Source organism: Vidua chalybeata, chromosome 1 (genome assembly GCF_026979565.1).
Source record: "Vidua chalybeata isolate OUT-0048 chromosome 1, bVidCha1 merged haplotype, whole genome shotgun sequence".
NCBI lineage: Eukaryota > Metazoa > Chordata > Aves > Passeriformes > Viduidae > Vidua > Vidua chalybeata.
The window spans coordinates 29371935-29660292 of record NC_071530.1 but is presented as its reverse complement, the minus strand read 5'-3'; the positions used below and the strand labels follow the sequence as shown (position 1 = coordinate 29660292).

At 38.7% G+C, this 288358-nt stretch overlaps 7 protein-coding genes and 4 long non-coding RNA genes across 23 annotated transcripts; 6 read left to right on the top strand and 5 right to left on the bottom strand.

The window, feature by feature from the left end:
• Positions 1–76606: 76606 nt before the first annotated feature.
• Positions 76607–86490, top strand: AGR3 (anterior gradient 3, protein disulphide isomerase family member). The gene is made up of 8 exons (XM_053951814.1): positions 76607–76692; positions 78390–78519; positions 80801–80864; positions 82131–82183; positions 82821–82897; positions 83155–83218; positions 84199–84282; positions 85016–86490. The coding sequence occupies exons 2-8, from the start codon at positions 78414–78416 to the stop codon at positions 85063–85065; spliced, it is 498 nt and encodes a 165-aa protein (XP_053807789.1). The 5' UTR covers positions 76607–76692; positions 78390–78413; the 3' UTR covers positions 85066–86490.
• Positions 86491–95817: 9327 nt separating this feature from the next.
• On the bottom strand, positions 95818–100287 carry LOC128797904 (uncharacterized). The gene is made up of 3 exons (XR_008434275.1): positions 100164–100287; positions 96193–96281; positions 95818–96114 (listed from the first exon to the last, which is right to left on the bottom strand). It is a non-coding gene; the product is annotated as an uncharacterized LOC128797904 (long non-coding RNA).
• Positions 100288–110339: 10052 nt separating this feature from the next.
• AGR2 (anterior gradient 2, protein disulphide isomerase family member) lies at positions 110340–115902 on the top strand. Its single transcript, XM_053946744.1, has 8 exons — positions 110340–110385; positions 112028–112165; positions 112479–112542; positions 112616–112668; positions 113593–113666; positions 114047–114110; positions 114533–114616; positions 115213–115902. The coding sequence occupies exons 2-8, from the start codon at positions 112036–112038 to the stop codon at positions 115260–115262; spliced, it is 519 nt and encodes a 172-aa protein (XP_053802719.1). The 5' UTR covers positions 110340–110385; positions 112028–112035; the 3' UTR covers positions 115263–115902.
• A 4461-nt stretch (positions 115903–120363) lies between these two features.
• TSPAN13 (tetraspanin 13) lies at positions 120364–136294 on the bottom strand. Its single transcript, XM_053946735.1, has 6 exons — positions 136165–136294; positions 124504–124671; positions 123378–123458; positions 122431–122544; positions 121996–122106; positions 120364–120825 (listed from the first exon to the last, which is right to left on the bottom strand). Exons 1-6 carry the CDS (start codon positions 136225–136227, stop codon positions 120751–120753), a joined length of 612 nt encoding a protein of 203 aa, XP_053802710.1. The 5' UTR covers positions 136228–136294; the 3' UTR covers positions 120364–120750.
• On the bottom strand, positions 128290–129659 carry LOC128790201 (uncharacterized). Its single transcript, XR_008431658.1, has 2 exons — positions 128585–129659; positions 128290–128486 (listed from the first exon to the last, which is right to left on the bottom strand). It is a non-coding gene; the product is annotated as an uncharacterized LOC128790201 (long non-coding RNA).
• A 254-nt stretch (positions 136295–136548) lies between the features above and the next one.
• Positions 136549–149450, top strand: LOC128798174 (uncharacterized). Of its 4 annotated transcripts, none has more exons than XR_008434348.1 (5): positions 136549–136753; positions 138298–138363; positions 144496–144557; positions 148937–149024; positions 149252–149450. It is a non-coding gene; the product is annotated as an uncharacterized LOC128798174 (long non-coding RNA). The 4 variants fall into 4 exon arrangements; XR_008434347.1 differs by having other exon boundaries at positions 149208–149450; XR_008434345.1 differs by having other exon boundaries at positions 148937–149128.
• Positions 149451–153826: 4376 nt separating this feature from the next.
• BZW2 (basic leucine zipper and W2 domains 2) lies at positions 153827–210104 on the bottom strand. 3 transcript variants are annotated; one of them, XM_053961353.1, is made up of 12 exons: positions 210021–210104; positions 189703–189767; positions 183395–183571; positions 182194–182297; positions 179067–179132; positions 173031–173166; positions 168954–169063; positions 166966–167136; positions 166439–166585; positions 162159–162297; positions 155935–156057; positions 153827–154283 (listed from the first exon to the last, which is right to left on the bottom strand). In XM_053961353.1, the coding sequence occupies exons 2-12, from the start codon at positions 189758–189760 to the stop codon at positions 154255–154257; spliced, it is 1260 nt and encodes a 419-aa protein (XP_053817328.1). In that variant the 5' UTR covers positions 189761–189767; positions 210021–210104; the 3' UTR covers positions 153827–154254. The 3 variants fall into 3 exon arrangements, with proteins under 3 accessions (XP_053817328.1, XP_053817338.1, XP_053817347.1); XM_053961363.1 differs by lacking the exon at positions 210021–210104 and adding an exon at positions 209565–209671; XM_053961372.1 differs by lacking the exon at positions 210021–210104 and adding an exon at positions 209233–209323.
• On the top strand, positions 210023–233543 carry ANKMY2 (ankyrin repeat and MYND domain containing 2). Of its 4 annotated transcripts, XM_053961344.1 has the most exons (11): positions 210023–210104; positions 213257–213321; positions 221007–221145; positions 222947–223045; positions 225103–225263; positions 226386–226600; positions 227423–227558; positions 229281–229409; positions 229788–229929; positions 230576–230619; positions 230719–231977. In XM_053961344.1, the coding sequence occupies exons 1-10, from the start codon at positions 210038–210040 to the stop codon at positions 230581–230583; spliced, it is 1161 nt and encodes a 386-aa protein (XP_053817319.1). In that variant the 5' UTR covers positions 210023–210037; the 3' UTR covers positions 230584–230619; positions 230719–231977. The 4 variants fall into 4 exon arrangements, with proteins under 4 accessions (XP_053817319.1, XP_053817295.1, XP_053817309.1 ...); XM_053961320.1 differs by lacking the exons at positions 230576–230619; positions 230719–231977 and adding an exon at positions 232026–233543; XM_053961334.1 differs by having other exon boundaries at positions 230576–231977.
• Positions 233544–234141: 598 nt separating this feature from the next.
• LRRC72 (leucine rich repeat containing 72) lies at positions 234142–253023 on the bottom strand. Of its 4 annotated transcripts, none has more exons than XM_053961386.1 (9): positions 252862–253023; positions 250672–250745; positions 247181–247250; positions 245029–245110; positions 243689–243802; positions 239436–239525; positions 237401–237565; positions 236138–236165; positions 234142–234635 (listed from the first exon to the last, which is right to left on the bottom strand). In XM_053961386.1, the coding sequence occupies exons 1-9, from the start codon at positions 252892–252894 to the stop codon at positions 234470–234472; spliced, it is 822 nt and encodes a 273-aa protein (XP_053817361.1). In that variant the 5' UTR covers positions 252895–253023; the 3' UTR covers positions 234142–234469. The 4 variants fall into 4 exon arrangements, with proteins under 4 accessions (XP_053817361.1, XP_053817377.1, XP_053817369.1 ...); XM_053961402.1 differs by having other exon boundaries at positions 237401–237562; XM_053961394.1 differs by lacking the exon at positions 252862–253023 and adding an exon at positions 252297–252404.
• Positions 252414–262203, top strand: LOC128798171 (uncharacterized). Of its 2 annotated transcripts, XR_008434343.1 has the most exons (3): positions 252414–252766; positions 258304–258431; positions 260892–262203. It is a non-coding gene; the product is annotated as an uncharacterized LOC128798171 (long non-coding RNA). The 2 variants fall into 2 exon arrangements; XR_008434341.1 differs by lacking the exon at positions 260892–262203 and having other exon boundaries at positions 258304–258514.
• Positions 262204–281902: 19699 nt separating this feature from the next.
• SOSTDC1 (sclerostin domain containing 1) lies at positions 281903–285778 on the top strand. The gene is made up of 2 exons (XM_053961425.1): positions 281903–282239; positions 284472–285778. The coding sequence occupies exons 1-2, from the start codon at positions 281924–281926 to the stop codon at positions 284885–284887; spliced, it is 732 nt and encodes a 243-aa protein (XP_053817400.1). The 5' UTR covers positions 281903–281923; the 3' UTR covers positions 284888–285778.
• Positions 285779–288358: the final 2580 nt, after the last annotated feature.

Here is a 288358-nt window from a genome sequence, read left to right as displayed (position 1 = left end):
GGAAAGAGACATTTTGATTCTTCTGATAAGATCATTTCTTCTTCCATTTTCACAGACTGTGTTGTGTTTAAAACAAAGCCAGCCGAGAGGTCTTCCATAAAGTGTTCCTGCTAGAAAATGCCATTTCTCCTAAATCAGCTCCTTTTATGAGAATGAGCAAGCTTCAACTTGACACTAGGCTCTTGGCTATACTATTCTTGAAGGCATTTCATGTTTTATTAATAGTAATTCATACAGACTGGAGAGAGAGCACTGATTGGAGCAATTGCCTTATATTCACCTCCCTGATCTGCTGCTGTCAGCACTGAGGTGAATGCTCTGACTGGCAATACCGGGAAGGGCTCCCTCCATCTCTGCTGCGGAATAAACATCCTCTCGCTGTTTTTCTAAAAATCTTTGAAAAGTCTTGTTGATAGCCCAAAGTCTGTATGCCTCTCATTCTAGTTAGAGTCTATCTCAGATGAAAACCAAAACATTCTTTCCATGCCACCTGTGCTTTCCCTTGCTGTCAGTCTGCTGTCTATAGTACATTCTGCAAGATTTGCTCCTATCCCTTCAAGTTCCCATTGCTTTCAATATGTGAAGTTGCCTCATTTTTATCTTTTGAAACTCTCTGAGTGATGCTTCCACTCCAAATCCTGCTCTGAAAATATACATTTTCAGATGAGTTATTTAACATACAAATAAATGACAGTACATAAAACATACTTAATAATCTGAACCAATGATTAAATGTGTATTTTTTGTCTTTCAGTCACTACCATGCTAACACAGTATTCTGGCTGACCAAGCACTTTGATTTGCCATCACACCCAGTGCAATTTAAGCATAAGTCAAGAGCTGACTATGGGATAGAAATTCAAAAGGTTCCTCCCTAAACCATCGAAAAACCCCTTCATTTTTAGTATGATAAAACTAAAAAAAAAAATTTTAGGGACAAAATTAATACACTAAAAGTTAATATACTCAAGCTGAAATTCTCATGGCACTTCCTCAGTTGTTTTCTTATACATGCCAAGATTCTGCACCTGTTGAATGGCTTCCAGTCTAAGTATAAACTAGGAAAAATAATTACAGGTTTTAACAAGAATTGTTAGCCCTCTGCACTCTCTTCATCTTGCTGTTGAACAAAGGTCTCAGCTTCCTCTGAGTGCAGCGGGCATGTAATGTAAAAAACCTGGTTCATGTCAGTTCAATTTCTATTCAGTTTTTATTCAGTCCTTTTTTCCCATCAAAAGATATAGGCAGGGTATTTGAAACTCTTCTGATAGCACCAGGTCATCTGTCTGGGTCGCATCAATGATTTTAGATTTTATGTAGAAGTTTTCATTCATTTATTCTATTTGTAATACTACAAAGACTAGATGGTGTTTTATGGCTTAGAACATATAGCACAGTAGCTCTTTTTTTTTTTTTTTTTTTTTTTTTGGACTGTATGATCTTTTTCACACTTTTTGAACTAGCTATAAGAGCAAGAAATTATAGAGTTCAGGAAAAATGGCTTTAAAAACTTTGCACCAAACGGCTCCTGCTTTATTCTAGTATTTCCTCCCCATTCATACATTTATGTCCTCTTAATCTATGGACACTCAAGAAAATGGTTTTTGTGAAAAAGATTTCCTAGCAGTGACTATGGCTACACAAAAAGAGCCTTTTTTGAACTGTCTTGAGGTGGAGAAAAGTAAGAGAAGCATATGTTATTTTGCATGATTACACATAATAAAATCAAGTAATTTGAAGGTAGGGCAATGTGGATTTTGACTCTTTGATTGTTACATATATGTAAATAGGTCTTTATATTTCTTGCTGACTGCTAAATATAATCTAAATGCACAGGTATTTCTCTTTTCCTCTTTGTTATTTTTTTTCATTCTTAAGAGAAATGAAGAGGCCAAACCTTGACAAAATGTCCAAAACCCCAGTAGAGAGGCCAGTTCTCCAGAAACAGTAATTACAGAGCAGATAGCAAAATATGCAACTAATTCTGGAAATTTCAGCCACTCACTCACCTAAGGGGCCACTCCAGGAGGAATCAGCAGCTCTTCGAACTGCAGACAAGGCTTTGCTACAGGGGTAACAGGGGTTAGTAACTTCTGATTGACCTCGGTAAATGACCTCATCATCCCCTGTTTTCTTATTCAGGATTTCTTCCCTTTTTTTAAATTACATGATAGCTATCTGGTTGTACATCATAACAGCCTTAAGCAAGTGCTGCTTATAAATCAGAAATATAACAAATAAAAATGAAATCTTGGTTCTGCAGTTAGTTTTTGGTAAGCAATTCAGAAGTCTTCTGCATGAAAGAAAGCCATTATTTCCTCCTCTTGTCCTCTCCCCCAACTTTTGTTCTAGCCACAAAAGATTTTTAGATGTCAAGTGGCCTCATTTCTTTTATAACATCTATCTGGAGCCCAGGCAGCCAGAGTCTGGAGGCTGCAAAGTTACCATGAGACTGAGCTGGGATAGAGAGGCTCCAGAACATTTTTGGATTAGATGTGAGGAGTGGAATTTCACCTATCAGTTCTGAAGTAGGAATAAAGCTGAAATTGAATACCAGAAGAATACCAAGGAGACATCCAACACAATGGAGGGTGGTGTCACCATCTTTAGCCTGGAAGCCAGGCCAGCAGGCTAATCTGTGAACATTGTTGTATCCTCCATCAGTGATAGAGCTTTCCTTGGGATGAGCTGTTAATAGCCAGGCCTGTGGCATAGCAGCCTGTATGTCATTTTCTGGTAAAGGGAAAGAGAAGTTGTCTGTGCAACTACAGGCTGCAATGTTACCTTTAGAACAGTTATGCCATTGTCTTATTGAGTTGGTGGCTATTGTGAATAACAGGAAGTCTAAATGATCAGTGTGTGAAACACCAGCCTTTGAGAAACTTTGTCATAGATCCTCTGTGTGGAGAACTGAGATTCCAACTCATGGTTCCAGCTTATCATTGTCTGCTCAGGAACATGAGGAAGGTGAAACATTGCCAGCCATCTCAATAGCATTTGTATGCATTTAACTGCAGAAAAGCTTGTCCCTTCCCCCTTGTCCTATAGCCCTGGCCTCTGCAGGAGGGACAGTTATAAGGAAAGGCTGCCTCATACCTGCAGCCTAACTTTAGGACTAGTATTAAAACTAATATCAATTTTTGGTAAGAAATAACTATCTAGCCATTTTTATTGAGAAATCAACCAGTAAAGCAGTCTGCCTGATCCTGAAAGATGCATATTGACCCCACTTCCTTCCTCCTATCTATTCTTTATTCTTCTCAAAGCCACTGTCATGTTATATTTTCCAGGTACCTGTCCCAGATTACAGGTATGCTTCAATGACTCTGGACTAGCCTACAAGACCTGGCAGTGCTGTATAAAACCAGTTCCCCCCTGGTTACTCACCAGCTCTCTGCAGCCTCTCTGATCGCCAGCCAGCAGCCTCAAGACATTTGGCCATGCAGCCAGGCTAAGCCAAAAGCGTGCTCCCATGTTCCTACCTGCTGAAAACTTAAAGCTTGGCTGTAGGCATCCACAACTGTAGGAAGATTTCTTCTGTCATAATATTTAGACAACAGTAATAACAACAAAATAGGGACCCATCAGACACCAGGCAGAGTCTGCCCACTCTGACAACTGCAGATCAAGGTCGCTGCTAAATGAAGCGTGGTCTGTGTTTCAAACGCAGTGCAGATCTAGCCAAGGAGGCAGGAAAAGCCACGGAGAGAAAACAAAGCCTTGTTGAATTAACTCAAATCAAAACGGAAAGCCAGACTGTGAGGTCTGTGTCTTTCTCATTGCTCCCTAATATACAACATCATAATGGATAGAAAGGAAATACCAAATTGAATATGTTAAGAGAAGGAGACTAAATTGTAAAATGGTCATTGCACAGCCTATTCAAAGCAAGGAGGTCATGCTTTTTTACCTCCTCTAAAGTATACAGAATTCCAAGAGGTAAATTGAGCTAAGCTGGCTCAAAGCAGAGTAGAAAACAGGTTTTAGTCTCTTTTTTCCTGATTCTATGACATCATTTTTTCTCTGTGTTTTTTTCTTTTGTGTTTATTGGTTGGAAAGGGGAAATTGACAGATAAAGAAGCTGTGAAGTCTTTGTGTTTTAATTTTTCAGAGTTTCCAATACAAATAAAACCCCATAATGTCATTTCAGGAAAGGCATTTGCTGTGAATTTCCATAACTTAATTTTATACTGCTGTATACTTTTGTGTATCTGATTTTTCTATAGCAAAAAAAAAAAAAAAAAAAAAAAGGGTTTGGGTCCCTGAGTGAATTCCAAGGGAAAGGGTTCCATTTATCTGCTACATGCTATACTGATAAATGCAAACCTGAGTGGTTTTCAAAAAACAACTCTCTCTTCTCAATTCCATTGAAAACTCCAACTTATGATTTCTTTCATTTTGAAAGGAAAAAAATATAACTTTTGTTACTGCCTATTGTTGGTTTGGACTGGACTATTATTGGTTTAGCTGGATCTTATAAGCCAATAGGACAGGAACTGAGCAAACTGAGCAGAGCTGACATTTTTTTCCTATCCTTTTTCTATAGGTATGAGGTTGTCAAGAATTACAATGTTAATGACTTCACTTTCCCAACACTCTATGGACTATAAGTGTCTCTTTAAATTATGAAATAGGAAACTGGATTTTAAAGGTATCACATTAATTTTTGAGCCAAATTAACACACAACATGATTTTTAAAATTACTGACAAAGGTTGTTTGGGTTAGCGAGTAGCACTGATAATCTATTCTATGTTGTTTCAAGGGTGTACTCAGAATTAATATACATATTTAAAAGCTGAGACCATTTGGGCTACATTCTGTAAGTACTTTGGCCTGTCTGTCAGACTTGTGCTATAACTGTAGTACCTTCACTTGTTTTTTTTATTTCAAATGCATATTGCTAATACACAGTTTCCAGACACCTCACTCCAAAACAGTGTAACAAATACTGACCTAATTTTACTTACAAACATTAATTGTGTGTGACAGCTGCAAAGAAAAGAGACAGTCCTGAAGAAGCTACAGTTGCTTAACTATGGCTGCTTCAGCTCTTTTTTCTCCCTAATCCAGTCTTCCCTCTTTAAAGTTGGAAAAAGGGCTGCATGAACATGGTAAAAGTACCTGTAAAATTGATTTCTGACAATGAAGGAGAGTGACTATAGTGATAACAGAAAGACACTTTAAGAGTTTCCAATCTTTGATACTTTTTTTCCTGCTTTTAGATTTTTATTCAAAGCCTATATGCTCAGAGTAGCCCAGCTGGCTTTTCAACCTGAAGAATGGTAAAGAAGGTTCAGATGCCTATATGACATCAGCTGTTCAGTACTTTTGAAGTCTCTAATACAGTGTATCATTCCTCAGATTGCCACCTGCATGACTCGGTGGATCTAAATGGTGGCAAGTGATTATAAAAGCAAAATTCACAAGCTGCAGCAGCAGCAGGTTGGGCAGCCCTTGGCATCATCAGCCTGCTCTTGGGAAATATGATATATATGCTGCTCTTTGACCTCTGAACAGATCCAGGGCAAAAAGCACCCCTCCCCAGAATCAGTGTTTGCTCTGGTCTTGTCTGGGTGTCCAGGTTTGGTCCAGGGTGGGAGCCTGCACTGGGAGGTGCATGCACCGGGGGCTCACAGTGGAGAGTCTCAGTAGATCAATACCAAACCAGTGCTTGCTCACAGCAAGTCAGGATCACCCCAAATATCTCACTCTGCCAGTGCAGGCTGCACAGTGCGTGCCATCCTCAGGAGGGGTCTGGCGGAGCATTTTATGCTGCGCTCGTCACGTCCCCGCAGCGCCCGGTGCCGACAGCGGCTCCAGCTCTGCGGCAGCCGGCGCTGCAGGAGCCGCCCGAATGGAGGTGAGCAGATAACGTGAGGAACGCAGCCAGATGTCTGCAGAGCAAGAGGGGAGACTATTTCAGCTCGGTAGCAGGAGGCAATTATGTCTATGAAATGTTACATGAATTGAGAGAGTGTTAAGACGTGACTAGAATAAAATGACTGTGCTTTAGCATTCTTTGATTGATCTATTACAGTGGGGATAATGATAATAACAATTTAATGGAATTGCTAGAGTTTTGCTTTTTTGTTAACATTTTAATAAAGGCTCAAAAACATTAAAATACACAAATTACTTGGAAGAAAAGTAGCATGCTAAATTTATACTTTCCATAATCTTCTGCCTTAAATAAAGGGAAAAAAAAAAACTATAAAGGAGTATGTGGATGAAAACAGATTGAGGACAATGCCACCAAAAGTAGACCAAAGGAACACCTCCAACACAAAAACTACACCTGCTAATCCAAATTTCCCCCCTTGCTCCCACTTTCTATTTTGTCTTGCTGCACTCTGAAGCCCTGTGAGGCAGCTGTGTCCTGAAGATAGATGCCTCAGCACATCCACAGTAGGTTTAGAGTCTCCCAGGCTTTTCTTGTTCTGTAGCTGTGTGAATTTCTATCTATGTTTGGAGGATGTGTAAACCATTCAGAAACACTGTCCAGCTGAGCTGAAAACTAAGCAGAGTGTGGACATTCCTGCCTAATAAAATCCTTGAAGTTTTGAGTATTTTCTTTGCAACTATTTATTTGGACCTACCATGTCTGACTTCCCAAAGTCAAAGTTTCATGAGCCATTAAGATTTGGACTGCTGAACAACCCAACATGTGTCTGCTGCACCATTCAAAGAAATAAAATATTCAAATATATTCATTCTGGTAAGTATAATTATTAACGATCTCCTTACAATGACAAAAGAGAAGGGATAGGAATTGTCCCAAAGTTTGATGATAAATATGAGATTAAATATTTTTTAATCTAGTGACAGTTATGAAAGGACAACATAGTCCAGGTGAATGAGGAGCAGGCAAAATGTCTCCTCATTTCAGATATGTTTCTACAAGTTCTTTTTCTTTTTTTAATTCGTGCTGACAAGCATATACTGAACCTAGCAGATAAATATTTTACTCAGATTTTATGCTGTCACTGACATGTTTGCACAGCAAGAATCAAGTCTGCTCCTCATTTTCAGGGGCATGCCAAAGCAAGTGCCAGCCTACACAGCTCTACTCTACAGAGGGCAGAATTTTCTCTGATGGCTATCCCTGAAGTGGAGCAATGCTTCAGCAAATAGCAAACAACATCAATTCTGTAGTCCAACAAGTCAAAGGCATGCAGTACAAAGGGGCAGCTTCCTATATGATAGCAATATTTTGGTATTCAACAGTGGCAAAATGGCTTTGGCTACAGGAGCTGGGAAAATGGGTTCCTCCTTTCAGAGTCATTCCTGTGTTAGCAGGGCTAACACTAGTCAGCGCTGGCTCTGGTTCACAGGGGTTTTTACCAATCTTGTTATTAATCATTGCTGCATTTTATCAAGCCCAAAAATGGATTTGCATTAGTTATCACTCAATGCTGAATTATTTTCTCAATCAATCAAGAAATGTCAAGGTTTGATATCCCAGTTGCTAGCTACTAGGTAACATTATAAAACATGTACTAGGCTGTTATTCAGATGAGATTTTATAGCTATTTGATTTGGAAATGTAATACTGCAAGTTTAATACCAAATATGGAAATAGGAAGCTATGGTACAGGAACTCCTCAGTTATGTAATGTTACTCTTTCCCATTTTAGTATTGTGAGATATAAATTGGTAATCTGCAGTGGTTTTATTCATATGACTAGCTAATTCAACAACAGTAGTAAAAGTCATTTTGTAAGCACTAGTGGGCATTGCTGACTTTTGTGTTTTTCTCTTTAGAATAGCAGCACCTTCAGCTGTTAGTGCCAGGTGTTTTTTATCCTCTTATTTGCTGTTCTCACTTCTCCTCATCTTTCACACACTCTTGGAAACTGAACACAAGGAGTGTGGTTCCCAAGAGACCAGTGGCACAATAATAATCAGCTCTTTAATAAGATGAAACAAAGGTAGTAGATGTAGTCAGTTACTGGCTCTGAGCTGTTAGTACAAAGCACTGCTAAACCACATCTGCTTAATCCAGAGAGCTTCCAGTCAAACAAAAAACAGGTTCATAAGCTGATGATGAAAAGAGAGATGAATCACAAACTTTGCTGGCAAGTTTTCCTTTATCTTGGCATGACCCAAGAAATGTCCAAATTGTGAAATATTTGGAAGCTAATTTTCTTTGAAGAAAAGAAAATAACCAGGGAAAGTGTGCTGGAGAATGGAAAGAAACATCGTGCTGTGCTTCAGGTGTTACATGCAGCCAGTGCTGCACTTTCCTTGGAGCTCTGGAGAGTGACAAACTGACCAGGCAATCATGAGCAGGACAGTAGCCTCTGGTATGCTGAGAGGATGGGACCAGTGCAAAGGCTCCTCTGCAGTGGGTGTGGGGAACACTGCAGTAATGTCAGGAATGCACTGCCCAGTCCATTGATACTCCACTGTCAGTTAACTGGGACACCAAGCCCTACACAGGATTAACATACACAGTATAAACCAGCTTTGCAAAGGCACAGATAAACATGACTATAGCTGAACTGCCTTGCAATGGTAATGCTCTTTTTTTCTACTTTCAATGATCTGCTTCCTCAAATTTGTTTTGATTTTAGCTTGACATTTGGATCTTTCAAATCATTCTTTTAGACCCTTGGTATAGGAGGGTTTTTCAAAGGATTCTGCATTTAAAGCTTTAAATCAATGAGAAACAAATGTTTGTGATGCCACCCAGACTCACATTCAAATACTTTAATATAGTGCTACAAATTCCAAAGAGCAGCTGCATTTTGTCAAAGCATTTTGAGGTTTTTTTTTAAACCGATTTTGAAGAATAAACTCTGCCACTTTCAACATCTATACATTTGTTGATGTTTTCCATGAAGAAATGCTTTTTTTTTTTTAACTCAAACTGCCAGCTAGATATCATACAGTTGTATGCATTTCTAACATTGACATTTAAAAATTATGTGTATGCACTTATATACAAATTTACATTTATGTGGGCAAAGAGCTACATTAAAATGGCAGTCACAAGCAGAATAGTAGACACTTTGGCAATGTCTATGAGCCATTCTGGCATATTGAGGAAATTGTTCAAAAGATGTAATTATAGCCTAATAAGACAAAAGACAAATTCTGTCATGATCAATATGTGTACAAATATATTTAACATGTGATTTTTTTTCTGGTTTGTATTTTCATGACACATCTTCTCCCTTCTCTTTGGAATTATCATTTTCCCAATTCAGGATCCTAAGTAGCTCTCCCTAAGCAGCAAAAATAATTCCTAAAATAGAATTTTACTTACCTTACTTACATTATATAACAGCTCCTGCAAAATTTTAAGGAACATATTTATCTGTGAATTGCTCAATAAACTGTGTCCAAATACAAAATCTCTCCTTTGATTCCTTTCATTGTGCATGTGTTTCAAACACAATGATAACAGGAGCTATGGAGGATACAATGAACCGATGTTTCAGGGAGCTCAGGAAGATGCAGTGGTAATGGGTAAAGTAAATTAATGAAAAGGCAGCCCTTGGTGACATTTCCAATCCATTCATTCTCATTTCGGCCAGAATAGCAGGAGCTGTCTTCCTGTTTAAGAATTGTTTCTCGCCTTGTTTGGCCAGGGAGACACCATTAGCAACTGATATCAGAGGCCCCTGAAGCTCCCTTCTTGAGCTCAGTAACCCCTGGCAGGCTCTCATGATGCAGCTCTAGTAAACTCAGCTCTAGAAAGTACTCAGGTGTAAAGACCTGACTCATTATGTGCCAATTTTCAGTTAAAATGCTTAACAAAGGTAGCACTTTTCCAATATAAGTATTTCATTCTGCAAAAGGTTGAGGATCAACTAAACCTTTAATAACTCTAAAGAAAGCTAAATTCTGGAGCTGACATGAAAATGTGTTTCCAGTATGCTCACATTTTCATGTTAGCTGTTGATTTGAAGGCATGAGGGGAAACATTCTATGCAGTGAAACATTTCAGATGTGGTTTTCTTCCTCGTTCTTTTAGACTTAGACAGAACACGCATCTCTTTGCAGCAGAACTTAATTCCTTTCCACAATGCAGAGACTTTCAGGAACTCTTTATGAGATCAGGTTGCTGATAAAAGCATGTCAATACCACAGCCCCCAGGGCTGTGCAAGGGTGCAGTCTACTCTCTCACTGTCATACTCACCTACGCCTAACAGGTGCTGAGGAGATATGGAGAAAGTGAGTCAAGTTTTCAGAGGGACCTAGATTGTTCTAACATCAAAGTCTCAGTAATGTAGGATAGGATGAAGACAATAATAAGTGAATTCAGTAGCTTTAGTCTCTGAACATGGCCTGGATGCAAATCTCAATGCAGATAATCTTCCTTCATGGTTTTATTCCAGCTGTTTTTCTTACTGTTAATTGTATAATAGCCATATTGGCCATAGAGTCACAGTGATCCCTTACCAGTCATAATTCTTTCCCTTGTCTTCTGAAGAAAATCTTGACATTTAACCTCTCTACTCCCAAATTTTATCTGCAATAATGCTTTGCTCATTGGTGGTTCAGTCTCCATATTATGACCTCCAGCCAACCTCCAAAGATCAGCATCAGAGAGAGCCACCAGAACAACAAACTACAGAAAAAATTGTGTAGTCCTTTTTTGGTGGCTTGACTCCCTCCACACACCAAGGGAATTAAAGAAAAGGACATTACCACACAGTTCTGTCAGCTATAGTAAGAGAATAAAAGCTAGTCCTTCCCTCCTCATTGAAAATAAAATTCAGCAATCTGAACAAAAAACCACTAAACAGTCAAAAAGACAAATACAAAAAAACAAAATTTGGAATTTTAAGCCACGTGTCCAGTGTGATAAAGCATAAGAGACTATTTCAACATGTATCAGATATTGCTGGTGTTCTGAAGAGATGATCCTCATGGTGCCGTACAGTACTTAACTGTACTATTCCTTTATTCATCTCTCTGTCTTAATTACCCCTGCAAGAGAAGACCAGTTTTTCTTTGTGAGATTGTTTATGCCAGCTACTAGGGACAGCTGGAATCTCCCCAGAGCAGTTATGATTTCTCCTTTATATCACCTGTAGCAGTAAGGTATATGGGTATAATTCAGCAGAGGATCTCAGGCCCTGATCCAGCCAGGCTTTCAATATTAAAGAAAACTTTGACTTCTACCAGGGAAGTTAAACAATTACTGGATTTCAGTGAGTGAAAATTCCTCCATGAGTCTTTATCAAAAACACACTAACTTCAGAACATCAAAAATGGAAACATTTCTGCCTTATCAGTTGTGCCAAGATGTTTCAAAACAGCTGTGCAGTAAACTGCCACAACAACAACAGGAAACGAAAGCCTGCTGCCTACCCTTCACTGAATTCTTAAGACTCCAACATATCTGTGATGAAGCAAAGTGGTCACTCAATCCTCTTTGCCAGATACCTCAAACACAAAACATTTTCAAATGCATACAGAATTTAGTTTATTGGCACAAGAATTGTGAGATTATCTAATGTGGGACTTCACACTGCCAGCATGAAACAAGTTGTAAAAAAGCACAATGAATCGTGCCCAGATTGTAATTAAAACAACAGCTTTGGTTGTTTTCAGTAAAGCTGTGAAGACTATTTATTCCTTTTTTTTTTTGTTATCCTGTAATGCAAGCTGCCATAGCACTGCACCTTTGATTTTCCTTCTTCTGCTGTCAGAAAGTGTTATGCACAATAGGTGGCCACGTTGTGATCCATCAGCCTTGGAGGTGACTAGTAACTCCACTTAATCCAATATCTCTCAAATCAGATCTTTAATGAACAAACGCAGCAGAGACATGGCTTAGAGACCTGAAATAATTGTATAAAATATACCATGGAAGCACTTTTTTCTTTCTTTTCTTTTGTTTGGGCAGAGGCTGACATGTGTGCCAACAGCCCCTTTCTGTGCAAAAGCCCCCAAGATGATCTGGCCACAAGCTAACAACGCAGTTGCAAGGGAAAGTTTTAGATTCCTCTTTTGACTAAATGGAAAGGCTGCACACATTTTCCACCATGGTTTGTTTATTATGTAAATGATGGCTTAAGCGTTGCTCTTCATTGAAAACAGTCCAGCTGCCCATAATCTGGCATTGATTTTCAGTTCATATTTTGCAGTTTTAAAATTCATTCTTGGCAGGAAAGTTAGAAATTTTAGCCTCTGATATTAAAATCTGCAACTGGACTTGAGTGTGGAAACATTTTTCCACATCTTCAGTCTGCTCCATTTTAGGAAGGTCCATTTAGGTCCTGGATGCACGAGTTTTGTTGCCTTTGAACCATCAGCATGTGTAAAGTGCACATGGATTTAGCAGCATTATTCTTCTGAAGTCATCTCAGAATGTCAGGAGAGCCTGTGGCTTGCTCTGACAATATGTGCCTTTGTGATTGCTCTCCCAGTTTATGAGCAATTATCACATCATGCAGTTTGGAATTCTGTATGATTCCTTGTTTATACATCATAAATATTTTCAATTCTTAACATATTTAAACCTCAATTTCATGATTCAGTGCAATTTCTTCATACTTTTGCTTAATCAATAAAATTGAAACACAAAAGCAAAAAGAAAATTACTTCTCTAATGGTGATGATGACAAAAGTTGCTAATACTCTGAATGTAAGTGTACAATTTAGAATCCTCTGAAATACAACCATTAAGATTTGAAGTGGCAGATTTATCTCCTCACCGATGTTGAAGTTAATATGTATTTCAGACATTCAGTGTAAATTATGACTTTTTGAAGCAGTATTTTTCATTTATAGCTGTGAACAATAAAGTTCCAGACACATGCACACCACTACACCAAATTACACTTCTGTGAGGAAAATATACTAAAAATATATCTGGAAATCATTGTGCTATAATACTATCCCATTTCCCTCCCTCAAGACACTCCCTCAATTCCCCATAATGCCAGGCTGAATTGGAGTAAAATGAATTTGTTTACACAAAGTTTGGATGTAACATAGTTCAAAGATCCAGCAACAGAGTCCTGAAAAATCTCAAAGATATTATGTTTCTGTTTTAAACACAATGGTGGTATGATGTGTCAGTCTTCTCATAAAATACTCTGTGTATATCTTATTGAAAATCCACAACATTGCCACACCAAAGAGTAGCTATTAAAACTGGAGTCTGTATGAGTGCTGTATGGCAGTTATGATGGAAATAATCATTAATTTCTGGCCCAATATGTGTACTATAATTAAACGTTTTTATCACCAAATAAAGTAGCTGCTAAAGGCAGCCTGCCCTGACAGCAGTGAAAGGGGAAGAGGCAAGATTTACCCATCACTACATCATTATTTTGGATTTTTCTTGAGTCTGTAAATAAACACATGGGTAATTTTCTGAACCAGAGTTGATTGATGCTTACTGAAATTTCCATTTGCTACATTAAGCTCTACATTTAGCCCTTAAGACAGAGCAAGTTTTGCCAGAAGTTGAAAACCTTGTTGGGTTTTTTTCTCCTCTCTCTTGCTCACTCTCTAAGGCCATCTCTGCAGCAGCTGACTGAAACAGACTGAAAATCTGAGTTCAGTTTCTAGTTGATGCAATTTTTGGTTTGGTGTCTTGGTTTGGAAAGACAGGTGTTTGCTAAGGAAGGCAGGAGCCTCCCCTGAAATTGGAAAAATGTAGACCCCCCCCCCCCCCTCCAAATTGTTATAAATTTGAAATTAGCGGGGGGCTCTCAGGCAAAAATATGGGAGCAGGAATAACAGTTCTTTATTAGGGAAGAAAATAAGAAGATAAAATAAACAATGCAGTGAACCAAAACAACACTGACAGAGTCAGAATACAACCTGACACCCTGTTAGTCGGGGTGTTGGCAGCAGTCCAATTGGGAATTATGGCTTTAGTCCTCCTGGAGTGGCAGGTTAGGTTCTCTTGCAACAGTGATTCTGTAGAAAAAGGGTGTAGTCTTCCTGCAGTAGAAGAGGCAGCTGTTCCTCTGGGAAATCCAGTGCAGAAAAAGACATGCTGGCGTTGCAGAAACTCAAGATTATATCCAGGTAGAAATGCTTGGCTCCTCCTTCTGGGCAGAGCATCTCACAATGGGATGTTACAGCTCTTATCAGTCTTGCAGTGACATTCAATGGCCCATTATCAGCAAATGTCTCCCTGAAGGGAGAATTGGTTGTGGAAGAGATAAGGAAAACTGCCCACTTAACAGAACTGCCATATAGATGTCAAATAGAATACATCTTGCCTTTCAATCTAGGACATTTGGGTAGATTTCCACCAAGAGAAGACTTTGTCCCACTACCCCATTTAACAATAGTTTTGACACAGTATTGCCTGCTTCAATCTCATAAAGTGCAAAAGACTTTGTTCAGTAAATGTAAACAGGGTGAAGAATAAATTTCAATACCTGCTGGCATCAAAGCAGAGCAGGTCTCAGACTCAGGTTGTCTGCTCATAAGCACTACCTGCATGTTGACTCACCCACTGGAATGGACCTGGGGTGCGGCAGCTGGTCTGCGAGGCAATGGGCTCAGACGTGGGAAAACTCAGGAGCCCACACTCATCTCCTGCTCTCACAGACATTGAGGCAGCCTGGGCAGCCTGGCCATGGGGTTCTGCCCCCACGCTTGGGCACTGTTGCCAAAAAAGTGTTTCACCATTCAAAGGACTGACATTTGTGCTGGATGGGTGATTCTGATAATGCAGGCTTCTCCACCACACGCTAATGTCAAGAAATACCTCACCCTTAAAAAGAGATGACCTCAAAAGATTCTAGCTTGCTTTTACTTCCATCATAATATGGACTGGAAATTTAGTTTATGAAATGTTCAAGATGTAAAATAAGTTTTCAGACTGGGTTAGCCACATAATGGGAAAACAAGGATAATTTAGCATTTTCAAAAAAGCTTTTCAAGTTTTGTTTGCTTCTACCAATATCAGCCAGGGAAGTTTGAGGCTTGCTTGCATGCAGAGCCTGGAGAGAAAGTAGAATGGAAAAGTTCCACATTTGGCCACTCTTTCTCACCATGCAGAAAATCATGCAGTAAAGGATCATTCAATTCCCTTCACTTTGAAACCATTTTACTCTGTCAGGTAGATATACTATACTAGTGAAAGTACCAAGAAATACAATAAGAACCCTATGGGATAATACATATTCCATGATCTTCTTGAGTGCTTTCCCATAAATACCAGATTGAAAGTTGAATTCTATGCTGATTGTGTGCATTTGTTTTAACTTTTAACTCCCCCCTACTTCACTCCATTCTAGTCCTGCTCCTGTTACTCTCCAAAGTCTGTCTGATGACTTCTGTTCCACCTCTGCTTTTCTTCTCCACACTTTTTGAGCATAATTGGATTACTGTTTTTTCAAGCATTTGAGTATTTTTGCTGATCTGTTTTCTCATCATGTAATAATTCCCTAGATTTGATTTCATTCTCATAGTTCATCAGCATTTGATTTCTTAGTTGGCATTTTTCCTTGCATCTCTCTCTGTTTCTTCTCATCATCCCACTTATTCAATGCTACACACTCCTCTAAGGGCTAATTCCTCATTCTGGGTTTTAGTCCAATATTTTTCTCCTACACCACCACTCTATCACAGTGTATGAGACACTCAGAAGTTTTAAAGAGGTACCTTTCCTCCAAAATTACATCACATCTGCATTTAAAATCCCACAGAGTGCTACCTCTTCTAATAACAAAAGAAAGAAAAAAAGGATAAAAGTTTATATTTAATGGAAATGATACTATTTTAACTGCACCAGATTCCTTGGAAAGTATAACCAGCTAATATTTGTGAAATGCTTCCAGCATGAAGAAAGCATGCCAAAACTGAAAAGCGTGGGTTGAACATGAACATATTTGGAGATGCCCTATAATAATTACAAAGGCTGACCTGCTTATTGGATAAGATAGATTTGTTCTGTTTATTAGTTGGAAGAAACAGCAAGGACAGGAGAAAATAGGGACAGATAAGTCTCTTTTCTCTTGAAAAGGAAATACAATAAGATAAGAAAATGCCTGGGTAGCAAGGGAGGGTAGAGGCTTTAACAGCAGTAAGTACTCAAATAAGAGAACTATCCTGGGAACAAGACTGAGGCAAAAGAACCCTTCCCTTGGCTGTCTGAAGAAGACAAGGCTGGACTGCCAGCCTGGTTCTGGTCAAGACCCCACTGTTGCTAAAACTTTAGTCAAGCAGTAACCACTGAGTCAAAGCTAAGAGCACATGTCTCACAGGACCAGAGGGTTATTTTGCAGTGACTTTTATGGTTTTCAACTGACACAATTCAAGAGCAAAATCTCATAACTTCAGTTGAATTATTCCTCTGAATATTTCAAATATTCCAAAGTTCCTTGAAATAGTTTTAGCATTGTCTTGAAGCTTTCTTATTAGTGTAGAGTGGCCAGTCTTTCCCACATGAAATTTCCCTTAAACTCAGGCAAAGAATTTCTGTGTTTATGGCAATGTTCCCTCTCCACGGACAGAGCATTAAGACAAAACCAAAAAGAAATCAGCCTTTGGAAAAAAAGACCTCTTGTAAAATTATTGCTAAAGAATAGTTAACAATGTACAGAAAAGCCATGTGAGCATACTCCAGCCAGAATGATGCATATTTTTCAGATTTATAATGCCTTCTCTGATGAACTTTAAAAATCTTGGTTCTCCATTAGTATCAAGCCTTTGAGTCAGCAATCAAGAGGGAATAATTCAGAACTGACATCACAGGCAACTTCACAGTTTAATGTCAACGGATGACAGGGAAAGGAGAGGCTTGCATCAGGTTTTCATCAAACTGTGTTTAGAACTTATCGTGGGTTTCTAAACATAGGTCTGACCAGCCTCACATTTGGCACCAAGTGCAGCCTTTCACAGTCTGCTCTGGAAAAGATTTTAGTGACTTGATTTCTTCCTTGTCAGAGGTTGTAACCATTTTTAGGTAACTAATGAATATTTTTATCTGACCTGCTAATCTCCAAGCGTGTTACATGCCAAAAAAATAAGATAGGGGAGAGAATGTTGCAAAATAGACTATTTCACTGAAAATCAGAATTGCTTGCCAAATTTCACTGTAGATTAAGTAATGCAATATGCCAGAAAGATCAGGTAGACAGGCACCAGTATGATTAATTTTTCTCCTATTGCCTTTTCTCCATCAAATGGACCACCGAGGCCACTAAACTGGCATGTGTAAGCACACACTTTGCATGTGTTAACTGAAGTGTTTGTCAACAAATCACATTCCCTTTTCCATTAGCTGGTGTTTGGTCAGCCATCTTGAGCTACTCTACAAGAATTAGTATCAGATGAATGGTTTGCTTTTGTATTTCCATCCATGCCAAACTGAAATGGGTAAAGAAGATTCAGAGTAGAAAGGGAGTTTTGTTTACCAGATCTAGTGTACAGATTCATTGAATCAAAACTCCCTTGAGTATATCTTGGATCCAGAACCATTTTGAGTACTTCTACATTTTGGATCTATTTTTACCTAGGATCTTACTTGTAGATTATGATTAATGAGAGGCATTCATACCTAGTACCTGCCCTCTGGTATACTGATGTGAATGTCACTGGTGCCAGCTGAAGTTTCATCCAGATTTCAAGGAATGAAGGGTAAGCTCTGTCCATTGAAATCCCTTGGCAATTTAAAGTAACAACATTAAACTGATAGACAGCTCAGATTCAGAATAAAGGTTTGAAGCATATATGAACTGCTTTTTATTCCACAGTACAATGAACATTTTTTTTTTTTCAGAGCAGTAAGTATAATCCTATCTTCTATTTAAAGCATGCAGTTTATTATCCCATTTTTTCACTTACATTTTTCTATAAAGTCTCTTAATCCATTTCACTGAAAAGGGGATTTAGCATGTGTAGCACATATCAGATTTCCTGATAGACAGATGGATCTTCTGGTTTTTTTCTTTCATTAGTGAATGCAAAGCTCTTTCATTTTGAAACCTTTCATAAGTGGAAGCTGAATGAAGAACTTTTCTTTTTTTTTTTTTTTTTTTTTGACTACTGTACAAGAACCTTGTGTCTACAAGTGTATTGGAGAAAGATCAGAGAAATAATCATGTAGTGTCATGCATATGTACAAAATTTCTAATTGATTAATCACACATTCTGCAAACCTGTCAAACACCATGTTAAAATGTATCTCAGAGTTTCAAAAATGATGAATTATTATTAATCCTTCTGAGATTCCCAAAGCAGGTAAAAGATGATTGAATTAATCTTCATGATCATTACATAAAACAGGCTGTATGTCACTTTGAAAGACAAGAATCATTGTTTTCTTCAAGGACTTCTCAGTTACAATCCTCAGTTATAAACCTCTTAATGTGGATTTTTAAGAGGTATCAAGAAGCTACAGACTGCAGGATGTCAGATAGAGAGAGCTGTATAGGTTGTACCTATAGGAAAGGAAAGGAACAGCCTTTGTAACTACCTGAGCAGGCACTCAAAAAAACTGACAGAATTGAAGTATTGACCTAAGTGGGATTTCCAACATCAGGCAAAGACCCTGACACAGTTCAGCTGAGAGGTCTGCCCATCCAACCCCACAACTTAAGCAGGAAAACATCATTTAGACTATCCTACACTATATTCTAGTGCTCAGAAACCTTCATATTGGTCACACCTTCCTTGCAATAGTTTCTTCCAATATTGCAGTATTTTATTGCAAACTACTATTGTTTACCATATAGCTGCATCCCCCTCCTTCTTTACACATGGTCTTAAGATAGTTGCACTGTAACTTCATTACTCAGTCACTCACAGAAAACTTTTCAGATCCATACCCTGAGAAACACCGAAACCTGCTTTCCTTTGGCCTCCAGGTGCTGCCTCTGCACGTGTGAAAGTAGGGAATGGAAACAGCAGTCTCCAGAGGAGTCTTGCCAATCTAATTCTGCCTCCTTTGGCAGTGTCAGCTGTCAGGTTAATAAGGTAGAAGGAAAACAAAAGAAAGTGGAAGAATTTATTTCAACTCTCCTTGAAAATTTCCTGCAATTCAGGGAAGTTGTCTCAGCTACAAATCTAGAGTTCATAAATCCTCAGCCACACTTGCAAGTGACTTCTGTAATTCTGACCACTTCAGAATGGTCAACACACACAGCAGCATGTCTGACAGCTTTGGTAGGAGAAAACAATCCTTCAGTCTTTTCACAAAATTATTTCAGTCATTGAGACTAGACCTAAGTTCTGTACAGAACCACAGCAAATCTGCCATTTGGCCACGGTTGGGAAGCATCTGCACAGGAGATCTCTAACACCAGGATGGCCTGCTGTCCCAGGGCTGCAACTCATAACAAAAATATTCACAAGGCTGAAAGGTGAAAGGCCACGGAGGCATTCTGCATGCCTTAAAAAGCTCAAAATGGGGGAATTCTGGGGGAAATTAATTGGCAAGGAGTGCAAGTGGCTCTCCAGGTGTCCTCGGCAGCTCACTGAGCAAATGTCTGTGTCCCAGCACAGCTAAGGATCTGTGTTTCAGATGCCTTAGGCTTCCTTCCTCCCCACAGCCCTGCTTCCAGAAACACAAGGCAATTCCCATGAGGAACTGTTCAGGAACAGCTCAAATACAACACAAGTTTCAAAAGCTGAAATTTACCTACACCTGCTCTTGTAGGCCATGCACAAAAAGGGGCTTCTGATGATACAAATGGAATGACTGAGTGCAAATGATTTTTTTCTTTCTGCTTCAGGAGGTGTCACATCCTCATCCCCCAGATTGCCCAAGCAAGGGGTCCTCTCCACAAGCAGCTCAAGTTTCCCAACATCTTTCAGGAGAAGGGCTGCTGCACCTCAGGGTGTGGGCAGCTCCCCTGTGTGCTGCTCTCCAGAGGGAGCCTTTCCACCTTCAGCTCCAGTCAGCACAGCAGCTGAGCTGGAAGGGAGCCACACACCTACAGATGTGCAGGGAAAAGATTCAAAAAGCAAAAGAAAAGCCAAAATCAAGTTATAACTCTGATAATATTGTGCTTGTGGAGTGTCTGATTAATGACCTTAGAAGTTTCAGAGCAGACAGAGTTCAGGACGAGCTTAATTTAAATCTAGTTCACAGTTCAGCATAATTAGCAGCAAATAATAAAGAGACTCCTGGTCTGAAATTCAGGGATTTGGACTGCTTTTGCATCACATCACTGAATCACCTGTTTATAATTTGAAGTCTAACAACCTGATGACATTTTGATGTTTCTGTACTTATTTGGGGACTTTTTATAGCTCTAAGGAATTCTACCTAACCTTTTCCTCTAGCTTTCTTTTAGCTCTGCTAGGTTTCTCTAGCAGAAAGATATTCTGCTAGAATATTTTCTTGATCCTCTCCTTCAGCAAAAGCTTTAACACTATCTTTGAAACAAGCCAATACTGAAAAGCTTTGCAGTACAACTGGTACATGATCTTTAGTTGAGCATCAAAACTAATCTTCAGGTGAATTTTCAGATTACTTCAGGTGATACACATTATCCAGTTCTAGTTTACACTAAAAATCTCTAAGCATTTTTTTTTTTTTCCTGGAAGAGAGTTTTCTGCTTGAGAAGAAGAGTTTGGGGTTGTTGAGCTTTTTTTTTTTTTCCTTTTTTTTTTTTTTTTTTCTCTTTGATGACTTGGAGAGCTGCTAACTGGATTTTTTTCCATAGCTTTTGGAGAAAGAAATAGGAAGAAACCCACACTGGATTGGAGCCTGTATGACTCAGGTCTAAATTTTAGCATGCAGCACATGCATTATCAAATTACACATCCCATGAAGCATAGTTTGAGACTGCCAAGTAGTCATAGTTTGAGTCTGCCATGGCAGACTAGAATTTAACAGAATGGGGCAAAGGGAAAGGCTAGTAAAAACCACTGAAGTACAGCTGTATGGGAAACTGGACTGCACAAACTGCTTACACAGTTTGTTTGTTTTAACTCTAGGGTTACTAACTTAGCTTTGGCTTCTAAATAATTAAAACTTATTTCAATTATCCTTATTTACTATACCCTCTAATTTAAAAAATGCCCAGCTTCAAAGATGCTGATCTAATGAGGGTAGAGTGTGATGGACATGTACCACTTTGCTTCCAGGTACCCTGGAGGAATCAATATGTGTTTACACTCATTTTTGCCCAGTTTGGTTCCTATTCCACTTCCTCTGTGGTTGACTTGCTCTGTGCCTGTGACGACAATCAATGATAAAGACAGACTACATACAATTCAGCTGTAGACTTAGAGAGTGAAAAACAGACAGTAGGAATGTACACCATTAAACTGGTTTCTGGGAAGGTAACCTCATCCCTGTCTTATTCTCCTCTCCTCATTTCCCTAGGGAACAATTACATTTAAGAATAATCCCCTGTCTTAGCATATTTGATCAAAGGAAATTAAATTAGCTGCTTCCTTGGCTACAGTTTCTAACAATATTGTGAAATTCTTAATGAAGGCTCCCCAGAATCTCTTCACACATCTTGTTAACTGAAAGTCCATGATTTACAACTGCTAACCACAAGAGCCAAGAGATGCCGATTAGCAAAAATGCCTTATCCAGAGAATATACACAACTGAAATATTAGACACAGATAATTACTACAGTGGCTTATACTAAGATGGAGGCTTCCTATTTTACAGACATACCAACAGGGTAGTATTTCTTCTCATGGCTTTTTGCCTTGGCACAGCTCTAGTTTCTGAGAGAATGGGATGGGTGGACAGAGGCTTACCATTAAGCCAATGGTCTGGACAGCAGAGAATAATGTGATGAAATAACCTTTAGAAAGCCCTGATCCCTACTATACAAAAAGAGACTTCAGGCAAAACAAGAAAAAATCCCTGAAGATTTTAATAAGATGTAGTTTGTGCAAATTTAACATCAGAAAGGCAACGACATTGAAGAACAGATAGAGAAATCCTGTAGGCTAGAAAAATATTTGCATTCTTAGTAGGACTGCTAGGCTGTATGCCAGCATTAAGCCAGGCCATGTCATAAGTAGAAGAAGAAACGGGGACAGACCCAATGCCCCCAGAGTCATGGTCAATATTTTGCAGATTTCAAGGTAATAGGGCTAATGTAAAAATGCCCTTCTTAATAAAATTTTAGTTTTGCTAGCATACCAGCCTTTTACCAACACTTTATCCACCTGTAATGATTTTTTTAGAAACATAAAGCATAAATATATATAAATAAATGTATTGTCAAATATGACACGTTAACAACTACTAAATATGTATATAAATACAAATAAAATTATAAATATTTTGGTCTGTTTAGTCTGAAGGCATTACAGCATGTCTAAGAAGAGTTGCTTGTTGTTTTTTCCCCCAAAATAGCATAAATATGGTACACATAGCAGCAATTTTGATACCTATACAAGACTACAATTCCAGGATCAATAATCTAATATTGCCCACTGGAAGGTGAAGCAAAGCAACCTGGCTCCTAGGTCTCAGTCACGTAAAGTAATGCCTGTGGTCCGGTGCTGGAGTAGCCTAGGAGTGCTCAAGGGTTTCTGTATGCCATGAATGTAGCCTGTTGCTTAAGGGGCTTAAGCATTACCTTAAGTGTTTTAGTATTCAAAATGATCAGGGGAAAAAAGCATAATCAAGGATTTTATTTTTATTCAAATTGTTTATGTGTGCATTTGATTCACCAGTAATTAGATATAAGAAATGTCAAGGTAAGCTAAACAAAAGTAAAATACTATCTGTACTATTCTTCTTGGACTTGCAATCTATATTCACAGACTAGGCTGAAAATCACCTAAATAAACACATCTGTTAAGCTTACATTTTCCAGTGATAGCCGTTTTTATGTTGTGTAATGTGCTTGATGTGTTCATCTTACAAAGACCAGTTTCCATTTTTTTTTAAATGTGTAAACTGACCTTTTTCCTGTTGGCTCTGTGCTGGCCAAGATATATTTCATTTAATATTGGCTAAAGCTAGAGGTAAAATGGTAAAATACTCTAGCAGTTTTATATGTACATTGGAAAGAAAATACTGTGAGTGTTGGATGAAGAAAAGGACCAAAAAATTTAGCCCCATAACATATCTTCTCTACAAGTCACATATGCTGCTATAGGTCACTTTGGTCAATAGGTAGGAAAGACCTGAAATACTGTTTCAGACAAATACAGTTGGCCTTTTAGAGCTCCAAGGGAAGGTTATCAATTACATGAGGTGATAATACAGACTCACGGCCAGAGTCAGCACTGGCACATAATGTAAATCTGTCTGCGATTTACATCTGTAAGCATTTGTGCCTCTATGATTCCTCCATGTAGAGCAATTAAAATATCCAAACATATTCCCTTTGAAATTAATTCCAGACAGTCTCACTTACCATCAAGGTACAATATCAGGTTCCTCAAGATGATAACAGAAACATGGCTGGTGGGGTGACAAGTGATGTTTAACTGCACAAGGGGTGACTAGAGAAGGGAGAAAGTACTCGAATTTCAATCCATCTCTTGCAGTGGCTTTTTTTTGTTGTTTTTCTGGGTGTTCCTATTGGTAGCCACCCAGCAATGTACAGCCCATCATCTGCACAGTTTTACTCTTCCCTCCTAAAATTTGGTGTCCAGTAGCTGGGATCAAATTTCAGAATTGAAACCTTGGCAAAGAGCTGAGAAGACAGACATAGATTTTTTTATACTTCTGCCAAGCACAGAGAGGCTGGCCTGGCAAAGGTCAAACATCCCTTCAAAGGTAAAAATGTGAAGAAATAGTCTTTCATTTTTATTTTTCTTGAGAACACACCACCTGTATTGTGTGAATGAAGAGACTTAAATTATTAGATATCCTCTGTCCAGTCATCATCCCAGTAACTTCCATCTAGTTAGAAACTGGATTGAATGTGCAATTGGCATCTTTGCTGAAGAATTGCACCTTATACGCTATTTGGTTATAGTCATGACAGCTTATTTTTCCCCTTAACCTCTCAAAATTTGACAAGGTTGAAAAGCTTATATTTGCCAGGTTTCCATAAAACACCAATATTTAATTAAGTCAAAAAGAGGTCATATGTGTTGTGATGTGAGTGATGTGCTGTCATTAAGTATCTAAAATTATCTCATAAACTCACCATTCCAGCCATATTAAGATCAGTAACAAAATACACTCATTAGATCACAAAGGATAGACAATAGCCTGAGATTAAAGTGCTTTAATCCTCCTGCAGTACAGCAACAGCAGCACTTAAGTTTAAGGCCATCTGCTTTTATGAGCCTTGATATAATATTTATATAAGTAAATACACCAGAGAATACCATTAATACTGATTATACAGAACATTCAGTGGGATTTTCCATGACAAATGCTGAAATGAAGATATATTCACTTATCCTTGGAACCCATGGGACACATGGACTTGTCCAAAATTCAGCAGAATTCAGCAGGCAAATCACAGAAGCAACTCTGGAGTCATGTTTGACAGTGATGCCAAGAACTTAAGGCTTAAACTCTAACAGGATGTATCAGGATGCCAGATCAGTACAAACTTTAATTGACAGCTGCTCTTCATCTCTGCCCCAGACCTCTCACAAATAATGCTCTGATAAATACTGGAGAGATGCCTTGGTTCTGACACTGGTAGCACTTACAGTGATGTGTAATTTCTCTTAACAAAGCCTAAAATCAGGATGCAGGACAGATCCTGAGGGGCAAGTGTCACCTTGTTTCAATTGTCTTTCAGGTCCCCCACCTGAAATTTTGAGGACTGGAGCAACAGAGATGCTGAGGAGAAAGGGCACAAGAAAAGCAGGAGAGCTGAGAGCTGCAGGTCTTCATCAGAGAGCAAGTAGGAATGGTGATTGTAGGTCAAAGACAGCTAAAATGACAAATGTGCAAGGACTGAGACCAAAACAACAAGAACACAGGAAATAGTAAAGGCAGCAAATATATCAGATGAGGCAAAAGCTGGCTACAGAAAAAGGAACAGGGTGTGAGTCATAAACTTTTTCTCTGAGACCAAAAACTAGATAGGAGGAAGGAGGTAGACACCCAAATGGTGAGAAAACAATTCCAAAAACAAAGAAGGAAGAAATAAAAGGAAATGTATTTTAGATGTGTAACTTGAAAAACATTCCGTTTCTCAAGAAAACAGTTAATTCACTCTTACATGTCAAATCTGCAAACATCGGAAGTGGAGATGCTTTGTGGAAGTGCAAAAACAGCTTTGTGATTGTGCCAGTTTGATAAATTATGTGATTTGCGCATGCTAGACATGAGGGAAATGGGCAACAAAATTTTCCCCAAAAGTCAAAATATTCCATTTCAATAGTTTTATGAGATAAGTACTTTTTTAATGTTCAAAATATCTTTTTTTAAATGTCCCTCTGTTTTTCTAATTTGACCAGGAGCTATTTTTAACCTAGTTTCCTTGAGAAAATTGAGGACTTCTATTTTGGATAATCCTTCATGGGACGGATTTTACTAACTGTAAAAATAGCTCACAATTTCTCCTGCCTATGCTGCCAGAGAGTAGCAGAAACCTGCATTAAACTGCTTTGCTTTCTTCTTTTAACTGCTGGTGAACTAAATGGAGGAAAAATTATCATTCATTCAGTTCTATTTCAGAAAATTTCCAACTGATTCTTTCTCAACAACCCTTTTGGGCTCCCGGTGATTGCGTTTGCTAAGCTCTGGTGAAGGCTCACAGATTATAAACTCTTTCTGACAAGGGATCTCATTCATTTTCCGCTGCCTGGAGTTGCCTTAGGGCTGTACCACGTGATATGGGAGGCCTGAAAGATTGCTAAATCTCCCTTTCCCAGAATTGTCTCTGTTTTGTTAGATAATTTAACATAAACACAGATTCCATAACTTCTGAATGTTTGGGGGAATATTTTTCTTTGTTCAGAGTAATAAAAAGCTTTCTTTATTTGAGTTCTTGGAAACATTTCGGTAGCATAAACGGAGATATTATGAATGTTCCACTTCAAAATTCATTTTTATGATGTTTTTTACTGACGATTAAAATAATAAGCAATTCCTTCATACTGTTGATGGCTGCTTCCAGCTTCTTGCTCCAGGAATATAACCATGCTCTACTGAACTGAGAGCCTCAGGTTCAAAGCCAGAAGCAAGAACTGCTTTAATAGCTCACCTCACAATACATTAGAGCAGGAGCTTTTTCAAAACTGGATTCCTACATTTGGCTCGAATAACCTGACATACTCCAGTCTTGAAGCATGTTAAAAGAAAAAAGCAACAACTCACAAAAAAAGAGGACGAAAGGTTTTTATCCCCCATCTATTGGGGGACGCTATTTGGATTGGGACATTTTTCTTAGGGACTTCTACACTTTGCTCTAAAACATAAAACTGATAAAATTTTATCTGGACTCTGCTCAGCAGCGAATAGCAATTACCAATGCAAGAAGAAAAGCATAAAACAGATGACTGCATTAAGATTCTATAAAATAAAAATTGGTCATCACTTATTTAATGAGATTATTTAATTATGATTAATAGAGCTACAGAGACTTAAATTACAAGAGAAAAATCTTATTTTCATATTCTCTGTGAAAAATTTTCCTTCCAAAATGCTGAATTTGAAAATGACCATACTGAAAACCATGTGTTGAAAATAGGTCGTTTTTAAAAGAAAAACAGTTATGCAGATACAATGGGCTGTTATTTAGTGTTCATAAACTAGTGAACACCTTTCTAGGAAAGCTATTGCTGCTGAAAGGCCTGGCAGCAATATAGGGGGTCTTCTAACTTTTTTCATTTTATCAAAAAATTGTAAAGTACTGCAAAGCAAAAAGTGCCAAATTTTAGACAGAAATAGTAGTTAAATGAAGTTCTATAGGTAACTGCTCACAGCCATTGTAATTCATACTGTAGCAAAAAGTGTCATGTCTCAGGAAAACTCAAAAAGGAAACAGATATTTAGGACCTGATAGTGACATATTTTTTCAGGCTAGTCAGACTTCCAAATATGCTTACATATATTAATGCATATATATATATATGCACATATAAAGATAATTTTACTAGAAGGAAATCTGGCAGCATTGTCCATTGAATGTTTTTTTGTCATATTTAACAATCTGTGATTGCACACAGTATTTCTGACTCACATCTTGGAGCAACAGAGATTTGTTTCCACACATGGTATCACTATTCCATTTTCTGTTCCCTATTCAGAGCAATGAAACCCTATCCATGCCTCATATTTTTACATTTTCTAATTCCTGTACCCAGCAATATGGTTAAGTATACTCTTCTCAGTATCTTTTCAAAACTTTCTTTCACTTTTGTCTCTCATCTTCTCTCATACCATGTATTCTTTTACATTTTCTATCAGTGTTTTCCTCTGAAAGATTAACAGTCTTCACTCAGTTCCTTCTCAACACACATATTTCCTGGGAATGTCAGCATTAATCTCTTGGAGACAGAGATCATTTAATATAATAAATCTGCACAACCTAAGAGATTAGACACCTGTCTGATCATTCCCCACATTTTATTTATATGCCTCACCAGCAATGTTTATCTCACTAAAAATGTGTAATCTAATGGAGTGGCCTTTATGGTTCAAAAGGCACACAGTCAGTACAAATACTCTAAAAAACACAATTTTGGTCTACATTTTAAAAAAGAGTTTGTGATTGTGAGACTCCAAGTGGATGACAGTTTTCAGAACAGGTGGTCCAGCCAGCTCCACACCAACATGGATGCCTAAAATGAAGTAACAGAAAGTTGCTAAGCATTGAAATTTAGGTCAGTGTAACCATAAGACCTGCCATTCAGCACACTGCAAATAAAAAAGGGAAAATACCTCTCTTGACCAATACAAATAATTTCTCCACAGTCTACCAAAGAGCATATTTTAGCTGTAATTGCTGAAGAGTAAAAATACCAAATAAGAAAAAAAATAATAAAAAGAAAGAATATCATCTCATGGCATGTGTAACTACTGTATTTTATTATATCTTATACTTGGACTCACATACTCAAATAAAAACCTTTTTGGAGTGGGTTAGGTTTTTTCAGTAACATTTTGAGACCTAGATTTAACCCTGTATATTATGCTGGAGAATCATTGGGCTACTGCTAATTAAAGAGGCAAAAGGAAAAGCCTGCTATTTTATATGTCTGTACATTAGGGATATGCACATAAAAATAACATAGTTTTCTGCCACAGGCCAATTAGAAACTTTTTCTTTCTTTATTAATTTATAAATAAGTTATCTCCAGTTTATGGAGAGGTAAACATGACCTGCCCATATAAGAGATTTCACCGGATACCCTAAATGAACCCATTTCCTCAAATAATTCCTTTTCAGCTTCACAATAATTTTCCTGGTAAAATCATAGCCAGACATAAGAAGACATTGGGAAGCACTACCAAGTATAACTACTGCAAAGTCAGTGGAAGAGTTGTTATTTGCCTCAATAAATGCTAACCAGTCCCATGATCAAGGGCTCTGTAACTCACCCCCAGTGCTTTGCCACTGCTAAAGCTGCTGGAATTGTTGTGCCACACATCCTTTCACTGTCCATAAAGAAAGCTCATCCAGCAGACCCAGATGATTTACATGCTCAGACATGGCACTCCAAAATAATAAGCTATAAGAGTAATTCATTTAGCACTGTGACAATTCTGTCTGTGAAATTAAACCAAAAAAAATTCAAAAGGTGGTGGTTATTTATAGATCATCTGTAATCCACAGAAGATCAAGGCACTCACCACTTTTTACAAATTGATTTATAAATTGCATGTCTGAAGGATAGATAATATCACTTAGCAGTGAAACCTCTGGAACAGTATTTCATAGAAGAGAAATGCAGAACACGGTATAAGAAGAAATACAAACATTTAACAGCAGTGTCAGTACATGCTGTGCCAACTGGCATTTGCCCAGGACTCCAGAGCTAACTCTTCTAATCTTGTAAGAGTACTAAAGCATCATAAAAACATAATGCCTGATATTTCACCCAAAATATGAGAAAAAGACTAAAAGTGCAGATTATTGAATATCATAGAACATATTTTAAAACTCCTTTTCTTTCTTACTTAGTTAAGTGTCCATTATATCAGAATATTTTCTTTCTCTGTGTACACACTCTCATACTGCCCCCCACCACTCTACCTCAAGGTGGAAGTAGGTTTGTTTACCAAACTGGGATGAGACTAATTCATCAAGTATTAATACCTCTTTAATAATATTTTACAATCAGTGCAATTAATATCACTTATCTCTTGACTTCTGAATCAATAAAATTATACAAATGAAAATCGTATTTTGCAGGAGATGGACTTGAAGATAGAATATGTAATAGCTATTTGTTTATAGCACCAAGTAAAAGAACCAAGAAAAAAATTTCTTTCTTCTTTTTAAAAATATTCTCTTATATCCTGATTTTTAAAATATAGAAACAAAATACCCAGTTTTTAATGGAAAATGTTTCGGTTTTTAGAGCTAAATTCTGGCTCTATGCATTTCACTTTTTTATATAAGAAATTTATCACCTGAAGAAATCTGTAAGGTGTTCAAACCTTCGAATAAACACTTTCTAGCAGTCAAATGTTATATTTCTCCTATAGCATTAAGGGAAGTCCAGGGACTAAGCTGAAAACATCTGCATTGCTCTTTGTGTATGGAAAGTATAACAGCCCATGTGCAGAGCCAATAACAATATAGTGCTTCTTATTTGCCAAGCAATGCTGGCTATCATCAAAAACACACCTTTAATGGAGTAGCTGAAAGGCACAGATCCACAACTGTATTCAAATAAGAATGGGATAAGGAGGTGATTGTGCCTAAATCTGTTCCTCATCATTTTATGTCCCAGATGAGGTGAAAGACAGAAACACTGTACCTCATTCCCAGCTCTTTTTGACTAGGGACATACACTGGTTTACCTCTAGCTCCAGAGCCAGATCTGTCAAAGTCAGTGTTAATGAAGTGTGATCTCTTTCCTTCTTCTTGCCTACACAGCAGTTTGATTAGAAGACTTAGTGAGGAAATAGATCACAAAGGCCAAGTGTGCTCATCTCTATATGTCTGCCATTAACAATATGCTTCAAGCAAGGCTCTAGGGATTTCTTACTGGTGCCAAAGCCCACATAAAGTAGACAAACCAAACAAGCTCTTTTTCATCTACTGTCTAGTACCAACTGCATAAACAAACATTCAGCCACTCAAGTTCTCCACTAATAAAGCTCTTCTCACTGTGATCACCAAAAATGTTCATTCCCCCAGCATCTGGGCACTCCACACTGATAACTTTGCCTTTAAATTCTCCCCAGAAGGAACAAAACACTAGTTAACTCCATGAGTTTCAGAGCTCATTCTTCATTTAATGCCAGGAAGGATGTAGCACAGCAAAGCTGGGACCAGCCTGACTTTCCTCAAAATGAGATCCCTACCATGCAGCTGTGGTTTTTTCCATCCCTCAGGGCTGACACTATCCTGCTGAGGACTGTATCTACAATACCCACAATTTATTTTAAAATGGCATAGTGTGCACTGGCACACAGAAAATAAATTCTCTGGTGAAGGTGGAGGCCAGAAAGTATTGTTTTATTAGCTCAACAGTAACACCACTGGCTGCACACAGACACAATTTAGTACTCACTGCTCACACTAGCCAATCCCACACATATACATGAACAATGCATCTTGTATATGCACCTGTTTTCTTTACAGGCTTGGTCTTCATTTTCACGGAATCACAGAATATTCTGGGTTTGATGGGGCTAAAAAGGAGCATTAGGTCCAGCTCTTAAGTGAATAGACCACACAGGGATCATCAAATCCATGACCTTGGCATTATTGGCACCATGCTCTAACCAACTGAGCTAATCTCTTTAATCTTAGCTTTAATTATCCTTTCTTTTCCTCTTTTAGCTGGGCTAAGATTTCCCTTCTATCCTGTTTTCCTCCCACCTTGCCTTAGGAAACACCCCACTGTATTCCCTCCTAATAATTAGTGACAAAATTAAGCTGAACTTCCAAAACTTGTAACCTTCATATACACTGTCTAGGATTGGATATTTTCACAAGTATCCAAACATTAGCTCTTCATCAGGAAGTTCTGTGTTTTAATCTCCTGTGTCTGCAAAATTGTGTTGGAAATTTTGCAATAGTTGTCTTTCAATTTTAATTTCTTGTACTTCCTTTTTTTTTTTTTTTTTAATAATATGGGGAGAACGCTTCAGCATAATATTTATTTCAGTGTATCAGTATTTTACTTCTGCTTCTGATCAACACTAGAAAATATGTAGTGGCAGAAAAGGATATATAGTAACAGCATAGGTAAGGAAGAGAAGAGTTCAATCAAATTTTTCATGACCTTCAGAGAAGATCTAGTACACATTCTTAAAACTACTGTTAAAATTGATTCTTTTTCCTGTGAGATCTTCCTAATAGATTTGTTTCCAGTGTCTTTTTTTGTTTTGTTTTGTTTTTTGGGTTTTTGGGGTTTTTTTTTTGGTTTGGTTTTTTGTATGGTTTTGTGGTTGGTTTTTTTGGGTTTTTTTTTGTTTGCTTTTTTTGTTGTGTTTTTTTTTTTGTGTAGGCTGTGCGACTGTCCACTACTACTAAACAATTCTTTTGACAAGCAGACAAGCAATCAGCACTTGAGGGTAGCATTCAGAGTTAGAGGGTGGACAGTAAGAACCAGAAGCCAAAACCAAGGCCAAATCTGAGGTGAAACAACTTAGCCATGCCAGGCTAAGTTGGTCTCAGAGAGACATAGCCTATTCCCTTTTGAGCAGCATCCAGTTGAACCACTGGATAAATCTGTTACACAGGACACCTGAGTACCTGCACCCCATTGTTTTTTCCTCTGTGAATTGTGGAAGATCTTTTTCCTCGTCTGTCCCAAGAGAAAAAAAAATTGCAATCAAATGTTTAGCAGCTGTAACTTCACTAAGCAGTGTAAGGTGGGTCTTGTCCTGCATGGTGTGAAATGAACTGGTGTGTCTCAACTATAAGCACCACCTGATGGAAAGGCAGTAGAGGAAACTCAGGCAGCACACCTGAGAGTGGCAACCATTTAGGCCACACATAGTAAATGTTATTTCCATTACTTTTGGGACTGTAAATCTTACCTTCTCAATTAGTGATTACACTGGAAAACCACAAGCAAACCCAGATATAAATTACATGAAATTAAAAGGACCTTCTGCCTTTCTGTTTCAGTAAATGTTTTGGATCAGTAAAGCCAACTAGAAAAAACTTTTCAACAGAAATTTGGGAAAAAATACTTCTTGGAAATGTGGTAGTCCCTGTGATAAACAGAGGTATGCTTAGAAAGGGTGTCCCAGGCATTTCTACTGATGTGCAAATTGGGACATTTGTGTCTTAACAAGAAAAGCAGACAGAATAAAATTGCTGGTTTGTTTATTTAGAGCTAAGTGGAAAGAACAAATTAAAATGAAGGTGAACAGCATCCAGTGATGACAGAAGCAATTTGCCAAGTGTGATAAATATGCCAAAGTTACTAGACACAATGGCAGCACTCCACAAAGCCTGATGACAAACAGCTTCTTCAGAGCTGGTACAGCATTTAAGGCTCCCAGACTGACAGGAAAATGGGGGGGAAATAAATGAAAGAAACTTTCACATTGAGTTTCAGTTAATTTAAAGCAGAAATTTGGGAGAGGAAACAGTCTTACCTTTGGAAATGTCACTTACCCCTCTTTAGATTATATTATGCACAAAGGCTGAATAAATATTCTTTTGGCACTTGGAGCCAAATAATGACTCTGCTCCACAAATAGTCTCAGTGCTGTTATATGTGCCTTAGGAAAAGTTGAATACATGTGTTTTGGTTTTTTTTTTCTCCAGCATCAGCAATGAAAGTAAAACAAAAACATTAAGCATTTGTGGTCTATTCATTCTGGAGAGGAGAAAAAAAAAAGGAAAAAAGAAAAAAGCAGATCACACTTCTGTGATTGTAAGATTGCTAGAAGGAGCTGACTGTAAAAAGGAACCTAAAGATCTGGCAATTTATAAGAAGTGACCACATCCCCTTTAGGGGCTGTCATCATCTTCTGATTTACTGAGACTATATCAGACTAGAAATAAGCCCTGTACAGTAGTTCCTCTCTTTGTTAGAATCACAAGTAACAAAATAGTGATTTTCAGTATCCATTCTAGTAGTCATTTGTAACTCAGTGTTTGTAAATGCTTCATATGCCAGAAATTCCAGGAATTGCCTCAGAATCTATTTGCATTACCCTTTGTATCATACACCATTGTTTCCCCATTTCACCGTCTTAAAAATAACACTGTGCACAGTCCAACAATTTGCTTCTATCATATGAATGCTAATAAAGACTTTATTAGAAAAATAGATTGTGTGTAGTGATTGCTGATTACTGACTCTTAGGGGAAAGTTTGCCTGAAGTTTTAAGAACTTGCCTGTAAATTCTTGGAGGCCCTGATCTAGGAAAACATTCCTGTATTGAAACAATTCCCATAATTTTGATGTGTTAGTTAAGCACTTGCTGCTGAGTTTGTTTTTTTTTTTTTAATTAAGTTTTCCCATCTGCCTAAAAGATTTGCTGTTTTTCGTCCTCTAGAGCACCTTGGTTTAAGAAAATCTGTTGCTTGAGTCTGCCGTGGCACCCAGCTCTGAGATCCAAATGTTCCTCTGAACACACAAACAGCTGTGGCAAGGGCTTTCTAATTCTGGGCTTAGAAAGTGCACTGCCCATGAAGCTGATGTAGATGCTCAAAAAATGTCAGGAAAGCCATCAACGTCTAATAAATAGTTCTAGCTAGAGAAAAACTGCTGTGACTCTCTCCTTTTAGCTTAAAGCCCAGTTTCAGCAGTGGGGACAGAGAATATAATTCTTCTAAAGAAAGGCTTTTCTGGGATGCATAAGTGTAATAGGTTGAAATTCCTCAACTGAAAAATTACTGAATCTCAGGATTTCCCTAAGCCTTACTGTACTGCAGAGTCATATTGCCTGTACTCACCCCACCCTCAAACACACAGGAAGAAAAAAGCAAGGCCAGATGATTCCCTCAAAAACCACGACATGGGGCCCTTAGGTTTGACAGAGAAGCCCCAGCTATGGATCACAACTGGAAAAGTCCTTCTCCCTCCAGCCCAGAGAGAGAGGGAGGCAGGCAAGAGGAAAGGGTTCACAGCTCATTCTTTTCTGCATGGTTTCTCACTGCAGACCATGCCACAGACCCTCCTACAGTGCTGGCTGAGCAGGTCTTGTTAATTAATCACTGTGCTAAGGAGGGAACATCCCTGCTCTCCACTTAGGGGGTGCTGACAGCTGCTGCCTCTCATCATCACATGGGGACAAAGATGGCTCTCGGTGTTAGTTTTTCTCAGGTAACTTTCTTCAGCCTACAAACTCTCTCTTGACAGGGTAACTACCACAGCCTGACTCTGTTCCTGGACATCCTCAATCACTTCCATAATAAGCATGATTTTTTAATTTTTATTTTTTTAATAATGTGAGAGGAACTGCAAAGTCATTAAAAGGTATAGCTTCCTGGCACAAATTTAATTATCAATTCCATCATCTGAGACCACATCTCCTGTGATTGCAGTGTCACAACAGAAATGCTTCTGCACTCACATCTGAGGTCATGCAGAATTTGAAAGACCTTATCTCTCATTTTACTTACTCTAGTTTCACAAAATTCAGACCATCCAATCACTGCCTCAAATGGTTTGTTTTGATCTAACCTTTTTCTGTTATATTCTCTTAACTGTGCCATCCATCTTATTTTTATAGCATACATCTTCTTGACATTTGGGTTTTTTTGTTGTTCTTTCTGAATAAGTCCCATACAGTCTTATTTGATTTTCAAATTAAAGTTGATCTGCCAGCCCTGAAAACTATTACATTTCAATTTAAAATGTGGATTTTAGTTACTGTGATTATCTACATAAAATGTTTTACATGCATGTTTATAAAAAACTGGCAAACAAAGGTATGCTTTTTAGCAATTCTGAAAGTTCAGTATTTTCAGATTTTTTTCTTGCATTATTTTAGTGTCAGAACAGATATTAACTCCCAGCCCAGTATTATGTCATCTCTGGAGGTCAGAAAAAATAGGTGATGCAAACTTAAAAACACACACACACACAAACGCACATGCATTTCATATTCCCATCCCAGAACATTTACATATGATTAATCAAAATAGTCTGTCACTGTGGACAAGTGACAGCAACACCAAGAACACAGTAATATGACTCAAATGTGGACACAAGCAACATAGGGATCTGCCTTAGAATATAGACAGAGAAGGAGATTAAAAATGATTTCATTGTAGTGAATTCAAGTTTTACAAAATTAAAGTTGCTACCCATACTCAATCTGAGCGATTCCTGTGAGGCTGATTCTGCTCTTGGAAAAGTGGAAAGACCCAAGTAATTTCCTTCTTCATGTTGGACTTCTACATTCATTAAGCTCAGGTGTTCTTCCCACAGAGATGAGCATGAAGCCATAGAGGTAAGCACAGCTGTGAAAACACAAACAGACCTGAGAAACATCTGCTCCTGTCGCACTGCGGGGTCATCAGTGTGAGCTCCAGCATGGGGTCTCAGTAACATTTAGAGCTGGTACCCTTCTGCAAGTGGGGGTTTGGATAAAGTGGACCCTTGCTCATGTCCTTGGAAGTCCAAGTGTGTTGCATAAGCAAGTATCTCTGAGAGCAGCAAATTAGAAAAAAAAAAGCGGGGAGTGAGAGTTGTGCATGTGAGCTACCTGGAGCAGTAATTGGAAATAAAGAGCTCGAATGTGGAGTCAGCGGTCTCTTGGTAAGAGGGGAGTCACATCTCAGGCACATATCTCTGCTTCCTACTAAGGACATCTGGATCCAACAAACAGTTTTTTCTCAATTTTTTATTTGTCATTAAAGTGGCCTCATGACACATATGCAGCCCTTTTCACCTCTTCCTGTGCTCATGCTCAAGAAGAGCAGTTTGAAGTCTGTCACAACCTGGAGGAAGCTGATTTTTGTCATTTACGTTGGAAATAAGTACATGCTACATTGCCAGTATTTCTGCTGTGCTTTGTCTAGATATAAATCTGGCCTTGGGAAAGCCTAGAGAACTTCAGAAATATCTCAGATCTCTCTGGAGACCAAACAAAAAAGGACGCGTGATTTATATCTGGTTAATTTGTAGAGCACCTTTCACATTTGGCTGAATTTTCAAAACACATGCTTGTGGTTTTTGCTTGAGGAATCTAGTGAGCCTGGTGTTTCTTCTGCTAACACAAACCAATAGTGAAGACACATGAGCTTACCAGACAGGCTTCATGCTTTTAGAGTTTCCAATTACTCTTTCCTGATCTCTCTGTCCTATAATGGTCTCACTTAGAGAGTAAGGGAGCAGGGAGTAATGATAGCCAGAAGGGAATGAGGTTCACTTGAACTCGACTTGTCTGTCTGAAGGACAGGCATTGAGCTGATATTCTTACCATAGACTGCACTATTTTCTTCTCAAGTGCCTCTCTCCAGCTGTAACAGAGCCCTTCTCTTGCTGACTTCTCCTCTGCCCACTTCCCTGAGCTCCTGTTCCAAGCGAGATTGAAAGAGGAAGTGCAGAAACAGCAGTGCACTTTTCTCACAGTATTTCTGGATGAAGCGGAAGCAGCAAACACTGGAAATCTGTCCTGTTTTGCACTCTATAAACAACTTCTACAGCAACATAGTTGGGACCAGACAAGTTATGAATATGAGCATAAACTTGCACCACGGACTCCATGATTTATACACACATTTTACCTCTGTTTCTCAATTTTATAAACAATATATGTCTTCTGAATGAAAAATATTAAAAGGGAATAAATCACAATCTAAAATCACATCTTTCTTTTTTTTTTTTTTTTAAGGAGGAAAAAGACCTGTCCATTTTTTCCTCCTAAAACATGCTTTGACATCCCTGAACTCAGACCTAAAAATTCTGCACTTTTTTTTTTTTTTAAAGTTTTGGTGCAAATAAGCATAGCTGGGTTCTTGCTGAGGCACAAAGAGCACAGTGTGAAGGGTTACAAACTCCAATCTTTTATTTATATAATGCTCTTATATATGAGTTATGTTTCTTTTCTAGCAGTGCCATATTACTGATCACCAAATCATAAAGTCATAGAATATGCTGAGTTGGAAGGGACCTACAGGGACCATTGAAATTCAGCTCCTGGCGCTGTACAGGAAACGCCAAGAGTCGCACCATGTGCCTGAGAGCATTGTCCAAACAGCTCTTGAGTTCCATCAGGCTGGTGCTGTGACCACTTCCCTGGGGAGTTGGTTCCAGTGCCCAAACACTCCCTGGGTGAAGAAGCTTTCCCATACCCAACCTAAACCTCCCCTGACACAACTTCAGGCCATTCCCCTGGGTCCTGTCCCTGGTCACCAGAAGAAGAGATCAGTGTCTGCCCCTCCTCTTCCCCTCAGGAGGAAGTTGTAGACTGTAATAAGGTCTCCCCTCAGTCTCCTCTTGTCCAGGCTGAACAGACCAAGTGACCTCATCTGCTCCTCATATGGCTACCCCTCAAGGCCCTTCACCATCTTTGTGGCCTTCTTCTCTAATAATTTTATATCTTGCTTACATTGTGGCACCCAAACCAGGAGACATCACTTGAGGTGAGGCCGCCCCAGCTCAGAGCAGAGGGAACAATTCCCTCCCTTGCCCAGCTGGCGATGCTGTGCCTGATGCCCCCCAGGTCACGCTTGGCCCTCCTGGCTGCCAGGGCACTGCTGGCTCATGTTCAACTCACCAGGACCCCCAGGTCCCTTTCCCTGGCACTGCTCTCCTGCTTCTCATTCCCCAGTCTGTCTGTACATCCAGGGTTGCCCCATGCTAGGTGCAGAATCCAGCACTTGTTGTTTGTAAACTTCATATGGATGGTGATTGCCCAGCCTTCTAATTTGTTGGGGTCTCTCTGCAGGACCTCTCTGCCTTTGAGGGAGTCACTGGCTCCTCCCAAATTAGTGTCTTTGGCAAACTTACCTTCCAGTCCCGCATCCAAGTCCTTTATGAAGATGTTGAAGGGCTCTGGGCCTAAAATGGAGCCCTATGGAACACCACTAGTGATCAGTCACCAGTCTGATTTAACCACATTTACTATAACTCTTGGCACCCTACTTGTGAGCTAGTTGCTCATCCATTCCATGATGTATTTTTCCAGCTGCATGCTGGCTCAACATTTTGCCCATGTTTTTGCAGTCTCAGATCTTCAGTATTCCCTGCTTAACTGCCATTGTATGAAAAAATTGCTCATATCAGGCCACATCTTCTTTGACCCTGTGTTATGTTTATCTTCCATGAAACATATTTTTGTGACTGATGTTAATACCTACATGTTCTTCATCCAGTTAGGAAGATAGTTTCCAGCCTTAGCAGTTCTATAGAGTTGTGCCACGCTTTCTTCACAAGCCATGACAGCTTTTGTCTTGCAGTCCAGTATTTATAATACAAACTTAATTGTCTTTATTAGCTATTATATTTTTCTTAACAAATTAACATTTGAAAGGCTTGGTAATTCTATTTACAGGGCCTGTTGTGGGAAAAACAACCTCCAACAAATAACTGAATTCCTCAAGCTCAATGCAATCATAATTGCTTGATACAAGGTACAGATTGCCTTTGTGTTTTCCTAAATGGGATTAATGCTTGGAGGATTCAGTAACTCCTCATTAGCAGGCAAAATGATTGAGTGCAACTGACTTCCAAATAATGGCTTTGGTCAGATTATGAGTGTGCCAGAGAAACATACACCCTAAACGACTGAAATAGTCCTTTCAGATTTCCCTTCTGTGCAGACCATAGATTTGAAGGGATAATAGACTCTCAGCTAGCATAATTGCAGAGTATTTTCTTACCATCTCTGGCTAAGTATCTATGTGGGCTAAGCAGAAAGGCAAAATTTGAATTTCATTTCCTGTCACTGCAGAAGAAAACTGTAATACCGTGGCAATTATCACAAAAGACGGATCCTAGAGGCAGACATGTTTTTGTGGCCCGAGCAGACCTGTTCCCCACATAATAGCAATAGCCTGTAATGTGTTTTAGAATTGCTATGGAAGGAAACAAAACAAAAAAAAAAATCATTTGGCACTTAAGAGGACTCATGCTGCTATTTGTTTCTTACTGCTTGAAGCATTTTATGTTTACATATTGAAGGAAAGCTGAGTTCTATGCTTTGATAAGGCATTATGCACATCCATTATATAAAAATGCGATGGAGCCAAACAAGGATTTGGCACGGCGTCCCTGATCTCTTTTTTTTTCCCCACCAGTGATTAATGATGCTACCAGTGGTCTGATGCCAGGATTTTTTTCAGTTTCAAACCTCTTGCCAACTCTTAGACTCAACAGTTTGAAAGCTTCCAGAAAGGTGACTGTAGAGCTCTTAAGTGAGCCTCTCAGGGCAAATCACCACGGCATTAAGTGCACGATCCAGCTCCCACTGAAGGCAATGAAAGTCCTATCATGGACAGCAAAGGAGGCCAGATAAGGCTGCTGTAATAGGTTTACTTCCATTTCTTAAGCTGTAACAAACATGCCTCCAAACATAACCTCTAAAACAGAAATCTTAACGGCAGTGCAGATGCAAGAAAAATTCACCTATTACAACTTAAAATTAGAATATACATTTAAAACATACTTCCTGGTTTAATAGTGTTGCTCTTATTAAAGTCCTTTATTTACCCTAGAAATGTGCTGCTGAATTTTGCTTTCTTTGCTCAAGATGCCATTGATCTAAAAAATAAAGAGGGTGTGGGCCTGTGGGGGGTGGGTATGTCCTCTGCACACTACACTATATCTAACCAGTACAATGCTGCTAGCACTCTGAGAGGTCCCTACGACCTCAACTGCACCAAGGATATGGAGGAAATACATTTCTTGCTCACACAGATTTATATTTTAAGTACTGCTGTACTGTAATTGAAGTGCTTGTTTTTTATGCTCTGGTGATTTCCAGCTGCAGAATGGAAATAAGTCAGGCACTTCAAGGGGGTGAAATTATTTACTCAGCGTCTTCTTATTAAGACACATCAAAAGATAAGATAACTAAGTGATAATATGCAAGGATATTGCATAAACGGCTTTAAAGCATTTCTTGTGAAAGCACTATGTGGTTGGACTAGATAGTGCATCTGCTTGCAGGCAACTATGTACTCCAAGAAATTTCAATAGGTCAAAAATTAAAGGGCACAAATACAAAGCTATTAAAAAAAGCCTAAGCAAAAACACTTCCTATTTGAATAGATACTTCATCAAAAATCTGTAAGATTCAGATCAGCTGAACAAGCAGAAAAACAGGGAGCTATGTCTGGAGAAAGGAAAATCTGTCTTACAAAAATCAGAAAAAATATCACCCCTTACCTTCACCTCTGAAAAAGATCTCAAATGTCTTACATGATTCAAAAACATTATCTTGATACTATCCATAGACACAAAAGTTAACAGAGTGTAAATCTGTTGCACGCAACTGATTTGTCTCTCATAACAGAGGGGAAAAGGCCTACAACATGTAACTGTTGGGTATTAAATTCTTTCTTGTCACACATGACTTTCAGGTTTTTTTTTCATTTTATACACCATTGTAAAGAGCTAACTGAGGGAGCAGGGAGTATCACTAAACAGCATTACTACAGAGCCAAGGAAAAAAGAACTCAGACATGAAATTTCTCTTTAGTCTCTGCTCCTGGTAGGATGTAGGATTTGTAATTAGCACTCCCCTTTGAAGGGTTAGCTTCCTTCTTCCCTGCTGGGGGATACAGGAAATGTGCATCTCCCCAGAGAGAGTTGCAAGAGTGTACCTAGCACATGGAAGAACAATATAATATAATACTCCGAGAGGTGCAGCACAGACTTCCTTAGGGTTTATGAGGTTAGGCAAAGCAGTTAAATCCTTTGCCTTTGTTTTGAATTGAGAGATGCTTTCATTTACCTGGGAACTTCGTAACTACCTGTGAATTTTAAAATCTGTTTGACATAGTTTCAAATACTATTTAGATCTAAGTTGTTTGGTGGGTTCTCTTAGAAATTTAGAATCAGAGTGAAATTTTCAATTGGACTGTAATTTTTAATCTCCTTTGAAATTATCTACTTTTCTGGTTTCATTCCAAATGCCAGAATAATAGTTCAAGCAGAAAGAGGAGAGGAGAAAACAAAAGGCAAAAGGCAAATAACCAGTTCAGTAGCACAGAAAATTTATCACTGTGTTGGCAACCTGTGAGACTTTTCATCAAAATAATCCAGTCTGTTGCTACACTCTGCCCTGTTTTTCACATGTGCAAAAATCGTCTTTTGAGAGCACTTAAGATAACGAAATTCTCTCTTCTTTGCTTATAAACTTTCTGGAATAATAGGAGATTGCAGTTAAAGAAAAATCTTTTTTTCTCATTCATTATCTTACTAATATTTTACAGTGATAAAATAATTTATTAAATCATGATTGGCAATTAAATTATAACTGCCAATCATAATAATTTGTAAATACGTTGCTCTTTATTTATGCTCAAAGCTAAGGAATATATATCTTAATCACATATGGTGTTATCTGACACAGAATTTTCTGGAATATTTTTAAGTGTGGGTGGTAATGATGATTAATTGTAAAAGACACAAACAGCATTCTCCAAGTTTTTCTCTCATAGATTCAATATTTTCATGTCCAAACATGTCCACGGATGGGAAAACAGCAATTTATGCTGGCTATACCAGACCACAGCTACACAAGTTCTGTAGACTTGTACTTGTTGCCCTAAGCCAGCAACAGTGGGGGAACCACTGGGAATACAAGATGTGAAGAGTGGATATGAATTTCAGTGCCTGCTGCAGAAAGTTGCATTGAAGTAGGTTAAACTGTGAAGTTATCTCTCAGGAAGAGCATGTTGGTCACAGGTAGGGACAAAAGCAGGGCTGGAAAATGCAATTATTGCGCCAGTTATCTGTAAAGTGCCAGAATAGGACTGTTGGGTGAGCAAGCATGGATGGTCTTGTCCTTTGCAGTCCTAATCCCTGTTGCCTCAGGCATGATGCCTGGGTCTGGCCACTGTATCAGAGCTTCTTCCTCAAGGAAACCAAGATGCAGATCAGGAAGGCTGGTGCACTCACCCACACCTGCCACTGTGAATCACACCCAGGTCCCAGACCCTACACAGGGCATAAGAAGAAACCACGCTTTTATAGAACAGAGAAAATTTATTCCCTGTTGTCTTGAGACTGGAGAAGTGAAAAGTGCACTAAAGGTTTACCCATACCTATGCAAAGCATGAGCTTAATGGGAGCTGAAAGCTTTCAACATCTTCCCAGAGGCAAGTATAAAATGCTAGTTTAGAATGCTTGGCAGAATTTGCCCAAATATAAATAAATGTGACAGTGGAGGGAACTCTGTTTGCCAGTTAAGATGGGTTTGTGCCTAGACTAGTCAGGCTAAGCCCTGACCTCTGGGCCATCCAGACCATTAACCTCCTGACCCATACTCTGACAGCTCCTGCTCCCACCTCCGTGCCTACAAACTCCTGTGCAATGCAGAAGTTGAGTTTCCTCCTCAGCAAGGCAGGATGGGGGCTCACCCAGCACATCCAACTCTTGCAGTCTGAACAGCACCGTGACGGTGAACACCTCTCACTATGTGCCAAAGTATGTGGTCACCCTAGGTCTGTTCCCAGAGGGAGCAGGCATGGCTTGGCCCTATAACACAATAGAGGGAGAGTATCCACATGCAGAAACCCAACGATGACTAGCACTGACTAGCATTAGCTGGATTTAGCGCTAGCTAAGCCCACCAGCTTAGGCATCTGCCCAGTAATGATTCATCACTGAGCCAAAGGTTCATCAGGACTAGTTTCTGGAGTCAGGATGAACTGTAGATGTGTATATATGTGAAATGGAACTGGGCTTTGTCAAGAATCAACATCTGGGCTATGCAGTGGGTGTGCAGCAGATTTACATTTTCTGTTTGTTGGGACTGGTAGTGTGCACTGAATTATATAGAAACAATTCTATTTCTCAGATCTTTTCTCATAGTTCCACCAACAATATTGGAGCCCTCAGCTCTTTGTTATTAAAACAATTCACAAAATTGTGGGGATAATGCACTTACTCATCTAATCTGACATATTGTCTAATAAGAAATGAATCAAATTTTACGTAGTTATTAATCTATGGCCACCGCCCATCCAGCTTGACTAAGACAGTCCTGATTTTGGTGGGAAATATCTTCAGGGCAGAGACTAAAGGAACAAATATTTAAATGCTGCAAACATGTAAAACACATGATAGTGAGCACCTCATGTACCCTGGCTCACTACTTAATGAGACATTACTTCAGAGACAATAGACTGAACTTTATGCAGGACCTGTACATTCAAAAAAGGCAAATAAAATCAGATCCAAACTCATAATTTTTGACTGAGCGAGACCAGGGAGAAAGTCACTTGGGATGTTCTGACAAGCATCTGGAGACACCCTTCTCACAAGTGACGACAGAACACTTTTAGGGAATTAAAAATAGTTTCAGTGAAAGTTCATATGCAAGAATCACTGCCTCTATCCACATATTTGAAATCTCGCAGAAAGAATCCACTCTGAACAGTACTCTCCAGCCACAATTCTAAAATCCTGCCCTGTCTTCACTGGCATTAGTACTAATATTTTTTTCCAAAAGAGATTATTATCTTCATCATATTAACCACAGACATCTCTCATGGTACAGACTGGTTTCTGCTTCACCCAAAATCTCATTGCCACTACACCTGATAGCACACTGCCCAAGTGTAATAGTGTATTGTCTGTTTTTAATGCATTTGTCCTTTTACATATTTTTGGACTGTTTTCCGTCCTTGCTTACTAGAGAGACAACCAAAGAACTGATGTAGCAAGGACCAATCTAATAACACAATAAAATATCTTAGTAATTAAAAATTACTAAGTAATTACTTAGTAATTAAAAATATTTTTTATCTCTCAAATATTGATGGTACAGAAATATTTAAGGACATATTCTGAAAATTATTTTGTTACAGAAATACATTGCATATTGTTCAAGATGTAGTACTGAGCAGACTAACCTGATTGCTCCTGCCTTTTCTGAGTTATATAATACAGGAACTTGAAGCACTCATAACCCTGAACTTCAGAAAAATGCTATAATATTTAGCATAGCTTTACATACCAAAATCTTTTGTATTTACTCATTTCATCTGTAATGATCAATAAACTTATATCTTAGTTTAAAGCTGTTAACCTTTAAATCCCCCCAATTTTTTTAAGCTGAATAAAGGTTGAGACTAATCATTTGAAATCTGATTGCTTAGCTATACCCTGTGCAGTAAACCAAATTAAATTTTCTTTCAGTCTTGAGAATTTTGGTCATCAAAGTGTGCTTCAATAATCATGTTAGTTTTACATCAGAACAGATGCTTCTAATTTTAGGAGTAAAGTCCTCAGATGAAGCCTTTATGCCAATTAAGTCTTTATTGAGACAAAATTCCAATTTATTCCTTTAAACACAAGGCAGCATAGTTTGTGAGTGCTCTGAAGGAGGAATCAGAGACTGAGCTAGCATTCTACACTGGAGTTTTTCCTGCTTGTCAATGGATGATATCCACTATCTAAACAGAAGATTCAGTAATGTTTTTTAAATCTTTTTTTAAAAAAAGGTAACAATTTGCAGGGATGGGATTATTTTTTTACTATAAATTCTGAGTAACATGTTAGCATGGAAAACCTGAAGAGTAGTTTCAACTTCTTCCTTGATTGCCACTTTAGTTGCATGGCTCAGAGGTGCAGAGGAAAAAAGTTAAGATTTGGATGGAGATAATCAACAGAAAATAATAAAGATGCCATTCTAGTAAGACAGGTTCTTATTTGCAGAAGGTTAGAACAAATACCACAAACAATGCAATCTTCACCAAATTCTCAGCCTTTCCATGAAAATGTATCACCAAGACAATACTACACAGTTTTTAGCCACTTTTGACTCTTGTTGTTTTGTAAAGTGTTCATATCTGTGGTGCACATCTAGCAAATAATTTGCTCAGTAAATTGCTATTGCACCAACCTCAGTAATAGTTTTCTCTCAATCATAAGAGTCAGTTGTTCAGGCTTATATTTTGACATTACAGGTGAGCTGTACACAGCTGTATATTGTATAGTAAAAGGTAATTTGGGCATAGTTGGAGTTGTCTTGGATGCAGCCTGAGAAAGGACATCTGCTGCCACATCCCAGTGCCCCCTGGCACGTGCACATAGGCACGATCACCTCAAAATATTGCAAATGTAGCAAAGTCAAGTACTAGGAAAAATGGAAAAAATACAGATAACCTTAATCTGTATTTGGGCCCTTCCTATGGAACCACTTAATGACCAATAACATAGAAATCTGACAGAATAAGTAATTTGCTCTTCCATAAAAACATTGCACACTGTAGAGTGACAAAAACTGCTTCATGTGCTGAACAGCAAATGAAATGCTAACAGTGGTCTTCCAAGAGAGGTTCTGTGCATATAACAAGTTGAGAACACTCTGGTGAGGATGAACTCCTGTATGAAAAGCAGTGCATCAGCTAATAGTTAAAATAAATGAAAGCAATTTCCCTCTTTCAATGCTGCTTTATCACGAGTTAGATAGAGTATGATAGTTTCAGAAATCATGTTGGCCAGGATTATTTGCATAACCCATGTCTGCCTCGAAATGAGTCAATTCTATTGAATCAAGGTTGTGCTTGGTTTGATTTTAACTCCACAAGGTACAGTTCTCTTTTCAGGTCTGTCTGTATTTTAACTCCCACACATGACTGTTATGGGATCCACCTATCATGTACCTTTCTTAGATAAAAGTTTTCTGCAGTTAAGTCTTTTTAGTTTTTCCATTCAGGTATGATGGGTCAATACCACAGGATATTGCTTCAAGCAATCACATTAAATGTGAAACCATATGAGAATAATTTTCTGAGAGATCTTTGGAGACGTATATATATACATAGGCCTAAAGAAATCCAGCTTTTGACTTAAAGTGAAAAAGAACTAATTTCCTGAAAACTGTAATGTTCTGTTACAGTCCTTATCTCATCACTCTTGTTCACTTCCAAGAATAGATATTAGACATCGTTTGATGTGATAATGTGTTATGTTTATAAGTCTGATATGAATCATCTTCAAGAAAAGCTGTGGCACCAAAGTGACTGCACCCTGTACATGATCTGGCATACAAATAAGTCTCTGCCATAAATTTGGATTATGTCATAGGAAATACCAAATTTACCCACTTACCCACTTGTAAAACCAAAATACTTATCTGGATTATTTGCCCTGAAGTGATTGAAGCATGACAGGTTTTAATTATGTGTTTTATCCTGGACCCGCTCCACCAAGAAAAGCTAGTAGGCAAGAAAAGGCTCTTTCTGAGGTGCTACATTCTTAAAAAGATTTAGTGCAAGTCAGTTAGAAATGCTTTTTGTCTTGTGCAGAAGTGAAGCAATGCTTGTCACTGTGTGTGCATCAACTGTCACACTTAGGGTTCAACCGATGGCTGATCAACATCTATTGCTAGGACCAAACAGGCAGTGAAAATGCTGGAAAGCCAGCTGAAACACTAAAACAGTGTAGATATCAGAAAAAGCATCAAAGAAAGGTTTCACATTTCATTTGCTAGCAGCAGGTGTCTTCAAAACAGGGAAGAGTCAGAAAGACTCCAAAGGCAGCTTTTTATTACAACACTGTTTGTCACATGAAGTTTTCAACAGATTTTTATTAATAAGGAGCTGGTTATGAGATTATACTGCAGCAAGTTGAGTGCTGTACTCCATGTGAAAATGACTTTTAAAAGAAGATGGGGAAAAAAAAGGCTGGTATCTGGCTCCCAAGACAGTTATTCAACTTACTGGCAAGACCAGTTTGATATCTACTAGCTGTTAAACACTGTACACTTTCACTATGGTGACTGCAGGCACCATAGTTATGTGGTTCACTAGACCATGGCCCAGCTCCAGCTACTGTCATGCAAACCTCCCAACACACAGGCACACAGCAGGCAGTCCCCTCACAAGGGAAGGTAGTTGGAAATTGAGTGAATAAGAAGGTAGGACAGAATGAGCTGGCCAGGGACAGGGGATGGCCAGAAAAGCCAATGACCATCATCCTGCTTGCCTACAACCAGCCTTGATTTTATTTTCCCAGACATTTCTTCCTCTCCAACCTGCCTTTATATCTCTCTTTCCCTTCCCTAAACCTCCCATAGTAAACATTGAATGATCCCAAAGTACTCTTCCCCTGCCTCCTGTAACATGTCCCATACCCCTAGGCAGTGTCTCCAGCAGTCCAAAGAGTGGTCTGGGCACCAGCCATCATCAGTGCTGGGTGTCATCGCTGGTATATGGGGCTGGAGGCCCTGCTGAGACAGCCCTGGGAGAGACCATGTCCCTTTCCCTGACTGGTCTCATGTCCCTGGGTTTCTTCATGCCTGTTGAGATGTGGGTTTTATTACATAACTTGGAAAAGGACCTGTCCATACTTGAATACGATCATTTTTGTGGCTCAGTTTTGTGGCTGAGACATGAGGGGACCCTTTTAATAATTCCTAGGAACTGAGGACAAATACTCGCCTCACTAGTCTATGGCAAGTCCCTGAAGTCAGCCTTTACAAAGCAACTGGAATATTACAGGCAAAAAATTCACCAGTTCAGACTGAATCTTGAAAGGGGCTCTGTCATTGTGAACACAATGAGGAATCAAATATACCACAAGAGACCTGAAACAAAAATGTCCAAGGCCATGTTCTCACACAAGGAGTCCCACAAATTAGAGTAAAAGCAGACAGCAAGATGACATGTGATGTTTGAAAAAAATACAAGAGGCTTCGTAGTTTATATCTCTGTGCCTGAGTTTGCATTACCATTCAGTATGCAAAACTTGGGTAAATACAAAATGCATCAGAGTTGCTAGGTCAGGACAATTACTCCTATAATAAAGAGCAAGATTGCAGTAGGAGATTACTAAACTACTCTTTTGCTCAAAAGCAGAAGGGATTGCATTAGTTTTGGTAGAGATCTGTAGGTCACTGTTGTAAAGACCTGCAAATTTGGATTAAAACACTGGGAATCAAGAAAACCTCACCGCTCCAAAGTCTAAATAGTTCAACCACATGAGCCATTGTAGCTGGTTCCCAGAATATCCCTCTGCTGCCTAGGCCACAGATATAGTAACAACTCTTGGCTCCTCTGAGTCAAGCATCACATGCATCAGATATTACAAACCTCCCACTCCATGCCCTTAACATGGAGGCAAAAGCAGTAAATAGTTTTGGCTGCTTTGTCTCAGGCTATTTGTAAATGCATAGAAAGGTACTTCCTGTTGGTGTCCAATGGCCCTTCCACATCTCCTTGCAATGTCATCCAGAGGCGTTTTTTCCCAGACAGTTCTGGGCTGGGCCACACTGCTCTGGGTCATAGACATCTTGTAAGTATTTGAAATTCCCTTGCATAGAAACATCCACTGCTAGTTAATAATCCTTTTATATTTTTTGAGAGAAAAGAATGTAGGGAGAAGAGTACCTTCTCAGGAGGCTCTGATGCTTGGAGCCACGTGTATGATGCACCTGAGCCTTTGTTATATAGGAACATTCAGACTGTGGAAAATGTGAGGCTACTGCATTCTGCAGTATCCCTCTTCCCCATATCCCTACCCTCCAAAAGGCTCCTCACTTGTCTAGACTGTATGTGACATGCCTTGACACCCCCACAGCCTCTGTCCCCGTGGTTGCACCCCATGGATAAGCAGGGACATCTTGCTGGGGCTGGTGCATGACCAGGTATTGCTGCAGAGTGGGAGAACAGCCAAGGCACATACCTGGGAGGAGCTGAGTCACAGAGAGAGAGACTCCTTGGCTCCAAGGTGCTGCTGAACAGCACATGTTGTGGCCCTAACTACCTTTCAAAATGTCCTCAGCCCTCTTGCACTATAAAGGTAACACACTTGCATTGGTTTCTGCATGCGTCCACCTACCAATCTGTCACAGTGAAAGCAGTGGGGAAGAGCTCTCCACTACTTTGGCCAGTGAGATATATCAGAAGGAAAATTAATATTCCTTCTGTATCCTCTCTCTATTTATGTAGCAACTTTCCATTTGCATAGAGCCTCCTGAGGAAGAAGAGATTCCTCCAAATAGTAATGGAGGAAAAAGGAAGGGATAAAAGGGTTTGTTTTTTTTCTCCAGGAAATATGTAGTTTCAATAAAATTCTTACACAAAATATTTCAGTATCATTAGTGCTAGGAAAAAATGAAATCTTGCCTGTTTTCAAAATAACCTCCAGTTCTGTTATTCTGGGGGGTTTTCGTGTAAATTATTGTAAAATACTGTTGCTGTTGTGAATTCATCTTTCTGGCAGCTCTGGCAGATATCAGCTTGGGGCCACCAGAACTCCTCTGTTTGAAGTGCATTACTCTTCATCTTGCAAAAGGATTTTCCATTATTGTAAGGTACATTTGTGTTGCAGTTAAAGCATTTCTACCCTGAGGTAGTGTCAGAATGGCATTGCCCAGAAATGCAGCCATGACACAGCGATGGTCTTGTTAAATGCTGAATAAAAGATGTTAATATGCTAGAGTGCTGCCTAGGGAAGGGGAAAGAGCTACACCATCTTGTACCCACTGTACAGTGCACTATCAGCAAACCCTCTTCTTGCAGTACTGCTCTGCTCTGTCTTCAGTGGTGCCTTTGTGTGCCCTTAAAATCTTTTAGCCCAAGGTGTAAAAAAGTTCTGTCTGATGATTTAGACTCAATATGATCTTTTGTTTTCAATGGTCAAATGTTCCAGGAGCATTTTCCTAGAGCATCTAAAACTATTTTTAAAAGGTAACTCACAGCACACCATTTCTAGGTTCCCCTTTAGTTAAAATACTAGAAAGTACATCCCAAAGTGCTTCCACTCATGAAACACACATGAAAATAATGTAATAATAATCCAATAAACTGTGCAAGAAATTTTCCATGCCTGTATACCTCTTCTTTGAGCAGAGGAGCTGAAGTGGTCACCAGCTTTACCCACTTTACCCACTTTACCAGCTTTACCCACGCTTTTCACAGATCCCTCAGATCCACAAGTAAGGGTATAAGAATTCCCCAGGAGAGTTTTCTTTCTCGATTGTTGCTTCTTTCTCAAAAATGTATGCCCAGCTTTATTAGTGATCAGTAATCACATATAAGTCACTACAGAAGATTGTCAACTTCATGCCTACAATCCCAGTCCCTTATGCTGACATCAAAAACAAAAACTTCAGCCACATGATCTACAGAGGCATGGATACCGTGAGCCACTGACCAGAGGTAAGGTCTTCTGGACCTGTGAAGTGGAAGAAACAGCGGTGAACACGAGTGTGTGAAAGCCCCAGGGAGTGCTGGCACTCTGCTGCTGACACACAGAAAGACACTGCACTTGCCTTGGGGAGTCCCTGGCCCCAGAGAGCAGTGGTGCTGAACTTCAGCTGCCAGAAAGCAGAGAGAAAGTAAATGCAAGGTTTGCCATTGGCAAAGCCATTGATAAATGCTATCTTTCTGCATAAGAGTAAATCACAGGCAATGTAAAATTCTGTACTGCAAGAGACACATGAGGATTTTCACAGCCTCATTCAGTGACTCTCTTCCCTCTCTCCCAGCTCATGAGCTGCATTACAGAAAGTTTCTGTATTTACACTATGCTTTATCCTCTGGCTAAGCATCCCTGTTAGCCACTTTAGCTGACAAAGTACTGAATCTGTTGATCAGAGGTTTGACTGACTGTTGCTGTTCTTATGATGCCTTCTCACCCAATTTGTATCACTTGCCCAAAAGACAAGGGTCACCTCTCCCTGGCTCTTGCACTTGACAGATTGTCTGCCCCTTGCTAAGTAGTATTAACTGACCTGTCGGTATAGCAGAATTTTGCACTCACATTTTCACAGAGCAAGACACAAAAAATTATAGCAAAGCCTTGTGAAATCAAGCTGACAGTTCCTATAAAATCCCCTCTCAGAAAGCACAGTCTATATCCTGACCCTCAGAAACCCATGACAATAGTATTAAACTAAATATTTTAGCATTACCTCTGTTTAATTTGCTTTTCACAGTTTTCTGTTACAGAACCCATGGTGATGCGTCTATTTGGTGATGAATTCCCAGCACAAGTTTAGCATGTTTCCTGTAGTTTTAAGACTACTCTCAGCTGGCAAAACACATGGCCAAAAGTACCTTTTGGGGAGATGGACTGAAATGCAGAGGCCCATTTCTTTGTATTCATTCATCTAGAATGATGTCTCCCTGCAGACCATCACACTGACTGCAGCCTTACCTCGCCTGGAGCCTTGGGGGAAAGATACACAAAAATCCCTCCAACATCCAGATGGTGCATTGAGAGGCTGGAGTGAAGAAGAGCTCCGGAGTTCCCTGCCTGCATGGAAGCAGCCAGAGCCACTTCCAAAAGCTACACAAAAGAGCCTCTGTCACTGCTGATGAGAGATCCTTTTGAAGCTTAGGAGTCGTGACTGGCAGCATTTCATATCTGGCCATCTTTAGGTTTGGACAAGAATGGGAAAGAAGAAAGAGATGGGAAAGGAGAGAGCAGGGGAGAAAAAAGGTAGGATCAGCTCAGAACAGCTCTGGCTAAGAGCCTGTCACAGCAACATGCATTTTGCATTACCTCATGTATAATATTTTTTTGCTTTCAGGCTTTCTTATCAACATGGAAATTTCCAGTTTACTTCTGACCCTTTCAGCAGAAAGTGGGCAATTTCTCTCAGCTAAGAAGACATGTTGTAATTCACTGTTAAGAAACACAAAACTTTCTCAGTGTAAAGGTACACTGTAAAACATAATAAGCCTAAACCAAGAGCATGCAGTTTCATCTTAAAGAATGTATGCATGCTGCTTTCTGTAGGGGGTTATAGATAAACTGCAAATAAACTGATTATGTTTGATTATGAACATTCCCAGATTTTAAAAAAAATCTAATTCACTTCTTAGCTCCTATTGTGGCATGGTTCCAAAATATTTTTACCTCTCTATATCTTGCTTTTTCTACTTACAAACCATACAGTTGTCTTGTTGAAAACAGTAAAAATGCTGTAACTGATTCTTGTACAGCAGTAAGCATTTGTTCTTTAAAGACAAAAAGTTAAATGTTAACAAATCGGTTCCCTTAAGAAGCTTTCCTTCACGACTCTCAACTTCATTTTTCCATAACATAGAGAACAGAAAACCTTTTTTTCATGTCTCTGATCAACTGTTCTTCTGGGTATTTTTGTTATTCTACCTTATTCAATTAAATGCCTTTTAGTGTGTCTGCAGTGGCATAAAATGACTTGAAAAATAAATTAAGCTTTTATTATTTTAAGCATTCATTAATTTTAAGCTTTCATTAATTAAGCATTCATTATTTTTGAATACAAAAATAATGAACAATTCATTATTTTTAAAATATTTTATGATTATTTATTCTGCTATTTTTCTCTTCCTCTCTTTAAAATGCATAACTTTATTCTTATGAGCTAAGAAAGAATCTTAATATTCTATTTTAGAGGGAAAGTAAGTGCTAAGTGATCAGTTTAAAAAGGATTCAAGGAAATACTCTTCACATCTAAAATAGGGATGGGGCATGATTCACCCAAGCCAAAGCAGGAATGGTAGAGAAAGAAAAAAAGCTCAAGAATTTGTGATTCTGTCACAAGTTTTAAAACTTTTAATCTTGCTTTTTGGAACGTGTCAAACTGTCACTTTCTTGCAAGTATGCTTCCCAATGCTTTCAACACTTGCGCTTTTGTCATAAAGTCATAGGAATTTGAAATCTTATTCATTATTTTACTATTACAGGCCCTCTTATGAAAAGCTGAGCACAGGGACTGCCTGGCCATAGTATCTGATGGTTGCATGCAACTCAAAGGTGATGATATAGGTCCAGCCACAAAGCCCTGCTGCGGTGCTGCTGTGCCTAAATACCCACACAACGAGGTTGTGCAGGGCTCAGCTGCCCTCCATCTCATCCACACCCTTCTGGAGGGGTCCCAGGAGGCCACTGCCACACTCCCCTGGCTATGAGCCACCTTTCTAGGAGCTGCTAGTCCACTTCATCCTCCAAATAGCTGATGCTGGTCTGGCTGTGGAAAAAAAATGGGTGTGAAGGGAGGAACAGTAAGGAATGTTGGCTATTCCTAGATTAGTGCTTTCATTTCACACTAATATATGAACACCTCAAGACAAAGGAAAAAAAAAGAAGTGAGAAAAATATTTCAGCAATTTCCTCTTTCTCCTACAGTTCAACACAGGAAAGTGAAATAAAACCACCTAGTGATTAATTTAATGGGTGAGGATATAGGGATTTTTATTTTACATACTTAAGTAGGTAACAATAAATGCTGACATTTTTCTTTAAGGTCTAAAATCTGCCCTCAAATTGTAAGGAGTAGCTGGGTGAAAGTCTGTATTATGGGAGAGACATAGGAGACTGAATTACCACCCCTCTTAGCCTCAGGAAAAAAATAATAAAATATTTAAAGCCTATGAATATAATTTATTTGTGACTTGCCTACAACTATTGTGCTCACTGATTTCACTTAATGTGCGCTGGCAGAGTACGTCAGCCTGGCAGAAGTGCTGCTGCATTACGGTGCACTGACTGCATTAAAACACTGCACAGCAGCTAAACTGGGGCAGCCCTGCCCTCCTGAAATCCTCAGCTGGCCCCCATGACCCAGGAGAGAAGTCAGCCCCAGAAGAGGGAAAGTGCAGGCAGGCTGCCCTCCTCTGCACACCTGCAGGAGACTCCATTTGTTGAAACAAAGCTGCAGCAGCTCCTCCTGCAAGGGGACTGGCTCTTACCCTGCCAGGGATATTGTGCCCCTGGGAACGGCATCTCTAGCCCTGAGCAGAGCCATTCTGGTTGCACAACCAAATTGTGCTCACACGAACATAACTTCTTGGTTGCATTAGAATGATCAGACAAGTGAACAAGCAAAACACAGCAACCATTGAAAGAAGATTTGACAGGGCTCAAACACACCCACTACCTCTGCCATAATTCTCTTGATGAAGACAGAGAGCCATGACTGAAATCCACCTCATCAGCACCAAGTCAAATATTTGCCATCTTTCCAGGCATATCCCACCTGGCATCTGATCTGGCGCCAGCCAGACTTCTGGATATCAGTGGGTGAGACATCATAAAAACCCAGAAGCAGCAATATCTCATATACAGACAGGTATTTATTAACATCTGCCTGCTGTGTCTGACACAGTGCAACATGTCCTGTATTCTTTCTGAAATAAGTACATTCAGACACCAAGAGCTTTTGTTAAAATTATCATTATTGTTAATAGCTAGGAACATTAGGGCACTTACCACCAGCCAATTGCATCCCACCCAAGAACCTCTGTTGGGAACACAAGGTGGGTGGCTCACCTCTCCTCTTCCTCTAGGACTTTGTTCTTCCTTCTCATGACTATTCAAAAATCACGTCATCATTGCAAAGTTCTATTTTGCTCTTTTTTTTTTTTTCATTTTTACAGTGAGTATTCTTTTTAGTTTTTTGCCTGGACTCCTACGATATACTTGCTAGACTCTGTTACTCTGAATGGTCAGACAGAAATTTCACCCAGACAATTATAGCTCCCAGTTTCTGCTGAAAGTTTAGGAGGCAAAGATAATTAATTTCACTTAAACAGCCCAGGACCTTTCTCTTGGATTCACAACATTCATAAATATTAATAAAATTCATAAAACCACTATTACTTTCTCTCTTCTGTCCTGTATCAAAAATACAACCTAGCTTTTATATAGCCATTTCAGTCACAGCACTTTACATTGCAGGAATTCCTAATCCTATTTTGAGGTGCAGAAAAGCTCAGTGCAGAAAAGCCAAGTGCCATGCCCTGGATAGCCAAGCTGGTGTGACACATACAACAGTGAAACCCAGATCTACAGCACACAGGAGCTTTTCTCTGCAGCACAGCAGAGCTGCAACAGGGTCCCACTCCTGAAGGGCTCCTTTAGGATACATAGAATAAATAAATACAATTTTCCACTAACACTCTAGGCATTTCCTGCTATTAAGCTGTTCTTTGGTTAGCGTAGCAATGTCAAGAGATCAGTTTAAAAAAGTTTGGCACCTAGAGCCACAATTAGGCTCAAAAAGATGCTACCCAGATTGTCAGAGGCAAATAACACATCTTGCTTTCTCTTGGCTTGCCCAACTACCTAGATAAAAGTTACATCCCTAGCAGATGTCACCCAAGTCAAAAAAGATTCTCCTTTACTATAAATTCACATTATTCCTAGCATATGGTATTAAGAGCTGTGATAAAGAGCTTTGAGTCTGACTGTGGGAACCATATTTTTTCTGTCTGATCTGAGCAGCAGCTGACTTCTCTGGACTTCTCTCTTTTTCATCCAAGCACCTAATTGTCTTGGGAAAAACGACCTGTTATCAACTTAAACAAAACAACTGCTGTCCAGAACAGACCAATAAAACAGAATTTATAGGAGGAGCTGTGGGTTTATTGGCTATTGGTTTAAGCTGTTTGTCCTATTTTAGAAGAGTATAATTTTTACTGGGTTTTTTCCCCCTGTTGAAATGACTATTAACTCCATTGTCATAAAGAAGGAGCTGCATTGTTTAATGTGGCCGTTAAAAAGGAGGTTTATAGATCACATGACCACAAGGGTTCACTCGGGTCTCGTAGTAATTAGTAGAAATGGATGTATAGCAGCAGTTCACAACATGCTCTTGTTTGACCCTTTTGCCCTACATTTTCGACCAAGAGATTGTTTCGACTTTGAGATTGTTTCATGTAACGTCTCTAAAAACTGACCTTCATTGCCCTCTGCTGGCTGCTCCATTTTCTCATTGCACAGCTTCTCACAGCGTGCAGAAGAAGAATGTGCCGTGGTTTAACCCCAGCCGAGTAACCGAGTTCACGCAGCCACTCACTCACCCTCTCCCACTCGGTAGGACGGGCAGGAGAATTTAAAAAAACACAAGTAAAAACTCAGGGGTTGAGGTAAGTCCAGTGTAATGACTGAAACAAAGATAGTACAAGAATAGAAACAACATTTAAAATAATAATTATAATAATAGTAATGATAATGATAATGATAATGATAGTAATGATAATGATGATAATGATGATAATGATGATAATGATCATGCAAGAGAGGGAGAGAAATAAAACCCAAGAAAGACAAATTCTGCACAAGAAAATTTTTCACTACCCACTGACCAATGCACAGCTTGTCCCTGAGCAGTGATCAGCTCATCCCAGCCAACTCCTCCCAGTTTATATACTGGGCATGACATTCCATGGCATGAATATCCCTTTGGCCTGTTCAAGCCAGCAGTTCTGGCTACCAGAAGCTGGGAAGAAGCACCCAGCTTCTTGTACACCTGCTCACTGGCAGAGCATGGGAAACTTCAAAGTCCTTGGCTGAGGGTAAACACCATTTAGAAACAACTATAATAATAGCATTATCAACATTTTTTCTCATAACAAACCCAAAAACACAGCACTGTGCCATCTACTAAGAAGAAAATTAATTCAGTCCCAGCTGAAATCAGGACAGATATAGCTGAACAAATTACAGGGCATCTGAAGAGGCTACTAGACATAGGATCTATCTCAGGGACTGCAAGCAACAGAGCTGTGGTCTAGCTTTGCTGTCTACTGCAGCCACAGTACTGAGCTTAATGCACAGTTGCCTATAGGTATATTATAGCAAGCACTCCACCACACAGGGCAGAGATCTTTTCTTAGGAACAGCCAGTAAATATTTTCATAACAAAATAAAGTTGCTTAAAAAACCATGTTACTTCAAACCTGTACAATAGAGCCTTCTCTGATAATCCAACAAAAAGGCAATCACTGTACCTCACCAATAAATGTGAAAAACCTTTCTTAATGCCTGCATTTAAAACAACTGTATTTCAAAATCAGTGTAAAAATAGTCCATTTCTACAATACCATAATGTGCCTGTTGGTGTTTCAAAGGAACTGGTCAGGAAACACTGCAGAATGCTAGCCAGACCTGGGTTACTGACAGGTATTTTGTCTCATGTCAACACTGAATGGTATTTGTTGGTAATAAGGTGATTTATGTGAAAGGTAGCTATGGGGAAATCCAGCCTCTTATACATGCATTTTCATGAATCCAGGGAATTCCATAATTGGGCATTTGGTTCACAGGGAGAGCTAAAGGACCAAAGTAGTAGTGAGCATTGAAGCAGAGCTTGTCTCTTAGCAGTAAAGAGCATTATGGGCACCGGAGGAGTAGGTACCTTTACTTCCTTTGTGGTTATCTTTACTACACATATTTCTTGAGCAAGTACATCTTTGCTGTGCCTCCTCTCATGAGCAGCTAATTCACTAAACACTGAATAAACTCTTCATACAATCTCCATGTGCTTAGCAGGTGGTGATATCACATTCTGTAGGAAGCTGGCTTTGAAAGAATGATGAAAAGCCCCATTCTCACAGAGATAATGTAGCTCATGACTCTCTGGCTCTTTTTTTTTTTTTTAGCCATATCCTTTTCCTAGAAAATAGTTCTAAGATTTTTTTACCAAATAAAAGATCTCATATCTGGCAGAGCACCACGTATGCATTTTTCACGAAGCAGGATGATTATATTACTGAAGTTGAACTCTACAGGTACTTTGTGTAGGAAAAAGATATTAAATTAGGAGAACAGGACATTCTGGGTGCCTTGGATTTTCAGCAATTAAAAGAATATCACAGTGCAGTGAACAGAGACAGCTGTGTAGCAGAGTTTTATTTTTTATATTAGAAAGAAAGGATTACATTAAATAATAAAAATAATAAAGAAAGAAAGAGGGGACAGAAAAGAAAGTTATATGAGTCATGCCTTAGAATGAAGAAGTGGGTATTTCTTTTGTTCTGCCTGAGTTCCCCTTCAAAATTAACAGTGACAGTACCCTGTATTTTTCTTCAATATTGTTTGAAGACACACAAGGCTGCATCCATTTTCCCACAGCTCATCAGTTGATTTTACCAATGCTGTCTATAAATTTCAAGCAAGTTGCTGGAAACTCTTGAGACTCTTCTGGGTCTGACAGGTGAGATAAGATTTTCACATGAGATCTCCAAATTCCTTGTGCACAAGAAATTAAGAAAAGTCCTTCTGTGTAGCTGTCATAGGGTCTTTTAATGCCAGATACACCATTTCCTTTAAAGGAAAGAGAGAGGCAGAGATTCGTCTTCTATTGAATTCACTTTTCAGTAACAAGTTTATACGGTGCCCTGGTTCCTGTCCCTTATTTATCATCGTTGAGACTTAGATCATTCTCGACCCATTCGCGAGTATTATGCCATAAGACAAAAGACAGGCTTTTGGTTGGAGCAATAGATGAGACATGAATGACAGTTTACAGAGAAGGTGCTCAGACTGCAAGGACCTTACAGGCTTCCCAAAGTCTTTTCTGAAGACCTTGTGAATAGATTCCTGGAAAATAATAAAAATCTCTGTTGGCTTCCCAACATGTCTCCAGTCAATGAGCTACAAAATGAAGTCACGAGGTTAAATGTTCATTCATCTGATTCCCTGTAGTCTAATTTGGCTGTTAAACGTACACATCTTGAAGGAGAAAACAGCTGTACTCAGTCCTGAGAGCTGCATGTGCCTAGAAATGTGAAATATTCTCTGCTCTAGTTCAACAGACTCTCAGGTTTATCTGTCTGAGGATGAGTCAGAAGTGAACAGCACAGTGTGGGCAGAGGAAGGCTCTTCAAAATGAGGTAACACTGAAAATGGCTACAGTCAAATTCTTCAGTATCACGATGGTTTCCCACCTATGACTCATCTGTCTGTCTTGCCCTAACCGTGTATCTGCTTCATAGAGTCCCAGAAAGGAACACTTCTCATCACACACCTCCTGGGTTTGAAAATAAACAGGCAACATGACCTAATGCTTCATACCCAGGACAACTTAACCTTAAGAAATTATATCCTTGAAATTATGTGCTCCTGGAGATTGTTATGAAAGGCATGTTAGAAAGCTAAACATCTCTCCAGTTATCTGACATTTTGTCTTTACATATTCAGGATTCTGAACACTGACTGGAGTTTAATGCCAAAATTGAAGTAAGATGCATTAGGGACTTTTCTTAAGAAAACTGAAACATCTTGAAGAGTTGAAAGTAAAGCATTTACACTCCCAGGAGATAAGACAGTGAGACTATAAATTCTTCCCTGTCATTAGAACTGAACATTAGAATATCTCTCCTGTTCAAGAAAACCCACAGAAATGGGAAATGTCATTTATGAATAATTATCCCTTATTCTTGGCTCTTACTCACGTTACCAAGCCATCTGTAAAAATGGCCCCACCCCCATCAGAGCAAAGCAAAAGAAAATTTATTTTTGACAGGATGACAAAATGTCAGGAGGGGTCCTCAGCAGGATCCCAGGAAACTGATTAAAAAGAAGACAGACTTCTTTTTAAAATTGTATGAAATATGATTTTCTACTGATATCCCATGGCTTTTCCTATTCCCCATTAGTCTGGAATGGGAAATGTTCAAAGGATCTTGCCATTAATACGCTTCCTATAGAATAATGAAAATCGCCGCTTCCATCTTGAAAGGAACATGAGCCTGCTATACATTAAAACAGACAACAAATGAAGTTTCCATGTGAGTTCTGGAAAAGGGAAATGTAAGCTCACACGCATCTCTCCCTTGTCCCTTTTAATGTCAATTCATGAAAGAAATGTAGAAAAAAACTGAGAGGAGGATAACGAGTCTGAGGAAAAGTTTCTGAAAATTCTGGCTTCTCTTTAACAAACATCAATTCAACAACACATCATTAGTTCAAAAGAGACCCCATCCAAATCAGTGAAATCAGTGGGAAAGCTCCCAGTTGGCTTCAGCAGGTCTGAGTCAACAAAAATGCAATTAAAATGCTTTTTTGCTTTTTTCAATGAAATCACTTTTTAAATAAAAATTGCTTTTTAATGAAAAATTGCTTTTTACAACAGTGAAATTGTGTTGGGACCCCTTGTTTTCATTTATGTGCTTTTCTTTTTTGGTGGAGCAGGCTAGAAATGAATATATTTCATCTCACTCATCCCCCAAACTTTTTAATTTCACTTCTTTTTTTTTTTACTGGAAAACAAACACATGAAATGACAAGAAGTAGAGGTGGGTGCAGGAAAGTAATGCAGTGATCAGATCAGAGGACCACCTGGAAAGCTGGATGCCTACCAAAAGTAGGGGACAAATGATCCCAGAGGAAGTGAGCTTAGCCAGTTCCCTAACTTTTTTTTCATTGTCCCAGCAAGTAACTCCTCTCACCATTGCTTTTTTTGATGTTGCACATGAGTGGATTACAGAAGTGCATAAACCATCCTACATGGAGCCTAAAAAAACTCAGAGAGACTTCAAATACGTTGGCAGGATTGCTAGATCTGAAACAAATATTACATTTGAGCAGAAGGAGAAAGCATCAGCTGTTCCTTGGTCAGCTACACAAGAACCACACATGGTCACCCATGACAGGCTGAAGAATTCCCATTCATCATTCTTCCCGTGTCTGTGTATTCAATTTTGTGGAAAACATTGAAATACTGGAGGATCACCTTGCTGAGCTCTGTAATTTTGTTCTTCAATGGAAGGCACCACATACACAAAACTGACCCATCTTTATGTGCTTTTAGACATGCTCTTATTTAGAAGGAGAGGATTACCAGTTGGATTGTTTTATTTGGTGTCCACACTGCAGACCATGGAGCACCCAATTCCAAAGTCAGAGGATACTTTTTGAAGGAACAGCAGTCTGTGGTCAGGCCACAGAAAAGTGGATTTATCTGAAGGACTGCAGCCCACAGAAAGGACCAGTGCTGGAGCAATGAGAAAATTGTAAGGAGTAAGAAGCAGCAGAAAGGGGAGCAGCAGAGAGGAAATCTTCTGGACTGTCCACGAATTCTCATCGCCCATCCTCCCTGTACTTCTTGGGGTGAAGAGGAGGTATAGGAAGTAGAAATGAAGGAGTGAAGTAAGTGTGGGGAAAAATGGGCAAGTAGGGGGGAAAATACTGATTTATTTTTTGTTTTTGCTTTTCATTGTATAAATACATTCTCATTGGAAATATATTCATTTTTTTCCAAGTAAGGTCTGTTTTGCCTGGGATGTTAGCTGGATATTAGCTGGAAGTGATATACCTCAACAAGAATTTTAATTCTATTTCTCCCCCTCTACTGTTAAGAAGAGGAAGTGAGTGAGCAGCAGTGAGCGGGAGGGTGTCTGGCTGCTGGCCATGGTCAACCCACCACAACTGAACCTTTTTCTGTTGGTACAGGCTATCAGTTGCACTGCATGGCTGACTCAAAGCTCCAGCTAAAACACGAGCTCCTTTATTCAAGATGTTTCATGCATAAATCTCTTCTCAGTCTTTGCCAGCCACAAGATGTAAGCTAAAGCACTAAGAAGTCATCTCAAAAAATGCATTAATGTCATTATTTTTCACTTTCCTTTCAACTCTTATAAAGTGTTGCATGTTTTTCACACTATTTGGCCATCCCCTAAAGAACAGCCTTCAGCCTTGTGTTTAGCATTATTAAAATCTGGAGTAAAAGTGTTTTTCTTTCTTTCTTTTCCTCCCCTCCAAGTGTGCTTTAATTAGCAAAGTCTTCAAGCCTTGAGAAGAGATTTACTGCATGTCAGCGCATGAATTCATGTTATTTGAGTCCATAACACTGTCACTGTTAATTCATAGCCATAATTTACTACATTCAAGCATCCTATTTGTTTTGCTAACTACTGATACATATTGGCCAAATACATCTGCTGAGATCTCTGTTTAATGACAGGGTTCATGAACAGAGCTGAGAATTGGGAAGCTCTGGTGATGTGCAGCATCTGAAGACATTATACTCACAGAAAGCAGGACAGATCTTCAATGTTTTTATCACACTCAATATGTCTCTGTTCTGAGTTGCGTTTATAAATCCACTTAGCTGAGTAGTTTTCACTGCAAGAGCTAAGAGAGGAGTTAAAGCCTCACAACTTAACCACAGTAAACCAGGTTAGAACTGGCTACCTGGCAATCACTTTGGAAGGTCAGAAGTGACTGTACTTAATGCCAGCTGCACTGCTCCCCTTTGAAGCTATGACCTGCATAAATTATTCTGTCCCCGATGCCTCCTCTTTTGCACTCCTAAACAATCCTTTATTTCATGTGAGAAGAAATAGTTCTCCATCCAAACTGACATGGACTTACTGACTGGCACAAAGTCTTTGTCACTTTTCACGGTAAATCAAGTTTCTGAGCTTAAGACACAGATCTTGAGACTGAATGGGTTGTACAGGTAACGTCCCAGTATATACTGGAAAGTTCTACATTTATTCAACACTGTAGTGTTATGTTTCTTGAATACTGCCATATGTCTTAAAAAAGATGCAAGATGATTATACTTTCTGTGCATAGAGAAGTATATGAAAAAATGTTTGTTTTCCATATGCAAGAACTCTATGAACTGTTTTTCTGTAAATGCCTTCAGAGTTCCATGACCACATGTGAAAATGTTTCCTGTCATCCCTTCATGTTTCCTATAAAATCCAGTATGCTACCACAAATGTCAAGAATGAGGCCATATAGTTTCAATTACTTGTTTCAAGAAGATGCCTTTTCAATCACAACTTAATACTTAAAGGGCAGCTGCTTGGGTCACATTACACGTCAAGAGGCAGACTTCATGATTATTAAAATTTTCTCTGTGTGTAAAGCCTCAGAAGGCAAGGAAAACCAGACTGCCTACATAAAAGAGCATTTCATTGTGAGAATTACTTCAGATACGTAGGCTACCACTGAGAGGATGGAAATCTTGATAAGAATATCCCTGTACTGGACGGTTTCTTTTCATTTGATATGTATCACTATGGCTAGAGCTACATGGATCTGCAGTTACACCATGCCAATGTTCCCAGCTGAGTCAAGGGAGGATTAATAGATATGAATTCTTCATGGCCAAAGGCAGCACCTTCTAAATTCAGTGAAGTCTCAAGGACAAAAAAGAATTTAGGATGAGATTGTTTTTTTCTGTGATTTAGCTAAGAACTTAAAAAAAAATCTAGCAGCAGGCCTCATAGATGGCCATGTACGTGTACTTTTACTTTTTCAGTTTCTTCCGTTTCAATCTAAAAAGCTCATTCTTGGAGTCAGAAGAGTCTGGAGGGCATGCATCACATTAGAAACATGAGACACCAGTGCGGTAGAGCTAGGAATTCTTGCTGAGGTACACCATATACACCAAATCTGCCAGGCAGACATGGATTTGTATTACTTAACCTCTATTAGCTCATTAATAACCTCCTGAAAAACTGGGATAACACAGCCTGGCCTCAGAGCTTGCTGGTGAGGTGGCTACAAAAGAAGGAAGGCTCCTTTTCCTGCCTGTAGTCTCTAACAGAACTGGGGGCATCCATGAACAAAGGCTCTCCTGCTTACTCAAAAGTATATTCCCTGTAGACCCACAGTGGACTTCTCATTAGCTGAATAACCCCACAAGCAGAACTCTTCTTTGCCTGTTTCCAAAATCTCTTTCTCACCCTGCCTAAATGTAAGGTGTTTCTGCAAAGCTGAAATCTGCCCCACAGGAGCAGTACAGACCTCCTTCTGTAGGTTCCCTTAAAACTGCTCATTCGTTCACACAATGACCTAAACCAACAGCAGTACCGGGATCTCCTCCACCTGTGGAAGGATGTGGGAGAACTGAAAGTAACCAATGGCATTAACAAATCAACTCAAACTTTAAATCCTTTTATTAAAAATTAAAATAATCCTTCCTTCTCTCATAATAAGATTTTTTTTTTTGAGCCTTAAAAAATGTTGCTTTTTGCATCAAAATACTGCCATAGTTCTGAAAAGAAGTCCTGTCTAGACATTTTTAGACATACCTGTACTTGATTCATTGCTAAAAAAAAAAAATTAGGGCACCTTGTGGTAAATGCAGTTTGGTTGATACAGGTAGTGGTTTGCAAGACTTCTCTTGCACATCCTGTTCTCTGAACCAAAGAAGAATGAAGCAAAGCTAGCTATAAAAAAACTTCAAATAAGTTAACTTTTTGTAGTAGGAAGTGTACTTCTGTCTGGGGTGAGGCAAAACTGGCTGCACACAGAACTTCCAGGCAACACTCTTTTCCACAGTTTTCTGAAAAATACTTTGCCAGTTAATCTCCATCTTGTTAATTCAAATTATTTCTTTTCTCTTTGTCTTCTCATGTGGTTCCTTACCTGCATTGTATGCTAGAAGCTCATCTTTTTATACAGTTTGTATTTTGACAATTGTTTTTATCACAGCCATTGATCATGAAAATACAAAGCAATCGTTCAGGATGAAGTTTTCACACAATGAGGGACAAATTAAATTAATTAAATTAATTAAACATTTCACATGGAAATCTACTATTACAGTTCATCTGTTATAATAAACAGTAATAGTGAAAATATTACTGATATATTTTTCAACTTTCCAGGAGTTTCCCTGAAACTGAACTACAACATAATGTGCCATAAAAACTCCCATGGACTTTACATCTGTGTCAGAACTGTTCAGTGACAACTCTGATGATCATAACACTGACTGTGAAACAAAATTATAACTGGAACTGATAGATACTATCATCATGACACACAATATTATTAATGTCTTACAATTTCCCAGGGGCATAAACATACCAAAAATACTGTGACATCATAACATATAAATGGGTATTTCCAAAATAATTTATGAAAGTGATAGTTCAAAAGCAGTGGAAAATGCAGTTCCTGAGACTTATCATGAGCATAACCAAAAAGTATCACCACAGAGTCACAGAAACATGGGGAAATTATTCAAACCTATATTACACAACAGAAAATATACCCACAGAAATGATAAAATATTGATTAGTTGGTAAAATGTGACATGAATATTGAAAGATTTAATCAATTCCTTGGAAAGCAAAATATAAAAGTCACAAGGACAGAGATTCAAGAAGTATTTCCAGATGTCAGGGATAAGAAGCATATTAAGAAAACGGTAAATATGATAAGATACCATGAAATATATTAGGCAAGTGAATGAAATAAGAGATTACAAGAAATCTACATAACTTTTTTGGTTTGCCTTTTTTAATTCATAGAAGTTGGTCATAAGTAACCTACCTTGGATCTTTATTTTTAACGTAGAAAAGATGAAGCATTATCAAGATGTTCACTCATTTTAAGATGTTATAGCAAAAATGCAGGAAAAAATTTAATTTTGAAAGTGACATTCTCAATCATTTCTTCACTGATGCAAATTATATAAGAACAGAAAGCAGAGGAGGTAGGCACCTTTCTTCAGTGATAATTATCACAGAAGAGGTTCACATGTCTGCGTTCATGGCTATAAAAGATACCGTCTTATGCAGTAATCCTTTCAGATTGAGAAGAAAAGAAAATATTCTCCCTTCTAGTCCTGCCCAGAGACAAAGGAAATGCAGAGCCTAATCTTCGCCTGTTGTGCAATTGACTGCACCATCCAAGCTTCCCTCAACACACCAGCTTCTCTTGGTCTGGGTTATTCCTACAGTGTCATGTGATGGTGAGCATGCCAGTACTACATGTACTTCATCAATCACCACCTCATGGCCTCCTCCACAGCACAGGTGACCTCATTGGTGCAGGATGAAACTCATACTGAAAGAAAGAGGACATGGGTAGAGACTGGGGAACAGGAACCTGGTGCTGTGTTTTGGTGTTGTGGTATTGCAGGCATTTCAGAGTTGGGAGTGTTGTGCATGAATAATGTGATTGGGAGAGCATAAAGAACACTTGGAACCTTTTTACATTCCAGACTTTTCTTGTGTTCATTTTGGATAGGCCTGGAGAGATGGCTTGAATAACCTGAGTTAGGTTAACCTAAACCATCATTTTTCAAATTAATTACTGCATTTGGGAAAGAAATATTATTATTCATGCCTCCAGGACAGAGAAATTACAGAATCACAGTATAAACTAGGTTGGAAAAGACCTTTGAAATCTTTGAGTCCAACCTGTGACCTAAAATCAACTTACCAACTAAACCATGGCACTGAGTGCCTCATCAAGTCTTTTTTTAAACACCTCCAGGGACAGTGACTTAACCACGTCCCTGGGCAGCCCACTCCACTGCTGAATCACTCTTTCTGTGAAGAATTTTTTTTCTAATATCTAGCCTCATCTGCCCCTGGCACAGCTTGAGGCTGTATCCTCTCGTTCTGCCATTGGTCGCCTGGGAAAAGAGAATGACCCCCACCTGACTCCAGCCTCCTTTCAGACAGTTGCAGAGAGCAATAAGATCCCCCTGAGCCTCCATTCTTCCAGGCTCAGCAGCCCTGGCTCCCTCAACTGCTCTTCATGGGGCAGTTGTGTTATTTCAACACTGTATTTCGGTACTGTGAGTTTGTTTTCTGAATTATTTAGGAGTCTCTGTGACAATCAGGTTATCAGCAGGGTGTTGGCACCCTGGCAGCAAAGCACCCTGCAATCTGAAATCTGGCTGGGGTATTTGATATTTTTGTTCTCTTCAAGACTTTCCATTATTTCTTCTGCTCTTTACCTCGTGCAATAGCTTTGTCCAAATGTTCCCCTGTTTATTTTTCCATTATGTAATTTCTCAGTGGTTTTGAAAATACTCATTATTTGCTGTGTGTAATGATTAAGAAACAGATCAAGTTACATAATTGTCCTGATTTCACAGAGAAATAAATAAAATTCAGACACAAAACTCACCAAAGACATTATTTGCAGTATTTTCATAAAAAGCAAAATCTACTACTAGACAGTAGTGGACTGGATGAAAAAATGATGCCATGGGGAGACCACTATATCTGCAAAAACAGGCCATCTGGGTATTTGCACTAGTCTGAGGTGACTAATTCTACATAAAATTAATTTTTTTTCTTTATAATAGCTACATTTATACATTTGCAATAGCTTTTCTCTCAGTACAGTTAGTTTACTGACTTCCATTATGCCTGCTGAGGGGATTTTTTTCCAGGTTTTTGTGTTCTTTGTCATGTTAAAAATGCTTTTGAGATTTACCTCTGGGACAAATTCTGATAGATACATATATATATACAGTGACTGATTGATTGATTCACAAACTCATTTTCCATATATGAGACATGAGAATATCACAGGTAATTTTAAGAGTTGCTTACAGATTATGCCATGGACAAAACAGAAAAACAGTTTGGTTCTTCTAATTCCCAAGAACTTTTCATACCTTTAGGGCATGGTTGTGAAAAGAGAATGTTTGTGGATGTAATGTTGCCGACTTGAGCTTTAAATCTTTAATTGTGAACTGCTAAATCAAACTGAGAATTTGCCTCCAGGTCCCTGCCTGGTTTTAATTGGATAGTTTTATTCTGTGGTTGTCCTATTCTAACCATTTCTGCTTTTCCACTCAGAACATTTCTGCTGGTTTTTGTGGGGTGAGAAACTAGATATGCTTTGTTCTGAGTCTAATTTAATGTGGTTATATATCTGGAGTTTCATGACATTCAAAAACAAAAAAATGCAAACTGCTGAACCTGAGATGAGCTAACACACTGCAGTGGAGTAGTCTGGATGCTGAGCAGCTTTAATAGCAGCTCTGGAGAAAAAGACTGGGGTCTTGCTTGGCAATTTGCTCTACATGAGCCAGCAGTGTGCTCTGGCAGGAAAAAAAAGGCCAACAGCATCCTGGACTAAATTAATAAGAATCCTACTACTGGTTATTCCACTTTGCATGGCATTTATTAGACAGCATATGTAAACCTGTACCCAGTTTTGTATCACCAGCTAACTACATGAAAGATGAAGATAAACTTTGCCAAGGGTACGTAGAAAGATTCTGCCGAAAGTCAGGAGGTGGAGCAACTGACCCGTAAGGAAAACCAAAAGGATTTGGGCTTGATTAGCTAAGGCAAGAGATGTGTTAGGAAGAACCTAACAGAAATTGTTGAGGGTTTGGAAGAAGGAGACAAGATTTTAATTGGGGGAAGAAAATGTAAACTGGAACAGGGAAGGTTCTGTCTGGATGCAAGGACAAAAGAAAAAGAATCTCTGAAGATAATTTAACATTTAATTAGGTTAGTGAGACAAGTAATGGAAACCCTTTCCTGGAAGGTTTTCAAGACCCAACTGGACAAAGTCCTGAAAAATGTGGTCTGAATTCAGTGTTAAATCTGCCCTGAGCAGGACATTGGACTAAGGACCTCCCAAGGCCATTTCCAAATTGGATGTATCTGTATTTAAACACCACTAACAAAATTGGAGTAAGTTAGGAAACAGGAAATACATTTCTCTTAAATAATTGAAGGAAACATTGATTTCTCCGTTTTAAAAAGCCTGCTTTGGAAAAAGTCAAAATACCATGACTTCACAGCCAAGAAAGAGAGTTTTATAAAGATGAGAGGAAGATAAACAGGCAAGAAATTGCTAGGTTTTAGAGCATCATCCTGTTACCCAAATGCAATCTCAGAACTGTAGTCAGTGTGGTCCCTGTGGAGCGTGTTCTCTATGGTACAGGCACTAACTGATTTTTTCTGTTGCTGTCATGACTGTTATCTTTGCCTCCTTTTTAATTTGGTGGATATTGTCAATCTAAGAGACCTCCCTTCAGTAAGAGCCCAGGGTCAGCTTTCTGTCCTTGAGGATAGGTTCATCTTGGTTGACGGTTGCCTCAGAGGCTCCTCCACCCTGCTCTCTCTCTGTCATCCACAGCAGAAACATGTGGGATAGATTTCCCTGCACAGCTTTAGTACAGATGTCCACAGTGCACACTTCCATAGCTGAGCTGGTCAACCTCCATCAAAGTGCCTCATTATCAATGGAAAAACAAAATCTTGAGATCTCTTTCTTTATTCGAAGGCATCTAATCACAGTGCATTTGCCAGAGGGAAAATCCCCATGACTTTTGCATCGTGCTCATATTGGAACAGGGTTTTTCATCCCACCTGGAATAAAAAAGCATGGTCAGTTGTGCTGTGGCATCCATATAGCACTCCCATGCAATTTGTGGCTACTGGCAAGCTAAGCTAGAATTAAATCTACATGCAAGAGAAGGGGAAAAACATTTGTAAGCCACCAGCCTTCCTTCACATCGTCCACATCCCACTGATGAGATGGGCCCTGCCCATTATTTCTGCAGTAACACTACACTGCAGACCCTGCTCAGCCTTTGTTGTAGTTTGTACTCTTATGACAAACAACAAACATTCTTTTCAACAAGTTTCCAAAAGTTCACTTATTTCCTTTTCATCATGGAAATGCAACGTGGTAGAAGCTGAGCAGAATCCCAGGGTTGTTGCAACCCACACGGCACCACAAACCATGCTTCCTGGCACATTGCACCAAAATCTTTCAGCCAAATACCAGTTACAATATTTTACATATATATGCAACAATAACATATTTTTCATTCAATCAAGGGCAAAAGATGAAGACACTGGAATCTCTAATATCATCCTTTGTGCAGCATCATTATCATAAATAACAAAGAACTGTCAGGTTACACCTGTCTACTGAGACACCTCACTAATTCAAGTAAAAGTTTATCCTTTATTCTGAAAAAAAAAGCATATGTGGGAATGTACCACAACTGGAAGTTATTAGGCAGGCCTTGGAAATGATTGTCAGGAGAATATCAGTTAAACAAGTGTATGGTGATAGCTAGGGCATATAATAGATACATATAAGATTAGCTTCAGTATTGGTAACACAATCTCTTAAGTAGGTTTTGGGTTTGGAGTTTTGTTGGGTTTTTTTTGTTTGTTTTTTTTCTTTTTTTTTTTTGAGATCTAACATTTTGATGTTATTTTGATGTACATGCTAAAGAAGAATGCAGATATAATGAGATCTTCCAAAAATGTGACTGGAAAGATATCTAAAGAAACTAACATCAGCTGATAGGAGCCAATCTCCTAGGGTGTCTTTATCTGGTACCTCCCATCCAGATTCCATCTGGCTTCTCCAGATGGTGACTTAGAGTAGACTTAATCCATATGTTTGTAGTCATCTCTGTTCCTCTCCATTGCCTGAAGAAGTGGCTTTAGGGAGACCAACTGCTTTAGGCTAGGCATGGCCTGAGTGAATATTCTTAGAGAGGAAAATGCAAAATGTTCCAGTTTTCCCCACTGGCCACAAGGCCAGCTCATCTACATCTTATAAAGATTGTACAAGATGGAAAAGGCACTCATATAGAAAATTGTTTTCATAGAGGCTAGTGACAGATATTTCTGCTCAATGTTTCAATCACAGAAATTGGAAACAATTCTGGAAGAAAAAATATGTGGATGTCATAGGATAGATCATATTAAGATTAATCATTAGTAGACAGTACATTAAAAAAAAATCTGTAAAAGAGGCAAATGTGACTCAAGGAGAATTAAGACAACATATTGTCAGAGAGACAGTAGCTGTACAGGCCCATGTGTGGGACCGTATCCGTAACATAATAGCACACCTCTGTTTAGGAATTCTGAACTCCTGATGGAATAGATGCAGAAAAGGGCAACAAGATGTGGTAAATGAAGAACCTCAAAATCCTTTCTTTGTTCCATCCAAAAGAAAACAGATCAAGCTGAGATATGATTTCCCTGCAGACATACTTGAGAGCAAGAGAGACAGAAAGAGAAGCAGCATTTGGGGCAATGCTGGATAAAGAACACTTGACCAGAAGTTGCCAAATGTAAGGTCAGGCTAGTTAAATCAGAGTTTCTCCAAAGGAGTCAGTTTCAAAGGCAGGCTTGAGAAAGAAGTATGGCAAAATTCCTAAGTCATTTTAATGCATATATAAGCAGGATATTATGATGTGGCTGCCTCCAGGAGTGGAGGACAGAACTTGATGACTCAGTTCTATGTTTCTGTCTGTCTCCTATTAATCCTTGGCTTTATAAAAGCAACAGCAAGAAAATACTGTAGCTAGAAGCTAATCTGAAGCTAAATTTTTTTCTGCATGAATTATGTGGGCTATAAATGTAACAACAAAATAGCAAAAGGTTATGCTTGGCCAGGCTAAAAATATATTCCACACTAAAAGCAAACTGTTACTCAGTGGTAACCATACTGTGATAATTACCAGTTTTTAATGGCCATGGAGATAAAGCAAAGCAAGACCTTGGATACCTGCCAGCATTTTGAGATAGTCCCACGTATTTTTACATGTTTGCCATCTCCATCTGTGCCACTCAAAGTGAAATTGGTTTCAGTTAGGTGATGCTAACTTCACCCTGCTTCTCAGATGTGAATTGTTGAAAGAGGAGGCCATGGCAAGCCATAAAATTTTTGTTTGCTTTGGGCTTTATAAACATTATTGTTCAAGTTTTCTGAATATACTAAGTATATAAATAAATATATAATACTGAATATAAAAAAATATCTGTCTGGACTTCAGTGAACAATTTCAGTTCTAGGGGAATGGCTGAGCACCACCAAAGGGGTTAGTGCAGGCACCTCAGGCTGCAGCTCTACAAGCTGCTCAGGTGAACAGTTCTGCATTGAGATGGCCAAAGCTGAAGCCTTTCTGTGGCTACAAGAGTATGGTCTGGTCTGTCAGTGAGGAATGATCTGCTAGAGCCCCTTTTTAGCAACTGGCTGCTGGAGATAAACATTATTGCAGCATGACATGTCCACATCAGAAGAGAAGCTTGTCTGGCTTCTTCAGGAGAAGCCTGCCTGGACACTTGCCAGACACCTCAGTCCCATATTCTCTGATCCAGCAGAGACATGAACATAGCTCAAGAACATGCCTAACTTTAAGCATATGAGTGGCCCTATGGACATCAATGGAGTTGCTAATGTGCCTAAAGTTAAATATGCATCGAGCGCTGTGCTGGAATGGGACCAAGGACTCAGAAACTTGCAGGATCAAGGTTTGGCCACAGAACAGAGAGTACAAAGGGAGACAAAAGCTGAGAGATACTGAGTTGCTTTCATGCCCTCTTGCGTCAGTCCTTCAAGGAAGGAAGTTGTGGAATAAACCCCTTAGCGTAGTAGAAGGAATACCTGTGCAGAAAGCTGAAACACTGAAACTCATTTTTCAGCACACAATGTATTTTGCTTTTTAGATGGCATTACATTTTAAAGCAGATATTGTGATGTCACTGCAGGAAAACATTGCAAAAACATTGCAGCAACAGGATTTCTTTCAACAGAGGCCTGGTTGACTCACTCTCACAGCTGCAGCAAAGTAGTCCAATGTGTTTCTGGAGAGCATTCTTGCTTGTGAAGTCTTTATTGGGACGCTCTGACTGCAGGGAAATGCAGCCGCTTTTCATTTCTTGTGGCAGTCAGAAAGTTTCATTGAATATTTCTGAGCTCTCAATCTCTTCCAAAACACATGCTGAATTTCCTGGCTCTCTTCCTTAAAATCTGGTCTGGGTTTCTACCCCTGTCACCTCTCAAATTACTTGGTGTGCACATATATTAAAAAAATAAAATCAAATAAAAATTATTACTTTTTCAAAATTTATTTTAATTGTGTTTTTTTCAAACTTTGTGAATTTTTATGTACACTCATTTTTACATTTAAATTATCTGTATTCTGAACTTATCACTAGAATACAGCAAAGCTGAAACAGAAAGATTTGTCCTTTTGCTATTAGTAATGCAACACTGCCAACTAGAGGCATTGGTGATGATCAAACTATTGTCGTGTGGACCAAATGGACAAACTTAAATGGATTGCATACCTATAGATATTAAAAGATCATATTTGCACTAGAGGAATCCCACACAAGTCCTTAAACTACAATTGTACTTACATATAATTTCCCTCAGTATGTCATTTATTGAATCCAAGCACCACATCACATCATCCAGAAATTCAAATAAAATCAAGTCAGATAGCAAATTACTTTGGGTTCCTCAAAGAGTTATGGAGCCATTTTAACAGCTTTTGGAAATACATCTCCACAAGACATTGCAAGTATTTAAAAAAATAAAATAAAATTGTAACTTTCACAGCGAACTAAATTCTAGCTATTTTCTCAACTCATGATTTCAATAAGGCTTCATAATTTATTATTTCTAAAGAAATCATAGTCTATTCAGGCGGTCTAAAACACAATTTTTGTATAGGTTTTCAGCTCTGTACGGTGGCATACACTTTGAGGACAGTGTTTGTTCGCAGCTGAAGGAGCAGTATTGAAAATAGAGGAAACATGTCCTTGACCAGAAAGCTCAGCTACTGCCTGTCCCGTGTGGCTCCCTGATGTGTCTGTGGCTGTTCATTCACGGTGTGAGAGGGGCCAGAGCAGAGCTGTGGGTGTTTGTGCTCCAGCACAGAGCAGGGCTGCCCGGGCCCTGCAGTGCTGCCCCTCCTGTTCCCTGGCATGCCCGTGATGGTCAGGCACAGCAGCGCACAGCTGGGCAGTGCACGCAGCAAGAGGGAGCTGGAATGGAGAAGGACAGGGACCTCCTGCAGGTCCTCGTGCCAGCCCAGGTCCAGCAAAGCCTTGGGGAAAGACCCAGGGGCATGTGGTGTGCTGTACCCCTCTTCTGGGCTGGCAGTGTGTGCCCTGGGCTGCACCAGCAGCTTGGGAGGCCAGAGCGGCTTCCCAGGCTTCCTCTGGCATGGCTAGAACCACACTGTAAGAGAAAGATCTGCTGGTAGAAGAGAAAGAAGAGAAACTCCTGCCTGCCAGGGCTCTCACAGCATTAAATAAACAGTCCAGAACAGTTTGTACTTTTGGACTGAAGGAAGGTGCCAACAACATCTAGAACTGGTTTCCTTTTATTTACCAAAACACATTTATTCCGTAAAGCTCAGCAAAATCCATGAAAAATAATAAATTACTTTTTTCCCCTTACAGTCTTCAAAGCTTCATATCTATAAAAAGTTCTGGGAAATCTGAGAAGCCTAGAGGGCAGGAAAATAAGCTTGTTGAGAAGTGGGAGCCAATAGACAGTAGTGACTCACAGAGGCACAGAGCTGCAGAGCAGCTGAGAGGTGTCAATGAAGCCTGGAACCAAGTTTTCCAGGGGCTGTACCACAGGGCAATTTAAGGATGGAGGGGCCAGCTTCCAAAAAATGCAGAGAAAACCTGGAGGGTCTGGAGGTGACAGTACTGGAATAAGTTGAAGGCTTATTGGACATTGGCCTGGAAAGCAGAGAACACTGTTTGCAGCTAGTACAAACCACTACAAAAAGTAATTCAATAAATGCTTTTCCAGTTATATTATTATGCTTATGTTCCATAACAATGTCTTTACAGGAATACAAATCTAAAAAGGTGCAATGGTTGAGTGAAAGCAAACAACTGGTTTGCAGATAACACTGAAGCAATTAGTTCACTTGACCAGTACCTAGAGTTCTGCTTTTAGGGAAGGGAGTAGGGGGAAAGTACATCTGCTGTGAATCAGTTTCTAGTACCAGAAGAACTATTTCCACAATTATGACTATTCTGGAAGACACACACCCAGAAACACACCACCATGTCATATCTAGATTTCTTTAAATTACTTTATTGAAATTACCCAGAAATTGATTTTTGGCTGTCAGTCAAGACATGAGCCCAATCGACATTTGCAGGGTTTTTCCACTTATTCCTTTTACTGTTTGGCAGTGAAAGCTAATGCTCAGCACTCTAAGCCCCAAGAGTAGTTCTCTGCTCTGGTACCATGTGCTGCTTGAATGTGCACTTAGGTCCAGGCTCAGTCCACACCAAATACCTGTGTTAGGAGCCAGAAGTACCTCCCATCCATGAAAATATGTGTTCTGTGAAGTTTTCCTATATTGTTTACTGTAAAACTTGTTTGGGCATTTGTGATGGTGCATCTCCCCACTCCAGGCCACACTATGACCTCTCTTTGAGATCTCCTAATTAATTTTGTATTGATTTGCAGAGGCACATTGAACACATGTAAAAGTCTTTGGCAGAATTGCCAATAGAGGTTGCAGGAATGGTGCCGAATTGCAGCTGTTACAGGAGCTGTGATCTCATCCCTTGCCCCACAGGAGCTAAGACAGGGTTGAACAGAGTAAGAACTTCATCAGCAACCTCATTTATGCAGCATTCTGTAAAGTAAAATGTAAAAGTCAGTCTCACTTCCTGTAAATATGCTACACATATGAATACTTACCTAGATCTGCTGCTGCATGACTCACACAAAAGCAGCAGCTTGAGAGTCCAAGTGCCAGTTATTCTGCAACATCTTTCTCTCTCTAGAAATCAGTCTTTTTCACATACTTTATTGCTGCCTTATTCTGCCCTACTTTTAGATAGCTATTACATCTCCTAATTTTGACTTAGATATAACTATGTGTACACAGTTAACCCATAGTTTTATCTCCAAAACTAATCTTTAGAGTGGAGGAGAAAAATGGAAAGGCTTTCCACCACCATTACCCTGGAGACTAGGCTGGCCGAGTTCAATGAGTGGGAGCACACTGGTTCAATGAGGGAGTGCAGAAGCATGTGCTCTACACTGCAGAGATTGAATTGAATATTTGGCTGGTAACTGCTGCTGCCCAGGTTGGTGGTTTGACTGCCAGGCAGCACAGATTGTGCCTGGGATGGAGCTCTGGCTTCACACTCTGTTCATGTGTGGGTGCTGAACAGAGAAATCAAAGACGGGTAGCTGATCAGATCCACTTAGTAAGCAGTGACTGAAAAGGAGTACTGAAGGCATCCAGCTTGGATTTATAAATCATTACAGTTATTTTCTTTCAGCATTAAACCTTAACAATGTCTTTTTGACCAGAGCTGCCAATATCTCTAGCAAAATTGACAAAGGCTGAAATTCTGACCTTCAAATATAGAAACAAATTGCTGAACATGATCCTGCTAAAGGGAACTCTCGGGTAGCTCAGCACTAATTTCAGTCTATTTGATTGAATGTCTACCCCTTTACACCTTAAAATAATAAACCTGTGCCATGAAAAACACAATACCTGGGAAATTAAGAACACAATATCTCAAAATTATTTCCATAAATTTGGAAAAAATCAATATTTCTGAGAACAGTAACCATACAGCCCATATAAACAAATATATGGGAGAAGAAGCAAAAGAGGATTGCTTCAGATTCCCCTGCAAAATCTATTGAAGGAGGAAGAAAAAGGTGATCCAGTTCATTCCTTCTTTATGCAAAGGTGATGACTAAAGGTGCTTGTATTCATCAAGTTCAGTAAAATTATATCAAGCATCATGTCCAAAAGAACAGATATTTTTAAACTACAACTCCCAGGAGCAATAATCAGGTGGTTTAAACCATATTTTTTAAATAAATAATTTTATTTCCCTCTCAAAAAGAAAAGAGAGTTTGTTTTATTTGTTAATTACACTTCTCTACACAAAGTAACCCTTGTGTCTTCCTATTAGGTTCATTCCTATCTTCAAGCACCAGTGAACTCTGCCATTCTCTGGGAACAAAAGCACCTCCAGTTCCAGCTTTCATTGGTGGTTTCTTTTTTCACTGGACATAAGCCAGACTCAAACTGCTGGGGGGGTGTTACCAGACACACACAAACCACTATTTATTTCCAATCCTCATACAAGACACCTGATACAAGCAAAGATGAAGAGAAATGCAAGGATTCAGTGTATAAGCATGGGAACTTGCAAGAGAGAAAGTTGGAGGCAAGGCAGAAAAGAAAGGGGGAGGGTGGAAACACATTATTTCAGTTTTCAGCTCAAAGGTTCCCTCATTTTTTCCCAGGTGAATGTGCTGTTGCTGCTACACAGAGACCTGGGCAGCTCAGGTGTTCTGTGCTTAAATCACTGATTTTTAACTAACAAATTCCAGGAAAAGTACCTTCAATCAGGAGAACTGGTCGCTGCTGGTGAGCAAGTATTTCTTATTCTTAACTCTCCTTTAGTAAAGCAATGAGGTTTTGTTCACAAATGTTTTACAAGCCTAGTTATACAAAAAGACAAATGATAGATGCATAGAGATTAGCTAGCAAATGTTTGTTCTGGCAGGGAATTGAAGGCAACCTATGTGGTATTGGCTGTCCTACTTTTAAGTGAATCAATTAAATAACATTGGAATATGCAGCATCAAAAATATAGAATATTAAATTTAAACTGCCTACAGTTACAGTTCCAAAGCCCTCTTAATTTTCAATAGGATAATCAATTATTAAGCTTCAGATGATTTTACCTGTGATTTAAAGAGATTAATGCTTTGATCTTTTTATTCATACATTGTGAAAGACTACTTCTTACTACAAAATTACAATTTTTTTTTTCCTAGCTTCTGCATATTTTAATGTACAACTTTTTCTCCAGCCAGCCAAATAGAATTAATTTCTCTAATTGAGATTGCCAGTTATTAGAAATGGAGTTTTAATTTGTTCACAAGAAATTTAACTGCTAACAGTAATTCTGTGATGTAAAAAGAGATTCATTAAAACAGTACTTTACATGCCTCTCGGTCCTAAAAAGCATGAAGTATTTTCTTTTGCCAGTGCTTAGGGTTGCAGTTCCATATGAACATCAAATTTAAATGCAAGTTAGAGATTTTCATTATCAGTACAGGCACAAATGTCTTGGGGGATATTTCTTTTTTTTTTGGTGGGGCATGGGTGGAGGGTCGTTGTTATTTTTGTTCATTTGCTTTGGGTTTTTTTTATTCAAGTCAAAGTAATTTCTCAGTGGGGCATCCTGGTAGCTCCTAAAGCTCAGCCTCTGAAAAGCGGAATCCCCAGTAAGATGACTGAGTGGTATCCTGGTCTGTATTTTTTGACTCAGTTGAAACCATCTGATATCCACCTGAATATCAGATCTTTAATGCCTAGAAGTGATTGTACTGGAAGAAAGTAAACTTACCAATTAAAAACAATTTGGCTTTGTAATGCTTTTCCTCAACTCTTGCTTTTGTTCTCTGACTTTTATCAAGGTAAGAAGTTACTGAATTTCTTATGATGATCTTGGTCAGGAAGAGAATACTGAACTAGCCAGAAACACAGATTAATTGTTTTATTCAGAAGAAGTTGAGCTGAAATTCAGTGTAAAAGATGCAATGAAGAATGGGAAATTTTTTAAGTGGAAACTTAAAAAATTACCGCAATTTCAATGTTTTGGAAGAATATGACAATTTAAAGAGTATTATACTTGTGGCAAATTCTTACTAATCTTCCTGCTTAATTGAGGAGGATATTATGAGACATCTTTTGACAAAAAAGCTCCAACATAAAAAGAAATAAAAATCTCATGCTGTTGCGTTTCACTGAAATTAAAAAACCTGGAGCAGTGTCTTGAAATTGTTGTGATCCAGTATTATAATGCTGTACTAGTTCATGAGAATCACATGAGAACTGTACCCTGAAGCCTCATTTTAACTGCTGAAAGTAGCATTGCACAGTAAAATTAAGCACCTCCAGTTTGCATTTTCCTCACAAAGGCAAGGATTTCTAGGAAAAAAAGAAAAAAAAAAAGTGTCTCTGAGGTACAGATTGTTAGGATGCCACTAACATATTGATCTACACTGCACCAAGTGACAAATCCATGTGACTAAAGCTGTTTCTTTGTTTTCCAGTTTCCTTGCATTGGAAGGGAAATAATGGTCCATCCTACATTGGCCTTGTCCCTCCTGCTAATTGCAGTCAGTTCCAACCTTGCAATGGCAATTAAAAAGGAAAAACGAGCACCTCAGACACTGTCAAGAGGTACTGTATGTTCGCTGAATGTAGTTATCTCCTTACCTCACCATATAGACCAGCAAATATGTTTATTTTGAATGTACATTTACAGAATGTGTATCTATATATATGAGCATACATATAAAACATACATAGAATGCACATATATACTTACTGGGGTGTGTTTTCTTTAGTGTTAAGTGATGCTCTAATTAATATATGTTCTCATTTCACATCATTTGACTCCATCAGTCCATTAAGCATATGACTGAGGGCCTCATGTAACCTGAATATTTTATATAACTCATAGTGATCTAACAGAAGCAAATAACCTAAACTGAGTCTCTCAAATCAAGATGTATATGTAGGACTATCAGTGAAAAAATATTCTTTCATACACCGTTTGAAATATATGTTATTATTGTAACCTGCCATAACATCAGTTGCTATGGAACAAATTTTCTACAGACTCATTTTTGTACACAGAACAGTTTGAACTGGGGTTTCCTGCATGACTTTTTTCTTGCTTTTCATCACATATCCACTGCAAAGCATGACTGTGTGTAATTCACTTCCCTATGGTGCATAATTTTCAACCTGAATGTTAAATAAAGACCCTGTTTTAATTTATTTATATCTATCCTTAGAAATACAAGCAGAAAAATAGCTTAGCTCTTTCCCTCCCCCACCTTTCTCCTCCTCTTGGGACTATTCAGGAAAAAAAAAAAAAACAACCAAAACCAAAAACAAAACAAAACAAAAAAGTCTTCATCTGTCTTCCAAACATCTTCTGCAGGCCATGTAATGCTTGCAGATCCCACTAAGGATCTGAGTTTTCCCTATCCTGGTAAAGTTGCACATCTCTCAGACATTCCACGTGAGCCTAATTGCTCAGAGACCATTTGACAAAATCATGCACCACCTGGACTAGCCTAAGAGAAATTTCAAAAATTTTTGCAAGCAGTGTCCCTGGGGAAAGATTAGTATCAGTCTGGGATGTATTGCCTAGTTTGCCCAGATCAGGATTTATTTTTTCCCAGTAAGCCTAAATGGAAAAAAAAAAGATAACAAAATCTTTTACAATATGTCAGATTTGGAAAAGAAAAGAAAAAGAAAAAAAAAAAAAAAAAAAAAAAAAAAAAAAAAAAAAAAAAAACAAGCAAACTACAAAGTAATCACAGAAAACAGGTGTAACTTTTCGAATTCTGATTTCAGGCCTATTAGGATGCCTTGAGCACTTTATCTGTAATTTTCACAGACCAAGGGGAAATACTTAAATGTGCTGCAAAATGCCCCCAAAATGCTGACTCCTGTGTGCAGTTACCTGCTTCAGGAGCTGACAGCAGCCAGGGCTGGGAAGGCGCTGGTCAGCATGCCAGAGTCCCAGCACCAGCCAGACAGACCTGTGTACTGAAAGAAGACGTGATCCAGAAGCATCACAAGCAATTGTCCTGTGAGAAATCCAACACCAAATCTGGACTGGTCCAAGCACTGTCCAGACAGCAGAGAAGAAACAGAGCTTTAACCCAGTCCAGGTCCAGAAATGGAGAGATGAGAATGAGAATTGTAGAACACTTGTCATGAATGGAGCCACACTGCCATACAGGGATCTGCTATGCAAGGCCTGTCATCCTTGGGAACTGAAGGCACAAAACCAAGTGGACAATTTGATTTTTGAGATCTGCATATTCCCAGCTATGGATGAGCTATGGAGCTGATGTTTGTTAGGATTTTGTTTCAGTGGAGATTTTTATTTAACAGCCATTTCTTTACTGAATTCTTTAATTAAATGAAGGGCTTTGAACTTCAGGGATTGAAGTTACTTTGGAGTTAAGTGTATATTCCAAGACTGTTCTAATGACATTCATATTAAAGCTGATCTTATTTGAGTTGTCATATTTTATTTTTCTCTTGTTATATGCCAGCTTCTCTTTAAGTCCCAGGGTTTACATGAAATACTGAGCAGACAGTATGAAGATAGAAATTACTTGGGTGCTGATTTAGCAACCTTGAGCATTTAGAAAGATAACTAACAAGTCTGTCAAAGGGCTTGAACTGGATATGCAACCAGCTGAGATTTTTGGGGGGTTGGGTTGTTTGGTTCAAGTTTTTTAACCTTTTAGTGTATCTATCAGGAGATGTGAAATTAGCATACCCACAATGTTAGAGAACCTTCGACTAAAAACCCCGAATCTTATTTGCATACAAAAGTTAATACACATAAACAAAAAAGAAAAAAGAGAAAAAAAGGGAATTTGTTCTGAGTTACTTGCCTGACCAGCAGCTAGTCCTTTTGTTTTATTTCTAGGGTGGGGAGACGAAATTACGTGGGTACAAACTTATGAAGAAGGGCTTTATCAAGCAAAGAAAAGGTAAGAGATTAAAAAGTAGTATGAAGATAAAGTTGTTATTCCATCTTGCTGGAATATACAATAATGAGACAGAAGAAAGAAACACCATGACAGCTGATCTGTAGACACACATTAAATAAAATAGACTCTGTCTATAAACAAAAGGACTTCTAGGACTCTTGTGACTGTGAAGTAACATAATGGGCCAATAATGTAATGTTGTCATTTCTTTGCCACAAAGGAGGTATTGTCATTTAAATTATTAATCATAAATAGATACCATAATTTTTAAACTACATCTATTGTGTTTTAATATCATGTACTTCTGATTACTTTCTTGAACTCTGTTACATTTACTCTTGCATAGTGATCTACTGCCTTTAATGTTTCCCCCAACACTTTATTAGTTGGAATATGTTCATGATATATTTTCTCACTGTCTCTATAGAAATGGAAGTTCCAAGCTCAGTCTTCTCTGAGAATCAGCTGCAAATAGATTTGAGAATTCATAACAATACTTATTTAAATATCTTTTACAGCTCATTGTAGATCACAATAGTGTAGCATGAGCTATTGCTAAATTGAAGGCAAATTATTTGTAAAACAAAAGACAATTAATTTCATGTACCCTGTGTGAAAATGGTTAGAAATTAACAATTCCTGTTATTGAAAGCAGACCAAGCATTAATAACTGACCTGCTGAACAGTAAATATAGCTTAAAAAATATAGGAGAAAACACACATTTGTTTATGTTTTGACGTCCAAAATATAAAATTTTAACACTTTACCAAACTATTTACAGAATATAAGTAATATACTATATAGTTGTTCAAGAAAGCTTAAAACACCAGAAAAATTTCATGGAAAGTATTTGATGATAAACCCAATCTTATAAAATCTATTTTATACTAATTAATATATATTATTTTTATTTTCTTAACCCTGGAGAAATTCATACCTAAGTAACATACCTATTTAGTCTGATTATTTACTGCCTGAGACTGAAATTATGGTGGATCTGTTGTTATTTTATTCCAGAATCTCTTACTATAGACAGCCTATTTAGACATAGAAATGCTGTTTCTCCATTTCTTTCTTTTATGAAGTGCTTATGCTCTTTTCCCTTGCTCAGAAATTTCTGTAGTATTTTACAGAATGTCTACATGGTTTTACTCATGGTTAACATCAGATTAAATGCAATTTGCCTTTTTCAGTCTGCTAGTAAAATCACCCATATGAATACATGTCAAATGACCTAACTACATCTTTTATTATTATTAATAAAGTAACAAGCCACTGATGGTAATTCATCATTTGGAAGACTGCCAATACTGCCAAGGTAATTTTGATTTTTTTGTGTGTTAAAATTTTGTGAATATTTTTTATAAGAACCAGAACCTATCTATATATTTACACTGCACTTACTGAAAATTATTCAGAGAAACAGGTAAATGAAAAGTGAAAAATTTATTACCATTATATACAAAAACTCCACTATGAAACTACATAATAAAGAACATGAAAAAATCTCACTGCTGCTGTATTGCTACTCCAAATACAGCACTCAGTTTAAATTAAGAGGCACAGATTGGCTACTGACTCATTGAACAGATTTAATATTGTTTAGCTCTCCTGAAATGGTAACTAAATAAGGAGGCAAGGACAGGGCTGCTGAAATTGATCTAACAAGAATTTTCTGAGAATAATGCACTTTTGTCAAGCCAAGACATGGTATCCATTGAGACAACAGGCTTCATAAATAACAGAAGAGAGCTTCCATTTTCATAGCCAGAGGTTGTACTGCCACAGGCCAAAGAGCCCCCAAAAGCAGCGATAGAGCCCTTAAGTGTCTCCTCAGGAATGTGAATCAGCAGAGGCAGGAACAATGTGACTCAGTCTCTGACCAGTGTGGTGCCCAAGCACAGATGGAAAGGCAGCATTTGAGATGGATTTCAAAGTGATCCTGTCTTTTCTAGCACTGAAGAAAGCTTTTGCAGAAAATGAAGAAATACAGGAAATGGCTCAAAATAACTTCATTATGCTGAATCTCATGGTATGAAGGGTTTGGGGCAATTTGACTGGTGTCGTTTCATCGTCTGTGTTTCTCTTTCTTTGTCTTGTTTTTTCATGTCATTTTAAATAATATAGTTGACATTTTAGTTATTTAAGTAGAGACAATTGTGCATGTGTATTCACACACGAGTAGTACCTATTTGGTTTTATTTTCTGGTGCAAGGTTATTCACAGGTGGTACTATTTCAGCAAAATTTACAGAAATATTTTAACAACTAACCTTAATTTTTATACCAGCATGAAACCACAGATAAAAACCTGTCACCTGATGGACAATACGTGCCTCGAATCATGTTTGTAGGTATGTAAAATATTTATGTATCATCAAAGTTGTTATATCGGAATTATGCCACTGTCCTCCTGTGGGGACATCAAAATTATTCATTTTGCCAAAGGAAAATCTCTCTGCCTCTGTTGTATACTTTGACTCTTGTAAACATCCTCAGATTACAGATATGTCCTGGAGGGCACTTACTTGGGCTTGAGAGCAAGATGTTTAGAAGTCTGTTAATATCCGGATTTGTTGCTCTCCGTGCTTCTTGCTGGTTCTGTTACAAGACAAAGTTTACTGAAAAAATCAAATATCTGACTGAATGTAGATGGCTATAAAGTGGACATTACCACAGAATAAATCAATAGTCAGTGGCATCTAAGGATTTATTCCATTTTAAAGCTGACTTCTGGAATGTACCAAATTAATTATGCCCCAGAGTGCCTGTTCCTTCTCACTCGCTGTACAGGGAGCCTGGAGTGACTGTGATGGCATTCAAAGTTCAGCCCACACTCAGACAGAAAGCAGTGTAGTTACAGCAATCAGTAAATTAATAATAAACTTGGAAGGGTAACTGAGGGAAGAGAATTCACAACAACTTGTTCCCAGTCTGGGAACATTAGGAATCAGAAGATTTTCATTCTCAAGGCTCTAGGTAAGTCATGCTATCTATTGCCATTGAAAGGCATGGCCCCCACTATGTGTGCATCTGGTCAGATTAACCTCTTCTGATGTAAAGTCAGAACCTGTAAAACAGGATATTTTTCTTTAAATATGAATGACATGCATGTGTAACCTAGCACTTAAAAATAACTGTGTACTATAAAAGTGAGCGTTAGCTTTTGTTCAGGATTTCTCCAAGTAAAGAGCAGTTGTTTGGAACAGAGCGTAACGGCCTCGTAATTGCTGCATTGATGAAATCAGAAACAGGGCTGCCAAAGTAATGCCACGCCATCACCCTCAGCTGTTGTGGGAATGGAAGGCAGTGTTTAACCCAAATACTTTTTCAGACCCATCTCTCACCGTAAGAGCTGATATCACAGGAAGATACTCCAACCGGCTTTACACTTACGAACCGCAGGACATGATGTTCCGTAAGTGCCCTTTGCCGTGTTACTTTGTATCTCACGTTGTAAGCAGCCAGATACCCCCCATCCTGATCACTTGTGCTTGAGAATCCATTAGGATCTCAAAGTAAAATAAATACCATGTGAGAGCATTTGCAATAAATTATAATGGTCTAACCTGTTCTAGCAAAACAATCACACACATTGTCCCACTGAATTTATTGGGACTATTCAAGTAAGAAAAATTGAAAGATCATGGGTGAGAACCTTCAGAATCAAGATCTGAGCAGTTTTATGGAGAATGGTGAATGTCACTATGCTCAAAATTATCTGACTGTACAATGTAAATAGCCCGTGGTGGGAGGGAATCAGTAAAGAAATGCAGGTGGTTATGTCCATAGCCCTAGCAGCCATATATCAGAAAGGAATGTGATTTTTCAGGTTGAGCCAGTTCTTACTTTATGCCATCTATTTGACACCAATGCAATATATCTCACCACAAATACACACATCATATCTGATTACCAGCTTGCTGTTGAGAAATGAGGGAGTTGAAAGGATTCTTGTCAAATCCCATAAGTTAAACATTTTGATTCACTAATTTTTTTACTTTCTGTTTTAGTTAACAATCTCTAAAATAAAATGTGACCATAAATCAGTTTCATTGTGAATAATTTACTAAATCAAACTAGGTGAGGTTTTTTTTCAATTGTTCAAATGTATTTCTACTACATTTTCACAGTTCTTATTTTTTTTTCAGTAATAGAGAACATGAAGAAAGCACTACGCCTCATTCAGACAGAACTGTAACCAGTAACAGTCAAATGACCATAACCTCTACGAGGTGAAGCTGCACCTCTCTGACTCTACTTGCAAGTTGAACTTTTACCAAGCAGATTTGGTAGATCAGATTTCATTAAAAATGTATGTGTACAACTTGGAGAACAAAAATAGAAAGACTAAAGAACCCATTTGGAAAACATGAGGAGAAATATATTAAACACTTTGAAATTAATTATCTAAATAACTGAAAATAATGGTTTTAAGTGCATCAAATTCACGCTGTATTTTAGCAATCCAGTTGTGACTTTGTTAGGTTAGCTGTGACTTCTGAAGAGGAGTTATAAACAATCTTTTTGATGTCTATTTGCAATTTATTACATGGGTTAATATCTGCATCTTGCCTCCCCATTTTAACTTTTATTGCAAGAAGCTTATTAATTGTTAGTGTACCCCTGCTTTATACAGTCATTTCTCATTAAAGGAAAGGAAACTTTGCTGTCAAATCAGACTGGAAAGCTCATGCTATAAATTTTGGAATAACTTACATAGTGAAAAAAAAAACAAACAAACCAAACCCACAAAAACAAACAAACAAACAAATAGGAAAAAAGAAAAACAGTGTTCCGGGCTTAGCTTTCCTCTGTATAATCCTTTAACTTTTATTGTGGCAGCTGAAAATGGAAGAGATTGAGCATGCAGTCTCAGTGAGGTGATAATAATCAAAGGTCAGCTACATGTTTTGCTGCAATAAAGATACAGTGAATCAAGAGAGATGGAAGGAGATAGACCCAGAACTCCAAACCTGAAGCTAAGTGATGTTTATAAATTCTGGCATGAGAAAAATGAGGAGGTTTATCCTAGCTCTTTGCATTTAAATGTCATTTCAGTCATGGGAAGCTCATCCCACGTCATTCCCTCTTTTTCTGCAGCATTCCACCATAAAGTTGGCAGTTTATTGAGGAAATCGGGACATACAAAATCTTGGCAAAATTTTCACAGGATTACTGTATGCAAGGGTGGACACTTGCTTTGAGTAAAAAGCTAAAGTCAGTTGAAATGGTTTACTATCCCAGCAATGTGGGTTTTTGTTAGAACAAAATAGTCAGCAATTCACCTGCAGCAGGAGCATGTATGTTATGTTACATGTAAAGCATCTGTGTCATTTGTTTGTGCCACCTGTGTTTGCTTGATGCTGCCTCTGTACATATAATAGATGAGAGAAGGATCTCTGCAGGAAAGCTTTGCTAATTCACAATACCTAGTATTAATATGTCATGAGTGAGTTATATTGTACATATCCACATCTTCATAATTATGTAAAATTTGGATATAAGCATATATTCCAATGGAGTGAAGCTAAATGACCTGTACACTAAGAGAAAAAAAAAATTATTTCAGTAATTAGAAATGTATTGTCTTTACAATCAGTATGATGTTTTTAACCTATGGGAAAAATGCTAGAAGTAAAATTAAACTGCAAATCTCATTCCTTTGATTTCTGCTGAGCTCTACTCATTTATGTCTTTATCTGTTCCAGATTTGGCAAGATTTCCCTGTCTGTGATCATACTCTCTATTGAGCATGGCAGAGATACTCTGGAGAAAGGAATGTAAACTAGCTGCCAGACATGACCCAGGGTAGCCATGGCAGCCATTCATCTTCCTTTTCTCCAAGCTAAACAACCCCAGTACCCCCAGCCACTCCTCGTGAAGCTTTGTGCTCCAGACCCTTCACCAGCTCCACTGCCCTTCTCTGGACACGCACCTGCCTCATTGGCCTTCCCCCAGCTCTTACCCAGAAACACGCAACCCTGCCATCACCATCACCATCACCAGGCTCAAGGCCACCAAAACTCCCTAACATATGGGGCCACCCCACTGCCTCCCCTTCCTTGCCTGTCCCTTTTGAAGAGTCCATAGCCATCCACTGCAGCACTCCAGTTATGCCAGTCAGCCCACCAGCTTTCCATGATGGCAACCTACACCAGTTTTCCTGCTTCACAGTGGCTTCCAGTTCCTTCTGTTTGTTGCCCACGCTGTGTGCATTGTGTAGGTGCACTTCAGCTGGGCTGTTGATCCTGCTACCATTTTGAGGGGAGAAGCCCTAATTCCTACATGACCATTCCCAGGCACTTTGTGGTTTCTAACTTCAATAACCCTTGTGTCTTTGCTGCCACATGGCTCTATCCCCTACTTCCACTGAGAGGGCAGACCAAAAGACCTCCCCAGCACACTGTCCCTCAAACATTTGTGTGACACTACCAGACTTAACTCCAGGGAGCCTGGTTTTATCCCCTTCCCTCTTCAAATCTAGTTTAAAATTCTTTATTCCTTTAGTGGATCCATTCATAAGCAAAGAGGTAGCTGTCAAGAATGCACAAAGCTGGAATCCCAAAAGATTTGTGATACAGGACTACAGTCCAGACCTTGCTTGATCTCAGGAAAGCTTAACTTCATAATCGCACCTCAGTGCTGTAAAAGGAAATAAATGGTAGAATTACCACTTATTGAAATTGTGGAAGAAACAAGTAATTCAAACATTAGTCCTGGAAGGCTACTGTTGTTGTGTTTATTTTTGGCATTTGATATTGAGCCAGCAGACAGGAAACTAACTACGTGAATGAAACAAAATAAATAACCAAATTTTCAGAACAATTGCAATGATCACTGACTTAATTGTCAGACAAAAGCTAGCCTTTAGATTTAAACTGTAGTGAATGTTATTTTAACATTTGAAGAAAATCCAGAGTATTTTCCAAAGGTAGTATTGATAATGATTGCATCTGTAACCTTGAAGAGTATTTCCTGCTGTGGAAGTTTGTAACAGTTTTAACAAGCCACTCATTCAAGCAGAGAGTAGCCAATTTCTAGAGATGTCACAGGCGCATTAATTATTCTGTGTCAGATGAAATCTCTTTGCAAAGTAAAGGGGATTTCATCCTCTTCTTTCCCTTCTCAAATCCCCATAAGTACCATGCTAAAATCTGTTCCCAGCCATAGCCTTCAGAAATGGGATTAAGTCTTTGAAATTCTTAAAAACTCAGATCAAGTCCTTTTGGTGGAGCTAGATATTCAGGTAAAAGACACCCTATATGCACATTTTTTTACTCACAACTTAGTTCAACACTCGTCCCTAATTTTAGAGCTGCTACTACATTTCTGCCTTCTTTTTGAAGACTCTTTTGCCAGGTAATATTTCTGCTGATGGAGCAGAAACTCAGATCTCAGATTAAAGTCTCACTGCTCTTGGATAAAATAGTAAGCCTGTAACTTGTTCAATAACAGACATAACATGATTCTTTCCCCTCTTTTCCTCTGAAACGAATGGCATGATAATCTGCTCCCTCTTTTATTCCTTGCTTTTCTGTTTGCACACCACACAAATTTATTCACAATATTAGTGGGTAGATTTTTATTTATACTCTTTACTTTTCACTTTCTTAAGGAAAGAGTTGGAATCTGTTCTTTTTCTTCCTTGGTTATCTGGAATTGAACCAACCAGGTTAGAGCTGAAGGAAGAGAATGAAAGATTGAAAATGTGAATGTGAGAGCAGAAGTTGTTTTACACAGAATAAATTCATTCACAGTAAAAGGACCAATAGATGAGAAAACCTACCTGTGTAGACTGTGTGATTTTACAGAATTCATAACCTGTATTCTCTAGGTTTAGATGTTAACATTCATATGGGCATAATGTGGCATCAGCTGTAGAAATCCATGTTTTCTACAAAAAGATTTCTCTGAGTTTTGCATTTGGTATGAACACAAGATATTCTGGGAAGCAAAATTACTGCCACCTGTTCACATATCCGTCCCTACTTTACTGTCTGGACTTATCTGGTGTAATCAGACCAAGAGTAGACAAACAAACGTGGACTTAACGTCAGTGAGGTGAGGCTCAGGAATCTGAGAACTGACAGAACAGGATCCTCCCCTGTGTATCCGTCTCAGCGCAGAAAGGCGTTCCCTTTTCCAGGCAGATGGCTGATCTATTGGTCTGTGGAGCTAAAACATTTTCCCATGTGCAAATATTTGTACCTGACCAGAAGAAAAGAAAAGGCACCATACCTTTGTGTACCATGGAGGTGACAGATTGTGGGACACCTCAGCACTTAAAATGCAAAAGTAACTTGATCGTGCAGAATAAGACTGATATAATTAGGCTTGTTTCATGTACTACACGTGTCCTTACCAAAGGCTGACCCAGAGAAATTTCCAAATGCTGAGGTGTCCTCCACAGGATCAACCAAGTGATTGATCTGCTTCCTTTTGTTTTTTCCTTTTTTCAAATGGATATAGAGATCTACAGTACAAGTCAGAAGGAAATTAATAGTCTCCATGGCAATTAAAAAGTCCAAAACCACTGAATAGAAGGGGAAGAATATTTACTTGTTCACCAGAAAACCTACAGAATTTGCAGTCTATCTATTAATTCATTTTCCTTGCTGCTTAAGATGTTCGTGCAATTCATCACTTCCATCTTCGGTTGCTACCATGTATTGTAAATAACTGACCCCCTCATCACTAAAAGTGCATCTATTTCAGCAGACTGTTTTCTTTTATGAGGTATCAGATAGTTGCTGATCCCTTTAGAATCAGAGAAGACACACAATAACTACAGCTTCCCCTATTTTTGCGTAATTAGGTAAAAACCTGAATAAGCAGAATCATCTTTTAGTTCACACTACCATATCAAGAACTGCATTTTGAAATTTCCCTATAATGCCAACTCCAGTAGACATTCATCAAGTCACCCTTTGTACATGTCTAAGTGTGACCTGTGAGAAAGAGAAAAGATACCATACACAATAACTTTTCAAGTTTATAAGACTCAAAGGACAGCACTCCTGATGGAGTGTGTTGGTGCTTAGACTGTGCTATTGTTTTAGGAAAGAGCTTAAAATGGCTTCAGAAAGATCTAGTGTGTCTTCTGCTACCTTTCTGAGGTATCACTCGTTAATCCTTAGCACACCCTGGCTACATGTCCCCAGGTGATTGTTTGTAAAAGGCTGGCACACGAGAACCTGCCCTGCTATTTAGCACTCAGCCAGCTACAGAGAGACAAGTTCACGGATGTATAAAAACCACCAGCCTCATTGCTTATGTTCACATGCAGGGAAGGGAACAGTGACTGCCTGGCGGAGAAGCTACACCCCATAGTGAGGAATATTGCATAGGATGGAGAGAAAAGTAGCCTTGCTCTGCTAAAGGATTTTTTTGCTTCAAGCCTATAAGTAGCTGGGGCTGTGATTTCACACAGCTCTTGAGCATTTTTATCAGAGCATAAGAGCAGAAGAAGAGCACGCATCTTCCAGACCTCTACTGCTTCACATGGAAGACAACTCCACAACCGATATATCAAATTATTATCAAACATTTTCGTATATACATTCCTACTGAGGAGCATTCTTGCCCTAATTGAAAAAATTTTCCCTCATGGCCTCAATGGCTTAGTTCTCAGTAACTCGTATACTCTTGACCTTGGCAATTAAAAAAAAAAAATCCTAAATTCCATAATGAATTCCAAAAGGGAATTCAAAGATTCAGAGAAGCAGTTGCCCTGGACCTGGAGATTAAATCTTTCCTTCCTTGGAAAAACGCCCTTTCTTATTTACCTACCAAACAAATTAATACAGAAGGAATCATAGTCCAGTAAAAATGTATTATGGGCTGTCCTGCATTCTTGGACTAAAGATATGAGATGCAGAACAACTCCATTAAAGAGAAATAAACCTTTAGCATTTGTTTGGTTGTTGTTTATAAAAGCCAAGGAACAGCTCTATGGATATGTCACAGAGAATTTTAAATGAATAAGCATTATTTCATATGCTATTTCTAGAAGGCAACAGTGCAAATGTGAACCTATCTGAAGTGTTTATGAGGCAGTCACTTTATTAATACCATCAAGTACAACCACTGGGGATAACTTCAGGCTGCCTTTCCTGACCAAGTGTGTTGACTGCACAGATGGTGAACTGAGCTTCTACACCCCTAGGTACAGCTACAGGGCATCTCTGGAGCACAAAGGACCAAACACCTTAAGCACTAGGCAAAGCTGTATCCACAGGCAGCTGTGCTGCCTGAAGGTGTCCTACCATATGGAGGCAGCATTAAAGAGACTGACAGCTCCTTTGGTTATTTACCCTGAAGTGAGTTGCAGGAGCTAAGGATGTTTAGCTTTCCATATTTTTATAGAGAAGGAACTAAAACACAAGCAGGTTAAGATCACACGAAAAGCATGTGACAGCTCAAGGAACTGAGGGTGCCTTTAGCTAGCTAATATTAATGGAAAAAAAGCACCAACTAATTACCATCACCTCTTTCTGACTGTGGAATCTGTTCTATCAGTCATTTGAATTCCTGAAATTAAGGGAGAAAAGGCACTGTGCTAAGACAAATGAAAGACAGCATCCACAATTTTGTAACCGACACATAAACCACAAAACTTTTCCTTCCTGCACTGAAACAAATCAAAGGATACGTGTCCTTTGAGAGGATGACTCACCAAGAAAGCTATAGAAAACTCTTCCTGCTATATAGTTTCATAATATGGTCTACTGAACCATAAACCTAGAAGAAACAATGTCTTTGAGAAAGAGTGAATTCCCAAAATATTTTTGTAAACATAATTCCACAGTTCTATCTACAGCGCTAGAGGTTTTTTAGTAGCTACCATGTCACCAGGTGAAGCTGAAATTCATTTAAAGAAGAAATTGTGGTTGCAAGTCTGACAATAGCAAGCATTGCCAGTGCCAGTAAATACTTTGTCATTACACTATATGTATACTTTAGTCATGTAGGCTCAATACGTTTGCGGCAGTATGCTGATAAATCATGGAAATATTCAAACTACATAGGGACTATAGGGGCAAGTTGCCAAAAGTTGCCAAAAAGATGTCAGGCTCATAGCCACATTTTGAAACAGCAAAGTTGAAAAATGTAATAATAAATGTAATTATAATAATTTAAAACCGTGCAGAGAAAAATTAAAATCTTATATATTTGAATACACAGTTTGTGAAGGTATTGTCTATGCTTGCTAAATCAGGAATAAAAAATATACTAGGGGTATTTCACTTATGAAACTGTAGATTGCTTTGCATGCTGATACAGGGGTGGGGGGAGGACAGTGGCAGGATTATGGCTCCCATCCCCTTTTGTGGGTAACCAGAACAACTGAGTGCTTCTCTATACTTCCTGCCCACAGACACACACGGCATGGGGAACAAATGAGAGGAATTAGAAATCTGCATGCAGTTGCTGGGCTTACTAGGACTCTAATGGAAGTGTTCAAGGCCAGCTTGGATGGGGCCCTGAGCAACCTGGTCCAGTGGAAGGTGTCCCTGACCATGGAAGGGGGTTTGGAAATAGATGATTTTTAAGGTCCCTTCCAACCCAAACAATTCTCCAATTCCATGGAGTGAGGACAGAACTCAGTCCCAACAGCAGCACATATTGCTGGCATGAACACATTTTCCCCTTTTGTCCATTATGTCCCTCACATGGTACTTGAGGTGAGTGTTTACTGCACAAGTAAAATGCACTATTCCTACTCAACAATATTGGCTCTGCCTTGATGAAGAGAAGCAATGGTAGCTGTCATCATTGCTCTTCTTGGTTCATTTTTACACATGATTAAAGAATAATCATAATTCCTTGACTGTTATGAGCTTAACTGAAGTTTAATTAGTAGCTAAATGCTAGTTAGCCTTGTACAAATTAAGGGGAGAAACTTATGTTTCAAGGGCACAGTATCCACTACAGCCTAAGGCAGGTGGCAGGAGAAATAAAGGCTTGGCACTGTATCTACCAAATGTGAAGCTAACTTCTATTTGGAGAACAACAATTGCCTCAGAGCAGAGCCTTGGCCTTCAGTATGCAGCTAGTTATCGAGTCCTGAAGTTTCCTTACAAGTTATTTTCTCTCATTTTAGGAATATTACTCCAAAATCAGATGAACTGTTAGCATGAAGTGCTTTGATTTGAACAGATGCCTGAATTCCCTACTGATACTTGAAGAGCAGTGTGCACAATCACTTCCTGTGATTTGCCTACACATCAAGTGCTTTCATGCAATGCTAGTACATATTTGAAACATGTTGTCTCTCCTGTATTGGGTAGTATTTTTAATAGCTGATTTTATTATCTATAAGATGGATATAGACTTACTGTATGAAACATGAAATATATTGCCAGTGTGATTCTACAGTTACATTGTGAGTAGTTATAATCTCTTGTTATAAAAAGCTTGATATAGAAAGGCTGCCTCCTCCTGGCATATGTTCTAATCACTTCTTTATGCACCTCTTCAGGCAACAAAAAACATCTCTAATTATCCTCAAATTTACCAAGGCACTTACTGTGTGACCATTACAGAAAATTTTCAAACTCATCTCCTATATAAGTTAGACTTAGTGAAACCAGAATAGAATGGCAGATAGAAATTAGCTTGTTTAATAGAGAAAGGACAGCTTTTACACAGTTGAAGTGACAATGCTAGGCAAGAGTAGATCCTGAATGAAACACAGATTTCTTTGTTAATTTTAGGTGGCAATTGATGAAATAAGTGATAACTTACATAAGCAACTTATATAAATGTAGCCATTCTACACATTAAACCTGAAAAATGTATTCCCTTTCTATAGCTGTGTCATTTCCTTTTCATGTTGACAAAACCACTTATACCATATGGACCTAAAATTCATCTTTATGCTTCAATTAATTATTTGGATAAGACAGCAAAAGGGACTATAGGTGGGGATGATAATTTAGCAATCCACACTACTAAATCAATTTATTGCAAGACATTGCATACTAGGGAACATAACAGTGATACACTTCTTTCACTTGTTTTTAAAATGTGTACATGCATCTCAATTCTCCTGGTCATTGTTAACTTGTCTGCACAAAATGTTTATCCTCTCTTGATTTAAGAGGAAAAACATGAAAGAAAGTAAAACTGAATTTGGAAGACAGTAGAGAAAGAAAGGATACGCCATTCACTGAAAAATTCCTCTGCACATCATAAATTATATTTTCCTGAACTCGAGCCAGAATTAAGTCAAAAACTAAAGCCTTGAGGCTGTCATTCTCTAGGAAAAAAGCATGAGTCAGCTGTCAGTGGCTGCCTGGGGAAGGGAGGGTCATCACTGACAGGTACTTAAGACAAATATTGTAACATACAGTCTTGTCCTACTCAACAGAAGATGGAGCGACACAGGCTGTAAAGAACAACAGCGCAAAATGTGCCTTTATAGGCTCTTTTCTCCAGAGAAGAAAAAAAAAAATGTATCAAAGAGAAGCTGGTCTGATCTACTTTAAACTGCCATTTCCCAGTATGGATTTCCTAGGGAAGGAGCTCTGGAATCTGGCCTCCCCATTTACAGGGATTACACATTGCTCTCTCTATCTCTCATATCTCCAGGCCATGCAGCTTCCTTGTGTAGGCAGTTTGTGCCTATGTCTTGGTCCTTCCTGGGAGGAAAAAGGAAAGGGATTGTGGGCATGACCAAAGGAAGGCCACCTGGATTAATTGAGCTAGTAAATGAATCAAAAAAGTCAAGAATGTAGCTTCCACAGCAAGGGGTATAAATAAGGAAATACTTCTCCAGTGAATTTCTCTCATAAGTGATTAGAAAATTATTTTATCATCAGGGCACATTATCTAAGTAATATTCATAAATCAAACTAATTTTAACAATCAGAGAAAAACTGTTATAATTAAAATAATTATTTTTCGGTAAATCTATATGTATTATAGGTTTTTTTTTCAACAAAACAGCACTTTGTGCTTTTCTGAAATTGCACAATTAAAATAACGCAGAAATGGGCATGTATCCATGACAGCAAACTTCCAGCTCCTGCATAGAATTTTGATTGTTGCTCAACTTTTCTTTGTCATTGGTTTATTATATCACTGATTCTATTTATCTTAATTTGGAGATCCCTCTTTCTGAAACACCTATGAGAACAGAAGTGTGCCAAGCCCTTCACAATGCAGCTATTCACAGTGGACTCTGCTAAGCAGTCACTCAGGGTTAGTCATGTCAGGAGCGGTTGCAATTGCTCCTACAGGGTTTTGTGGGAGGTTTTGTGGGACAGCATCCCTTCCTACACTACAGGAAGTTCACACCATCAGCACGTGTATCATCGCCCTGACTTCTCATTTCCTCCTCCAGCCCAAAAATGCATCCAGGCAGGAAGAGCTGCCAGTGACACCCTCCCTTTTTGGCACAGAAAGCACAGGGCAGCTTTCTTCCTTTTTCACCACATGATGACTCCTGTGTTTCATCGAGGACCTTGTGCGTGGTGGGAAAGCCAGCCCAAGCTCCTATCCGCTTTCCCCTTGTCTCCAGCATCCACCCAGCTACGCAAACAGGGCAAGGCAGAGCTGTGTTCAGCTGCAGCAGCTGCCAGCCTGCATAGCAATGCCACTCCCTCTGCAGAGGCACAGTTTAAGCTTCATTTCCAGAACACATCTATCCTCCCAGGTTGGTTTGCACAAAGTATTCTGTGTCCCTTCATTCTTTTCCACAGATACAAAACCTTCACTGAATGCACAGCAGGGCCTCAGCCTGAGCAGTGAACTTAATGTGACCAGCTCAGGGATCAAAGGTCTTACTGCACATTTACAACACAAAAAGAGTTGTCAAACAGTATGACAAGAATGATCAAGCATTCAAGAATCGTTCCCTATCACTTTATTTGCTTTCCTATGCTGCCTCAAGACCAGAATATTACAGGGCCAAGAAGGCAGAATATTAATCCTCAATAATCAGGCAAGAAAGAAACAAATAGCCTGGGTCAGAATGACAGCCATGCCCCAGCGTGGGTATATTTAGGGCCTTTGTTGAACAGGCTACCATGTGAAAAACCTCCCAGTAGTCCTCCCAGCACAGCAGTTTAGTGCAGTTGTTTAGTCTCTCATTTCTGAGCTCCTCACCACAGGAGCACAATTAGAGCCAGCACAGAGGCATTCCTCAGGCTGGGCTGGCAGGGCTGACCTCCTGCCCTCCCCTTCGCCAGAGAAGCAGTGATCTCAGAGAGCACCAACCACATCATTGACATCACGCTAGGCACTGTAATGAGACAGCATGTCCTTTGTCAACGGGCAGATTCATCCAACTTGGCAGTCCCCAGTCCCAGACATGGCTTACTGGTTCAGAATAAATTCACACAGAGAGGAGCAGGGTTGCATGATGACCACAATGGAAAGACCCTCTGATGGACTGTCTTGATGTCACTCCTCACAAAAAAAAAAAAAAAAAAAAAAAAAAAAAAAAAACAGATAAGTCCATGAGGTTTTTCAATTTTGCAAGTGAGCAGTGGTCTTAATAGATATCAAATGTTTAAAATGACCACCATGAAAGAAGCTTGTTTCCTGTTCCCAAATATAATTGAAAAAGAGACCTTCTGCATCACTACTCTGGCAAGACCCTTTGTCCTTTCTGCATGTGTATAGCGGTAGATAGGTAGGTAGGTAGGTAGGTAGGTAGGTAGATAGATAGATAGATAGATAGATAGATAGATAGATAGATGTTTTTAAAATGTAGATTTGACAGACAGACATGGCAATTTGAAATCTATGGATCAGATTTTAATGATATATAGAGATTTGCATTTATCAAAACAGTAAACAACAGATATAAAAGTACACAAGATTTGGGACAGGTCTGAGATTTAGGGCAAATTATTTAAGACTAATCAACCTAGAAATAATTGCTTAATACTAAAGGAAGTTCTTTGCAACTTAAATTAGCAGCAGCTTGACAAATTGAAACCATCATGGATAAATATAGCATGGGTATATTTATTCCCTGAAACTCTTCTTGAAAACATCAAGTCAGTCAGGAATAGGTAGGCAGCCACTCAGAAGCTGACACGTTTTCTTTCCATTAGTAAAAGTGATTTGAAAGGGATTTGTACTACGAGAATACTCAACAGATTTGCTATTGCTTAGCACAACATACTGCAAATAGAACATTTGCAGCAGACATTATCTGACCTAGGTCATCTCCTGATTAAACATATATAGATTGGAAGAGATTAGTCATTAAACAAAGTAGAAATACAAGCCAAGCTACTGCTTACACGAAGAAACTATATCCAATTAGCTTTGCAAGTGAGCTAAATGCAGGAATTAAGAGGAAGGTAGTTCCAGGACACTTCCGCCAGCACATCCTGTTCAAGATGCCTGAACACACACCTGCTACACCCCTGCATTATATTGACTTATATTTCCATATTCTGTGCCACAGGCACAGTATTTCAAAGATTATTAAATATTGACATCACTGTAATTGGGAAAAATGAAGGATTAATTTAAAAACTTGAGTCAGTAACAAAAAGTTGTCCCACCACATTGTTTGTGACACAACATACATCATCATGCTCCCAGGTCATCCAGGGAGAGGGCTGAGTTCTCGCTCTAAGCTGGTGCTTCTCTTCAAAGCCAGTCCCCAGGAACTGGACAGGAACCAGGACACAACTGAACACTAATGCATGACACACAAGCTGTACCTCAGACAGCTTAACCTTAAAACTATGTCTGGCAGAAGAGAAACTCTTCATATAGACCTGGCAAAGGAAAGGCTGCTGAACACCATGGCAAAGAAGAGAGGAGAAGTTCTTCAGTGACTTAAAAGGAGTTTAGGAATGAAGGCACTCAGCTAAGCAGTTAACTGATTACCCATAATGGTGAGCCTGGTGCATTTCATCTGTCAAAATGACAGTATGATCACTTCTCTGTCCCAGATAACCCCAGCAGAGCTCAGGCCAACTTTTGTACAGTATTATATCAGATAAGCTAAGATTTACCACTCAGAAGGAGAAGCTTTTCCTAACATTTGTGTGCCTATGCTGTGACCTGCCAATTCCTCCACTGTGTGTACTTATAACAACACACTGCTCCAGTAGCTCTGGCATAGGGGACTCCATCAACCTCACAAGCACCCTGTGCTCTCACATCTCAATTTTTATAATTTCTCTTTTGGTTATTATAATAGTAACAGTTTGCCAACAGAGTTTCACTGACACAGTTCCATAACTGCATTGATCTATGTGAATAATTTTAGAGCTTTATAGTTGGTTATTTGATTTCATCTTTGGAGGCATAAATAGCAGAGTCCCAACAAAAAACTGGATTCAAAGTGCAGATGTCATATTAAAATGTCCCACAAGAACTCTGGAATGACCCAAGTTCATATCCAAAACAAACTCCTTCAGAATGGTAAAAGCTGTAGTCATTGTGCAGTGCTAAACTCCTAAACCATGTTTAACAAAGTGTTTCTAATCAACAAGAACATCAGGGTGACTTAGTAGAAAGTCACAAGTAAATTTAGTAACGGTAGGCACAAAATGCAAATCCGGGTTGTAGATTCAAGTGTAGAGTCCAATATTGTTCAGTTTTCAGTGGCATTGTGTCCTGAAGTTGCAGGTTGAATGAACAGCAATTTCAAAAATTTGAATCTCTTGCTCTAACAATTTTAAAGCCTCTCTATGATTCAAGGAGCAATTAAATTCTCCATTTTACTCTATAAGGCAAAATTCTGCCATCTGATTTTCTACCAGGAGTGGGAGACTCTATGGAAAATTACAAACTTCATGTGTTATGCTACATCTTACCCCACCATCTAATTATGATTAAACTGATTTCATTTTACCAATCTCCCACCAGACTGTTCAACTGGTTAAGTCCTTTCTAAAACATAGACTTTGTAACTGACTCATGCTTTCACTTAGAGAATTATTCACACTGTGGATCTTCACAAGTAGAAACAGCACAAGCAATTCTCTGTGACTGTCTCATTTTGGGAAGTGAAGCCAAAATAATTTTTCTAAATAAATTTTTACTTTAATGAGAAATTTTGCAAAAATTCTTACCTTTCATATCCAAACAGATTTTTCTTTTTTTTTTTTTTTTTTTTTTTTGCAAAATTACAATTTGCAGCAAAAATGCAAGTCTTTGATCAAGCACTTTTTTTTAAAGTTACTTTTTTGTTTAAAATGTTTGGTTGACAGCAAATAACTCCCTGGATCCCAAATCACCCCTTCCAAAAAGCTTGCCTAAATCATAGTTTTCATCCTTCTGCAGAAGCCTGAGAATAAAAGACTTAAAATGAATGAATGAAAAAAGAGTGGTCTGAATCTGACTCCACTTTATTTTGAAGTTGCATGGTGCAGAACCTATGAATAAGCCCAAGGACAGGGGTAGCTTCACCAAAACAAAGAACAAGTGTTACTACTCTAGCCTCCAAATATGTGTTTATTTTCCAAAATATCAACCCTGGCACCTGCAGCAAATGGGCAAAGAGATGTTAGTGGGTCTTTCATTGATATCTTTGCTAAATTCATGACTTAGCATGAACTGGAGAATAACAAAATCTTAAAAACATAAAATAATACAACAAAAACCCCAAAACTGTGGGGTGAAGCTTTTGTTTGCATTTAGTTTTATATCCAATTAATTTCCTGTTAGAAGAATTGCAGCAATATTTTTGGTACAACTTAGCTGCAAGGTATTGTTCAACCAGCAGAGTAAACCCAGCATTAACTTTCATTCCTCTCAGATTTGCTGACTGAGAGCTGCATTCCTGCATTAGGATGCTGTCTACAACACATTCAGAATGCAATACCATCTTGCATAGCACAAAGAGAAAGTAAAAGGGTTTCTTCCTTCATGGATAGAATAAACTCTTTGTCATTTATCTGTGTAACATTTAAACCTCATTATTGTTATACGCTACAGGTAGGTTTACTCTCTCTCTCTCTCTCTCTCTCCCCTCTCTCCACTTCCCTAGTCAAACTAAAGGTAGCAAGTAGGATATTTTGATTATTAATTAAACAAAGCCACTCCCAATTGCTATGGTGCCACAGAGCAGAAAACCAACACCCAGGGCTACTGCTATTAGAGATTCCTGCTCGCCAGCTCTGCGAGTCATCCTGGGTGAGACTCATACACAAGGCAGATTTCAGTGAAACCAAGCAAATTGGAGAGCAGCACTGTTCTGGGGCTGGTTAGAAGGCTTTACAGAATTCAACACAATGTATCTTCCACTTGAACCAAAGCATTTTATCTAGCAAGGTTTCTATATAAAGCAGTTTGCAAGGCGAGCTGAATTTATCATACCAGCTGATGCAGTCAGAAAAAGCAAAGAGTGTTCAGTTTGAGATTCACTTAGGGGTTGACTTAACATTCCTGTAGAAAAATTAAATGATGACCTTTTGACAAGTGGCCAAGAATAGAGGTTGACTTTAAATTTTCTAGAACTAAAAGGAAGACAGACACATATAGAATTTGGAACCTGAAGTGTCTCTACTGAGTGTGAACCAGATCACTGTATGAACTCACAAAAGGTTTGTTTGCTCACCAAACAGGCCACAGGAAAGAAACATGGCAACATGGTGTGCTCTCATAAAGGTAAAGCTCTTAAGACTTTCCTGGGGGGGGGTCTTTGCTAATAGATTTACCTTGCTAATAGAATCAGAGCAAAAGGAGTAATTTTTCTTTAAATGAGCAACATTAGTGACAGGAAGAAAAGTTTATGATTGTACAGTAAGAATAATACCCCTGGAACAATTTTGCTTTTCAATTTAAATTACCTGTAAACACAAAGCACCAGTTTCATTTTCTTCATAGCTTTGTGAATTTAACACTTCTTCTTTTAAATTAACATCTTTATTTTTTTAATCTGACCATAGAAACATAGAATATGCTGAGCTGGACAGGACCCACAAAGGTCATCAAAGTTCAACTCCTCTCCCTGAACAGGACCCCCCCAAGAATCACACCATGTGCCCCTTTAAGCAACTTTAGTCTTCAAGGCATGTGTCAGTTATCTGAAAAAGATTTGTTAAATTAAACTATTTTTCCTCATTTCCCAAATCCAAAGGAACTAAAAAGCCTGTGAGTAATGTAGACCCAAGGTCTGCTAGACAAATGCAAATTCAACAACAAATGGCCCCACTAACTTTGCTGGAGTCCTCACAATGTCAAGGCATCTCCCAGAAACTCTTACAGCCTGCAACTGAAATAGTTAAAAGGTAGAGCTACTTGTATCAGGAGTGTTAAATTCCTACATTTTCAGTATTTAACAGATGAAAATGAGGTGGTTTTATTTCACAACTAATCTGACTGAGTCAAGGAGACAGTTGGAAAATTCTTATTGTTATAGTGCATTCATGCTTAAGTTTCATTGACATAGCAGTGTCAATCACCAAAAGGATGGTCTCAAAGTCCAAGATGCAGCTTGCTACTTCTTACGGTAATTCTTAGGCTTTTATGATGACTGTAGTTTAATTTACCAGCTATAAGAATGTTATTTATTTTTTGGGCTGAGCCAGGACAGTTAAGACCAAAAACTAGGACTGGTTCTGCATAACAGCTACACGAGAAACAAAATCAGCAAGCTAGATGCTGATCTCATGCACACATCAACCAGGAAGTTGGCAAGGAAATACAGGTGTGACAATCTTACTGGTCAATAAAAAGAAGAAATAGAAGAGTAAGGAACACCTCTCTAAACTATGAAGGCATCCTTAGCGGAACCCACCATCTGATAGATTATTCTTCTTCTGTAAGATGATGAAAAAATAAAGATTTTATAGGACATCATGCCAAAGGTCTCAGCTCCTAACTATAGAGAACAGCTCTGCACACACACAATGTGACATTTGCAATATCCAAGTGTCCACATGAAGCTCATCCAAAACTGCAAATAATTTTTAGCTTTTTAGGATCTTTAGTTAGAAAGTACAGTGAGCTAGAACAGATAGTGGAGCTTATAAACTGATTACAGTTTATTATTCAATCCTCATATGAACCAGGTGAAAGTAGTGCCTATCTTACAAGCCTGTAATGAATATAATAGAAATAACTACTGACTCCCATGCCTGTGGTCTTTTGGCAGGTTGCAGCCACATGAATATAGCACTGAATAATTGCTTCTCTCCAAATAACTGACATCATCTACATTACTGCCATCCATTACCTTCAGTTTGCTTTTTAACTTTTTGATAAGATATTTGACATTTAAAACTTAGGATCACTGGAGGGATCAGCACTGGGTCCTGAACTAGCAACTTGGACTCAGCCCTGCTAACCAACCCACCAAAGCAGCAAACAGCAGAGCTCCACAACAGCCAAGCAAAGATGGGCATTTCCTCCATTCTTCCTGTGTTGCTGATTTATATTCCCTCCACTCATTCCAGAAAGGAGGTGGGTGCTACCAGCTGGTCCCCGGTTACTTCTGCCCAGCAACACCTGCAGAATGGAGAGGCTGCTGGTTGCAGGCAGCTCTCCACCAGCTGCCTGTTTGCTCTGCAGCTCCAACAGCTGCATGATACGAAATGGGAGGGCAGGAACTGAAATCCCAGCCTGCTGGTATTTGTAATGACTCAATGCATTCAGCTTTGAAAACCTACCTAGCTACAGCAGGATAGCTACAAGTCTCTCAACACAAAACAAGAAATTACACCTTATTTTTTATTTTCATTCAGACATGTTAAAAGCAGAAATGGCTCCTAACAGGTAATTGACACAGGAGCTCTAATAGATGAGTTTTTATTTATGTATGGCTCCTCATGTAGTGATCTGCTTTCAGATCACACTCACATCTCCATCTTTTTTCACGCAATTTTTTTTGGCACACAGAGATTAGGCTACCTTTGACTTGACTATATGGGAATTCCCTGCCTCCCAGAGAATCTACAAGTGATACAGCTAGATATGGGGAACAGCTGCATGCAAAAAGACCACATTGCTTAAGCTTGCTTCTATTTCAGTCATTGTCAGCTGCTGGAATGACCTTGTGGAGAGGGAGGGCAAATGAGAGACGGTTGCTCTGTCCCAGCTCCTGTGCCTCTGCGCCAAGCATTGCTGAAACATATATTAGCCTTTTGACCAGTATTTCACAAGATTTGGGATAGCATTGCTTATGCCACCTCCCCAAAAAAAAAAAAATTAAAAAGAGCAATTTAAAATGAGCATTTTGCATTTGAATGCTAAGATAGAGCCACGCTATCATCAAGCCATCAGCTGGAGCTGTGCCAGCAGGAGGATGGGAACACCCATCCTCTATCAGCTCCCTGTGACTGATACTGCTTGTTTAGTGTCACCACCTGTGGGGGTGTGCTTGCCATTTCCAGACCATGACGTTTAAACAAAAATTTAAGTACACGTTGCCTAAAGTCACTCCAGTTGGCTTGAAGAGCCAGCTAGCAATCCTGAAAGGGACATTACAACTGTATTTGTACAGTGTATGACCCACACTGTAGTGAAACATGAGCACCTCATGGCTAAAAGTTAATAACCATTCATTACTGTTCCAGCAATAATATTCTAACCTGTAACCACAGTATGGCATTTTTCCATTAATTTAGCTTATTTTGGGCAACAGATCAGGCATAGCTGAGAGTAGGATATATGTGGGTTCAGTTATAAGTTCACCTTTGTACCATTTAACCTTTCTTTTGTACATACTACATATGTAGATTCACCAAATAACAGAATTGATGAATTTGGCAGGCACCTCTGGAGACTGTCTTGTCCAAGTCCCCTGCTTAAAGCAGGGTCACCTACAGCAGGTTGCTCAGGTGAATTTTGAATGTGTCCAAGGATGGGGATTCCACAACTTTTCTGGACAGCCTGTTCCAGTCTTCTATCACCCTCACATTACAAAAGGAAAAAAAATTCTACTTTATATTCGCATGTAATTTCCTAAATTTCAATCGACTCTCATCCTGTCACTTTATGTCAGAGAAGAGTCTGGCTTTTCCTTCTTTACTTAGAGTCAAAGAATCATAAAATAGTTTGGGTTGGAAGGGACCTTAAAAACCTTCTAATTCCAACCCTCCTGATGCAGGCAGGAACACCTTCAAACTGCACCAGGCTGCTTAAAGCCCCATCCAACCTGGCCTTGAACACTTCCAGGGATGAGGCATCTACAGCTTCTCTGGACAATATGTCCCATAGCTTTACCACCCTTTTAAAGGATTTCTTTCTAATATCTAATCTGAATCTACTCTCATTCAGTTTAAGGCCATTACCCTTTGTCCTATTCCTATATGCTCTTGAAAGAAGTCCCTCTCCAGATTTTTTGCAGTCCCCCCCCTTTAGCTACTGGCAGATGCTGCAAGGTCTCCCCAGAGCTTTCTACAGGCTAAAAGCCCAAATCAGTCTCCTGAAGACATGGTCCAGCCTTCTGATCATCTCTATGGCCTTCCTCTGGACAAGGAGGTCCCCACGATCAGGTATTGATACACACAGATGAGATTCCCCTGAGCCATCTCTTCTGCAGCTGAAGAGTCCTAGCTCTCTCAGCCTCTCCTCGAATGGCAGATGTTCCATCTTTTCACCATCTTTGAGCCCTTTTGATGGACTTGTTCTAGTATGTGCATATCTCCTTTACTGGGGAGCTCAAAACTGGACCCAGCACTGTGGATGCACCCTCACTTTCTTTGTCCTGGTAACTGCTGGTAACGCAGTGGTCTTCAACACATCATTAGAATACTGTAAAACAAAAATAATTAAATTATGTCAATATTTGAAGACAAAGACTGTAAGTGAGAAGCTTTCAGAAGTATGTTCAACATTCTGCATTAGGAAGCACCTCACAGCATGAAGCAGCTGGAACGGAGTGCTGTGTTTTTTCAAAGTTCATCTTACAAACAGTTGAAGGTCAGGCAAGATAACAGTATTGTTTCCAACCCCATCTTTAAGTATGACCACTGAATAATGCATTAATAATCAAACAACAAGTTTGTTGAACAACTCTTTGAAACCTGATAGAAGAGTTATCCCACCATTTCTCTGGGTAGCTTGTGGTAAACTATTCCCCTCACAAACATGAAAAAACAATCGCCACACTTCCCCCACAAAAAAAAAAAAAAAATCAAGGGGGAAAAAATTTAAAAAGTAAAATAAGAAGGTGAAAACATAGAGGATTTTATACCTGGTCTACATCTTGAGAGTTAGTTTTACAACTTTGTGGCTGAGACACAGATAAAAAAATAATATTCTCAGAAATGAGACTGCTAAATCCCAGATTTAACCTTGACAAGGCAACTAGAACTGCCCAAGCAAAGACCTCCACCCAGTTCAGACTGAAGCAGAGAGAGAAAAATGGTACCATGGCATGGACACAGTGAGGATGTGGTGGAACATCTAAGACATGGCAGCTGCAAGAGCTGCTGCAGAAAAGACTCAGCTCTGGAGTACACTAAAACTGTGCAGTCTGTGTGGCTGACTAAAACTGCACATTCTGTGATGAATACACAAGCCAAGGCAATGTCAATAACTTGGGAGAAGATGGAGGGTTCTATGGAGCACTTCATGCAGGCCCGACAATGTCAACACCACAGGGGTCTGTATAGCTTGGAGAAAAAGACCAACACTACCAGGAAAGAGAGAAACTCAGCAGAACAAATGCATGCACTTCATTGCAGAGGTCATGCTGATTGGCATATTGGCCCCAAAGCAAATGCAATTTAAAAAAAAAAGACATTAGCACACAAGCAACAGTGGGGCTAAGAAAGCAGTTGTGCCAGTGGCTTCAGCTGGAATTTCACTGAGATGTGTTTACTGCTCATTGAAAAAAAAATTAAAAACCAGGATGGAATCCTTCATCTTTATCTTTGCAAACTTTCAGGTAAGTTAGCAAGAATAAAGAGAATAAAGAGAGTCCCATGCATTACTACTTAAGGACCATGAATTCTGGAGTCAGATCTGGGACATCATGTCACTGATACTCACTAGAAGCCAAAGGTTTCTATCTTTGAGGCAAAGCATTAGGAAAACTAAGAGGATCTGGGTTACAGATAAACAGACATAAATTTGAAATAAGAACAATGAATACAATGGAGACCTACAGAGAGATCACAGCAAGGTGGCAGCGCTGGGAGACTGGCTGAATTATGAACATTGTGGCTCAGTTACTGGCCCATAATAGAGTTTAGCATCCAAGGACCAAGGCAGGTCACAAACAGAATGGGGCTTAATTAATAGAAAGGGGCTATTTTAAAAATGTCCATCTGATACTAAGTACAAAAATAAGCTGTTCAAAACATAAATTTTTCCCCACCATTCTCAAATATTACAGTATAACAAAATAGGAAACTGCTAGCTCACAGATTTCAAGTTATACTGAAAATTGGGTATCAGTTACTCAGACAGGGAAGGAGTCATTGGCTTTAATTTTGCAGTACAGCAGATTTTCTGGTTTTAGATAGAGCTAGTTATTTTAATTTATTAAAATGCATTTACTTCAGTATAAGAATTTCAGACATGAAGCGTTGCTGATCGTAACTGACTTGCCCAGTTAAGATGACCAGATAAAGTCTTTTTCTTAGGCTGTGGTACAGCCCCAGCTTTCCAATCCCTCTCACCACAGAATTCCTCTTCAGGCATTCACTGCTTCCTTGTGTGATGGAAAAAAATATTTCAAAGTTAAATCTAAATCCTACCAGGATCAGGCTTTCTCTTATCAAACACAACGGAGCAATTAAGTTCCACATATACTGAAAACCTGGAAACTCCTTGGTGTAATAGACCATGACAGTTTCCTTATTGTTGTGAAAAGGGCATTGAACAATACAAGAGCAAGTACATTTAATATGGGTCTTCAAATGACTTAGTGATTTTAAAATGTGTCATTCAGCAATGCCTTCCAGACATCTCATCACATCAAGACTCAAAACAAAGTATGGGATAAGAACTGGCTACAAGACAAATCCACATCTTTGTCTAAAAATGTGTAAGGGATGCTACATGCTTTTTATGACAGACTGTATCAAGTGCTGTTGATTTGTATTATAAACATCCACAAGTAAGCAGAAAGAAATGCCTCCAGAGATATCAAAATCCTCACGGATTGCTCTTTTGTTTTGCAAGCAGTAATTAAAGAGTCAGATTATCTTATTTTAAATCCTTAGCATCTCTTCTGCTAGCCAGTTTGAAAAATATTACCAATAAACTGTATGTAGTGCAAGTGAATTGAGTAATTTATTCAACTAAAAAGAGGAAAATGTTGGGCTGACATATTTTGGAAAACCATCATCCTTCAGGACAATCATCAGATTCCTAGCAAAAATTTACCTGAGCTCCAGTTACCAGCTTGAAGTGTTCAGCAATAGAAATCTGCTGAACTTTTGTCTTTCCAGCCATAGATTGAAATGTGGCTTTTAGTGAAAATAAAGTAGACAGGGAATGGTTGAACCATGGCCATCCAACTCTCAAGAGAATGTCTGGACCACTCCTAAGACATCAGCTTCTCCTTTAGTAATGCTTTCCTTTGCAAGTGTTAGCAAATATTTCCTGAGCCCATGTGAGAAAAATCACTTTCTTACCTAACAGATCACAACTGAGCAGGCCTGGGATTCAGTGCCTGCTCCAGCACAAATGCCTATTACACAAATAAACACTCTTGGCATGCGTGACCACGGATATAGATCATCAGGGCATATCCCAATCCAGACAGCACCTACCTGTAATAGTCATGAAAAGGATTTGAACTTTTCTGGGTTCAATATTTCAGGGCAAGAAGGAAACAAAATGGAACCTGCATCTCTTATAGGTGTAAGAGGGTGTCTCAGATCCTAAATTTTGGGGTATAAGGCTTCCTGGAAAATTTTAGTCAAATTTCATCCAAAGAGCTTTCAGGTAATAAAAAACCTGTATGTGGTTAAAGCACTGACAACAGAAATTTTACCAGTTCTCAAATAAATTTTGTTTGCTTTCAACACTATATCTTACAATATACTACAACTTTAAGAGCACTGGAAGATTGATGATTTCCAGATCTGTCTGTCTCTGGCTTTGACTCAGAGCATTGCCAGTCTGGGACTGACTACACATCTCCTTAATTTCCTCCCATGTAAATTTCTGATATTTATTCTAAGCAGTAGATCATAGGACTTGGAAACATGTTTATTATGAAATTAGGAGAAATTACTGAATTATAAAACTTATATATTGCAAAATACAAGCAAAAAACAAAGCACATCAGAGAATGCCTTCAGAACAGATGTAACATCAGCCACCTGAAGCTGTGCAAATTTCTGTATAACATAATGAATACAGTCCCCTCACCTCAGAGCAGGGGAACAAAAAATATATTAAAAATCTGATTATTAGTTTTGTAAAGATGTTAAATATTAACAGTAATAGGGTCTACCAGATCATTATAGAAAAAGAGGAAAAACTTTCTGGGATAGTCCTATTTGGTTTGAAGCTCTCTGGGGCAGTTCCTGCAGGATTTAGGCACTGAGGCAGAGAAAGTAGCCCATTATAAAAGGCCAGAAGAAAACTTGGCAGCTGGGTACTGCTCAGTCCCAGGCCGCAAGCAGGGAGCTGTGGGAAAGACTGAGCTCCCCTCTCTCTTCAATGACAAGGCACAAAGCTGGTTTGGAGACAACTCTAACTATCTGCATCGAGGTCACTGGGTTTGAGCTGGCAGGGAAGCCCCTGTGAGTAGCTGTATTTTAATTACTGAGACTCTTACACGAAACAGTTCTGTCAGAGTAGGAACAAGGCTATGTGGAAAAAGGCTAAGATAAATGCATCCCCTGAAAACAGGAGAAAGCAAAGGTGCAAATGAAATGGAGATACCTCTAGCTAGGAGCAGGTAGGGGCTTAGCTTTGGGGATGCATTTTTAGACAAAACCCAATTTTTTTAATAAGGTGTGTGAGTGAGAACCTGCCTGCTTATTATCTCTTCACAGCACCAGACAGCAATTAGAACTTCTTTTACAGGCTTTAAAACTACCAAATACTCTTATGTGCAACCTGAGAAGAGAGTCAGCAAGTGTGTTAAATTACAATTCTGAATTGTCTAAGCTGAGACCAAAATGGGTACCCAAGGTTAACTTCTACATCTGCACTAAACTGGATTTAGAATGTAACGTAAGCTAGAGTGGCCCCATGTCCAAATATGGACCTTGGAGACTTCTTTTGGTGTATGTTTTGGAAGAAAAGCTGAATGGATGTAGTTTGGATAGACAACATAGGAGCAAAAAAATTACATCTGTAAATCTTCAGGGACAAGTGCTGGAGGAGGAGAAGAAATTTATATGCAAATTCTCTCAGGAAACATAATTATTTCATGAAACATACAGAAAGGGCAGCTAAAATGACTGATATGCCCGGGAGCTTTGGTTTCACCCTCCTAATACATCAAGCAGCTAAGCAAAGCATGGTGGAACTCAATATTTTTTTTTGTTTGAGTTCACCATCTTGCTTCTGCACTTTGTTTTCCTAATTACTATTGATTAAAAAAATCAAAAACCAAAAACAAACCAAATCCACGCTAAGATCCAAAGCTCTTAATTCTCTCAAGCATATTTGTAACAAATGGGTGCTTTTAGCAGCCATCAGACAGCACTATGAATTTCAAACAGGAAAATCCATATCTGATGGATTTAATCTACCCAGCTAAGAAATGTTAAGCATTCACTGCCCATGAACACATGATTTTAATCTCACTGAAATACATGAGGCATGCAGCAAGGAGAACATACCAAAGGTAGTTTCAGCATCCATTGCTGAGGATAGACTTGCACTGACCTCTGTGGAAGGCCTGTGTGCAGTCAGTGCAGCAGTGGGAATGACCATCCAGGTCTCATTTTCCTGAGCATTGCACTGTATTATACATGCATCTGAAACCTAAGATGATTTGGGTTCATGTTGTAGTTTAAAATAAATGCCTACACAACTAATTAATTGTGGAATTTAAATTAAATGTTGGCTTGGATCTCTGCTTATGAACACAGTTTTTTAATATAGCTTCCAAATACATTTTTGTGGAGACCTTTACAAACTTATTTTTAGGTTTGATTACAAATCTATGTGCTGCTATATGTGCATGTGTGCACACATATCTGTACAATGTGCACAGTTATTTATCTAATTAACATCCACAGTTCTGAGTCATTAATATAACTTTTCCTGAGGACTAAGAGAACAGCAACCCATACTGATTTTCCAGCCAATCAAAAAAAGACAAATCATTCTTCAGGCAAATCAGGAGTCTTGATTTAAGCTTACCTGTACTTGGATCTTTGCCAATCTTTTAAAATCACCTTTCAAGAAATATCCCAAAAGTCTACAGAATTGTCTCTGAGCTTTAGATACAGTATCTGACAGGAAATGGTTATGTTATTTAATTACAAAATTAACTCTGAACGTTTTGGTAGGGAAAAACTAAAAAGTTTAGCTCTTTGAAAGTAGTATTCAAATTCAAAGCTTGTGGGTGGAGTTGGAGTGTGAAGGTGCATAAATAGGCAGTAGGAACAGCGGCATTCACACTGAAACCAGGAACACCTTCGCATCCTGGCAGGCATCTGGGAGAGTAAACAAGGTAAGGCATTGCACAGTCCCTGCTTCAGAAGGTACCCAGGGGAGATGTGAGCCCAAGCTAGCTGGGGATGGGGAACCTAATCAGCGGAAAGAAAAGACTGCAGCAAAGCAGGCACAGTCCAGCACAGCTTGTTGTGAAGGAAAATGTCTATAGAAATATTGGCTTTGCAGGTTAAAAGAAAAAAAAAAAAAAAAAAAAAGAAACAGGAGAAGAGGGGTTATTTTGGAAAGCTTTTCAAAAGTGCACATTGTCTTCCAGAGGCAAAGTTTTTAAGGAGCAAGTTTAATGTTCCTCTGTCTTTGCTTTCTGCATGCTGCCTCCACAGCAACCTAGTGTGCCTGATCTTCAATTTCCTGGTTGTCCCTTACTTTTTTATTTTATTATTTTTTTCTTTAAAGAAGCATTACTTCTGCCACACAGCTCTAGCCAACACAATTCTTGAAGCAACCCTGACAATCCAGAGTTTAATTGAACTTCATGCAATTTTCTTCCTTGCCAAAGAGACTTTTCTTGGGGAAGAAATGCAGTCTGCTGCAAAAGTTGTATTTCATACCCTTGAAAAAAGGGACTCTGGATGTTTGAGCTCTGTTGGACATTCCAGTAGCAAAGAGCATTGTATCACTCATGGAAACTCAGCTTATGTCTCCTCCTGCAGTTCCTACCTGGAAAAACACTTCTGTTTTCCTGGACTTTAGTTTTCATTGTCTGAACTTTAAAAACAGCTGGTTGTGGTGGGGGTTGTTTTGTATGCTTGGTTTTTCTTTTTCTTTTTTTTTTTTAATGAATCTTTTCAATGTTCTGTAGTGCTTTTAGAATATCTTAAATTTTCTTTTTGTACCCATTATATTGGTTCTAGTTTCTAGGAGGCAATATAATGAGAAAACATAGGGTCATGTTGCTGAAATGATTTTCCCCTTCAGCTGAAATGCTGATGAGCTTTCCATCAGACCTATCTCATCTCCAAGCCCCAGCCTGGCTCAGGAAAAGCTCTCTGCTTTGGGCTGCTTCCAGCCCCAAACTCCATTTCAGTTTTCACTGGACCACACATCAACTCCTCCCAACTCTTTCTGTTATGCATTCTGCTGGGTTTAAGGATTAGGTGATATTTTTAAGGAAAAAAAAAAAAAAAGGATTGGAAGTTTCAACAAGACCATTAAGCTGTGTTTATGCTAAAGTTCACTGTAAAGCCTAGCTCAAACATTCTGACTTCTCATTTGAGTCGCTCCCACAGCAAAATGGGGGAAGAGCTGAGACAAATTAACTTTTCGGCACCTGCAGCTGGGTTACTGTGGCACTGGGAGCTCAAGGTAGAACTGTGAACATATTAAGACTTTCAGAATTGCTGTAACTCTGTTACTTTACTGAGCATATTCAACATATGTAAAAAAAAGAGAGGGAAATTTACAAGCACAGACATGCTCATCCTAAAAGGGCCATGGCCCAATCCTTCCGGGAGTTTTTTGAGCAAACCTCACCCCGTGCCCCCAGGCTCCTGCCTGGAGCTGCTCCTTCCAGCCCTGCCTCACCCCGCTGCATATTTGTGACCTGACCCGCTGCCTTAGCGATCCTGTCCTTATCTGCTGCGTGCCAGCGCCCATCGGGAGGCACCACAATGACGCGGAGTTTCTCTCACCTGTTCCAGGAGCAGCCATGGAGAAGAGTTACGTGTCCATATTCTTGCTGCTCATTGTCATCTCCTGTGCTCTGGCAAAGGATGCAGGCAAGAAGGATTCAAAGGACACTGCTGCTAAGCCAAAACTGCCTCAGACACTCTCCAGAGGTAAAAAACAAACTGAAAAAAACCTCCACCAAATTTTTTTTAAAGTGCAATCTTGTGAACATTTAATTTCATAGTTCATTTTTAGAACTATGCTGTTCTAAAAAATAAATTTTCTCGCAACTCGTTCTGCAAAACCTTTTCTAGTATTTCCTAGCACCCTCTCCTCCTTCACTCCTGATGTAAAGCCCTCTGGCAGGGGGTTTGTTCCAAGCCCCCCCGGCAGAGGTGGGCAGGGGCAGGACTCGCACCCGGGGTCCCCGGCCCTGCTTGTAAGGCGCTGTCTGAGGGTGTGCGTGTCCCCTTCCCCCCGCAGGCTGGGGAGACCAGCTCATCTGGACGCAGACCTACGAGGAGGCGCTTTTCCGGGCCAAGCACAGGTACCCGCCCTGCCGCGCCCACCCTGAGCCCCCCGTGCCTCCCCCGCTCCTAACGAGGGCTCTTCTTTTCCAGCCAGAAACCCCTGATGATTATCCACCACTTGGAAGACTGCCCACACAGCCAAGGTAATCTTTTTGCACTCGGGAGGAGGAAAAAAAAAAATTGTTTTAATTTTCTGGAAAAACTCTGCTTAAAAAAAAAAAATCAGCCACTGTTTTGCTTCAACCTTAGTGAAGTACCAGCTTGCACAAGCATAGGGAGCATTCTTCAAGTTGCTGTACCACAAAGGTGTTTTCCAATGTGTAGAAATAAAAATGGTAATTGAGTATTGCATGATATCAAATGAGCACAGGTCAGTAGGGTCTGACAAATCTGAATTTGGTTCACAGCATAATCAGCCAAAATCAATAGCAAGACCAGTAGCAAGAAATAACAATTTGTTGGAAAGATCATATTCAGACCATATCATCAGTGATTGAGACAATCCAGCCAGGGACTAAATCAATCCAGGCTGAAACTGAGCTCTTCCAGGATTTCTGGTAACTGGACTCTCTTTTCCCAGTGTCTTTGAATTTATCTGAGGGCCCTCCTTCCTGCAAGTCAGTCCACATGGCAAGATCTTTGCATCCATCCATAGCTCCAGTAACTGCAGAAGGGTCTTTGTACAAGCACTTACACCTTTCCAAAGATTTTAGTCTGAAGCCCTACATGCTGTATTATCAAGTGCCTTAAGATCTGGGGCCAGAAATCACAATAGTAGAACAGGAAGTTTGAAGGGTCAAATGCTCAAATTCAAACCTAGCAAGAGAATTTGAGAGCCAGCTGAACTCTCCAAAGGAAGGTGGGACATTTTGCACTATTGTAATTACGCTTAAATGCAGAATAAAAATGAATGGATCATGTTCCAATGGAATGAACTGAAAATCTTTGCTGCAGTTGTAAACTGGAAATTCTCTTTTTGTTTCATCAGTTTGTTTGAATTTTTTTTGGAGGACAATGTATTTCAAGGGCATCTTTTTGATTTTCTTTCCCATTTGTTTCTACTTTAGCCCTCAAGAAGGTCTTTGCTGAACACAAAGATATACAGAACCTGGCTGAAAAATTCATTCTCCTGAACCTTGTGGTAAGTTTCCTAATTACACTTAATTAAGTGAAAGCGACAAAGTTCTGCTTTTAATTATGGCTTCTCTAACTTGAGTTTAATAGCCAGGGTTGGCTAGGAAAATGGCCACTGCTGAAGCATAACAGATTTCATAGTCTTTTTCATTTGTAGCTATCATAAACTCAGAATGCAAGGGAATGTGAAGTTTAATAATAACATGAACTCTTAGCAATTTGCAATTCCAGCTGTTAAAAAACTAAAAAACTTCATCCCAGACAGAATCTCTTAAACTGCAAAATGTATTATTTGAGCTGTATTTCATAATACAAAGTACAGTGAAGGAAAAAAGTGTTTATGCAACATACCCTCCTTGACTACGAACCTTCTCTATTCTCTTTAAGTATGAAACCACAGACAAGAACCTTGCACCTGATGGCCAGTATGTCCCTCGGGTTTTGTTCATAGGTGAGTACCTCAGTCATCAAAGCTGATATCAGAACGAGCCCCTGCAGCACCATACATCTCAAATCCTCAGGCTGATTAACAGGAATTTATTTCATGACAAATACAAAGGTTCAAGTTGGTTTTGTGGATCAAATATTGACTCAATACCACCCAGCTTCACAGGTCCAGCATTCCTCCCTCAATGGCTGATGCCAGAGTCACTGGAATGGGTAGCTCATCCCATTCCTAATAAACTTGCAAACACAACATTTAAAACTGAAATATCAGTGACCCCTTTTAGAACAATCGCTTAGTCAGCAGGACCAGATATGCCTCACAGAAACATTTAGGAAGCAAGCAGGAGTGCAGAAAGCTTTATTTCCTTTTATTTCCTTCTGCTTGAAGGTTAACCTCTACAAATTCTCTCACCCTTTTTCCCCCAGATCCTTCCCTGACTGTGAGAGCAGATATTACTGGAAGATACTCAAACCGTCTCTATGCATATGAGCCCTCTGACATTTCGTTGTGTAAGTAGAGTCTTCTGACACATTCTGGAAATTTTCTGAAAGCAGTTGCATTTTTCATGCGACAAGGAATAACACCAGGCATTACAGATTCTTGCAGTCAGTACTTGCTGAAAGACATTTAACCAGGATTAAAATGAAACAGGATGCTAGACATAAACTCAGTGAGATGAAGAAAATTATGGCAGAGCCCCGGAGCTTTAAGCATCCATCTGTTTTAAAAGCAAGCATACGTCAGTAGGAACTTGCATAATTCAGCAGCGCTCACTGAAAGCAACGGTGAGAACTCATACGTAAGTCCCAACAAGCCAGGTCAGGAAACCTTATGGGAGCAGGGAAAGATGTTTGCTACAGCCATCCCTCACTGCTGCACAGCTCCAGTCTCTGCCCATGTGTTGGCATTAATGAACGTTCTCACCAGTAAAAATGAAACCCATGACGTTCACAAATTGCTTGGAAGAGTAAGTGCATCTGAATCCCTATAGCAATAGGCATGTGATTAAAAGCTTTAATAATAATGACATTTTCTCTGAAGCATTTTTGGTTGCTGGCAGAGGAAGTTGCAGCAAAAATAACATGCATGAATATTTCATTTCTAGTGTATTCAAATATGCAGAAAGCGCTGAAGCTCCTGAAGACTGAACTGTAAGAGGAAGAAGAAAGCCCTTAAATATTATGAAGTCTTATCTTCCATCTCTTCTCCACACCTTGATACTGGTGAAGAGACTATTTAGAGTGGTATTTAGTGATGTGTAGTGATGGTTTCAATACATAAACACTACAGTTTTACATTAGCACTTTTGTCCTGGGCAGCATTTTTAAAAGTTGGAGGCTTTTATTTTAAGGCGTACAGAAGAATACTGTATGATTCAACTGTAAAAATGATTTTTTTAAAAATAAATTCATTTCAAGTGTTTACATACAAAACATTGCTGTGTTTCCAATTTTTTCCCTTATCTTCATCTACCATTATTAGAAATAGTAAAATCATTGTGCTGCTTGAGCCCACAGCTTGCATTTTACATTCAAACACTTTGGGAAGAAAAAGGCTGCTGTGGGTCAATCCCAACCAGCAGCCCAGCCCCATACAGCTACTTGTTCTCTCACTCCACTCCAGTGAGATGAGAAAGAGAATCAGAAGATTAAAAGTGAGAAAACTCATGGGTTTGGATAAAGACAGTTTAATAGGTAAAGCAAAAGCTGTGGGCACAAGCAGAGCAAAACACAGGATGAATTCACTGCTTCCCACAGGCAGGCAAGTGTTCAACCACCTCCAGGAGAGCAGGGCCCCACCAAATATAATGGTGACATGGGAAGACAAACACCATCACTCCAAATGTACCTCCCTTCCTGCTTCCTCGCCCAGTTTGTATGGTGAGCATGATGTATCCGCTTATTCAGCTGGAGTCGGCTGTCTCAGCTGTCTCACTTCTGCAGATGTACTTGCTTGGCAGGGCAGTGTGAGGGAGCAGCAAAGACCTCGACTCTGTGTCAGCAATCACAGAAAACAACCTTGTGTTATCAGCACTGTTGTAGCTGCAAATCCAAAGCACAGCACCACACAAGCTGCCGTGAAGAGAATCAATTTCACTCAGCCAAACCCAGCAGAGGAAAGCAGCTTTTTATCTCCAGTTTCAGCAGCTAGCTAAGCTCTCTTTTACTCAGCCTACTTTATCTCAAATTATTACTTTATCTCAATATATCTCCACCAGCCTATGTAGAGCTTTCATTATCAGCCCTTTCTTTAAAGCTACCATAGCAAGAAGTGAAAATCTTTCACAGAAAAGTACTTGAGACTAAAGAATGGGATTGTTTGCATACAGAGCTTGTTTTTCTTTTGAACTGGCTGTATTTTGAAGTGCTTTAAGATACAACTGCTTCCCTTAAAGTGTCCCTGCTTCCATCAGATTTCAGTAAAGCTTTGAGATGATTAAGAAAGGGATACCACATTGACTATTGGCTGGTTTCATGATTGCTTATTTATAAGCCCAAAAGGGACAAGTCAGAACTAAAATAAATGCTGCAGATGAACACCATGAGAGTATGCATTACATAAAGACACAAAGAGGAGACTTTCCAGCCCCAAATATCTGCTATCTCTGTACTCAGCAACAGCATCAATGAGAAACACTTAGGTCAGGACCATGCCTTCATTATTTTCTCAGCTCTTTGGCACTAACAGCATGCTTACCACTTCTATTATCATTACTGCCACAACTACAAGAGGAAAACGCTTGGGAAGGCAGGACAGGTGAGAGAAGCAAGCATTTCAGCTCAAGGGAATCTCTCAGCAAAATCAGAAGGGAGGTACTTGCTAAGAGGTCTTTGGCAAGCTGTGTGAACGAACCCTGTCTACCAGAAAACCTCAGGTGGTACCTGGAAAGGGTCCCAGGCATGGAATTCAGCATTCCTTCAGCACTTCAGTAAGATGTTATTTTCTATTGCAGTGGGGGGCAGAAATGGTCTCTAGAATCATTTACCAGTCACAAAAAAATGTGGTCATATCACTTAGCAGAGGGACAACACCAAGGGAGGCCAGAGCAGCTGGTTATCAGAATCATCTTTACTTACTTAACCCAAAGTACTCTTGCTACAGCTATGTGACATTAAACAAGGGTTGCCTGTGCCATCATGCTTTACAAAGCTGTTTCTATAACACTATGGAAGTAGCATAATTCTCTTAAGCAGAGGTACTAATGCTATGTATAACATTCAGTAAATGGATATGAGGCATAACTACAAGAGTCTACTAATGTACATGCCTAGATACAAATTCACAAGTTAGTCCAGCCTGCAAGTATCAAGAAATGCTTTTGAAACTGAAATTCTTCTTTTTTGCACTCAAGGTTATGCTTTTCTCATCTTCTTTTCACCACAACCAAATCTGCAAGAATCTTAATAAATAAATGGTTAACTTAATCCTGCTCTTTTAATCCTTTCCTCTAAATACAGATATTTTTTTGGGCTTACAGAGGCTTCAAGCCAAGCTGAGACACCTAAAAAAGCCTCTTTCAATTTCTTTGGAAAACTTGGGAAATCATTGCTAAAATACATATGACCATTAGATAACCCAAAGTACACCAGATGGATATTGGGGTTTTAAGAATTCCACTAGCATTCAGACAATCTTCTAATTATTTTGGTCTAAAATAATAATGCAAGTTAAGAATACCAACACATTCCTATTCACTTGTCAGCTATACCTTTTAAGGTATGTTTTTACAGATACCACTTCAAGTTATACAAGCCTTCCCTTTTGTAATAGTTACTTTCATGTGAAAGGTGGCAGATACTGTGCAGTAGTATCAGGATGTTAGTAAATATCTGGATTCACTTTCTCACATAGATGGAAAAGAATTAAATTACTTTATAGCCAATTGTTTTTATATTATAAAAATGTGCATGCATTTTGAAAGAAGACATCTTTCTACATTTTTCCAGAATAACCAACTTGAAGAAAGCATTTAAACAAATTAAAGCCAAAAGACATCTAATGCAAATATGGCATCTAAGCAGCAAGAATGCTCCAAGTTAAATCACTCCATTACTTTGGCACTGTGCTGCTGTAAAAAGCTTCTAGAAAACCTGGTTACAAAGTCCAAATCTCAAGCAGTCAAGTGAAAATTAAAATCCATCTCTAGAAAACAACAAAAAATATCTGAGAGCTGAAAATGCTTTTCAAGAAGAGAAAGCAGTGAAGTTCAATGACAAAACCCACCAAGAATAGGTATAAATAACTTTTTTTAAGTGCTCTAGTTTGGCATGTAAGAACAGTATGGCATTTCTTGGATACTCAAATGAGTCAGACTTTCTCTGAGAGGCAACACTCTTTACCTTCCAAAAACAAAGTCAGACTCATTGTGCTTTACTATTCCCTTTCAGAATCAGGTTTGGAAAGCAAATGCACACCTCTAGTAATTTTAATGTTTGTGTACGTGGATGGGTTTGTTTAACCACAATCCCGAAGAGACAATGTATTTTTAATACAATAGAAAAACTTTAATCGTTCCATACAATCCACTGATCCATTGTCTGGCTACTAAAACAAATTCACATTATGAGACACAAGAGTTTCGGAAGTGGTAATATTTTCAGTATTTTTGCATTAGTGCACATTTACACTCCAGTATAATCCACCATATTTATGAAACCAGATCCACCCAAAACTAAGCACTACAAAAACAATCATGAAAAAAGTCAAAATTGAAGCAGCAATGTTGTATTATTTTAAGCCTCATTAACCTTCTCCATATGACAACTGCTTGGATTTATTACTGTAATGCACAAAACACAGAGCCTGTGTAGACCAGGAAAATGAATTGTTCCTAAAGGCAGCCATGAGATCATCACTGTTGTCTTGACACATATTGGGAATGGCTGGAGAGAAACTGAGGGCAACAGAACACCAACTGGGAGAAGAAAACCACTGTGTACATTTTATTAGACTTCAGCAGGCCTGAATGCTCTTAAGGTATTTCAGCACATGAGCGGGCTCTTACCCTGGATCTCCAGGTCTGTGTTTGAGCCAGACACAGCTGCTGGGTAGGCACAGCAGCAGCTCCCAGAGCAGCTCCAGGAGAAGGTGCTAACCATGAATGCTGAAAATTCAGCTACACCTGAAGAGAAGCAGTTCTATAGCAAGTTCTTGACATCCCTCTGCTTTCAGTTTCTGCTCTTCCCCTTCAAAACCTCAAGATAATTCCTTCTTCAGAAGCACTCAGCTCATGAAAGTCTGAAAGTGCTTTGATGGGCATTTGTTTCAACTTCTTTTTGCCTCCTCTGTGTGAGGAGAGTCACCCTGGTAAAGGGTGACTGACTGTATGAGAATCTACTTCTGTCTGCCTCTAGACTTCCATTCCACCTTGCTCAGGTGCTGTATTCCTTAGCAGAGGGCCTTTAATACTCTTCCCCTTTTCTTCCTGTAGACTTGTCTTTCAGGCTACAGCAACTGCCTACCCCGACAGCAGCAGCAACTGAGTGAAGAATGAATGAAGAAAAGGTGCAGTGCAGATCTGCAATCAGTATGATTAGAAACAAATGGGATATTGCGCACCTTGGGTGTTTAGATGTCTGCTGTTTCAGCTGATGCACCACTTCCTTCACAGGCAGCAAGAGGGACCACCCTTTCCTTCAGCTCAGACAACACTTTCTACATGGATAACATACCATTCTAACTTGAATTCTTTGTTTTCAGAAAACAAACTACTGGAAAGCATTTTTTTGTTGCTGTTTTTCTTTTTTTTTTTTTTTACATGTCATTCAATCTCTCGTGAAATCAAGACTGTTATCTGGATGACACAGAAATATACACTGCTGAGTTATTACAACAATGACTTTACACCATCTAAAAAAAACAGCTGTACAACAACTTTCCATCAAGTTTCTTGTATCAGAGATGACAGACATTGATTGTGCAAATACCAAACCTCATTCACTTGTCAAGGGAAAAAAGTTTCAAGTTTATCAGCTACAGATTACATTCTCCTGGTTTTCTTCATTCATTGTTCTCATAATGACAATATTCATTAACATTGTTTTTATTCTCAATAAAATTCTAAAGCTACCAGAAAACCAAAACAAACAGGAAAGGGGAGGGGTGAAGACTACAGTAGTCATTAACATACACTTATGTGCACTATAGAAAATAACATCTCTAGCTTCTATTTTTACCTTAACAGGAAAGTGGGAGACAAAAAAGTTTACTAGAATACCTCTTAAAACCCAAGTAAATCATATCCAACCATCCACCATAAAGTTTTATAATTTTAATGAGAATTCATGTGAATTTTTGTAATCAATGAATACAGCAGAAAATACCTCTAGGGTATTTTTTTTTTACAGCAGATAACCCAGTAGTGCTATAAAACTCATTGTATAGAGTTTGCCATAACAATTAACAAGGTCTTAAACAGCAGTTCAACTCTGCCCAGCTACTGAATGCACCCATCTACTTTAAGATAGAGATTCTTAGAAGAAAAATAGTAGAAATTAAATATGAAAACTACACATTTCTTACAGGACTTGTGTTTTATTTTGAGTACATGTAGAATACCTATTATGGAGAAATACCAAACTATATAGAATCAGTATTTTTAAGTAGAGGGTGCAGAGAGAAGATTTAATCCTTTATAAACTTATCAAATAAATGCACTAGGGTTTGCACGGGGATCCTTTTGGTTCCTGTATCTGTAAGTCAGCCAGACTCCCAGAATCTGAAAATAAAAACCAAAGATATTATTAAGCAGAGGGTCTCCATCCCATCTTCTAGTTTGACAAAATTTGTTTTAAACACAAAATCACGACAAAGAATTTTCAGTTTAGGATACAAGTTTAGGATATTTTACTGTAACTAAAATTGTACAACCACACTCCATTTTTCTTAATTAGAAAAAAAAGAATGCACCCCCTCTCTCTGAATAAAATCATACCCTAGCAACAGAGAGAAAAACAAAACAAAACCCACAAAACTATGAACAACAAAAGCCAAACCCATATTCACAATGCAATAAAAAATTTCCCATTGTTACAACGAAAGTTAAATTATTCTTCTCCCCATCCCAAATGATAAATACTCATAAAGCTGCTTTTAATGTAATGATTAAAAAATCCTCTGAATTTTTTCATTTTACCATTACCACTTAACTATACAGGTATTCTTGTGCATTTTCAAATCTTGTCATTCCCCACAACTACTTTCCCCCTCCCAGCATCTTCACATTTTTAGCTGAGATGGCTGAGATTATCTCTCTTCTTGCTGTCATATGTACAAACCTTCTCAAAACTGCACTAAGCAGCAGGAAGAGGACTTTCACATGCTCTACTCTGGTACTAGAAAAGACCTGCTCTGAGGATTTTTATACTCCAATCAATAAAGCAAGTTATGCATCATCATGGTACTAAAGCAAAGAGCCAACAGACCTTCTTAATTTTAACCTACTGTTTAAAATACAGTTGACTCCTCATGCAACTCTATCTTTGCACTATAGGTGGCACCAAAAAAAAAAAACCTCAAAGACCTTTTGTGCTAGAGTGGGAAATAGGTGGGAAGAAGAGGGAACAAGATAAAGCAACAGCACCCTTTTAGTACTGTTGGAGAATGGTACACTTGAAGAGCTAACTTTCTGAAAAGCTTAAACTTTACAGCACCACATTTTAATGCTGAGGTTTGTTGTCTAAATAACAAAGTTGCAAGGAAAGCCTTCCTTCTGACAGACATAGGTCCATCAGCAAGGTCATAGCTTTGAAAAAGTGGACCTAATTAATTATCTGATTCCTGAGACTGGACTGAGGTTTCCTGTAACAAACCCCCTAAAATTGTGTTTCGCAAAACAAAGCTTTAAAAGTGGGAAAAAAAGCACTCAATTTTCCAACCACCCACTCACCTCTGTGAAACTGAAGAAGAGTCCTATCCCACCAACAAATCTCAGCACCATTCCAGAATATTCTTCCATTATCGGTGCACATGGTCTACAGTGGAGAGTTCTAAGACAATCCTGTAGCAGATACAGAGAATTGCTTTCCATTTGCTGATGACTGTTGTTTGAAAGCATCTAGTTTGCTCTAGAAGAGACTGCTACCCATGCACAAAACTACAGCAGTTTTAAAAGACTCCAAGAGCTCATATGTAAATATAAATGACAGTGGAGTACAAACTTTGCAGGATGCCCTGTAATTGTCTTTCCATAAGTTAAGAGCTTAGTATTACTATGACAACTACATTACACATCTGTTAAAATGCTGCTTGCTGTAACTATGGAAACATTTTTGAACAAATGCAGTGTGAAAAAGTTATGGTTTTTCACACTTGAAGAACTTACAGCGGCGCAGGTTTCATTCGGATAAAAAACTCTGAATCCACAACAATTCAGATTTCTCTCAATATCTGTTCTTGCGCTGTTGGTGTTACTCCATCCCACCTCTAGAAGTTCACTCTAGAAGCCATAAGCAAATACATATTACATTAATTGAATTGTTTTACACTGCAAGCCAATATACAAAATCTAGTTGATAATGCCCTAACTAAAGCCTTCAGATCTTGATGCTTAACAGGAGAATATAAATATATTAAAGAATGACTGGAGTGTCCAAAGAGGCTGTGTAGCTAATGAAAGAACAGCAGCTCACAGCAGCACATTCATGGGTATAATTCCTTTCCTTCCTTGGTTTTTGCTAAACCTGACAAGATCACTAGTAAAGGGACATGCAACTAATCTGGCTGGGACTGCCCAGGCTATACACAAAAAGCACCCTCACATGCAAAACTGATTATTTAGTCACTGCGCCCTCACCCACTTCTTATGCAGTGAGAACCGGTCTCTACACCACAGGGAAGACTGTTCTACTTTCACACATAACTGCCTAATGTAGTTATGACCTTTCCAGTTACACAAGAACAATTCAATGACTTTATCAAACTGACACCATGATTACTGTGTATTTCATCAGCTTATCTGAAACTGCTGAACAGAAGATACATTCAAGATACCATGCTGCTACACTTGTGACCATAAACTAGAAAGGAAGCTTAAAAACAAATGAATTTTAAAAAAAGTAATTTAGGACCCAAATGTATTTCTTTCTAGCTACCAGGTCCAAGCATTGACCAAGGTCTATCTCGTCTTTAATAAACAGGACAATGCTGATTTTCTTACAATATGCTCTCCCCACTTTATGGAGGACTATATACAAATACATGTGCCTATGTACATATATATTTATAGTGTTATGCTATAGATTAACTGAGAAAGCAGGAAACTTTTCTTACCTGCTGTTCCTCATTTAGTGCCAAACAGGCACAGGAGACAGAAAACTGGACAATAAAGACTAGCAGAAGAATAATCATGTACTGGAAACAATCAGTAGTTAAGGATGCACTCTCAAATTAATTTTGCTTTTAAAACATATGCACCTAATGGTATTATTTATTTCACTGGGTAACAGTAAGTCCTTCAAAACAAAAGAACTATGGAAGCAAATTCCAAATGGATGTGGAAAAGATGACCTAAATAATGTTCCCAAAACCCAATCACCATGTATTACCTCTTTTTGGCTACTACTATACATAGGTGGTATTTCCTTGTTAGGTATTTCTTGCCTAGCAAGAAAACATGCGCAGAGGTCAATAAAAGGAGCTTTGAGGGCAAGATCTCCAGCTATTTTCTCCAGCTTTAGGGACTCATGTAATTTCAATATACTTCACTTAAATAAAGTAGTAGAGAAATTATTTTTCTGGGTATTCCATATTCAGATTACTTTTTTTTCAATGACAGAGTCCTGTAATTAATGACAAAAAATAACTTTAGTGTAGATTAAAAAAAAAAAGGTAAGAGTTGCTCTTAGAGCACAACCTCACACACTTTTGTACTACTGCATCTAAAGATGGTATAAAACAAAAAGAATAAACTTTGATACTAAATATTGTGTTTTGAAAGTTGGGGAGTATTTTCAAAATTTGGCTGCTGTGTTCAGAGGCAGATACTTCACACAATTTAGCTGTTTGTAAAGTGGAGGTCAGTTCTTATTCACAGACCACAGAAGTTAAACATTAATAGTTCACCTACTTTAGCCCCATGTAGGGCTGAGCACACAGTATGAGGCACCTGTGACACAGTGAGCTAACATAAAAAGCTCTCAAAGAATTAAAATATTCTTGCTTTTAAAAAGAGATGTGAATACTTCTATCTTCAGAGCACAAAGAATGGAGGGAAAAAAGGAAACTGAAATAAAGTTAAATGGGAAGGAAGTCTAATTTAGACTGTACTTGACCAAAGTAAGATTGTGAATTTCTGTTCAGTTTCTGAAGCACCTCCCCCAGCAGTCTCAGCTGACACAGGAGGTTGTTTACACAGCTCAAACCACGCTGCAATCAATGCAATGCATCAGAAGGATACAAAGAATAGCAATACTTGATGATGTTTCACTGCACCAATCAATCCAACTAAGGCAATAAAGAAGAGGAAGACTCCTACTGCAATCACCACTCCAACAACTCGGAAACTAGAGATGAGGCCGAAGCCAATTCCCCATGCTGCAATTCCAATCAGCAGCAGGCTCACCAGCTGGAGGGAAGAGAAAACACAAAGTTAGACTGCATATTAAAGCAGGCTCCCACACACAGGTAATTTTTTTACATTAAAGATGTTTTTAAAAAGGTACAATTTTTCTTTATGGTGCAAAGAGAAGAAGCACAACCCTAAACAAACCAATCCTCCACATCATTGTGTAAGTAATTTCAGTTCCAGATGTTTTAAGGCATACATATTCTTCCACACTGCTACAACTCAAACTACCTATAAGTCAAGCCATGTTGTACTATCAGTGACTGACTAGAGACACTAAACCATAGATCATAACATAGCTGACAAATAAGCTAAAAATCATCAGCTTTAATTCAGAATGTTGTAAGAACCAAAATTTCAGATCTTTTGTTAAACTGTGGCAGTATATTTAAAGAAAATAGAATATACAGCTGCACAGGTCTGAATGTGTAAAAAAGGGCACTTTGCCAAAACTTACTTTTATCAACTGTGTTAATTCATTAAAGAAGTTTCTACATGCTTGATAATGTAACACAACAGTTAACACGGTCACACAAAAATACATTTCAGATCTGAATTTCAAGGACTTTATGCAGTAAAACAGTAAAGGCATCCTGTCTCCTCTGCATATTTCTTCAAGAAAATAGCTCTACTATTAAGTGAATCCTATTTCGATACCCAAAACACTTATGCTGTTTCCTTCCTTTTAAACATGGTATTCAGGGAAGGCAGGCAGGAATCTGTCCCAGTTATTTCAAAGAGATTTACTGTTTATATGGGCAGGAAGCTCCAGCCTTTCCTGTTTCCACACCAAAAAAACACAACCCCAACAAAAAAGAAATTCCAACATGAAAAGCTGCAGAGAAATGTGTAATGAAGTCCAGCAGGAGGGAAGCAGCAGACAAAGCCAATCCAGATGTCCGAGGCACAAGATGCCCAAGACTCTCTGGTTTGAAACAGACCTACGTGTAACATTACTCATTACATTCTCTGTTAAATTACACAAATTCAATGCAGGTTTTAACTTTCCAAAAGTTCTCACCAAAAAATACTTGGCTTTGTAGCTATTTAAAAAAAAATCCAAACCAACAGTATAAAACAGTAGGCACTTAGTCTAGTTCAGCTACTTGGCTTTGTTTAACAAAAGGTATAGAGCAAGCACTTACACTTGCTCACCATATCCATTCAAACAAGGCACATTCTCATGAAGCACATTTTACTGCTTACCCAGAGGCAGGAAGAAATTAAAAAAAAAAAAAAAAAAAAAAAGAAAGGTAATTTCCAACTTAAAACTTTAGTATACTTACCCTACAGCTGGGAATTCTTGTTGCTATTCATGCCAAATACATCTGTATATTTTTTCCATTTAAATACATTTTAGAGGACTACCTATGTAATGTAGCTTTTGAAACATGGAAACCTAAGATAACATCAAGAAAGCTAGTAAAACAACTAGAGATGCTCATCAAGATCTAAACACAGCAGGTGGATTTTTTTTTTGTGTTCACACAGGAATACATCTCAAAAAACTTTTTACCAAAAACCAGTAATCCACTCAAGAAATTCAAGAGCCTGCAAGAATAAAAGCAGGCTATTTCTCATACCTACACTTCTCTTTTAACACATAAAGAGACAAAAAACAATATAAAATTCAAAGGAATTGTTCAGTACCAGCAGAGTTTAGGATGTTTTCACATTTGTCTTTGTTTCTCTTAAACAAAAAGCTTAAGTTACCACATTAATTAAAACCAAAACAACAGGCCAAGGTGTCATGAATCAAAATTACAGAGAGGACTGAAGAAAAAAATAAAATAAAACACTTTGGCTCTTACACAGACAAATTTTCTGAATCCATGCTGCACAAAGCTATAAACTTCTCAATACCAGTACATTAATAATTAGCCTGGCTAATCAGACAGTTTATTGCAAGTCCTACCTTTTCTGATCTATGCCCACTCACTTTATTTCACTGTCTCATTCCACTGGAAAGATTTATTTTTCCATGTAAATACCAGAAGCAAGTAACTAAAGAAACCCCATAGCCCAATTTCCAATCAAGAAGTGCTGTCTGACATCCCATGCTCTGCATCAGCTTCTAAATACTGAACTCACACTTCCACTACAGAAGTCTTTAAAAAAAAAAAAAAAAAAATCTCACAAGCCATGACAAAGCTCAATTTATTTCACAGTAAAGAGCAGATGAAACTTTGCTCCTAATAGTTTTCACCAATACTTTTCTGTCTGCAAATCTTTCACCGATCTGCCTCCAGGATACCAAAGTGTCTGTTTATTCAGCTCTTTTCTCTTTTCATAAGAGGTCCAAAAGCATTAGATGAAATTAGTTTGTTCTTAAAATACTGAAATCAAAACAAGAGACAAAATCTGTGCCTCTAAGACTTCCTGGATAAGCACAGTCTGTGAGGTGCAGGGTACCAATTGCTTCTTGATGCCATTACTGATCTCATCTTACATTAATCTGATGATACACGCATAAAATTATCTGCATGGCACCAGAAGCATCCTGACATCCTGGCACAAAAAGCTTTTCTGGTAGAAATACCCACATTCGGAATCTAGAAAAGGTCTGGTTTTCAATCAAATGGGGAAAATAAGCCTCTCTGGATTCTAAACCCACTATTGAACCATTCAAGTTTAGAGCTATCAGTCTCATTTTCAAGTGTTACCTCCGTAATACCAAGGCTCTATTTTCTTTCATTTAACAAAATTGTCCATTGTCCAATTCTTTAAAACATCTGGAAATTCAGTGTGATCACAGTGGCTCTGGCTGACAAATTGTATGAAAATGCTGTATCTAGTCAGGCAGATCCATGATTTGGATCAAAATCATTACTGGTCATTCCTTTCTTGCCACTTGAAATTGTGGAAAATTGACTGTTTCAAAACTGAAATGGAGACTACAGATTTATTAATAACTCCAGAAAGTGATTTAGTATTAAGTTTCTGTCTCCTCCACATGTTTACTGAAAAATGAAATTATGGTTATTCCTTCATATTCAGGTTTGGCATAGACTATCTGAATGACAGGAATAACTTTCTCTATATAGTTTTTAGTGTCATAATGCAAAAACCTAAAGTAAAAGCACACTACTACAAAAAGGAAAAATAACTTAAGCTGTTTTGAGAAGAGTTTTTTCAAGTCTGTAAAACAATGCAAGGCTCACAGTGCTATGTAGTTTTTAGCCACTGGAAATGACCACTCAACAGTGTTTATTCCAATGTTTTGAGACTAAAGGATTTAAATGCAATATATCTAAAATTGAAGCTGCTATGGCTTTACAGTATAATGTACTCGAAACAAAATTAGTGACCCTAACCCACTTCAAATGAGCAACACGTACATTCTAAACATACAGGCTTTAAATACATGCGAAAAGGTCAAGTATTTCTGTTAAATGAAGGAAGAAGGCCTCTCTACAGAGCTTCTGAATGTCACATTTTATTTAACTGAGACCACATTTCACGGCAGCAGAAGCCTCCCAGAGTAAACAGTGGCATCCTTGGAAGACTGAACTATCTGTGAAATTTCATTTTACATATACGAATTTACTTACACAAAGCTAGCTTTGGTTAGTAACACTTAAAATATTTGCTCGACGCATTTAGAAGAAATATCTGAAATCACAGTCCAGTTTTTATTGACTAGGGCTAATCCAGTTTCCCACAGGAGGGTTGGAGAAATGGCCTGTTAGACTGAATGACCACAGGCCATACTGCTGAACTTGAAGAGCAGTAATTGATGGCTCAGCATCCAGCTGGTAGCAGGTAAGCACCACCAACAGCTGGAGCCAATATCACACAGTATCTTCATCAACAACCTGAATATAACACAGAATGAATGCTCAGAAAATATGTGGCTGATGCTAAACAAGGAGGAGTGGCTGACTCTCCAAAAAGAGATTTAACTCAGATATACCTTGATAAACTTGAGGAATAAGCCAACCTTAGGAACCTTGCAAAGTGAAAAATTGTGCTCCTGGGTGCTTCAATGGAGCCTGGGATCAGACCAGTTGAACAACAGCCTTAATGAGACAGATATGGAGATCAAATTGTTTGTCAGGTTGAATATAAGCCAGGAGTCAGCTCTCACTGCAAACAGGGAAACCAAGAGTGCAGTCAAAGGAAACACAATGCTGGTGAGACTGAAGCTCAAATACTGTGTTCTATTTCAAGTCCCCCAGGCGGAAAAGGAATTTGAGAACCTGGCAGGAGTCAGTAAAATAGCACAGAGCCTTGATAATGGAAGGTTTGGGAGCTGGGTTTCTTTAGTATGACAAGGAGGCTGCCTAGGGGTAATCACATACTAAGTAAAGCTGAAGGCACATTACATAAACATGGAAGCAAACTCTTCTGGGCATCATAAGTAACAGCTTGGAAGCTTCAGACTGGACATTAGAAAACACACCTGGCAAGGTGGTTTGGTGATGATCTTTGTTCTCAGGGGTGTTCAAGACTCTGCAGGCTAAGCCACAGACAGCAAGCTACTGTTACTCATAATCCCGAGCAGGCACCTGGACTGGTAAGCCCCAAAAATGCCTTCCAACCAACACTCCCACACACCACAGCCAGCACTTTGATCATGCTACTCTCTCCACACCAAAAATCAAAGTTTTAACAGGTAGATAAGATGTGGATTTAGCACTGACCAAGAACTATCTTCTCCACCAATTCAAACCCTAGCTACCTTACTTAAAGGAACGCACACAAATATATGCTATATTATAGCATACATAAATACACATACATAAATTATGCTATATTATTAGCATAATTCAATATATAAATTAGCAATTTTGAAATTAAGTAAATGCTTTACTAGAACAAACCTTTAGGTAGCACAAATTCTAGGTGAAGATCAGTGGTTTTCCCTATGAGATAAGAGTATTTCTACTTTGGAGTAAAACAAATGGAAAAAGAAATTCAAACATATTGTCAGTAGACAAAACATTACTCCAATGTCAGTATCTGTATAGGGAAAATTTTAGGGAAGATTTAAGTTCAAGATCAGTGGAAGAGATCAGATGCCAGTTTAGGCAACTTCCCTTTTTTAATACACATACATACACACATTTGAACTTCAGAGCTGTTCCAAATATAACAGTTTCCCTAATAAATCTCCAAATTTGCTCTCTGCTTTAAATCCAAGTTCTCCTATGCACATAGCTGCTCATTTCCCTCCTTCCTGTACTGGAAAAAACATATTTCTTTCCACAAATGCCCCTTCTGTACTTACGTGCAAGTTTATAGTCTACATTACAAAAAAGAAACAAAGATTTCAAACTATTTCTCTGTACAATACCATGAGAAACAATTCAAATGCTAAAACCACTTCCTCCTTCCTACAACAGCAAGCCACCAGCAAATCTGCTGTCTTGACTAAGTGGCAACTTTTTGGTATTTCAACTAGCTTGGACTGCTGGCTAGGAAGGAAGTCATATGCAGAAGCTGGTATTCCCTCTGCTTCCTTACCACCTCAGTACAAACAGGAGGTGGTAAAAAATACACGTCAGAATTTAAATTTCATGAACTACTGACTCACCATTCCTAGGTAAAGAGATTATACAGCATTTATTCTCATATAAGCAAGGGAAATATTTAGAGAATAGGTGTCAAAGTGAATTTGGAACAGGAACTGAAATCAGAGAGATTACACAAATGATGAAATATATCCTCTCTAACCTCTCTCCCTGCATATAAGTTCATATTCTACTACTTTTAAGGGTGTTTTAAAATTTAAATGTCAAATGGCATATATACTGAAGGTAGAGGTTTCCACCAGTCTCCCCTTCTACCTGGGCAACCATTTCTGCACAGCCATAGGGAATCTAGAAGACAATTCTGATTCCTGGCACTTAATTTAAAAACACCACATTAAAACAACAGGTAGTACATAGTGGTGTAACCATAACCTTCAGCAAGCTAAAATGAAGCTAAATTGGTTTCTATCACAGCTGTAAGCTACTCAACCTGTAAGAAACTATTTCCTTACAGTACTACTTCAACTTTACTGAGAGCAAAGGAAAGCTCTGGGTACCTATAAGGATTTCTAACAGAAAGCAAAATCTTCCACCGTTACGTGACTTACTTAAATGAGGGATCAGTAGTCTGATAACTGAACAGCCTTAAGACACAGAGTGTGGAACAAGTAATTTATGTGAAAGGCAGCATTCCTGGATCCTATCACAAAAGCCTGTTCTTTCAGTTTCAGGCCTTGTAAAGAGTTATTCACTTTATTGGCCATGTAACAAACTATTTACACACTGATATGTCAGTTAGATTTAACCCCTGCTTAATACACTCTGGTCTTTGGAAATGGAAGCTTTCTGCTGTGCAGCAGGAACAATTGTGTTTTAAAATGTTTTCTTTTACTTGAGTGTTTGTTCATTGTTTTTTTAAGAGGTCACTAAATGTTTTCACAAAGCCTGGCGAGTGCACAGATCCTTCTTCCACACATCATATCTCCTTCAACAAAAAACAAGAGTACAAAGCCCCATAGCTAATGATGTAAGCTACAAGGCCTCTACAAGGCATTTACAGGGGTTCTCAATAATTGTTCTGGTTTTAAAGTGCCTACCTGTACCACCAGGATGGCTGAAAAGACCAGCAGTATGAAAACACACCATGTTCCATATACCCTCCTCCTCTGTGCCCTGTCATTCTCCTCTTTCCCTAAGGACAGGCTGCCTTCTTAGCTCCACATGCCATTGAGCACTCTGCACAAGACAATGAAAAGCCAAAACCCTCTCCCAGCTGGTCTAGGACCCAGCACACGTCTCGATTCTGACCCACCACCACAAACCACTGGCACTTTGGCTATAAACTGACACACAGTATAACCGAGGACCTTTCCAAGCCCTGGAAAAAAAATCTTTAAATATCTATCTGTACTTTTGCTGTATTCTTCTGTGTTCTCAAGCATGAGCAAATAAACCTTCCCAAAATGCCTATGAAAATAAAAAGGCCACAAGACTGACAAGACCAACATTAGCTTCCTTGACCAATACGTGGGAGCTTCTGTACCAGTTTTATTTACATGTCAAGGCTAGAGAGGCCAGCTTATACTGCCATCTTCAAAATGTTCTTGAGAACAACAGAAATGGCTCCAAGGCAACCTGGCCCATTTGCTGAGCATCCAGTCATGACAATGAGGGAGACCAGCACAGAACAGGGTGGTGCTGGGCAAACTCTTGATGCTGCACACCTAAATGCTGACCAGAGCCTGTCAGACAGGGCAAGCGGTGGGTATTTTATCTTACAGTTGAAAACAAACTTAGGACAAACCAAAATGGAGCTGCACTCAGAGACAGCAGGCTCACTCATCAATGTGAAAGACACTGCCACTTGAGGCAAGAGCTGTGCTTCTCTAACTCCTGTCTGCTTGTACCTGGCTCTATGCAGCCACTACACCAGTCAGGAAATATCAGAGAACACAAAGACACGTTCCCTTTCCCAAGGGAAATCCCGATGTTCACCTTGCCTCTAACACCAAGTTTCCCCTATGCAGCAAAAAGATGAAGCAGACAGACTCGCATGGAAGACGCAACATTCCTCTGCATCAGGAACTCTGAAAGTAAGACAAACATTATTATAAAATACATTAATATAACATCTTCAAGGCCAGGTTGGATGAGGATTTGAACAACCTGGTCTAGTGGTAGATGTCCATTTACATGGCAGAGGGGGTTGGACTATCACGATTTTGAAGGTCCCTTCCAACCCAAATCATCCTATGATACCAAGCACACACTGTCCAAATCTGAGAGGTTCTATACTTATCTTTGCATATTTCCATAATACAGGGAAAGAAAGTTTGATAAAGAGGGCAGAAAGCCCAAATGAAACTTCAATAATTACAGCACCCAGAGAACAAGAGACATTGATAGGAAAAACAAAACAAACAAGCCCAAAAAACTCTTTTCAAACACAGTGATTTGAAAATGGATGCAAAAACCATTTAACAGGCAATCAAAAGAAAAGAGGTTCAGAGAACGACATAATATAAAAAGTGAATTATTTTGATACAGTACTTTCTAGTCTTACATGTAAATGTGGATGCATTTATCAAATAAGATTTGTGCTACTAAAAAAATACACACTTCTAATGGAAAAGGTACTGTATGTTTTAATTGAAATCAAATGGCTGCTCTAGGTGTAAGAAAACATAAAGCCTGCTCATCAAAATATGAGATGTTTACATGCTGCCAACAAATATTTCATGTTTCCTGCTGCAGCAATAATTAAGTAGCTGCTTGGGTGACAAAACCAACCACACCACCCAAATGGACAGTCAGTACTTATTTTTTATTTGAACATTTAATCTCATGGCTCACCTACCACTTCAATCTTTCATCACTAGTTAGGAATTTCTTTTTCCTCTCCAAAAATCAGATATGAACAAAGAGACTGAAGATTTCTTTGGAAGCTTAAGTTTTAAGATAAAAACACATCCCTGAATTTGGATTAATTCTGTGGACAGGCACTTTAAACAGTTTGTATAGATTAGTCATTTGATGGGAAATGTAAATATGACTGACTAAATAAAAGCTAAATAGGCCAGATACCCAAAATCAGTATTTTAATGGTTCTTGTATTAAATTCTTCCATGTAAGGCTTCATTCTGACAATATACATCATCATGTACTCAGAGTCAATAAAGTCTCAATTATTTTTTTCTACTCTTCCTCTACCCATAAGGAACCATACTGAAGTCAGCAAGACTCAGCATAGATGCCAGAATTACTCATATAAAATAGATTGAAAAACAGAATCAGGGCCTAAGGACACTAAGTTAGTGAAGTCTTAGTCTCTTTGGGAGAAGAACCTAAAGTCATCAGCAAAGTAACATCTGAAAAGAACATTAAGTGAGCAATTGGGTTAGTGGGTTTCTGGTTTCTTGCCTTAAACCAGTAACTGATTTATTACTGCCAGGACATATATTTTTCTTGGTGTGCTACTACAAAAAAATCAAAAAAGGCAGTACTAATTTTTTTTTTTTTAAATTAACCTCCAATATAATATTTTATCTCAGAGTGTTTTAATAAAAGGCAGAATGTAAATTGAAACCTCTAATATACAGTTTTCAGGGTTAATTCATGTCATATAGACACATCAGTGCTGGCTACAAAAACATCCAAGAAGTGTCACCTATCCCTTCTTACCACCACCACTATTCCCTTCTCAGTGTTTATTAATGAATCAACACTATTTTAAAGAGACAATCAATAAGTTATTGCTCTGATTGTCTTCTATATTTTTTTCCAGCTGGGAGAAAATAAGTTCATCATTCACTGTGCTGCTTCAATACTTTATTTCAGGTTTCTGTCTAACCAAGGAACAGAGAAGCCCACACATTTTACTAATCAACTCTACCGGGCCTACTAAGCACTTTAAGTGTTATTTCTCCAACTATGAATTTAAAAGCATTAAGTCTTGTAACTTGTCTATAATTAATACACAATACTAACAATTGGATATCCTTGTAACTATCACTTAAAGATGTCATTCCTTCCCTTTAGCAAAAACATATGTTTTGTACAGGTCAAGTGACAGAAGACAAAGTGACACCCACAAAGTAAAGTCTACTCAAGCAGACACCAGATCAGAGATTAAAGTCGTAAATACACTGTCCAGGTACCAAAGACAGAACTACCGAAGTCCGAAAGTTCAACCCACCCTTGCAAAGGCCAGATATGCCCAAAAGACCTATCAGACTCATTACACCTGGTTAATATTTGGCTATATGACTGTAGAATTAATGATGGAGTCATTAGAAAAAAAACACCTGCTGTCCACATGACATTACAGTATTATTTGTGCATCCATCTGAGAATGATCCAGATTTCTCTCACTCTTCTGTCACTCAAGGAATAATAGCAGTAACGATAGAAGAAGTCTTGCATTAACTGAAAAGCAAAGTATATATATAAACACATCCATAACCCATCTTCTGGCACAGGAAAATCTCATTAAAAGTTGACCACAATGATCTTCTGGGGTCCCTTTCAACCTCAGCTATTTTATGATTCTAACTTAGCTCCATCATGACACTGTACATCCATTAAGCTTACCTTCAACTACAGATACCAAACACCTATCTGCTCCCCCTGTTCTGGCTGGGTGTAGCCCAACAACACAACACATCACAGGGATCCGGGCTGACTTTCACAGAGGGTAGGCTGGGCTACCTAAGCATGCTCCAGACCTTTTCAGGGACACATTTCACTCCTCCTCCAAGGATGAAGACTAAGTAATAGTGCAGCCTCTCTTACAAAAAGGTTTCTCTTCTGCTCTCTTCTGAGGAAAGGAGGGGTTGGGTCACCTTGTACACCCAAGAACATCCACCGATTCTGGCTTCAGCACAGGTGCTTCCACATCCTTTTGTGCTCCATCCTGGTGAGTGCCATCAGGTCCAGTTACTGCCAGCTACTATTTGTTCTGATGAACAGTGTTAGACCTGCTTGTTCGACCTCTCCAGTCTTGTTTTCAGCCCAGACCAGGCAGTGCTTTTGGAAAAGCACAGTTACAACTGCCCACAAACACTGGCTGACCCCAATTTCAGTCTGCTGAAAGTCACTCCCAAGCACAGTTGTTAAAACTTGAAACATTAGAGGACATTCTACCTCTCCAGATGTGCTGTGAGAGGAAGCCTTACACTTACTCCCGTTTCTTGTTATTTCTGAGCTCTTAAAAATAGATAGCAAGGAAAAAATTCCTGTAGCTACACCACAACTGGAGATTTTTTTCCCTTCTCTATTGAAAACAAGCCCTCCAACATGCTGGAACAGAATCAGGCACCTGCCTAGAGTTCCCCAGCAAAGTAATTTATTTCAGTTTAACATCCTCCTTTTTTCCCCCGCCGCTCACGTATCTTCCCACCACCCCAGGCAGCCCAACTTGGTAACTCCCTGGTCCATGCCACGGAACACCGGGGGTGCTGGGGCCTCGTCACTGACCGAACCGCACTTATGTGGGCGCTGATGCTTGGCTGAGCAATAACAAAACAAACCCTTCCCTGCTTCACGCCTGAATTGGTGCAGCGCCCTTTCCAGACGGAGAAAAAGGGCACCGGCTGGCCGGGCCCCGGGGCCGCTCCTTGTAGGAGACGAGCCAGCCGCCGCCGCCCCGGGCGGGCAGCGCTCCCGGGCCTCCCTGGATTTTGATCCCGAGCAGCCACGTCCGCGCGGTGACAAAGCCCGGCCTAACCGCTGTCACCTCCTCACCCCTCCCAGCCAGCCCATCCTCCCCAGCCGGAAGCCGCGACCGCCCAGCGGCCGCAGCGCGGACCCCCGACCCCCGCGGCCACATCCCGCCGGGAGAGGCGCAGCGAGAGGCACAGCGAGCCCCTCCACGCCACCTCCCCAGCCCAGCCCAGCCCATCCCAGCCCATCCCATCCCATCCCATCCCATCCCATCCCATCTCATCCCAGCCAGCGGCGGGAGCAGCGGGACGAGGCAGAGCCGGCGGCGGCGGGCGGGCCGAGCGCGGCGGGCACGCACCGTGTAGAGCAGGTTGAGGGCGCACAGGCAGTTCTTGGAGCAGGCGAAGCCCCCGCACGCCATCGCTCCGCCGCCACCGCCGCCCCGCGCGGCAGCCGCTCCGCCAGGAGGCCGCGGCCCCGCCCCCGGCCGCGCGCGGGTGCGGCCGCAGCAGGTGAGCGGCGCCCGCTGATTGGCCGCCGCGGGGCGCAAAGGTAAATGTATGCAAATGAGGGCTGTGACGTCGATGCCGTCGCCCGCTATCCGGCGGCTCGCGCTGTGCGGGCGGGGCCCGTTCCGCCGTCCCCGGTCCCCGTTGCTGTGACATCACGAGCCCCGGTCCCCGTTGCTGTGACATCACGAGCCCCGGTCCCCGTTGCCGGTTCCCGTTGCTGCTGTGACGACATGAGCCCGGGCCTCGCCCCCGCCCGCCGGACCCCGCCGCGGCGCCGTTCTGTTCCCCGCACGAGCGGCGGCGCCTCGCCGGTGACGGCGCACCCCTATAATCCGTGTCCTGTGTAATGTCAAGGAAAACATCCAGGGATTTACTTGTACGGACGTGGAAGTATTCGGAGTGCTGGTAGTTCTACCAGCGCTTCATAGCATCAAGGTTGGAAGGGACCATCAAGTCAACCCAGCACTGCTGCTGTCATCTTATTTCTATTTTTAACATATTTTATTTATCTGTGTTTTTTTTTTTTTATTAAGTCATCTTTCTACTGCACCTCCTTACATATTTGTGTATTTCCTTAGTTTGAGGGTTAAATATTTTCAGTTACAATTATTCTGCTTTACAAAACCTTCCACCTGTATAGATAATTTCCTGCTATTCAGTACCTAGTTTTTATTAAGTGTTCCTTTTGTGGCTTGAATGGTGTCCTGGTTGACTCCAACCATCCAAAATCCTATCTTCACAGTCCCCATGGGCTGCAGCCTGCTGAGTGATGCTTTCTAATAAATACAACATCTCTAATATCTGCCAGGTATTCCAGTGTGGACACGTGTTGCAGGATTAGTGTCCAAGATAGTTTCTTGTCTTTTTTGCTGGGCTTCACAAAGAGACAAGGACATGCTTGTTCCTCTCTCGGGATGTCCATAAGGGTACACGGCACTGTCGTTTTACTTTATCAGGTTTTGGTGCCAGAAAACTTGTTTCAGTTCCTAGTAAGCAAAGGAAGCTGCATCTACTTTCTGATGAATTCATGACAATTCTTAATAGGAACTTGTCATCAAAACAGTTCAGGGAGGAAATTCCAAAAGTGGGGGTTTTTTTTCCGTAATTTGGCTGGCCTTCATCTGCTAAGGAAGCCCCAGCAGGCGAACAATCCTTGCCAGCAGTGAGACGTTGAACAGCAGCACACTTTGTCTTTCCTAGTCTGTCACTCAAAACTTTTCTTTTTAGTTTTAAACATCTTTTTTTCCATGCTCTTTGGTATTTTGCTAGACTTCTTGAATTAAATACATTTTTTTTCCTCATACAATAACACAGACTTGTTGCTTTTCTCTTGATATCTACTTTTCTAGCTGCTTGATGGACAAATCAAATTCAAATTCTGCAATATTTGTGACCACAAATTAAATCTGAGTGCTCAACAGCTGCTGAAGCTTTATGTGTCTTTGGTTCTAAAATTGACATCCCTGCTGCTGAAGCTTTGTGAAGTGACAGGAATCGTTAAAAATCTGTTGAGATTTTTCTTCTCTGATAATTAAACTTACTTAATATTGTGGCTAATCCGGCCTATTGGGAATGCAGATTTACTGACTGCATTATTGGGCCATGCTTCTGATCCTCTGGGCCCAACTCTGGCAGAGCGTAAATCAAGTATAAAAGTCACTTGTTTCAGTGTAATTTTACTAGCAGCTTTACTAAATAGTAAAGACAGGTTTCAGAAATTGCCCACTTGATAGAAAAGTGTATTTTGGATATATGCCCTTTCCTGAACACAAGGAGCCATCAGCATATCAAATGTTTTTGTTGGATTTTGTTGCAAATGCTAACATCTAAAGTTACCGTACCATTGTTGCTTTGGTTATAGTGCTGAATTATTCAATACGATCATCCACTGCCCTTCTTTTTAGAAGATCTGTTTCACTATTAATTATTAAAAGCTGTCCCTTCACTTTCTTAATTAATGCTGGTGTTTCTTATTAAAGGACCCAGCTCCTACAGCCTGTCGTGGGTGGGAAGTACCTTTTACATGTTCACTGCTTCATGTTCAGGTAGGCATCTAACCATGTGTGATGCAATGTGGTTCATACTCACCTCTGACCATAAACTCTGGGGCATAGTTCAGCTGATGTAAGCACTCAAAGGCTCCAATTAAGTAAATAGATCTATGACAAATGTAGCAGGAGTCCTTCCTCAATCCCCCTTCCATTTTTGTTCACAAGCTATAGTACAAACTTGGAATAATATGGTTTGGATTTAAAATAACACTTTTGGTGATACAGCAGTCAGCTGTGCTGATGTCTGTAATTTCTGATGGTGGTCAGGAGTGTGTGCTCCCATTTCACATCAGGCTTCATATTTACAGCACTCAGCTTGTATTTTGGCTAGAACTAAATTGGCTCAATTCTTTTAAATGGCTAATTATGACTTGCTAGTTGTGGAAAGACTCTCCTGCAGTTGGAGAGAAATCTGTCATTCTTTGTAGGGAAAATATAGATAACAGTACTTTGATATTTTTTAAGATTGTTTAAGTACGTGGTCCAAGTGAGAGTCCTAGGTATTTGTCTTCTCAGCCCGTGTCTTTATAGGGGATAAATTCTGCACTCCCATCTGTTACATAAATCTTGAGCTGCTTGACATAACCAAGAGCAGAATACGCCTTTCCTTTTCTTTCCTCACTTTTCTATCTTTCTGATACTTATTCTCTGCTTCCTTGCACATTCTTTTTTCTCCTGCCCTTCTATGGTGTGTTTCAATGGCAGCGCTGGCAGCAGGAGGAGCTACAAACAGTGTGGATTAGTTTTTCTTTCATGGGAAACTGCAGTGGGGGGAGAGTACACTGGGCACTTGTAATTCTGCTGACATGCACTTACAAGGCAGTACAAAAAGTAAGTGTTTCTGCAAAGGGAGAGGGGAGTGGAAGCACAGAGTTTTTGGGGCTCAGTGCTGGTACACTTCTTACTAGTCCAAAAAGCTTAAAATGAAGCTGTTTGGGTGGTTTACTCATCATTTCCCAGTAAACTCGCATCAGCTGGATTGTTTTCTGGAGGATTGCTGCATAAAGCCTTTTACTGTAACACACTAAATGAAAACTCAGCTTATAGCCAAATCTGTTCTATGTCTGTAGGCTGTGGCCTCACGTGGGGACTGCTGGTTTCTGTTACCTATTGTGTGCCTGAAATTTAAAGGTCTGTGTCACTTCTGAGGCACAAATTTGAAAAGCAAAGGCTCAAGTATGTACAAAGTTCTCCTAAAGTGTATGCTATTGTCTTAAAATTAAGACAGTGAGACTTTTTTGTTACTCTTTACTATTATGGAGTGTCTAAAATGTTGTGAGTGAAGCATTGTTTGCCAAAATTGATTTTTATAGCTTTATTTTTCCCAGGTTTACAAAAAGTCGTTGACAGCACTTTAGGTATTTCATTTCACTCTTTGTCTTGTAAAGTCATTTTTCTTCCCCTCATTTGTATAAAGTCTCTCATGCACATCGAAATCAGGGAGGAGGAAAGTAGGGTTTAAGAAAGGCAGGTGTTTCCAGGAGTCCTATTTATTGTGTACAGTTGACATATTTAGATGTTAGTCTTGAGGTGAATAGTGTATACACACAACATAGACAGGGTTACTTGGAATAAATAAAGTGCTTATCCTTCCTTGGCAGTTGACCATTAAAGCATGTTCCCGTGCCAGGTTAAGTATGCCTGAAGTTTGGTGACGACCATAGAATCTGTCAACAAAGGCTGTGAAGTAAAATGTTGCTTATCATCAGTCGTTTTTCTCCATGGATGTAGAGTTTCCAATGTCATTTCTTGTGTCACTGGGCAGGAAAATCTGAGTCATCTCAGTCACCTGAACTGCCTGAGTTATTGAGTCATGTCAGTTAGTCACCTTAGTTGTCAGTAACCTATGACTGAACATATGGAATCAATTAAACATACACTTAAAATGTTATTTGCTGTAACAATCAAGATTTTTTTTTCTTAAATTCAGCGCAAATGTCCTGTGGACATACCCCAGTTATTTCCTGAGGTGTTAGTAATGAATTGGCTGTGCCTTGGTGTTTGCTTGCAGTCATGAAATTCTCCCTGCTTCCTGGAACAAAACCAGTTCCCAGCAGTGCTATTGTACTTGTGCGATCCCATCACCAACCTTAAAGAAGCCCTTTCTGGCACTAGGCAATGAGTAGCATGAATAGGCATAGCTGTTGCATGGACCTTTGCTGTCTTACAGGTTGACACACAAGGTGTTGGGGTGCTGGTTTCTTGTCAATGATCATTATGAGCCAGACACAGTGGAGAGGCAAGCCTGGCATGCAGAATAAATTTGTCTATGTTCTTTGGATCAGAGAATCTTCTCTGCAGAGAAGAAGAATGTACAAAACTGTTTGGCATTTTTATTTATTTCTTTAGTGAAGTGGAGCACTGTAGATTGAGAAAGGGAAATCAGGACAGGAAAATAGGCCATTTAAGTAGTGTGGCTAGAGGAACCCACAACTAGGTCAGAAATTAGCTCCTCCAAAAGCACAAAGACATAGCTCCTGTTCAGTTTAATAAATCTAACAAGTGGTTACAAAGGACGTAATGGTTTGTTCATCTTTGCTCTTGGAGAGACAGATAATGAGTGTATTCTTTGACAAACTTTCTGACCAAAATCCAAATGGCATAAAGCTCTTGGATCGAGCCTGGGAAGTTAAATTGCTATTAGGAAACTACCTAGAAGGGAGACTTTCTCAAGCAGAAGCAGCTACAGGCAAGTGCAAAACTGTTGTCCTGGATGGAGTGGCTGTATGCCCAACTTTGCTTTTTGAGCCATTCTTTATGATTCCCACCAGATATACTGTGTGGTGGTGGACAATAACATTGGAGTGTAACAATAAATAGTATGTCTCCTTGTTAACTCAGTTGGTGATCACGTCTTTTGAATAGCGCTCATGAATAGCACTTGCCAGAGAAAATAGGCTTGGTGAAGTTTGTCCCTTCAAAAGTTTGTGGACAGGTGAGGGGGAAAAAAAGCAAAACTACAAAACAAAGAACTAGAATAACCCCAGGACACAGACTTTAAAGGGAAAGTGTATTTCAGAGGCCAGCCTGCTTAAAATAGTAAAAGAGGCAAATACTTATAAGTTCAGAAGCTATGTCTTGGGATTTCTAAATATCTTAACTGTAAGAATCACCTTTCATCACATTTAAAATCCATTCTGCATTAAGCTGATAGAGGATTAGGATTAAGGAAAGTTTGTTAAATGTATTAAAGAAACAACTGGAAGGTGAAAATAGCAGTATAATGGTATTTTGAATAGTAGTACATAAAAGACTTGACCGAAAGCCCGGTCCTTCTATTCAGGACCAGGATTCAGAAATGTTCTGAAATTGGGCTGCTTTTAGTTAAGCCTGGAAGAGAAAAAAGCAGAATTCTACATCCTGAAAGTGAAGTGGCCTAGGGCTTCCTTCAGACAAATCCAAACTTACTTGGCCTATTATGTATAAGGCACTGTGTGTCTCTCTGGAGAGGTGGATAACTAGCAGGAAAGTAGCCTCTGGGAGACTGTGTGTGTCATACTTTATTTCCATGGGAAAGGGATCATGGCAACGTGCTGGTACCTCACTCACTGCCATGTCTGTTCTTCAGGTCTGAAATAAACCCAGCAAACTTCAATGGCAAATATAAGTTAACAACTCTGTGATTAATAGGACATTTTAATGCTTGTGGACTAACGCTGGGGTGTAAGCTGTGGGAGAGTAAATAGCTTTCAGATTAATTGCAGGTTTTATTGGGTTTATGTTATGTCTGCTGTGGGTTCTCATTACCATTGCATCCCAAAGAGTTCCTATGTATCACATTCAAGTGGAAACCATCGCATCGTCACGGGAAAAATCGATACCATCTGCTGAATGCCCTTCCAGGTGATTCCCTGGGAGAATTCCAAGAAAGTCTAAGAAGCAGAAATCCTATCTTTTTATAAGTACACGGCAGAACAGAAGAGGATGGTTTGACCAGGACCTTGTATGGTGGAAGGGTGGGGAGAAAAGCTAGGCATCACAAAGGAAATTTAAGCACTGAGGTTCTGATGTAAGTTGATTTGCTAAGTGATCATCACCAGGTGTATGTCTTGGCTGTGTCACTGTTCCTCCTTTGCATGTGAGCTGTGTGACGAGCTGTGTTGTGCCTGTCACAGAACCGTGGAGAACACAGGCTGGAGGGGACTCCTGGGGGTCATCTAATCCAACATTCAGCTTGGAAGCCAAAGCAGTTTTCCCAGAGAGACATTCAGAAAAATTTTGAATGGCTCTAAGGATGAAGGGCAACCCCAGCTTGTTCCAGTGGTTGAGTACTCTCACTGTGAAAACCTTTCCATTATCAGAATTAACCTTGTTGCAACTTTTGGCCATTGTCTTGCTCTTTTGATGTGTCAAATGAGAAGCTTTGCTCTGTCTTCATTCTAACTCCTTTCTGGAGTGGAATACTGCAGTAAAATCTACCCCCAGCCTTCTTCTATGTAGACTAAATAAACACAGTTCCATTGTCATTTCTACATCATTTGTCTAGGAGCCAGAACAGTAATTTTTTTTTTCCCTATGGTACCATGACTGGTACTTTCCTTTGATATCCTGCTAAAGAACAGAAGAGAGAGAGAGATATTTCATCCAAATCAGCAATCCCCGAGTGAAAAAAATTCACGGGGCAAAGAGAAATACAGAATGCCAAATTTTGGTGTATCTGTTATTTCTTTCTGTGGTTTCTGTAAAGCACAGTCAGTGTTCTCACCCTTCTCTATTAGCATGGCTTAGCTGTGGTAAAGTTAGCTGCTGTGCTCCTTTGGTGAGGTAAGAACTTTACAGAAATAAATGATTTGGTTATGAGCAAAACCTTGAAATCATGAACAGTAAATGGCTCAAAATTCAGAAGTTAAATTTAAAGAACCCAATTTCTTTCCTAATATCAAATCTTATATCAGACACTTGACATGCATTTTGAAGCAGTTGGTTCAGTGATAATGCTATATGCCTCTAGCAAGTCATCTTTCTTTAAACTATCTCATTAGAATAGCCTAGCTTCTTTTCTTGCAAACAGAAGACCTATAGCTGTAAGCTGCCAGTAATGCAAGTTCAGCACTTCTGAGCGTGCGTGAGGAGCGTGTAGAAAAAGCTACAGCTCTTTAGTTAGGAAAACGACCTGCTGCTGCCAGCCAGCTCTGCTGCATCACCACCATCATCTGTGCGCAAGCTGGGGACAAGCTGGGAAGCAATTTCATCGTCTGGTCTTCTCCCTTGACGGCACTAAAAGCGTACCAGGTCCTCACATAAAAATTTAAAGCTACAAGAGTGCTCAGGAGTATATTCATCTATAAGAACAGCTCTTAATTTTCCAGTAGTCTTCTTGCAAGCAGATGACACTAACAGCAGAATGGGTATCTAGTAACATGGAAATAGAAGAAACAAACCTTGTTTGTTACTTGAAGTGTCAGATGGTAACCCAGGGTTTGACAGTGAAACCCTGGATTCTCATGCTTATTCTGAATTCTCTGCTTTCTCTTGAGCTATATAAATCCAGCTCCAGTACAGTGGCAGACATATCACTGCGAAAATCAGCCCATTTGTATTGGTGTGGAGTGCATTTCTGGCTTTATGTAAGCTAAGCAGTATATAGGCTTACACATTTAAACTTAGCTTCCTATTTTATCACACAAGTTAGCTGCTTATGGAGTGTACTGCCAGTGCTTTTTGCTATCAGTGCCCAAACATCTGCTTTAGGGACATTACACAAGTTGACAGTCAGATACTGGTATCTGCAATAAGTAATTAATCCCTGAAGCACACAGGAATTTTCTGTCAGTCGAATTGTCTTGGTACAATTTCTCTAAAATAAAGATAAAGCTGATGGGTCATGGCTTATCTTTCACCAAAGTTTCTTCTTGGCATCACAAGATTTGTCTCTTTTAACTATCTGGCTTCCCAGATTAGGGTTTGCCCTTTTGAAACTGTGGGTTTCTGTCAGTGCTGATCAAGACAGCCATCAGTTGAAAATGGTTTTATATTAATTGGCCAGGGATTAGCTTTGTTTTTTTTTTGTTTGTTTTTTTTTTTTTTCCTATGCAGTTGTTTTTTACTATACAGTTTACAAAGACAAGGAGAAGTGTTCTGCTGATGTGCTAATACGGTTTCCATTTAATTGTGTATTTCACATAGGTCAAGAAACCTTCTGCTAGAGGGTAGGAGAAGCAAACATTTAGGAATGAAGGAAGAATAAAGTGAGTTTTATACTGTTCTATTTTTTTTTTAAGAAAGTAAGCGAAGAATCCTAAAATAGAGTATTTGCAGTTACTGTGCTTTACAGAATGTACACTGAAATCTAAGCAAATCTATACTTAATTCTGCAGACAATTTTAAATGATGGTGGATTTTCAAGTTTAAAATAATTAGTTTACTTCCTAGTATCAGCTGGAAAGTGTTTTTGACACCATCTTGTGTTTTATTTCCACCTTCTATGTGTGAGTGAGAACCTGCCAGCCTGTTGCCACAGGAGTAGCTTTTCTCCTAGAGGTGTATTGAATCTTGATGGCACAGTTTTTCTAGAGCAGCCCAAGTCATGGCAGCTGGCAGTACGCTTGGTGCTGCTTCCTTGTTGATGCCACCAGGATAGACACAGCAGCTGACAAAGCAATAACTGGGGTGCTGATAGAAAAGAAGGCTGCTTCAGCAGTAGGAAACCATTTTAAATATGAATTAATCTTTCTAGAGGACCCAGCCTTAAATCAATACATACTCTGAATAAAGTGCTCTTGAAGGCTGCTTTTCCCTAGGAAATATTTCTTCCCGTGATTTAGGGAGGGCAAGCAGTCAGTCATGTTAGGAGCAGAGAAATCTGGAGCACTGGCACCTCTGGGTGCACTGTAGTGGTGTCTTGCATCTGTTCAGTGGGATTGCTGGCATGAGGGATAAAAGATTGCTGTTGGGTAATATAAGTGGTAATAGAAACATGCTGATAAAAGTGGGACAGACTTTATGACCCTCTTCTCAGGAGCAGCAGGCCAGGGTTTGTTTCTAGTCTCAATTCTGCCTATGGGTGCAAAGAAGCTTTTGTTTGACAAAGAAAGGAATGGACCTCAGGTCTCCTACCTGCTTCTCATTGCTGTACCTGTGTTGGGGCTAAGACAGCACCACTTCACCATGCTAAGACTCTGCTGTCTGAACTCATTCAGCAGTATGCTATCATTCAGCATTTACAGGCATCTTAGTGTCTTCCTTAAGTGTCATCTCCATTTCTGAGTCAAAGGACAGTAAGGTCAAAGGTCTGACAGAACAAAGAACATCCCTTAAAGGATTTACTCCAAATGCTGGGTAAATCCTTAACTACTAAGACAGTTCTTCATTTCATTATTTTATTTGACACTCTTGTGTCAAAGGCATGTGCCCTTCACTAACCAAACGCTGCATTAGCCAAGGCACCTCTGCATTTGGGGAGTAGAGCACACTTGATATTTTTATTCAGCAGTCAAGTTTTTTTTCACAGTGCTTTATCACTTTATCTGTTTAATATTATTTTCCTGGGCTGGATGATTTCTTGGGTTTTTTTGCCTCTGAAGAATATATTTCTGTCCATTACAGACTGGCACGGCAAAAAGTGATTGGTGAGAAGTGGCTGAGTAATATAATGATACTGTCTCCAAACACCTTCTCCAAACAGGAAGGTGTCTCTGGCTATGAAGAGAAAATCTTGTTCATCTTGGGGGGTTATCTGGATTCTTCCATTTTATGAGCTGGACTAAAACCCCTTGGGAATTCAGATTATCTCTGGGTTCCTATTTTAAATGACTTCTGGTGGGAAGAGTTAACATGAATTTCAGTATGGAAACAAAATTCCAGTTTAAATGTCATCTGCATCATGATTCAGACCTCCCACTGTTGCAGGACTGGTAGGTTGTTGCTCTACTGTCTGTTATGTTTGTAGAAGGCCATGCTTTTGTGCTTTTCCTCTAGTTTACATTTGGGTTCCTATCTATACTATTAAAATTGTCCCTAGTGGATTCTTCCTTTGATATGGGAAGATGCTGTCCTTTTGCTTCCTCTCTGAGGATTAGTGTTCCCCGGAAGACCACACTTTTCCTCTGTGCTTTTTTCATGTTAAAAATCCAGGGTTGCTTTGCAGCATCAGCACCACCATGTGTTTCTCTTCAGTCAGTTGCCCATTCAGCTTTCAGACCTCCCCCACACTCTGTTGAAGCCATTTGGAGTTTGGGGTCATGAGAACCAGTTGCTTTAGTTCTTTAGTAAATATATCCATGTCTTTGATTTATCCATGCTTATTCTTCATGCCTACATCTGATTCTTGCATTTCATCCATCCTAGTCAAGTATAGTAATGCGTAAAGGTGAAGTTGCACACAGGCAGAGCATAAACAAGTTTGGTTTTTTAGCACTTGAAGGGAGGATATTTTTATTTAGTTTAAATAAATCAACCAGATGTGTGCCTGCATCATCTGAGCTGCATTTTGCCTGAGGAATCCTTCAGTTTAAAGGATTACCATGAGCTGCTGTTTCACGAAAGTTTCTTTAAAAAGAAATTAGTTGCTGTACCAGTGACTAAATTATAACATAATTATGACACAAATGCTACAAAAGTCCCTAAATTGTAGCCAGTTATGATAAAAATACTAAAATTCACCCCCACAAAACAAAAAAAAAAGTAAAGAGAACTGTGGGTGTGATTATGCATAAAATGCTGTTAAAAGCTGAAATAGAAAAAGAAAGTAGAAATAAAGCAGTCTCTGTTCATCAGTAACAGGGATCTGCTGTGACTGTAAGAGGGGGAACACATGGGAGTGTTACATAAGTGCTGTTTAATGCAAGAAGGGACAACACATGACCTTGAATGATGCAGGTATTCTGAATTATCTTTCTGTCCTGTTTTTTGTGTCCTGTACTTCTCTTGGGATTGCTACTTCTCTTTCTCTCTGTCTTTGGAGTATTTGCTGGCATTTTCCCTGACAAGCTACTGGCCTATTTGGGATCTCTAGGGACTGCATCCCTACAAATCTGGCTGCTGTGATTATTTTAGTACTTGTCACACATTTCCCTGGGGAGCAGCGGAACTGTGCCAGATGCGGTTCATGTGTTTTGCTTCCCCTGGGCCCAGCAGGGAAGCTGTGTGCCAGCTGGAGGGACACCAAGAGGGGGCTGAAGCAATGGCTTTGGTACCTGCCTCAGCCCCTGGGAAAGAGGGGAATCCCCTTTCCTTCCTCCAAGTGAGGGGCTGCAGGATGTGTCTCTGCACAGGCTCTTCAGCGTCATGGGAGAGCAGACAGCTCTGATTGCAGGTCCAGAAGTTTAGCTGAGTGTGACAAAATGCTTTCCCAGTCTTTCTGGAAATCTGGGCCAACCTGTGAGGTTGAGGGAATGTAAGAAACCACAGTAAGTGAGAGGTGATCTGTCTGGGAGCAGAAGACATTTCCATGTTGGATTTATTGAATTATGTGGGGTTTGTGATGAGAGAGAGAAATCAAACTTTCTCAGCTGGAAACAGGATGAGATACTCTTTGATTAGAAATCAGAATTAATGGGCTCTTCTGGAACAGCTTTACAGTTTCAGTTTTCTGGATTCACTAATTTCTTAAACTCAAAGGAAAATGCAGAAGATACAAAATCTGTGATAACAAGAAGGAAAAAAAAAAAAAAAAAAGGTTGTTTCTATTAATCCCAGAATAACATTGTCTTGATAAAATCACAGAAAACTGGGTTTTTTAAAAAAAGGAGAAGTATAATCTTCCAGATCTTCCACTGTTTCCATTTCTTGACACCAGAAAAATTTCTGGTTGTGGAAGTAGAGTGTCATCTCCAGGCTCCTTCAGAAGATATCTTTGCATTGCTGTTATCCCAAGGGCCTGGATCATAGGGACTGAAAGGAACAGAATTGATGTAGGGATGGTCAGCAAGCCTCATGATAAATTCACCTTCTCTATCTATGTCATTAGTAAAAGAGAGAGATTCTGTGACAATTTTTTACCTTTTCTTTCACTGACTGTCCTACTTATTCCACAAATTGTAAATTATCTGCCTTCTCATTTCCCTTTAGACTCTCCTTCAGTGTCACAGATACCATCTATTTTCTCTCGGGTGGTCTTACTGATACAAATCTAACTAAATTTTAGATCAGTTTTTCACAGTTGGTTTTATTTTTTTTCCAAGGCTGCTGCTTCTATTTTGGACCTGGGGAAGGAAATATAGTTGAAAGCTTATTGGTTTTTCCCAGCTAGACTAGTGGGTTTAATAACCTAGGTCTGGCTAAAAACCTTATTTTGATCATATCCTAGAATACATCAACAATACTGTTTTGTTATTTCTTCTAGCATAATTTATGGCTGTCAGTGCTACGCAAATATCCCAGCAATAAGTAGTAATGGTATGGAGAGTGCTATGCTAGCCCATTTCATCAGGGAAAAATAAACAGAAAAATCTCAGACAATTGATGCACTTTGAGAGACTGCAACACAAATGTATCTTGTTACGAAGTTGCCATGATACAGTCTTTTGTTCACTGTGGCTTGAATCACTTATTTTTTTATTCTTGTGTGTTCCTAAATCAGTGAAATTTGGTGTTCATGGTGTGTTTCTCCTTGCTGGTGATGTTCCAGAGCAGATTGCAGTTTCCCTGCGGTCCTGTGGGGTGAAGGGTGCTGAATAGCACTTGAATCTTGTAACAGCATCAGTAGAAGAGCTGTGGTGAGTGTAGGACACAGCAAGCAGTTGTTAGCATTGAACTCTTATATGAGGCACTTGGACTGAGGCTATTGAGTTTGTGGCAGCCATGGGAGGGACAGATCCAGGTACCAAAATGTTACCTGTCAGTCTGCAGCTGTGTCATTAGCAGCTCCAGCACTGGCCTCTTCCCTTGATACTGTCCAGCAGTGCCTGTCCCACAGGTGGGGACACGTCCTGTATGTCTGCAGAACAGAGCCACGCGTGGGTGCTGCTTGCTGACGACTGAGACCGACAAGTGCAGTTCTCTCCTGCACCCGTGTGGGACAGGCAGCAGGAAAACAAGCACGTCCCCTTGACTCCTAATCCGGATCTCCTCCGATGAGTACTAAGGACGCTGCTCTCCCAGAATGGCCTCTCAGGCCCCAGGGCAGCAGGGAGCAGTGCTGAGGTGAGACTCCAACCTGCAGAGCTCCTACTGAAGTTCCTGAGGTTTTGTAAGCTCAGGACTTCTTTGTCATCAGGGAATAACACTGGTAAACTGGAAAGGAGCACCTGAACCCCCTGCTAGAGTGTGGTGTGATGTGAGCTACCAGGCCTCTGTGGGAGGAAAGTGAGGCTGTCACCGTGGTGTTAATCAGATTCCTGCCAGGAGAAAATAGCATGTGAGCTATTTTAGTCATCCAGGACACCAGTGCAGAGGCTCTGTGACATGGACCAAATATAGATTACATGCACAGCCCAGGAGTGCTCGCCTGCCTGAACTGTGTCTTCTGCAGGTGTTGGCATCACTTCCCCTCCTGGGATTTGTTTTCATTTACATGAAGATATAAAAGCCCCTGTGGCTGGTAAAGAGCAAGAACTAACTTTCACTTAAAATATCATAGCAAAAACAAAACCAAAAGCCTAGTGGAAAAGTGGAAGAAGTCAACTCTTGGGTTTTTTTTCCCCTTCAAAATCAAAAGATGTGGCTTTTTTTGGAAAATATATACTTATGTAATTTGTCCTAATTTTGGTTCTTAATAACCAGCATAGCTGAGTGACAGCTGAATGGTTGCTGCAATTAACCCATGTAATGTTATCTGTGGCTCTTTTTGAGAAAGGACTGGTTTGTCCCAGCCCACAAGACTTACTTTAGATAATCACCATTTTTAAGTGCAAATGTGATTTTAGTTATTCTTGTACACGAACATGACAGCAGCTTAAAAGCCTGAGGGAGTTTACCACTGCCTCAGTTGAGGGCATGTTTGGGAGCAACAGGTTTTCTGCTCCAAATGCTGTTCAGACAAACCTGGCATGACTGATTCACCACATGCCCCCATCTGCAGCCACTCAGGCTGAACCCACCGGTTCTGGTAGGTCACATTTTCAGGAAGGTGTTCAAAGCAGAAATCAGAGTTCAGCAACCCTACACCCTTACATTAGTGAACAGAAAGGATTGGGCCACCTTTTCTTGCCCCTTGCTTGCCTTGAAGTGCTGGCCTGTCATTGCTGAAGGGCACAAGCTGCCCTGAAATAAAGCTGTGCTGCTCAAATAGACACAAAGCAGCTTATTTCTTGCTGCTAATGAAATACCAAAGCTGCTTGTCAGTGCCCTGACCCAGGGACCACCCCTGGGGAGCTGTGCTGGGAGCAGGAGCCCCCCAAAGAGCTGCACCAGCCACCCTCAGCCCAAGTGTTACCTGGAGTGAGGAGGAAGGGCCTCCAACACTGCCCAGTCCATCAGTCCCTCAGTGCTGCTTGCTCAGTGCATGGGTGCTTGTTCTGATCAGAGCTCTGCCTCTTAAACTGTGGATTATGGCAGCATTGAAGGAAAACACGACTCCCACACCCACACATTTATGAGGAATTGTTTAATACCTTGTCACTAAATGGACTGGGGAGGGGGAAGGCTTTTAAAGGCTTGAGAAAATGGCTCTATATTGCTTGAAGAGCCATTTTTATGGAAAAATCTTAACTGTACACACACACAAGACCACCTACATATCCCTCCCTCTCCCAAGTGTGGTCATGGAGTGGACCCTGGGATCTCATAGAGGTTCTCACCTGGCAGATGCTAGTTTCCCTGGGTGTTAAATGCCTTCCTTGCTCAGCCAGCCTGCAGCTCCCATGGGGATGAAGTTGGGGAGTTTTCCATCACTCCTTTTGGCATGGGTCTGGCTGCTGGGTTTGGGATGTGCTGGCCAAACAGAAAAGGGGGATGTTGGCACAGCAGGTCATCATTTTCTTGGGGGTAAATCTCTATCAGCCAAAGCATAGTAAGGGTGAAGCAGGATTGCTGTTGGAAACAGTGCAGGGAGCGTCATGTCCATGATGGTTTGTGATCTGTGGGATTACTGACTGCAGTGGGCTGGAAATTCCCCTTTGCACAGGGCTTGACATAGTTAGATAAGCTGCAATGCAATAAGGTAGTTGGAGCAGCAAGAAATAAGAACTGTCAGATTCATAACCAGCGCTTTAACCATCTTCACTGTTGCATCATCCCAAAGATGATGTGGTCTCTCTCCTGGAGAGCATTTGTACACCAAAGGAATGTTTTAAAGCAATGTAATTGGCTTTCTTAGTTAAAACCTCAGGGAGAGGCCAGAATAGAAGAATCACGAATCACCTCCAAATTCAGCAATCCCCATTTTAAAGAGCACCCTATTGCAATTTATTGTAAAGTAAAAGATGTACAGTTCTGACATTAAGATTGCAGCTTCAAAATTGAATGCAATATATTATATGAAGCACATTTTCTATGAAGTATCTTTTTATTTTTACAAGACAACTGATTCCATATTTAAAACACATATTTGTTGATTGACTGCAGCTTTGATTTCTCTAGCAGAGAAACACTAATTCAAGAGCTGTGTTGAAGAAATGCCTTGGGTTGGGAACATTTTTAACTGAAATGCAGACTCTCTGAAGGCTTCAAGGGAGGGGCACTTTGCCTGAAGGGAGTCACATCAAAAGCTCTGCCCAGCTTCTAATCTAATAAGGTTTCATGAAAAACCTTATCATTACACACTTTTGTACTGATATTCAGTCTGATGCAAACCAGATCTATTTGTATTTGTGCCTCTACCTACTTCAGTTACCAGCATATATGTGAAATACTGGATGAAAAAATACACCTGTAAGTTCCCATCTGAACTCAAGAGATTAAGTGGGAAAAATTCCTGAAAACTAGATTGAGAAACTGTTAGTGCCTAATAATTTTCCTGGGGGAGGGCAAGCTGAGAGAGCTTGCTCCCAGGAGCTACATATTAGGCATGATATGAACACAGAAGATGTAGGGCTTTGGGCATTGTGTGACTGAAAAGTGAACAACTCCTGTCAGCCCCAAGTGCAACTCCTCACCCTGCTCCAAATCACAAGTCTCAACTTGGCCAGCAGCCCTGTGCTAAAAACACCCATTTTGCTCCAACACAATGTCTAAAAATGGAGCTAGGACAACTGTGTCAGCAATCACAGAATATCTCAACTTGGCAGGGACCTGAAACAATCATCAGGTACAACTCTGATGCCTGGCTTGGAGGCACCTGAACTTCAGTGCAGTGGATCCACTTGGCTCTGCTTGCACCTGCAGTGTGCTGGGGGCACAGTTGCAGCAGGCACCCCAGATCTGCTGCCTTTGGCCTCACAGTGTCTCTTGCAGCTGATGATTTCTGTCTCCAGCAGATGGCCCAGCCAGCCCGCAGTGAGCCGTGCCTGGCCCTCCCTGGCAGTCTCAGTGCAGGGAAATGGGATTATGATCTCTGCTCACTACTCAAGACTGACACCTTTGAAATTAGCCTAAGTTGAAGATTATACAGAAAAGTGGTTTTACATACACTAAACTAAATATTCATTAATACCTCAGGAAAGGGCAATTTTGAATTTAAGATGTTTTTAGAAATAGTGGCTGTATATCAATGACTCAGTACTACCACATCACAGCTGCAGAGTTTTGTGCATGTGTTTTCATGCCCAGCAAATTTATTTTCTGTAGTAACAAGGACCAAAATGGAAAATATGTAGCTAATGCATCAGTTGTGCTTTTTAGTATGACTGGCTCTGGTCTTCTCAAACTTACTGGAAACATCACCATGACGTATTTCCCCTTCCAAAGATCAATACCTGTTAGGAAAATAAATGCTGTACTAGATGGAAAGCTGGCACTCAACAGCAATTGATTTCTACCTGCTAACTTCTGTTTACAATAAAACTAGATACATACTGAGAATCATCTGTGGTTTATATGAAGTGTTGACTTTCCCTCAGAAAAATCTGTATTATCTGTTAGCTTACTGGTTTCTAATGACAAAATACAACAACACTTCATTAATTGATTATGCCCTGTCATGCTTTCCCCTGTAAGAATACAAGCCTGGCTTTTCTAAACCTGATGTAAATAAATTTCCGATTTCACATGTAATGACTTCTAGTCATGCATGTTTTGAAGATAATTCTTCTAAAATGAGACAACTTTTCTTTCTAAATTCAGCAATCACCAATAACTGAGTCTAGTTTAAACTGAGCAAAACATATTATTCTATATATCATTTGCATAAACTGTACCTGCAAAATTAGGACTCCACAGATTTGTTCCTGTACATCATCTTTGAATTAAGAAACAGAATGAATCAATATTTGCTATGGAACATGGTTAATCTGTCCAAAGTTCTATGTAAGGATGGGAATAAAGATTTGGCAGTGATCCCTACACCAGTTAACTACAGCTGCTGATTTTTTGGGGAAGAAGTATGAAAATGGTCTGTTGGCATTCTTGTGTAATTTTGACTTGAAGAATCATAAAAACTTTGGCAAGGCAGAACTTTACATACACACTAATACCACAAAAATAAGATATAAAAGCCATTTATTCAAAAAAATGTGGTGGTGTCAAATCACATACACAAGCCAATATTGAGCTACAAACACAGACCAAACAGTTCTATAAACAGAAATTGGAGTGTTCATATACCATAGTACCTGAAAAAGACCGTTAATAAAAAGGAGTCCATAAGTATTTCATTTCATTTTTTCTATATGGCTCCTTGCTGAATGTCTTTGCCTAAGTTAGTGTACACTGAGCCAGAGGTAGAGTCCCAAGTAAAGCATCTAATGCCTCAGGGCTCCATTAAAAACCTTTATTCTTCTAAACAAAAGGAAAGTCTAGTCTATAGTTTTCTGTATGACACTGAAGTAAAGCCTCTTTGCTTGAACAATACGGCATTCCCAAGCGCTTTTGGCATTAACCTAGATTGAGACTGTGCTTTGTGGAACCACCTCAGTTCTCCTCCCCTTCAGACTCCGACTCTGGAAGAGAAGAGAGTGAAACACTTCATGACGGTTGCACAAGGACACTGATGTGAGTAATTATATAAAAATAACAAGATATCCTTCCAAAACAAAAATGAAAATTTTCACCACATCTAGTACTTCTCCTAGGAAAGGTTGGCAGATAAACAGAGCTAATGAGAAAGAAATACACAGCTTCAGGAGATGAAGGTTTACTCTCCTGGTGAAGGTTTACTCCTCCATGGTGGAGCTTTTCATTTACAGATCTGACACTAAAATTTCACCATGTTGCTATGAATGATTCTGGTCCTCATCTACAGAGCCACAATGTGTACTGGAGCTGAGTTTAATAAAGGATCAGCATTGTTTGCTCACTCTTCTAATCTCTATGAGTAGACTGTACCACTCTCATCCAGGAAGCACCCTTAAAACTATTTGCTTTGTAAATATCAATCAGCATCACCATCCAGCCTATCTAGAAAGGCTAAGTGTTGTTACCCTACATGAGGTATGCAACATGTACAAACCAAATTTTTAAATGATTTTCATAGCATAAGATAAAGTTCATCTAGTAATAGAAGCAGAAGTAGAAGCAACCTAGAAGCAGAAATACACGTGCTGGTTTTGTAATCTAAAGCTACTTTTCATCATCTTGTATTTCTGTGCTCACCTAACAGAAAAGGGCTCACTGCCAACAAATATTACACCATAGATCAGATTTCTGAGGGCAAATATGGTCTGCGTGTTTTTACAGAAACATTTTGTCTCTGTTTGTACTGGACTTTGTAATTAAGGACATCTGGCAAAGGGGACATGCAGGAAAGGATAAATAAAGAGCAGCCGAGGCATACAAGCAGAAAATTTTTTTTAAAAGCTTAATTAGACCAAGCTTGCCCATCCTAAATCTAAGTGTGAAAGCAGCTGCCATTTTTATACTGCTACCTAAACATGTGAATTGCTGCTGAGTTTTATCTGTTTCTAGTACATATTCCCTCCAAGTTTTTAAAATTAATTACATTAAATGGATGCAAGTGAACCCTAATCATTCTATCCATATCTATTACACATGGATTTATCTTCCCAACTGATGGGGAATTCTTTTTCCATGCAAAAAAAAAGGTAACTTATTCAGTAGAAGTATTTTCTTATCAAGAACATGAGGAAAACCAAGTTAGAGACTAAAGAAACTAGTTCCCCTTCTAAATAACCATTTTAAAGCAGCAAATACAGACCATATAATGTTAACCTGACCATTCAGCTAAAGGCAGTTTTAAGAGCCAGGGTACAGGCAAGTTCATGCTCTGTGCCATTAAACATTGACAACAGCAAAAAGGCACTGAGACAGAAAACTGCTTGGCTGCAGGTGTTAGCACCAAGGTACTTGATACTGTCATCAGTGCAGAGTTCCTCCCTGCAGACACTAAAAGAGTTTATCTATAGACAAGTGGTACCCAATGAATAAAGGACTTCACAGGGACACCATAATCACTAAAAAAGTATCAAGTGTTATTAGGCTTAGCCATGCCTGGAAACAATTGAGACAGTCATGCCTGCTGCTTTGTATTTTGAGTCCGGAATACTTTATATCCTGGTACAACTAAAATGTGAAAAAAAAAAAACAACGTTTTTTTGCAGAGAGACTACCATAGTTCTTCAAACAAACCCATACCTTCTTCAGCATTTTGCAGCCACTCCACAAATTTCTTCATCTGGTCAAGAAAAACACTTTTGCCTTTAGCAACATGTGCTTCTTTATACCACTTGAGGATAGCTTCTTCACTCAGAACATCAGCTGAAATACAGATCAGTGTTTGTAAAAAAAAAAAAAAAGGATTTTTTAGAGATTAGCAAATTCGAACATGAGAGGAGAAAGATTTTTTTGAAGACAGCATACAGCTAATATGATTGCAGTAGAACAAGCTTTGGATGATCTATATTAGGCTACAAATACAGAATATTTGATGCATATAATGGGTTCCCGATGCAAAAAAATGTGTAATGTATTAGGCATAAAATAAAGTATCAAATATTGTACTTCTGTCAAGAAGAGTTCTTTTCCATCTGTTTTAAATATACTACATAAGATTGCTGGACAAAAAAAAATTATAATGATCAGCCTGCACACCTTGGAAATTACCACAATAAGAATTACCATGGTTTTTCTTGCTGTTGTATCACAGAACTGTGCATGGTTCTAGAAGTCTGAAGTAGCAGATACCTCCTGACTGAACACTTAAGAGACAGACAGTATGGATTTTTTGCAGTCATTTCCCCCTAAAGGATTTATATTGTTTTTAGCTAGTAAGTTTTAAGGTCACTATTCAGACCACCCATTTTAAGGGATTGGCTTGGAGGGACAGCACAGCTGACATTTTTATGTCAAGCATCAGGAACAAAATAGCTGTCAGTGAGGACATGTGAGGCAGAGTACAATTCAGAATAAAGAAATACTAATAAATAGCAAGGACACTTATTGTTACCAACATATGCAAATTTAGGTCTAGCAACAGACCTCTAGCCCCAGGACAAAGCTCCTGTGATCCAGCCGAGCCAAGTATTCAGTAATTGATGGCTGTAGAGGCAAAACCTGGGATCCACAATAGCATTTTGGCAGTTATGTAATACAAGAGGCAAGAACAAACAACAACATCAACAACAACAAAAAAAATCAAACTGTATTTGTTCTATAAAAAGACTAAAGACAGCTTTCTACACCTCATTAAAATTTCCATTCTTTTTGTCTTTGAACAAACTCCCCTCCCTGCTCAAAATCACCACATTTATGTACTTCACTGCTTCCCTGAGCTTCTTGGTGCTGTCCCACCCACTGGGTATTTGCTTGCCAAGGCACTGACCCTGACCATCACCTTCTGCTTCAGCCTAAAGTTAAAACAGATGTGGCAGGGAAGGGAAGAAGACAAACTGAAATAAATGACACTAAAACCCCAAAGCATCTGATCAAATGAGACAGAGGAGACACATTTCACATATGCTGTTGAATAATAAACAGATGGAAGCAACCAGGGATATGTTTTAACTTAATCAAAACTATTCCAAGACATTCAACAGTAACTGAATATAAAATCTCCTTGAAAATTAGGAATTTAGTAAGTGTGTGTGACTGGAAATTACCTTGTCTCTCAGGCATGTTTCCAAAATAAAACCTATTCTGCAGTTTACTACAGCTGACAGTAATGCTGAGAAAATGCAGGGAAAACGGGACTGAGCTGGCTCTAGGCTTTTTTCCATACATATAAATTGTGCTCAGTGAACCTACAGGAGGGACAAAAAAATTCCACCATCGTCCTGAAATCACAACCTGCCACAATGAACTTTTTCTCCAATGTTACAGAAACGCAGGAGACAAGAAAGAGATTTCAAACATGTTGCATTAAATACTTCTGGTAGTCCTTAGTAGCAGCTCAAAGTAGAGCAACCCTGTCCCAAGCTCAAGCCCATTGCTGCATGACAGGTCACATTATGATACTGTACAAGGAAGCACCTTCAGGTAGGCACATAGCTCAGCTCAAAAGGAACAGGATTCAAGTCTGTTTTGTTTGTTTTTTTTTTTTATTTGAAGCCCATAAGCTCAATGGTTTTGTTGCCAAAGGGGAAAGTGCAATTTCTCCCTCCCTTCCCGAAAGCCCACTCTGATAAAAGCAGCATGTAAACCCACTGTGTGCCTCAAAGATTTAAACATTTGCAAATCTGGAAGATGAAAAATTTGCCTGTATTTAATTCCATGGCAATAAACCTCCTACCCTAACAGAGAAGAACAAAATGCCCTGAACTACAAAAAGGACAACTGCAACACTCCTTTGATTTCTAAGAAATATTATGTGTAATACATTCATGCCTCCAGTGCTCATAAGGGATGGCATTCTCCCACCTGCACAAAGATGCTCAATTCAACAATCATGCAGGACAGGGTGTAGTTAATCATACCTCTCAGTTGCTTCAAAGCAGTGGGAAGGGAAAATGGAAGGAGGAAGAAGGGAAAATGGAAGGAGGAGGAAGAGAATGACTCATTTTGTATATATATAGTTGTTCCTCATCAAAGTTGATTATAGACATATTTTAATGGCTGAAGCTGAGCACTGCGGTTTGTGGGCGTGTGCACATCATTTTCACTGCAGTCCCAGGTGATGTCAGCCCCAGAGAGCTGCTTTTCCTGCAGGTGCAGCCAACTGCCACTCAAACCACCCACGACCAGAGCCTCCAGGGACGTCCCTCATGAAAGGGAGAAGCTGCAGAGCAGAGAGACTGAACAGCCCAGTCTCTTTTCTTCAGGGTTAACTGGAAAGTTACTTGAAGTTCAGGTCTCAGCTTTGCACTCAATCATCCAGTTCAAATGAATTTCTGCTTTTAACTCAAACCACATAGCCACAGGCAGTAAAGGGAAAAGCACACCCTGGCAGCTGCCAACACAGTCAATCAATCTGCAAAATTCTACTCCATTGCAGCTAACTCAGCTGGGAGAACAGAGCCTTCAAGGGTTCTTTCAATGCAAGGAATGTCACCCACAGTACAGTTAAGGCCTTTTTGGTTTGTTTTGGGCTTTTCCCAGGAAAATTTTGCATAAAGTACCACAAAAAGTACCTGAATAATGAAGATATTTGAAGATAATTGTGATCCATCAAAAAACAAAACCCCTGTATGAAGTGAAACCTGAAGATTCCTTCCTTCTAAGAGTTCCCTGCAGAGTCTGAGAATCTCTGTCAGTCTGCATAATTTGGTTGCTGTATCTCTGTACTCCAAAAGAATATCTCTGAGGCCTAATTATGCCCTAAACCAGAGTCCTATTTCACATGTACTTGTGATCAGTTATTTCTTCTTGTATTTTGTAAATGTTGTCGTGAATTCTAATGAAAAAGTACACAGAGGCTTTGTGTTTGCCATTCAAAGAGTAAAATTCTGATCCTCATGAAAGGATTATCATTAATTTCAACAGTGTCAAGGTTTCACATTTGAAATTTCAAGGATATACACAAAATAAAGAAAGGGATCAACAGGTGAATATGATATATAGCATGTATTCCAGTAACAACAGTGCTTATTTTACCAAAAGTTAAGGGACATGCTGCAACACAGAAGGAGCTAACAAACAACATACATCTTACAATGCAAGCAAGGAAGCCAGCAAACTTACTGAGTGCCACTCACACTTCAGCAATTCTTATTCTGCAACTAGCTTTTAGATCTTGGTCAAAATGCAGCTGTCTGATAAACAATTGTACTGGCTTAAAGTGAAAACCAGAGAAGCAACATCATAGCTGGGGATCAGTATAGAACTGGACAGCTTATTTTTCTCTGTACTGTCTCAGGAACACAAAGGTAGAGTAGTAATAATAATAATAATAATGTTGTTAATAAGCTGTAACCAACAACAGAACTGTTTTTGCAAATTATACCTACAAGCCAGTAAGAAGCTGCTGCTACTTAAAAGAAAATAGGGCTTGGGTTTACATTGGGGAAAAAATGGATGCTCCTTCTTTTTTAGAGACAGAATAATAAATAAAAAAATCAACACCACAGACTTTCAAGATATCCTAGGAGCTAATGAGCCCCAGCTGTCAACATGTTTAAGTATTTCCAGGTAATTCACAGGAAAGTAATCCAAGGGCTATTTCATGGTGGAAATATGGAAAGCATTGAGATGCAAGATATTGGACATCCTGATGAGAGTAGTCATACAACTAAATTAGTCAAAGCGTGACTGGCATTAGGTACCTATCATTACTGCTGACTATTTTTATGCCCAGGAAGCACTCCCTCATAATGAGTAACAAGCAACAAACTGTCCACATTCATGCTGGTACAAAGCTGCATTTTTATCTGCCCATTCACAGATATTCAGATACCTTTATTTGTCACTAGATGAAGTTCATTAGGGACCCTGAAACCTCTCCAGATCTTGTGCATGTTACACTTAAGAACAACAGAAAGGCTAACAGGGGTGTCTGCTGCTCCAGTAACAGCTTTAGAAGGCTTTTTTCCTCGGCTATTAGGAAACCAAAGATATACTGTCATTGGGGGTTATCTAAATAAAGTATATGTCTCTAAAAAGACTTGGTGGCTTGATTTTAGTGGATAGATATGAACTGGGGAGGAGAGGGTGAAATCTACCATCACTGAAACAAAGATAAGGCAGGAAGCATGGCACTGCACAAACCACACCATGAGCCACTAAAGCTCAGTAAGAGTCACGTGGAAGAAACAGGAAATTGAACGCCTAGTGTTCTCAAAATCTTCCCTGGTTCACAAAGTACGATGTGGACCTAATGGACACTGTTTAACTCCAAAGCCACTAAAACCAGATGGAGATGATACTCCCTGCATCCAGCACCTAGAAGGGCCCTATGGCAGTGGCTGTAAGGTCAGGCAAACAGTTGCCAGCAGGCAGCAGGTCTGTCAAACAGGGCAGATTCAGCTTCAGCCTAAACAGGGCCAAGAAGGGCTGGCAGCTGTGCTGGCGCATGACTGCATCAGATGGTAGAGGCAGGAGCTGCAGCACGCCTGCCCCAGATACTCCACGCAGGAATACAGGCACAGCACATATTGCACATATTGGACAGACCATACCGTAGCTCCAAACACTCCTCTAGACATCATCTGAATACTAAACAGTACTGTGGCACCTGTAGTGCTGAGGCTGAAGTCTTCTCAGCCCTCCAAAAAAGCCTGCCCAAGTAATCTCCTGAGTCAGAACATGAGTATGTGGGGTGAAAAAAGTAAATGGGAACTAGGTTCTTCAAGCATATTACGTTTAATATACAATTCAGTGATTGACTTTCTTTTTGATTTTAAAATGCTTTGGAATTTCAAGACTGCTCTTGCAGGCTAACCCAGTAATGAATCTACAAAACGTCTGAAAGCAATCCTAATCAAGACTATTTCTGGCTTGACCATCAGTTATGATCTGAGTGCACAGCAATTATGCCTCTCATTCACCATGTCCGAAGCAAATGTTCTTTTCCAAAGAAAATTGAATCAAGTGATTGCTGCAGGTTCAAGTTGTTCTACGGTTATTAATAGTATTTACAAATTGCAGAATTTGAGGGCAGAAGGACAAGGTGCCTTGCTTTTTCATTTATCATTGAAGCCACACTATATTGAAAGAAGGATAGAAATAAATCCACATGACTCACTTCCTTCTGCCTTCTGAAACCATGAAATTATTGTAACAGTTGGAACTCATTTGCCTCGAACATGTACCTGGACTCAACAGAATGAACAAAGATCAATATTAGGTTTCTACTCCTGCTGATTTTTCTCCTCCAAATATTTATAGCAAGAAAGTCAGAACAAACTGTTTGGCACCTACCCATCACATGCGGTGCAAGACCATTAGTCTCTATGACAACCTGATCAGAATAAACTTGTGAAGAAGTCAATTTCACAATAAAAATGAAATCCATCAAAACCATAGCACATGCAAAAAATTGGCATGAAAATAAGAATTAGAAAAGCTCCTTCTGGTAGGGAGTGAGTAAAAAAAAAACCCTCCAACTCCTCCCTGAAAAATCTTCCTGCTAAGAGGGTTTGCACTCTCAAGGTTTCTTAAAACCAAGCTCTGATCTACTGTTGAAATCTGCCAGAAATTTATAGAAATGTCTTCCTAGAACTGATTTTATACAAGGGTTAAACTGCATTTGAAATGACTGGACAGTGTTTGATTCTGCTCACACTTCTTGAATGGGATGAAAGCAACAGAAGGAGACAAGGGCTTGTTTTGGCTTTTCCTGCTGCCACACACTTCTTTGAACTCTCAAAGCACAAAGTATTTCAGAGTTCAACACCTTCTCATATGCACTACTTGCTTAAACATCATAAGAGAGTGGTTGACACAGAGAATCCAAGCACAGAATACAAGAGTGGATTATATACTTTTACCTTTATAAAAGAGTACCACTATCTTCTGAAAGGCTTTCATGAAGTGGATGTTGTCATAACAGTACTCCTGCACCTTCTGGAGTAGGATCAACTCTGACTGGCCTTGAGTGCTGAACACAGCAAGTAGAGGGGCATATTGCTGAAAGGAAGAGAGGGTAAAAAATAAAATGCATGTCAGTATACTTAAAAATAAACTTTTTTAGAATAAACATAATGAACTTCATCCCTGAAAATGTTTCACTGAAACCATAAGATTTACTTGCACACTGCATCTTCTAAAACACATACAATGCATATATACAAATATCCATTATTTTTTTGTAACATGTCCTGCATGCTTAAAGCTAAAATTCAGTACCACTTCGTTACCGAATTCTGTAAAATCAATTTATAAAGCCTACAATCTGGCATTACTTCTGTCATACATTTCACAATGCAGCATTCTGTTCATTCAGAAGTGATGCTTTACAGATGTTCATAACATAAGACATCCCAGGATGAAATACATGAAAAAAAAAGTCTCTGGTTTCACAGGGGTTTCAGAAGTCCCAGGAAACTGAAATAAAGTAAATCAATCCAAGTTAACTGTGATCAACTGTCCTTATTTTTTCTCATTACCACAATCAAGAATATCATGACAGCCTTTGGTAAACAGCAACGTTTTCCAAGCACAGTATTAACTGCTAATGTCACTCTGACAAGACAGTAGTGGTACATTTCATAGTCTTTTCTTGGCATTTATTAATATAATACAATAAAGCAAAAATGTATTTGTTATGCAATTTCCCCCTCTTATTTCAGATCTTAAAACTAAAAATTACACTGAAGGACTATAGCTTTCCTTAAAAGCTAGTATTTACATCCAAATCTCTCCAATTTCCTGTCATCTTAGCCTCTAATGCATTCAGCTAAGATGACAATCTTAAAACTAAGACAATATTAAGAGCATTTTTCAGAGATGAAGTTAAATGTTTGATCTTCAGAGATCTTTGATCTTCAGAGACCCTAGCCAAATATAAATTGCATATTACTATTTCATCTGCTCTTGCACTAATCAGCTCAGCCTTTCTTCCAAGTTTTCAGTGACCCCAGTTCAGCATTCTCCAGCTGGATTTGCAATGGCCTAATATCACAGAGTTGTGGTCTGAGTGACCAGGGCTACTGCAGGTCTTAATCAGGTGACAAACCACCCATCACCCACAGCACTGATGGACATGTTTAAAAGTACACTCCAGCACCTCTCCACAAAGGACTAATCCTGAGGGTTTTACCCAATATGGTCCATGGAAATAATTACTAAAACACATGAGAATCAACTGAAGTTTGAAAGGTTGTTCCAAAATGTGTTTTGCAATAATTATCAGCTATTTAAGAGAGCATGAAATCACAGTGGCAACAAGCAGCTCAGCAGGCTAGCAGTATTTAGTACTTTTGGAAGAAACCCCCTTAAAATGGTTAGATATAGGTAACACCAGAGGCCAAATTTTTCCACTCTGGGCAGGTATAGCCACATCTTTAGAAACATCATCAGTGCTTGGTAAGAGCTCTGAAAAATTTGTGCAGGCTGTGAGTAGCTCTTTTCCCTCTTTTAGCATTGAGGTGGTATTTAGGCAAATTGTAGGAAGGCTGGGCAATATACAGTGCAGTTGATTTATTTAATACCCACAGCAGAACTCACGCCCATCTACATGTTTGTGAAGTACTGCTTTCTATAAACATTAATAACTTCTAATAAAAATCCTATGTTTTCAGTTTGGAAGTAAATTGTCTTCATTTTGCCACGTCTGACTTTATCCCCTTCACATTCCTCCCTCACTTCTCAGCTGGTACAGGCTCACAGTTATGAGTCTCACAAATGACTAAGGAACTTTCTCATTGCTGGCTGAGCAAGTGGCATTATTTTCCATTTGCATCATGTTAGGGAGCAGGGAGTCAGCACCCACACTGCTGTGAAGCTCACCAGAACCTTGCCTCCAGTGAGAATTGTCTGGAAGATTCTCCTCACCCATGGAGAACATCCCTTCTCTGCACTGGAGGCAGCCTAGGCACTGAGCCCCGGTGTCACAATGAGGTTACTGGGACAATGAGGAGCTTATTCTGTGAGATCCAGGGTTGAACAGCTTGCCCTGTCTCCTCCTGAGGTCAGCTCCTGCTGGTCCTGCCATATGGATGGCACACATGACTTAACTGCACTGCCCAAATATGCTGGTTCATGGCTCCCCACCCTGCTATTAGGTAGCCACCCATCCAGCAAGGCTTTTTAAGATCTGTGAACTAGGTCAATACTCTGTGTTCTCACCCATCTTTTCATGGGTGCCTTGTGTACAACTGACTGAAAGAATCTGGTAAGTTAGATTCTGGTTAGAGACAGATGTCAAAGCTCACGTGCTTTGTGGAAGTTACCTGTCATACAAGAATAGAGCCATACAAGAATAAATCCCACCATCTGACATGTCACACATTGAGTATATATTTATACACATCCTGACCACAGCACCAGGTCAAAGCAACTCCCTGACTGTTTTCTGGGACATTGACACACAGGAGGGCACAGAACTGAGCTCTGTATCATCCCTAACACTGTTAATCCACTTTCTGGAGTTGGCTCATACACTGAGGTAGCTGAGAGCCCTAAGAGAAGGATCCAAGAACTGTCTCCACCTATCCTAAGAGGAAGGATGTGAAAAATGCTGTTTCATTTTCCAAGACTGAACTGTAAAGAAGCAACTATCAAAGTCTCAATTTCTACTTCTATTGCTTCTATTAAAATCTTACCCCTGAGTGCAAATAGTAAATACCTTGTAAATTTCCCCCTGTTTTTAGAAAGTGGATGTACCTAGAAAGATGCCTATCTTATATAGGCAAGATGCGCCTACCTAATTCATTGGGGTGATGCATAGGACTAAACATCCAGTCAACAGGATTTGTATAAAGCCAGCTGTGTTTCTCTTTTCCCAGAGTTCAAATATTCCAGAAAGTGTTTGTTAATTTGCCCTGCAGTACTAGACAATAAATCTCAATGGATACTTTGCTACAACTCAAAGAGAGATAATCAAATGTTACATCAGAAGAACAAGAAAAACAATGTCTCTCCTCCTTCTGGAAACTATCTTGTCTTTCTCCTGCTATTTGAGCCACTTGGGAAAACTTGAAGGCATTCATTCTTACCATCAAAGACTACACAATATCCCAAGCGACTGCATTTCTAGGATTACTGACTGGGAAACCAAATTCAGGCAAAAGAACGGCAGCAGTAGTAGCTAAACCAACATGGGAACACCCAAGTATGGAGAGACATCCAATATGAATAAAGATTTATTTTACCATAAAGAATAAATCCCAGATTGCTTCTGTTCCAAGGGAAACCTTTGAAGCCCTGGCTATGAGGGAGTATTCTCCTGGTCATAGATTACCTGCTTAAAAGACTAGGTCTGCTGAAAAGCTTCTGTCAGATCCAGTGTCTTGCACTGCACAATTACCTCAGACTTAGATGAGGAATACCAATGATAGCAGTGATTGATGCTTCTGCATTGGTTTGGTGTTTCTTTTCTATCCCAAGGTCTTTAGAGTTTTTGTACCAACATGCAGTGGTGGTACTGCAATATTGCAGCCTGTCTTTCTATGTATTCAGTTCCCTCATCCTCAAGGACAATAGCTGGATCAGAGAATAACCACACTGTATGTACACAAGCCAGCTCCCAAGCCAGTCCCAAGCCAGCTCCAGGCTTATCACTTGACAAGTCACTGAGTATCCAGCTACCACAGCCAACACTGGCAACAACCAATCCACAGATTCTGGCTTCAGCATTCCTGCCTGGATCTATCCAGCCCTCTGTACAGCCAGCACAGGTGCTGCCCCACCATGCTCCCAAAATGTCTTTTCTTCTGGCAAAGACATTGCAAAGGCAGTTCTTGCAGGCTTACTAGTCAGGTTTACTAGTCAGGTCTGAGCAGACTGAGTTCCAGCAGTCGCTTAGCCCTTTCCCAGTGCAAGGAGCCTCTCAGGGACCTGGCACCCTGGGAAAGCACAAGGAAAAGATGCTCAGGCTGTGACCACCTTGGCTTGCCCTGGCACTGTGGGACTCAGGGCACTCAATGATCTGAACAACCTCAGTTTTGCATCCATTTGACAGAAGTCAGACTATACACAACTCTTGGTATGCTCAGCATCAGCCTTCAAAAACCTAAATCTCCTGGATTTAAACAGGTAAAAACTTGACAGCCAAAGAATGTATTCTGTGAATTCGCAGCTTTCTTCTCCTCTTCACCCATGCACACACCTTTAGATGTTTGAGGGCCTGCTCTGCAACCAGCTCCTCTTTCTTGTTCCATTCCACAGCATTCATGACACAGGTCCAAAGGAGACCAATCACTGCTGGCTCCGGCAGCTCATTTCTTTTCATTTCCTCTTTTACATAAAGCACTACCTGGAGAAGGAAATAAGGGACATTTCCAATGAACCAGAAATGATGCTGACTTTCCAAACACTTGTAGTCATTTACAACATCATGGTGTAGAAGTATTAAGAAACAAAATTAGAACAAGATTTTGACCCTCCCCTCCAACCTAACAGTTAATGCAGTTAAAGGAAATACATTCTCAAGGATAAATGAAGGAAAATGAAGAAAAATACACTTGGAAATATAGAGAATATTTGGTTGCTTTAGTCTTAAGCACAGAGTGAACAGATTAATAAATTAAAATAGTTTAAAGAAAAACAGAGGAAATCTGTTCCTCTCTACCTAATGTCGATTTAAGTCTTTGATTATGATTATATAAACAGAAAGTTGTAAATAAACACTTTTACCTCCTTAATTGGGCATTCCTGAGAGAGACGTTCTTGTAGTTCTTTCTGAAGTTCTTTACGAGTCCCCAGTGACTGCTGAACTCTAAGGAAATCTGAGAGTTCTTTTAGACCTGCTTCAGTAAAATACTTGGCAAAATGGTCCACATTTTGCCGGTTGGCTGGAAAGAGCTCCTAAAAAGACAGGAATGCTCTCTGTTAAATAACCAACTATGACTCTTGAAAAAATGGAAAGAACATTTTTTAAGAATGAACAGTGGGAATAACCTGTTACTTCACTTAAAACACTGCTTGTATCCACACTTGAAAAGTCAACACTTCATTCATATTGCAGTGTTTCACTGTAGTGGAAGGAAAAAATTATGTCCAGTTACGCAAATAAGCTAACACCCACTCCATGTGAAGTGCATGTACTTCGGAATAGCCATGAGCCAAACATGTTGCTCAAAGCAGTCCTAAGAGGAACCATACTTTTTCCAGTTTCCTAAAGTCTTGTAGAGAAAGTACAAAGGAATAGATGGCAAAGCCATTATAAGCAAAGCACATTTATCATGTCCTCCCAGTGCACCCACACATTTATCTCTTAAGAAAAATACATTCAGCAATACATAAGCGGCCCAGGCACCCTGACCTACCACTACTGCATCACTTAACAAAAATCACAATATCCACTATGTACTTTTAACATTAACTCCTGCAAGCATTTCTAATTAAAAGGCACTGACAATTTATGAAAGTCCAGCTACTTATAAAAGTTAAAATTATTCTTAAAAATCACTATAGCAAATGCCTCATCTTGGAAAGCATTCAATGGCATTTGCTTACCATCCATTCTTGGTGTCTTAATGATCTGTGGGATGGATAACACTTTTTTTTAACAAAGAAGCTGGAGACTTTCCATCTATTTATTTACTGACTAATGAAATTAAGAAATTTTCATGAAGGCATCTATGCTAGGCAATATCATCTGATACGTTACAGTTGTTTAATAGACCAGAGCAATGAGAGCCAACAGCTGAAAGTTTAAGTCAGTCAAGCTTGAAATAGAAATAAGATGCAGTTTTCCTCCCTGCCCTCCCCACACAATAAACAGTGTAATTAGCCCCTTTCCCAGTTAATGGCAGATTATTTATCACTTGGACAATTAAAATAAAGTATAAACTGAAGAGCTGGAGGGGCATGGGAAGATCCTTACTTTTGAAGGATACTTGCTTAATTATATATTATTGAGGTAGAAACAGGAAATACTACTGTGTCTCCAGGCACTGCTACACAGGATGTGTATTTGCATTATCACAGCAGCAACCTTTCTGAAGGATTAAAAACCCCAAATGATCTTCAGAAAGACACAGGGAAAAAAAGGCACATGAAATTGCTACATATTCATATATTCTCTGAATATCTTGCTACAAACCCATAACCTGTATCTTGCTACAGGTTTTGAGTACCAAAGCTGAAAGAAAAGCCTTCTGCACTGTACATACTAGGTCTGCTGTCACCACTTATGCTACCTAGATGGCCACTGCTGCAGAAAATTAGCTTACTATTCATTTACTATACTATTTAAACACTGCTGCTTCAGAAATTACATTCAAATCTAACTCCTTATACTTTATATACCATTTGCAAAAGGAAAACCTATTTAAAGAAACAGAGCTGCTCATGCCCATTTGCTGGTACGTTTTGTTAGCAGTGGTTAGAAAAAAAAAACCCATTTATTTAAATCCCAAGCCCCATATATACAGTCTCTCAGAAGGCATCTGACTACAGGAAAAATACAGACAGAATGTAAAAACATGTGATACTTAGTATTCCTGAACCTGTATCAATGCTACAGCCATAACAATATTGCTGTGTTTCAAAACATTTTAGAAACGCTAACAGAGTCTGAGGGGGAGTTAACATGCTTACAGCAAGCTACCATCTGCATTTCATTTTCTTCTTTTTCCCTGGGAGAGATAAAGATTATAAAGAAAATATACTGTACTTACTAGCAATCTCTTATCGAGGTTGGCTTTTCTTAAAGCAGAGGTAACAGAATTGGCATCTTTCTCTGCCATCCATGCTTTAAAAAGCTTTACAGCAAAAGAGGCTGCAATGCCTATTGGAGAAAAGCACAAAACATGTTTCAGCAATTTTCAACATAAATTAGAGTTGACTATAAGAAGTTCAAGGTTACAAAAAAGTTACAAGACCGTGGAATGAAAATACATTTATGACAACAGAAACAAACACGTAGAGCTGAAATGCCTATTTTCTTCTTTAATGCAAAATTAGTTTTCTGAATTATGCTAGATTGTTTGAAAATCTTTTCATTTGGTATTGCCCATCTCCATTCAGTTGTTCAAAGATTTTCTTTGCAATTATTTTTCTTACATTCCCAATTCACAGACTGAGTACAATGCAAGAGGAAAAACTATGCATTAAATTGATAGGAAACAAAGGCACAAAGCAATATAGGATAATCAAGAACAAGAACTAAAAAAACATGTATTCAAATGTTTTTTTAGCAAATCCTGGAATAGGGTTAAATAACTTTGCAACTTCAAGGTGACTGATTGTACTATGTCCTCCTAAGAGGTATTTAGTAGCCAGTTGTACCAGGCACAAACACTAGTTTAAGTGAAAAAATTCCTTCCTCAAGGCAAAACTTAATATTTTGTGTATTAAATCAAATGAACTCTACCTCCACTAGCTGTGGATTTCCCAGGGGCGTTAATAAACCATTAAGCCTACACCTCCTATTTCCTAGAGCTGCACCACCACCATGACTGCTTCAGATTCTCCACTGCAAGTGCAGGGAGCTGAAGGAAGCTGAAAGGTCTCGAAGATGGAGCTCATCCTTGAAGAAGGCTGCCTGTAGGTCAGTTATGATTCTCCATACTACACTCATACCAGCATCAGGGCTATTGAAGGCAGTGGTAATGGTAATGCATAAGGAAAAGCACAATCCTAGGCTACAGCTGGTTACTGTAGTTTTCTGTCTCACCTCCAGATAGTCCAGAAGCTCTTAGAGCTACATGGGACCTATTAGTAAGAAAGAGCTTCATCGCTCTTAGCCACTTTACAGATAGATATTCATTATATTTATTTCTGGGATACTTTGACTAAATGAGTCACCAAACAAGAACAGAAGAGACTATTCCCAGACCACTGTAAAGTTCACTGACTTTACACATCTTGACTGTTATGGCAGTTTTGGCAAGCTTATTTCAGGGAGCTTAGTCATAAGATGTGATCCTTAGAGAAGTACTGTACGAAACCAGGGATACACCATGCCAGGCCAAGAGAGGCCTGCAAATACTTCTTTGGGCTTGTTTTACATGTTGGATATGATGCAGCAATCCTAAATGCTGCAAGCTGACTAACCAAGATTAACAAAGCCTGGTCAACCAGTAGGTGACTTAAGCATAACTTCCACTGCAAACACACTTCAGCATATCCATGCATTTACATGCTTAATACCAAAATTGAATGGAATGGTCTCTGTCACCAAGCATGATCATATTGTACCCATTTTTTCTAGTTTTAGCTTAAAACAAAACAAAGTAAGTTTTATGCCAGTATCAGTATTAGAGAGTGTGCTGTTTTCACCTGGGGTAGAGTTAATTTTTTTTCACAGTGGCTGTATGGGGCTTTATTTTGGATTTATGCTGAACACTGGTTTGATAATACAGATACATTTTTGTTATTGCTGAGCAGGGCTTACAAAGAGCCAAGACCTTTTTATCTTTTCCAACTGCCATGCTGGTAAGGAAGTTGGGAGGAGACACAACTGGGACAGATGACCCCAGCTGACCACAGGGATATTTCAGACCATATGACATCATGCTCAGTATATGAAGTGGGGAGAAGAATCAAGAAGGAGGGAACATTTTAAGAGTCTGCCTAAGTACCCCATTACATGTGATGGCACCTTGCTCTCCTGAAGGTGACTGAACACCTGTCCATGGGAAGCAGTGAACTAATTCCTTGTTTTGCTTTCTGTGTGTGTGCAACTTTTCCTTTCCCCATTAAACTGTCTTTATCTCAACCCATGAGTTCTCCAGATTTTACCCCTCCCATTCTCTCCTTGATCCTGCTGGTGTGGGAGTGAGTGAGCAGCTGTGTGGGGCTTGACTGCTGCCTGGGATTACACCATTGCAGGGGGAGGTTGTTGTAGGACTTCACTACCCACATATTTTCAGACTTAATTCTCATTTACAGTCCAAATTTCTCACTGGCCTGTTCCTATACTCTGTACATGTGCTGCCACTCTTTAAACAGGTCTTCTCTTTTTGCTTGCTTCATGCTTTTCCCCCTCTTACTTGCAGAAAGTAATTTCAGTAATTTATTTTATTGACTAACCCCATTAGCTGCTCTTTGCATTTGCATTACTTTGCCAGCACAGGGGACAAGAAGGGTACACTTAACCCTGGCAAGATTCCACCACCACCTACACCTTTCTCTGTCTCTACTATAAGTATGTCAGCAATCCACAAAAAAATATTTTGTTTTCCAACTATATATAACAGCAAAAGTAGTGACAACACTGAAATTTGGTAATCTAAAAATTAGCTATTTGCACTCAAAATTGACAAATCTCCTGTCCCCACAATCTACCCTTATCTCACTTTCAGCCATTTCTTAGCCAATGTTACAAGTCCCATGGTGATCAACAAGTCCCTTAGCTCACCTGTTTCCTCATGTATTTTAACCTCACCTGCCTGCAGCATTGTTTTTTGGTAAATCAAAGAAATGTTCAAGTTTATTAATGTATGATCTACTTGTTTTACCTTGCTTTGATCCCTATTTTTAAACTATCTTTGCATCTTCAATTATTCTTGCATATAATATCTACCCCAGGATACTGACTGAACAATCTTTCCTCAAATGCTGTCATGGATGCATTTTTAGTATATATAAACCAAGAACTAAAAGTATATGTAAGCTCTGACAAAAGTTTAGGGCTCCCAGAACTGTAAGTTCATAATGCAAATGTAAGTTCATAATGCAAATAAGAATTGTATTCTTAAAATGCTAAATTTAAAATATAACAATTTCCATGATTTTTAAAAATTTGGGTTTTCCAATGCCTCTTGTCTCCCATAACTAGGAAGACTTTAATTTAAACGCATTGCAGACAATCATCCTAAAAACATGGATTAGTGCTTTTGTTTGAGATTTTTCCTAGTTTAATTCTGATTTCAAAAGCCATGAGTGATGGCAGAGCAAAGCTGCAGCTGTGCCTTTTTTTTTTCTGCAGCATTTAGAAACAAATGTAATGGTTAGCATGCTGCAAATGAGAACATGAAGTTAGAATAATTTTTTTTTCTAATGAAAATTAGAATACATTTTAGCTAATATATAACTCTTTAACAAAACCAAAAAAAGGTCATGAAAACTGTTCAACACTACCACTACATTTGCAATCATGCCAGGTAGTCAGAACTGTCAGAGAAAGAAATTGTTGAGAAAGTAGTTGTAAAATCAGGACCCCAAGGTACATGGCTATAAATATATAACAAAAATCCTTAAATAAAGTAATCTCAAAAAGGCATTGTACCTGAAGACTGAAAGAACTAGTTTACTTATCATATAATAAACACAAATTCATGAGAAAGTTTATCAGTCACTGATCACTACTAGTATGAAGGCAAAATGAGGGATTGATTTTGCTTCTTGACCTACATGTGATCTGTTTCACTTCTCACTCACAAGATATTAGCAACACTTGAAGAAATGCCAGACCTATCTCAGGAACAGATATTATACTTCACACCTTTACAGTACCACAATAATACATAAATTCTACAACTTTGCATACACAAGTATGACTTCCAAAAAACCATAAATCCTTTGGGGTTTGTTTTTGTTTTGTGGCTTTTTTCTGTCTGATTGGCCTCTTACAAGATTTCACAAAGTATGTCGGACACTGCTGTCTGCTTATGCTTCTGCTTTAAAATACCAAATCTGTTGTACATTCACAAGTGTCCAACTTCCATTTTATTGCAACATATATAATACATTGCAATAAAATACATCTTCTATAAAAAAGCTAAGATAAGAAAAAAGATATGGAAAATTACCTTCTTTGACTATATTGTCAGTGAAGAGGCTTGTTAAAATTGTAGCAGGAAGAGTCCCATTGGCTAACAGGATGCCAGAAAGCATTGCCAGTTTTGTCTGCTCCGTCTCAGTAAAGGCTTTAAGAAACAACAGGAGCTGTGGGCCAGACAAGAAAAGAAAAAGTATTTATTTGAGGCACAGGTGGACAACAGGCAGAAAGTAATATTAACAGTTTTATTTCTTATTTCTTGAGAAGTCTCAATACAAATTACAGCAATCACATCAAGATCTACCCAAAAGCATGACAGCGTCATTTCACTGATCCCTTGTAATTTCACTTTCTCTAAGAACACAAGATAGTACCTGAAAGGGAGCCTGCAAAAAAAATGTAGAGAGACTATTTACAAGAGCAGATACTGACAGCAAAAGGGGGAATGGCTTCAAACTGAAACAAAGCTCGTTTACATTAGATATTAGAAAGAAATCTTTACTGTGAGGGTGGCAAGGCTTTGGGATAGGTTGCCAGAGAAGTTGTAGATGCCCCATCCCTGGCAGTGTTCAAGACCACGTTGGATGGAGCTCTGAGCAACCTGGTCTAGTAAAATGTGTCCCTGCCCATAGCAGGGGGTTTGGAGCTAGATGGTCTTTAAGGTCCAAAGCCATTCCATGATGCTTTAAGGTCCAGCCTAAGCCATTCTATGATTCTGTGGGGAATATGGATTTAGTCTGGTATAAAAGACCTGTCTTCTCCAAATATATGTATGCATGTGTAAAGATAAAAGTACTTGGCACAGGCTTGAGACACACAGAAATTACAGGATCACAGACAGGAGCCTACCTATTCACATCTTCAGACTTCCAGCTAAGCCACACAGAGTTGCACTTTGTTTTCTAGCTTTTGAAAACTATTGCGGATGCAAACACTAAAAAGGATGGGGAACATTTTCTGGTTTTCTTTTAGGGAAGGGAACACAGCACAATTACAAGAGATTTTTCTACTGACTAAAATAATAATTATATTTCAAGTTCAGACACTATTGATAAAGCCAACACAGGACAGACAGGAACACAGGCTGATTTAATACCTTGCCATTCCCAGTACTAATTACAAGAGAAAACAAATAACTTGAGAAAAAATTACAAATCTCATCATCTTGGAAGATCTGAACTACATATACACCTTTTAATTCTAAAACTGGCAATTAAGTATTTTTAAAATCTTAATTTCAGATGTTAAAATTATTGACTTGAGAGCATATTGATGAAGTACATTATGCCCTTTTTCCTTTATATCAGAAAAAAAAGCCATGCAGAATCAGATTTTGTCAATGGCATTACTGTTAACAATAACATTTTCTTAATGTGTTGTTAGTGATCACAATATGAGTGATGGGGAAAAAAGAGGTGAGACAATGAAGGACAGCTTCATTCAATGCAAAAAGCTGCTGATTCCATCAGATGCTAGCTTACAAATTTACCATCGCCACAGAAGAAGGGAAAAAAAGAGAGGACTGCAGATACAATTTTCTGCAGTTAAAAAGAATACTAATTTTTCCTTCATAAGGAATAACAAATGGCACTCCTCCAAAAAGATGTCCTGACCTTCTGCTCTCAGGACACCCTTTTTTATTTTCTACATGAGCAACAAATGCAATTACAGCAAAACAGTTTGTTTTGATAGAAAATTCTCACCAGGTTTCCACATTAGGGTATTTCTTAATTATCAGATTCTACCCATACAGAAGGACAGAATATGACACATGTCCCCGTCCTTGTTTGTTACTATGGACAGTGAGAGATCTTCTCTGAGATAGCCAAGCAGTTTATCAACAAATGTAAAACTTTCTGAATGCAGTGATGTTTTAAAAATCCAGGTAACTAAAGAAGTTATTAAATCTCATGCAGTGTTTTATGAATAGTTCTGCTCTGCATCAGTGAACAGAACTGAAAAAAAACCTCATTCATACGATAGTACTTACATAATAACATCAGCTTTAAATTACAGCTTACACAGGACTCAATGACTCAGCCATAGACAAATCACTTGGAATTTTTTTCAGTGGGCTTCAGCCAAATGACTGCAACATACACTTTTAGCTTAAAAGAACAATTATGAAACTACCAAATCTCAAGGTGTAATTTTATTTCAGCAAACTGTGACTCAACCACAAAATGCATGAAAATTCGGGATGCAGAAGAATGGAGTTACTATTTCTAAATATATGTCTGAGAAACAAATGGTGTGCTGTATTTCCAAATGCAGCAACTAACTGGTGTGTATAATGGTGCAGGCAAAGGGACTCCAGGGCCACATTTAATGGAAACGAGAACATTCTTACAGAATTTCAGTATAATCCTAGTGTAAACTGGAAGCCTGTGGATTTAAAACTTTCTTTATACAAGCTTTATCAATAATACTGTACTAAAATGAGATCTGCACAAGAAAAAAAAAAATCAGAATTAGACCTGTTTCCTGGAAGTACTGAGACTGTTAATAAAGAGGAAACAGCTTCAGATTTGTGTACCCCACTTAAATCGTTTTTCTTTTGCTTCTAAATAACCAATAGATGAGGATTTTGATTAGAAAGTGGTCACACTGACCACTTTAACATAACAGACCAGGTCTAATATACTTCTGAGCTCCAGCCTCCATTCTTTTATCAGTAATGTGAAGATCATGAACAGTTACACCCATTCATGTCAAATTCTGTTTTAAACAGAACCTTTATCTTCTACAGATCCCTTGCTACTTAAAGTATTGTTGATGCTACTTGCCTAATTTTGTTTTACTAATATTTTTCAAAAGCAGCTCAAACCTAGACTTATCCTTTTCTACTGCTTAAGAATACAACTCTATACTTTCCAGCAGTTGTGAAACATAGTTTAAGGGGGAGACTGAGTGATAGGAAAACCCAAATCTTTCATAAATCCATTTTAAAAACCATGAAACTGAACTTAAATTTCAGTTCAAAATTGTTACTTCAGATTTTTATTGCTGATTAATTTAAGCACTCTCCTTTCTGCATCGCAATTAAAAACCTCAGTAGGGAAGTCACAAAATGTCCAAGACACTTCAGAATAGCTCCCAACCACCCACAGAACATTCTCCAAGCTAACGCTTCCCTGCTGTTAGCCAAGCACAGACATTACTGCTTTCGTTAGATACAAACTGGTTCCAGGCATAAAAAGGGCAGCTCTGGCTCATTATTTTGTATTTCTGCGATATCTATAAGAACTCACATTATATAAGCAGAAATTCAGATACCTAATAAGCACAAGACCAGGCCTCATGTGATGTTCCATGTTGTTTTTGTCATTAAAGAAAAAGTCTTAAGTACAATTTCTGGGCACAGAAGATGCGCACAAATAAACACATTCATGGAACATTAAAAAGCATACAAGAAAAACAAGTGCTTCTGATCACCTCTTGTGATCCAGAAATCTTAAATGCTGAAAATTAAGGAACTTTACCCACACAGGGAGCATGGTGTCTTTTTATGTCTTCATTATCTGAACTGGTCTGTTGCTGACAGTTTGTCTCATCTGCAGACAGCTGAATTGTCAGCAATGGAGAAGGCAGCTAATATAGCAACAGATATCTGCTGACTGATTCTTGCCTTTCATTCAGCTGACTCTGCTCACTCCCTATTCAATCACAGAATGTTATTCTCCTCTTATTTCCTAATGCCTAGCTTAATTTACAGTTCTTTCATTAGGAAAATAGGAACACAAATAGTGGACGTCACAACATCTTCCAGCACTTCAGACATCCTCTTATGACTCAGTAATATTTACCACTGTTAAGACAAAAAAAAATTATCTGTACTTTATCCCAATTCTAATATTAAAAAGTTTATATAGAAAATTACCTAAGCATGCAAACATATTAGATAGACAGATAATAACTGCATTCTTCATCCAAGGAAATACATATGTAGAGAAAGAAGAACACAAGTTTGGAACTTAAAATTTTACTGAAATTATTGCAAAATGTCATGGGCCTATGCCAGTACATTGGGCCATGTTCATACGAACTTAAAGTGCCTACATCAAAACACAGCAAGTGAGCAATGCATCTAAACATCATCTGTTGAAATTGCTTGCACAAACTAACTTAGATGTAAAACTTTAGATATATGGTTTGCTTATGCCATTAGAAAAATGAGTAACTGGCAATTCTGAGGAGAGAGAGGTAAGAAATAAAACAACTGAAAGCTAGAAGCAGACAAAGAGGGGAAAGATGGTAGAAAATAATGTCCTAATGAGAAAGTTGTGATCCGGAAAACATAAAGCAAATACTTGTGCAAATACTGCTATCTAAGATAAGCTCTCCTGAAAGAAAAGTCCCACTGACAGCATCTGCTTCTTTGGCGTGAAACTGCTGGTATTGCCTTGGTTTTTTTTGGCATGCCTTTTTCTATGAGAAGAGCTAATTTTCCCCCAAGTGCTCTATCTGCCTGATGAGTCTACCAGAAACATCACTTTCATTGCTGGAACAATGACCCGCAAAAAAAAACGTCATTGAGTCACTCTCTTACATATCTAATCACTGACTGACTGCAGCCATCTTTGGTCTAGCAGAAACACCTGCTGGAAATACAAATGTATCTATCTTCTGGACCTCCATGGGCAGCTACTCCTGTACAAATTACACCATGCAGGGATTAAAGGATTAAGTGGTTAAAAATCCTGCAGCCTCATACATGAGAAAACAGCCACTTTGTGAATTCACACAAGCAAGGGGAGGGAGAAGGTAAGCAAAATGCATCTACAAGTAGTCCTCAAAAGTCTTCAGGGCAATGGCAGTGGAGGTGCCATAGTCTCATTTTGTCACTAAGAGTGCAAAGTGAACTTTTGGAAGCTTAAGAGGATGCAAAGCCTAGCAAGTTACAGAAATGAGCGGAGGCAGCTTGAATTGACATGGCATTTGCTTAATATGCTGAGCACTCTCTGAAACTTGAATGCTGTGAGTCAGCGCTTCTCATGTCAGTGATTACAGTAATTAACAGCAGGAACATTAGATTTATGTGGGGATAGAGGTAAATTTAGGTCTTTAGAATGATGTACTGAGTAATCAGCATCAGTTGATAGGCATGCTGGCCACAAGTGTAAAAATAATTTCCTGTATGAGCAAGAATGTATAAATCAAAGCCAAATTAATTCAGGTACAAGAAGTGCTGGTGAGGTACCAAGCTCCAAATGTGCCCTCATTTGACCCTTGCAGCAACCTTTCTAATGTTTAAATAATATGGAAAAACATTTTTATGTTTAACAAACATGATACTTTAGTCATGGGACAGGTTTTGCCACTACCAGCATGTTAAGTTACAGGACAGTACAGTGTTTATTACTTATTCAGGCCATTAGAAAAAGATATTTACATCAGTTACTAGGAGATCAAAATAGACAAAATAAATCTGTATGCTGTTTTTCAAACATTTTTACTCTGGCTTTTCTTGTCTCCTTAGAATTCAGTATCACAAAACAAAACAGTATCCACAAATAGCCACAGGCTATTTGTCTACAATAGTCTAACAGGCAAATTCTGAGCACTCTGCCACTGGTGAGGACTTTATTTTACATATCCACACATCTGTGGCCCCAAATACAAAAAACCTTGTGGTTAGGATTCATTCCACAGTCCAGGAGAGGTTTAATACTCTTACACCAAGAGACATTCTCCATAGCAGATTTGCATTTATTTTTTTGAAAAAACCAGAGAGATGTTCTATTTGCAGGCCAGTAATACCACTTCTCATTAAGAGGAATACCCCAAAGTGTATCAAAATTTTGCACAAAAAAGTCTGGAATAAGAAAGTGAGTTTGGTCAGAGCAACCAAAGGAATCATTAATTCAGAAATACGCTACATCAAGTGTTTCCTGCAGTATTCCCACAGAGCTGAATTTGCAGAGTAAAGCTGCCTCCTGTAGATTCCATCCTCTTTTCCAGTAGAGCTAAATAAAACACCTAGCAGCATCACATTTGTACATATACAATTATATTAGAAATATAGTAAAAATATTATCATTCCAGTAAAGACTGCCATCAACATTACCTTTTTTATTTCATCTTCAAATGCTTTCTCCAGATATTTGTATCTCCTGATAAGCTTATTGAAGACCTAAAGATAAACACAGATAACTAAGTGTAATAATTACAGCCATCTTTCTTTACAAAAAAAAAAAGTAAAGGGAAATAAGCAGCTTTCAGAATGATATTTCTCTAGTGTTGTCTGTCACATGGAGAGCAGGAAACATCCTTCTCTCAATTTTGTGATTCTTGCTTCATAGAGCAATGCTTGAATGAAAGAATTTATTGCAGTTTGAATATTTTCATATTTTTCATTTTTTTTTTCCTTCTCTGCTTTTCACCCTATCCACAGATAAAAGCAAGGGAGAGGAGGAGAAACAGGGTAACTGCACCCTTCCCCCAGTAATGTAGCCCTGGGGAAGCTCTCAGCTGCAGGCTGGTGGAGTAAGGATGCTGGGCATCTTCAATAGATGCAATATCTTGGCAACTCAACTACATAAATGTTTACAACAAAACACACTACTGTCAGAGAAAGAGGAAGAACATTTGCCAAAGCTTCTAAAACAATTATATTATTGGAACCACTTGTTCTCTAGTTTTGATCATTTGTTTCCCATCATGCGACCACAGATTATGAAACCAGAAGCAGCACAGGTGCAGAGTTCATTCAAGGTGAAGAAGGAAGAGATAAGAAATTAGATAAACAAATCATCTCTCACACTGCTGTACGAAGGCACAAAGCATATGACTCACTGTCACAGGTAAAAAGGTTTATGTGGGGAACAAATGACATTATTGCCACACTGGATGAGGGAGGAAGAAAATTCGGTTTAGAAAGCTTCAATTCACTTTGCATAATATAAAATACATCCAAACATGCTAACTGGTAGTATTTTGGCTCAGAAAAAGTGGAAAATCAAATGTGGCCACGCTGAGAAGTAGAGACACCCAGAATCCTAACAAAATAAGATAGCAGATGAAAATGTAAGATTCTCGTTAATATTCCCAAACAAAATTCTGCATATTTTTAAAGTCTCTGTAAATGACAGAAGCATGACTTCATATGCAAATAATCTGCTAAAATATCAATACTAATTTCAGTCTTTTGACTTGAAGACTTTTCACTTTTAATTGTTCCCATAACTAAATCCACAAAAAAAACAGCCATACTACTTGTGAGACAGAGTAAGAAATTACCTTCTAGGCATCTTCTAGATGCCTTTTTTCCTAAAAAAGATCTAAGTACTATTTTAGACTAACTTCATATTTTCATAATACAGCAAGAGCTCTATTTTTCATTATGCACAAAAAAATGGCATGGTCAATAAAAGGACATCTCTTCAGGCAATAATTACAAAATGCTGAATTATTTTTGTGGCTTTTGGTTTGAAGTGTAGAGAATCCATTGAAAATTCCACTCCTTCAAATCCTGAAGCAAAGCCTTCCTTTCCATTTTTCAATATGAAATCTTTTACTTCAAATTTCTCCTTGGAGGACTGGCACTGACAATTTTTGTTCAAAAGATCATTAAAATATTAAAACTCAAGAAGACAGAATCAATGCCTTTAATGATAACAGAGATTTTCCTGAAGCCAAACACCCTGTTTTCAAGAGATGATAAAGCTGACACATAAGAAATATTGACTTCCTTTCCAAAAATAAGTAATTTAAGTTATTTAGATTTTTAAAGGTGTTTTTTAAAGGAGCTTTCTGCTATTAAGGAAACATTTTTTACCAATGTCGACTTTTATCCCAGCACTCTTTAAATCAGCTATGCACCTTTCCAGGAACTTATCACTCTAAACACCTTAGCAGGGACAGCAGCTTTTATGCTTTTAGTTGCTGTCTCCAGCACTCCAATAATACCCAGCAATTTAAAAAGATAAATACATACTTAATTAACAATAGAGTTTTGACAAATGGGAGTTGCAAGGGTACTGCATTTTTATACAATCCTACTGGTATCCGGAAGTGCATGGTGGCTTTGAACTTTCCATAGAATTCTTAATGTAATTTCTCATATAATTACTACCTTCCATTAAGGAGTTATGCAAAGTTAGTTTCTTTTCAAGAATGTTTTAGGGTTCACTGGCTTTTTGTATTAATTTCACATTGGCCTATTTATGCATGCCTTATTCCTGCAGGAAGAAATGATACATCACATATGTAGGAGAAATTAAAGCTCTTGCAATATATGCCCAACTCCTAACTAGTTACGCAACTAAAGGTTGGAGGCATGAGCTTTATATTTTTTGTCATTCATGTACTTCATAGAATTGTTTAGGTTGGAAAAAACCTTTAAGACCATGGAGTCCAACTCTTAACCTAGCAGTGCCAAGTGCCACTAAACCATGGCCCTAGGCTACCGTGTCTGCAGATCTCTTAAATATCTCCAAGACTGGCGACTCCACCATTTCCCTAGGCAGTCTACAACAATATTTGACAATTCTTTCAGTGAATAAATTTTTCCTAATATCCATCTAAACCTCACCTGGCACAACTTGAGGCCATCTCCTCTACAGCCTCCTTTCAGGGAATTGTAGAGAGTGATAAGGTTTCCCCTGAGTCTCCTTTCCTCCAGGCTAAACACCCCAGCTGCTCTTCACAGGGCTTGTGCTCCAGACCTTCCCCAGCTCCAGTGCCCTTCTCTGGACACTCTCCAGCACCTCAATGTCTTTCTTGTAGTGAGGGCCCCAAAACTGAACACAGGAGTTGAGGTGTGGCCTCACCAGTGCTGAGTACAGGGAGATGTACACTGCCCTGCCCTAGTCCTGCTGGCCACGCTACTGCTTATAAAAGCTGAATTTCTGATACAGTGCATGTGTTTCTTAAATATGGTCATATAAATATTTCAGTCTGCACACAGGTCAACAAAATTAGTAAGGGTGGTTTCTAGAAAGAGACTCAACCAATGGTGGACTATGATAAGCAAGACTGCTTTTTGTAAAGAAAGCATTGCCAACTGTGATCAGATTATCTTAGACATCCTATTTTCTTACCTAAATTGTGTATGTTAGGGCAGATTAATGATTAACAGGATTTTCAATTGGTCTGTAGCTAGCCTAGTGCAGCCTAAACAGTCTGCAGATGTTCCACTATAATCCCTTTTGACACATAAATGGAAAACAGTAATCAGCTCTGCCTTTACTGACCTGAGCATAATTTCGGATGGCATCATGATCTTCATCTGCAAAAAATACACAGTGGTTGGTCATCTTGGTCTTGTCATTGTCATCTATGCGTGTGCCCCCAGGAGCTGTAAGACAGGAGAAAAAAAAAAAAGGCAAGGAATTATTTCTTACTTTAAAGAATGCAAGATTTAATAAGTCTAGTAAGTCTTACATTAATATCACTGAGGCAAAAGGCCATAGTAACAACTGGGGAGGGGGAGAAACAGAGACAGACCTAACTTTGCTAAGATGTGATGGCACCTGACAGAAGGAATACCTCTGTCTGTGGGACGCTGCACTGTAGATTGTACAGTCCTCACAGGACTGAATGATTCAGCTCACCCTAAGGAATCTCAGCTGGTCTTGAGAGCACTGAGAGTGATCAAACAAGTATGGTTTGGAGCACAACCCTTACACATTATTTTAATTCTTACTTTAAACACCATAATAATGTAAATCCTTCCCAAAGAGAAAAGTATTAGCACTGTGTTAGTAATCTGAGTACTTGGAACATCCTGCTAACCCCTCTAATGCTTACCAAACTCATGTAAACATTCAAAACACTGGCTTATTTTGTTGAGAGTTTTTTTCCTAGGTATTTTCACTAGCTACTGTTTCCTGCATTACCTCAAATCTTACAAAAACATCTTTTCTTCTTACATACCAAAGAGCAGGAAGCAGGAGTCAAAGCAATGTGACCAGTAAAAGGAGATAACTTACTCAAAATAAAGAGGAAATTGAAAAGCATGTTTTTGCCAGAACCTGCCACTAATACCTGGTAGAAAAGTCCCATGAACATCCACAAAGCACACATCATTATCCTTCACTTCTCTGAGCTACCTTTTGTTGCAACATCTACAAAGCAAGATTTGCAGCAGCTCTTAACCTGGAGTGCACCTTTTTATGCAAATAAATCCTTCTGTTTCCCCTAGTTAGCATCTCTCATTCTCTTTCCTGTTGCAATTATATGATGGTTTAGCTCAGACTGAAGGCTTCTCAGAGCAGTATCCAGAAAGTACTGAGGTGTTACTGTATGACAAACAACAAACAGTGCTATGATATGAGATGCAAGCAGTGAAATTGTGATACAAGCTATAATTTCCACTGTAGGGGAAGACAGCATCTTAAAAGAAACAAGCAAGGCTGATCATCAGAATTCTCTGTCAGATATTCTGCAGGTTACCTAACATGCTGCCAGCTACCAAAATATCAAAGAGTGTGTCAGCATAGCGGCGATAATCAAGCCGTGAGCCTGCTGCATCCAGAAACTTGGCTATAGCCTCCAGGTCATTCCCAGCTTCATTGAGGCCTTGGACAATTGTATCCCTGAAGACTGTGGGTTCAAATTTCTCCTTTTCATCTGAAACAGAGGGAAAGAAGGAGAAGGAGAGAGAGTGTGTCAGTTTTACAACTTGTTAACATCCTGTATCAGTCAGCGATTGAAAGGAGCATGGCACCTAAAATACTCTTCTTGTTCTGGTCAACACACCAGAAGTTTGTTTGACTTGTATAATTTCTGGAAATTCTGCAGTGCTTACCCTTGCTTCCCCTCTCCTCGTCATCTCCCAACACCAATACACACAAACATATGGAATAAATAAATTGAGGAAAAGCAACTATTGTTTTCAAACTTCCTACTCTTCTCTTGCTCTGAGAGCAGAATAAAGGGAATGCCAAACTATGAGTACATAATCTCACTGTATGAACATTTCACTTTTCATCTCTTGCTATTTTTCTTTTAATAATTATGGTCACATAACTAAAATGTTTTCAAAGATTCTTCAGGAAAAATAGAGATTGAGTTATTAATAAAATTAGTTTTTGAATAAATATTTAAGGCAACACAATGTAACCAAGAATTTATCTTTTATATTCACAGACCTAAGCATCACTAGGAACACAGCACTTACATTGCATTTTCCACAGCTGTCCCTTGTTGAATTCAATTAAGGTACAGCCTGACCCCCAATGTCACTGTGTCAATGTCATTAGTCACAACAGAAACAACTGCAACCTCCAGTTAACTTACAGAGGTTTTAGCCATACCTCCTGCTGCCTTTTTGCCCAGGCAGTTGAAGCTTCTTAAGAAAACTAGCCCTGCTTTTATAAAAGGTTACAAATGAAATGCCTGTTACTGTTAAAATAACTTTGAACTTCAGAAACAAAACTACAAGCTGTTCTGTGCACTCATACCCAGGGTTGTTATCACCTGCTGACACAAACACTGATACAAGTTCTTGAAAAACTGGAAAATATCCAGAGGATCAATCCAGAGATTTTTACTTACTAAGATAATTGAGGATTGGTTAAATTTCTGTCCAAACATGTGCTAATGCAGTCTGAAACATGCCAGCTGCAACTCTTGCAGACTTTTTGTGAGAAGTTCTGGAATTTATGCATCCTCTGGCTGCATGAGTAGCTTCTGTTCCCTGCTACTCAGTAGTGCAGCTTTTCATCCCAGGCCTTAAACAAGAGACCTTGCTTTTTAACAGCCTCTCTTCCCTAATCTCTTCCTTTCTGCCATGTACCTTCATGGCAATTGAATAACTACTTTACAGACAATTTCTACTTTTGATACCTTTTCTATTTCTCATACAGAAAAGTCCTCTCTCCTCTGCTGCATGTACCTGGGGAGCACTCATTCTAGCACCTTCAGTACCTCACTTGCACATTCTCCTCCACTTCCAAAGCAGCCCCTTCTTCCATAGCAATTGTATCTGGAAGGCATAAAGCAATCCCTTCCACTCAGTGTCCCAGGTCACTGGGAAGCTCAGGGGATTAGTTCATTTGTCCTTTCAAGGAGCCTGGCAGCAGTGAGCTGCAGTTCAAGGGATGTCTCTCAAGCTCTAAGCACTGAAAAACTGTAGCATTTCTGCCTTTTTTTTCCAGAAATCCCTTGCTACGCGAGGCTTTTTGTGACTTAATGAGTCTACTACCCATCTCCACATGGATTGCTTCCCCATCCCCCAAATCTGACCTCCTCAGACCAAAACTGAGACAACTCCATGGACACCCATACATATGTTCAAGCAACCATCTGCTCCCAACTCTGGCTCACCCTGAAGTGATGCACACAAACATAAGGCCAACCTAGATTCTCCCCCACTACGCTCTCACCACCCAATATACTACTCAGTAATGTCCCTTCTCTGGACTGCAAATGATTTCTTCCCAGGCTTTTACTTCATACCAGACCTTGGGAGATTTTCAGACTCTCAGCCATGTTCTCTTGACTTTGGCTGTGATGAAAACCTGGAGTCTGTGTTTTGAGGAACCACCTCTCCTATCTGCAGGGCACGGCCATCAGGGACAAACCAGGAGGTTGAGAGGGCAATTGAAGTAGGTGCCTTTGCTCCAGGGAAATGCCCACAGAGAAGCATACTACTGGAATCCCATCCAAGCCACCAGACCTGTTACCAAAAAACTCAGTTGCAGCTCTCCTCCGACTTGAAGTACAAAAACCAACCCAAAACAAAGAACAAAGCAGCCAACCAAACAAGAAACAAACCAATCTTCTACTGAAATAAGTACTTCAGTATGTGTACTTCAGGCAATTTTACTTGTGCCCAAGAAACAGTTCCACTCATAACCAAGCATCTGAGTGTAATTATTCTCTTTTGGATTGCCAAGTAAGTATGTATTATTTGAAGACTAAAAAAAATTTAAAAATGCTTGATGACACATCAACCAACAAGAAGACAGACTTTTAAGAGTTGAAAAAAAATCCTGTTTTACTTTTTCAAGTGTATTTTACCTAAAAATTCAATATGTTCTCATCTAAATTAGAAGGTATTATATGCTTGGTATCATGGGTACACAGTGCTCAGTACAAACACAAATACCATGATTAATATTTCTTAGCTATTTCAAATAGATTCTTCCCCTGCCCCAGAAGTCTTCCTCTCATCTGTAGTACCCCATTATTGTCTTGTCTATCACAATCTAAAAATTTACATAGGAACAGGAGGTGAATACATTGCATGAAAAACTATTTATAATTTTATTGAAACATTTTCCTACCAAGCTAATGTACTGAAGAGGAATATGCTGATGTATTACAAGAGGGTGAGTAAGAAGCCATCACCAACGAGAGATGACAGTCTGTTGAGCTGTCAAGTGCACAATTACTAAACAAGCACAGCGCCAGTCATGGGCTAGGAGAGGCAGGTGCAGCTTGCAGATGTGATGCACACAATATCCACTGCAGCAGTGCTATACACAGCTTTTCATTTTCAGCATGTTCCTAGATCCTTATTTCCTATCTTTTGCTTCTAAGAAAATCACAAAGTATGTTCATAGTCCTGTCCTTGATTAATTTTATCACTTCAACAGAAGGCCCACAGCTGTAATTCTGTGGAAGAAAAAAGACAACATTAAGTAAGAAGAGGGGCCAAACAAGGTAACATAAAGGTGCTAATATTGACTTTTTATTAGATAATTTTCTTATCTCCATAAATATAGCTCCATAAACAGAAGTACTGGCCAGACACCAACTACTGCTGACCCTCACTGAAAAAGGAATATTGAACAGGTACAGAGATTATACCAAGAACTGACCAAACTATTTTATTTGCCGAGATTGATAGGAACTGTGAGATGCCTCCTTCCCTTGGAAGGTTTTTCCCTTAACAGCATCATTTTTCTTCCTTCAAATCTTTTTAAAGTGATTTGAATGTCTGCCACTATATATGCTGCATGTGAGGCTTATTTCTTTCATTTGGTTAATCAATATAACTAGAAAGATTTACAAGCTCCTCCTCCATGGTTCTCTCTCAAAGATATTTTACACACTAAGCATACTTTCAAACTTTAGATTGAAAAACATTGTATTATTCTTTTTTTGCTCTCTGACAGCTCAGAAGTTGCTCACAACATGAGATTAGTTGCAGCTAGCTGACCAGTGGTAAGAGTTCACATGTGCAATTAGTTTTATTAGATGCCTGACTGCAGTGTCACACCTTGCTGAGATGGCAGTGCTGCAGCGATCTGCAGAAGGGAAAAAGGAGTATCGTGGGACACAAATGGGTAAAAACAAGCAGCTCACTGTCCCCAACAAGTGCGTGTTTCAGACCCTCTATCTGCCTGCCTGTTACACACCACAGTACAGTCTCCAAAAACCATAATGTCATGGTCAAACCACAGCTATTGCACTCTGTCCTACATGGGTGACATTTCGGGACTCCCTCATATACTGAAACAGAATAAAAAAAAAACGTAATAGCATCCTTTAGTCTTATGTCAAAGACGTAACAACCTATGGCACTGCTGTGATACAAAAGTACATGGAAACCTAAGGGAATAAACATACTTGGAAGTAATTTCTCTTCTCAAACACTCTGCCTCTAGAAAGAACCAAGTATCTACAAATTTCTAAGCAGGCTATTAAAATATTAAGGTAACCAGGATGACACCACTTTTGAAGAAGAGATCTTATGCTTTGAGTACAAAAAGTGTTTGCATGTTAAAATTTCTATATTAAAGCCACTTAGTATCCACAATTCCATTTAAGTAACCTCTCTCAAAAGAAAAATCCCAATGACTCTTTCAGACCACCCATGTCTTTTCTGTCTTCCATGTAATCAGCGAGTTACCTAGGGCTACTTCCAATCACTGTAAACAGAAATCCAAGGGATAGGCAGAGAATTACAAATCAAATATCTCTATTTATTCTAATTATTGCTAATTAAATAGGAGTCAAAGACCAAATCTGTGTTAGGACAGATTATGCCAAACTTAGTGGAAAAGTCTCTAAGGTGAAAGTCTCTATGAGAGAGAGAATATTTTCTAAGACAAGTTTATCAAGTAACATATTTACCACAACTGACTGACTAGACTGAAAAATACATGGGATCAATCCAGCCGTGTGCATGTCTGAGTGCTTTTACTGCTGATCTGACAGACAGATTTCGTTAGGGATTGCTAATTCCACTCCTCTGGCTACACCTATATGGTTGTGAGTTAATGCAGTGTATAGCTCCCACTGCTCTCGACCACGCTGATAGAAAGTTAATCCGACTAATTACTGGAGCACCATGATACTTAATTACAAACAATACTGGTTTCTTTTTTAATTATTTATCCTTACAAACGTTGTATGTACACGATAGAAAAGACATTTTGCATTTAAGAGACTGTATTAGTGAAATAAATTGAAGAAGTGCTAGGTGCAAGGGAGGAAAGATGAGAGAAAGCTGGCACTGCTTTTTAACATGACTGAAACAAACTATTTTGCAATTCCTACCTAAGCTTCATGATCATCCTAGATCTCTAGACACTCATCATTCAGCTGTTCAGACTTGTGATAGAATTTGAAATTTTCTGAGAAAGGTTACCAGCTCTTGTTTCTCTCATCCCCACTAAGAAAACCCTCATATTTACATTTTCTGTCACAAGACATTTAGATAAGCTTTTAAGACATGTTAGCTTTTGATCAAAACCAGGAAAGTCAAGATGGAAAAAGTCTGTTTCATGACAGATAGGAACCCCACCCATGGCTGCTGCAATAATTGACTATTATACCAACAAAAAATGTGATCCTTCTTTTCACAAACCATACTTAGGGTTTTGGTTTTTTGGTGGGGGAGCAGGAAGGGAATAAAATAATATTAATTACATGTATTTTGTATCTCTGCCTCAGACTGTTAGGCATTCATCCCAGCCACCTAAACTGTAACAAATGAATTCTGAGTATGGTATGAGACAGCATGTTAGGATAACACCTGCTGTGCCAGAATAGTGGTGGTGGTCAGTAAAAGCAGCATCACTCAGCTTTCTTTAAAAATTGATGCTGTACTGTACTTAATGAAACAAAGCGTTTTTCATGTTTACAGAAAATCAGTATCACAATGAGTAAATTGGGACTCACACAATTGTTTCATTTTAACAATTAAAAAAAAACCTGCACTAACACAGGAGAAATAAGTATTTGTGAAAGAGGAAATTCCTGACCTCCTTCTGACCTGAAATCAGCGCCAGTGAGATAATCTGACCATCTCATGGAGAAGGAAGGTGAGAAAATTCCTTTTTAGACATGAAAGGTTCACTTACAGACATGGCATTGATTTGAGTCAAAGAAGTAAAAATTAAAATCAAACCAAAAAAGCCCAGGTAATTTTCTTTACACAACCTTGAAATAAAAGCTCGTATTTTGCTTTCTTAGTTGAAAAGGACATTTTGAGAAACACACAAACCAAACATCTAACAAGTTTTCTTTATCATATGTAAATATACCATAAATTCATTTAGCATCTAATCTTTAACTGAAGCCTCCACATGACTTCATAGCTAATAAACTCAAATTTTAAACAAAGTCCTAGGATATACAGTGAAAATAATAGAATTCATAGAGCTTCATTAAAAGTAACATCTTCATTCTTGACATGGCTGAAAAAAAGGGGAGAAAAATCCTTTAGCTGAACTTTCAACCATTCCACCTGCTCTGTTTCTAGTCATTTTAACAAAGAATAAAGCAAAAAACGTAATGCAACCTACCCCTCTTCCTAGTTTTGAACCGCTGGCCTGTTAGCACCGGCTTCTGATTCTTATTCATAAAATTTCTGGAGAAAGAAAAAAAAGGGAAAAATATTTATTTTCTAGCATTTACAGCAACAGTTTAATCTAAAGGCAAAATAAAAACTCAGTATAGCAAAATCCCAACATATGAAAGGTAAAGAAAGTTCTTAATACATATTCCAAGAGTAATTCACATTATCTTTAAGATGAAGAGCACTACAATCCAAACTTCAATGAGATGTGTTTCTCTTAAAACCTGGCTGTTGGCATCTCTCTAAAAAAACAAGAAGATTCAAAACTGACCAGGAAGGTGATGGAGTCACTGCCCTTACTCCTGGGGCAGGGGTACAGCATCACTGCCCATGCAGCTCATGGGGACACTGGGGGTACAGAAGCCACTAAAGCAGAGGACTGGGAACCATCCTGGTGAGGCTTAGCATGGCACAGGTCTCACCCTTTGGCACAATCACCAGGCAGACGGATGCCCACGGTTGTGCACTGTCCACCTCAAGACAAGATTTTGTGGTCTAACCATAAAGACAGCGCTTTAACCATCAAATTCTAATCAAACATTTCTTACAAGCATCACTGTATCTTAGCAACTTTCCAATCTGAAAAGCATGTGGGTGTTGTAAAAATAACAGAAGATAAACAAATCCCTCACCCCATCAACTCTGAGCACAAATACAGAGTTAAGGACACATGGCACATCATACAACAGCAAAAAATACTGGGCTTGTATTATTTCCAACCTTTACAGCAAATCTTAACACATAATGTCAAAAAAATTGGGAAGTGATAACATATTAATGCCATTTTATCTAAAGAAAACAAAACTATTTTTAAGCTTTGGATATAATCAGTTTCATCACACAAAATGCAGTTTACGCAAAGAGCAGCTAAACCAAGAGTTGCATGCAAACAGCAGCAGTTAAAAGGAAGCTTTGCAGCACTAGGAATCACCACAGGTCATCACCCTGTCCTGCCCACAGCACCTGCCAGCCCTGAGACTTAGAGGCCACCTACTCCACACCCTGCAGGCCATTAGATCACTGTTACACGAGTTGCTTGTCCAAAATTAAGCCTTCTCATGCAAGACTTTGAGTGTGTTCTTCTAATAACTATAGTTTTACAGAAATCTGTATTATTTGTATTTCTTCATTGTGGACTCTGTAGGTCTAGTTTAGAAGTACACAGATTTACCAACATGCTTCCTACCACAAATGAAAAGAAACTCAAGCTCCATGGCTGAGAAAGAAGCCACCAATCACACATTACTATCCAAGTAGCATTTTCTCTGCCCCTCAAAGTTCATTTAACTCCCTTAACAATGCTCCAGCTATATACAATGTATTTCCATTTACCAGACTTCTAATGGCAGCATCCCTAGCTGGTGACTTTTGCAGCATTTCAAATGTTTTACTTGGCAAATCACTTCCTTCTAGTCTAGGTTTACCACTTATCCACAGTCAAAAATTCTGCACGCAGGCACATGAACTGGAAATAGCCAGTACAGTTCAGAATCAAGACTAGGTCTGCTTCCTGTAAGTCACAAAACCACAAATACACAACAAGCAATTCAACTGAGATTCATACTCATCACTGAGATTTACAGCTGCAGTTCTAACAGACCAAGGAATATTTCAAAACAACTGCAACACTTAACAGCCTTCTGGAAAAACATTCTGCTCATCTGCAAAGAGTTATACATGACAAACCAGGATATCATGGGATCTTTCAAAGTGCTGTAGGATCCAGGAGTGCCTTCACAGCAGAGCTCAAAAGGCTCTTTCCCCAGATGAGACAGCTCGGTGTTAGAGGAACAGGAGGTGCTTTATAAGTTAATTAGGCAGATAATCTAGCAGTCTACAAGGATAAGAAACAGCCCAGCCTCTAGCCAGTGACTGGCTAGATTTGACATATTTATCTGCTTTGTCTTTCTGACCTTCAGTTATTTGTAAAGAGAATTATCAATAACATTCACCTAGTTATTTTTTACTTGTTCTTATGTTTTGCCTGGACACCTTACACCTTATTCTAAAAACATTCATTTCAAGAGATGGCAAGAGGAGCCCAAGAGGTTTGCAAAGAAACTGTCAAGCAAGCCACACAGCAGGTAAGAACTGTAAGAATCCGCTTTTCACAGCTCTTCCAGAGCACAAACATGCTGTCAGGCTGGGGTCACAGTGCCCACTTCCTTAAGGAACACACAAAAGCCTTCAACCCAGCATACTGGTACAGTTTCACTGTTTCTATAAAAGACAGAAATGCATACACTAAATTTCTAACACCAGACTTCTTTCCTTGGATCCAGTGTATTTTTAAGCTGCAAAAACACTTGCATGTACCTGAAGCTTGACTGTGGATTTTAACTGTTGCCTGTGAACATAAAATATGTCCTTTAAAACAGCTGGGGAAAAGATTTTAAAAAACAAACAGTTAAAGCAGGACTCCCAACTTGTGGCAGATTTAATGACTAGAGGTTCAGAGCAACAGAAGAGACTCTTGAATAGCTAATTACTAGGAACACAGGATATGCCTTCTTCTATATTTAGCTTTAAATGTACTGTGCTTTAATCTGCTGGAGTGAGGGTCTGGCTTTATAAGGCACTGCCTCAAGCAATGGCTCAGGATCCTTCATTAAGAAACAGCATCTTGAGACTGAGCAAAACCAACCCAGTGATCTATACAACAATCAAGAATGACATCAGCTCCTGAAAATGAGATTTTAAAGTGCTGTTGCTACCACAACAGATGCCTGCATAATAGTTTAAAATTTACGAAAATGAATGCAATGCAAAAACTTCTTTTTTAAGAAACCAACAACAGCACAAAAGTGGTAGCTGAAGGCTGTAAATTCAAGGTGGCAGCATATAAACTTGCACGGCACATTTGATTGCATCACAGAGTGCAGCCTGCCTCCATGGTGTCAGATAGCTGTAAAACCTTGAAATCACTTAAGACCTTGAACTCTTACATATATTCTCCACTTTGAAAGGTACAGCACCTGGGTGGCTCAAAGCCAATGGCCAGTTCTGAAATGGCAGCTAGAGAAGTCATGATGGTTTCAGTGGCGCTAGGATCTTAAGGACATGTATGGGTAGGAAGGGAATAGCCTCCAAAAGAAAACCCAAACCACCAGCCAAACTTGTACCTTGTAGCCCAACATCCTCCACGATTCACATGAATTGTCAGCAGGAAAGTAAGCAAGAGATATGGAAATGACAGCTCACTCCTTTCACAGACTCCACTCTTCAGCAGAAGATGGGAGAGGCTCAGCAATAGAAGCTTTACTCTCAATTTACTGCTCAGTATTCAAGCAGATGTCAGAGCAGTACAGAACATGGCACTACGCTCCACAATGGGTTCATTTTATATACAAACCACAAAATGTCTAAGCTTGCTAATTACTAACTTGCAGCAACAAAATTCATCAGAAAAAAAAAAGTATGACTTTAAAGTTTACCAAATTCCACTCCCACTCTTATTAACAAGCTTGTATAAAAAAAATTAGTACTTTAAAAATTCATAAATTGGTGAGTTGGCACAGTCTCCTGAGACTCCTTGAAGTCCAGGAGATAAGCTTTCTATACAGCTGCTCCTTATTTTTATGCTAATGACCCTAGACAGTTAAAATAAAACTGAGGGACATATACAGCTGTAGATATGCAGACACATTATATAGCAGTTACTCTAATCCAGCGATCCTTCTCACACAATTAATAAAAATTGTAACAGTTTTAATTAATAAATCCAGCATTAATTAATAAAATTAATTTTAAAAACCTGCAACAGATGAAGTAAAAGTTTTTTCACCACTTCAGCAAGTATGAATTTGCTTAAGATAGAAAAATGCAGTCTTTTATCCACACCACAGGGAAATTCTTATGATGATTAACTCCAAAATTATTTAAAACCTTGGTACGGATGAAGTTTCCACCATTTGTTCTTGGAAAGATTTTTGCTCAAATTGAAAAAAAAATATTGAAAACCTTTATTCAAAGCAACACTATTTTTCTAAGCATCATTTTGCACTTCTTGGGACCAAAATACCAGAATCATCTGAGATTCTTCAAACATTAACATGCTCAGATGAATCTGGGAACAGTTGCTTCACAGCAGCAAAACTTCACTGCCCTAGTTACAGAGAAGGGAATCAATTCCAGACAACATAAGAAAAAGAACATTTTAATAAAAACTACCAGGATTTTATGGCTCTTTGTGTGCAGGGCACAAAATACAGCCGCCAGGGCAGGCAGTGACCCTCTGGGCAGCTCACTGGACTGGGGGAGGTTGGGGAGGGGGGTCAGGCAGCACAGCTCCACAGGACGCTGCTGCTGCTGTGGGGACTGGCACCGATGGCATTTGACTGACACAGCGATGAAGAGAGCTGCCAGAACACCACCAACACAGCACCACCAGCTTTCACAGGAACAGATGCTTGGCAGGAGTTGTTTCTATCTTCTTCCCTTGCTGAGATATCATGTAAGACAGGGGCACTCATCACAAAGGCAAGTAAAATAGAAGCATAGATGGGTACAGCTGCTATGAAGGAAACATCCCAACCCACATATCAAAGCCAATCTTTTCTTTCCCACCAAAGAATATCCAGGACACTAAAAAGTCATACTGGGTCTTTTTTATCCAGCAATGTTATTGGGTGTTTTCATTCTCTCACAGTTACAGTTCCAGGCTTGGGATAAAGAGAGTTTTCCACCCCTTTCAGCAGCAAGCCAAGAAGTTACATTAAATGCAAATTACTGAACTTGAGCAGCATAGCAGAAAAGCTGCCCTTGCACTTTTGCCAGAGGAAACATGTCAGCATGCAGCCAGCAGCTGTCTCTGCTCTCTGAAAAGCAACAGACAGCTAGATCATGAGCTAACAAAATCTGTAGGTGGAAAACTTATAAATCATTACCAGTAGAGAGGAACAGAGCAATGTAAGGGGACAAGAAGACAGAGCAGATGCGATGCAGACACAGGTTCTCAACAAATCCTCATCAGGCTTCCCACTTTGCATTGGGACACTGAGCCTTTTGTGCCTAAAACATTGGGATGCTTTTAAGAAGTGACTAATAAGCTGGAGGTCTGTAAATTCAACCACAGCACAAATCACCAGGAAGTGCAGCACCAGCAATCAGGTTTATCTTGCAGACTTGCCACAGAGGCACCAGCACAGCTGCCATGTTTATGAAACCTTTAACCCAAAGCTGCTGCTCATCAGGAACAATAAAGCCAGAGCCAGGCTCTTGCCACATTAAAATCCCTTCCCTGATTTTATAGCCTCAACAGCAACATGCAGGGACAAAACAGTAACATAAGAATCTGCAGGGTAAATACAATCAACATGGGGCTTTAATGTTTACATGAAATATGAATATTGCTGAACCACATGCCCTGTCTTTCCCTAAAGAGCCTTCCAGAAGCTCTCAAGGCACTTAAATATTTTAAAAATGTTTATTTTTTAATCACAGAACAGTACTGGTCACAGTAAAAAGTGTATATATTTCAATAAAAATATTTGTCCCTTATTAGCATGCTTAGTGGGAGAGAGAAAACAAGGAGATGAAACAGAAGGAATCAAGGAATCGATTTAATTCTGCAGCAAGTAGAAACTAATACCTGGAGAGAATGAAACTTACCACACATTAAATAATAAATAAAAACCTGTGCTCATGCAAGATTCTCCAAAAACGAACTGGGCATGCAGCTTGTGAAGAGTTATCCTGGAGAAGGAAGGGGAAGACCTTACTGCTCTTTGTAGCCATCTGAAAGGAGGCCAGAGCCAGGGGGAGATGGTCTCTTTCAAGTAATGAGCAGCAAGACAAGACGAGATGGCCTCATGTTACATCAGGAGAGGTTTAAATTGGGTAGTAGGAAAATTTTCTTCACTGAAAGCATTGTGAAACACTGGAATAGGCTGCCCAGGGAAGTGGTAGAGTCACTGTCACCGGAATTATTTAAAATATATGTAGATGGACTTGGTAGACATGCAGATGGCACTTAAGAACATGATAAACCGAGAAAAAATGAGAAGATGGACTCACTGAAGTCTGCACCATACATCACATCACCTAACAGCTAAACTGCGATGCACAGGAAGATATTTCTTGAAAAACAGTCAGAAAAACCCCAGTTCCTACTGCCACCAATAAATGTACAACCACACACTGCATTAGAGATGCACCTCACTGCACTCATTTCAGGGCAGCAGGTATTTCTTAGGTCACTAACCAGGAATTTCTACAGAAGTGGCTCAGATGAGTAACACTACTGAAGCACTTTCAAATGCAGTTCACAGTGTCAACAGAACTGTAAACTGAGCACTGAGACAATGGACTTCTCTGGTGTGTCATCAGGAATCATATAAAAAATGCATGAGTCATGGCACAGACAGTGAAAGAAAAGAAAAAAAAAAAGAGTAAAAAATTCCTAATAATTGGCAGGTACAAATACAAGTTACGAAAATTAAATCACACACTCAGGTTGACACACAACAAATGTTGTCCTTCAGTAACAAGATTTCTTCCAGCAACTAAAGAGGAAGAATTAGATGTAATTCTTTAAGAACAAGGTATTAGCAGGAGCTTTTCTCACTGTTGAGAGCTCTCTTAGGTGCTATACTCTTAACTGGAATAGGCTGCAATAATAGAGATGGTGCATTGCTACAGATCAATTCATAGCCAATTAGCATTCATTTGAAGGTAAAATGTCAACTCCAAGCTTGCATACCTTGCCAAAAGGAAAACCTCTTAGAAAAAGAAGGGGATAAACAGCATCAGGCAGAGATCAGGGTCAGGTGAACTGAGAAAAAAGTGGAAGAAAGACAGAACTCTTCCAAAGCTAACCAAGTCTTTTCCTCACACAAGACACCACTTTCAATGGACTGTGTAAATGCTAAAACAGGGTTCTCAAATTTGGAGACATTAGATATCCTGATCATCCTGAAAAATACAACTGTCTTAGCAATTGCCATAACGATGATTTTGTTATAGGAAACTGAAACTCTGCAAAAGCATGACTGTAAAAGTACTGCAGCAATTTAGTTCAATCCTTCATTAATGTTTGGGGGACAACTACAGTAGGCACTGTTCACAGTACATTTGCAAGAAAACATTCATGGAGTTTCTTTATAGTAACCAGCTCTATAATAAACCAATAAATACAGGTATTGGGAAGAAAACATGTTAAAAAAAGTACTAGAGAGGCTTCATTCCCAGAAACAAAGCTTGCTAAGTCACAAGAAAACACAATAACAGTTCTGTAATGAAGGCAGGAAGATCAGCTTTCTCATAGAGAACCACTCCTCTCTTCAAGTCCATCCTGCTTCTGGTTTTTTTAATGTATCTTTCCACTGGAAGTTTTTATAATGTTGACCCTACTCATGCAATTTCAGTATCAACAATAAAATCAGAAGATGTGCCTCTTCCATTCTTTTTGCTACCTCAAAGCTCTGAGAAGCAGCAAAAGCACTGGATATCACTAGTGCCTCCAGGATACAGCACTGCAGCACTTGAAAACTGATAAACTAGGGGATAAGGTTAAAAATAAATACAATCTGTGCATTCTCCAGAAAGCAATGCCCCCCAGATGCTAGCAGTTCATTATTTCATGAACTAAATACAGTAATGGGAGGAGGGATGTATTAATAGCCAGCACCTCCTACACACCTGCAATTGGTGAAGGCCTTGATTTTAACAGAACAGCTGCTTTAAGCATTAAAGCAAGTTTCAATTCAGAACTCCCTAATTATTTCTTCAAAGCATGTGCAAGGAATTCACCAAGATAATGCATGTTTTTTTTACCTGAGGGAAAGTGAATCAGCTGCCAGATATCTGAATTCTGATCTTTCTGGCACAGAGGGCCAGCAGTGAAAACATACAACATTTTTCACCATATCGAGTATTCCAAACATACCAGCTAACACTGATTATGCTGTTAGCAGTATTCACTTGGACAAAAAATGGAGTCTGTGTCACTCTGCATCCCAAAAAGCAGTCCCATATTCCCTGAGGCTGCTTCTTCCTCCTCAGAGCAGGTGAACATTTTGACAGACCACATCAGTTTTGGTAAATAAATTCCTGGAGTGGGGAATAGAAGCAACCAATGCTTGGACTGCTTCAACCTGCAGTTATTTTCTAGGCAGTGGTGGCTACAACTCCTCTCAGATCAAGCGAAGATAACCCCATGGCAATAGATACTGATTCACATCCAAGTTACGTGTTGGGGGAAAAAAGAAATAAAGGAGTGCCTACACAATCAACTGTTATGCTAGGTGAGTCAGAAAAACAATTATTACAGAATGAGCAGACACTTGCTATCCTAACCACTGCTCGGCAGCTCCCATACCAGCACTCTCAGCCTTACCTCAGAATAGCACTTCTTCACCTCTACATGGAAACCTGAAAGCTCTTAGATGAATTAATGGAAGAAGAGTGTATCCAGGGCTATTAAACATATGAATGATATAACCTTCTAAGCTTGAAAATTGCTGTGAGTTTGACAGGACATGAAAGAGAAGTTTAGCACTCCCTTCTTTCTACACTGGTTTTGGGTTTTGTGTGGTTTTTTTGTTTTGTTTTTTGTTTTTCTTTTCTCACCTACCAACACTACAGGCCACTTCCAGAGATGAGACTATAGACCCAAGGCAAATTTCTCCCAGAAATTTGGTATGAGCTTTGGTATGAGAAGGCTGTCTCTTAAATTCACAAACACACAAGACATTACTCACATTACTCACCCATGACAGCATACTCCACCCAGGAGTATTAGGACACCAGCACTGAGAGTTGGGTGGCACCTGAGTAAGGTGAGGTTAGGAGAAGTTAACAGAAATCCCATGAGGACTATCCTGGGTCAGCTTCTTGTATCACTAATTTTGCAGAAGGACTTTAATTGCTTTTTGTAAGATAATGGAAAACATTCAAACCAGTTTTCTTCAGAGAGCAAAAATCTTTGAGACATAATTGTGATTCAAGCCACATATTTCTTTCCAAAAACTGAGGTGCCCAGAGAGAATATTGTCAAGACTGGTAATGGGAATCACATTGGTATTGTGATTGAATTGTGTGATTGCAACTGCTTTACTTTATTACGTGTCATTTACATTTGTATGACATTCTCAGTATAATTTGTGTTACTTTACTAAATCAGAAACCCCACATAATCTCAGCTATCTTCAGGTGGGGAAATTAGATATTAAACATCATACTCTCCCATATGTGGAATATCTAAAAGATGCTGATCATAGAGTATTGGACTCCAACACTATTCACATATCAGAAATGGGAGATCAGTTTTGGTTTGGTAATCCAAAGCTCAAATACCAAGCAATCATGTATGGCAAAGCTTCCCCTATTTTAGAATATCATACACAGACACAGTCCTGAAAATTCTCAAAGCACTGCATCTTCTCTCAATTTTCACAGTTTAACTTTGCTTAGATTAAGAAAAATCTTCTTCCATCCTGTATCTAAACATAACTGACATTAAACTCAAGACTTATCTGGAAATATAAAAGCATAAAACCTAGAATATGTCTTTGATGGTAATCTATATTCAGGAGACTTTGAAATACATCAAAATGAACTCAAAGAACTCACAGTCTATCTATAAAAACAGCACTGCAAGCAATGGCTATTATGAATGCTTCTTAAGTTTTGCTTTTCAAAAAGTGGTAATTATATGCAATTTTGATCATAATTGCAATCAGATGAAAACTTGGTTCTCAAAAACACATTTATATATACAGGTGGCCAAAATCTCAGAACTAAGAAACATTGCCACAAAAGGAAGTCAAATAAAGCAACAAAATAAATCATTAGAGGTAGAAAAAAAATAGAGCAACTAGCCTGTTGTGTTACTAATTTGTATCTGTTTTCCAGTATTAGCGTCATCTCCTAAGAGCTTAATCACATTACAAGAAGTTAGTAGAAGTTACTGAGACATCTGTTTCACCCAGATGTAGATCAGAGCAGGTATATACTATTTTACCGCACTCCACCACAGAGGCAGCAGGCAGTGCTGAATACACTGCAGTGCTTTGTGCCCACACACTGGTAATGGAAGCACAGAGAGCTGTCAGTCAGCTCAGTTCAATGCCAAACCCAGCAATTTAATTGCTGTTGGTTGTGAGGACCAGTCCCTGTTTCACTGTTGATCATTCTAGAAGGCAATCAGATAAGCCAAAAGCCCTATCAACTTTTCTTGACTAAACAGCCAACTGTCAGAACCCAAATATGGGCTGCACTTGACTTGCCTTAAAAAATGAATTATGACACCTAGTCTGACCCAGCAATTCTTGCCTATTTTCACCATAAGGAGAAACAAACATTTCCAGAAAATACCTTATCTAAAGTATTCTGCTTGCCCATCTTAGAGTGAGATGGGTGAACAGCTTCACAGCTTCAGATTTAAGGCACTTTTTAGGTATCTGAATCAGATCAAACTTCACACCTGCAGATTGGCCATCTGTGTGAAAGTCTGTAGCTCAGTGATACCTACAAACATCCTAGGCAGAGTTAGGAATTTAGTTACCCACCCAAAATTAACAATAAGGCAATTACTATTTGTATACTATTCAGTTCTTTCGTTAATTCAGTAGACCTGCTTATTTATCTTTCTGAAATAATTCACAGAACTTTCATTGTTGGCTGAGCTTCAAAATCCAACATACCACAAATAAGTTGAAAGCATAGCCTCAGTATCAGACCACAGCCATCCACCCACTCCCAACCCAGTTTCTGAAGCCAAGCATTACTGCAGGTGTTATGGATTTCTAACTAGAATTATGTTCAGTATCATTTTTAAAGGGCATAAAGTATCTCTATGCCAGACAGCCTTGCTTCCTTCAGAAAAAGCATGCATCCACTTTGTGGTTGTTTGGCCCATGTCAACGTCAGCTTGGCACAATGATATTTGACACTATTAATAGGGAAATCTATTTTCTTGTTTACATTACTGTTCATGCACTGGAAAGACCAATATCAGCAACCTACTTCTGCAGATAACCTAATAAGGGCTCCATGGACTGTGTATCTGTAGGTGCATGCATACACACATTTGTACAAGAAAGCAAAAACACCAGTAAAAGCTACATTAGATTTCTACAACTCACTTCCTATGAAGATGCAAACTATGAATAATTTAGAAGGTTTACTAATGAGACAGCTAGAGGTTTTTTTTTTTGCTGGACTGAGAAACCACAATGAAAGGCTTGGCTGGCCCCTCTGAGGCTTCAGAAAGACATGGCAGTTAACCTAGCTGAATCCTAAAATGCAGGGCTGTTCAATCATTGGATACAGTCTCCAAGTCAGAGAACTGACTGCTGAAGGCCATGCAAACCGACACATTTGTATCCCACTTCAAAAGTTGCTCTGCATAGTTTGATACATTCTGTAGAGCTGAAGATCTAGTAAAGTTAGCCTATGTTCTTTGCTAAGGGAGGATAAAAATGCAAAGGTAGAAGTGACAACCTAAATTAAGTTTTTTTCAATTCTAAAAGAAGAGAGCAGATATTCAACATGACTCGCAATTGAAGGCTTTGCAGTAACTGGTATTTTTTTGCTATTCTTGACAATGCTTCAAAAATAAAGCTGATATTTCAGATAAAAATATGTCTATATGGACCTTTATTAATCAAGTGTTAGGAACATGAATTAAGGTACTTTACTCAGTAATTTAGTAGCCTATTTTTCACCATAAATTAAGTAATTTATCTTGGGATTACAAAAAAAAATGTAACAAGTATGTTGAAAACAATAAATGGGGAACACAGCCTACAGTTCTTGTCCCTATCACCAAGATTTTGCTCTCCCTTAGCTTCCAAAGACTTTATGTTGTTTCCTCATAACACTGCTTTTGCAGTGCCAATACCTACTAAAAAGGTCAACAATTATTTAAACTGACAGGACAAAGGAAAATGGGGAAAGAATGAGGCCTTCCTCTACCTCAACAAAATACACCTTAGGGAGGGCACTAAGATACTAAACTAATCCTAGCATCCAGCAGGCTACCCATGAAATTCTTTGGCTTGACACATTTGGTTTCACTGAGCTGGGAACCACTGCTCACAGATAAAAGTTCAAGAATGGCACAATCTCCTCTCAGGAGAGACCTGAGAGTCTGATGCCCTGACAATTTAGCAGCGTGAATCACCAACCAACCAGTCCACTGTCATCATGAAGAATCTCACAGGCACAACAGCAATGCGAACTGACATACTGATGGCAGAGTACATTGGGGAAAAGGCACTTCCCAGCATACACCAACAATCTAACAGGAATAAACTGACAAAGTAAAGCCCTTCCCTTGTCTCTTCTAGAGAATTATGTATATCCTTTCCTTCTTCTAATTCAAGAAGCCTTTTAACAAGGCCCCACAAAACAAGACAGCCAAAGTCAACACCTGGCAAAAGACCTCATGCATGTGCTTGAGCATGGAAGTAGATGTTTCCTCATGCTGGGAAGGCAGCTGAGACCGATGAGAGGATGATAAATTTGAAAGGCAGAGCCAAGGATTCACATGGCCCAGGGGTCACACTGACTGGGGCCTCTTTTCATACAAAATGTAGAGAAAGAAATCCACAAACATCTTGGCAGAATATGGTATTCAACAGCGCAACACTGGGTTTCCATAGCACTGGCTGATGATTTTGAGATCCTCAGGTCACAGTCACAAGAAATCACACATTAAGAAAATAGCCAAAGCAGACCTAAGACAAAAAAGACTTAACACAGGCTTCAGAATGGTGCAGAGACATAGAAAAAAAAAGCAACCCGACTCAAACCAAACTCACACCAATATTGGTGCATACAAAAAAGGTTGTAAATTGAAAAGAAACTCACCAGCCCCTCTTCTAAAGGGCTGACATCTCCTCAAGCATTTAAAAGTAGTAACATACTTTGTTTTTCCAACTGTCTGTTGCTCAAGGCAGGAAATGGTAGTGAAAATAAATGACAAGCCCAGTATCTAATGCTCAGTAGTATTTTCCCAAGATTTCACCTGTGTCTTATCAGAAGAAAATTACTAATGTATAACTTGAATGCACTGTATGTATCTTCCCTCTTAAAAACATTTCTAGAGAACTAGAGGATTTTATTTATGGAAACAAAAGCTAAAATGAAAGGATCACTTTAGCTTGCAAATTACAAACCGCTGAACTGCTTAGACTTCTTTTCTGCATGAAAACACATCTAAGGAAAACACATGAGGCAGTAGTTATTACAAGCAAGTACAACCCCAAAGTCATATTTAATTGTTCTGCCTGCAGTAGCTGAAGGAATTGTAGAAGGGTGTAACTCATTGAGATTCAAGACATCACAGAAGATGTTTCCTTCCAATGTCCCTGGCCATTCTCTGTCCCAGACTGTGTCTAGCATTTCCTAGGCCTGATCTGTCTCAGTCCTAATTCTCACTAGAGATAATCCATTGTCTTACAGGCTGAATAAAAGCAGTAATCTTTGTCTGCCACTTTGAGCCTGCAAAAACTGTAAGTGATCTCTAAGCAAAACTTCTCCATCCAGCCTAAGAATAGCTCAGATTTTGCAGAGCAAATCCTTATACAGAATGACAAAACATACATATGTATGAAGGACTCAGTGAATTTTAAAATTCATTCTATAATTTCTGCAGTAGGAAAAAACCTCATTTCTAATTTCAAAAACTCTTAAACACATAGCAACTAAAAGCTTTCACAGAAAAAGTATTAATTACTACTGATTTACTTCCTGGAAGTATTCTCCTGACTTGCTGTAATTTAAAAAACAAAACAGTGATTATTTGTTTTATATGGCACATGTGAGGAATATGTTTTTCTTCATTAAAACCAGCTTAGCCAAGAAAAATGTATCTAAAGATGGAGTAAGAACAGTCCTGCAATCTGATCTACATAAACTGCCACACTTGGACTTAACCATCCCTATCACAAACAGCGATCCAAGTTGGAAGTTTTACCAGCAAATTGTTAGAAAAATATGAGCTCCCTGTATTGTGCTTGGACTATACAACCACACTTCACAGAAGACCAAAGCTGTTAAACCCTGAAACTCAAGTGTTTCATTCTGCTCTCAGCTGTACAGCATGTAAGAATGGTAAAGAGCACTTCAGTGCAGTAAAATGGCTACCACATCACTGCATGTGGGTATTGGACTCTGCTTGGCTTTTTATTTTGACTTTTGCAGTCTCTTACAAGATCTACAGCTACATTTAAGAACTATGGTACAGGAAGTTCAAAAGGGTTTTCAGGAATGGCAGAGGATTATTGCACTCCACAGACTTTTCCCTAGGGAGAAAAAATAAATTTTTTCCATTTGTCAATTTTCCTCTCACACACCAGCATTACCTCTGAGTGATCCCTGTGTATTTTATTTATCCTTCAACAGACAGTTACTACTTTAATATGTAAGTACTGTTGCAGTTGAGGAGAGGAGTAATTTTTAATCAACACTGGATCTCACGGAAAAATAAACCATTTCCGAAATCAAATCTACAGTTTAATGGACAACCATGGCAGTTCACAGGTGATTTACTGCTCATAAAATATAAAAATGGCATTACTTTACCCGTAAGCTCAGGGAGAGAGACAGATGTGGGTGACAGCATATTGCCTTATGAGGAACACAGATGTAGGAATTCTTGAATTTGCACAGGAGGAATGAGGACAGAAAATGAAGAATAAAAGATGATGCCTCTTAAAGTAATCTGAATTTAAGAGCACACATCCATTCAATGCATGATCTAATTCTTCTGTCCTAAACAATAACCTTAAGCCCACAAAGAGGTACATATATCTGCACATGACTGTAAGCAGAGTTTAAATAATCCTGTCTGGAGGTTAAAAAATTACTCACTAATTAGACCTAATTAAATGTTTAACCCAAGTGCCTCCACCATTCTTCACCAAAGAAAGGTTTGATTGTCACTGACTAAATGGTGCTAACACTGTTTTTCCCAATATTGCACTCATGAATTCCTAAAACCAGTACAAATTCTGTATGTGCTGTAATTTTTCAATCTCCTCCTAACATAGATGTATGTCCCTTGCACCTCTATGTAATATTATTTGCTTTGTATCTCTGAAATTTTGAATTTATTTTAGGAACAGACGTCTGAAAAGCAATTGAGAACCAACTCTTACAGAAGCTGTACTAATGCTTTGCTGGGTTATTGCTACCACCTGCAAAGCTTAAGAGGGAAAGAACTTTGTCTTCCAAGGTGCTCAGGCATACTCTGACACATACTGCTTTGCTGTCACTAAACACATCTCAGTCTTTAACAGCAAAAAGCTGCTTGCATGCCATCTCTTCCAAAAAATGCAAGTACCTAACTACATGGAATTCATAGGCATGAAACAATTTGTTTAAAGCTTAGATTGCTTTTAATTCAATAAAACCACAGTGACTTTGAGCTACATGTGAAAAGCACAAAGCACGTATTGTCTGAGCAAGCCGCTCATACTAGAACTACCTGGAACATTCATCTAAGGCACTTGGATTGCCCATGATCATCATCACAATACCTGAGCACCTCGAAATTTCTTCTTTGCTCTGTTAATCCTCACTCCCTGTGGGAAGATTCTGGTTGCCTGGCATGATTAGCAGTTAAAGACACAAAAAATAAAAGCATATGCTCAAAAATGCACTTCACAATACATACAAATAAACTTGTGAACAGTTTCCTTTCAAAAATATTCTACAGGTGACTGCTATTCTGGATATATTTTAGGTGCAAAACCACCAAAGCTGGCTCTGCTCAATCAGGTCAAGTCTTGGAGCAAACCAACACCTAAGTTAAATCAGACTACTAAGCCTACACAGGAGTTCCTTACTATTATACAGATGTTCAAGCCCCAAGCTGGTATTTTCACAGTGCTCTGACCCGTATTTCCTGCCAGAGAACACTGCTCGCTTCAACCGTGCTCATCCTATAGTCTGCATCAGACAATCTTTTGGAAAATACTTTGGTGTCCTTCTGTCCCATATATGTAAGAATCCTTCAAGTCAGGATTCAAGAGAAGATGAAAAGAAACAATAAACCTCATCTAGCCAGACTTTGGATACAGCTAGAGTCAATCCTGGGATTTGCTTCTAAAGTTCAAAGTGTAGAGAAAGCATAACTTTATGCAAGGTCTCACAAGGAACTGGTAGCAGGTGGAGATCTCTAGTGAGGTCTGAAACTAGCATTTTAGCTACAGGAATACCTTGTGCGTAGCTACTGCGGATACACCAGTTGCATTCAAAAATGCGTATCAGTGCTCGCCAGTTTCAGTTATTTTTCTGTGGTTTTATAATCTACCCCACCCCCTGGTATAAAACAGGCCTTAGCAACGTTGACAGATCATAACAAAGACCAAGTGGCTGCCCTAAGACCCAGAAACAAATGAAAGTTGAAAAAACTTCCCTTACAATAAAATAAAAACACTTAAAGAAGTCTAAGAGTTATTATACAATGCCAATCAACTGGGCTGGGGGGGCACGGAAGTAACTTATCCACAGATTACTATTTGTGAGATCTGAGAGGAAAAAACAGAGGATGTTTCTAGCAATAAAAACCCCTTGAACTTGCATGAACTTGAATTGATCTAAATGAATAATCCTATTAGATCCTCTTAACTTTGGCCAGGATATAATTATAAGGATTGGAGACAGCAGGACCAAAACCCAGCGGGGGTCTGTCTGCAAGGCTCAACACCACTTGCAGGAGATTTCCTATTGCCCAGGGCATGCAGGAAGACAGAGCTAGTTTACAAAAACACACTTGGCAACAATACGTAATGGATTTTGCATACACCTAAGACTTCAGCTCAGCAAAAAGACAATGGCAGGGGACACCACAGGTCTGTCAATGCCTGATGGCATGCCAAGGCTGAACAGGAAGCAGCTCCTCATCGGCTCCCAGAACAGGAACTGGGGGCTGGGGATTGAACAAAACCATGAAGCAGCAGGCTCTAAAACAGGAAAGAAGCAGTCCTCTTTCAAGCAGTCATGAGTTATAATCATGGGATGCTGGAAACACACAATTTACCTAAATTTAAAAGGCATACCAGCCTGCTTTAGGCTGTCAAATATAAAGGTAAACAAAGACACCACTTCTTGCTAAGTAAATCCCTAGATGAACCAGTGAGATGGGAGCTAGGAAATAAGTCATAGAACTATGTGTACTTGTTTGACCTATTATTTTATTTTCCCCTAGACAAAATGGAGTGGGTCAGACAGGTTTCTGACCCTACCAGGCCCAGGCACTGAAAGCAACTATGGGGATCTTTGACCTCTGCAGAGTACACACCCAGAATTCAGGCAACTCTCCAAGACAAAAATGAAGGCAGGTCATTTGAGAGAAAACAGTGAAACCAGTTCAGCATTTCCTTTCCCTCTCTTCCATGTCCAAAGACAGAGTTTCATGGTGCACTCTCCAAGGCATAGGGCAGTCTCTTCTCCCCAAACTGACTCAAGAAAAAGGTTATTACTCTGTACATTCTCCCAAAATGAATGTTACTTGATTAAAGAAATCCTTGTTATCTTCTTGCATGAATCTTACCCCTGACAATTGCTCATGGGCATTTAGGATCACCTACACATTGGTTAACAATAGCTATCACAAATCCCCATGAGCACACCTCCATGCAGTAAAACCAGCAAACCACTGTGGAAAAATGCCACCACTAGTTCCTGCTTCACAAATCACAAGTACCAGATGTATCACCTGATGAGGAAATAGGGAAATTTTAATATGTAAACATACAATTTAAAATCTAGAAAATATTCTGAATCACAGTGAGGTTAACATTTCCTTCACCCTCTGTAACAGTCAAAATATAAACTATTAATTACCAAGCAGAAATGCACACATCATAAATATGTGAAAAAAACAGATACGGCAGATAAAAGCAAATGCATTAAAGGGAAAGACACAAATGCACAGAACCTACATTTTTATGTCCAGTTCCCTGCTGAGACACTGACTCCCTACACTGCCTTGAAAAAAAAATCACTTGTTGCCTCCATGCTTCAAATTATAGTCATAAAATGGAGGCAATGCCACTTCCTCACACTCTCACAAGGATGATCTGAAGATTGTGAAGTATCTGCATATTACAGGATTGAAGGTCACACAGAAGCCAGGTAAGAGTGAGAAACATGTTTTAACTAGCACTGAAAGTATTTTATTACCCTTGCAGATGGAACACTCCTGTAGCCTTAGTCACCAAGTGAGATCCAGTAAGGCTGCCAAGGAAAAACTGTCTGTTCGCTCTGAGCAAGGGCAGGATGGCAATAATGACATTCTCATATTAAATAAAAGAAATGTCATATGCATACTTTTCTGTGCTGAATACACGACAGTTTTGGGGATTTTTTTTTAATGCAAAAGGAAGTTTGAAGGCTATTATTTAATAGTGCCACAGAGATTATTGAGGCACTATAGTATCACAAAATTTGTTCACAGCAGGTAAAATTCACACCCTGCAGTGAACCAACAAAAGACCACTTAAATCCTAATTTCAGCCTTCATGGTTGATCCAGTGACATACTTCTGTTAGCACTACATGGGGATAATTTTCTGCATCAGAATATTAAAAGCCCTTGTGCTTCAACAGCATTTCCTTCATGACATTTTTGGTTTCCCACAAAAAAGGTCAAGGGAATCTCTTATAATCTGAAGACCAAACCAATCTGTTTTATTTACACTTGTTGATGCAAGTAAAACTAGATGGTGGCACATCCTTTTATTTCCATGACTTTTAAAATCATGTAAATGTATGCAAATTGGCTGTTTAGTTAAAACAAAATTGTATCACATTTTGGCTTTTTTACCAAATAGTTACGAAGATAGACTATATTCAGAGAGCATGCTCTTCTAGGAGAGAGACTTCACCACTTCTGAAAGTCAGTCAACAAGTCATCAACAGGTATCAAAATAGAGAACAAAATTAGTATTAGAAAGAGAAATGCCAAAATATATTGAGGTATTGAAATATGAGGTGACCTGGAAGTACTAAAGAACGCAAAAATTCGGCTTACTGATAAAGCCATGCCTTCAAAAATTAGTTACAGGAAAAAAAATGGGTTCCTTAAAAGGAAGGATACAAAAAATATACATTTAAGAGTAGAGCAAAAGAGGGTAAAAGTCAGCATCAAGTACCAGGGTCCTGCTCTTTTCTCTGGTATAAACACAGGCAAAAATCAAATGTTAAACCTCAGTCGCTGTCCCTGGGAGGGAATCGACAGGATCGTCCCTGTGCCTACCGAGCTTCCGCTGGAATACTGGAAAGTTGGATCTGTAACAAAGATTATTTTTCCACCAACAGTTTAATTTTAGAAAGGCGCCAACAAAAGGCGCCGCTCTGAACACCCTGAGCGCGTTCCTTCCCCTCCCGATCCATCAGCGCCCGCTTCCTCCCGGAGACACGATGCCGTGGCAAGACCACGGCTCCATTCGGCCGCTTTAGCCGAACAAAACGCTCTTCCTGCCTGGAAAAAATAAAACAACAAAAAGCCCAACTACCCAACCAACCGATGCCATAAAAAGGCAGGAAAGCGGGAGCATGGAAGGAAGGGCCGGCGTGCCAAGAGCCCGCACTGCCGCCCTCCCGCAGCTGACCCGGCGCCGCCGGTGCTCCACAAACCCACGAACGGCGGCATTTCCGAACCCCGGGCTCCAGCACCCACACCGGGGCTGTGACGCCGCCGCCCGCCCTGCCCCGCCATGGCCGCCGCGCCCGCCCGCCCGCCCGCCTGGCCGGAGCTGCCCCACAGCAGCCGCCGTCGCCTGGGCAGCGCGGCCGCGGGGCTCCGGCGGGGCTCCGGCACGGCTCCCGCCTGGGGCTCTCCCCATCCCGGCCGCACCTGTCGGGTGGTTGCGCGGTCCGGGGAGGGGAGGGCGAGCGAGCGCGACGGCAGCGGCGACGGCGGGAGACAATGGAGGAGTGAAGGACGGACACATTGACACACGGGCGCCGCCGCCCGCCCGCACCACTTCCGGCACCTCCCCGGGGGGGAGAAGCGAAGGAACCCCGGCGAAGCCAAAAAGGGGAGACAAAAGAAAAGCGTAACGCATTTCTCAAGTTGAAAACAAGGAACAAGAGCCGACAGGCTTCTTCTCTCCGGCAGCACCGGGTGGGAAGCTGGCGGAGGTCGAGAGGCTGGCACGCAGTGACCCCCATCCCTGGGCAGGAGTGGTTCGCCCCGCAGTCGGCCCCGGCAGGGCGGGGCTGCGGGCGGAAGGCTCCGGGAGCAGCGGGGCGGGGGCGGTGCCGCGGGCGGGGGTGCTGCGGGAGCCGTCCCGGGCTGATCCCGCCTTACCGTGCGCGGGGGCCGCGATGGCTCCCCTCAGGAAAGGCGACCTGAGCGCGGAGGAGAAAGACTTGCTGGCAGTGATCGCCACAGGTGAGCCCTCCCGGCCCTCGCCGCTCGCGGCCGTGGGCCGCAGCTCCCGCGGGCCCCGCTGGCCGTGCCCCGGGAGGGATTTCGTGACCCCGCACGTTGCGGGCGGCAGGTGAGGCGCCGTTACCGGCCGCTCGCCGCGGGGTCCCCTCGCCCCCGGCCGCGCTCTTCAGGTCACGGCGCTGAGGGCCGCCTGCCTTCCGACCCCGCCTTCGGGCCGTCACCCTTCTCCCTGCCGGGGAGAGCGGCTGTTCCCATGGTTTACTTCCCTCTCGGGCAGGCGTGCGTCACCCAGGGAATGCAGTGGGGGGCGCGCTGCGGTGCAGTGGGGCTGGGGAAGCTCAACTGGGCGGCTCTAACTCTGCCAAGGAAAGCTTGCATCTTACTGGCAATGTCTGTTGACGTTTGCCTAATTATTGGTGTTAATGTCAGCTGCCAAAAAAAAAAAAAAAAAAGTTTTCTTGGGGGTAATCTGTTGTCAGACCAGGGCGTCTTTGCAGACAAGTTATTCTCACATTGCCAGCACTTGAGCTTGTTTGGGGTGTTTTGCACCTCTTATCCCCTATAATGTTCTATTTTACTATTCCTTATACTATCTTATAGTGTTCTCTCAGAGAGAGGAAAGGGGATAAATGTCTATCTGAAGGAAGGGTGTCAAGACGATAGAACCAGGTGCTTCCCGGTGGTGCCAAGCAACAGGACATGAGGCAATGGGCAGAAAATTCCACTTGAGTAAGAGTGGAATTGACCGCACACTGGAACAGATTAACCAGAGAAGTTGTGGAGTCTCCCTCACTGGAGATACTCAAGAACTGTCTGGATGCAATTCTGTGCCATGTGCTCGAGGATGAGCCTGCTTGAGCAGGGAGGTTGGACCAGATAACCAGACTGCTGTGGTCCCTTCTAACCTGACCCCTTCTGTGGTTTTGCATTTCATGTGAGTGTCACAGTTTCATTGCACTGTCTGTCAGACATGCTTATTGCCAGGGGAATTTTCTGTCATTTGGGTTCCAGCAACATGAATTTCATAACCCTGAATAAATAGATCCCCTCCAGCTGGTATTTTGAAAATCATGAACAACATTCATTAATTGGAGGCAAATGAAAAATCTCACGTGTTCTATGCATTTTTATATGTAGTTTCCAGGCAATTTGAACACATGAAAGTTTTACTACAGTTTTGGTGCTTCACTCTCAGTTGTATTTAAGTGTTCCTCTGTGTCAGAGACACAAGCATAGGACAGTCAACAGTGAATTTATTGTGGACCAGACCCAGTTTGATTGACTCACTTTAATAAGTGTTTTAGACCTTGGTCTTGCAGACACCTCTGTCTAACTTACCTGATGCTTCTGATTAGGGTCATGGGATAATTCAGGTTGGAAGAGGCCTCAGGAGGTCTCTAGGCCAACCTCCTGCTCGAAACACATCAGCTGTGAGGTCAAATGTGATCGCTTAGGGCTTTTTCCCATCAGGTCTTGAAAACTTCCAAGGAGGATGGCTGCACAGTGTCTCTGGGCAATCTCCTTGCCTTACTGGGTTCATAGTGAAAATGTTTTTCCTTGTATCCAGTCTGAAGCTTCCTTTTATTTCAGCTTCTGCCTGTTACCTCTTGGCTTCCTACCATGCCACCACTGTGAGGAGCCTGGCTCCAACTTTTAGCTCTGGTCAATTCTACAAGTCTGACTTCCATCAGTTTAGTGCCTTGTTTGGAAATCCTTCAGTGTTTTGTCATACAGAACTCTGAGTTTGTAAACGCAACTTTGCTTTGCTTAGCTTGTATTAAAATTTACTTGAAGATCACCCCTTGAAGACTTTCTCTTACTGATGTTTGTTCTTTGGCTGGGATATTCTTCTGAAAACTGATCTAGTTCTTAAGAAGCTTCTAACATTTTTAGAATATAGCTATGTCTGGGGGAGTAAATTAGTTGATGGTTCTCTGTCAGTCAGGGGTCTTTATTAAGTGTGTGAGATGACTCAGGTGATTGTCTTTTTTCCTGAAATTAATTAATTAAAAGAAAAATGGTAAAAGCTCCTGTAGTGTAGTTAAATCACACCAAAAAGCAATGTGAAAATAAATTATTTCTAGTATTTCAATTGGATTTTTAGCCAAAACTGAAGTTGCAAGAGCTGTTTTGCTGAAAAATTGCTGGATGACCACCGCCTTCTGAAAGAGTGAAGGTAAACATGAACATAATTAAGTGATGCAGTGCTTATTTTTATTAAGCACATCTCTGCTGAAAGAGCTTTGCTTATGATTGAATCAGTAATTAGAAGTTTCTGTTAATTTGCAATAAATATTCTCTGAAGTCAGACTCTTGAAATGGCATTTATTTCTTTGTGCCTGTAGAAGCTGCATTGGCAATATCCGAATAGTCTTCCAGTGTGCTTTAAATCAGGTTCTTAGACCTGTGGCTTAGCCAAAAGGATTTTGCTAATGAATTGAAAAATAACAGGACAGTAGAATTGAAGAATAGGTGTAGCCTATTTCTTCTGGCACTTTTTTTTTTTCAGATCTCAGTTTACTTTGCATTTGGCAATTTTTACAAATGTCAGTGATCGAGCTACCTGCGTCCTTGTCCTTTCTATCTTTATTCTCTATTACCAAAAGCAAATTCATTCCACTCTTGTGAATGTGAAACGTTGCAAATTTCAAATTGAAACAGGAAAAATTATGTGAGTAAATGATAAATCATGTTTCATTCAAACCAAAAAGTCTTTGAAGTGAGGTCATTTCCTTGAGAATGTAGACAGCTCTCTTAGACAAAAGATGCTCCAAAAGAGATGAAAGTACAAAATGTGTTACAATGCTCAGTATCACGACACTCATTTGGAGCTGTTCATGTGCTCTTTATGTTAGTGTCCTGCTCTTGTGTGTGTAGGTCAGTTACTTCACAAAAAATGGATGTTTACTTGTAGTTCATGCTTTCCAGCTGTTCTTTGATGTTGTGAGTTCTCGGCTTTTAGAACATAACACTGCTCATTCCTAAGCTTCTTCATTAAGTGCAATTACTTTATTGGTGGTTAATCTACATCCCAATCAGTTAACATGCAAAGATTTTGATTCTAATGAGAAATGGAAATGACCATTTTCCTCCAGATTCTCAGTTTATTCTATTTCTCACCCCCTTTTCTCTCTTTGTCCTTTTATTTGAAGGAAACACCGAGGAGGCTGGAAGGCTACTGGGGAGCAAGAATGTCCGTGTCAATTGCTTGGATGAGGTACTGCAAAACTGTGCAAGTATTATGCTGAGTTTAATAAGGAAAATGCTAGGTCTGAAGGCCTTCATGTTGTTAAATAACATTTCTCTAACAGCAGTTGCTGTAGCCTTGAAAATCAGGGTTACTCTCAAGATATTTTCAGCCTGCAGATGAGTAATGAACCTTTGAAGAGTTCTTACTGTTTTTTAAAGAAAGTTTAAAGATTAATGTTATTTAAAGTACTACACTGTATTTTGTCTCAAGTTCCAGCCTGAGCTTTGTCTGTAAGGTAGGATAAATGCTGCAGCAAAACACGTCGGGGTGCTTCTTGTCACCCTCACAAACAGTAATCTCTCTGCACAGTCCCTCTGTGGCAGACACGGCACCTGTCCCCATGCCATGCTTGGGTCTCATAAACAGACTTGGAGGGTGAGTAGCTTGATCAGAAATGGAACCACAGCCTTTTATACAAGTGGGTAAACATGTAGAAGATTAAATCCTGAAGTGCTACCTGAAGGTGGGAATAAGTTTGTGGAGAAAGGAGCCTTATGTGATGTTCATGTTTCCTCTTATTTTTCTTTTTACAATGTTTTTCTAAAGCATGCAACATTAATATGAAATATAACATGCAAGCCAAACTAATTCCCCATCATGCATGATAAATCCATGTATAATTTATCAATTTAAATGTTAATCTCTGGTTATTTTCACAGCTTTATAATTTCATAGGAATCACTGGGAAATTCTGAGAATGTGACTAGTTCAGCCTCTGGCTCAAAGCAGCTTCAGCTCCATGGTCAGATGAGATTGCTCTGAGTTTTGACATGTCTAGCCTTGTAAATCTCTTAAGGATGGAGACTGTAAAATACTTCTGGGCAACTTGTTCTACTCTCTTACTGTGATTTTGGTGAAAAAGTGTTTCCCTTATGTCTGAACCTCAGCTCAGGCTCAGTGTCTCTTGCCCTCCAACCACCATAAGTGGAGAGTTTGTCTTCTCAGTGATCTCTCTGTCAGCTCTGGCAGGCTGCTGTTTGGTCCCACAAAAGCCATTTCTCCAGGCTGTGCAAGCCCAGCTCCTGCAGTCTCTCTTCACTGTGCAAGTGCTCAGGTTCCTACTGTGTAGTGGTAGTACTCCATTGATTTTGTTGCAGTTTATCCATGTCTTTATTGCACTGGAAGGCTCTAAATGGGACAGGGTATATTGTAGATGTAGTCTCATGAATGGAGAAAAATTGCACTTCTTTTACCAGATATCTTCATGGGACATTGTTAGCCTTTTTTTCTGCCAACAGATCCATTTTCTGATTTTTCTTAAGTTAAATACTAAACCTGAATTTCTATTGTATGAATTTCAACAAGTTTCTGTAAAACTAGTCAAACTGAGTTTTACAGTGAACTTCAGGAACCCAAGACACAATATAAACGTGCTTGCAAGTGTGCTTTATTGTATGGACATCAGAAGGTTTTCCTTAAGTGTAATTGCTGAATGACGGCAGCATTGCTGCAGTATTAGTGCAACATCCAGGATTAGTGTTGAGAGGATATGACTTATTCAAAGAAACCGTATCTGAGTTATGCTTCAGGCTATTGCTGTAGAAGAAATAGTATTAACAGTATTTACCCAAGTCTCACATCTGACTTTATACATAAGGCCCATAAAACTGTATGCAATGGACTTCTTGCAGACTCTTTTTTACTCCCAAGAATGGTGTGTAATCATGCATATTAAACAGGAGAAGGTTCAGGTTTGTTTAGGTTTCTTAAATCAACCAGCTATGTGAGTGTTGCAATTTTTCTTTTATAACCCATTTTTGCTCCAATGTGTTGTTCTAATATCTATACAAAAGTAAGAGTGTGTGAAATCCCAATTAAACATCAGCTTAGTCTGTTTTTCATTGTTGCCACAACTTTAGGCTGCTCTCAGTGCATCAGATCTTATTTTTTTTCTCTGTTGCCTTAGTTGCTTATCTTGAAATTCACATTTATGTTACTACTGTTACTTATTTTGTTAATGTTAAGAAGTAAGAAAGCCCTGAAGATGTAATGCTTAGGTATTAAAGTGGGAGTTCAGTTAGGAAATCATTTCCATCCTTGAAGACTTTTTTACATGAAAATCTACAGAATGAGCACAGGTTTAATGTAATTCTGTCTTCTAGCTGTGGTACAGCAAGCATGCAATCACAATTTAATAATTTCAGGCTGAAGAATTCACAGCATCAGAAGCAGGTTGTTACATAGTGCACTTCCTAATTTAAAAAGAACCCACACATAATCTGTTCCTTTCATTTTTGGTTTGACTGTATATTCTAACTGCTTGGATCCACTTTCTTGTACATTAAAAACTGCTAACAATCAGCTGTCTTTTCTCTATGTACCTTTAGACAAGGACCAAGTCACATTTTAACATCTTCTAGATGCAGTGACCTTTTAAGTATCTTGCCTAAAGTTATGTTTCTGCAGCAAGTGAGCTATAATAAGTGGCTCTTCTTCAAATCCTTTCCAGTTGTTTTGGCTTCTTTCTTTAAAACCATACATATGAGCTGGATGCAGTATTTCAGCATTACTTCTGCTGTTGGTACATGTATTTAAAAATAAAAAAATTACTTCTCTAAGTCTGCTTGCTTTTCCTGCACTTGTTCTAAGACTCCCTCATACCCTTCACATCATACTGGTCTGCTGAGCTCTGTTGAGAGTGTCAGCACTCAGTGTCAGAGTAAAATCCCTTCATTCAAATGAGTTTCCCAGATGCCCATCTTCCAGAAGGTTGGAGATATCCAGCAGATACAGTCCTGGTTTTTCTCAGTACCCTTTCTGACCAAATCAATTGTTTTGTTGTGTCTTAATCACTGTCATTATGAAAACAAATGCAATGGCTTTTCAGCAAAACTAGTCTTTAACAGTTTGGTGACTTTAAAACTTAAGGGACATTTAAATTCAGGTGTCCTCAAACATTGGACAAATAGATGGGCTGTAGAAATGGATGTAAAATAAAAACAAATATAGTTAACTTAAATGCACACTGCTTAGTCATTTTTTTAATGGAGTGGTTGATAATTTGGAAACTTAGTATGGGAGAAAGTGTTCAGAACTTTTCTTTCCCCCGAGAACGCAGAGCTTGTAAATATTGTGACTTTTTGTCAGCACTTTGCTGACTTGAACTCCATCCACAGCATGTGGCGAAAATATTTTAGATTGTTATAGAAAGGCAGGCTCAAGGAAGCACATGGGCTTTCCAACTGTGGAAGTTTCCTCTGATCATGTTGGTAGTTAAGGTTGCAAAGGACTACTGTAGTGCTATATCCCCTGGCAGATCAAGCCAACAGACTTGACCTGAAAAGTCCATAATTTTTCTCTGTTTAAAATAACTGTAAGGTTGTTCATAATCTTCTTACATATAGAACTATCATCTGGCGTTAGCAACATTACTTTTTTCCTCTAGTTTGGTAATTCAGCTGTTCAGTTTGGTAATACATAATTTAGAGACAGTCCACTTCTCTGTGCTACAGAACCAAACACTTCCTGGGAATTACAGCAGCACCTTGCTTATTCATGGCTGAGATGTGTGTAGCTTCACTCATATTGAGTATGTTCAATGGAAGGTTCCTCAGGTAATCTATCTTGCTATTGTAGTGTGAAAATCCTGTGCTAGCAGAAAATGCCAGATCCTTGGCCTTTGTTGAGGAGAGTTTTGTCTTTTGATGTTCTTTACATAGTACTTCAAAATACACAAACCAAAGAAAATTCCTCTGCTAGTAAGAATTATCTGGTTTCAATTCAAGTTGCTGATTGATGTAGGCTTTAACCTTTCATCACTGCAGATGAACTGAAAGATCATCAGAGGAATCTAATGTGTTACATATGTGAAACCAACAGCTGAGCAGGATGACCATAAAGGAGAACTATAGCTGTGATTGACACTTACTGAACAGTATTTCATATTCTAATTAGTCCATACTTAGCTACAGCTAAAATTATTTGTGTATGTAACTACTTAAAATCCTGCTTTTAGGAAATTTAAGATGTGTAAGGGCAGTCTTATTCAAAAGCTTGAAGAGTGAAATTTCTAGAGACTTTCATCCAGTGAAGAGTCAAGCTGTATTTCTAGACTAACACCATTCAGTACAAGAGTGTTGATTTTGAAGAGATACATCAACAAGTATTTCTGCTTTGTAGCACCTGTTCTTTTTACATCATTTTTAGTAATGTCCCAAATACTGTCTCAACTAAAGGCCAAACCTAGAGTTATGTGTTTTGTTTATAATTTTCTGACTTGAATTGTTTAGTGAACCTAAAGGGTAAAATAAGACATTCTTTCAGTGTTCATGTGGGGCTGCATTCCTCATTGGAAACTGAGCTGGGGAAGGGAGAGGTGAATGCTTTAATATTGCTGACATACAAGTGTCTACAGCAGATTTTCAGTTCTCCCATTCCTTTTTTATTTTTCCCGCTCTATTTAAATAGCTAGTACTCTCATGTGCAATGCCTTAGTGTACCTCAGTAACTGCTGAGGGACTGCTCCAGTGTAATCCAGCCTGTATGCCACATCTTGACAAGGTTCCATGGTTGAGAAGGGTGAAGTGAGCATGGGAATGTTGGGAGCACTTGGATTGTGCTTTTCACTCAAGTAGCACAGGTTTATGTGGCTACTTCAGCAGTGAATTTTCATCCTGTTAGCCACGAAACAATACACACGTGATGTCTGTGCTCTTACACAGTCAGCATGAGTGTTTAAATGTTCACAAAATGGAGGGGTTTTGTGCCAGATATGCACATGTCACTGGAGTGGTAGATATTGTGCATTTTTTGTTTGTTTGTCCCACTTCTTGTTCCCTAGCTGTCATGTGTTTCCCTATTCCTCTGGTTGATGAAGGCTGAGCATGAGTTTTGTTGGAAACTTCCTTTGTAGTTCCTAGGAGGCAGAAGGTTGTTTTTCCATTTTATTGTCTTCATAAATTTGTTTTTATTCATCCTGTTGAAGCACACCTCAGCTGGATGCTGACGAGAGATTGATCTGCTTTCTTCTTCCTCTGTGCTGGTGGTGGAGTCCAACCCCTCCCCGGTTCTGGTACTCATCTCCCTGCCCCTCCATTGACCCCATAGTTTGTTGTTTGGGTTTTTTTTTTCATGAACTTACTTCCCCACTATGGCAGCAGTTCTTAGAATCCCATTCTTTAGTCTGCTTTTGGGTTCTTTTCAACATGAGAAACTGGGAAGGATGGTCTGTAATGACCGGGCTGGCTCTGCCAAGAGCCCTGTTGTGCCAGGGAGGCGTTGTTGATTGGTGAGCTGGAGAAACCAGTCAAGAGAAGTGCCAGCTAATTTTTAGAGGCACTGCAAACACTATTCATCTTGAATGGTGAGACATATAGGAAATACTTAGAACCTTGCAGAAGAGAAAAGATGTTACAATGTAACATACCTGAAGAAAAAAAAAAAAAAAAAAAAAAAAAAAAAAAAAAAAAAAAAAGCTGGGAAGGATTCACTTTTGTCCTGGGGAATAAGATTAAAAAGTTCAATTTTTTTGGTCAGAAGAATGTTGCATGGTAACAGCTAGAAAAAGGATCCTTCATCTGATCTTTCATAGTGGAACAAAAATTTGTTTCATCTGTATGCTTAATAAACCATCTGCAAGTTTTGTCTTTTAAGTACATTGTATTGACAATCCAAATGTCATCTGTGAGAAAACAGACTCTTGCTGGACATTCAGGCTGAGAAAAGTATTTGCAGTCAATCCAGTTTCTGTGTAGGGACATAATACAGGATATCAAGCATTTCTAGATAAATTTGTGTCTAGCCTGACCCTCTTTTGTTTACTGTGAATGTGAAAAACTGATATTAATGCGACTTTAAATCCAATTGTATAACAACCATCAACGTATTTTTTGCCTGATAAGTTTTTTTGATCCACACCACAGCCTGATACGTCTAAAATTAAATCAAAGGATTTTAAAAAACAGTCTTCTGGGAGGAGAGGATAAAACAAACCCAGTTCTTTACTTTGTCATATAATCTTCAGGTCTTAATTGGAACAACTGGCTTTCAAGATGTAACCAAACTTAAAAGTCGTTGTTTTCTAAAAATTCTTTCTCCCGTGAAAAACCATGCTGTGTTTATATTCCCTTACTGCAGTACCTTTCTGTGCTGCTAAGGGAGACAAATCCCTACTGTGACTTCAGACTGGGATTGGCCTGTAAAGTTGCTTTTGGTGTAACATTATGAAATGTAATATAATAAAAAGTATTTTATATAGTAGGACAGAAAGTCTTTATTCAACATTTGAGACACCCCAAATGAAATCTAGCAAAAGCAAAGCCACCTGTTTCATATTCATGAAGGGATCTTTTTAGGTATTTTGTTTCTTCAATGGCAGTTTATATTGCATTTTACTAAAATATGTGGGTTACTAAAATATAATGCATCAAGTAAGCACTTTCTATTAGTTTCAGTTAGGATGGAGAGTAATGAAACTGTAATACTTTAAAATTATTATACTTTTAACTTTTCCAATTTCTGTCACCTTTAGAAATTTTTTGAAAATTACGCTGGTAAATTAAAGTTACTTGGGTTTCACTCAGTCATAAATTGAAACAAGAAATGCATTAAGGCTCAAAAACTGACAATTACATTATTTCAGAGTATCTCATTACCAGGCATTTACAGAGCTGGAGTAATGTTGTACATGAATGTATTCAAGCACGCAGCCTTGACTGGCAAAAAAAGGAAGAGAATGCCATTATGATTTTCTTCAGGGACAAACTAAAACACTCTTCCTGGTATGCAGTGTTGGAGGGTGTTCTTGGACAGTTAAAGTGTCTTGGCTGATGACATGAATCCTGACCTGATGTTAAGTGAAAATAAACAGCATACTGGAAAAAGCATACTATATTCTGAAAATAGTGTCATGCAATTTTCTCAAACAGCAGCATGTTTCTCCCTGCCCTTGAAGAGGGAGAGAGCCTGCACTAGCAGTTCACCCTAGTTCTGAAAAATTCCTCTGGGGTTTCCCCAGCTTTACCTTTTTAATCACACCTCAGTCCTCCCATGCTGAAGCTAATCCTTTTTGCACTGGGGCAGTTGATCAGTCAGGTTTGTTAAAGTCTGACAAGAGCTGTTTGTCTTTATGAGGTCCTTCAGAGTTCTGGCTGATCATGGACACAATGCCAAAAGGGTGGAGAAGTGGGAGAGAGGCAGATGGCAAAATTACCAGTAATCATGACTAAAAATGAGCAAGGTGGGTTTCAGAGACTGAAAATCTTGGTAATGTTTAAAACAACAACAGCCTATTTCTAATTTTCTTGCTGCTTATCATATAAGCCACAGCAGGGGAGAAAAAGGTAACATAGGAAGCTAACAAGTTTTGTAAACCAAGCTTTTCCAACTAGCAGAAACCTTAGTTGTCTTCAACACTAATGTCTTACATAAAAGGACAATGATAAATTGACTGTAAATGATTTTCATTTGTTCAACACTGCTCTGTTTTCAAATCTATAGCACAGCAAAATCAGAAAACTGACATGGAAATCTGCTGCATGTTAGTAACTATCTTTTCATGAAGATTTTGTGAGGTTTTTGTAAATAAAATACTACGTGAGGCTTTGGTAGTTATATTGAATATGTGTGGCCAAGTAAAAATGATCAGTGGTATGAAGATCAAGAGATGTAACATTCATTTTTGTATGCTACTTGCTTCTCCTTTCTTTTGCCAGCATGGCATGACCCCTCTGATGCACGCAGCCTACAAAGGGAAGGTGGACATGTGCAGGTTGCTGTTGAGACACGGAGCTGATGTAAACTGCAATGAACATGAGCACGGATACACTGCCTTGATGTTTGCTGGACTTTCAGGTAACTTCTCACTAGACTCAGATCACTGATTTTTATGACATCAATGGGTACAATTTGCCATAAGTTAATTTAAAAGTGAACATTGACATGCTTTTATTATTCAGGTTTGCTGTTATTTATGTGAACCATGCAACTACGCCATGATCACTAAAATCCTATGGGCAGTGCAAAAGGAGAGCTTCTGTTCAGGCTCATATAAAAATTTATGTTGTTCAGCATTTTGAGGCATACAATCTACTTATCCTGTACCTACTTTGTCCTGTTTGTTCGAGATCTCAACATTCACTTGCCTGGGACAGTTTTCTTGTGCAGTGGGATACATTCTGTTTACTTAAACTGTGTTACACTGAAAATGATGCTGCACCAGTAGCTTTTGGTAATATTTGAGACTTCTCAATCCAGTATTTTTTAAATTTTGTCTTTCTCCTACATTATTTTTCCAACTATCCTGTGGGCTTTTAAAAATATATTTAGTAAGTTTTAAAACCATGTTTTCCCAAAATAATTTTTGCTCTCCTCTTACATTTTTTTTCTTGAGAGTGCTTATAGCTGTATGTATCTTCTCCTGTCTCAAGTGGTGGTTTGCAGCTTTCCTCTTGCTATTCTTTTTCCCTGATGGCTGGACCAGTAATTTCCTTGAGTGAGAAAAAGACACTACATTAAAACATTGTTCCTTCTGGAGAAAAGATTTTATTTAGGAATATTAGGTTATTTTAAGTATCTTCTTTCATAGACCACTTATGACTTCCCAAAAATTAGATTCTAGAGGAGTCAGGTTTCTTAGCAGGTAGAGTTTAAACTGCCTTCATTCATCATAAGTATTAAAAAAAAGGCCTATGTATGTATAGGAACCTCAACTAGATCGTCAGATTGTTTTTCAGCTACAACTTCAGTAAAAAGATTTGTGAAATTCCAGTGTTCTGTGGTATTGAGCAATATCACAGCTGCAGCAGATAGATGAGAACAAACTCTTAGAAGCTGTTAAATGACTGCAACTGTATGGAAAATGCTGGATTTATACAATTTTCTCACAGCTGAGCTTTTAGCTTGCCATCCTGGGTGTGAAATCTTCTGAATGTTGACTTTAGAGTCTGTTATCGGTGAGCACAAAAGGTACATGAGCACTACTGATGAAGTGACTTTGTTTTTAAACATTCATTTTCATTCACCATCCCCTTTTTGTATTCACATTGCTGTACTTAGCATGTGCACAAAAACTGATAAAGTAAGAATACCTTTGAAAGCAGAACCAGCAGGAGTGGTGACAAGTGTCCTTTTTTAGTCTCTGAAGGGCACCAATTAAGTAATCTAATCTTCCCATCAAATTTTAGCTTCATTTTACTTGGTATTTAGCCCAGTCTGAATTCCCAGTTCCCACTGTGGAGAAAGGAACAATCTGTTCTGTTCAGTGTGTTCCTGCTACATCATAGTCCTGAATGTGTTTTTCTTCTTAGAATAGCAAATGTAGTTGAACTGTTAAACTAGATTAGTAGAATTTCCTTCTATACTGCTGTCCAGAGGGACCAACCTCAAGTGTAGCTACATACATGAGTATGACTCCCATAAGCTCCATGGGAAGCTGTCTGTACATTACAGAGAGAAGAATTACACCTGCTGGAACTCTAAATAAGCACATGCTTTTCTCTTCATCCATGCTTAAAATAATGACATTAAGAACATTCATTTTCCTCAGTGTTGTACCTGGTCTTTAAGAAGTTCAATACATCTTTTTCTGAAGCATAGAGAATTATAAATTCTGATTTGTCCTTGCTCATTCCCCATATCTTTCCTGCAAATTCAGGAAACAAGGAAATCACCTGGATGATGTTAGAGGCTGGAGCAGAAACTGATGTTGTCAACTCTGTGGGAAGGACAGCAGCTCAGATGGCTGCTTTTGTGGGTGAGATGAAAATTATTCTCATTTTCTAAAGCTTTAAAGAAGTAAAGTGTTAGAGTCTGATGCTTTTTCGTGGAGAAACATTATTTAATAACTTGTTCTGAGCTGACACGTAGTTGAGCTATGTTTTCCACATCTCATCATGTAAGAGTCAATTTGTGTTGTATTCCTATGTTTGATTTCCTAAAAACACAGATGATCTTGCCTGTGAGAACAGGTGCTATACAAGTGTGTAAGCTTTTGCAATGTCACCGCTTTGGAAACAGTAAGAGGAAGCTGGTTGCATTGGAGGGGTCTGAAGTGCAGCACCAAGTGCTAATGGGAGGTTCCCTTGTGGGAAAGGATGACCATAGTGCCAAGGAGCCAGGAACTCAGCTGAGCTTTGCAGCTGTGTGCTGGCAGCAAGCCACCCCCTGCCCTTCTCCCAGACTTCTGGAAGAGGGAGAAGTCTTGGAACCTCTTCTGAGGTAGTCACTACTTACTAAGCTGAACTTCACTAGAAAAAGATTTGTCATTCCAGCATGCGGAATTATCCCTGACAAAACATGCAACAAGCTTTTTTGCTGTTGTTGTTCTGTTTTTTTGGTCTTTCTTTGGTTTTACAAGCCTTTCTTAAATTTTTTGCCCTCCTTGACAATACTAGGTTCCTGGCTTAATGTCCCACTTCTTCTCTAGCAAGGAGAATTGATAAAATATAATGAGGTTAAGTGGAGTCATTTCCAATGGCACAGCTGTTGCTTCCCAAAAACAAGGACCTATATTTTCTTTCAGACACAACCTTCTCATGGTGTTTAAATGCCTGAGAATTCCCTTTCAAGTCCTTTTGGTGTTCTGAATTCAAGGCTACCTTGCCATTTAGATTTACTTCCTTGAGTAGTGATTTAGTGCTGAGATTCAGTTTCCATTTCGTTATTCTGCTGTTTTAAAGAAGAAAAGGCTGACATTGCTCACTTGAGGTTCGAGCAGCAAAACCTTAACTATTCATTTAAGTATCAAATAAGTCTATTCCTATTAATTATCCTTTGGATTTGGAAAGTCTTTTCCAATATGATAGTGTTTGGAGTAAATGGGGAATATTATCTCCAACATAATTTTTGAGAATTCTTGTTTAAAATCTCATCACATCACCAAGGTAGCATAAATATTTTCAGGCATACTGAGATACACTACTCTCTAAAAGTCTGCACATTGGAATCTATTCCTGTTCCTTTTTTATTCTTTGTCCAATCAACATTAATTCATCTGCCTGTGTGTGGGAAGTGAGGATACTTCTTCCCCTGACATTTGTCTTACACTGTGCTCTATTAGCTCAGAACTGTCGCTTCTAAAACAGTGGAGGATTTTAAATGCTGGAATTTGGTTGGCTGTGTCTTCTACTGATTATAGGATTAGTGCCAAGACAAATCAATCAATTTAAAGAATGTGGTCCTGAAGTAGAAAAGATAAGTTTTACTTTCCCTTTAGTCAAATAATCCATTGTATTATCAGATGTAGAAAACAAGAAGAGGGTGTAACTTTTCTAATCTTGTTACTTTCATTATAGTCCTTTTATTTTTGGTAAACTTTAGGCATGTTCTGTTCTTATAACTTCTCCCATCACAGGTTAATACAGTAATACCTGCTTCAGGTCTGAAAACTTAGGAGTCTCCATGCAAATGCCATTAATTTCAAAAGTACAAAGTAGAAAAATCTTACCTTGAAAAATTATAGCAGCAGTATGAGACTACTAGTATCATATAATATAGGGGAGAAATAACTTAGTTGTGGCTTATCAGGGTAAGAGAATGCAGGAAGGGGACAGGATATTCAAAATGAATTTTCATGAGGGCATTCCCTGCTGGGAGTCACTAAGTTAATAACACTTACTGAAGATTAAAGCTACATGCAAGAGAATGACAAGAGTTGCCTCTTTGTAGTGCAGAATATATCATGCAAAGCTCCTTTGCATGTGGGTAATTCTCACTTGTATTGCTTATATTAGATTGGGGTTTATGTTTGTTTGTTAGTTTTTTTTTTGTTATTATTTCACTGGTGATTTTTTTTTTCTTGTGTGCCTTTAGGTCAACATGACTGTGTGACTGTCATCAACAACTTCTTTCCACGTGAAAGGCTGGACTACTATACTAAACCACAAGGCTTAGACAAAGAACCAAAACTGCCAGTAAAATTAGCTGGGCCTCTGCATAAAATTATTACTACTACCAACATGCATCCTGTTAAGGTGGAGTAATGTGTAAATTGTATGTGTTTGTTGGTGTTGGAGTGGTTTCTTTGTGTCAGAAAGCATTCTGCTCTTCTGCAAGGTCAGCTGAGATCAGAAGCATTATCTGCAAATTCAGCTACTTCTGAAAAAGAGGAAGAATCAGGCTCAACGTTTAGATGTGATTAAAAAAATATTTCAGTGTTTGTACACACCAGAATCTTGAAGTAACAACTTCAAGTGGAGCGATTCTTATTCCTTCTATCAGTAACCGTAAATAACTGTCTTTTTTGGCTTTATTTCTCAGCCCCACTTGAAGTGAAAATGTAAAACAAGTTCCTATCTTAACAAAATCTCATTGTTCTCTCAATGCTTTTCTCAGCATGTATCTTCCTACCTTCATCACTGGTTCTCCACAGTAACATCTACCACTGCTGCTGTTTCTGAAAGTATGTGCAAGATAATGTTTATTTTACTTCCCAGGATATTGCTGACAATAATGTCTTTTATGGTTTGCTCCCCCAGTGTAGTTCAGAGAAATGAATGCACCTACATTCAAATACAAATTCCTTGGGCTTGCCAGTCAAAGTCCAGAATTTTTTAACAGTTTCCAGACAGGTATCTGCAGTACACAGAGACAGTAGTGCACCAGTGGCAGCTAATTGAGTGAGTAGAGCATACAGTTTCCTCTTAGAATATTTTATTCAGTGCTTTACTAGGCTACAGGAAGTACTCCACAATTATGTGAGGTTGATGTGTTCTGTGAAACTGCTTAAATCATACAAGTCCTTAAACTATACAAGACTGTAGTGCTCAAAAGGAAAGAGATTTTAGGATAGTGTAGGTAGCTTCTATAACTTTCTTTAGAACTAGTTTTGGTTTTTCAGGTTCTTATTCTAAAAAACAAAACAAAACAAACTTGCTATTTTTAATACCAGTCTTAGTTGTAAATGTTTTCTTATATGGGAACTGTGAATTACAGTATACTAAATAAGAATGGTAAATAATGACTGGAAAAAAGAAAGGGAAGACTGCATAAGAAGGAAGTAGAAGAATATTAGAAACTCCACTGAAACTTAGCCACAATGAACATAATGCCAATGCACAAGTCTTAATTGGATTGCATTTTCTTCAATCTTCTAGATCGTGTTGCTGGTGAAAGAGAACCCTCTGTTGGCTGAAGTAGAAGCACTGCAGAAATGTTACAAGGTTCTGGATCTCATTTGTGAGAAATGCATGAAGCAGAAAGATATGAATGAAGTTCTTGCTATGAAAATGCACTATATCAGTTGCATCTTCCAGAAATGTATTACATTTTTAAAAGAGCGAGAAGATAAACTAGATGGGTTTATCAAAAGGTGAGTATTTCTACAGAGAGGTCTGAAAGCACATGTATGCCCTGGCATTACAGATACCAGGAAAAAGACAATTGAAGGAATAGATTGGATTGGTTTGGATAAAGGCTATGACAAATAACTTGTTAAATAATCCCAGCTGCATTTACTCCAGGGTGGCACTGTCTCCCTTTTTTCTGTGTCTGAAGTGACAATGTCCTTTCCTGGGTGCAAAGCAAACATTCCTAGAATTTCAGCTCTGCTGGAACTGGTTGGATCTTGGCATTTACATATACACCATGAAGCAGCAGACAGCAATGTGTGATTGAAAAAAAGGGGAGTGATAGCCTTGAAAAAAGAATTTCTCAGTGTCCAATATGGTTCATCTGGGAACATTTCTTGTGCCATTTTGCTCTCCAGCAGTCATACAGATTGAGATTTTTTTTCAAAAACACTTAAGCAAATGAGAACTGCAAGTCCCACAGATTCTGGATGCAACTCATCCTCTTAAATAACTTAGACAGATCTTCAGAATCTACTGAGTTACAAACCAGCTGCCTGATCTTACATATCAAAGTAAGTGACCTGACTTTTAGAAGGATCACGTTCCCTCATACACCACTGTGGATTTTTACTGAAATCCTCTATGAGACTGAAAATTATGAAATCAGCTTTCACATCATGAAATTCAATAGTTCATCAGTGATGAACCTACGAAGTTGCCAAGTTATTGTGAATTCTTCTCTATAATCTGAAAGGGGAGAGAGTATAGCATGCTATATGTGTTTGTTCTTGAATATATTTACTATGTGATTTCTTATTTTACATGCATTTAAAAAAATTTAGCCTCTTGAAAGGGAGAGATAAAGATGGTTTCCCTGTGTATCAAGAGAAGCTAATTCGAGAAAGTATCCGGAAGTTTCCTTACTGTGAAGCCACGTTGCTCCAGCAGCTTGTGAGAAGTATTGCTCCTGTTGAAATAGTAAGTTTTTCCCATCAAGAAAATCCTTTCTCAGTAACTTGCATAGTAAATCCAGGTTGAGACATCTTTCTGTCCTCAGTTTCTGCAACATATTATATTAAGCAAAGGGTTTTCATGTCCCTAAACTCTCTGGAGCTGGATTTTACATATTGCAGGAAAATGCTCTAAAGTACTTCAACTAGTATTTTTTTCATGTGCCCATAACAAATGCTTAAACACCTCAGCTTTTAAAGAAAACTGATGCAATTTTCTTGTCTCTGAGCTTTCTTTTCCTCCTCTGGGATGTCTGTTCAGTTTTTCTATGCCAGTTCACTTATTGAAATGGTAGATTCAGAAAAAAATGAAGCTTAATTTGCAGTCTGTTTTCACAATGTCTAAATTCAGTTTAAGATTGAATAAATTCCTAGATTTAATGCATTCATTTGTTCTATTGTACACAAGAAGTTGGTAATATATGATGGTAGAAAAAGGGAAAACATTCTGTGGGATTCCTTTTATCACAGAGAGGGAGAGTCGAGATGATGCAATGTGCAGCAAAATTTATATCTAAATTAGGAAATCAAAATTACAAATTAAAAATCTAACCTCAGTTGTCCTCTTAGGTCTTTGCTAGCACACTCTTCATTTTAGGACTATTTATTGCTTCATAATAAATTTTACACAAGAGTGGCTGTTCTTTTTTAAGCATGTTCTCTCTGGTCTCTGAGAGAGAGATGTTGTACGCACAAACACTGGGGAACTGGAACAATCTTGTGACGTGTTTGGATTATTCAGAGACAATTAAAAATAGCCTCCATCTTAAGTGGCTCCAGGTCTGCTAAAATATCCTGAGGCTTAGTGCAATCTCTACTGTTTGACTAAGCCAGGAAGATAAACACAGTGTGAAAACATAAGCTATTGTGATGCATTACAACTTGCTTTAGAGTTAACATTTTCCTTCCTGTTGCTTTTTTCTTAAGAGAGCCTGCAATCTTTTATGCCTTTAAAGCAAAGACGGTTTATTCCATTGTATTTCTGTCCATTATGCAGAGCTGGAAAGGAAGTGATACTGTAATTTTTATTTATGTGGAAGCCTTTGACCTTTGTCACTGCACAATTACTTGGATTCAGTCTGGGCATCTCAGTGTTGTTGTAGTAGTTATGATTGTACATATTCCATGGTAGTCTGACAGTTTAAGGAATTACTTAGAGCCAGAACTACTTGACGTTTTTTCTTGGAATATTTACATCATTGCCCGAAAGAATAGTTTTAATGTATGGTTACCTAAACCTTACTGCTTGCATTGCATGGGAAAGATGCTGCAAATAACATCTAAATAGTAATATGCAAATAATTGAAAATTTCAAGTTCTGACCATTTGGTCTGTAGCACCTGTGTGCACTGAGCACAACAGTGACAAATGAAACATGTTTTTGTGTGCCAGCACAGAGACTGACCTGCAAAAATCTGCTGCATAGGATCTACAGGTGTAAAGAATGTGGAGTTTATTAATAACTTACAGAGGAAATACACAGAAGCTCAGGGCTTAAGTTCAGTTTATCTAAAGATAAATCTTAAGTTGTGCATGTTAGTTGAAGTTCTGTGATTTGGTTTTATGTTTTTACTGCTGCAGCAGCTTCAGTGAGACTGACACTTGCGTTCATCGTTTCTGGTCTTCCCTTGCGCATCCCTCTCTGCAACAGTGCTGGCTTTTAATCTCATTACCACGTCTTGTCTTTCAGGGCTCTGACCCCACAGCTTTTTCTGTGCTTACACAAGCGATTACTGGCCAAGTGGGTTTTGTGGATGCTGAATTCTGTACAACTTGTGGGGGAAAGGGAGCAGACAAAAGATGCTCAGTATGTAAAATGGTAAGAATAAAAAAAAAAATAGTTGCACTGAGGTGCTGAGGATTTTGAATGCTTCCCTATTTACTGTGTAGACTTAGGAGGAATGGCATGCATGCCTGCACTGAAGACGTTCTTCTGAGAAAGATGCCTGAAATTGACAAGTAGGAAGGAGTACTGGATTTCCAAGTGTGTACGCTTAAGAATGAAGAAAGAGCAAAAATTCTGTTTGTTTAGAGTTAATAAAAACCTGCCCTTTATAGATTCTTATATAGAATCAGTCCACATGACCTTAAAAATACCATTAAGTGCTATACATAGATATTTAACTTGCTGCGCTAAGAAATGCAAGGAAATTTTTTTAGTACGTGAAAATGAATTAATAACTCTGGTAACTTTCAGGTGATGTACTGTGACCAGAACTGCCAAAAAATACACTGGTTTACTCACAAAAAAGTCTGCAAGATCCTGAAGGAAATTCATGAGAAACAAGAACTAGAAGCTGCCAAAGAGAAAAGGAAACAAGAAAAGAAGCAAAACAAAGGTTAGGGTCTGTTGTTCCCTTGCTGAAACTAATGCTGTGTTAACTGCATCACAAAGAGCAATTTAACAGGTCTTAAAACTGCAACAGCTGAGGTTGGGAGAAAAATCTTTGAAACATAACAGCAAAGCTGTGTTTGTTGGGATTCTGGCCTTTAAATTTACAAATGCTGCATACATCCAAATGTGGTTTTTAATGATGCAGTTACACAGATTTCTACAGTGGAAGCATTCTGATTTACACTGCACTGTTTCGAAGTTCAGATCTTTAATCAAGCTGGTGCAGAACTAAACATGCTGCTTTATGTTTTGTTGGAGGTGTTAAGACAAGTTGGTTAATAAACAAGTAGCCTGCTCCTTCCAGTTGCAAAGGTTAATGTAGATGTTAAATCTCCCATAATATTTCTCTTCATAATCACAGTATCAACTTAATTGTGTTGTGTGCTTGAATGTGAGGAAAGCAAGCAGTAGTCTTTAAACTGTTCATGGTGATTTTCTCCCTTCAGGAAACAAGTATTTAAACCATAATAACCTAATAAACACCGTATTGCCCCTTCCCATGTTTCTCCAAGTGAAATAATAGGAAAGTAGGGGATGAAACCACTTTTTCTATTCTACAACTTACTGGATTTCCCTTCCTTTGTTTTAAGGATTGTAGAAGTGCACTGCAGAAATCATGGTTGCCTTAACAATGGTAATGTTCAGCTGTACTCAAAATAGCAGGATATAAATGAGTAATAAATCAGTAATAATTGAAGTTTTCAACAGTTTCCTCTGTTGATCCTGTTACAAGAGCTGCTGTTGCACGGGATCAGGATGACTGGAAGTTGGAGGCAAGATATTAGAAATCCCAGTACAACAAAACATAATGAGCTGTGAGTGGTGATGCCCCACCTGCTGTCCTTTTCAGAGGGAGAGGCAGGATCTTGGTGAATAGCTCTTCTCCTTTCCTGCCTAAAAAGGGAAGCTAACATATTCTGTTATGTTTCTACTCCACTATCTACATGTTAATCTTCATTAACAGATTCAGGTAGACGGCCAGCACACTATAGACCTTATCCAATTATGCACTGTTAGTAAGACACTGAAGTCATCTGAGCTTCAGGTCACCTTGTGAATGGTGTTGTAGCAGAGCATTTCATATCAACAGCAGTTTTATTTTAGAAAGTTAGTAATACCCACTACAAATCCTGTACATCAGGAAAGTAATAATTAAAAAAACAAATGCAACAGCTGCAAGTACAAGCAAACTCAAGAGTTTAAGGGTTTCTGCTATACAGGGTGAGTGTCAAGAAAGTCCACGTGTCAGCTTGTGCAGAAAGTTCTTAGCTCCCTGCCATGTAAGACCTTGGCAGGGTTATGGCTAGCTAGCTATGACTATTTTTGGCTATCAAATCACAACAGAGCAATAAACCAAGATATAACTACTTCTCCCAGTTAGGCTTTCCCCTCCTTCTTTTCAGAAGTCCTAGCATGCAAGCCCTACTTGGTAGAATCGGGGAAAAAAGTTATTTAACAACTTTTTTTCTCAGAAAACATTGCTTGAAGAGTAAAGGTGCAATAGCTTATTCTGTTCCACGCAGTCAAGTTAGAAATTTTAGGATGACTCATTTCAACCAAAGTTCATTGTTTTTAATTTCTTCAGTCTGTTTTATATAGAAATGCTTCCTATGTAGTTGTGTCCATGCCTTTTTGATTGAAAACAAACTCCACCTGTACTTGGTGTTTAACTGGCTTGCAGCCATTCTTTGAAAAGCTGGTGATAAGAATAGTGTCAATAAAGCATGTTTGAATTGAAAGTTAAAATAACTAGTGTCCTACTTTGCTCCTCTCTGTAATAAAAAAAAAAAAAATTAGTCTGGCAAAAAATGGGAGAAAAATTAATGAGAGCTTTGTTTAGGGTTAGTTCCAGATTAACCTTATACCAATTTAAGCAAAGCTTTAGTGCTTTGGGTTTTTTCAATGAAGCTTTTCTAAATAAATCACTTCTGTAATTGATGCAAAGTATCCTAGTGCTACTGTTTTTCAACAATAAAAATGTTTGCTTGCAAAGGAGTTCAGTGTTTATTAATTGTGTTTATTAATTTCTATTTTGTTTAGATGAAATGCAACTAGTAGAGGGTAGTTCTACAAGTGAAGAGCAGTCAGAAACTGGTCCAGATTGTACAAAAAATGTGGATCCAAATCATCCTACTGATGGAACAGAAGAACCTGAATTTACCAAAGAGATGGAGGCACTAGCCCTGCAACCTGAAAGTCCGCTGGAGAGTGAAACTGCCTTAGATGACATTGATCTTCAAAAAGTTCAAGATTCTGAGGAGTAAGAAGATAAGAAGGGACTGAGAGATCTCAAGGGTACTAAAGAATTTTTCATGCTGACCATGTCTGAGTTCTTGGAGCATGGCTTATGCAAGACTTCTTTTAAAAGACAGAATGTCTCTGTTCATCCAGAGATAGAATACTGGCTACTTTATCTATAAATACTCCAGGTTTTGTTGTAAATTGTCAAGATACCTATTTATTATCTGCTAAAAATTAGTGGCATAGATCCATCTGTATGTATACCAACAATAAGCCTAGTGAAACTCTTGAGTTTCTGTGGTTAATGAACCACTTACTGAAAAATGAACAGCATTTTATTTGGGTTATTCATGTTTTCCAAACTTAAAACTTACTTTAATTGTAATTTAATTTTTTTTTTCTGCAAGTACATAGGCCTGTAGTTAAAAAGCACTGGAAGGCCAAGTGTTAAATTGAGGCTTGTTTCAGCACTTTATGAAGCTTTTTCTGAAGGAATTCAGTAGCAATTAAGTTTCTCATGATACTCATCTGAACTCTCAGTTTTTCATGACATTACTGTAAATATTTTTGACTAGTGAGAGCACAAAAATAATGTCTATCTTATGGCAATTGTAGTAAATGAAACTGCTGTTTCAGGTGTCTCAAGCTGATGGTGAAATGTGTATTTCACTATTGGTTTGGTCAGAAATACTCCAAAGTCTAATGAAGGGAAGACCAGAATGACTCAAAATATTTTGACTGACAAGAATAATGCATTCTAAATAATTTTTCGGGTAAAGATGCCTTAGAGAACAGTGGGATGTTGCTTATGAATTATTTCATAAACAAAAAATCCTTAGTATTTTTCATGCTGAACTGAATGATTAGATGAGAAAATTCATGTGTGCATTGATAGAACTGGGATTTCACTTCGGCTTTCAGATAAATACCAGATCTAGAAAATAGCTTCTGTCAACTTTGTTTTTCACTCAGATTTATTTCTATGTCTCATGAAATCGACATGTGGGAATGCCACAACTGAAAATATCACTTGCTGCATAAGGATGGCAAAATTGGAGACTGTCTTATTGTCAGCTGAATCACTGGTGTTTTAAATATAGCAGTATTCTTCTAATTAGAGGCGTAAGAACCAGCCTCAAAACAGAGAAAACACTATTAATTTTTTTTTACTATTTAATATGTTGAAAGTTTTTGTTTAATATTCTCAAAACTGTAAGAGTGAGGATACATAAATCCACCTGTGCAGAGAATGTACCTGTGTTTTAATTTCAAGGATTAGTAGATAGTGAAGAATAAAGGGAATTTTTTTTAAAGAAAGGGGCTATGTGGCAGTTCTGTTTCCTGCGTCTGTAACACAGTGACATTCTCATGTGACATGCAGGGGACTCCTGTAGCTTGACTATACAAGTTCAACTTCATGACAATTTGCAGGCAAGAAATACCTACCTGGAACTCAGATCTGCAGTCATGCTGTAGTCACCCTTCACTCTGAGGTCTGGGAATGCAGAAGTGCTGCTGCCTCCCTCTTCCACTCACAGCATTTGGGGCTCACAGGGGTGTGTTGCTCTTCAAGGATTCTCTGAAAATGCCATCCCTTCAGGGAAAAAGAGTCAGGGTTTTGGAAGTGTGCTAAAATCCCTAGCATCACAATCCTGCTTTCATTCTCTCAGTAGTGGTGCCTTGCTCATTGGAAATCTTTGATTCCCCAACAAGCCACCGGACAACCTCATCTCCACCCTGCTTCCAACAGGAAGGTTGGACTTAGATAAGCTTCAGAGATCCCTGCCAACACAGACTGTCCTGTGGCTCTGTGCTAACTTAGGAGAGAAGGAGGGAACTCAGAAGACAAGCTACAACCTGAAAGAAGGGCTTTGAAATATTTAGAAAGCATCATTGACTTTAAGCCTTGGCAGAGTAGAAGGAGAAATATGTGAGGAAGTTTATTATAAGAAATAAAACTATTTATCTTTAGTTTCCTAAAAGTTAGTGTGCAGTTTAGTACTTTCAGGTAACAAAATTTTGGTAAGAATTGCATTTCAAGCAACTTTTATTATAACATTGCCACTATTTACCATTTGTTATCTTAATTTCTTCACTCTCTATACAGCGTATGAGAAAATAAATGTTACATTAATTTTTTTTCTGGAAATTCACTTAACTAGATGCGTGTTGTTGTGTACTTGTTTTGTTGAGCTGTTAACCTACTTATAGGGTTAACATTAGAGAGGGAAATTGGTTTTTTCTCATCTAAACTGAACTGTCAGCTTCTCAAGGGGCTCTTCTGCTTTGTTTTTAAGCCGTCTTTCTTGACAGGTGGCTAGTTTGTTCCAGTCCACAGAGGAAAATTCCATTAGAGATCTTGTCGTTGCCCGTACTAAAACCGCATCTTCGGGGTCCTCAAATGGTACTCTGCAAGAAGAACAAAGCAAGTCCATTACCTGAACATTTCCAAACCACTTCAGAACTAATTCACAACACACACTCTCTGGAAAATGAAAGTAGCAGTCAAGATGACACTAAAGAGGGAGAATTTAAAACTTCTAAATTTTCAGGTTTTCTTCTACCAAATTTAAGAAACCAGAACAAACTGAAAAAAGGTCAGAGTCATGGGATTCTATTTGAAAAAAAATCATGCTATAAATTATTTTAAAAACATTTACAGTAGACTTAAAAATGTTTCTTTGTTTTCAATTTTTTTCCCCCACGGAAGTTGTAATTGTATACTCTTAATGCTCTGATTCAATGGGCATGATTCAAGTGATTTGGTACCCATTAATGGAAATGCGCATTCATTTCACTGTGGATATCTTATCTAGCCCACAGGCAAATATCCATTCTCCAAGGTCTGAATCCAGATCACTGTGAGCTTGTGTTCACATATCCTGCCACAGCTGCAGTCTGGGAGAGAAAAGCAGCAGATTCATAACATCAAAGCAGCACTGACAAGGAACCAAAACCTTCCAACTCACATACAATATTAAGACTATCTTATAAGAACTTCTTTCTTAAAGATGTCCCTGTAGTAACACACGTCATATAAGCCACAGGACTATCTCCACTGAGTATCATGCACTTTTTCACAAAAAGACACCTTGCAAAACCTCAGCATTTCCATAAATAAGACTCAAGGCAGCTGTACATCCATTCTATCAATGAGGACAGCTAACTGCACTGAAGGCAGGTAAGACTTAATTTTTCAATAGAAATAACTTGATTTTTAAAGAGCTGTGTTCAGAGTACTGTTAAAGGATATTATATGTAGGTTCTTATTATTTCCTTCAATGTATTTTTCAAATCTTCTCATGTGTAAAGCTAGAAAGTAAAGCCAAGCCTGATACCCAAAGTTTGTAAATCTGCTCTTAAAAAGTTTGCATCTAAAATGTCATCACATTAAAATGGGAGCTTTTCTCCTGTCTCAATCCAGACGCAGCAATAAAAGTTTTACATTTATGTCAATTATTTACATTTATTTACATTTACAGTTTGAAACTGAACAGAATAAAAATAATGTACAGATTAAAAAAGTTTCATTCTGCAAGTCATAATGTTTTCCAGAGAGTGTGTTTTTGAACAGCCAGTCCGGAGAACATTTTCTGGGACATAATACAGAACAGCTATTTTGATGCTCTAGTACTTTGAGCATGCTTTTTCTAGTGATCAGTGTTTGATCTTACAAATATATGGCATTTTTATGTACCCATTTAAAAATGTGGAATACCTTTCAATACTAAATTTTAGATAACAAACCTAGTGTAGAGTTGCAGCTATATTGAATACAAAGACCTGAAACTGTTTCAAAAGCTCATTTTTACTGGACATTTTCTCTAGTTTGGTTATTTTTTAGGCATAGGAAGAGGAACTTAAATGCTTCAGAGATGCAAAAGGAAGAAGACACTGAAAAAATTACTTACTTATTTGTGTTATTTCCAAATTCATGACCTATAAGAGAAAGTTCAAGTTATGACGTTAATGGCTGCACAGCAATTTGAGTAGCTGAGAATTGATTGCTATCCTGATCCTAAATTGTTTGTTCAAATTAATTGAAAACGAGCACATGATTTGAAATGTTTAAGATAATATTTTATTAAATTGCTATGGAAGCAAGTATTTGCTGGGTTTTAAGTGTATGTAGTTTTAAGGCTTTTGTATTTTACTTCCTACAGACACACATCCAGGCTTATTTTTTCTTTCACGGAAAATGATGCCACTGTAGATGTGTATGATTGCAGGACAGAGATAAAGACAGCTGTGTGCTTTGATAATCATCAGAAAAACAAATTATTAAATATGCTTAAACTACCCTTTTTCTTTTCCCAACCTCTTCAAAATAGTTGTTAAATACAGTGCTTTCAATTTTACTGTTGTGATACATACATTTAAAAAGACTTGCAAGTATTTGATTACTTTCTAAACTTTCATCTACACCATTTAAAGTGCTACTATTAGTGTAGTGCAACTACACTATTTCAATTTCAGTTATCTGTGCACAATGGTGGTTTTTTTTATCTTTAAAACATCAAAAGAGCTGACAAGGTTGTGTGGGATTTCAGAGTTGGTTCTGGATTGTGACACAAGTCTCATGGTTCCAGGTGGTATTCGCCTGCTTTCTTGTGCCAGGATCATGCTGTCTTCCAGATCTGAATGTTTTAAGAACTCTAAAAATTGCTTCATATGCTATTATAAGACATCATTAAAATATTCTCAGCTTGGAAAGCATAAAGAGGAATCTCCTTACAAAACCAGGCAAGATACATAAAATTTAGAGCACTAGATGAAAATATTTTCTTCAAGAGATTATCTTGTAAAAGCACTAGAGGGCATCAAAACTCCATGATGCTGCGCACTGAGAGTCAGAAGTCTATTGAGATGTTCATAAGTAAAATGAAACATGAGACTCATACTGACAAAAAATTTTCAGTTATCTTTAAAGACAATTCTGTATCTACAGGGTATGACTAGAATTTATCTGCCACAATACTCTCAGTAGAAGGATTCATTTGTTGCCTGCTGCTGTTATGACTACTTACTTCATGAAGCAAACCAGCTGAGTTCTTGATGCATTTATATTTTATTACTAAAACAAATAATGTTTTATCAGATGAATGAAAAAGAAAAAACCATTTCTAGTTCAAATGACTTAAAAATGTATGCCTTCCTTGGAGCATTATAAATACCTGAGGGCATTATCCGTCTTCTGGCTGGTTGAGTGCATCTGCTAGATCCCACCGTAGTCCCCAGGGATGTGTCTACTCTCTTCCCAAAAGCTATTGACTGCATGACCCAAGCCCTTTTGGGGTTATAGAGATGAAGTGCTGACTCCCTTTCTCTTTGTGTAACTACTGTTAAAAGGGATATAAAAAAATTTAATTTTATTTCTATCAGTTGAAAAGACAGCATACAAAAGGTGATTAATATATTTTCTGTGCGGTTTTTTAACAATAATAATGTTAATGACACAATTTCATGGCAATTCAAAATGGGAACATGGCTTTAGGGTGAAGCCCTGTACAGTAAAGTATTTTCTTCTGAGTGCAGTAGGATCAGAAGTTTTAAATGAAGATGCTAGAAGCATGACTTTTCATGCTGCTTAAATGCGATCTCCTGCAGAAGTCAGTAAAGATTTGGAAGTGTCTTTATGAATAGCAAAAACAAGTCTTGGTTTAAGACCAGTTCAATTCCCATTGCTTAATTACAGAGAAAATCCTAGAAGCGCAATCAAAAGAAAAGTTTAATTTTTTCCTGTTTTGCATTTCAAGAGAAATAACTTTAATTTTTAAATAAATAGTTTGAGGCTGTTAAATTTGGGATGATAACTTCAATTTTGAAAACCTTATACTAATCTAGTATTTCAGCTATTGAAGAGAAGTCAGCTAAACTTTTAGAACAAGTAACTGGCAGAAGCATTTTCAGTTCAGGGAAGTTTTGGAGTCATGGTGTCTAGGGGACCAATTAGGACGGAACTGCAGTGGTTATGCCTGAAGGTAGTGGAACATGAGCACATGTCTTATGTGAAGGATACAGCCAGGACTATGCTGGTAATGTTCTACAGATGGTGAAGAAGCTTTGTAATGTTTTAGAGAAATATTTCACTAAATAGAAAGTCCAGGATACAGCTTGATACAAATAATTGCCTCAAATCTTAATCCAGGACTGATTACAGTAGAACTGTATTTAGGTGATGAAGTTCAGGAAGTTTTATTGAAGTGTTTCTAGACATGTAAATGCTACACGTATTTTTCAGCGCATTAAGCTTCAGTCATCACTCCCCAGTCAAAAAGTGATATTTTAGTAACAGCCTGACAGACTTGTTAAGCACAAGTGTAACACAAGAGCGGGTGCTCAAGAGAGGGGGGAAGTACCTGTGCAAGATGACTCTGTGAGCAAATGGGCACCTGGTGAGATCCAGCAACTCCTCACCAGCCCCTGGCATCTGCTGGGGCCCATCCACCAGCTTTCTTTCACAACAGCTGCACAGCTTCCCAGCACCTGCAAATGTCCTGCATCTGCCTTGCTCGGTCCCCTTTCAGGAAGGTGCTGGTTCTCCTTGCTACTTTCTTACAGAGCTGAGGTAGGAATCAGCTACGTTCTCAGTGTTCTCCAGTAATTTTCAGTCCTCTCAGTCACACAGTTCTCCAAACACCAGGGACAAAAATCACCAAACGTGATTTTCTGGCTATATTGTGACATGTTTATGGATTCACTGATTTAAACTCTGGCTATTCTTAAGACAATTTTTTTTTCTGTAGAATTTACAGTAGACAAGCTGTGAAAGATCTCTTGATAACTTGTGAATATTTATTATATTTGAAAGCTTGGTCTGCATTTACCTTATCAAGAAATGTGCACAGAAACATGTACAAACCTAAGTAAGCACACTCACCCATGTGAATATACCAGTCTGAATGCACAGAGGTAGGTACACGTTTCTAAGCACAAGTTTTTATCTTTACCCAAATAGACAAGATACAGGAAAAACCAACACAATTTAAAAAGAAAAAAAATCAAAAACATTTGACAAAGTGTTTATGCCATACAAACTCTTTTTGCTTGATAAATCTTATGAAAACCAGGTATCTTGTTCATTAGTTCTCTTTTTCTATCAACAAACACATGTAAAAGAACAGATAGGACAATTTCACCTATGTTTCCAAACTGCTTAGAATCAAAAGTAACTGTCAATGCTTTGTGAGAGAGGAAAGCAATCCTTACATTTCCTGTCAAGGAGCTGAACTGAAGGAAGGAAGTATATCACATAAAGCCGGTAGTCTGGATCATATGCCAGAGGGTTTTGGAATAGGTCTGCAAACCAAACACAGAAAAAAAACCCCAGTGTCACAAAAAAGCAAACCCAGCAAAACAACAACTTTGCAAGCAGGAAAATTAAAGGTCACTAGGAGCCAAAGATTTTGTACAAAATATTAAATTCAAATTGTTCTTTGGCTGGGTAAACACTTTACACATGTGAAATTACTCATCTAAGCATGGACTGCAGAAACTGACTTACTGCAGAGTATGCAAAATACCACAGGCAAGAACTGAGTAAAAGTCTCATCATGCACTCCAAACCTTTACAGAAAAAAATACTGAAGTGTTTGCCTTTGATTTTCTTACATAGTGTTAGGTAATGCCTATTTTAAATAGCAATGGTCTTTGAGGTGTGAGAGCTTAAAGGTAAGACAAAATTTATAGGAGGATGGAGTTATTAATATCAGATGAGCATTAGAACACCTAAGACTTTATCAGAGCTGATAAAAGGTTGCATCCCACAGATACAATAAAAATGCAAATACACAGCCTTCTAATATTTTAACAGGTGATAAGTTTGAAATGTCAAGAAACGTAAGAGAAAAATGTTTTAGAGGGTCTAAATTCGTAAGAACCTGGGTACCAGCTGCTTTCCTCGAAACTGGAGATACCAAGCTCCAATAGCTCATTAGCAACTTGGCTAAAATGTTTATGTTGAGGTCCACATTACCTGTATAACCAAACCTTTGCAACACAGAGACAGGGATCAACTGTGCTGCTGATTTGCCAGGTGTGGAACATAGCCTAGCTCACATGCCAAATCAGTGACAGTGATATCTGAGGCTGATTCAAATAGAAACTGGCTCATTCACAGATGAGCTAATAAACAAGCAAGTGTCGTGAGGTGGGACATCTTTTCTAAATAAAAAACATAATAATGCTTTTTATCTCCTTATACAAATGCTGTTCTTCTAAGACAGTAAAAATAATCAGTAGGCTGTCACCTTGAGACGAGAGCAGGGGAAAAAAATTAATCATTTTTACAACTACTGCTACAGTCTACAGTCATTTGTTTTTCTGAGGAGAGGCTGTGGCTAATACTTGCTCTAGGGTAAAAAACTTATATCATTTTAGCAGTTAGGGAGAGGAAGATGGTATTACAGAAGCAAGTAAGAGATAGTAGAAGAAAAAGGTTGGAAAATATTCCACACAGATTGATAAACTACAAGATGCAATTTCATGTTCTTCAGGACTGCTGAGAGGGCTCAGTGCTTGATGGAATTTAGCAAGTATTTTGAAGATGCAACAAGGTTGGAATGAGCATTTGTCCTCTCCTACATAGAAAACACCTGTTCATGTATTCAGAGGAGAGCTTTTTATTTTAATTCTTTAACAAATTTTTTTAAATTGCTGTACTTAAAATTAGTAAGACAACCACAAGGTGGCAGCAAAAGAAAGTTCTATTTTAACTGAATTGATTTTTTTCCCTAGAAAGTGTTAATAAGAAAGAATATTGTGTATGTATATGATAAGTCTGTTCTTGAGTCAAGAAAATATACTACAGCACTCCAAAGAGAAAAATGTTTCAGAAAGATCTCGAAAAGCAGGTATGTTTGGTAGAGGGATAGAATAAAGGTTCAAGAGAGATTTTTCCAAGGCACAAACCAGGTCTGATATTAAACACTTGTGAATCTGGATGCTGCTTGGACTATGTCCTGCTCAACAACACTGATTTGTAGGTTTGTTTTAGAGAATGTGCATTTTTCTACTACTTATTTTTACAATAAATTCAACCATTGTACAGATCAAGATGGTTTTGTTTTACAAAACATCTGGGATCAATTTCTGGCTGAGCTATCTACCTTCTTGTCAAGGTCATGCAATTTTAGTTGTACAAATTAGGCTAATGTTTTCTTCCTCCACAGTTTTGTCTGTTTTCTCTATTTGGAGTGTAGGAAAACAGCGTGCCTCTGCCACATGGGGCAGAAACATAGTGAACAAGAGAGTTTTCTGAGGTCTAGCAGCAGGATGTTATCAGCTGTGGACAATAAATCAACTGAGGCAATTTACAGAGTACATAACAAAAATCTTGGATTCCAAAAGGGAGATGTGAGCACAAGGTGAGCCCATAAAGAAACACTCTGGATCTCCCAAAAGGCTGCAGTTGTAGGCAGCATGAGAGTCAATCTTTTGAGGCTGTCTTCCCTAGACACCTGATGAAAGATGGTTGTTATGCTACATATCCAGTGCAGAGCAGTGACTAAAATCACAAGAGAGCCTTCAGGAAGAGAAATGCAATATTTTGGTAGCTGGATGCTACTCCTGAAGCAAAAAATAATAGTGTATTTTAATAGTTCTATTGTCCCCAAGAGCTACAAAATAATAAAATGTTGTTAAGCATCCAGGAGCTCCGTTGAAGGTTAGCAAGTGATTTTCTTTTATTAAATCAGATTGGCAATAAAAAAGACCTCATAACAGTGAGAAGTCTCACTGGTTTTGTTTTATAAAAGTGAGTTATGGGTACAGCCCTTTGCAAAGCTACACAGTGCAAATTCTGCACCCATTTCATATTTATTAATATTGCAAGAAGGCAGATAAATTATATAGTAATACAATATAGAGGTTATGACTTTCAAATTTTATTTTGTTCATTTACTGATTTAATTTACAGGGCATTTTATTAAACCAATAGAGACCTGTTAATTTGAGAATTCATTATTACAAAATCCCCTTGAAGCAAACACATTGACAATTTTTTTCATGACTGCAAAGGTCAAGAAGGAATGACTTTAAAGTTATGGTTATTAAGGTTGTTAAGCTTCTTCCACTGATTACTGTTTACTCTTGTACAAATCTTTGAACTAAACAACAAACTTTTTTTAATTAGGGTAGATCAGTATATTATATATATATTGTTTGATTGTTCTTTCAAAGACTTCCTTTTCTATGGTGGTGGCTGGTCCAATTTGCATACAATTTTCACCGTGCCTTTGTAACTGCCATTTATAATAACTCAGCAGCACTTTAACTATCTCCTATGTACTTCCCACACATGGTTGCAACAAGTACAACAAACTTCCTGTGCTTGTTGAAGCTCCTTAATAATTTGTAGAGCTAACATTAAATTCAAGTGACTGCACCATTCATTCATCGGATGTCTCTCCAGACGCTGCCTAATCACTTCAAACAACTGCATTCTTAAATGGACTCATTTTTCTATCTTGCATATAATGACAAGAATTTAAATGGTTTGGCTGGCATGTTGTCTTCCTAAATACTTGATTTGCTTTTCTTAGTTTTGGTTCAGGGTCAAGTTCAATTAAAAGTTTAATTTTTCATTCATATTTTCCTTTCCCACAATCACACATTCAGTTTTCTGAATGCTTAAGGAGGCGTTATGGCCTGGTGACATTCTGACATTCACCTCCTTAACCATGTTACAAAGGCACAAAACTCGTTTACTGTCTTCTCCAAGTACTAAGCATTTAGCATGATCTATGTTGACATTCCTTTAGGAATCATGGAAAAAGACTGCTTATATTTTCACTTTCAATATCTTAATAGCATATAATCATACCTTCCCTGGAGGCTACTTCTTACGTTGTAACTTAGTGGCACCAAGACCGTCTTGTATAACTTCAATTGAAATTTCAGAGATGGTGCAATTTTCATTTTCAGCCAGTGTATCAGAAAGTATGCTCCTTAACAGACATTGTTATGAATAATACCTAAAGTACATTTATTCTTAGACTCTAGAAATACAGTCTGCCAAAAAGATGCAGAAAGGAAGTTCTATAAGCAAGAAAATTAATGAGGCAGGAATTTGGGCTCTATAACCTATCACTCACAGTCTCAACAGCAGTAACACACATTTTTCAACTCCTTTCACCTCTATGATAATCTCACCCTACTCCTGTGTTCCATTACAAAGAGGCAGCTGTAAACTGCTTAGACATCCTCCAAGCTATTCATCCAAGCTACTGGCAGCCAGAAGCCAAAAAGTTAACTTCTGAACTCACTTAGCAATTCTTCCTCATTTGAGGTACTCTTTGTGGAATTTTCATGTCTTAGAGATCTTTCTTCTGTCAAATTTGGCTGAAATCACTCATTAGCTTCAAAAGCTATTGGCAAATGATGCGGAAATAGACAAGAAACATCCTGATAAGAAACTGAAAAGCTACTACTTGCTGTTCTGCAAAATAAAAATAAGGTATTACTTAGAGTCTGCAAGCTTATCATTCCTTTCAATTCCTTCACTGTTTTGCCAAGTTTTTTTAACTCGTTGTTGTGAAGAAACAGAATCTGTAATGAACATAAGTGTTTCAGAGCACCTGAAATAAAATGAAAAATAATTAATCATTCTCATAATAGCTGCCTTTATTGGAACATTATTTTGCTATGCTGTACACTGAATTTGGTATTTTAGTTATCTATATATGCCTATCTTTTGCTAACATTTTGCATGAGATGTTACTTAAACAATAAATTAAAGATATTTCAATATCCTTTTCACCTTTCTAGTCACATCCTTTAAGCACATGCCTATCTTTTTTTCATTCCAATTTTTTCCATTTGTCCACATCACCCTTGCATCAACAAATCAGCCTCAATTGCAACCTCTCTTATACCTCCCTTCATTCCTCCTATATCCTTGTAATCTTTGGTTAATTCAGTTCCTTTTACTTTGACCTAATATTACCTTTGCCTCACAAACAATAGTATATCCCTAATAGTACCTTTGTCTCACAAGAAGTAAATAGTGCATTCCTTAGAAAATAGTTCTGTTTCAAGCAATTATTGCTGTATTAAAAAGCTATTACAAAATATTGTTTTGAGCCATACTGTATTCACATCCTCACACATCAAGATTAAATATCTCATTTTCCAAATTATATACAGTATTTTATCCACTTTTCTCTACTAATGATGCCCTTCTGTTTATCCATATTTTGTTATCATCTGTATTGTCTCTTGTATCCATGTTTAAGTCTTTCAAAGATAAAGTTTGCTTGAAGTCTCACAGAAACCAATCAACATCATTTCTGATGCAGCATTTTATAGGGACAGAAAAAAAATATTGACATTTAAAATGTCTAAAATATTTAGAAATGTCTTATGCTTTGGCCTGTTCATTCACAAATGTACAAGTCTGGTAAAGCCATTTTAATTTACAAGGACAAGCAAAACTAAAATAGAAGTGTAAGACAGATACATTTTTAAAATAAACCAAATTTGGCAGTAACTTTGCAAAATACTTCTGGTTATAAATTCTCACTATTACATATAGTCATGCAAGATCAAAAATATTTCACAATTGCCTGGCATAAAGTGAATGACATTTCATCCCTTAAACCAGAATAAACACATCACCTTATTGTCACTCAAGTATGTTGGAAAAATTAAATATCTAATAATTAACATGTATTAATTATACATACATAGGATCTTTCAACCAGTAAGTTACTTGCTGTAATCCAATTTTATAAATTTGAATGCCAATACATTAAAAAGAAAGTATAGGCCTCTGCTCAACAACTTAAAAAGGGAAGATTGGTACCTGATATATCTGTCAGCTCATTATTGTTGAGATAGAGTTCAGTCAAGTAATAGTTTTTGATCAAGAAGGTTAAATCTTGGATCTGAAATTAGAGTTGGGCAAACTGTTATACGTCACTCTGAATGTGGTGCTGGATAATTATAAACATGGCCCCTTGAAAACTGTTTAACCACAGGTAGTTTCTTATATTTCTGTTTAAGACTCTTGGTCTAAGGATTCTCTTGACAACTGAACTTCATTAGAGGTACTAGTTACAAATCAAATACAAGCAGTAGAGCTTACCTAATTTTTTTAACTATACATTTAGCGTTTGTATTTGGAAACAGATTTCTTTGAATGACTGGTCTCCACATTTTCTCTTCCTTGTATTCATATTTGAAATAATTTTTATTGTTAGAAGACCCTTGTAGAGCATAATCATTCTATGTTGGTTTAAGAATATTCCTGAAATATATAATTTGAATAAACCCAGCACCTTGTTTTTAAATTATTTTTTTCACCAGCAGGTTCAAAGAGCACAAAATTGTTCTTATTTACCAGAAATGTCATCTAATAGTATTTAGAGAATCAATTAGAGTTATAGAAAAAAAAAAAAACAACAGTATAGGTATGGGTGTATTCCCAATAAAGAGTTATCTTCAGTCCCTATGGAATCACACCTCCTTGTTTGGAGAAGCTCAGATCCAATACACTTTTGGCTCCAGTGCAAGGTAAAGTATCTACAGCAGGATAGCAAGCTGTCCTTTATAATTGAGAACTGAGAGTACTAATGGTGATAAAGTTTTTATCCTACAGTTTAAATGCAAGAACAACAAGCAGAATTTAATTACTGACTCTGCAAATTCTGTGATGAAAAGTAATTTGTTAGGAAAGGAATTATTTCAGTCCTTGAATTTTGCCACTGACTCCAAAATAAATGTGTTGTGCTCTGTGTATTAACAGTATCTGAAAGCTGTAAGGAAGAGCATAACACAGAAGTTTTTTCCACTCCCTTGTGCAATGGTTTTCCCTATTTTTGGCAAGTTTTGTTTTCAGAATCATCTGAAGTTTGCTTTTTTTCCTGATAAAATTATTAAGTGAAGAAAAATATGCTGCTCCTATTGAGGCATTTCAGTAAGACTTTTCCTATGAGAAGCCACTGAATGACTCCTCCATACTAGTTATATAGAACAACAAAAGAATGTTCTTTGTTACTGCTTACGTAGGAAAGTGAGAGTTGTGCAAAACTCCAATTTATTTATCTTTTTTGATCAGCAAGATCAGTTCTGCTTAGTCATCAGGTCATTACTTCTTTTTAATGTCCTTTAGCTATACAAGGAAAAGCCCTATTATACCTGTGATTTTCGTTTAACAATTTAATATATCTCTATATTTGTTTTTTTTCAAAAATAGTTAGTAAAGTAAAGATCTTCTGATGAATTGGACATAAGATGCCATATAACTGATGCTAGCCTGGGGCAGCAGATATACATGTGCTCTGAAGTGACATGGAATGAAAATTTATTTTTTTCTGCTGCTCACAGATCTACTTATTTACCTGAGCAAGCAATTCTGGAGATGGAAGAATTTGGGCTCACTGTGAAAGTCATGTAAAGTACTGTACAGTAAAATATTCATACCCTATCATCCCCAGACTGCAGCGCTGCTTCCTGTGCATAGGAAGAAGTTCATTTCACAGACTTTTATGTTACTCTTGTGTGCATGACATCAAAAAGGAGCATCACCTCGACCACCAGCCTGCCAGGAAATAAACTATGCATGTCTGCAAGAAGAAGAGTCATGCATTTCCTGCAATCCACTCCTGTCCTACAGCCATATCACCCCTCAGGCTGTTCCAAGAACTGCCCGCTCTAATCACACTGGGAGCTCAGGAATTAGCACAAAACCTCAGCTCCTTAAATAAACAAAATTTATAAATCTGATGTGAATCTAAAGGAAAATACATTATCTTATACTCTGTAATGTAAAAAAAAACAAAAAAAAACGTTTTCTTCTTTAAATCTATTATATTTGACAGTTAAATTAGCCTGGAAATTAAAAATAATTTATTAATTTGACAATACATATAATACTTTATGCTAGAAAAGACTACAAAATAATAATCAGGGAGTATAGGTGCATTGTTCTGCTCTTTAAAGGAATATCTTATTACCTTATTGTTGTTAATCCACAAATACTTTAATCTGCGAAACTGTGAAAGACTTGGGATGCTTCTTAGTCCTCTGATGGAAGAAAAAAAAAAAGGGTAACACATTTCTTAACATTAATAGTGTTTACTAATTTGATAAATATTTTAATTTTCCATAAATAATATTAGACAAGAACTAGAAAGCCACACTTCTTTAGGATTTATGGTAGAGAAAGACACAAAGAGAAGGTGGCAGAGACAGTGTAAGCACTCTGCACACCTGCAAACATAACAAGGCAGCATGTGGTAAAGAAACAGGAACAAAAAAAGTGATACATTAATTGCCTTTCCGTAACAGCATGAGTTATGAGTCTGAGTCACATGTACTTTGCAGAAATCCTGCTCAGAACACAGGAGGAGAAGTTTGGCACCCTGGGGACATGAAGCTAAAAGCAAAACTACTTTGAAGGTGCAGCAGGGATTGTCCAGCCACAGTGCCAGAGAAGCCAATAGAAGACAGACATCAAGCATGCCAATGTGCATTTTTAAAATTATTTTTCATATTAGTGTATATTGTGAAATTTTGCCTTTTTTCCACTCCTGCCCTATTCTCATAGAAACTTAGTATATCCACTGAGGCTGAAATGATCTCCCACGTGCTAGTATGGTTTTATGTTTAATTGTGTATCTAGCACTTTGAGCTTGCTATTGTACTATAAATAAAAATTTACCTACTGACCAGAAAATATTAGTGAGCTGCCAAGTGATTTTAACTAACTGTTCTTCTTTATTTTCATTGCTATAAATAAATGTTCCTAATTTCCACTAGAAAAATTATAGATTACTTTTACCTGACAATTTTTAATTGACATAATAAAAATTTTCTTGTGGATTTTAATGTGTTGCAAGATGAAGGCCAGTGTTTCAGAAAGTAACAGGACTGATAAAAACTAACCTCACATCATCAGGCTAAAGGAGTGTTTGTTTTCCAACTGTGAAGTCTGGTCTCTATCTTTCCATGTTGTCTTTTTATGTGTAGGTTTTTTTTCCAACACACCCTCCAGGTACAGACAAAGGGAGGGTGGATGCCTTTTCTCATCTTGCTTTTGCAAATGAAAAGTCTGTCAAGAGCAAACCCTACAAAGTTGAGGCACTGCATTTTTAGTCTCTTGCATTACTGAAAATCAGATTATCCTCTCATGTTGTTACTTTAAACTGTTTCTTTGGCTTCCTCAGATGAGCCATAAAAACTAATCCTGCCAATAGATACTTAATGTGTCTGCTGTCACAAGTAACAGAAAAAGATATTACTGCAAGTAGCAGGGACAAGCAGATAGCTGTTGACAGGACATACAGATCTCCTACAGAGCTCCTATCTAATTCTCCTGTGCATCCCTCAACTACATTTCAGGTAGCAAAGCCAAAATTTCTTATATTCTTGGTTACTGCCACTCTACAACTAGTTTACAGCTTTACATTTAATTGGCTTTACTCCCTGTCTAGTTACAGCCTCATCTTGACTATCTCCAAGCCTCAATCTGTTGGTTTTTTGGTTTTGGTTTGCTGCTTTGGTTTTTTTGGGTTTTTTCTCTTTTTTTTGGTTTGTTGTTTTTTTTGGTTTTTTTTTTTTTGGTTTTTTTTTTTTTTTTTTTTTTTTTCATATTAAGGCATTTAATTTGCCCCAGGTAGAGCTTAATTCCTCTAACATTTTAAAAGAGCCTGTCCTTTTCTGCCTTCCAGACTTTGTATGTCTTTTATAAACTGATCCTTTTTGGCCTGCAGCACTCTTTTTCTACCTACTGCTAAGTTAATCAGTTTTCCTGGGATGACAGCTTTCAGTGTCCAAAATACATTGTTTCTTGTCCCTTTAGTAGTAGTGATTTAAAAATATAAACTCATTCCCTCTTATTTGATTGATTTTTTTTTCCATTTTCTTATTTCAGCTAGCAAAAAAATATGCCAAACCAACACTAAAGGAGGCATGATCTGATACTGAGCTTGGCTGGGATTCAAGTTTATATAAACTGATACAGAATAAAAGGAGCTCACTTCTATCCAATCATGAAATAATCCATCTTGCATCATCTTTACCAAAATGGTTTAATGGGAAGACAGATCACTTATGTATCTGCCATGTGAGCATTTCTTTTTATTCTATACCAAAAAAATACTTGAAAGACAGTGAGGGCACACATTTAAGCATTTAAAAACAGAAAATACAACAATTAAGACTGTACACACAGTCTTAATTCTTTACATATGTGGTATTGATAATTGTATTGTTTTGAAAGTATGTATGTATGCACCTTGTAATTTTCTCATTATGGGAATTTCTCCCTTAAATTTTACTCTTTTTCTTCTTTCTAAAATGCACATTTTAAAAAATTTGCCAGTAACTGCATGTTTTACCTCACAAAGCATCAAATACTTTCTTGATGTAAATCACAAGATGTGATAAGGAATTTAAACATATAAGTGAGCACATTTAGATTTTCAAGACCATATAATTTCCACTAAAAACAGACTAGACAACACTGAAATCCCTTAATCCCTTAAGACTTTTATTTTCACTCTGGACCAAAAGACCTTGAAAACCTTGTCCCTGAATGATTAAACTACATTAGTTTTTCTATATGCTATCAACCACGTGAGCAGTGGATGCAGTTGTGAGGCTGCAGACTGGTATGCAACACTTGGAATTGTGCCCTGGCCAGAAATTCAAAGCACGCTTTCCCAAAACTTTGAAGTATGTCCTGTCATGTATCCATCCCTCTATGGCAGCCTCTCAGCATGTTCATACTACAACATACACCTCTATCAACCTAGATCACCCACAGGTTCATGAAAGTTTGCCTTCCTTCACTTAGCACGTCTTCTCCTCATCTGCCCTACATCTCAAGCTGTTTCATTAAGCTCTCAGAGGAGATCAGCTCTCTCATCAGTACTGCCTGCCCAAAACGTGTTCTTGTGCTTGTATTCACTTCATGTTGCCCTGCCCTCCCTTCAGTTCTTAGCAGTACAGATGCAGGTAATTTTAAAGGTGGTACCACTGAATTTTGCCATTGCAGTAACACATTTCTTCAGAAATTTGGCAGATCCTAGACTGGGCAGGTCCCATTTTCTTTCATTTGCCTCCTTGATACTTCTTCCACCCAGCTTTATGAGCCTGTTAGAACAGGCAGAGATCAGCCCATCAGCTCTTACACCTCTGCTCCCCACGGCAGAAATTCATGTACAACTCTGTGAACTCACAGACTCTCAAGCAGCTCTGGGTTGCTGGAGACAGATTGTGTATCTAGGGCTGTTAGCTGTGAGCACAGTGCTGCTGTGTGTATGTGCACCTTTACCATGTCTTTATTCACAACATGTATGGACTATGTAAGAATATGATTTACTGGTATTTCTCATATAAACAATGTTCAGAGAGTTCCTGATACAGAACACACTGTGAAAGATTTCCATTTACTGCATGTTCTACTTCTAGTAAAAGTCAAAACAAGAAATATTTTACTTACTGTTTAGCCAGATACAGTGCTACGACATCTACATTGCTCTTATAGCCACAAATCTTCAGCTGTTTTTCTATTGCCTGATAGTACACAGTACATTTGTCAGTATAATATGCTGCATCACTATGGATTCATTACATTGTAACATATGTAAACTCAGCGTTTAAAGTAACATGCAGACCAAAATTAACACATGTATCACAGCACCTTATTACAGCAAACTGTAACATAGTCTAAGAGAGATAAAGAGGTGTTACATTTCCAGTCTCTATTTTAAATTGATAAAATTAGTCTGGTGATTAGGCTACACTTACAATAATTTTCTTTTTTTCTGTGGAGAATCATAGTTGGTAGACATGATGTGAGAAATTAATGTATGTTAACCGGAGAATGGGCTTCTCACTCAGGTCAGCTAACCCAGTACTTGTGATGAACAAGGAAACTGCTTACTGTGCATTACAGTTGCAACTTTATTTTATGCAGCTTTACTTTAAAACTACGCACATGACCTTTTAAAACTACACATCTAGAAAACTCTGCTTGTACATTTAACATTGAAAAATGCAGACACGATTTTTATTTTCAGAGTGTATTACTGATGTGTCATAACTTGCAAAAGCAACAAAACCCATTAACGTAAGAATTGTGGATCTCTCTTACTAGTGGTTGATAAAAACTAAAATGCGTATCAGAAGAAATGGGTTTAATACATGAGCTATTTTGCCCAACATCATTATGACCACTACAAAATTGATACAAAATTGATACAACTTCACAAGCACAATATGGCTTGGAAACACTGACAGGCATGTCGACAGTGGCCTGTATTGGCTGCACAACCACTCCAGCGTGTTCTGGGTGTACTAAACCCACACAAAAGAACTTGCAAATGTGTGGGACCTGTGGCACTCCGGCCAGAGGCAGCCAGGCACACACGAAGGGGTGTCTGCCTTTTGCCCGGAACTCGGCACGGCCAGCTGTCAACTGCAGATGCCGGGAAGAACAAAGGTCTCGAACAAATGGCCATAGTTTTGTTACTAGACGTGCAAAATCTGCCCATGGAACACCAAGTGATCTCTAGAGAAAAGCAGCTGTGAGACACCGCAGGTGTGCGGCTGTCAGACCTCGGCACTGCGGGACACACCGATGGGGAGTGGCGAAGTGACAATGGGGAAGGCACACCTACGGCAGAGAGCACCAACCCGGGGGTCGCATGCCCCAGGTAGGAAGGCTGTGCTCAAAGATTCGTATTTCGCATACTCCGTTATAGGAGATCTCATCTTCTCCCCACCCTGGAGCCCCGTCCCTGCCAGCCCCGGCTCTGCGCCGCTCTCTGCGCGACCCCGGCGGGGCCCGCAGGGCTCAGGCGTGCTCAGCCGCTGCCTAGGAAGGACAGGAAGGGCTGCCCCGGCTCTCTCGGAGGATCCGAGCCGCTCACTGCCGCCCCGGGGCCGGGCGGGGAAGGCCGGAGCGCGCCTCGCCTCGGGGGGCGGTGGCGGTGCCGAGCAGAGCGATAGGGCGAGGCCCAGGCCGCTGGGGCCGCGCCGGTGCGACGGAACGGGCCTCGGCCGGGGCGACCGCCATTCCGGGCGGGGCGGGCCGAGGGGAGAGGAGGGGCCGCGCCCGCTCACCTGCCCGCCGGGCGCGGCGGCCGCCGCCATGTTAGAGCCGCGCTGTGGGCGGCCGCAGGGCGGGGTCGCGAGACGCGGGCTGAGCTGCGCTGGGCCGGGCGGGCCGCACGCGGCCGGGCCGGGCTGGAGTGGGATTTCGGGGCCAGGGCCCCCAGCACGCCCCTAGAATCACGGAATCGGTTTAAGAAAGTACCTCTGAGATCATAAAATCCAGCCTATGACTGATCACCATCGCCTCACCTAGGTCATGCCACTGAGTGCCACAACTAGTCTTTCCTTAAACATCTCCGGGGACGGTGACTCCACCACCTCCCCGGGTGGGGAGGTCTAATGACCCATTTTTGTGAAGAAATTTTGTTTTCCTCTGGCACAGCTTGACACTATGTCCTCTAGTCCTGTCACTGGTTGCCTGGGAGAAGAGACTGACCCCCACCTGGCTACAGCCTCCTTTCAGGGAATTGTAGAGAACGGTAAGGTCTCCCCTGAGCCTCCTTTCCTCCAGGCTAAACAACCCCAGCTCCCTCAGCCACTTCTCATAAGACTTATGCTCCAGACTCTTCCCCACCTCACTTGCCCTTCTCTGGACATGCTGCAGCATCTCAATGTCCTTCCTGAACTGATGGTCCCAGAACTGGACGCAGTAGAAATGATGTAACACTGAAACAGGAGCCCCAGCCTGGGTGTGGATCAAGACAGGGCTTCGTGCTAGGGAAGGAACTCGATAGCAGGCAAGGGGTACCCACACCAGGAGCCAGGACTCGGGGAGGGGTCCTGGGTGGGCCAGCAAGAGACCCTGGCGGGCAGTGGGTAGGAGGAAGTGGGAGAGACCTCTGATACCTCTGGGATGTCTAGTGGATCATATTTGCTCACAACCCAGAAAAAGTGTGCTTGCTTGCTTTAATTTTTTTTAAACTATATCCTATGGTTTCTTTATTTTTAAGCACAGATCCTATGTCTATGTATGTATATCACAGAATTAATTAGGTTGGAAGAGACCTCTGAGATCACTGAGCCCAGCCTATGACCAAAACCCACCATGCCCACTAGACCATAGCACTAAGTGCCACATCTTGTCTTTCCTTAAAAATCTTCGGGGACTGAGACTCCACCACATCCCTGGGCAGTCCATTCCAATGTCTAATCACCCTTTCTGTGAAGAAATTCCTTCAAAATACATGTCACTCATAAAGAAAACATTTGTGCCTTTAATTTACAGCTAATTCACACCGTATGTATTACTCCCTTGTAACTTGCAAATCACCTTGGTGCCTGAGAGCCCCTCTCCCGTGCCGGCTCCTGGAGTGGGCCCACTGCTGCGACAGTGCTTTGGATTGAGTTTGGCTGTAAAGGAACACAAAATGTTTATGACATCCACATGTGCAAGCAACTGTTGCCATGTTGCTATTTTTATAACCATTTTACTGCATAGCACAAGCTGAAGAATAGAAAAAGCCATTTCCAGTGTGTGTGTGTGCACGCACTCATGTGCAAGTAGGACAAAAGAAAATGTTTGATCAAGCTGCAACAAAAATATGTCTGAAAACTTGGAGCTTTATTTAGAATTTAATTTACACCGAGTACTCAAGTTAGCAGAAATAGTCATTGTAAATTATGTGTAACTGATATACAAAGAACAAGAGTTGTGTGTGCAAATATATGAATAAGCTGTCCCTCATGGAATTAATTATGTGCATGCCTCTGCTTGTTCAGACCACTGAAACTAGATGTAGTGTGTATGATGGAGGAATAGAACTACAGTACAAGTATTATATTGCAAATATCTAATTTTCATGGAAAAAATTCTGTGGGTGGCTTCCATTTCAGCTAGGTAGCTTTAAACAAATAGAAACCTCAAATAAGAAAACTAGACATGTTAAAGGTACAAAACTGACAAGAGGAATTGCTTTAATCCCTTATTTTAGCTTCTTAAAATATCTCTAGGGTATTTAAAATCATGAAAAGAAGGAGAAGAAGAAACTGGTATGAGTTCTGTATTTTTTCATTACATTCAAGTTCAGTGTTTTCAATCAACAAGGTAAAGCTACCAGTTTAGAATTGTGAAAGGTGAGGTAGTTATTAAAGTCATGTTTAATAATAAAAAATTGCTTCTCAGCTAGTCCAATTAACGTGATAGGACAAGAAAATTCAGTCATTAAATATAGGAAAAGAGAGAGAGAGAGAGAGGGAAACTCTGGAAGCTATTTTGTTGTATTCCCTCACAGAGGTGTGATGTACATGAGGTGAAGGGTTTTTTTGATATGTTTTGGAGTTCTGAGGTGCTTGTCTCTATTAGCAACTGGTAGCTACAGACTTAATCTGGATGATTAAATAGAGACTGCCTCAAATTCAATAGAGTTTAATATCTATTTCTTTCTGCATTTGCAAATTGACTCTTAAAATTCCCAATGAGTTTAAAGGAACTTGGGCAGAAAATGAATACTTTTTTTTATTCAGACTGAACTGTCACCATATTTTACATTGTCTTGGTATTGCTTTTTTTTCCCAAAATATATAGCCTATCACTTATTTATTACTATTCCTGAATTCCTGTCCATAAATGAACAATCATTTTTCCTTTGGGTTATTCAGAATAATGACTGATTTGTTATACATATTTTTCAAAAAAACTTCTCATATTTATGTAGTAAAAATGTGCTTATGTGCAGATAAGTAGTTGCAACAAGACAATGTGACCTTATAGTATATGTGAAAACAGAACATAGAAATAGGGGAAAGCACAGACATCTGCTTTTACTGGCAAAGGTGATCAGGCAGAACTGGAGGTTACTGATTTTGTAAATCATCAGGCTACAGGTGCTTTGGGAAGTGACACATTTTGTTCTCTACTTCAGAGGCCTCCTGGTGTGTCCGTGCTTCAGCCACACACCAAGGATATAGGAGATTGTCATTGTATTGCTTTAGAGACCACATTATAGAAACACAGATTTGGTAGGGACAATGAAATTCAGATTAAGCCTGATTTAAAATGTGACATGTCTCTGTTGGATGCTGTCTTGTTCCATCCACATGCTTCACCATCTCTGGGGAAAACTCTTCTGTGGAAGAGTTTTATCACAGTCTAGCAACTGACACTTGGACAATTATGATTTGATGTGCTAAATCATTCTGCCATTTTTTTTACTTCTCAGTGATTTTGACAGTACTTTACTGAAAAACCAATAGCACAATAGCTCTTTGTAACTTAACCTGTTGTTGTAGATGAAATATACTAAAAACCAATGCCTAATATGTGATGTTTTTATTCACCAAAGTTAATAATCTTCAGAATTCAGTTATTCTTTGCCTATGATGTTAGAAAAGGTACTGTGCTGTATGGCTTTTCCACAAGGGTATTTTTTAAAAACTGTATCTACATTTTATAATTAATTTACGTTGGAAGGGATTTCTGGAGGTCATCTAGTCCAACCTCCCAAAGAAAGTACATTCAACTAGAGAATTACTTTCCATCTCACATGTTTGTGCAGTTCTGCTTCTTATAGAACATCCATCAAAGAATAAAAGCACTATCTGGGACAAATTTAAAATTGCCTGTGTTAAACTAATGATGCATAAAAATTAGTACAATTAACTTGTTTTTGAGGTTATTAAATACATTTCACCTGGAAAGTGAAATGCAAAATATTGCAGATGAATGCATATTTCCCTTTTTTCTTCTTGTAACCGGAAATATGTTATCAGTGTTTATCAGGTGAAAGCCAGAAGCCTGAGGAAAGATCAGCAGGATATCCCACCTGCATTCCAGCTATTGCTCCAGAAGAGTGCAGTTCTCTCATAGGTCCAGTAGCTGCAAGCCCTGTGCAGATGTTTCAAATATTCAGAGCTGTCTAAAGCATTCAGGAATTTGAATCACTTCTCTCACTCATGCTATTAATCTTGCTGATGGCACTGATAACATCCCAGTGACCCTTTAACAGGTTCAGGAGCAGAATTTTGGGAGGTAGCTTTTGAGTTTTTTTTCCAATAAATAATACAAAGTTGATCCTATATCTAAACAGTTCAGACTATTTTCACTTTGAAGGTAATGATTAACTGGAATGGTTAGGCTGTTGCCTGGGAAACATTAATTAATTTTTCTAGTATTATGTGTGATATAAATTAATATATTATACACAATGGTGAGTGTACGGAAAGAAGATAAAACAGTCCAGATGCAACCTATGGCAAAATTATCCCAGCAGACTGCATCATATGGATGAATGACCTTGTTTGAATCCAGCTTCATCTGACTTTACAACTGAATGCTACCGTGGAGAATAAAGACCACCACCACTAATGTGACAAGCCTGCTGGAGAGAAGGTCCAACAGGTTTATAAATACTCTGTCTTACTTTGCTATTAGCACAATTTGGACATATCTTTCATTTCAATATAGCTAACTCTTAACTTTGTTCCTTGGCCATTCTGCATGCTGGAATGTTCCTGCAGTTTGGCTTCCAAGTCTGATCAACAGTCAGGAAAGAAATTATTGTCTGCTGCAGCTCTTTTATGGATATGTAAACAACATTCAGCAAACAACATTCTTACAGCAAATGATCCTATTACTCTACTCTCAGAAATTTGCATCCTAATCTTTCAAAATGTTCTATGTGCACTTCCACAATGGTTTATAGCTATTCTAATATATATATAAAAAATAAATGTATTTATCTATAAATATATTTATGTAAATATATATATACTAATATTGATGGTATTTTTCATAAAAACATATTATGCATGTTTAAAACTTTTAATATTGGTTCCTTACAAAGTTGACTACCTTAACCTCTAAGTAAGAACCGTTTTCTAGAAGAATATCTGCAGAGCTCTCTATAAGTAGAAGTCAATACAGTTCTTACTGATGACTGATTCAGTGTCTCTGTTAATTCAGAGACTTCTCTGTCAGTGTGCTGTTTTGTAACCTGCAGATACTGAAAAAAGCCCTTAACTTTTCATTTTCAAATAATATTTAATAGTGGTATCTGCCAATGTAATTAGCAGATGTTAACTTCCAGTATTCTGTCTTTTTAATATATTGACAATGAGACTGTGCTTATATGGTGCAAGACTGAAACACACAGAGATGCACAAAAGCAGTTCTGAATCAATTTCCTTGGGTGTTGGAGGGTCCATATCCATTGCTGACCCCTAAACACTCTCTGTGGAGCTGGGAGGCTTTAGAGAAAGTGCTCAGAGAGCATAAGCATTCCCAATAACAATCGTAATAACTTAATTGGTCAGTTAATGCCATGAAGATAATACATGCCCTGTGCTGAATTCATACTGTAATATTAAATCGATACAAATGATCATATGTAATACAAAATAAAACTAAAGTCTGAAGAAGAGTTTGAATTTATACATGTAAGAACTTGCTTGTACATTTATTCAAGGGAAAAGGAGTGCAGTCTTAATACCAAGACTCTTAAAATTATTATCTGAATTATAAAAAAAAATTATTTATATAATACTGATCATACATCCTAATCTAAATGTGGGATACATTATGTCTCCTGGCTGCCTGGCACTGAAATTGGTTCTTCATGCGTTCTGCCTTGGGAGAAACTCTGACTCATCTGTCTCACTGATTTGATATTTTGATATCCTGTAACAGTTGTTTAGTCTATCAAAGCTCTATTGACCTGAACTGTGTGAATGAATTACTTACACACTATGTTATTACTACTATTCTTATTCTACAATTCTTGCCATATACTCAGTACTGTACCTAGGCTAAAGCTTCGAAAAAGTACCTAAACCTAATAAAAGAGTTAGGGTCTTAAATGGTACATGGCAAAAGCCGCCATTGCAGTACTGTCCTGCACAGAAAATAGGATCTAGACTTGGAACAGAACTTCTAGATCAAGTCCACTGTTTCTTCTCCAGTTAATGTAATCACATTCATAAATTTGTCATACTTTTGTCAATTAGTAGCAGAATGAAAAAACCATAATTATGTTTTACAACTGTTTCTGATTTTGTTTCTTCTTTCTTGAATTTATGTTAGAGAAGAAGGGAGAAAGTAACAATGAATGGTGAAAAGCTGGAGGAGATGCTTCAAGAGCAGCTTCATGAACATCAAGATTTTCACAAACTACATAATTGTTACTGACTTCAGAGGTTTTTCTACAACTGGTAGGCCTGATTATTTCCCTGTCACAGAGGAATAGTTTCATAAATTCAGATTAAAATTTTCTTTTGACCATTTTCTCATTTTTCACAGTGATTTTGTGCAATGATATGTAGGGGTATAGTATGTATTGGCATTATTTTGGCCCATGACTAAAAAAGATACATGTTCAAGTTCACAAAACTGCACTGGGGAGAAAAATATTGAGAGTATTTTTGTAAAAATGGTAGGGAACTTGAGCAAGTAACAGTCTGTGTAGCAGAACACAATTTGAATCCCATATGGACCCTTTGGAAATTTGTTAAATATAGAGGAATTGACAAAAAAACATCAATTATAAAGAACATTTAGACAATTGGAATTCTAAGCATGCTCGTACCTTTGAGAATTTTACTTTTTGTCTGTCAGCATGAATTTGTGATTTCTTTTTAAAAAGACCAGCACAAATTATAAAATCACATATGGATAGAGCCCATTTCCAATTCTACAGAAAAATCTATGTTTCTTTAAAAAATGTGCTAGATGTACATCTAGCTGGCATTCTGTAAAGTATGCCAGCAGATCTTAAAAGGAATTGTCATCCTAGGCATTTGTTGTACCTTCAAATAGTTTGGTGTATGAACATGGTTTTTTAATCCATATTTCACCTCTTCTCCTAAGTGTATCTGATAATTGCTCCAACCCCACAGTAGGCTAACTTTTAAACCCCTGAGTTATAGGGGTTTGCTTTATTGGAAAAAAGTAGTACTTCATGATTGCACAATCTCTAAGCACCAGCTGAAGTATTTTTAATGCATTTACTGTATTTATATTTCCTCAGGCTCCCGCTAGTTTGATTCCCTCTCAGGTGAATGTTTACGGTAGCTGCAGGTGTCAGAGCTACCTGATTGTTTGCCTTGAGGGAACAGAAGATTTGCTGTTAGTTAAAGTCATTGACACAAGGGAGCTCTTTGTTTTGGTTGGATTGAGGAATAGGAATATTTTTCCATTAAAAAGTATATGTCTCATGCAATAAAAAGAATTCTAGTCACACCCACACCCACACACACACAGAGCACTGGCTTTTGTTATTTTAGTTCATTCAAGCTGATGCTATTTTTACCTTAAAAATGCTACCCAAATATAATGTTTTGTGAAAACTGAAAATTTTTAGAAAGTCCTAGAGATCCAGGAAACATGTAACTTCAGAATGGAAAGGAGAGTTTTAATAGTAGAACTTTCAGATTTCAAAAACGCTCCTTTGAAAAAAAAGCATTTCACATGTTTAAAATACTTTGTTCAACAAGGGCAGGAATAAAATACTGCCTAGTCTGTACTCTGATCATTTTCTGCAAGATTTCCTGTGTCTGTCAGTGCATTGCTGGGAATTTGCTTGAGTTGGATATATATCTGCAAGCTTTTTACACAATATCATCTTAACTCTCAGAACAGGCTAAACCATATACTATTTGAACATTATTAACTGCCAGTAATACTTATGCTTTTTAGTGATAATGTTAGGTCACTAGTAAGCACTGCTGAATATTTAACTTCAGAGTAGATGGGATTGTAGTTAAAGACTGGGGTTTTTTCCAAAATAATTACCAGCAAAAAAATTCACCACAAATAAGAACAAGCTGAACTGCCGTTCATTGCAACTGACTTTCTGGTTTGGGGTTTTTGTTGGGGTTTTTGTCTTTTTTCCCCCTCTCTATTGCTGTGCTAACCACATACATAAACAACTTTGGCATGCAATGTGTGTGCTAAAATTAAACAGTACATCCTGAAGAATTTTCTGTGATGCTTTCCCATACTGCCTAAAAGAACCAAAGGAGTCCCAATTAATGTTTTGGAAACAGTGTCAACAAAGGTAGGAAGCAGTTCTGTAGGATTCTCACAGAATTTCAAAAGTGATTCAAATTAATATTTGCAACTGGCACCTGAGATTCTCACAGTAAAATAAATGGGTGTTCCGTAACCTCAAAGCATCCTCATCCCCCTCATCAAGGCAGTTTGACCTCATGGCCCTCACAGAACAGCCAGCATGGACAAGTACCTTTGCAGCCTCCCTGATAACACCATGGTGTGACATCTCTATCTTCAATGCTCTGATGGCCTTCAGAACTTCACTGTTGGGCTTTAAAGTTCTTAATTGTACAGCTTCTCAATATACCCCGATTCTCATCAATGCATTTTCATCAGCAATCCATTATAATTTATGTTGTATAGCCCATGTCATTTTGTGTCACAAGGATATTGGAGAAACAGTAGACAAGAAGAAAGAAAAAAATTAAATAATAGAGATAAAAATAAGATCAAACCTACCAGGAGTAAGTGTCCCTGACTTAATAATCTCATTATGAAGTGTAATTGTGTGAAAATTTTATTCAATACTCACAAGCAGAAGACTTTTATAGAAGGGAAACATATGAGTTATAAAACTTAGTATTGCTGTGCCTTACTCATGAAAACCCTTTCACTTACAGAAATTCATAATTTTGAGTAAACTTGCCATGTTGGAAAAATCAGCTGTCCAGAAGGGAATTAATTGAAATCATTATGCAGTGCAGATTGTACATGGAGCTAGACAACAGAAAATGCAACTTGCAGCTCTGACATCTGCTAGGTGCCCAAAGCACCCCATACCCTCTTCCTCTGCCTGTACAGAATGAGAACACTCGGAGGTAATTTTTGGGAGTGGCACTGGTACTGAATGAGATTCCCTTTGTCTCAGAGGCTCTCCAGCATCAGCACAACATGCCAGTTCCATCAGTTCTTCTGTGTGTACTTTCCTCTGAGAAGGTCATTTATGCCCCAAGTCCAATGAGTATAGAAGACCCCAAATTGCTCTCTGTCAGGTTTTTGGCAGGAATTTCAGCTCAAGGCTTCCATGAGTAAAATGTAACTGCTTGTTGACGGGATATACTGCAATGGTGAACCTATTCCACTTACAGCTTTGGTTTGGTTTTAGGTCTCAAATTTGTTCTAGGATATCTACATAACTTAGAGTTTTCTTGGGAGCCAGCAACCAAAATTAGTCTCATTGGTTTCTGTGAATATGTATTTCCATCAATAAATCCTGAAGCTTAATAAAGAATTTATTTTTATCAGTGTGAAATTCAAAGCAAAAAATAGTAATGATGGAAACAAAATTAAGATCTACTGACTCTCATCTTGATGCCCCAAACAGTAGAGCTCTCTGCAATTAGAAGGGAGAAAAAAGGAAGTGGATTGAAAGATATTTTAATAAAATAGTTTTTAAAACTTTTAAAATACTTGAATGCATACAGTGAAGTTTGAACCTGAGAATAATTCTTTGAGGTGCCTGACAATTGGTATGCTATAAGCAATTCAGCATTCTTGTTTGACTGGGACATTCACAGGTTATAGTGATGGTTCCCATGTTCCCTCAGAAATGTTTAAATTGCTTTTTATTCAAAATTTTGACTGTGAAGCAGGACATTTTTCAGAGAGAGAACATACTCTTCCCTGAGCTTGTGCTATGGCAAAGTGAATGTGATCACTCTTCTTGAAAGATGGCTCTGTATTTAACACTAACTTCTAAGATAGAATTTTTAAATGAGAACATTGTTTTTTTCTCTCAGTTTCACAAACTAGAACTTTCTTTATATCTCATTTTGTAAGGGCAGACAGCTTACTATAAGAACATTTAAGAAAAACTGGAAATTTAATTGAATCCAAGTCCTTACTCTGAGAATGTATTTTCATATTTATATGACAAAGGCACAACTTATACAAATAAGCAATTGTAATTAAAAAATGCTGTCAAAATCCTAACTTTTTGGACTGGTTTTGATTTCAGACATAAAAGAGTCTTAATTTTATAGAAAAGATGATGGGATCATGTATTATTCAAAGTTCTCAATTGTCAATATAAATATTGTGATCTTGTCCAACAGTGAGGGAATTGTATTCATTTTGGCAATATTCAAAATGCAATCAACCATAGATTATGAATGCCTTTAGACACTGTGCAATAGTGCATAAAACCAATCAATTATCTTTTTTGACTAGGCTTATCTGGCACTGGGACTGGAAACCTGTCTTATTGTGAATTGTATGCACCTCAAAAATACATAGCAGTTACTTTCTTGTTTCTGTTTGCTTAATTAGTATACATGACATTCCTAGCTGATCTGGGCATGGGAATCTTTACCATCCAATTTTCACATGTGTCCTACTTCTATGAAACTTATCCAGGAATTAAAGAAACCCAGTTTATCACTCCTTAGAACCCTGTTGTACATATCTTTTTGTCTCAGTCTCATTAAATACTTCACCATATTATTAATCTATGTATGCAGCATGCATCTCACGATTGTGTAGCATACCATGAGATTTTTGCAGCATTTTGAACCCCAGAGGAAAATAAACAACTAACTGTGTTTGCATTACAGTTTCCTGAATAATGACTTGAATTATTCCACCAATATAGGTCAGTTTGGATCTTTGCCACCACTGCTATTTGTAATTCAGATTAGAAATAGGCAATTGTGCCAAACTGTGCATCCTGTCAATGTGCTCATATGAAACTCAGCAGCACCATCAGGGTGTTTCCTTGAATGCTATAAAGTGGCCTCCCACAGAGGAATAAAGGAGTCAGAGAAAGATACTGTGTTCTCCGAGCTTCCTGCACATCACTCTGTTTTATCCAAAACACAACCCCCCTCTCTTCTTGGTTAAATAAGCCATTTGTTCAAGACTTGATTCCAATCAATATTCCAGTTCACCATTATATTAAAAATGGCACTTGTCATTTTATCACAACTGTAAGGCATGGAAGTTTTCTCCACATTCCTTACTATGTGTTGCATTTAGAGGATGCTCTCTTCAATCATACTATTACTGCCATGACAGTTTAGTCATTGTTATTCATGAGGACTTCTTGATGCTTATCTGCAAGTTGTTCAAAGAAGATCACACAGCGATGACCCTGAAATGAGAATGAATGAGGCCTTTGTGTTCTATAAATCTCTAGCAGTCAGCACAATCAATGCTTGTATTTTTCTCCTGGGAGGAAGAAGATAGCTACCTGTGGCTATATGCTTCTGTGCTTGTACATAATACCTGTTACTAATGCAAAATTAACGCTGTAGGAGATGAGGTGGAAAAAATGCCCCTCAAACGAAAGTGAAAAGTATTCAGTCGGAGTTGATAGAGCAGGAGAAATACTGTGTCAGAGAAAGCAACGAATATACACGATTCAGAGTCTTTGAGCAACACTTTAAAGACATTCCAGGAGAGCCTAACATAATTAAAAGAGCTGTAGATATAGATAAATGCACTAAAGGAATAAGCAAACAGCACACTGGAGGAAAGTGTATTACTGAAGCACAGCTAAATATATTAGCCTGCTATAGCCAAAATTAGATACTGTTTAAATATTAAATTTTACGATAATAGATAGCATTACGTATAAAATAGTTGTTGGAAATTAGTAAGGAGGAAAGTCAAACTGTATTCTCCAGGAGTAATTTTTGTACCTCTCTGCATAAACAATAGGAAAAAGTTACCTGTCTTGCTAGAAAAGCAACTATCAGATTGATAATATGAAAAGCATCAGTTTTCTTTTGCCAGTATAGCAGTTGAATCACAAAGTTGATGAGAAGCTCTCAAAAAATTTAAAAGTGTCTTGGCATTCTGTATAAAATATGTAGCTCTAAGGGCAACTTAAAATTATATGGAATTCAGCAGCTATCTTATGTGGAGAGACTAAAAAGATTGAAAGTCTTCAGTAGTGAAAGTAGAAGGTGGGGAAGAGAAGTGACAACGTCATGAAAATTCTGGATAAGGTAGAAGCAAATTTTCTGTTCATTCTATCTTATGAGAACTTGAAAATAATAGAATATCAGCCTAAAACAAATTTTAAAAAGCATTTATTTAAAGTAGTGGACTTCTGGCACTTGCTATCACATATCATTTCAGGACATCAAGAGGTTCCAAAAGGAATTAGACAAATGGATGGACAATAAAACAATAGGGTGAGGATATACCTCTGACAGTCCTGACACAACAGTGCTGTGTCCTGTAAAGAGAAAGAGGAATGGACCTCTGAGAACAGCTGGATTTGTTAATCTCTGAATAACTTTTCCTATTGCCACTGCTGAAGACAAAAATTTGGCTGGATAGACTATTGGTCTGACCCGGTAGAACCTTTCTTACATTCTTAAACTTAAATTAAGAGCTTTAAGTAAATGCAAGGATCAATCTGTTAAGCATTCTTAATCCTAAAAGTGAATGTAAAGCTTGAATAGTTCAGCTTGTTGTTAAAATAACTTAAGAATCTTAAGTTATATAATCTTAAATTATATAACTTATCTTGGCCTCATAAAAGTAAAAATTGGGCTTGCCTAATAAAAATAATTTCAGTAAATTATGTCCTCCCTTTATAGGAATACTGGTGCTTTCTGAATAGTAAGAATTTGTGGTTACTTTGTTTTACATATACAACTTGTGTATTTTAAGAGTCTTTATTGTATCATTTAATGGGAAATTACTACATGGTTGCATGTGCTTACAAATTTACAGCCAAATTTTACTTAGAAACCAGCATAAAAAATGTATTATACCTCTTTAGAAATACACTGGTGTTGATAATATTTCCCGATGCTACAGCAATGTGGAAAAGTCCAGGCTATTTAACTCATTTTTTGGCACAAAAAGGAGTGATTGTGTGAGGTTTTGCTGAGGATGAGCTTACAATAGATCTGCAAATTTTCAGCACATCAGCTATAATTATACACAGATGCAATTCTGTCTCCATTTTTTTTTAGTATTAAAAAGGACACTCTAACTCTCTCTTTGCATGCTTCATGAGAAATATAAACATAGCAAACAAACTGCATTTTTCAGGCAAAAATATAACATACATTGTCAATAATGCTGGCTTCAAAATTCTTCAAAACTCTATTTTTGCTGATAGAAAATTCATTAGAATACCCTTCTTCTAAGGAAATCTCTCAAAACATTTGTCCTATGACACCAAGGGGAAAAAAAAAAGCATATTCTAGAAATTAATTCTTCTGGACTCTGACAAAAGAGAAAAGTTTTGATCCAGGGCTTTTTACCTAGCTACTACATTACATACCTTAGGTACATGCAATGAATCCTCGAGCATAGAAGACCCTGCCTCAGTTGTGTTTCCATTTTGTTGTTCACTTGGCTGGATGGGCTGAAATTTCCAGTCAGATTGGCAAAGCCCATCTTGGCAGTCTCTGCTTTGCAGGTAGGTTGAGGTGAGCCTGTCTGCTTTAGTGAGCAGTGCAGGCTAATGGGAAAGCATTTCTGGCATGAATTAGTGCTGAGAGCTTAACAGCCACATCACACATTTCAGGAAGGTATTTCTGGGATAGATAGATAGATAGATAGATAGATAGATAGATAGATAGATAGATAGCCTGGATCTGTGGCTGGAGAACATTAGGTGTACTTTTGGAGGATACCTTCTAGATCAATCTTATCTAGCAGCTACCTGGTTTCTATGCTTTGAGATTGCTTTGTGATGTGAATAAAAGCATGATAAATACTGCAGAAGCACAAGCTGAAATTTCAGTTATTAAATGCTGCCATGGGTATCATCAACATTTGAACTTTGTTAAAATCAATACTTTAAACACAATGGTCTGATAGTCTGAATTACTTAGAGGCTGTGCTTGTGAAGGATTTTCGTCAGAATACTTCTTCTTACCATCAGCATGAGACTGAATATGGCTACAAAACTGTAAGATATCTGAGCAAAACCAAATTTTATAGTACAAAAATATGTATTTGCAAATATAAACATTTGTTTTAAGTACATTTACTCACCTTATGGATGGCCCACAACACCTGAAGGACTGAGGAACAGTTGTGTGTATATTTCACAAATACCAACAACAGATTCTTGAAATTCACAAACATTTTTTGACACTTGAATGCTCAAGGACAAATTTTAGAGTTTATTAAATTGCCATATCTGGGAAAAAAAAAAAACCATTCTAAACAGTGCACTTTATTGCTGCACTACATTTTCCCATTTTCATCTTTCAACAAGCAATGGAGTCAGGAAGATCTTAAGTGTCCATATTTTATTAGAACTGAAAAGAATCTGCATGGTTTAGAGAATATTGACATTAAATTAATCAATTCAAGCTGGTTTAGGAAAAGACCAAGCTTATATAAATATAAAATATTCAACAATCTACTCAGTGACAAAATTTTGAAAAGTGGAAAAAGTGGAAAAATAGATCCTTATAAATAATGACTCAATAGTGGAAGAATGTTGCCCATACCCATCTGTGTCCCAGACAGAGTGAAGGAGATGGTTTATCTCTTGCCAGGACAAAAGCCAGCACAAAAGGAAGATCTTACAATAGAACATTCTCGTGAATCTTCACTTATGGTACCCCATGGAGTCTGTAGTAACAATAGAGAAAGGAAATGTGACAGACTTAAAAAATTCCACAGAAAACCACAAGATGAAAATTGAAGGTTTTTTACTGAATAGAGTTGTAGGTATGTATTTGAGTGTAATCTGGTTGTGTTTATGAAAGAATACCGTATCACTTTAAATTCCCTAGTAGCAAAACAGTAAGTCAGGAAAAACCAAATAGAAAATAAAAATAGAATCTATGGTTCCTGTAGTGTGTCCTTCATTATGTATATGTCAGCTAAACTAAACTGTTGCCAATGGCAATTTCTTTGTTGGACAAGTAGGTCCATAAGTCATGGGCAAAAAAAGGTTGACTCCATGGTTGTGATTGATTTAGTTAACTTCGAAGGGCATCAACTTTTCTTTTCCTGGTGTACACTCCAACATCTGCTTTGGATGAGGAGGTTGGTTCTGGAGCTGTCGTCGTTCAGGAGTGGATTCACTGTTTCATGGCCTCCCTCTGCCCCTGCTCTGTGCAGTCCTCCCAACAGACATTCCCCCAGTTCATGTCTATGCCTTGTCCCCATCCATCTTTTAGCCACTTCTCAAGCAGCATGATTTGTGGGGAGTGATCTCCTTTGTAGAGAACTGGCCCAGAATGACAAGTAAATAACAGTTACACAAAAAGGTAAAAAACTCCAAAAAATAAAAAAAAAAAAAAAACCCAAAAAAAACAAGGGGGAAGAAAAAAAAAAAGGAAAAGCCCAAGAACTCAGGCTTCTTTTGGCTTTAAGGCATAAGATTTCTATGAAATGGTAGAGCTCATAATTTGGTATAAAGTAGTTAGTGATGATGTGCAGCTACTTGGCACCCTATTTAATAGTATGCTCCATCCTTTTATTCACTATATTCTGTCTCGTATTTTCTAAATAGTTTCCAATTTTTGTGTTAAATCCTTGTTTATTAGTAGAATTTCCAAGGTTTTTACTTCCCAGTGTTTTCTATAGCACTTATGAAAAATGAGGAGCAATTACATGTACCCTTATGTGGTTTAAAATTCAGCATTCACTGCCTTTATTTCTTGGTATGCTCCTGGACTCTCATACTCCGCTGGTATGTGGGGCATCAGTATAATTGCTAAGACCTTCTGCCGATTCATGTGTTTGCCTGATGAAATACAGAAGAAATACAGAAATATACCTCCAGGGGATGGAAATTTTGGTCTGAAAGCACAGTGCTCGCCTGAACATGTAACCTTGCTCCCAGTTCACATCAAATGACACCAACCTTACATCCCACAAGTTCTAGGGAGGCATTTATTTCATGTCCATGAAAGCACCAACTTCCCAATTTGTGCACAGCTTTAGAATCTAAGACAATGTCTGTATAACTTGTTCATAAATCAGTACAGTTCAGTGAGATCAGTCTAATGAATCTGGAATTTATACTGCAAGAGGATTCTAGAGAGAATGCAAAATTGGACTGTGTAGAGGTACAAATTACCAGCATACAGTGAAAAATTAGCAACCAGCATGAAACAGGCCCAGTTCTTGTTATATGATCTTTTAAAAAACCCCCCAAAAAACGAGGCAAGGGGGGTCGACCTCAACTAACTCATTTTCTAGAAGTAGCTACCTGCATGATGAAGCAAAGCTCATAAAAGGTCAAGACAGATATAATTATTTTTATTAAGGTATTCTTCACTTCGACACTGCTCAGAATTTGACAGCACTGCTCTTATATTAGGTTTTTGTCATGAATGCCTTGATATTTTGTACTCTGTGTATAGCATGCCTCATACCATATTCTTAGAGACAAAAATAACTCCTTTGTGTTCAGCTGAGTAGCTTGGCATTGTCTGAGAGACTGAACAGTGATAAATGAGAGAAAGAAAAGAAGATTTAGAGATCTCTGAGACCTAGTGTGCCTCTACATTTACAGGGGAAATTTCTAGGTAGTATTATAGCTGAGAATTCTTTGTGGTCAAAAAATGAAATCCCAAACCTTCAGGCTATAGTTAAGATATATATTCTAATAACAAGGGAAAAGGTCCAGATTAACAGAAGGGATGGATTCCACATCTCTGAAGAAGTTTCCTTTGCATTTCAGTGTCTTTCTGAAGCACATACTTTAGTCAACACAGGTAAAGAAATTCAGTACAAAAGAACCTGGGTGTATTGTATAAAATCACCTGGCAATACCCCCTTGCCCTCCAATCTTAAAGAAGCCTGGAGAAATGAAGCAAAATTTGATCTATGTTCTGTTTACTCTTCCATTTAAGAAATAAGATTCGAATATTGTTCATGTGTAGGCCAAGTATTTTGCCGTGTCTGTAGCCTTTAGAATTAATAATTTACATATATTTTTGTGGCTTTCATAGTCTCAGATTCTTGGGCTACAATGAAAAATAGTGCTTTGCTTTAATGACTGTTTTTCAGATAAATGTCCAATAAACCATCCTTGTGAACCAAAGTGGACAGGTGATTTTCTGTGTCTCTTTTAAAGACTTCATCCAAAATCAATTTTCTATTTTTTGTGTTTTTCCTACAAATACAAAATCAGAAACAAGAAAAATTTGCATTCCATACACTTACAAAAAGAGTACTTCTCTTCTGGTTTTCTTAACAGTTATCCCTGAAACAAAGCTATATTGTTAAAGTTACAGTTTGTGACACAGAACAACATACACAAATTGGCCAGTAGACCATGTATGGAAAGCTGAAATAAGTTTTCATGAATAATAGGTCCCAAAAAGCAACATCAATTGTAATCATTACTTTCTTTTAAAATGAAGTTGGTCCAATTTTAAAGAGAATTCTTCCAAAAACTCATTAAAAAGAAAAGAAAAAAGAAAGTATGTAGATTATAGTTTACTTTTCAAAAGGGAAGAAGAAAATGTATATTTCAAAATGCTTTATATACATGTTTATTATTTGTACCATATGAGTTGTGTTTTATCCCTAAGTGTTCTACTGGTAATTTACATAAAATGCTTAGATAAGGACGGACCCTTTGGCAGGAGTAAGCTAGCGTGGAGTACATAAACCAAAAATCTGTTTCATTGGGTGTAATGCATTTTTAGTTTCTTGAGACTTTTGCCTCAATACACAAAAGTGCAGTTTCAATTTGATTTAGTATTTCTAATGCCATGTAGTAAATCCTTTACTTTTCCAGTCTTAACTAACAGCATTTCAAGCTACTCTTCAGCAAGCTAGATCCTGCCTTACTTATGCACAATTGCAGTTGAACTGTGTGAGAGTGCCTGCTTCTAAAGAAGCACACATTTCAGTTCTGACTTGTGTCGAGCATTTTTGGATCTTCCAACATACTTGATGCCAAAATACAATGCTACATGACAGTTCTGCAAGCAAAGAGAAAGAGCACTCACTATATCCTCCATTTTAATTCCACTTTCATGAAAAAGCCTGTGATTTTAATATATACATTCACCCAGGATTATTACTTGCATTAGTTGCTTGCATGAAGTACTAATTTTCTCTCAAAATTACTGCTATGTTTAGTATTTTTTATTTTTAGCAAAGCATACCAATCAGGCAAATGAATGTTGATAACATTCAGTTCATTCTCCTGTAGGAAAGGACTTTTGCTTGTCTGCAGCCTCCCTAAGGCTTTGTACCTGACAAAGGTATGCATCTGCATGCAAAACATAGGAACTAGTCTCCAGATATATCTGTCAAGGAAAGTCTAACACTCTAAGCATTAGCTTTAAGACATGCGGAATTTTACTGTTCCAATCCCAACCAAATAATTGCACTGCTTCTACCTTTCCAGGTACTTAGTGGACCAGTAAAATTTACAATCAACTGAGTATTTTGAAAACTCCAGGGTCCTGGCCATTTAATGTAAATAAAACCTGTAGTATTCATTCAATAGTGGTAGAATTTTAGTCTAGTATTCATGGCCAAAACTTCTGTAGCCCAAGGTATGTGTTGTGCCTCCATGTTTGGTTATTGCTCCCTATGCAGTTTAGTCATATTTAGGTGAATTCAATTGAATGCAGTTTTCAAAGTCTGTTGGGACTTTTCAGGATGAAAAGCACTTTATAAACGTAAAATATTTTATTATTACAGCTGCCTCCGAGATAGAAGCTGTGTTTAGCTGAACATTCAGAAAGAAAATTTATAGAAATTTATTAGAAACTTCAATTTTGTTTCCAAACCACACTTACTCACTTACTAGAGATTCAAACTATTTGTCTTGAATTGTACCTGCCAAATTTTGATGACATGAAATCCCCCCTCCCCATTTAAAAGAGAGGGATTGACCACAGTCATACTGCAGACATTAAAGTAACCTGCATTATTAGGTTTTCTCCACATTCCAATCCATCTGCCTTAGGGTATTATTTCCTACTTTCATCTCTGTGAGGTTTAGTATTGTCAAATCCAAGCCATAAGGCCATGTCTAGACTACAAACTGAAAAGTGGGTTTGACTGCACATACGGGCACCCTAAGCCACATGTCCCACAATTTTTCCATCTCTACTTTCATACATAGCCCACTTACAGCTTGGTTTTAAATAATTTACACGGTTACAAAGAAAACCAACCTCCCAGTACTAGCTGATGAACCATTACTATGATTGATTTTGCCTGGGTGCGGGCCAGGCAGGCTGCCTGAACAAAAGCTTGGCCCACACAAAGCCACTGAGTATAATCAACGTTTCTGAGAGTAGTGAGAGTTTTTCCACCTCCTGGCACTCATCTAAATAACGCCTCGGTATTAGTTTAAGGGTTTGTGGTGTGAATTATGGAAGAGTTAGGTCTTGAGAATATTTTGAGATCCACACATGCCTGACAGTAGAGAGGCAAATCCTAGACATAAAATGCATTGTAATGGTCCCAAAATCATGAGATTAGATTAATGAGATATTTTCAAGTACACTTCCATCTTTTGATGCTGGAGCCCAAACCAATTAAGGTTCAGGATACAGTCTGAACTTTTACCATGCAAAGATTATGTGTGCCACAAAGCTGAAGGCTAGATTTGGAGAGCACACTCAGTGTTTCTGCTCCTCACACGGTAATAAGGTAATAAGGCAAACAATGACTGACTTCAATCCTCTGCAACACCCTTAGCCAAGAGTAATCCTGAAGTATGATTAAATTTAGCACCCTCTGTATTCCTGGGACTTTCTTCCTTCCTTTAATCTTTCTGTGTGGGGTAATTAGGATATTTTCAAGTTCTTTCAGGTATTGTAGCTTCACAAAGTGTGATAACTCTTATGTGGTGACATGGTATTAAGTCACTGCTACATTACCTATTGTATCAAAATAAAGAACTGCTAGTGATACAAAAAGGATCAAATGGGAATGGGAGGATTCCCAAACTTCTCTTTCAAGGACTGTCTCAGTTTTTTTTATGTAGTGGCATTAGTGCATGTGGCATGAGGTTGAAACTGGAGCCTCAGTGTTGAATGCCCACAGGAAGCAATGCATATTTGGGGGGGAAGGATATGATACATTCACTAATGACTTCAAAACAGACTACGCTTCTAACAGGAAGAATGAATAAAGTCTGCCGTCAGATGTTTGGAATGAGTACTTGGGAAGGACTGCCATCACATAATTAGCACAAGTGTGCTGACACTAGTAATAAACATAAAGTAATGGAAACAATGAAAAAATGTAAACTATTTAAACAAGCTGGATAAATCAAAATTTTTATAACCATGCTATTCATAAATAATGAATGTTTATATAATAAATAAAAATGAATGTTTATTTTATTTATTATTAAAATACAATAAAAATGAATGTTTATTTTTAACATGCAAATGTGAATCTAATGCTATTGAGCCAAAGCTAGTAAAAAGACCATTCTGCTTGCTGCATATAGGCAGTTAAAGTTCATATTGGCTTTTAAGTCCAAACTTGTTACCTAAGAGCTTTCTGGGCTGGTGGTGACATATCATTGCTGTATTTACATTTAGACTGTGAAATTTCATGTGTCACCTATTGGAAAGATGTTTTGGGTTAGTTTAAAGTGCACACTCAGAACCTCAGAACACAGATCATCAGAACTTGGCCAGCTTCTCCTTTGGTGAGTGTTTTACTGCATGGAGGCTCTAAACACAACTCCCTGTGAGATGATTGAAGGACTTCCATTGACTTCAGCAAGGTTTGGATTGGATCTCTAATGCTGAAGCAAAAAGCATGCATGTCTCTTCCTTGTGATAGTCTAGAAAACAAATGATGTAACTTAAACAGGTTTTTTTGAAAGTGTTTTCTAGAATGTACAATAAAACACATTTCATGGCCATACATTCCTCTACCCTTAGTAACCATAATATCATTTTGGCTTTGTTTATACTTGTTGATTGAATTAATTGTAATAAAATAACAACTTTCCTCGCTTTACAACAGAGAAAGTCATTAATGAATAAATTCACTCCAGCACTTGTGTCTTAGTTCTTTTCTTAACAGACCATATACTGATACTATGTCTACAAGAATTATGAATTGGGTTGACCAGAACAAAAAAGTTTATTCTGTGGAAGAGATCCTCTTTTCAGTTCTCTATATTATTTGTTAAAAGGAGCAAAAGACATCTATTTTATGCGCAATTTATAACAGGTTACATATATAAATGTGGTAAAGTTCAAGTAGAAGCAGTCATGAAACTTTATATCAGCTAGAGAGGGCAAAATCTCAAAGTTCAGGTAGGCATTTGAGCTATAACATTTACTAACATCCTCTAACCTACAAAATATAAAAACTATTCTGTAACTTTTTTTACATATAGAAGTAATTTTTAACTAGTTTTCCTTTATGTGATTCGCATAAAGTAAGAAAGCCATCATTGATATACTTCTTCACTGTTGTAAGGAGCTCTACAGTAACAGGTACTTTCATAGAATCACAGAAACTTCTAAAATTGTCTTTCACAAATGATTTTATATAAATGGGTGCAAAATGCATTGCCACCTACTAGTTAAGAGAATCTCCTCAAAATACCAAATTTATTAATTATGTCCCCAAATTGCCTCCTGGACCTGCCTGATCTACTGGCTCTTTTCGACATTGTGCAAGTATGCAGCCTTTATATGTACTTCAAATGCTTTTCCTTCCCTGAAAATTAAATTGTGAAAAGAAAATCTCTGGAGATATACACTCCCAATCCTCTGTCTCGTCTTTCGGTTGCTAAATGTGCTTCTTGCAGAGAGGAACCAGGTGGACAGACACGGGAATGCCAGGCAGTTGTTGTCACACCTCTCATGCTCCAACAGCTTGCCAGAGTTTGCAATGGAAAAAGGAGGGAGTCGGCATAGGGTGCTAATTCCATTCAGCTATGCAAGAGGTGGATGGAAATGAGCATCTGTGAGGCAAAACTCAGAAGGGAGGTTAGAAGACAAGATTTCATGGTCCTACCCTCCTAAGAGGTAGCAAAGGTAGAATGTAATGAGAAAAAATTAAACAAAATACCATCTCTTACTGGCTATTTTATACGAAGGCGGCTTGATACATCCAGCCCTACAAAGTAAATAGTCTCCAAGACTTACAGGAGGCCAGTCTGGTTACCATTAGGGAAGAATCAGGACAGGAATTTTCACCTGCAGGATTTTCCATTTACAGTAAAAAGTGTTTTGTTGTTCTAATCAGGCAGGCATGATATGTGAGATGAGAGTCACATTTTAGATGAAACTCCAAGAAGGAAGGACACTACTCTGTTTTTTTCAGAGTGAAAATTTGTTGGAGATATTCCTCCTGAAAAACAAACTCAGATGTTGACAGTTATGAAAGCTTTATTTTTCTAACATTTCCATGCTAGGATACATTTTAGAAAAGCAGCCCTTTGAAAAGCTCTGAAGAATTGCAGAAAGGCCAAGTGAACAAACAGAATGTTCTGACATTTCCTTTCTTGAATACTGTTTATAAGTCATCTAAACCAGTTTGTCATTGCAAAGACGAAAGACTCAAGTCCCAAAATAAATGTCGGTCACAACAACCATGCTTTGCATTGGAAAAAGAATGTCTTAATTGCCTGAAGGTTACAGGCATAAATAGAGTCAAGGTTTTGAATATTGTGTAACATGCGCTTGTTGTTGAGCCTGTTTAGTTCCTGGACAGTGATGTGAAGTGCAACAGTGACAAGAGCTACTGTTATGGCCAGTTTTGAGCAATATGGACAAAATTTAATCTTCAAAGAAGTAGTAATTTTCAAATAATCATTGCTGATTATCTCTGCTGACAGCGACTTCATTGTTAAGTTGTTTTGTAACCATATAACTTTAACTACATTTTAATTCAAAGTGCTGATCTGTTGTGACCATATTGATATATGGAGCATTAGATGAAAACTGAAATCCCACTGCACTTCAAACTAGAGGATTGTTTTGCTTAAAACTCTGTGAAGCAAGTACTGCTAATAATTATTTATTACCATGAAGGCATACTAAGTGACTTCTAAGCTTAGATAAAATAAGATAAATAATCCTTTAAAACCTAAGGCAGGGATTATCCTATTGATGGTGAACTGCCACTATTAAAAGTCAAGATTAATCAAAGAAAAAAATAAAAATAGTAATATCTGTCTAGATTTTCTTCTTTCTCTCAATTTTCTTCTGTAAGGAGACTCAGAATGTCAAGATATTTTTCTAACTTGGATTGAATAAAAGATTTTGAAATCTTGACATTTATGGCTGCAAAGAATTGCCATTCTTGTTCTTCCCTGAAGTGTTTTGATATTAAATTTTACATAGAACCTGGAGAATGGGTGGGATGTACTGAATATTCATTCCCACCTCTCAACTTCATGTCAATAACATTTTTCACACTCTTCACCAAACACACTGTGCATGTGTTTCTATGTATTATATTTGTGAGTGGCATGACTCAACTGCAACAACAAAACGTTTTCACTGTAAAAATGCCTAAAAACTATTAGGCATTTAGCCCTAGAATTTTGGAAACTTAACTCTCACTGTGCATTTTTCCACTCTATTAATTAAGATTTTGTAGTCAAAAGAAGTTTTACTAAGCTTTAGTTCAGTAAATATAATTTTAAAGGAGATTCTAGAGCATTCCACTGAGATCTCAATCAGCTCTTCCTGTTATGTTTTCTTTTTACATGTGAATTCAAGGTAATGAAAATTGCTGGAAAAGAAGTCTGGAATGAGCTGTATTGTCTGTGTAGTCAGGTAATACTTGGTCCTATGTCTTAATTTCATCAGACTGATTCATTCATTTATTGCATGAAACAGTTTGAGATTAAAAAGAAAATTATGTGAAACTAAAAAAAAAAAAATTAGTTAAAACTAATTTCTAATAGGAAGGAAATACTCTCAATAGCCAAGAGTAAAAAAAAAAAAAAAAACCAGCACATCAAGATAGATCTTTTAAGAAAGAGACAGATTTCCATTTTAATTAAGGTTCCTTTACAGTGTTTAAAACAGTGTCTGGGGTGATAATGTGAAAACATTTGCTGGATTATAGCAGATCCCACATCTGCAAATAAGAAATTCTCAGTACTGTACAAACGCACCATCATATCAGATAGATAATTTTTAATAAAATAAGCTCTATAGACTTTGATCAACTATATTGTGGTTCATGGGTGAAACCCTGATACAAAGTGTGTGGTAAATCTGTGAATTTTTTGTGCAGGATGGGCCATTTTTGTCTCTTGGCAGGGAAAGGATTACACAGTATTGTAATTATTAAAATTCTAATCTGGGGCCAGGTTTTGCCCTCAGGAACTTCCTTAATTTCAGCAGGGAGTTGTGCATGTTTATCTGATTGAAGAATTTGGACACTATCATTCTTGGTGAAGGTAACTTTTTTCTTTAACAAGAATGTGCACTAGTCAAAACTAAAATCTGAACGTAGCAGAGACAAGTTTCCTACCAGGAGACAAATGTCAGTAAGTGTTCTGTTTTGATAACGTAAAGTGATTTCCTTGTAAAGGGAGTGGGAGATGGAGCAGAAGGAAGGAAAGAGGGATCTTCTTCCAGATACCTTGTAGGCTTGTTTTTAAATTATGACTTTGGATCTAACAACAGGTTTGGCAAGTGTTTGCCTTGGAAATCCTGACACCGTGCCAGATTTTCTTAGCTGGTTTGTAGTAGAGTGTGCATTTTTTAAATACACTGTAATCATTTCAGACCACATAATTAGAAACACAAAGCAGTTTACTGAAACATAGTGATATATTAAGAGTTCAGTTAATTACACATAAAGAAACAAGTCAGACTTCAAAACCTTTACTCAGTTTCTGTTTTATTTGCAACTGGGGCATGCTGATGTGACTTTGCCTGTTTAACATTGAGTAGGAGTTTCAGAATTTTAACCTGAGGGTAAAATTTTCAAAAGCATTTAAGTGACTAGCTCACTGAAAATCAATAGGACTTTCACTCCTTAGGGCAACACTTTACAAAATATGTAGATACCAAAGTCCAGTTAATTTCAGTGTCTATGTGTAGTAAAAAAAAAATTCCATCTTTCCTGTCCTAAATTTCCTTAAAAGAAAACTGTTACATTTCAGTGTCATTTAAGAGTTTCCAAAAATGTTATCACCAATGTCACCAATGGACAGGCTCATTATTCTCATTCTTTTTTCTTTTTTTTTTTTTCTAATCTGTAAAATGTTTTGGTACTCTTTCAACACATGCAGAAATCATAAAATATGTTTTGGATGATAAACCACATTGTCTTCAAACTTGTCATAAAATCTTAATGCAAATGCTCAAGAAGGGTTCTTCACTCTATTGTAAATTTTCCTAAAATTAAAAAAAAAATCCCCCTTTTCAGTCTATTTAATGTCTTTTTTTGATAAAAGTATAATTTATCTCCTTTGAAGCTGCAGCCTGACCTAAATTATTTTGTCTACATTATGTATAAAAGCATGTAGAAAAAATAAATTGTAATATGGCATTTAGGGAGATGAAGAAGATATAATCAAACTAATTAGTAATTATTTTTAATGAGAATATATGTTATGTTTTCCATTGAATCTCTCAAATGTAATTTACTGAGAAATTAAAAAGTGTCAGTATAGAAAAAACCCTCAATATTCAAAAAACTTTGGTTTTAGATTTGCAGCATGGGAGGCTATCTTGGTGCTCTAACATGTTTTCTGTATGAGCTTTAAAACTATGCTAACTTGTTGCACAACAGCTTACAAGTTCTCAACAGTTGTATTTATTACAATTTTACCTCACTTTCAGACAAGTTCTCTTATCAAGCTCCAAATCACATTTTAGGCAGCTTTGAAGTACATTACTAATATACTTATTGCTTAACAGAAAATATCCTGACAGTCCTTTCTGTTTTAAGGTGCAAAGTAAATGTCAGCTTATTTTTTGCAATCATTTATCTGAGCCTGTGCTTACTCTCAAAGTATCTGTCTTTGAAACAAGTCAGAAGTGCAGTGGTCTTCTTCTTGGAACTAACAATAAAAATATATACACTAATTTTGAACCTTTCTTTTCATGACACCTTCATTCTAATTCTGGCCATTTTCTGTCATTATTAAAATTGGGCAGGCCTAAGTTTTATGAAAAAATGAGGATTCCTTCCTTTTTTTTGTGCAAGTTCAGCGATCATGTGGTTTGCAAGGCTCTCTGGCAGTCATTTGTACTTGTCAGTGCATACTCTTCTATTCCCTGTGGCTGTTTTGTGCTGCTAGACAGGTGTGTGCACTCTGCACAAAACTTTGCCCTTTGGACATCATTAGAGTGTCTAAGAAACATGGAGAATGGGATCCTGACAGACTTATAAATGACCATGAAGAAGGGAATTCTCTTTTGGGATCGTTATGGAACGTATGCCTCATATTATTCCACATCCATTGAGAAAGCGTGTTTTTTCCATCACAGAAAATGCAAAAAGCAAGATTTAAGGTGCAGATAACTCTGGATACCATTCTCTCTAAAGAGTGATGGATGGCTTTACCACTATGTTTAGGTTCACTCAGAAGCAAGGCTCTTAATATAGGAGGAGCAGTTAAGTTTGTAGTTAAATGTAGCACTTTATCCCTGGATACATGTACAAACATTTAAATTAATCTGGTTAATGGGTTTCTGCCCTGTGTCTTCCTCACAGTCACTTTTCAAGCATCCGAATAAATAAGGACCTTTGCACTATGCCAAGCAGCAGAACGAAGCTGTCTTGTATTCCTAGGAGCAGTGAAATCCAGCTTCCTGGACCCTGCATACTGAGCACCCAACCTCTCCAGACACTCAGGTATAGTCAGTATGCCCCGGCTAATCTTCAGCATCATAATGGAAGATAAAGGAGAGAGAATTTACTGCCTAGGACTCAAAGCTCATAGGGTTTTATAGATCAATAAGAACATCCTGAGTTATGCCCAGGGGCAAAAAGGAAGCCAGTACAGACTTCAAAGACCTTGTGTAATATATTCCTTATGGCCAATATTACAGATTAAGCAGAGCAATGTTTGACACAAGCCATTGAATCTGACTAGAATGAGAACAGACTACACACTGTGTAAGTTTATTTTGGAGGCTACGAGGATAACTTAGAGCCTTCACCTTTGAGAACTTATCACAACATTTAACTAATGATAGCAAAACATATTTTAAGTCTGGAAACTCATTCTAAGTTAAGCAACAAGAAACACCTTTTTATTCTGAACTTCACTGAGGAAGAATAACCAAATTTATCTGATCAGAATTCCTTCAAGCAACTTCTAATCTCTCTCAGGGACACTCAGAAAGAGTGAAAGACTGCAAGCTCTAGGTTTGATAAAGAAAGTATAAATCAAACTAACTGACAAACTCCTCAGAAGCCTGCTTACCTTTCAGAGCAGGGAGGCTGACACTATTGACCAAGAAACTGAAATCACAATATTTTCGTACAATATATGTAACAAGTGGAAAACATAAATAAAATTAAAACAATGTCTACACTGTGTCTAGTGCACAGAAAAATGAGGTCATCTATATTATCTTTCCTGTGGCAAATTCAGGGCCAAACTTTCCTTTACAAAGGCTGTGAGAGGCTTTTCATGAGGTCTTCCTTCTCTAAGTGACAAGACCAAGAGATGTACGTGACAAACCTAATGGTTTATTCTAGACTAAATTTGAAAGGATGATCATTAGCTTTCATTGAAAGCTGAAAAGGTTGTCCTAGCAAGCTGCTTGTAGACCCAGCCCTATAACGACTCCAAAGTCCCATTCATTTTCCCTGTGAGAAGATTATATGTCTTATTTCAAAGAAAACAGCTCTCAAGGCAACCTCTGATTTTTTAAAGTCTTGTCTAATGTGGGAAAATCTCTCTACTAGGAAGAGGTCCCCTGACTGGTATACACAAGTACTGTGGATAACTGGAAAATTGGTTCCATGCTTTTAATTACAGTGGCTCAGTTCAGCACAGAGACTAACTTGCAGGGTAGGTGAGATGTGTAAAGATCTGTATGATCTGTGAATATGAAAAAAAAAATGAAACAGGACTTCAACAAGGTTCACTGTTTTTGAAAAAAAAATAATGCTCAGATATTAATGATCTGTAATGTACATATATTTTTTGATTATTTACTTAAGAAAACTTGTTTTTTTAAGGGAAGGTAAAATGCACATCTTTGCTTTTGGGGTTAGATTAGATCCTCCATGAGAGTGGAACTTGGTGCTTTGTAAGGGGTTAGCAGTGATCCCACTCCTCATTACCCTGCTGAAAGATCTCACTCTGCCTTGCAACATTCTTGTTATTCCAGAACTGGGTTGGGCTAGTCATAATAGATGCAGGCAATCAACTCAACTTCCCCACACACAGCTCTGCCAGTAAAACTCACTTCACCTTGCAACACTCTTGTTTTTCCTGTGTCCTTTAAGCAAAAGCTATCAGTTTGGCACTCACTGTGGATGTGTCCTTACTCCTGCTGAAATCCAGGATAACTTTCTTAGTGATGCAAGAGGAAAGTGTTGCTGATATCGACAAATATCTGCTTGTGACTAGGGTGAAACAAAGTTGTCGTCTCTGAATGACAGATTTTGATACTGGCAATAGATGTAACTAACCTGTGTTCCACTTTTGATTTTATTACAGCAATAAAATCCAGTGTGACTTTAGATACCAAATCAGTTACAGAGAGTGTGAGATTACAGTCTAACCTTTACATAATATGGCCTTCTGCAAGGCTGTGCTTTTTTCCCAAGAAAAGGGTTTCCTTTCTAGTTAGAGCACTAGAGTTTTCAGTGTTGATCACTGTTGTTTTATTTATTTTGAAAATCTACAGGGCATTCCCCATGATGCAGACAAGCATTGGACTACTGGCAACATCTCAGTTTACACTGGTGTTTGTATCTGGGCCATGCAATTTTATGTAAAATCAAATAAGTGCATGCCACAATAAAAAAGTATGCCAAAATAAGGATTATTCTTTCAAAATTTTGAAAAAAAGATTTGCATGTTTTCTCTTTGTTTCCTTTATCACATGAAATAATACATTAAAATATAAGAATGCTCTAGGCAATGTACAAAACTAAAAAAGACTAGTTTGGCGAATGAGCATGGTAAGAGGCTATGAATATGGATATGTTTGTACTAAGGAGCCTAGAGGAGACACTTTTTATGTGTGGTGATACAGAAATACATACTTATAACTCTGCACACCAGGAAGAGAATATTCCCCTAAACCAAGGAATTTCCCTTGCAGTACTCCCTGTTGATCAAAGCTGCATAATTTAAAGCATCTAGAGGCAGCTTTAAATTATTCACAATATTTTTTTAAAATAAATTTGGTATATTGCAGACAATATTTGTGTAACTAGCAGTCTTCTGTAAGTTCTATAAATTTGCATCCTTATAGAGCTCATCTCAGTTTGAGAAGAGGGTACATAACTTTGCATAAGATGGGCAGGGAATACTCATTCTGATACTGTGTTAGTCACATCATGCCACAATGCCAAGCATGCAGGACCATAGGGAATGGCAGGGCAGAGCCGGCAGTCTCTAGGTCTCAGCCTGAATGCTGTTGTGTGCTGGTTCCTAAGAGTTTTCTGATACCCTCAAAAGCCCCAAATAGGAATCCTGCAATTAGTGCATCTAACTCCTCCTTTACTGCAGTCTTCTCTCCTATTGGTGAAAGGTCTTCGCAGCTCATGTAGGGATCCCACCCCTTTTGTGGGTTTTCATTCTGAAGCTATCCACAACTTTACACCTGAATGAATGCCAAACCCCTCTGAATATATAAAGGAAACCTTCAAGAGCAATTTCAGTTACACAGAAGAAGCAGAAGGAAAGGTTTCATCCAGCTTTGTCAGACAGCCTGAACTAGTCATGCTTCTCCCTGCCATCCACTTCTATGGCTTTCTCCTGGCTTGCATCTTCACGAGAAGCTACTTGGCTTTCAAGAACGATGCCACAGAGATACTTTATTCTCACGTTGTTAAACCCGCTGCGGCGAGCCCAAGTAGCAACAGCACGTTGAATCAAGCTAGGAACGGAGGCAGGCACTACACCAGCACTGGATCCGACCGTAACAGTGAGTATCCCACCGGCGGCACTTCCACCGCAGCCGTGGGCGGCAGCCCCGCCTGGCTCGGACCCGGGAGCGGGAGCGGAGCCCCGGCCGGAGCCGCGTATCCCGTGGCAGCGCCCCGGCCCCCAGCCCGAGCGCGGCGCTCCAGGGACCCGGCGCCTGGAGGAAGCCGGGCCACGGGGAGATGCTGCTGGTTCCGGGCCGGGACCTGCCTCGCCGGGCGGCCTCCGAGCCAGCCACCCTCCCCCTCTCGTGCTGGGAAGTCCTGTACGACCGGCTCTCTCGGGCAGGTTACTTCCTGAGGGAGGTTCATCCAGGAATGCCGGGTTCTATGGCATCTATCCGGCAGGGAAGCGAGATAAAGAAAGAGGAGAGAGAGGCATTTCCAGAGCGCTCGCTTTTTTGACTCACCTCCCACTGCGGGTAGGGGAGGTGTCTGGGCTACTTTTCAAGTGCAATAAAAAACTCTGAATTTTGTTCCCGCTGTTTAGTTTTACTTCCTGCCGTAGTACTTACCCGCTTAACACCTCCAGCAAAAGTAAACAAATCAGCTCGTAATTTACCTATGATCTCTGCTCTAACTTGCCTTTTTTATATCCAGTCTTTTCCTTCTGAGTTTTATGGATATAAGTCAGATACGTGGGGATCTGGAAACCTGCTGACTTTATCTGTTCCCTCCCCTGCACACCCCCTTAAAATGAAAGAAATCCAGATAGAGAAACATACACACACATCAACCCACCCACAGCAACTTGATAAAAATAGTCATCCCTGGAAAGTGAAGGCAACAAGTGACACCGATACCTTTCAACTAAGCCAGGTGTGTCAGCTTCTATGAATGCTAAGGGTTTAAATGCACAGGAAACATCTCATCATTATGAGATTACTGGGACAGCTCAGTAGGTATTCATTGTCAATGAGCTGTCACTGGTGAAAAGCTGAGCCGGGGAAGACAGAAAAACAGAAGGAAAGACAAACTTAGATCTGTGACCAGATGCTTCCAAGTACATTCCTGAGTGCAGCTGCAGGAAGGCAAGCTTGAATATTTTCTGCAAAGCAGGCAGTAGAGCAGCCCTGTCAATATTCCCTGGGATCAGCCTGCAGATTTATAGTCCCCTCTGCCTGCCCACCCTGAGACACAGAGGACAGGGTGAAGCAATCTTAACACAGTGCCTCAGTTCAGAACTTGCTTCCAAAAACCCAAGTAGAAACAGAAGCAGCCTGTAGCTGTGATATGTAGATGTACCTTCAAAGCCTTTTATGATTCATTCTGAAATGTTTCTAGTAATTACTTCTATTTTAAAAGTGTTAGTTAATTGCATTGTGTGTAGAATCTGTGCCGTAATTGTCCTTCGGAAAGAGGGAGAGCACAGACAGTAAAGATTGCATATTAAAATTAAGCACACTGTGGGCGTTTATTTCAAAGTATAATTACTGAAATAAACAGTTGTGTTTATTGCAGGGTGCCGAGCCGCACATAGAGACAGGTACAAACATGCCTGTATGAGAAGCTCTGCATGTTGACTCTGTCAGCTGCCTGAGAGAATTTGCAGGATCCTCTATGTTACATATAATATACAGACTACAGACTACAGTTACAAAGATGGTACTCTCTTGAGGGCAAAAGGACCCCTCTGAAATTGTTACTGCTAATCATTCAAACTTCAAACTTCATAGGCAGAACTCCATTCGTTGGTAACATCAGCTGTTACCACTTCTGCAGTGTCTGCTCTGAGCCGCAGAGTTCATGGGAGAGTTCAGTCCACTGTAACAATGGAATGAGAAGAAACACACTGTTTGAAATTAATTTAAAAGCATTTCAACTGTTTCCAAAGCAGTGTTTTCCCCCTTGCTAATGATCCAACATAATTGTTGGAAACATCACAGAGCAGATTCCCTAGACTGAGAACGAGCAGGAAACATTTCTTCCCTTGGGGCATTTTTTCTCTTCTAAAAGGTATGTCCCTGAGAAGAAGTATAGAGAATAAAATTGCCTCTTCTACCACAACTGCTGAAGTGCATGTCATTAGGATTTCTTTATGCTGTGGTATTATCCAGAGATACCATCAGCACTTGAGGCCCTTGTGTTGGGGGACACAACAGCAGAGAGATGTCCTGTAAAGATTACAGCCTACTTTAACTTCTGTAAAACATACCTGGTTAATGTGGAAATGACTGGTTAAGGAAATCACTCCATTCTGAATCTCAGTGTTTCTTGTTCTATGCATTCTGCAGATCGCGTTCAAGTTGGTTGTCGAGAACTGAGATCCACCAAGTACATCTCAGACGGCCAGTGCACCAGCATTAATCCCCTGAAAGAACTGGTGTGTGCTGGTGAATGCCTCCCTTTGCCACTGCTGCCCAACTGGATTGGAGGAGGTTACGGAACCAAGTACTGGAGCAGGCGGAGCTCTCAGGAGTGGAGATGTGTCAACGACAAAACTCGCACTCAGAGGATCCAGCTTCAGTGCCAGGATGGAAGTATAAGAACCTACAAAATAACTGTGGTCACGGCCTGCAAGTGCAAGCGATACACCAGGCAGCACAATGAGTCCAGCCACAACTTTGAGGGAACCTCTCAAGCAAAACCCATCCAGCACCACAAAGAAAGGAAAAGAGCCAGTAAATCCAGCAAGCATAGTACAAGTTAGAAGTCAAACATTTTCTGCTCTCTCATCTCCCTCTCCTTGTGCCAAAATTGAACTTACCTGTAACCATTTGCTTTACCATTCTGACTGCTTAAAGACAAGTCTGCCATTGCTGTGTTCTCAGTTGACACTACAAGCTTATTGCTTTGACCAAAATCAAAAGGGGCATTCTAAGCATATGGACGTTTTGGGTGATTCTCCAAATGCTCAAGATGGGGAATAATACAAGCCTTCTAAAACCACACTATAAACTTTTACAATTTCTCCAGCCATGGAAACAAAGAAAATTTGCCAAGAGTATTCACTGAAGTCAATTTTGTAAAATGATGCTTTGTTGTGTGTTTTCCTGAGAACATTGATCACATCTATTGCCTTTTATATCCTGTTTTATGATCTTCTGACAACAGCTTAAAATACAACACCTTGTATCTGCTTTCAGATTAATTCTAAAAAAAAGTGCTTTGCATGCTCACCTTTCTCTTATCTCAGTATACCAAAAATTAAAATATGCATGGCAGCAATCAAAAAGTAAAGCTGAACAAACTATTTATTTGTTGTTGTAATTATTTAATGAGCTTTTATGTGTATTTCCCTTCAAAATTTCTTTATGTTTATAGCTTTTCATATGTATCAAAGTATTTTCCTATGATTTGGGGCTGGATTAGAACATACATTTTGTAGATAATGTAAAATAGACATTTTAGCATTTAGGTATATATATTTTAATTTTGAACATTCATAGTCTTAGGTGTTATTTTGACATAGCAACATAAAAACTGTATTTTTCATTCTTCATCTTGTATTATTTTTGTTTAAAAAGTGTGCAATCAAAAGACAGATATGACTTCCTTTCAAATTCATTGGTTTCTTTATTTTTTTTTTAACAAAAATAAACACTGCTAAAAAACTGTACTGTCTGTCTCTCTGTATGAAGATGCACACATTTCAACCAGTCACAACACTTAAACTTAAAAAAGGGGAGAATATTATTGGGATTAAAAAAGTCTATCCATAAAATCTAACATTGAAACAATCTTTCTCAATGTAAAAATCTTATATGACCATTTAACAGATGGTGCTTATTAATGGTCCAAGTCAGGTCCTTATTTAACAATTCTCAAGCTCTACAATTCAGAAGTGTGTATTTGAGAAATTTTACAAGCTAGTGAGACACTGCCTTTTTTTTTTCTTTTCGTTAGTAATGATCAAGTACTTATAATGGCATAAATTACATATGGTTTCATTTTTTTCTATGGAACCAATAGAGTCCTGCACTTTTATTCATAGATTCTTATAGAATTTATCAGAAAATTAGTAATTAATCTACGTTTCAACATATAGTGCTCTTAATCTTTCAAGCTGTATTTAAACACTATGGGCAAGATTTCATCATGGGATTGTGCTGTTCTTAAATCATTAACTTTTACAATCCATTTGCACCCAAAGTAAAAATTACACAAGAGGAGAATAATGAAAAATCTTACCTGATAAGGTCTTACCCAAGTTCTCTTTGACCTTCTTTTTATCTCATCCTATTTTGCATTTTAATTCCAAAAGATTCATCATGAAGTTCTTGGCAGAGATTGTGGTCATTAATGTAGAACTGTTTGAAAATCACTGCTGCTGCCTGACTTAACTTACTGAATCCTAATTTTTTATTGACAAAATGTAATGATTTTTCCTCAAAGTTACTTTCAGGAATTCATTTTAAAATTTGCCATATGTAAAAGAGAGATACACTTTTTTATTCAATTTTAAGTGATCCACATGGTAGTACAGTTAAAAACCCCATGGCATTAATGAACTAGTTGTTTCAAATTCAGTTTTGTGGCTGTGAAAATATCAAAATTATGAGACCAGAGACCATTTATACTTAAATTCTCTGATCTTAAAGGTGCTTCTTTTAAGCATAAAAAGAGAGATGGTGAATAAAGGAGTTAGTAGGGAGAGAACTGAAATGACATTGCTGCTAGGCATATCAGTTCAGCAGACTTAGAGACTCTTCTTTTTTTCATTTTAACAGACATTGCAATCTTGTTCAATCATTTCATGGCAGAAGATTTTTTTCCCAAAAGCCAAATATCTATCTATTTTTAAATTGCTATCCAGCTATTTATTCAAGATGATAAAACAAAATATTGAGATAATGGACTGAAATATAACTAATTTCAATGCCAACAGTCACTAAATCAGTAAAGCTACTCTACCTGTTCTGTATTTAACTTCTAGAAATAAGAAACATGAAAAAAATGCACATCTTGCTCATAACTCTTCTTCAGTCAGTGAAGCTGGACTGTAGGAAAAAAAATATATGTTTAATATCAGTTTACATTTAGAAATAGGGGTAATAATTTTAAGATTGTCTTTTTATGCAGAACTACCCAAAGGGGAATAATCTGACACACTTCTGCTAAAATGACTTTGTGAAATTTTGCTGGACATGCTATAGAAAGACCATGGGGCCCATTTGTAAGTCTGGCATATTTGAAGGAACATGAGGGAAACCAGCAGGAGCTGTGTCCATCAGCAGCAACTTTGACATGCCACCTGAGTTAGCTAAGGCCTTTTGTGGGAGAGATCTGCAGGAAAGCAGCACTAGAAATATGTTAATGTAGAATTTTCTGAAGGAATAATGTTACTCTGTGATGCAACTTGTATCTCGGAATGCTTCAATGTAGCCTATACAATCTGCCTTCTGTTTCATCCTGTTACATGTGAACTCACAGGGCTCTATCCAAGGATCCAGACAAAAGGCATTACACAAGTACATCTAACTAAATTGACATCTAACTAGTTTCTTGAGAATCTCTAACATGTAAAGTTGCAGTGGGTAGGATATGGGCCATTGCTCTTGTGGAGGTCAGTGGCCAAAAACTCAGTGAAAGAGTATTGCTTAAACTGAAATAATTTTAGACATGATATATCTCAAGTTTGTTTCTAAGTTCAAAAGAAAATACAAACATGTTAAAAACTTCACCTAAAGTATTAAGTCAAATAGATACAAGAAGTATGTAAATGTTTTGAAAAAGTACAATGTAGAAGCAGATTAGATATTTTTTTTCATGCATTAGACTATAAATAGTCTGGATTTATTACACTAAATTATATAGAAGTTGATTCTCAATGATATTCCATCATATAGGCAGATCAGAATTCCAAATTCTTTGTTAGAAAGCATTTCAAACATCTAAAAAAATAACCTAATAATTTTATAATTTCTCATACTTGCTTCTTTAGAAAACTAAAAGTGAATAAATTAGAAATAATCTGTTAATCTGCCATCACTATTTCACTACTTTTGAGTTGATGAAATCTGCTCCCAGCTAAGGGGTAAATTGTTTTATAATGAGTGGAAATCAATTTTCCTTAGACATTACTAGAAACAAACTTAGCCAGATGCTGATTGTTTTGATAGCATGGAGGCACGTAGAGGCACACTTCTTAGAGGCAGTGGTAGATAGTATGTGTCATTAA

Bases quoted from the DNA above. Each gene is read 5' to 3' on its own strand.
- AGR3 (XM_053951814.1), top strand. From the start codon at position 78,414: ATGGTCCATCCTACATTGGCCTTGTCCCTCCTGCTAATTGCAGTCAGT. The intron at 82,184-82,820 runs GTAATTTTGATT...TGTCTTTTCTAG, and splicing joins AGACTGCCAATACTGCCAAG to CACTGAAGAAAGCTTTTGCA. The intron at 84,283-85,015 runs GTAAGTGCCCTT...TTTTTTTTTCAG, and splicing joins ACCGCAGGACATGATGTTCC to TAATAGAGAACATGAAGAAA.
- ANKMY2 (XM_053961320.1), top strand. From the start codon at position 210,038: ATGGCTCCCCTCAGGAAAGGCGACCTGAGCGCGGAGGAGAAAGACTTG. The intron at 226,601-227,422 runs GTGAGTATTTCT...AAAAAAATTTAG, and splicing joins CTAGATGGGTTTATCAAAAG to CCTCTTGAAAGGGAGAGATA. The intron at 227,559-229,280 runs GTAAGTTTTTCC...CTTGTCTTTCAG, and splicing joins GTATTGCTCCTGTTGAAATA to GGCTCTGACCCCACAGCTTT.
- SOSTDC1 (XM_053961425.1), top strand. From the start codon at position 281,924: ATGCCAAACCCCTCTGAATATATAAAGGAAACCTTCAAGAGCAATTTC. The intron at 282,240-284,471 runs GTGAGTATCCCA...TGCATTCTGCAG, and splicing joins CACTGGATCCGACCGTAACA to ATCGCGTTCAAGTTGGTTGT.
- BZW2 (XM_053961353.1), bottom strand. From the start codon at position 189,760: ATGAATAAGAATCAGAAGCCGGTGCTAACAGGCCAGCGGTTCAAAACT. The intron at 173,167-179,066 runs GTAATGTTGATG...TCTGGCCCACAG, and splicing joins TTGAAGATGAAATAAAAAAG to CTCCTGTTGTTTCTTAAAGC. The intron at 156,058-162,158 runs GTAAAAGTATAT...TCTGTATTTCAG, and splicing joins AGTGGTACTCTTTTATAAAG to CTGATGTTCTGAGTGAAGAA.
- AGR2 (XM_053946744.1), top strand. From the start codon at position 112,036: ATGGAGAAGAGTTACGTGTCCATATTCTTGCTGCTCATTGTCATCTCC. The intron at 112,543-112,615 runs GTACCCGCCCTG...CTTCTTTTCCAG, and splicing joins CTTTTCCGGGCCAAGCACAG to CCAGAAACCCCTGATGATTA. The intron at 114,111-114,532 runs GTGAGTACCTCA...TTTTTCCCCCAG, and splicing joins CCCTCGGGTTTTGTTCATAG to ATCCTTCCCTGACTGTGAGA.
- LRRC72 (XM_053961386.1), bottom strand. From the start codon at position 252,894: ATGCTGCAGCATGTCCAGAGAAGGGCAAGTGAG. The intron at 243,803-245,028 runs GTACCAATCTTC...ATTTTATTTCAG, and splicing joins TGAGCTGACAGATATATCAG to GTGCTCTGAAACACTTATGT. The intron at 236,166-237,400 runs GTATTTATAATG...TTTCTCTTATAG, and splicing joins AAGACGGATAATGCCCTCAG to GTCATGAATTTGGAAATAAC.
- TSPAN13 (XM_053946735.1), bottom strand. From the start codon at position 136,227: ATGGCGTGCGGGGGCTTCGCCTGCTCCAAGAACTGCCTGTGCGCCCTC. The intron at 123,459-124,503 runs GTATCCTTCTGA...GATTGTTTCCAG, and splicing joins ATCAAGTATTGCTATTCTTT to TACATGATTATTCTTCTGCT. The intron at 122,545-123,377 runs GTAAGAAAAGTT...TATGGCTTCTAG, and splicing joins CACTAAATGAGGAACAGCAG to AGTGAACTTCTAGAGGTGGG.